The sequence below is a fragment of the Chanodichthys erythropterus genome, chromosome 19 (assembly GCF_024489055.1).
Source record: "Chanodichthys erythropterus isolate Z2021 chromosome 19, ASM2448905v1, whole genome shotgun sequence".
In the NCBI taxonomy this organism is placed as follows: Eukaryota; Metazoa; Chordata; class Actinopteri; order Cypriniformes; family Xenocyprididae; genus Chanodichthys; species Chanodichthys erythropterus.
This window is the reverse complement of record NC_090239.1, coordinates 25,576,640-25,864,997: the sequence shown is the minus strand read 5'-3', so window position 1 is coordinate 25,864,997 and position 288,358 is coordinate 25,576,640. Positions and strand designations below refer to the sequence as shown.

Genomic DNA, 288,358 nt, shown 5'->3' with positions numbered 1-288,358 from the left:
TTTATTTTTTTAGAAATTAGTGATGGTTTCTCTAGATAAGACCCTTATTGAAGTCCACTATAAGGAGCATAATCCTGGAATGTTTTCCTCAAAAACCTTCATTTCTTTTTGACTGAAGAATGTCTTGGATGACATGGGGGTGAGTAAATTATCAGGAAAATTTAATTTGAAGTGAACTAATCCTTTAACGCACCTTATTGATCAAAGAATTCTGAAAAAAAAAATGCATTGCTGTTTCCACAAATATTAAGCAGCACTGCCTTTTAGAATAACAGCATTAGAAAGATTTCTGAACGGTCAGGTAATAAAACAATTTAAACATGAAAATAAGAAAATCATTCTGATAGATGCGAGGTGTTTTGTGTAGTTCTGCTCCAGGTCACTCGGCGGCGCTAGAGCACGTCAGCTGTATGTTTGGCGCGTCTCTATCGCTTCCTCTCTCTCTGGAAGTAGCCGACAGGGCTTTGACGCACGCCGTGCTGACAAAATTGCAAATCTGGATTCTAAACTCTACACAAAAGGGAGTTCACAAACGAATAATCTTAGGTTTTTCAGCAGATAACAGGTGCGTTAAGTGTTTGTCATTTACGGTATCTGTCGGTTCTGTATGATTTACGTACACATGCAGTTCTGGTCCTGTTAGGCCTGAATCAGCCGGTCGCGGCACGTTTTCGTCGATTTCTTCACGGTTGTTAATATAACTGCGCAGTAGTCATATATTATAAGGTACATATGTTTCCATGCACAACAAATGACATACTGGTTATAGTTTATTTCCATGAATGCTCCATCTTTGGTCTTCTATCAGTTGTGAACTGAGATGTTTCTGGTTATTTCATCAGCAGATGGAGCAGCTTCAGTACAGACGTCATGTGATGCGGATCTAGATTAGAGCTTTTGTTACTTATTTATTCATTTTTGTTTAAGTAACTACACAAGGATTTTGTTTTATACTTCCGAGGCATTTTCTATAATGCCATTAAGCCTGTAAAGCCTGACATATGAAATAATAGTAAGAGAAATCTGTTTTCTCTGTCAGTTTATTGAATCTTTAGAGAAAAGAAAAGGATTCTGTATTTGTGTTTTGTATTAAATTTGATACAAGATTCTACTATGGCTCATATTGTATGATAAAATAACCAATATGGAGCTCATACTGAAAACACCTGTTTTATTCTGAGGCACAAAATGAGCAAAAATATCCTATTTGGTGCAGAAGTTGATATAATAATAATAATATTATGGCCAAAAAGTTGATGAAATTCTGATAGCTTGTGCAAATGAGAGAAAAATATATATGTGTCTGTGTATATATATATATAATATAAAATAATATATATATATTAGGGCTGCACAATTGACAAATCATAATTGTCGATTATTCCCTTGAAATTGCAATTATTAATTACGATTATCACAATTTACATTTAATAATGTTTTGAATAGCTTTATACCATTGTTTGAAGCAACTGTATGCCATATTTTTATATGAAAATAAACAAGCTAAAAAGACTTCCTGAACTTTTATTGCTTTTTTTTTTTTTTTACTAAGCCTCAGATGTCAAGAGATACCGCAAATAAATGTTCATTGGTTTATACCTAATACATTGGTTTGGTTTCTTCTTTAAATAAAAAAAGTAAAAATATGCATGGTATTATAATGTTATTCTAAAACTAAAATTAAAACAAATGGGAAAAAAACCTTAAGATAACCTGTAGTAGGAAAAAACACATCTTAAACACAGAATAATGTAAGTGGACTTAAGTTTTAATAATGATCTAAAGGTTATTCTTGTATTTACTTGTATAAAATCAGTAAAGATTTTACAGCAGAAAGATGCATGAACCATGAGCTGGATGGATGTTTACAATTATACTAAAAGGCCTTTTATTAGCATAAATTTATAAAGTATAAACTATCAATCAGATGACAGAAGGCATGTAGAACATTTATTTGCAACAGGTTTTTCATCATTGTGATTGTTTTGATCATTCAGAGCCCTTATGTATCAAATATGATACTGCAGGCTTTGTTAAAGGGTTAATTGCTTCTAAACAAAGCCTTGTAGGTTGAAAAAGTATTGTTCAGTCTCTCATTTTTGTTTCCTCCTCATTTCTTTATTTCTCATTTCAGTGTTAGCAGCCGTCTGTTATGTCACGTTTTTTCGCCAAATCCGACAGTGAGTCGGAGGAATCCTCATCCGCTGATGAGATCACCCCCAAAGCGACCGGGACTACTTTCAACAAGCAGTGAGTTTTTGTTTCTGTATGGACCCTTTTCACAGACTGCGAGCTATATTTTTATTCTTTTTTTTTTTCTTTTATTATTAACACCATACTTTGTGTTATAATTGCTGCAAGCATGTTTCTAATACATTGCCTGAGATCTTCTTCTTTTTGGAAAGTTGTGAAAACTAGAGATTGACCTATATTGATTTGCTGATACCGGTAACTAAAATGGCTGATAACAAATTAAAAATAAATATGGAGAGGGATAGTTAAAGGGATAGTTCACCCAAAAATGATAAAAATTATCCCATGATTTAATCACTCTTAAGCCATCCTAGGTGTATATGACTAAGTTCTTTTAGACAAACACAATCGGACATATATTTAAAAATATCTTGTCTCTCCTAAGCATTATAATGGTAGTCCATTCATCATTAATACAATCCATACGGCTCCAGGGGGTTAATAAAGGCCTTCTGAAGCGAAGCGATGGGTTTTTATAAAAATAAAAAAAAATCGATATTTAAAACTTTATGAAGTAAAATTCCCGTTCACTAGCATCTATTATCGTTGTAGATTAATTGGTAAAAAAACAGTGCACTTCTGAGGAGCCAGGAAATGTGAATGTGGGTCCGTTATGTGATTTAGTGGTCAGTTGTGATGCAGTAGTGACTCTGCTGGTGTCTCTTTAGGGCCCTGTTGCTGAGCGATGATGAGGAGGACACCAAAAGAGTGGTACGCAGTGCCAAGGACAAGAGGTGAGTGCGGGATATGAACATACAACGTTGGAACTCGAGAATAAAGGAGCATTCACACTGACCTCATGTATAAACGCTTCACTGTCTGTTGCGTTTCAGGTTCGAGGAGCTCACCAACTTTATCAAGACGATCCGCAATGCCATGAAGATCCGAGACATATCCAAATGTCTGGAGGAGTTTGAGCAGTTGTGTCGAGCGTTCATCAAAAGCAAAGCCATCGTAGACAAAGAGGGAGTGCCACAGTTCTACATCCGCCTGCTAGCTGATCTGGAGGACTATCTCAACCAGGTCTGTAGATCATTCTGGAGCCAGCAGGTCACATGATTAATGCTTGTTCATGAGCAATCAACAGTGTTTGTTTTCATTATAGCTATGGGAGGACAAGGAGGGGAAGAAGAAGATGAACAAAAACAATGCGAAAGCCTTGAGCACACTGCGCCAGAAGATCCGCAAATACAACAGGGACTTTGAAACAGAGATTGCCAGCTATAAAGAGGTACTGAACTGTAGCCCAAATGCTATTTGTATATGAGAATGTTTATGAATTTTTACTGGATTTCAGCGGGTCCTTAATTCTTAAATCCAGTTTGATCAAATCAAAAGTCTTAATTATCATCTTAAGATGCTGTTTATCTGCCCCCAAATAAAAGACAATCGCAATCTGGACAAATGTGATTATTAAACTTTAAATGCATGCTTTAAATTAATGTGATTGTTGCATGTTCAAGGTCAAAGCGAGGCACTGTTGCACTTTCAACAGGTTTAAAGTTGTTAATTTGATTTTAAAAATTGTACAGAAATCCTGTTTATAGGTAAACCTCAAAAAAATAATCTGTCAAGAACATGATTGTCATGTCATTACTTTCTTTCATGAAAATTAAGTAAATTTTTCCTTAAAATGTCAGTAGTTAATTAAAAAAAAAAGTCATTTATATCATATACTTATAGGTTACATGTCTTTTTTTTCTTTGCTGTCAGTTTCATGTTTGCTTTGTTTTTATTGCAGAACCCTGAGCAATCAGCTGAAGAAGAGGAGGAGAAGGATGACATTGGCAGTGGTTAGCTGCCTTCTTTATTGTTGAGCTGCAGTCGATTGCCATAAAGTTAAGCTTATGGTAATGGTGTGTCTCGAGTCTTCCTCATTTGCTCTTTCTTTGCTCGTGTGATGTGTAGGGTCATCTTCGGACAGTGATGATGATGATGGTGTCACTGCCAAGAGCTTTATGAAGAAGAAGCCTCAAGAAGAGGAGAAGGCGGCACCAGAGGCCAGCAAGTTCCTCAAGGGCGCTGCTGTAAGTCCAAACTCTCACGTTTGCCAGGCCATTTTATAAAGTCATTTTAGGGTAAATGACTGTGTGTTCATGATTCATCACTTTGTCTTTGTGTCAGGATGAAGAGTCAGAGAGTGAAGATGATGATGAGAGTGAGCATTGGAGCTCTGATTCAGTGGGCAGCGGCAGTGAGAGTGAAGACAATGAAGGAACTGCAGCATCACTGGCTGTGGTTTTCCTCAAAAAGTATGTGCTTCAACCTTAAGCTGTTAAGTAGGGGTGTGTGATCTGTGTCGTCTTTGACAATATTGTAATTTTTGTTTAAACAATGAGTTGACATGATCGTGTATGTCTCTCGCTTTGCAGAAAGCTTTCACTGTAGTTTGAAAGTTTTTACCGGTTTCAAAAACTCCAAAGGAACTTCATTTTGGCCTGATTTTATTCTAAATGACATCACACCAATATACAGGGCCATTTATCCGTCATGAGATTCGTCTTGTATCTTGTATTTTTGTCTTGTTCAAGTGCTGTTTTTCCCAAATATTAGCATGTGTATGTCCTATTGATTTGATAAAAGTTAAATAATCAGTAAGTTAACATTTTGAATTACATTTTATGCACAATGTTTTCTGTTTTTGCTTTATTTTGAAATTGATTTGAATTAATCCGTTTAATGAATGTTTCAATGATTGAACAAATTAGCTGTTTGACTGAAGACTTAATGATTAACTCATTAACCTGTATGCATTTTGCGTAGCTGGTACGATTTGTCACTATAAACTACGCAAAAACCTGGTGACGCCTCTGTGCCCAGGCAGTACTCAAATCAAGCAACGGTAAAAGAAGGGTTCGACCAATCATAGCACTGGGTTCATTCTCCAAATAGCAAGTGAGGATGATAGGCAATCATTAAAAAGATTCCACTCATGCCGTTTGACTGATTTCTTAAAGGGTTAGTTCACTTTAAAATGAAAATTTACCCCAAGCTTTACTCACCCTCAAGCCATCCTAGGTGTATATGACTTCCTTCTTTCTGATGAACACAATCGGACTTATATTAATATCCTGACGTATCCATAAAGCTAGATATCGTGCATTTCCCCTTCCCCTACCCCTCAACCAAAAAAGAATCGAGACATGAATGAAGGGGCCTAAATCCTACTTCAGATGCAGATTTTGTGCCACTTTTAGATTTTGTCGATACTGATTAATTTAATTGGCAAGTGTCTTTTTTTCTTCTTCTAATATCACTAAACGCACTCAGCAAAATATATAATTGTATAACTAATTATAGTTATCGACAAAATCCCACACAGAATCGGGATAATTTTTTTTGTCAATATCACACACCTGTACTGTTTTTTCCATTGTTCCTCGATGGCATCAAGTGTGTTTTAAACTCTCCACTGAGACTTCACAATCACTTGCCCTCACAGAACTCAAGACGGTGACAAGCAGTCCGACCGCAGAAGGGACGACAAAAAGGAAGACAGAAAGAGGCGACTCAAGAAGAAGCCGACAGAGGAGGAGGGTGAAGAAGAGGGAGAAGCAGAGGAAGGAGGATGGGAGAAGGTGAAGGGTGGCGTGCCGCTTGTGAAGGAGAAGCCCAAGATGTTCGCCAAAGGCACGGAGATCAATACTGCTGTGGTGATCAAGAAACTTAACGAGATCCTGCAGGCCAGAGGAAAGAAAGGAACAGACAGGTATGAAAACATCATCAGTCTTTTGATGAGTGCAGCTGCTAGACCCTTGTGACAGTGTCCACGTCAGTAATAATTATATATTTTTAAAAAAACATATAATTTGATATTTTTATGTGGACGGCAAGGTTTTCAGATGGTAGGACCACCCAGTATTCATGATTACATTAAACTTCATAAAACTGTACTTTTTTTTTTTGAAAAATAATTATTTATACATTGTGTATTCAAGAGTCACTACTTGAAAATAGAATGTTTACAATTGTTTTTTTTTTTTTTATTTTTTTTTTATATAAACTACCATTCAAACGTATGAGGGCCAGTAAGTTTAATCACATTTAAAGTAACCATTTTCTATATTAACATATTTTAATTTACTTTGTCCTTGTCTTTCTGAGCCCAAACTTTTGAAAGGTAGTTTACTGTAGCTGCTCAGCATGTCATTTTGACATGGTAAATATGAACAGGCAAAACATAACAAAAATGTATTAATTCCCTTGTCATGCAGAGCTGCTCAGATCGAGCTCCTTCACTCTCTGGCTGGCATCTCTAATGAGAATAACCTCGGTGAAGGCATCCTCGTCAAGATTAAGTTCAACATCATTGCTTCCCTATACGACTACAACCCCAACCTGGCCGCCTTCATGAAGGTGAGAAGCTCTTTGTGGCGTACTGATGGTATTACAGTCATCAAGCATTTTCAGCTTAAAAAGGGCCTACTATGCTTTATTTGCATTTTCAACTTAAGTTTGTAATGTTGCTATTTGAGCTTGAATATGATTTGCTAAGTTACAAAGCACACCCTATATCAGTGTGTTGTGAGTTCAGTTCTGAACTCCCTGAAACGCCTCCATTGTAGTCTTGAGTTTTCTTCCAGAAATGAACATGTCACAATATTCCTCATTTAAATAATTCCCACCCGAGGCATATGCAAAATAAACGGCTGTGGTATTTCTTTAATATGCTGGAAGATGTTGACCAATCACAACACACTGTTCCAACTGACCAATCAGAGTGCACAGAACCTTTAGGAAGGATGAGCTTCATAGAGACAGGAACTAAACAGAGCGTTACTGACAGACTGGAAAGAGAAGTGCTGCAAAATATGTGAAAATTGTGTTTTTTCACCATTCAAGAATGCAAACCTATTCTAATAGACCCCCAAAACAAGACTTTAAATAGGTCCACTTTAAGGCTATAATACAATACATGACTTTCAGAATTGAAACAGATTTGTAAACACTAGGCATCATGCACTTGCTAGTTTTGAATATTGTTACAGAGAAAAGCTGGGCATCATATGCTAAATGACTGAGAATCACACATTAACAGTATCTAAAAGAAGTAATTCAGAAAATGATAAATTCATGCAGAAACATGCACCTCATTAGCAGACACATGGCAGATAAAAACAATGCCCAAAATATCAAACATGTTTAAAATCCTCTGACTGGACAATTATATTCTAAAAATCTGAGTATGTGTCCATCATGCACTATATGATTTTCTGTGAAATTTGCCCTTTTTCACCCTTCTTTAGGCAGATATGTGGAAGAAGTGTCTGGACTGCATAGATGAGCTGCTGGATATCCTGTTCAACAACAACAATATCTTCATCGGAGAAAACATCGCAGAGGACAGCGAGAACCTGGCCGTTTCTGACCAGGTTTATATTACATGTCACGTGAACAGCATTTCATGCTAACTTTTGATCAATTACAAGTGTAAAGGTGTGATCGCATTTACCATTTCTCTGTGATATTTTGGCTGGTGAAATCCAGTCATTTCAATAGGAATTGATACAACTGGAAGTATGACTGCACGATTTAGGGAAAAAATCTATTTTTATTCTATTTTTTTCCTCTTAAAAAAAAATAATAATAATTAAATGCAAATTTAAAAAAAAAATGCACAATTAGGCCAAAATTGTGAGATTAAATATATTAATATGGCAATAAATATTATAATAGTAATTATTATTTATATTTTTTTTAAATATAAATATATAAAATGAATAAGTAAAAACAAAAGAAATTGTACTATATTAATATTTCACTGTAAAATAAAAAAAAATGTATAATATAATTTTTTTACATTTACATTATAGCTGTAAATTACAATACTAGTATTTACGGCTGTCTTAATTTCTTCATTTTTAAACTTTAACCCGTTGCAAACTTTTAAATCTCAGCATTTGCGGTTTGATTGCACTTAGCCGTGTCGCAATTTTGGTTTTATTTTGATTAATTTTGCAGCCCTAATTGGGAGTTTCATGCCAGGGAGAAAGATTTCCCCTCTCAAATTTCACTCGTTCATATTGGTCACACGAATTCACAATGTTGACCAACAGAAAGCTGCTTGGTTTGAAAGTGACTTCTGTGAGAGCAGTGCTTCATATTTCTCTACACTATTGACAATGAACCTTTTTTGCCAGTGAAATTGAGTTAATGTGACTGTTAAGGCTGTTTATTAACACTTTCTCCTCTCTTCAGCCGTTCCGTGTGCGTGGCTGTATTCTGACTCTGGTGGAGCGGATGGATGAAGAGTTCACCAAAATCATGCAGAACACAGACCCTCACTCTCAGGGTGAGTAAAGACAGATTTCAACATTTAAGCTCATTAGGACAGCATGTGTTGTGATAACGCTTCCTCTCACACTCTTGCAGAGTATGTTGATAACCTGAAGGACGAGGGCCGTGTGTGTGGCATCATTGACCGCCTGCTGCAGTATCTGGAGACTAAAGGCAGCACAGAGGAAGTGTGTCGTGTCTACCTGCGCAGAATCATGCACACGTATTACAAGTTCGACTACAAAGCCCACCGTCGCAGCCTGGGCCTACAGGGAGAGACAAAGGTGAGTGTCTCAGCATTGATGTAGAGAGATTCTTTGTGGAACCAGTAGGAGTGTGCAATATGCAGTGTCTACGATTAATATCAGAATTGTTGTCTTAACAACGTGGAAGCTGACATTGTCAAGTGTCACTCAAAACACTGTGTGATGTAGCCTAGTAGAATGCAGTTGAAATGACCCTGCAATTCAAGAGATGGCAGCAAAAATGCCCCTGAATGAGTTTTCATATATTTCTGTGATATCCACCTTCATTTTAATGTAAGAGCATGTGTTGACATTTGCAAGTTGTGTAAGGCTTCTGAAACCATTCGCTTCCATGTTACATGTACAAAAGGAGTCTGTTATGCTGCTTTTTATTCTCTATTCTAGTATGCAGTTCCGAAATCAGCAACTTGCTTTGTTCCTTAAGTGAATCAGGTGTTTGAACTAATAGGTTGAATAAATGACAGTGACATCTTTTCTTTTTTACGTGGTTACAGCGTTTACCCGCTAACTGGACCACTCATTCACACTCCTAACCTCTCGCCTCTTTGTCCATTAGTCCGAGCAGGATCAGGAGGAGAGCGAGGGAGAGGACAGTGCTATAATCATGGACCGTTTGTGTAAGTTTATCTACGCCAAAGACCGCACGGACCGTATCCGTACCTGTGCCATCCTGTGCCACATCTACCATCATGCCCTGCACAGCCGCTGGTACCAGGCCAGAGACCTCATGCTCATGAGCCACCTACAAGACAACATCCAGCATGCTGACCCTCCTGTCCAGGTTCATACACACTTTCTATCTGAAGAACAGTTGGTTGGTGTGATTTGAGGTGGTTTCCTTGCTGAACTTTTCTTTTCTCTTAGATCCTGTACAACAGGACCATGGTGCAGCTTGGCATCTGTGCTTTCCGTCAGGGCATGATTAAAGATGCCCACAATGCCCTCCTGGACATCCAGTCCAGTGGAAGAGCCAAGGAGCTGCTGGGACAGGGACTCCTCATGAGGAACATGCAGGAGAGAAATGCTGAGCAGGAGAAGATCGAGAAGAGGCGACAGGTAAATCACACCTGTCAGGCGGTTCTGACAGTTTACTCTTTTAAAATCAATCATCGCAGTGTTCAATAAATTATTTAATTTTTAAACTTTGATGACTGAATTTGTTTTTTGTTTTTTTTTTTTTTTTTTTTTTAGTAGTTGTAAGGGGTTTTATAAGGGCTGTAATACAGCTGCACGGTTCTGGATAAATTGAGAATCTCAATTTTTGTTTTAAACAGAGCTGATTGAATGAATAATTCAATGACAAACTTTTTTTTAACTGTCACTTGTTGCCACCTAGTGGTGTAACGATGTAATTATGATATAATCATTATTTGAAATGCCAAGTTGCTTTCTAAAGGTGATTTGCTCTATTTTGATTGCTTCCGTAGACATCAGTGTTTATATCTGAACTGTACTTGCTTATTCCAGTTCTTCTGTCAATATTTGAAACACAGAAATAACGATACTGTGTGTTTGAAAAGACTGTTTATGAATCTGTTTCATACCTATACATGACAACTGCTTTCTCTGGCTCAGCGGCAGCGCCGATGCAGTTTTGAATGTTCCGGTGTGATTTTGTAAAAGGTTTATTAGACACAGTCGAATCATTTTCATTTAGAAATTAGATTGCATGGCTGCATGAATCAAGATTGTGATCTTTTAAAGATTAATCGTGCTGCTCTAGGCTGTAATAAATTGTTCTCAAGACAGATTTATTCAAACATTAAATATTGAAGACATCGAATCAAGAGCTTGTAAATCAAATCAGTTTGTGAAACCTGTCAGAAACCGGCAGCTCTTGGTTCTGTAGAGAAAGATTGGTCAGTACTGAAATCTAGTAGCTTTAGTAGGAAGTTGCTCTCTGGTTGTGGTTGATATTATGAACAATACATTATATACAAGTTTGCCTGATTAAAAAAAACACAACACTGATCTAAAATGGCAAAACACTTGAAGTATACATTTATGAAGTACTTAAATGTGCTGTAGAACGTATTTTCAAAAGATGTAATATAAGTCTAAGGTGTCCCCTGAATGTGTCTGTGATGTTTCAGCTCAAAATACCCCATAGATTTTTTTTTATTCATTTTTTTTTAACTGCCTATTTTGGGGCATTGTTAAATATGCGCCGATTCAGGCTGCGGCCCCTTTAAATTCTCGTGCTCCCCGCCCCCCAAGTTCTCAACTATGAAACGTTGCATAAACAACGTTCACACAGCTAATATAACCCTCAAAATGGATCTTTACAAAATGTTTGTCATGCAACATGTCTAATCATGCAAGTATGGTATTTATTTGGATGTTTACATTTGATTCTGAATGAGTTTGATGCTATGCTCCGTGGCTAAAGCTAACATTACACACTGTTGGAGAGATTTATAAAGAATGAAGTTGTGTTTATGAATTATACAGACTGCAAGTGTTTAAAAAATGAAAAAATGACAGCTCTTGTCTCCGTGAATACAGTAAGAAACAATGGTAACTTTAACCACATTTAACAGTACATTAGCAACATGCTAACGAAACATTTAGAAAGACAATTTACAAATATCACTAAAAATATCATGATATCATGGATCATGTCAGTTATTATCGCTCCATCTGCCATTTTTCGCTATTGTTCTTGCTTACCTAGTCTGATGATTCAGCTGTGCACATCCAGATGTTCTGCCCTTGTGTAATGCCTTGAACACGGGCTGGCATATGCAAATATTGGGGTCGTACATATTAATGATCCCAACTGTTACGCAACAGTCGGTTTTATGTTGAGATTCGCCTGTTCTTCTGAGGTCTTTTAAACAATTGAGATTTACATAAGAAGGACGAAACAATGGAGTTTGAGACTCACTGTATGTCATTTCCATGTACTGAACTCTTGTTATTCAACTATGCCGAGGTAAATTCAATTTTTAATTCTAGGGCACCTTTAATGTCCACATTCCATTATAACCAAACTTCTTTTTTTAGAATGTAATTAAACTCATCAAAATAATCAAACTTGATTGATATATGATTACCAATATCATTCATCCCTAATTTTAATGCTTGTAGCTAGGTATATTTGACTAAATGGAGGTTATGTTGCAGGTTGTTTGTACATCCATTGAAAGTCTATGTAATCGATATATTCAGGCTTCAAAAAGTACCTAAAACTTTGCATAATAGTAATAAGCCATTTTAACCAAAGAGACACACAACAGATCATAAGATGATCATAAGAGATTTAATTTAGGTTTTATTCACACAAATTCACCAGTACATATACATAGAGCACACATCAAATATGGTAAGCGCATATGAGGGTTACCAAATAATGGTAGTTTTCATCTTTGGATGAACTATTACTTGAATGTTTGTCATTGTCGTTTAGGTGCCGTTCCACATGCACATTAATCTGGAGCTCTTGGAGTGTGTGTACCTGGTGTCAGCCATGCTGCTGGAGATCCCTTACATGGCGGCCCACGAGTTTGATGCCCGTCGCAGGATGATCAGCAAACAGTTCCACCACCAGCTGAGGGTGGGCGAGAGACAGCCACTGCTGGGTGAGTGAGAGAAAGAAAGGAGGAGAGATGGGAGATACAAATCAGCTTTTATTGCCAGTAATATGAACGACCTCTCTTTCCATGTCCTCTTCAGGTCCTCCTGAGAGCATGAGGGAGCACGTTGTGGCCGCCAGCAAGGCCATGAAGATGGGAGACTGGAGAACGTGTCATTCTTTCATCATCAATGAGAAGATGAACAGCAAAGTGTGGGATCTGTTCCCAGAAACCCAGTGTGTGCGGGAAATGCTCGTCAGGTAGAGACATGACGCTTGACATCATTTTAGCATAATTTACATTTAAATTCAATTAACTTTTTGGTTGTGTTTTTTGAACCTACAGGAAGATCCAGGAGGAGTCGCTGCGCACTTACCTTTTCACCTACAGTAGTGTGTATGACTCAATCAGGTACATGTGATCAGCACACAGCCTAGGGCTATATTCAGGGCCAGAATTTGGGTGCATAATTTAAAAAAAAAAATCATTTACTAAAAATGTCAACATTTTTATTTCTGGCTGAACGTTGTATGTTGTATGTTGAATGTTTTAAATGATTTTTGCAGCTCTTCATCACTTTCTTTCCCTCTGTTCTACAGTATGGAAACTCTGTCAGAGATGTTTGAGTTGGAGTTACCCACAGTGCACAGCATTATAAGCAAGATGATCATTAATGAAGAACTCATGGTAAAAGAAAACCAGTCAGTTTTACCCTAACTATTCCATCCTCTATCTATACTGGCAACTTCATTTGTCTCTTCTCTGTAATTTGCTCAGGCATCACTAGACCAGCCGACCCAGACAGTGGTGATGCACAGGACGGAGCCCACATCCCTGCAGAACATGGCCCTGCAGCTGGCCGAGAAACTGGGCGGCTTGGTGGAGAACAATGAACGCGTCTTCGACCTCAAACAGGGCGTCTATGGAGGCTACTTCAACAGAGGTACATGATATAAAGATCACTTGATTAAAGATCACTTTCATATCAAGATGAGTTATTAAATCATTTTATATATTAATTTAATAAATAGTTAATTTGACAATTTAATAATTATAATCATAATTAAATGTAAGGATTAAATGACAATGGGCCATAGAGTTCAAGTGTAATGTAATTTTTAGTGGTGTAAAATCTAACTTAAGTTTATATATGTATGTGTGTGTGTGTATATATATATATATATATATATATATATATATATATATATATATATATATATATATATATATATATATATATATATATATATATATATATATATATATATATATATTACACACACACACACAAACTTTTATGTTAGATGCGATGAATCATTTTGGCAGCGCTAATTTTATAATTAATTAATAATAATGATTACATTTGCAATACGAATGACGTGTGTGGTTTACGCAACTTCACGAATGAACTCCGTGACATTATCCTGAAGTATTCCCTCCATTCCGAATCGCTGAACTGTCAACACAACTCGCTGCAGTCTCTGCTCCTACTCTTCATCCAGAGACGCTGTGAAGAACGTAACGGCAGCGTAGGCAACCCCAGTTACAGCAGCATGTTTTATGTTCATCACAGCACTGAATAATATCCAATACTTCCATAGAAATGTATTTTGCGTTTGATATGTAAGTGAATTAGATCTGGCCAGTAACACCTACTGTATGTGATTCATCATGTGTGCTTTGGGGTATGCGAATAATGGCGGTAAAAATAACCACACTTCTTGGTGAATAATCAGAATAATGAAAATTGCATGTAAACAGGAATTAAAATAAGTAAATAAATAAATTCATTAATTTAAAAAAAAATAAAATAATTAAAAGTAAAAATAAAATATTTTTTTATTTTTTTATTTTTTTTTTAATTCATTAATATTTTATAGAATTATAGAATTATTCACTTTACCAGTCAAGTTTATTTAAATTTTTATGTTTTTGCAAAAAGCAACAGTATCAATGTGATATACAGTATAAACATTAATGTAATAAAATGATTTGAAGACTGGAGAGAAATGGCTGCTGAAAATTCAGCTTTGCCATCACAGAAATAAAATGTATTTTAAAATATATTACTTATTATATCCCAACATAATTTCACATGACTTGAACTTCTCTTTCTCTCACACAGATCAGAAAGGTGGTTACCAACAGAAGCAAGGCTACCAGAGAGGAGGTAATCATTTCCGCAGCCATCTGAACACACAACCATGATAGAGTATATGACAATCCATACACACTCAGTTTGTACCCTTGTGTGCTCGTCGCTTGTGGTCACTTGACGCAGCTGCTGCGAAATGTTGCTACAAAAGTGTCTGTTGAAGTGCTTTGTGTGGGTGAAAGTGCTTGTCCGCCTGTGTCTCTAAACACTTTTCACTATGCAGCTCCAGACCAGAGGGGAGGTTACCAACAGAAGCAAGGTTACCAACGAGGTGGTTATGAACATGTTAAATCATTCATTCATATCTTCATCTTACTCACCCGTTTCTCACTCATTTCTACTTTTACCAATGAATGCAGTGGCAACTCTCCATCTGGTTGTTCAAAGGCCCGCTTCACTTTTTCTTGCTCACTGTCTCGTTCTTTCTTGACAACCTCAAAGCAGCTTCAGTGTCTTGATATGAACAGGAAATGCCGCATGTATGACTTCTGAAGTTCAATATCGCCGTCTTTCTGTTCTCTGTCACTGCTATAGATCAGAAAGGTGGTTACCAGCAGAAACAGAACTACCAGCGAGGAGGATACAGGAACCAGAACCAGAGCTCATACTGATCCCAGTGCGGCCTGTTCAAACACGGCTTCATTCCAGAACCAGACTGCAGGTTCCTCTGCTTATCCAGCCACCAACTCCAGATCTGTTTCAATACATCAGCCTTACCCTCTGTTTTGCAGTGCTTTAGTTGCAGATAACACCAAACCATATAAGCTCGATTTTATTGTTAATACATAAAATGGCACCACAATTAGCATGTTTTTTCTATAATTTGAGTTTACAGTGTCGAGGGTCCTGGACTAGCAGTTGTGGAGATAATATAGTTGGCTGGGAAGAAATATCAAGTTTTTTGTGTTACAACCTGGTGAATTAATAAACATTATTCAGTCGAAATGAAGTAGAGTTTCCGTCAGTCATTTGTGTGAAGGTTTCAAACATTTCCTCCTCATGCACAGGTTTATTGTAACAATATTTTCATGTTCTTCAGCATGCTGAATTAAGATGTAATTCAGCAAAATTAATTTCTGTAAAAACTCTTGTGCAAAAACGTTTAGCTATATACGTGTGTGTGTGCGTGTGTGTGTGTGTATAGGTGCTGGTCATATAATTAGAATATCATCAAAAAGTGAAACTTGTACATTATTTTCATTCATTACACACTGACATATTTCAAAATTTTTATTTCTTTTAATTTTGATGATTATAACTGACAACTAAGGAAAATCCCAAATTCAGTATCTCAGAAAATTAGAATATTACTTAAGACCAATACAAAAGGATTTTTAGAAATCGTGGCCAACTGAAAAGTATGAACATGAAAAGTGTGAGCGTGTACAGCACTCAATACTTAGTTGGGGCTCCTTTTGCCTGAATTACTGCAGCAATGCGGCGTGGCATGGAGTCGATCAGTCTGTGGCACTGCTCAGGTGTTATGAGAGCCCAGGTTGCTCTGATAGTGGCCTTCAGCTCTTCTGCATTCTTGGGTCTGGCATATCGCATCTTCCTCTTCACAATACCCCATAGATTTTCTGGAAAATTAAATCTGCATCTCCATAAAGTTGGTCAGCAGCAGGAAGCATGAAGTGCTCTAAAACTATCTGGTATACAACCTTGGACCTCAGAAAACACAGTGGACCAACACCAACAGATAGCATGGCACCCCAAACCATCACTGACTTGAGGAAACTACACTGGACCTCAAGCAACGTGGATTGTGTGCCTCTCCTCTCTTCCTCCAGACTCTGGGACCCTGATTTCCAAAGAAAATGCAAAATTTATTCTCATAAGAGAACATAACCACTCAGCAGCAGTCCAGTCCTTTTTATCTTTAGTCCAGGCGAGATGCTTCTGACGCTGTCTGTTGTTCAAGAGTGGCTTGACACAAGGAATACGACAGCTGAAACCCATGTCTTGCATATGTGCGTAGTGGTTCTTGAAGCTCTGACTCCAGCTGCAGTCCACTCTTTGTGAATCTCCCCCACATTTTTGAATGAGTTTTGTTTCACAATGCTCTCCAGGGTGCGGTTATCCCTATTGCTTGTAACCTTTTTTTCTACCACATCTTTTCCTTCCCTTCGACTCTCTATTAACGTGCTTGGACACAGAGCTCTGTGAACAGCCAGCCTCTTTTGCAATGACCTTTTGTGTCTTGCTCTCCTTGTGCAAGGTGTCAATTGTCGTCTTTTGGACAACTGTCAAGTCAGCAGTCTTCCCCATGAATGTGTAGCCTACAGAACTAGACTGAGAGACCATTTAAAGGCCTTTGCAGGTGATTTGGGATTTTCCTTAGTTGTCAGTTATAATCATCAAAATGAAAAGAAATAAACATATGAAATATATCAGTCTGTGTGTAATGAATGAATATAATATACAAGTTTCAATTTTTGAATGGAATTAGTGAAATAAATCAACTTTTTGATGATATTCTAATTATATGACCAGCACCTGTATATATTATACACAGACTTTGCTTTCAAGCCAAGCAGTGGCTTGAAAACTTGCAAAATCGTACATGTGAAATTTAAAATCACAGGGATTCCTGTTGAAATGAGCACTGAGCCCATTTTGTGGTGTAGAATATGATGAAAATGATCTGTAAACCTGTTTAACGTTCATTTGCAATATGCTTTGATGAAGCAAACATGAAGTAATGGAAGAAACTACTCAAATATTGCTTTAAAAAGTCACCTTTCAGTCTTAATACTATGGAGGCCCATTTCTGCGAAAAAAAAAAAAAAAAGCTTTTGTAAATCATAATTGACATACTATGTCATATTTATGAGATGAATATCATAATTATGACAGTCATTCAAGTTGAAATTGACAATTATAACAAAAAATCGAAATTGCCGTAATTACAAGATTTCAACTTGTAAAAACTTGTAAAAAGTGTTCGCATCCTGGTAGAGCTCATAATTACAACTTATAAACTGGGAATTTTACATGTACCTGCTTGTACCACTTGACCGCTGCAGATTCATGTACACATTGATACTGTTGCCATAACCTGTAATTCTCTGATGTTGTCATTTCAAAATTACAGTATTGCATGCCTTGAAATGCAGAAAATGACGTAAATTTTTACTCATAGTTTTTAGTTTATTTGATAATTATGATTTGTCTTAATTATGACTTTAAATGTCAGTTATGATTTAGTATGTAACGGCCCGTTAACACAAATGCACAACGTTCTGTTTATTATACACACTATTACGCAAACTAAAGTCGCCTGTCACTTTAAATGCTCAAGCTCTTTAGAGTTGGATTCTGATTGGCTGTCAATATTTGTATTGTTCATCAACTGGAGAAATTTGTCCTCAAAGTGTTTCCAAAATACTCTCATATGTATAGATGTGGTGTGGACTCCACAATTCTTATTTTATAATGTAATTAATTTTCGCAGCATTAAAGTAAATGATATAGGCCATTATTATTATATATGATTCTTAAAGAATACATAATAATGTGTTAGGCTTACACTGCAAGTAACAAGACCAAAACAGAATCAAATAATTACACAATCATTTGTATGATAATGGTGATCATAAATCCATGATTGTGGCAGGTATAGTGGGAAATCTGTTTTTTTGAAAGCAGGTGTTCAAACAAAACACATTTTCCCACACAAAACCCACACACCTTCACTGATCTACAAGTTCTTGACCTATATAAACATTTACTAAATGCTGTTAAGCCATATGATGAGCCATTTTAAGCCAATGAAGAAGACCATAAGCACAGTGACCACTAAACAAAATATAACTAATGGAACAGATCTCAAGACTCAAAGGTCAAATGAATTCATTTCACAGAAGAAAAAGTCTGTAAAACATTATTTACGGACAGTGCTTCCAACTTGATACAGAAAGTTTGATTACAGTCATATTAATATAATGCTGGTAAAACAAAGAGAGGATCGATGTTAAAAGTCTCATTGCATTCGAAACCACTGAAACAGTCGCAGACACAGCAGTTTTTTTTCTGAATGTTTCAGAGTAACTGAAAAGTTGAAGGGAGTTTGGAGTTAATTTTGGCTCTTGTTTGTTAGTATTGACTGTTCAGGGCAAAGTCTAGCACAGTCTTCTGTCCAATACATCACTCTGCTGAACACCAGCATCTCCTTCCCAAGATCCAAGGTCAGTCTGACATCTGCTCAGTTCCCTTGCTTATCATCTTTTTGTGTGTGTGTGTGTGTGTGTGTGTGTGTGTGTGTGTGTGTGTGTGTGTGTGTGTGTGTGTGTGTGTGTGTGTGTGTGTGTGTGTGTGTGTGTGTGTGTGTGTGTGTGTATCCTAAATTAATAAATTGCAGTATCAATGCTTTTTCGAAATATGCTGTGACTTCAAAGTGGTTATTAACCAGTAAATATATCAGTGTGGTTCCACATTCAAAGTGTACCAAATTTGAAATATTTGTACCAAATATCAACTTGTCAAGCATTTAAAAATTACCTATTGATGTTGTGTCATATTTTGCAAAGAAGTTGGGGCACAATGTGTCTACCCCTTCCCCTTAATGTCCCAAAGTTCAAACGGCACATCATTCATTAACCAATATGCCTAAAATGAACCTCCCCTCTCTCTGCCCCATTCATTTGCTCTCATCCTGTGTTTATTTGCACTGGTAACATTGCACAGAACTTGCATATGTTGGTCTTGGCGTCCATAATTATAGGTGAGAGAAGTTATTTTTTTTAATTTCCTGTCAATTTACACCCTACTTCTGTTTTAGTACAATTTTTACAGAGTTGGACTCTAAAGTGAATCTTTTTCCTGCTTCTTTTCCATGTTTATATGCTTACAGGTGACACTGATGTTTGGTCTGTAGAGGTCTGTCTGTAGAAACCAAATCATTTTGGTCTGTATGTGTAGATGGAGTTGTATGTATGAATATATACAACACACATTAACTGAATATTAAAGCACTGCTGATAGAACGGCTGCAATGTGTCACTTCTGCGACTCTTAAGATTAGATCTGTGCATTGATCAATAGTTGTCTCATAAAAACAGCCTCTCTTTAAGAATTGTGAGAGCAGTAGATATGTGTTCTCTTCTCCGGCCACCAGTGTTAAGTCGTTTAATATCTGTGCGGCTCAAGAGTGTGGCTGCCTCGCAGTCCCCGGCCGCAAAACGTGGTGGAGACCTCTGTAACCCCTCATCACCTGGCTTTCTGACCTTTGAGGATCCTCAAGCGTTCAAGGTGAAGAGTTTTTGGGAGCTGTTCCGAGCCCTCGGAGTCTTCAGGCTTTGCTCGTTCCCTGCGCTGGTTAACAACTGTGGAAAGGTAAGGACATCAGCAACATCTAGATTTTTGTAAACCACTAATGAAACAAACATAATTGCTAATCCAAGTTTATTTGTATAGCACATTTAACAATACATATTGTTTCTAAGCAGCTTCACAGAATGAGTGTCAAAGTAATGTCCATATGGTGGTAAAATACTAGTTATGTGGTTAGTAAACATCCTGTATTCAGTTAAGCACACATATCATGAAGATGTTAGGCAATGATTACAACTTGAAATCGTTATGATTACAGTAAAACGATAAACTTTAATAGTTTTGTTTGTCATTCTAAAGTTGGAGTCATCTGAAGTCTTCATAATAGTCAGCGTCACTTCATCTGAAAGACTATATCCAATCTAGAGTTGGCGCAATCTGTAGTTACTTTGGGGTGCCAGAGCATTTTAGGCGAAATATGATAATTTCATCAGATATAATTGTAGTTTATGAGAAGCATTATGTGAATGCTTGGCTAAAGAGAGGTGTCTTTAGTCTAGATTTATATAGAGAGTGCGTATGAGCCCCAAACATTTTCAATAAGCCTATTCCAGAGTTTAGGATCCGTAATGCTCTAGTAGATTTTGATACTTGGTACTATCAAAAGTATAGAGATAGAGTATCATTTGCATAAAAGTGTAAACTAATCCCATGTTTTCTAACTATATTTCCAAGGGGTAGTATGTATAATGAAAACAGCAGAGGGCCTAATATAGATCCCTGAGGCACTCCATATTTGACTGCTGTAAGATTAGATGCTTCCTCATTTATACAATCAAAATGGTAACGGTCAGACAGGTAGGATCAGAACCATCTTAATCAAACACTTCATTAACTTTATATAAAGAGCTGGCCAATAGTTATCTCTTGCATGACCTAGAGAGTTACTAATATTGAGGAGAGGCTCTCCTGTTACAAGTAGCAATCTATTCACTATTATCTTGTCCTGTTGTAAACTATTTGTTCTTTCAATTCGGGGAACAGACACTGTCTCTATAGAATGTACTACATATGCCATAGTATCATTTAGAATATAGGTTATCATAATTGTAATTGATGTTTGAATTTTTACTAATGGTTTTATGGTGTGTAGCGACAACATGTAATTGCAGTAATGGTTCTTGTTATCTCTTGTCTAACAAAGCTGATGACCTTCACGAGGGTGGTTTTGGGTAAGCGAGGTTTCTCCATGGTTGTACGCCCATCTGTGTATGCTCAGTTTGTTGCTGGGGAAACAGAATGTGAGATTGCAGACTGCATGCAAAAAATGAGCTCGCTGGGGCTCCACCCCATGTTAGCCGTCCCCATTGAAGAGGACCTAGGAGAGAGCATTGGGTAAGACATTCAGATTTTGCCATAAAATACAATAAATCAGACAGCATAGAATGGGTAAAGTGCATTTTTGCCTATACGAGGGCATATTTTTGTAAAAACAAAACATACAGTGCCATTGTTTTATATAAAAAAAAATATATATATATATAAATTAACTTCCAACTTGAATTTTTTTGCACAATTGAATTTGTTCGCAAAATGTTAACACTGCCCCGGCCCATTGCTTTCTGCTGTTCACCTATGCATTTTTGTCAGAACTGAAGTACACTTGGGGCTTTACTGAGCTCAGATGATGAGCTGCACCACAAGGCCCACTGAGCCCAGATATGCAGCTGCACCATGAGACCCACTAAGCCCAGAGGCTGAGCTGCGCTGTGGGAGCCAGTGAGCCTGCACTTGGAGCTCCACATTATACATTTCTCAGCCCTTTTCTACCATATTGTACAATGATTTCTAGGAATTATGGTGAATTTGTAGTGATGTGATATAGTTTGTAATATAGTTTATAGTTTGATTTATAAAGTGGTAGGATTGTAGAACATTTCATTGTCAGCGAGTACTGACTTGGCCCACATTATATCTGCAGGGAACAGCGATATGAAGACAACCTGGCGGCCATGCTGGAGTGTGTCCGCATGTCTCACATTAACGGCTGGAGTAAGAATCCCATGATGCAGCTGAAGATCACAGCTCTAGTCAGCCCTGAGCTGTGTGTGGGTGTTTCCTCTCATCCCAATATAAAGATTGATTCTTATGAGTTGAGATTATTCCAATGTATCAGACAAAGAACCTTAATCTTTGTTAATTAAGATTTTTTTAATGTTCTTGAAAGAAGTCTCTTTTGCTCACCAAGGCTGCATTTATTTGATCAAAAATACAGTAACAACAGTAGTAGTATACATTTGAAACATTTTCTCTTTGAATATATTTTAAAATGTACTTTATTCCAGTGATGCAAAGCTGAATTTTCAGCATCATTATTCCATTCTTCAGTGTCACATGATCCTTCAGAAATCATTCTAATATGTTGATTTGCTGCTCAAGAAACATTACTTTTTCTTACTAGAAATGTTTATCTCTCTATAAATGTTGCTTGCAGTATGAGTGACTCTATTAATTCCTGTACAGGTTAAGCTGACGTCTCTGCTGAAGACAGAGCAGTATGATGTGAACATGCTTGTGAGAGCCATGGAGGGAGAGGTACAGATATTTTACCTTTTTTTCTGTAGTACACCACAAGCTTATTATAATCAGCTGTTTATTTAATTCTTATTGCTTTAGATGGTTTTTTTTTTAACCAATAGGAAGTCATGTTTCCTGGTCTGACTGAGAGTGAAAACACACACTTACTATTAGGCCTTCGGAGACTCAACAAAATAGGAGAGGTAACAAAAAAGTTGACAAAATATTAAAGCTAAAAGAACATTAATGTTGGAAATGATCAAACATACTACACACACTGTGTTTATAGGCAAGTGTTAATAAAGTCCGTGTTCTGGTGGATGCTGAGTACACTTACATGAATCCTGCCCTGTCACTCATCACCATGGCAATGATGAAGAAATTCAATCAACAAAGCGCCTGGATCTGGAACACATATCAGTGCTACCTTAAGGTTGCCACAAGCCTTCATTATTTAGTGAAAAAATGTATAAAAACCACAATCTGTATCTCTAATGGCTTTACAGATATACTGTGTTTCTTCACATACAGGAATCAAAGAATCTATTACTTGATGCCATTCAGACATCCATTGATCAGGCTTTCTGTATTGGTGTTAAACTTGTCAGAGGTGCTTACATGGACAAAGAGAGAAAACTAGCCCAAAAAGAAGGGCGAACAGATCCAATTCATGAATCATGGGAACATACTAATGACAGGTGATTCTTAGACTCCAAATGACATTAAATATGGGGTAAAAAAAAAAAAGTAATAATTTTGCAGATTCCATGGGAATTAATAACCTGGAAATATCAGGGAATTTTAAGATTATGATTGACATCATGACATTTTTTATAGTGATGTATAGTGATCTATAAAATGTATAAACCACAATTTATGTATTAAAATCTAATACAATTACTTTTCTTCCCTTGCATTTTGTGTTTTGCCTTTTGTCTTCATTTATTTGCAGTTATAATGGATGTCTACAGATCATGCTGAACCTCATTTCAGAGAAACCTGAACGTTATATGATTATTGTGGCCACTCACAATGAAGAATCAGTCAGACGGGCAGTGACACGGTACATCTTCATAAACCGCCCATTCCACTGACAAATCATTATCAGCCGTTTATATGTATGTTGTTTCTGTATTTTAGGATGGAAGAGTTGGGGCTTCAAAGAGAAGGAAACTCTGTCTGTTTTGGTCAGCTGCTGGGCATGTGTGACCATGTGTCTCTTACTCTAGGTAAGAAGTCTCATTTAATTCAATAGCACTGAATGAATTCATTTCCTTGCCTCTCTGGAACACCCTTCAATTCTCAAATTCATCTTCTCCTCTCAGCCCAGCATGGTTTCTCAGTGTACAAGTCAGTGCCGTACGGCTCAGTGGACGACACACTGCCATATCTGGTGCGAAGGGCTCAGGAGAACCGCACTGTGCTCCAGGGAATCCGTAAGGAAAGAGATCTACTCAGACAGGAGCTCCGACGCAGACTCAAAGAAAAGATCTCAGGGGCCAGATAGAAAAACTCCAAAAGAGAAAAAAATTCAGGGTAAAGGGCAAGTGGCAAAAGACTTTCAATACATCCTAACTCGAATTACTGCCTTGCATTCAAGACAGAAGTCATTCTAAGATGTGGAAAATAGTGCCTTCTAGTGGACTTTTTTGATGATTTAGAATTGAAGTGCACATGGAATCAAGATTGGCCCTTTCCTAATGATGTTCCTGGTCATACTAAATAAAATTGCTTTAGAATCAAAATGCACAATTCATCAGTCCAAATTACATTAAAATCCACATCAGAAACCCTAAATTCATCACCCTGCACATTCAGTGGTATTTGCCTTGGTTGTCAGTTCAAGAACAACCACAATGTAAAAATCAAATAAGTACATGTTAGAAAAGTGGTTTGATATTTTATTTGAAGTATCTCTCTCGCCACCCTGTGCTTGAGTGCTGTTTACCTAACCTTATTTTAAACCCTCTCTTTGTCCATCACCAAATGGAAAAGGAGGAAAGAGAAATCAATGGAGGTGGGAAAATGAAGGAGGGGGTTGAGGTAATTATCACCTGGACTTTAATGACTTTTCCTCAGTTTCTAACGAACACCCACTCTCAACACCTGACCATGAGCAAATGTTGTGCAGAACTGGATTCAACCCTAACTGATACTCAGAGCTGATGGTTAAAATACTGTGAGAGAGATGGATTGTTTTCACAGATTTGTTCAAATGTTTTTGTTTTATATTCTTAAGGTCATGTTCTGTCAATTTGAATGTGTAATACTGGTTACACTTTATTTTAAAGTGCCATAGTTACATTGTAATTACTCATACATTGTAATAAGTACTGAGTAATATTAATTAACTACATGTACTTAGAGTTACAGTTACAGTCAGGGTTTGGTTTAGGGTTAGTTACTTGTAATTATGCATAATTTCCTGTTATCACAATAGTAAGTACATGTAGTAACATGTAACTACGGCACTGTAAAATAAAATTACCTTAATACTTTCTACTTTCTTAACTATCTGCACCCAATTGCATGTAAGTCACTTATCTTTTCTTGTGTCTGTCTGGCAAAATGCATCAGCCATATCCTAATTTTTTGTCAAGCATTTCAGTGGGTGACTTTATCTTACAATTTGAAGAATAGAGCAAAACCAAACTAACCTGTTAACTGTTTGCCTCATTAAGTATTTGACCAATGAAATTAGATTTACTAATAGATTTTATTTCATAATGAGGATGAGGAGCACTGTTATGTTGTTAAGTATATTTACAATTAATGTTTATTAATGTGCAGTGACTTTTTACTCTATATTAGTGCAATATGGTTACTTTGCTAGGACATCCAGGGGACTTTGAGGAAAGGTCTTGCAGAGTTAGTTTGCAAATGCCACTTGGTTTCACATTTTGGTATGTAATCCTAATGCAATGACATTCGAAAATGTAAGTGTGGTTTAAGTGTATAAAAGTGTACAAATTTTAAAAACAAATTAAAACAAATACAGTTAAACTCATTCAAACTTTATTTTGTAATTTATGAATACAAATAGAAATAAAAATATACAGAATTATTCAACTTCATCAAACATTGTTTAGGATAAAAAATTACTAAAAACCTTCTAACAATCCCATGAACAGATAAGATTTTATTTTTCAACCATAAACACAAAGAAGTTTTACATTTTAAACTACAATGTTTGGGTTTGTCTTTTTTTGTCTCACATAACCTCCAATGCAGTCATAAAATGTGCAGTGCTTTCATCATCTTCAGAGCAAAAGTCATTAATTGATGCAGTATACTTGCAAACTTTGCCTTACATGTTATTTTTCTATTTATCCTCAGAAAACTGCTCTTCCACCAAGGTCAAAGTAGGGCCCCTGACCATGAGCATGGGAATGCTGTGGCTGTCTGTAAATATGCCTGAGGGGTAAATGCAGGGAGGATCGAGGATCCTGACAAAGACGGAGAGAGTAGGAAGGAAAATGGTTATAAAGGGATGGGGGAGCAGAAGAGGAGAGTGAGGGATCAAAAGGAGGGAGCAAGGAAGGGTGCAGTACCATATCTGGTAAATAGGGGGCAGCAGAATTGAGCTGCGAGAAGGTGCCTATCTCAGTGGGAGCTACAGAAGGGTATGCGTTTGATGAGTTAGGACATTGTGAATGGTTTGAGATTGGAGGAACCGGGGGATTTAACTGAGAGGTACTTGAGGATTGGATTGGGGGAAAGGACTGGGAGTTGATTTGAGAGGGGTTTCCCACTTGTGATGGAATATGAGGGAAGGAGGGGTTAGGGTATGACTGGGGAAAGGTAGACTGAATTTGGGTTGGATTCGGGATCGCAGGGACACCATGGATCGAGCTAGATGGGGGAAGAGTCAAACTCTGGAAAGGATGTGGAGCAGATGGGATAGAAGTTGCGAAGGGGTAAGAAGTGTGAGATGTTGCTGGTGCAGGGTTTGGGAGAGAGCCAGGAGTAGTGTGTTTTGGCAGAGATGCAGGGAATGAGTGGACCGGGAATGCTGTGGTAGGGTGCAGTGTGTTGGTAGTCGACTGCATAGGTCCTTGATGGATAACATTGGTGGAAGGGAAGGAGAAGGATCCAGTTGTTGGATGAACTGGGTTTGGAATTGCTGAAATAGTGCTCAGACCTGAGGATTGGTAAACTGGAAAAGAACCAGTTGTTGGAGTTTGAGTACATCCAAGGGTACTCATGTTGAGGTTAGAGATCTGTTGAACAGGGGGAAATGGGAAGATTGATGGGTTTGGATTGGAAGGCATCATTATAGAGTTAGGGGTGGACTGTGCTGCTGGAGGGAAGGGGAATGCAGTTGGTGTCGTATTTGGGTCAGAAGGGGTGTGGATCGGGTTAGGGTTGCACTGCGACACCGGTTGGAAGGGTAGGGCAGATTGGGGTAGACTTTGACATGGAGGGGATGTTGGGTCTGGTTCGTTTGAGGACTGAACTGGAGGGAAGGGAAAGGCTGTTTGGTTTGGGTTTTGGATAGCAGGAGTTGTTTCATTGGATGAGTTCAATCCACTGTCATCCACCTGATTTTGGCCAGGGTCAATAGTTAACCCAGAACCTTGACAAGAAGAGGGGGGGATAGATTGGAAAGGTGGATTTGTAGGTGTATGGGGACTTAGGTTGTCTTGGGATTGGTCAGTCGGAAGAATAGAGTGGTAGGAAGATGAGGGGAGAAGGTGTGGAGAGGTGGAGTGAGAGATGGGAGGGTACGAAGAGCCAGGGGGAGAGGTCGTAGAGGAGGGCATAGTCGTAGAGGAATTTAAGCCAGGATAGTCTGATGAAGGTATAGAGGAATATGTTGATGAAATTGTGGAGGGCTGGGGGAGCTCAAGGTCAGAGTTCTGTGTAGAGGACACCATGGAATAGATGGAAGATGACTGAGGCAAAGGCACTGATGCATGTGATGAGGAACTGAGCTGAGCAGTTGGGAAAGATGATGTGTATTCAGAAAGGCCCATCATTTGACCAGACCTGTAACAAAAAGTAAGACTGTCTTTGATACCCTGCTCAAAAACATTGAAAAAGTGTTTGATAAAAATTGCTGTTCATAAGCATATAGACTTACCCATCCATCAATGTGTTGTTTACATTATTTTCAGGGGTTGTCTGTGGTTGACTTTCCATTGAAGAGGGAATCTCAGCGGTCAAGAATGCTTGTCCAAGGACAAGTGGTTGGTTAGAGACTGTTTGATCTGGGAGGGATGGTACTTCTGTATGAAAACCTGAATCTGTAATTGGGAGGGCGGAGTTTATGATGGTGAGGGCGGAGCTTGGGAGTTCCACCGATTGTGGGAGGAGCTCAGTGGAATCACATGGGTCACATGACTCTGAAAGAGGGAAAAGTGTTTCATAAGCAGGAGAAACCAAGAAAAAAATTTTGTAGTAAAGTATTATTTTGTGAACAGAACAAATTTAAGTATTAAAAACTTGGTAACAAAACTTGGACACTATTTTTATTTGTGTCTTAGTTTTGTAAGATTACAAAACAATACATCATGATCCTCACCAATATCCAAAGATTCCTCTTGATTGCTTGTAATTTTCCTCTTCAGCCTTGCCTCCCTTTGTCTGAGGAAAACAAAAGAAAAAATATTATGCTTTCAGTTCAGGTGTCTTAAGAGGTATTTGTGTATAATTAAGAAATAATGTATACTGTTATTTAATTATTAATTAATATTGGTGTTTATGTGTTTAACTTACTTCTTGCAGTTCATGCCATTCTCTCTAAAGCCTTTTGCAAAAGGATTTGAGTTTATTTTCAGTTCAGTGATCTAGGAGAATATAAGAATAAAAATATTTTTCAAGAAAACAGTCAGGAATTGTGTACTAATGGAGAAAAAATATGTACTTTTTCATAGTGTTAAATGTATTTGATATATTTATCTGAGAAATTTTGCTTTCACCTTGCTGTTCTGGTATGCAGTGACTGTAATAAACTGTGTTTCAGGGAAGGTGAAAGAGTGCTGTGCTCTTCCCCACATCAGCACATCGCGGGCTTCGATCACATGGACTCGTGGCTGGTATCGATGTAGGGAATGGAGAATGATCTAGAAAAAAGAGTGTGGGAAATCATGACTACAGTTGTGGTATTGCTGAGACACAGGGGAATTATGTTTAACATAATGTCATGATGCCCATTACATAAACAACACTTTATAATGTGTTTTATTATTATGTCATGAACAAACATTTTATAGTGCTTAATAGTTCAAATGTGAATATACAGTGACTCAAAAACATTTTGGGTATTAAAAAAAATCACATAATAGCATACCAAATGGCATTTTATTAAAACAATAATAGATAAACAGTTCAATAATGAATACGTCTTGCATCCTTTTTTTTTTTACACTCACAAACATTGTTTAATATGTTTAAGATCGTATTATTCATGCAATGAAATTCATTCAAGTTCACAAATTGTTTTTGGAGCCACTGTATTTGAATTTATATTATAGAAGTGTCTATTTTAAAGTATTCTATTTCATTTTAATTACCCATTACTGTGTTGACATATTACACTGTTAAAAGTTACTATAGAGTGTTACCAAAATTAAAAATAATAGGATAATTGTAGCACTCAAAAAAATGCTGGGTTGTTTCAACAAACGATTGGGTCAAATATGGACAACCCCAACCATTGGGTTTAAACATTTAAACCAATGGTTGGGTTTATCCATATTTGAACATGAGTTGAAACAACCCAGCATTTTTAGAGTGTACCTTTATAGAAAATTTTAAAACAGGTATTGAAAGATGCCTTTTTACTCACATATCCTTGTGCGTCCAGGGTGTTATTGGTGAGTTTGGCCCGGTGGAAGGATATGCTTCGATTCTGCCAGTGTTCTCCTGTTGCAGGTGAGTCTGGATGGATGAAGACGCGGTCTGGCAGCCGAGCCTCTGCGCCGCCAACCACCTGCCAGCTGTTGTCTTGGAAACGATAGCGAGAGGAATCAACAGGTACAATGTCTAAAAGAAGAATGTAACGCAGAGTTGGGTTCAGCCCTGACAGCTTCACTCGCAGCTGTGGAAACATTCTCCTGAGAAACAGAGAAGGATGAGAAAGGTTAAAACAATGAAATGACCAAATGTGTCGTAGGATTTGCTGATGCATATATTCTTCCCATGCTCAAAATGTGCTCACCTGCCCTTCTTAGTGACAATCATCTCAGTGCCAACGGTGCTGAACTGTTTCCACAGTGACGCATTCTCAAGCTCCATTTTGACATTATCCTTTGGAGTCCCAGGAGCCTCTGCAGTGGCAGGAGGTGGCTGCAGCAGTCGAGGGGGAAGCCCACGGGCTGCCATGTCACATGTAGTGGGATACAACGGAACATGTGCTGAGGGTTCGCGATCTACAGGAGAGATGGGCAGACAGGAAGCAGTGTGTAAGAATTAGCAGTTCCATGAAGAACATTTAACATCCATGGAAACTTTCCATTGCACAACAGGCTCTTTATAGTGGAAAAGGTTCTTTAGATTATTAAAATGTCCTTTATACACTCTAAAAAATGATGGGTTAAAAACAACCCAAGCTGGGTTAAATACAGACAAACCCAGCAGATTGGGTTAAAGGGCACCTATTATGCCCTCTTTCACAAGATGTAATTTAAGTCTCTGGTCTGGTCAAGTTTCAGCATAAAATACCCCACAAATTTGCCCTTATTTGGGGGTTAACAAAAACATGCCTTTTTCGATATTGCTATATTGCTGGCTAAAAAAATAAATCCAAAATTGTTTGAAAAAAATGGCTGGGTGAAATCAACCCAATCCCTGGGTTTGTCCATATTTAGCCCATCATTTTTTAGAGTGCACTAGAGAATAAAATGGTTATTTTAAGAACTGTTCACTAAAAGATTTTCAGTGAAATCGGCATCGCCAATTTTGGAACCTTTTTAATTAAAGAGCTAGACGTCAATTTCTGTGATGTCCCAACGTGTTTAATAATAGCTTGATGAGTGTTTTATCAGTGAAACATACTGGAAATTTCTTCTAATGCACTGCTTATTTCTATACAACACTAAAGGTGATGATACACGAGGCAACTTTTCAAGCAATGTTGCCAGGCGATGTCACCGAGTGATGTTCCTCGGGCACTTTCCCATTGAGAATGGGAAACTTATTTCAATCTAAAGTATCCAGATAGAAATTTGTTGCCCATTCTCAATGGGAAAGTGCCCGAGGAACATCACTCGGTGACATCACCTGGCAACATTGCTCAAAAAGTTGCCCCGTGTATCATCACCTTAAGGCCTGGTTTCACAGACAGCTCTTAGATTAAGCCAAGATTAAGCCAAGATTAGGCTTTAGTTGAATTAGGACATTTAAGTAGCTTTTATAAACATTTCTTAGAAAAAAACATTACTGGTGCATCTTGAGAGAAAACAATGGCAGACATATTTTAAGACATGCCAGTGCAAGTTGCTTTCAGTTAACAGCTCAAACATGCATTTTAGTCTGGGACTAGGCTTAAACCTTGTCTGTGAAACTGGGGAGTAAATATTTGAGACTTAGTTCTTCCAACCACTCAGCACTCTTAAAAATAAAGGTTCCTTTTTGGCATCTTTGGTTCCATGGAACCAGAACCTTTCCTATGCACAAAAGGTTCTTTATTGGGTCTTTATATTATACACTAAGAAAAAAAAATGTCTCTTTTAAGAATTGGTTGGGGAACCCAAAATGGTGGTTCTTTGGCATCGCTGCGAAAACCTCCTTTTAGAACCTTTATGCTATAAACACTCAGATACTAAATTAAATGCATGCACATTTCTGCTCCCTTCTATGATTTTTCCCATTGCATTGAAAGATCTGAACTCTCTCTTACCTCTATAATAGCAGTCGCTCAGTCTCTGAGGTCCTAGTGCCAAACTAGGGTACATTTCCACACCCAGCATGTTTCTAGTAGACGTCCTTTTGTCCTTGCTTCACTTTCGAGTTTATCAGTATCAAATCAACACCCCGCTCATTGAGCTTTCATAATGGAGAAATAGTTTCAAAGTCTTCTGCTGTCTTCTTACCAGCCTGTTTCTTTCTGTGTCTTCTCTTCTAATGCCTCTGCGTTTGTCTCCTTGTGTATTATATAGGTGAGTGCACCTTCACACGTTTACCAAATGGTGAGGTCTTCACACTTCATCCCTCCTCTTCTGTTTCTTCAGGGTCCATCTTTTGGGCCCAGCACTCCTGGTCTTAACACACTGGCTAAATAAACACTCGTCTGTTTCTCATACACACACACATTGCTTAGCACATCAAACCTAAAACATCAATGAACTATTTCTGCTTCATTATTGACTGTAACTTTCAAATGGCTAAAACTGTAAGAAAAATCTAAAGCTAGAAGCTTTTAGACATTGGGTTGTGTCTGAAATGACAGATATCTGTGATTCTTATTGTTCTGCATCACATTACTGACCCACAAAAAAGTCATAAATGATATTTCTTTAATATCTTGAATAATTCTCCTAGACAGTAATGGGATTAATTGGAGACTATCACTGAAGTCTGCCACTACTTAGATGTTCCTCCCGAGAAAATAACCGTAGTAATCTCATATGTCTCCTTGAGTGTGGCAAATTTATCTAAAACTACAACATAAACAATTTGTCCTGAGGATATATATTAAAAACAGCATTCCCCCCCCCAAAAAAAATTATGATAAAAAAAAAAAATATGAGCTATAACAGAGACAGTACAGTATGATTAAAAACAACAGTGACATAGTTGAGATTTTTGCTATATGTTGTTATGTTATATGTTTTATGTTATGTATGTTATGTTATGTTATATTATATGCTATATGTTGTTATATGTTATATGATGATGTTATATATTGTTATGTTATGTGTTATATGTTGTTATATGTTGTTATGCTATGTGTTTTACGTTAAATGTTATGTTATGTTATGTTATGTCATGTAATATGTTATGTATGTTATATTATATATTGTTATGGTATGTTGTGCTGTGTTGTTATATGTTATGTTGTTGTTATATTTTGTTGTTATATGTTATGTATGTTATATTATATATTGTTATATGTTATATGATGTTGGTATGTTGTTATGTTATGTTATATGTTGTTATATGTTATGTTGTTGTGTTGTGTTGTTATATGTTATGTTATGTCACGTTATATGTTATGTTATATGTTTATGTTATATGTTTTATGTTATGTTATGTTATGTTATGTTATGTTATGTTATGTTATGTTATGTTATGTTATGTTATGTTATGTTATGTTATGTTATATGTTCAAGCATTCCCGCATGGTTTGGAAAATGTATATTACACTATCCTATATTAATTTTTTTTTAAACTAAGACCTCGTGGATCTACCAGCTAACTGAGCTGATGTAAGGTTGATTTCCCACAAGAAAAGAGGAAGGTAAAAATGAAAATGAATGCCAAAACTTGTATGATGCAATGGCACAACCATATATGGACTGTCTGTACCACTACTGCTATCCATATATGGATTTAACATTGACCGAATGAGGAATACTGGATTTATAGTTAGGTTATACAAAAAGGATTTGATATCTTGTTTAATGTTGGCCTTTGCCCTCAGCTCAGTCCTTCACTCTCAGTTGGTGGTGAGGGGTGGGTTGCAGGTGGAGGCGTACGACAGACAGTTTGGTCTTACTGCTGCAGTTTGGTCTCTAAAGTAAACACAAGGGTTCAGACGCTGCATACAAATGTCTTTTAAAAAGCAGCAACTGCTTTGGATGATGACACTCTTTTTATTAAACTGCCTACACTCTTAAAAAAAGACATAGCTCTTTAAAGGTTCTTTACACATAATAATAGTTCTATTTAGAACCATATCTTCCTAAAGAAATGTTTTTTGCTTTGAGTTTAGGGTTCTTAATTCCCGCCCTTTTGTCAAATCCTTTTAAAGCACCTCATTATTGATTTTCTGGAGCTCCTAATATCAACAGGTTCTTGATATGTGTCTAAATTTTAACTTTCGTATTGTAAGTTTGGTTTCAAGCTTTCAAATTGTTTTGTACAAATCATTTGTAGAATTTTACCATGTAAGTGTGAGCAGCTCTGTTCATTTGAGGATATATTCTTCTCCACCAAGTAAGTAAGCGACTGGATATTGAATTTATGACCCATATTGTTTGAGTTAGCAATTATTACTTGGAATCTATGGTTCTGTGAAGAATGTTTAACATCCATGGAAACTAAAGGTTCTTTAGATTAAAATGTTCTTCACATTAAGTAAAAAACTGAAAGGTTCTTTGGGGAACCCAAAATGTTTCTTCTATTCCATCACTGTGGAAAACCTTATTTTTTTAAGAGCGTACTGGCTATTCACATTGGTTCTGCTACTAGTACAAGCTGAAGAACCCAAATCTGATACTGTTTAGATCCATTTCCCTACGAGTGTGCCATAAAAAGTCATATTCTGATGTCTTAACCTCTACAGACAGCCAGACCCAAACTCTGACAGCTCAGCAGACTGCTTCAGCATTACTTCACCTTAACATTGTTGTTGTAGTTGTTGTTTTTGTTGTTCATTCACAGGCGCGTGATAAAGTGAGGGCTGTGAGAGCGAGGGGAAGTGGAGGTGTCTGTCTCAGAGGGGGGTGGATGTCATTACTGCCGACAGCGTGTGTCCGTTTCAGAGTTTACAGGGACTGTAAGGCCTAATGGCAGCTAATGTGTTTATGAGTGCCCAGGTGTGTGTCTTTAAGCAACAGTAGCACATCGGGCTCCATCCATGCTACACTAGCTGTAACGAGGCTGTTTTAGTGTAAGGATAGTGAATTGTACCATGTTTAAATCCGCTAACCATGTTCCTGTTCCTGTTAATTCCTACAATAGATTTCAGGAGGTCAATTTGACATGATATGCAGCTTCACAACTGTTAAATCAGTTGTTAAATGGTAAACTTTTACCAAGTTACCATACCATTACAGTGAAAAACTATAAATGGTTTAACATCACATTATATGTAATTTATTTGTTTTTAAGAGTGAATGATTGTTACTTGAAATAAAGTGCTTTACTAAAGTATTTTAAAATTTAAAAACACTGCCCCTTAGTTTCACTTCACACTCACAAACTCATTTCATTTTGTTCATTTGGTAAAAACGAACTCGAAATCTTTGATAAATATAAAAGGGTTTAGACAGGCCAGAGGTATTTTTATCACCAACAAAAGATTCAAAGAAGGTGTTTTGTGAAACAAAAGTTCTTGTTTTGGACTACTTGACTTGCTGTACACAGAAGTGAAGTATGTACTAGGAAATAAGTATTAAATGGATTTACAATCAATTACTCTACTGTATAAAAAAAAAAAAAAAAAGAAAAATTTTACTGTAAATTACAAATTCAACAATAAAATCTTTTACTCTAAGTTCTTTATACAGTGAAAACTGGTTAAACATCAAATTACATGTAGTTTTACTCTAATATAAAAATATATATATATATATATATATATATAAAATTGCAAGAAAAACTATGAACTACCTTATAATTTACACTGAAAGCAGTAAAAGCACATTTCCATGACACATCACATATACTGTAAAAAACAATTCCGTAGTTTTTACAAAATAATTTTGGCAGCTGTGGTTGCCAGAATAATTGTGTAAAAAATACAGAAAAACTGTGTAAATATTTACAGAACAAACTAAATTTTACAGTATAAAACTGTAATTTAAGAAAATTTGAATGTAAACCAATAAATTCAACAATGCACATTACTACTAAAATCTGTTTTGTATCTTTAACATATACTGACAAGCACCATAATAATGCAGGTGGTAAAAGAGAAAGCCACATGAAGAGTCAGAGTTTATCACAAGTAGCTTTTCCATGAGCTGAATGATATACTAATATAAAGAAGCTGCAAAGAGTCATTCACGCAAACGCAAAACACCATCATGGTAACCCACAACACTTAAATAATGCAATAAACCTACATTAAACAAAAGAAGATGTAACATAAAACCCTAATGTACATAACTGATAACAAAAATTATTAAGAAACATGATTATTTAAACAAAATACTTTCAAATGTGGAGTGTCACAAAGGGAATTGTGGGAACATCAGTTTACAGATTTTGACTGTAAATTATACATGGTTTTTGTATTTTTTACTAATAAAAATTGTAAAATTTACAGCATTTTACTGTGAAAAATTGCATAAATGCCTGTATATAGTACGGGAATTTACTGTTAACCATTTTACAGTTTTTTCTGTAGTGTTTTTACAATATTTTACCGTTAAAATCACATTCATTTTTTACAGTGTATGATTACATTTTATTTAAATAGTTTTGTTTTTTCTTTTTTTTACCATTTGCTGTTTTTACTGTAAAATTTAACAGAATATCGAGCTAGTTAGTATATGACCTGATAACTTCTTTAATGCCAACATGTTGAAAAAGGTTAAACAAGATATTGTAGCTTTTGCGATTTCATGAGAACAGTCCGGTGTAGTATGAGAAAGTACACCTTAGTTTGCTTATTCACTCAGTACAGCGATGTTGTTCTGTGATTCAATCATCTTCTGTTCAGCTTTGATTCTACATGATAGCCAACTACTGGAACATTTCATAAGCTCAACATACAAATTTACAAAAAATCATTTGTACACTTCAACATATCACCCATCACCCAAAGTTAGTCAATACGTTCGGTTCATATTCAGGTCAAATATGTTGTGTTAAATATTTGGCAAAGGTGTATGAAACTTATCTTTAACTCTGCTTGCATAGTTCCACATTTCAAACAACACAAAGGCAGATTTTAGATATCCAAGCAATTATGTTGAATTCATCAAATTCGTAAAAGAGCTTGTACACCCTTTGTAAAAAGAAGTGTGCTTAATTTGAATGATGGTGCACTTGTAGTTTCTTTTAAACCTTTAAATAACTTTGCACTTTAATGCCATATTAAAACTTAACCTTATAAAGTATCATTACATTTCATAATCATTTGTCATGCTTTAAAGAGAATATAAGGTACTTGATTATAATTTCAACTGTATTGTGTTAAAACAATATGTAATTAAGCTGTAATTTAGTACACTGAAGATATATTAAGTTTAAATGTAATATCAAATACATAGTTAATCAAGAACTTAGGTGCTTTAGCTCGTTAGTTGACATACCTTAAAATATGAAATATGGTTAATGTAATATTAGTATTAAATGTAAAACTGAGTAACACACTACAGCAAAATTATAACATTTTATAGTTAAGTAAAAAATATAACTTTTAAAAGCAAATTATGCCATTATTTTACCTCTAGTCTGTTATTCAATATTATATTTAATTATATTTGAAATTAATATTGAATTTTTTTTCATAAGTTAATATTTTCAATGTACTAATTTGCAACTTCATCATTACAACTGTGTAATTATTAATATTTTAAATGCAAAGTATATTTTAGTTAAATGCTTGTCAGTACATTCAGCAGTTCACTTGAACCATATGTCAAAGACATAAATGTGTAATTATGAAATATATTTATATTCAACTAACTGCATTTAATAATATTTTAAACTGTAATACATTTTAATTTAATTTCAAATAACTTGCAATGAAGTGTCTGACAAGTAAAGCACCAAAGTATTCTTTTAAAAGTACAAATGTTCTTTTTCACAAGGGACACACCATATATGAGCATTATGACATGGGGGATTTTCCAACCATCATGACATAAACAAAATGGGATGAGGTTCTGCATGTCTTCACATGTTTGTCATGAATTTCTTAGAAAATTCTCATCATGTGTTACTCCAACAGCTCTGGTTTTAGTAAGCAGAAGTGTGGACTTTGTCAAGTCAGAAGGTTACATTCATGTGGCACCTTTGAGACAATCTGAAACTGTGACCACAAACCATGACAGTTCAAATAAAGGATAAAATATCAGCCTTTCTACTGGGATCACAAAAACAAATGATTATTTTTTTTAAGGTTTCCAGTAATATAGTTTCACAATCTCAACGGAAGTGTAATAAGATGTGAGATTTGATATCTTAGTTCTCATTTCTTTCATTTTTGTCATTATGATATCAGCACTGAACTTGACCACACACCCAATTCTCATGCATGATCACATGTTCGTTCCACAGAATGAATGCCATAAAACCTGCAAAGCAGGAAAGAGCAAATCAGTACTGAACAACGTAAAAACAGGTGGAAGACTTCAAGGAGCTGCTGATACTGTAGATATTTGCTTTCTAGAAACTCTAACTTAATTATATCCGGTTCGGAGAGTCAAAGTGCAGTTAGTGAGCGATTAACCAGTTCGAGCTTTAAGAATGGACGCACTGACCGCGATTCTTCTCCTCTGCTTCGCTGTTGCAGTTTATATTGTTTGTTCTCTGTACCTGCTACGAAATCCATGTATCCTTCATAAGAAGAAACAGCTGGGATTCTACTGCAGACACATTTCACACAGAGCAGGCAAGTGAATTTTTTTCTTCTCAATTTAAGTTTTATTGCTTTGATCTAAATAATTTGTTAGAATAAAAATATGGGTATACAATTGTCAAATTGACCATAATTCAATTCAATTCACCAAAAATCACACTTAAAAAAATTTAGCAACTAACACGTGAACTGGCAGTCATGAGAGTATTAGTAGACGGCCTACTTAATGTCTACCAACACTTTATTTTGATGTTCATCAACAGACATTTTACTGACTATAAGTAACTTTGGAAGTGCATGTCATCTTATTCTGTTAATGAGAGTTGATACGTTGTTGTAGTTAATAAAAAGTTACTTATAGTTAATAGAATGTCTGAAGTGGACTCAAAGTGTACACGCAAAAATAAAATTACGGTAACACTTTTCAATTAGGTTCATTAGTTAATGTATTAACTATCATGAACTAACCATGAGCAATACATTTGTTACTGTATTTACTGATCTTTGTTAACATTAGTTAATAAAAACACAGTTGTTCATTGATTGTTCATGTTAGTTCACAGTGCATTAACTAATAAGGTTCATTAGTTAATGTTAGTTAACTACATTAGTTCAAATGAACTAATAATGAACAGCACTTATAGAGCATTTATTAATGTTAATTTCAACATAATGCATTAATAAAATCTTGTTAATAATGTATTAGTACATGTTGAAATTAACATTAATAAATGCTGTAGAAGTGCTGTTCATTATAAGTTCATGTTAACTAAAGTAGTTAGCTAACGTTAACTAATTAACCTCATTGTAAAGTGTTACCAAAATAACTGTAAAAATGTACTGAAATACAGTAATATACCATAAAAACAATGCAATCTGGGTAATATTTGTCGTTTTAAGAAAAGAGGCCTATAGGCTACTTTCTCAAAAATGACAAATAATATTACCCAGAATGCAGTGTAATACACCGTAAAACAATGCATTCTGGGTAATATATGTCGTTTTTCAGTAAAGTATCCAATAGGTTACTTTCTCAAAAACGACAAATAATATTACAAAGAATGCAGTTTTTATGGTATATTACTGTTTCGTTTTTTTATAGTTATAGTGTTTAACCAGTTTTTTTTTTATTTGTTTTTCACAAAATGTTAATATTATATATGTAAATTAAAAAGTTTTTTTTTTTCCTGAAGCTCAAAGAGTATAGCATGGCATAAGTAACGCCAAGATCATTGGCTCGAATTACATGAAAATTCATGTGTATGAACTGATAAAAATTGCATGCCTTCATCGCAGCATACATTTCTTCAAATAAAAGCATTTGCCAAATTCATAAATGTAAATACCCTCAGAGAGTAATTGAGAAACTGACAAAATATTGGGGTCTGTACATTAAATTTGCATGTCATAATAACATTCCACAACTTCTTAAGTGAAATCTATATTTCCAACAACTCAAAAAGACCTGGAACATAAAATCATTCTTTCTTTCTTTTTTTTTTTTATCTATAGGCTCTGGAGAGAAGATAGAAAACACAATGGAAGCATTTACACAGTGAGTTTCTCTTCTGCTATATCTATTTTTCTTCCATTCCTCTCTCCTTTTCTCCAGTTTAACCATCTGTTTGTCTCATCATGTGATAGTGCTGTCTCTGTGGGCACTGAGATGTTGGAGATGGACGTTCACCTCACACTGGATGGCTGTGTTGTGGTTTCACATGATAATAACCTTTTGAGAGAAACAGGATATGACAAAACAATATCGTCTCTTAGATTCGAGGTGGTCATTTTAACCATTCATTTTTCTCTTTTCATCTGTTATCATTTGTGACGGCTATTTTCTATGTTTCAGGATTTGCCTCTCTATGAAGAGAGACTCGAGGTCACATTTTATGTTGGTAAGTCCTTTGTTATGATTCTACATGTCCACTTGTAAAATATTAAGTGCTTTAGAGTCGTTTGTAATATATGAAATGTGCAATGTGTTAGGACACTACAGTACAGGGAAGGACAGAAAGTTTGTGTTGCTGGAAGATGTCTTCAAGAAATTTCCCAACATGCCAATGATGGTTGAGATCAAAGAAAACAATGACTTGCTCATAAAAAAGGTGAGATCATTTTTGCAACATTCAGTGTCTTATAACTGGCTCAACTGTCATTTAATTCACAATGCTAAAAAAATGTTGCATGTTTCTAGATCACCATCCACCACAAACAAATTAATTGCATGTTTAATGATTCGTTCAAATGGTCTCTCAAACTCACAAGTTGAAATACACAGCACAAGAAGTGTAGTCAGAAAAGATGTAGTAGGTACATCTACATTCTATAGTATGAGTGAATGTAATCCAGAGTCATGAGAAATCGAGTCCCCCCCCCCAGGAATCGGGTCTCCTTTAGGACCCAGGTGGTAATGCCTGATCAAAAGTTATCGCAACATCTTGACTAATTAAAACCTATTACACTATCATATAAAGGTTTATTACATTAAGTGCACAAACAACATGCATAAAATATAAAATGAATGCATAATAAAACAAACTGGAAACACAACCATGCCACAACCATTTTTTAGGATAAGGATTGTTGCAACATACTATATTCTATATTTAGTAATTCTCCTACTTGTCTACATCAAAATGGACCTATTGAAATGAATAATAACTTGGTATCACTTTTATGTTACTGCAGGTCTCTGGTCTTGTGAAACAATATCGCAGAGAAAGTATTACTGTTTGGGCTTCTGAAGAGCCTGAAGTTATGGCTAAATGTCAGAAGCAGGTACAGTAGTGTGTCCCTACAGGGGTCAGTAATCATAGACGTCTTAATACAAAATTTCCAAGCACTGTAAAAGATCTTTGGCTTATCTTATCTTTTTCTTATCTATGTGTGTGTAGAACCCGTCCATACCCTATACATTCACTATGAGGCGTGGAATACTGCTTTATGTGCTCTTCTATACTGGGCTCCTTCCCTTTTTCCCTCTGGGTGAAAGTCTGCTGCTGTACTACTTGCCCAGGATTATCAACAGGTCAGTCTAAAGTGGGAAGGATTGGAATTTCATCACTGACCAAGTTTTTTAAAACGTTCTGAGAGTTATTGGTGGGTTTTTATGGTAACACTTTACAATAAGGTTTCATTTGTTACATGAGTGAACTACATTAATTAACATTAACTAATGCTTCTAAAGCATTTATTTATTTTTGTTAATGACCATTTTAACATTTACCAATGCATTAATAATATTAATGCAAAGTTGTAACTGTTAATATTAACTCATTCCCTGTCAACGTTTTTGAAAAAAAAAAAATGGCAGAATTTTTGATCATTTTCAAAAAATGTTCATGCCCCCCCAAAATATTTAGTTGTATGAATATCTGAACATGCAAAATGTCAAAAGAAACAACAGCAGTGTCTGCTTTAAAAAAAAAAATCTTGATTCATGCATCTGTTTTTATCAACACTTGAATGTGGGTTTCATTTAAAAAAAAAAAAAAAAAAAGCTTCACAGTCCTAGCTGGTTCTGGGTTGACACTTTATTAACGTTAGGCAGTTTTGATTTATATGCTGTTTGATTGTGTTTTTTACATGTGCATAAGAAATTCTTTTATCGCTTGTTTCTGGTTCTTATTCGCATGTTTTGATCGGGAAATTGTGTACTCTTTCAGAAGATGCGTAATAGCACATCTGTTTTTCAGAATTTTCGGAAATTTCAGGCAATGGCAGGGCAGTATGGAAGCTAGTTTTCATCATAGGATAAAAAAATTGTAAAATGGTAAATGACTTCAGAATCACTTTTCTTTTTTTTTTTTTTTTTCCACAATTGCGAGTTTACATCTCACAATTCTGACTTCTTTTCTTTTCTAAAAAATGCTGGGTTGTTTTAAAAAATAACCCTTTTTTTTTTACCCAAATTTAACCCATATTCACCCAAATTTGGGTTAAATTTAAAAATAATAATGATAAAAAATATTCTAAAACGTTTATAAATCTTATATAATGTTAGTTTCAACATACCATACATTATTAAATCAAAAGTGTGTTAATATTTAATGGACCTGGGCCCGTATGTATAAAACTTCTCAGAAATGCTCTTAAAAATAGTCTTAAGTTTTCACATAAGTGTCAAAAAATTCTTAGTAAAGAGTAGGAGTTTACTAAAAGAAAGAAACGTTTATAAAGAAGCTAAAAGCAACTTTTAGTATAAGCCTGATTCTTAAGTGCTGACTTTAGTGTTGTAAACTAAGGACTACAATAACGTCAACTCAAAATGGCTGACCTTAACCTCTGAATCAGCCAATAGCAAGTCTGCAAGGGTGTCCATTAATATTTAATGGACCTGAGCTAACATAAAGTAACAATTAAGATGTTTTTAGTATGAATACTTATTTTAAATATACTGTAACAAATATATTTGTTAGCTAAGACCTCATTGTAAAGTGTTACTGTTTTGCCATAAATTGTATTTGACTAATACTAATGCAGTAGTTATGTGTTTCTCAGGACATATATTCCAGAGGAATCCTATCTGAAGAACAGATTTGTTGTGTGGCTTCTTCAGAAGTAAGTGACATTCATCTAACAAAGAGCCGTCGAATAGTTTTTCACTCAATCTTGTGATGTGTGATTGTGTTTGTCCATGCTTTGTTTAGGCTCATCATGCGAAAATCTTTGTTTGAACACTTGGCCAAGAGAGGCTTGCAGGTGAATATGTGACTTTTCTCAGTTTGGTAAAGCTAAAAACGGGTCCAAGGCAAAGCAAAATCATTCATTTCATCTCATTTTTGGCATCTCAGGTGCAGCTGTTTGTGTGCAATGAAGAGAGAGATATGGAAGCTGCATTTGCATTCGGAGCTACGGGCGTTATGAGCGACTACCCGACCCTCCTGTCGAACTACCTCAAAAAACACCCTCAACCTCCTCCTCCTCCTCCTGCTATTTATTAGCTCAAAGGGCCTGATAAACATTGCCTTTGAATAAGAATTTTATTCATCTTTTTCCTACACATAAAGCTTTGCAGGAATTATGGCAGTAAAGCACTTTCTGTCATTTCAACAGATAAGAAATTGTATATATGTTCTATAGAAACATTTCAGTAAACATTGCTGATAGGGATTAGCAGTGAAAAAGTATTTTAAAGGGGCCATGTAAAAACAAACTTTGAAAAGATTTGAGAAAGAGATTTTTAGTTCATTCCAGTCCTAAAAAGCCTGATGTATCATATTTGATACTCACATTTTAATGATTTTTCTAAAAGAATGATTTGTGGACAATCAAGTAAACCAAAGTTACTTCAGTCCAGGAAGTGTTCAACTTGAAATATTACTATCAATATAAAAATTGATACAATATGATACAGCAAGGTTACAACACAGCAGACTCTTCAGTATATGACGGTTTATTTTGTTGTTTAAAGGACATTGTTACATTTGCATTTACAACCTTAAGCTCAGACAATGAATATTCTTTGTGATATCCATTTACACAGTCCAATATGACTAAATGGCGGTGTGATTGGTTGAGATCAAATCACCTGTAGAGGATCTCGGTCTTTTTGAGAGATCACTATGTTAACCGTGTCGCCCAGTCGTGCAGCCAGTCTGTCTCTGAATACAGTCAGGAAGCCTCTCTCGCTGTTGCTATGGTCACTGAGAATCACACTCGTACCTTTAGAAACCGCATCTAGAACCTCATGATGGGACATCTCACCTGAAAAAGAGAAAAAATAAGCTTGGGTTAACTGCGTTTTTTTGTACTTATATTATTTGTATTCTATGACTTCAATAAATTGATGAACATCAGATTTTTGTTTTTGTGCCATTTGTGACATACCAGTGATGTAGAGGTCTGCTTTTACTCCCTGTATGACAGACGCTCCAGACCCTGCACATACTGCAACCGTCTTCACCATAGAGTCTAAAACATCATATAAATGCATATCTGTCATGCCAGAGTGTTTGGCATGGTAATGGATATGACAATGTTGATAGGTTTGATATTGGAAGAATAGATCTGCTTCGCTGCTGCTGCAGAGCAAGTATGGAACTTGCTACTGCCAATACATACACGGCAAGCTGCTGTACAATATAGCGTACATGATTTACTCGTAGCAGATCTACACAAGTGGAGCTGGGGAAGGTGGAGGGTTTCTGAAAGCATGCTGCAACTGCTAGTGCTGACAGAAAATGCTGACCTGTATTTGAAGTTTGAGCAGCGAGCTCACTGGCTCATCAGCTGTGCCCTATCGAGAATGATGTGATTGCAAGGAGGTTGATTTAAAGGATTTGTTCACTTCAGAATTAAAAAATTTCCTGATAATTTACTCACCCCCCATGTCATCCACAATGTTTATGTCTTTCTTTCTTTCATAAAGGTGTTTGAGGAAAACATTCCAGGATTTTTCTCCATATAGTGGACTTCACTGGGGTTCAACGGGTTGAAGGTCCAAATGTCAGTTTCAGTGCAGCTTCAAAGAGCTCTACATGATCCCAGACGAGGAATAAGAGTCTTATCTAGCTAAACAATTTTCTAATTTTTCTAAAAAAAAAATAAAATTATATACTTTTTAACCAAAAATGCTCATCTTGCACTAGCTTTGCGATGCACCACACATTATGTAATCACATTGGAAAGGTCACGTGTGACGTAGGCGGAAGTACAGATCCACTGTCTACAAAGCGAATGTGCAAAGACAACAATGTCGGACGATTTTGAAGTTGGAGGAGAACTTTTTATGGATTCTTTTGCATCTACGTCATGCGTGACCTTTCCAACTTGATTACATAACACATCGCAATCACAGAGCAGTGCAAGATAAGCATTTGTGGTAAAAAAGTATACTTTTTTTTTTTTTTTTTGAAAATGACATTGTTTCTCTAGATAAGACTCTTATTCCTCATCTGGGATCATGTAGAGCTCTTTGAAGCTGCACTGAAGCTGACATTTGGACCTTCAACCTGTTGATCCCCAGTGAAGTGGGGAGAAGTGTGACACTTATCCACCTTATTTTTCAACACGGAAGTAAGCCATTTTCTGTGAATGTATGAGACCTTTCATTCATTAGCCACTATGGGTAAATAACTAGAGAAAGTGGAGTAACCAGTAAAACTATTTGCACTACAAACCAGTTTGGTGATGATTACTATGATGAGAAGAGGCTTGCGCAACCAAATTTTACTTATCGGTTAGTTGAAGAAAAAACCTTTTCAAATTGTTAACATGACTGATCCATTTGGTAATTATGTCAGGCAGGCACTGAAGCAACTCACTCCAATATTAACACAGATAAATGTACGCTATTACTAGGTGTGTATCCAAGTACATGACATGTTTAACTTAACTATAGGCGCATCTATAATGCAGAGATGTCAAATCAGTGTGGTCAACTTCATCTTTGCAGCCGACACTCACTTAGAAAACACTATTGATTAAATTATTAAAATGTTTAGACAGTTTCCTTTCAGACACATTCATAGTCATTACTTTTGCCAGTGCGCTGTAGCAAGCTTTATGAGTGTGCTTGAGGCATGCATAAAGGCACATTATTATGTTTTCATTTTTCTCTGTAATGTAGAACAATGTTACATAATATTCTTTCTCAGGCCTGACACTGAAACCATTTTCTAATGCCATCCCCCAGTATAAAGTTTAGCAATTAAATTATTATCATAAACATTGGACTAGTCGACTAATGGCTTAAATCCTAGTTGGACAGAAAAATCTTTGGTGGGGGCAGACCTAATAATTATAATAAAAATTTTGAATAATTTAAGAAACAGAAATACCAGTCGGCAATTTCAAGCAGCATAATGCACACTAGAAGTGGAGCTGGAAGCGGCAGCCACTGGAAGCCTTGCATTTAAGGTAAAAATGGTCCATTCTTATGTTAAAAATAAGATTGATATCGCTCATACCCCACCTAATGTTTGTTGGTCCCCCAGGGCCAGTCTCAAATGGGGTAAACCCAAGTGAGTCTTCATTTTCTGAACTGCTGTAGAAACAGACACTGGCTCATCCAGAACACTGAGTCGTCCTTGACCACAACCCAACAAAGGAGGCTAGAGAACAGAAAAAGAGAAAATCAATAAATTGTGAGACAGGTAAAATTGGTACCTGCAATTATATATCAGGATGTCAATTATCAAATTAAATTAAAACATGGTCTTAGAAATGACTTTTTTGCTATTTCCTTGGAAAGAACAGGTATGTCAATATGTCAAATACTGAGACGTTTCAGAGATGTTTTCATTCAATACTTTATGTACTGCTTAATACAGCATTTGTTTGTACAAAAATAAAGTTCAACATAAGCCTATACTATTTAAATACCAATAAAGTGTATAAAATAGAATATAAAAAATATATTTTTATCAGTGTTACGTTGATAAACATTACACAATATAGCATTATGATTACATGAAAAGAGCTTTTACTGTTATAAAGCTGGGGAAAGTGGAGGGTTTAGATTTTTCACACAAAAATCTAAATTCTGTCATTAATTACTCGCCCTCATGTCGTTCCACACCCGTAAGACCTTTGTTCATCTTCAGAACACAAATTAAGATATTTTTGATTAAATCCGATGGCTCAGCAATAACACACCCTTTTTCAATGCCCAGAAAGCTACTAAAAACATTTAAAACAGTTCATGTGACTACAGTGGTCCAACGAGAATACTTTTTGTGCTCCAAAATTAACAGAATAGCGACTTTATTCAACAATATCTAGTGATGGGTGATTTCAAAACACTGCTTCATGAAGCTTGGAAGTTTTACGAATCTTTTGTTTCAAATCAGTGGTTCGGATCGCGTATCAAACTGCCAAACTCTCGTGATGTAACAAAGCCTCATTTACTGAACTCGTGTAATTTTGGCGCTCCAAACCACTGATTTGAAACAAAACATTCGTAAAGCTTCGAAGCTTCATAAAGCAGTGTTTTGAAATCACCCATCACTAAATATTGTTGAATAAAGTCGCTATTTTGTTATTTTTAGCGCACAAAAGTATTCTCATTGCTTTATAATATTAAGGTTGAACCACTGTAGTCACATGAACTGTTTTAAAAGTTTTTAGCAGCAAATTTCAAATTTTTTTTCTATTGCTGTCAATGCAGGCCTCACTGAGCCATCGGAATTTATCAAAAATATCTTAATTTGTATTCTGAAGATGACGAAGGTCTTTCAGGTGTGGAACGACATGAGGGTGAGTAATTATAATGACAGAATTTTTGTGTGAACTAACCCTTTCAGTGTCACATGATCCTTGCTGATATGCTGATTTGCTGCTCAAGAAACATTTTTTTATTATCAGTGTTGAATTTTTAGAGTTGTGCTGATTAAAATTTTTGTGGAAACCACTGATTTTTTCAGTATTCTTTGATGAATATTAAGTTCAAAAGAACAGGATTTATTTGCACATTTTTTTTTTTTTACATCATAAATGTCTTTACTGTCTCTTTTAATCAATTTAATGCATCCTTTCTGAATAAAAGTATACATTTTACTTACTTACGAATCAAAGATGAACAGTATGACAGACACCAAAAAAAAAGACAAATTGTACAGCTAAAGTTGTTCTTTACTCACCTGCTGGACTTGTGTGATGTTCAGGGATTTGCTTGCATGTGGATTTGAAAGCAGAATCTGCACAGCAGCAGTTAGCGCTGAACTATTACAGGTTAGGTTCACCTGCTGCCCTCCACTTTCATTTCTGAAGATGAATATGGAGTAGTGTTTGAATGGATGCCATTACATATTATGGGCAAAACTACTTGCAAACATACACTTACCTTATTGTAGAGCACTGAAAGGTTTCACTGCCTTCAATTTGTCTTAGTTGCTCCAAAAGGCTGTTTAGTTCTTCTTCATTCATGGACGAGAACTCAAGCCTGTGTTTCTGTGGGCCGCAAGAGTGGGCTTGACTTAATACCGACACTTGTCCGCTGCCTGTGAATAGAGGCACAAGTAAGAATTTCTGACTCTTTGACCCACACTACAGAAAATAAAGTGTTCTTTCTTACCCATTCCTCCAACTAACCAATCATTAACGCCTCCTTCAACACTGTCCCATGAAGTGTGAGGAGAGAAAATGGCAATGCCGCCCTCTATTGCTCTGACAGCCAACCGCTGCTTCCAGTCCTTCTGAAGCAGGCGTTTGAAAGGTCGAAAGAGTGGTGGGTGGTATGAGACAATCAGGTCACAATTCATCGCTACAGCTTCGTCCATGACGGCTGCTGTCAGGTCATTGGTTAGCAGGATAATTTTAATTGGACGTGGATTGGTGGGCTCCACCAACAGGCCAACGTTATCCCACGATTCAGCCAATGACAGTGGAGCGAGCTGTTCGAGAACCTTGAGCACTTTGTGTAAATCCATGTGTCCAACAGGATGGGTGAAACCAGAAAGGTAACGATTATCTCTATCAGACCCGAGTACAGGAAAACAAGACCTTGAGGGAAGGGGGTGTTGAAAAGACAAATGTGGGACAAGAAGAGAAGTGAAAAACGAATGTGAGGATGAAAAATGGAAAGAACAAAACTGTGAAGCAGAAAGCTGTGGACTACAGAGAAATTTGCTGGTTTTGAAAGCGATGCAACAGCTCAAACGGAGAAGATTTCCAGAAAATCTGATGAACATGAGGGAGGGAAAAGCTGTAAAAGAAAAAAATCAGATTTAGAAACTTATTTCTAATACCAAACATACAATACACAGGGATGCAAACAGGTAAGGGGGGAAAAAGGGGAGAGCATTGTGCGGGGCGGGGCACAGATTTTTTTTTTTAAAGCTGCAGTCTGCAATTTTTCCTTTTTGTCTCCATCTCTTGTTTGAAACCTGCAATTGCAGTCATATGCAGAACAGTTATCTGTACATGCGTTGTGCCTCGGCACGGCTCGTCAGCGCGGATAAATCTAATGCTTGCTGTGAGTCACCGCACCGGTGTGGATACTGTATTTCAGAATCACAGATTCTACGTCTTGAAAGTATGACCAATATAAGAATTTTCACTGGAAAATATCATCTGAACAAGTAAGCAACATGTCTGCCACTTTTGTTCTGACCAACTGGGGAAAAAAGCATTAGGCCTACAATAAATTGCACTGCCAATGATGATTAACGAGTTCGTTTGCCCATATAATCTTTAGGATATTAGGTTAGCTAATTTGGCTTGCTGTCCACTGAGGAGGGGCTCGATGAAGCATCTTCAACTCGAGCTCTGATACACCCCCCAGTGAATAAATATAGGATGTGATTACATAGGGCAAGGTACCTGAAATGAAGGTGGAGTTTGGGGAGGTGGAGGGATGCTGAAACAGCTGAGACTGAAGAGAGGTAAGCAGCTGCTTATATGCTCTGGCTGTTGATTGGAAGATTAGATGGGCTCGCTCCTCCCTAAATTACGTTTAGGAACTTCACTTAAATCTAATGATCACTTAGCTCGTGCAAATTATTATTACTGTTATACTTCATTCTCAAATCGTTAATGCTAACAACATCAGCATTGCGTGACTATGTGTATTTAGTGTGTATTAGCGTTACCTGTAGATTTCAATTTCTGTATCCACTCCACAGTCCAAAGTTTTTTGCTTTTTGGCTACGGGTGAATCTCCAGTTGTCACTGATGATTGTCATTTGGATCTTTCTGGATTACAATCCACCATCAAAACGATAAGTTTAATTATTTCAGCTCCTGTGAGAACAGGTTATAAATGATCCGCTACCAGCAGCATCCTCACGTGATAAAACCGACTAGCCTGGACTCCTTCCTTTCTGTGTACGGACGTGACGTAATGACGCACAGAGGAACTGCTGCATGCTCAAATTTCCTGCGGAAATCCACTATGTCATTCTTATTATAAAACATTATTACAAGCTTACCGTTGTGAATCGAGACAAGATAATTAGATAGTTTTGAACACTGGCTGGTTATGTACTTGCTCAAAAATTGATTTTGGATCATTTTTAACCAAAAAAAGTTACGGACTGCAGCTTTAAGTTATTTGCTTTACATGCTCATTTATCTTTATATGTCCAAAATTGCAATTTTTCATGAAAAAAATGTACATATTGTTGCAACATTTTACCAAAATCAACATTTGGTTGAAATCTCACGTTATAAAAGACAAAGTGCTATGCAGGATATTTAAGACAATACTGACTGATTAGACGGCAATAGTCCACATCTCAGACCTCAAATACATAAAATATTGGAAAATATATTTTAAAATATAGGAAACACTGTTCAGTACAACCAGTTTAATTTTTTGTACTTGTAAGTTCACAAGTACCCCTCCCCATAAAAACACTTTATAATTGGATCTATGCAAATCCGAATATTACGAATTTTGATCTCAAAAAGGTGAGGAGTTTGCATCTATGAATGCAAGTATAGGACTTTTTAGGAGCCTTCATACTGAAGCTCTCAAAGCTAAAAAGACTAAAAAGTTTTCATGGGGTCGAAAAACCACATCAGACGTTGCATATATAAATAAAATGCATGTGACATAATGTGATATATATGTTTGGAAATTGATTCTTGAATGTGATTTATAAAATAAAAGGTAACTAATTTCTCCACATGCTGTTATAGTCTGCACTGCCATCATCAGGTAACAACTTGCTAAAGGGAAGCTGCACGCGGAAAGAGACTGTCAGGTTAACTGCGCTGCAATAAACTGTTTAAAACACAAGTCAGAAGGATCTTCAGCGCTCTGCAGAGTGAGATTACGCTAGGAAAACTAAATAACGTGTTAAGTTACATAGAAAACTCACTGGAAAAGTTGCTTCACGAGCGAATGAAAGCGGCAGCTGTCAGTCGACAGAACGTGAGAACGTACTACTGTAACACGTCATATCCGCTCATCCGCACTTTTAATTCTTGTTCTTGTAGTTTTTTAAGGGCAAGAGCATCTCATTCACCTTATTTTAACGCAAGAAAATGCAATGATAAAAAAACTTAAGAAAAAAATAAGTTATAGAAGGTTGCAATTATAGAAAAACTGTAGATTTCAGATTTTTAGAATATTTATTTTTTTATTTTAAAAAGTAGCGTAGAAAATTGAAACAATTAAACAATGGTAAAAAAAAAATAAATAAAAAAAAAAAAATATATATATATATATATATATATATATATATATATATATATATATATATATATATATGCTATACTTTTGCAGATTAAATTAAATACTTCCTTATTTAGCCTATATATCTGTACTGTTAAGTGATTCTTTTCTCATATATATAAGTGCTACATGATTACTGGAAATTCTTTTCTTTTGGGGGGTTTGTGACTTAAAAAAAACATGGTGTTATGAAAAAGCTGATTGAAGTCAGAGGTCATGATCCCGATAATGCTGCTTGACCTGCTGTGCAGAAGGCGCAGTATCATGAATAAGAGAGAGAGAGAGATTTATGTGGATAATACATCCTGTCATGCATGTTTCAGGGATAAAACTGCAATGATGGGCCAGAAGCCATAATCATTACATCATTTGCCATCCTGTATCCCTCTTAAACAGCTCTTTTTTTTTCATATAAAAAAGATCTATCCTCTCTCCTTCAGCTGGTTCAGTCTCTGATTATACTTCATGTTCTGTCAGCTTTTCTTACTTGAGGTATTCCTTTAGATATTCTAGTAGGTATTCTCTAGTATTTACTGCAACCACAAAACATTTTTCTTAAATGTTCTAAAAGGGTGAATTCATCACAAATTTAGTCTAGTTTTATGCTTTGCAAGTTTACAAAGCGTGTTGGATTCCAGATAAGACACCAAAACCAGTGTGTGTTATATAAGGTTTTAATCAAACACTTTTGGGGCATGAATGTTGGCCTTGGCACTGGACAGTGTGTGAGCGGAGGGCAGTTGTGCTGGACAGATGTGCTCTGTAATATTGTGTGCGAGGGAACGGGGTGTTAGTTTACTTTGGGTAATTTGTGGCCTAAGCCCTGCAGTCCCAGCTGTCACGCAGAAACAAGCAGTATTGTCAAGCAACTGCAGCAGAGGATGTGTGTGTGTGTGTGTGTGTGTGTGTGTGTGTGTGTGTGTGTGTGTGTGTGTGTGTGTGTGTGTGTGTGTGTGTGTGTGTGTGTGTGTGTGTGTGTGTGTGTGTGTGTGTGTGTGTGTGTGTGTGTGTGTGTGTGTGTTTGGTCAGATTGAGATATTCTGGGCCATAACCGCCTGAAGATTCTATTTCAAATAAATGCTGTTCTTTTGAACTTTCTATTCATCAGAGAATCCTGAAAAAAAAAAAAAATGCATCAAGGTTTCCACAAAAATTTTAAGCAGCACAACTGAAAAATGGAATAATCGCTGCTGAAATTTCAGCTTTATATCACAGGAACAAATTACATTATAAAATATATATAAAACAAAAAAAAGAAGAAGAAAAAAAAAAACATGGATGCTTGTTTCCGCCACGGAATAAAACAATTTAAAAGATAATTGCATCTTTTTATCTCACAATTCTGACTTTATAACTCGCAATTGTGTTTTATATCTCGCAATTCTGACTTTATAACTCTCAATTCTGACTTTATAACTCTCAATTCTGACTTTATAACTCACAATTCTGACTTTATATCTCACAATTCTGACTTTATAACTCTCAATTCTGACTTTATAACTCTCAATTCTGACTTTATATCTCGCAATTCTGACTTTATAACTCTCAATTCTGACTTTATAACTCTCAATTCTGACTTTATATCTCGCAATTCTGACTTTATATCTCACAATTCTGACTTTATATCTCGCAATTCTGACTTTATAACTCGCAATTCTGACTTTATAACTCTCAATTCTGACTTTATATCTCTCAATTCTGACTTTATATCTCGCAATTCTGACTTTATAACTCTCAATTCTGACTTTATAACTCTCAATTCTGACTTTATATCTCGCAATTCTGACTTTATATCTCACAATTCTGACTTTATATCTCGCAATTCTGACTTTATAACTCGCAATTCTGACTTTATAACTCTCAATTCTGACTTTATAACTCTCAATTCTGACTTTATATCTCGCAATTCTGACTTTATATCTCACAATTCTGACTTTATATCTCGCAATTCTGACTTTATAACTCGCAATTCTGACTTTATAACTCTCAATTCTGACTTTATATCTCGCAATTCTGACTTTATATCTCGCAATTCTGACTTTATATCTCACAATTCTGACTTTATATCTCGCAATTCTGACTTTATATCTCTCAATTCTGACTTTATAACTCGCAATTCTGACTTTATAACTCACAATTGCGACTTTTTATAATGCAATTCTGACTTTATATCTCTCAATTCTGATTTTATATCTCACAATTCTGAATTTATAACTCTCAATTCTGACTTTATATCTCGCAATTCTGACTTTATATCTCACAATTCTGACTTTATAACTCGCAATTCTGACTTTATAACTCACAATTGCGACTTTTTATAATGCAATTCTGACTTTATATCTCTCAATTCTGATTTTATATCTCACAATTCTGAATTTATAACTCTCAATTCTGACTTTATATCTCGCAATTCTGACTTTATATCTCACAATTCTGACTTTATATCTCGCAATTCTGACTTTATATCTCTCAATTCTGACTTTATAACTCGCAATTCTGACTTTATAACTCACAATTGCGACTTTTTATAATGCAATTCTGACTTTATATCTCTCAATTCTGATTTTATATCTCACAATTCTGAATTTATAACTCTCAATTCTGATTTTATATCTCGCAATTCTGACTTTATATCTCACAATTCTGACTTTATAACTCTCAATTCTGACTTTATAACCCTCAATTCTGACTTTATATCTCACAATTCTGACTTTATAACTCACAATTCTGACTTTATAACTCTCAATTCTGACTTTATAACTCTCAATTCTGACTTTATATCTCTCAATTCTGACTTTATAACTCACAATTGCGACTTTTTATAATGCAATTCTGACTTTATAATTCACAATTCTGATTTTATATATCTCACTTCTGACTTTATATCTCGCAATTCTGAATTTATAACTCACAATTCTGACTTTATATCTCTCAATTCTGAATTGATAACTCACAATTCTGACTTTATAACTCATAACTGTGAGTTTATATCACACAATTCTGAGAAAAAAAGTCATTTTCATCAAATAAATGCAGCCTTTGTAAGCAGAAGAGACTTTCAAAAACATTAAAATCATAATATTTCAAAGTTTTAGTGTAGGTCTCCTTGCCTTTCACAAAACAGACAGTAACAACAGAAGGAAAGTGACTTTGCAAACACAACAATGGAGATGACCACATATCCTGAGATAATGTCCTTGTTTATTTTTGGTCTGTGTATTTTAAGCACACAATATTAGATCTCTCAGATTTTTGGCTTACTTTTCAGGATTTTCTTCACCCTTAAATCTGCAATCTCAAGCTGTAAAGCTGCAGTTTGTGTGCTTACATAACAGTGTCAAAGTTTTATCATATCTGTTGTGTCGCATGCACGAAGAATCACAGCACAACTGCTTCTTTTACATCTCGTAACCTTCTTAACCCTTAACTGTATTAAATGACTTGACAGCTCTCTTCGTTCCATTGATCCATTTCTTTATTTCTTTCATTCTTCCTTGTTATTTACTCTCTCTCTCTCTCTCTATCTCCTCAAAGAGCCCCAGAACAGGCTGATCCAGGATGTTTTGGGATTTCATAGCATTTGCTAATCACGCAGCGTCCTCTCTTCTTGTCTGATTCTCATGAGCTCTGTGTCAGGGTTTGTTTTGTGTTCTAGTTTTGGTTTTACCCGCCTGCCCGTCTGTCTGTGTGCTTTGAGTTAGTTACCTTGGTTACTGATTTAGTTACACACCTGTTCTGTGTTTTTTTAATCATCCCTCTATGTTTTTATAGCCTTGGTTTTGATTCAGTCTTTGTCCATTCTCGTCAGTATATTATTGGTTATTCTGTTTCAGTGTTTTTATTTCTGAGTTATTTTTTGAGTTCATGAATAAACACCATTGCTGCGATTAAACACAGCTTTATTTCACGTGTTTGCGAAGTGTGACATAAGTGTGGCAATTTATTTAAACTTCCCTGGAGGTCTCTGTTGAAGTTGTTAGTATTTCCTGTCACCTTGTCTTTCTTCGATGTATTATGCTGATATAGGAATTGATTAGTGACTCAGTCAGGCAGATTAATCAAAATGATATTTAGTCATTTTTGGGATTTTGAGATTATCCCGGCAGATGTATGTGCCCACTTGGCAGATTAACAGTAGTGATAGTTCCCCTTGATTAGTTCCAAAATATCAGCTTTATCAATGGATAATATGAAATTTATATTGTAGATTATTTATTTATTATTATTATTGTTATTATTATTAATACTAATAATACAATGTCTAAATGAGTGTTAATTTAATATGAGCTATTTTTATATAAAAAAAAACAATCATTTTCATTTCTTTTATCTTATTTACTATGATTCTTATTATAATTGTTCTAGATCTGTTATATTTGTTATATAGAATTTGTACCATTTGATTCCAGATAACATCTTATAGTACTGGACCTCTATTTTATTATTATTTTTTATTTTATTTTTATTATTTTATTTATTTAATTCATTAATTTCTTTAAATTATTATTTTATTTTATTATTTTTCCACACCAGTCTAGAAAAAAAAAAAAATAATAAAAAATAAATAAATAAATAAATCAGTATCTGCCATATGTTACAAGTATTGTTTGACTCCAGATAATATCTTGTAGATTAATTTATTACTATTTTATTTTATTATTTCATTTACTGTACTGTAGCACTATTTTATTATACACTGTAAAAAAAGACCGTGATTTTAACAGTAAAAGATTGTAAAAATGCTGCGGTGAAAAACTGTCAATTGGTTTACAGAAAGTTTCCGTACTATATACGGTGAATAACTGTAATAGATCTAATGGTACATTTAATATAAAATACCATTAAATTCACAGTTTTTGGAAGTGAAAAATAACAATTCATTGTAAAATTTACAGTGAAATAACGTAAATTGACATTCCCACAATTCCCTGCGTGACACTTCACATTTGATACATTTTCGTTGAAAGTACACTTAGTTATCGTTTAAAGGGTTACACTTTATTTTAATGTTTCCTTGCATAATTTATAGTTATTACCATATAACTACATGTAACATGCAACAAGGACAATGTAAAATACTGTTACCTTAAATAGCTAAGATAACTAAACCGATAACTAAATAAATCAGTATCTGTCATAACTGTCAATACCAGTGCATCCATCTAAGCAATACTGATGTGGCTCATTTATGTAGTTTCAAACAAGTGTCTCATTTTTTCTCCTTCTGTATAGTTTTTGCAGTATGTCCACATCAATTTGCTCATAAACAGTCCAAAATCTTTCAGTGCCTCTCATCCCATCATCCTTCCATTATCCCCACTAATCTTCCAAAGAAAGTTTCTCTTAAAAGTGATTTCTCATCTTCACCATCTGCTCTCAGCAGCAGTCCAGTACATAGATTACATGGGTTGTTTCAGTTTATATCCTTTTCTTTTTTCTGAGAAACAACAGATTAATAGAGATATTTAGTTACTGGAAGCCTACAGGATGTAGCATCATTCATAAAAATGATGTCGTCGAGGGTGACGACAGCAGACCGTGCTGAAGAGCAGAGTTCAGGGGTCAGTTAATCTGAAGGACTCAGGCATAAAGATTAGGAGACTGAACACAGATCAGATTCACACTGATGCATTTAGAGATACGCTGCATCCAAAATCGCATACCCTCTTGAGTAGGTACTTATTTTGAATAAGTAATTACTTTGCGACCGCTAAAAAAGTACAGGTATGTTCTGTATAATGAAAGTAATCTGGTCGTGCTACAATCGCCACGCTGTCATTATCATGTGGCCTTCCAGCGTCAGTTTCGTTGCTTCACTGCCATTCATAAATCCTCTCTCGTGGCCTCATGGGATAGGAAAGTGTCCATTGTATGCACACAGTCGGAAGTAGTACTTTTATTACTCTTTTATGAGTACTTTGAATTCAGACTCGTCACATACTGTTTTTCGCCTATTATATAGTAGGGAAGATGCAGCCATTGTCTTTTTGGATTTTTGTGTGCTCAAGAAAACTCACATTCACATAAACAAAGAGAGAAACATCACTCCATGTCATTTATTTCATAACTTTGTATTTTATTGAGGAAATATCTTCTAAAAATAATGTAAAGATGATATTAGAGATATATTGTGCATCCAGTTTTAAGATCAATAACTTAGTATTGCATTGAAAGCTTGAGATTTTTGCATAGTTTATGGGGGAAAAAACCTTTCTGTACATTGCTGTTATATTTACGTCCATGCATATGCTGTCCTGTGTGAAATTACTTTGCTTTATGTATGTTTTATGTATCTGCAGCATCCAGAATAAGACGATGTTCTCAGCAGCTTGACAACATCTTCACAAACTCTGCAGAAACAAGCAGAAAATCATTTCACACGTATATACGTGTAGGAAGTGTGAGGTGTCTATATGCTTTATTTGTCATTTCTCACCTTCAAAATCTACTGTACCATCACCATTATTGTCCGCCTCTTGGACGACAGCGTCAATCTCTCTGTGGTTCATGTGTTCTCCCAGTAATTTACTCATAGCACATCTCAGTTCCTCAGTAGTGATTGAGCCATCGCCGTCCATATCGAACTGTAGACGAGACAAAACAACAGAATTTATGTGAAAATGCAGTGATATTCGTATTGACGCTGGCCGTGACCTCTAAAGAACGGACATGCACCCTATACTTGGCTCGCAACCCACCAACCGAGAACCACTGATCTGCTTTTCATCCAGAGCAAACTGACTTCATTAACTACAAGGACTTCATCCTCCTTCCAAGTTGAGAGATAACATTGTGGTAACAGGTCAAATGGAGTATGCTGAAGCCAGGTGAGAGTTTTAGCACCTTCTGTTTGGGTGAATCCACAAAATGCCAAATAACCCTAATTGTTCGTCATTGCGCATCAGCAGACACATGTTTCTGTTTAGTTTGTCTTCTCACCTCTTTGAAAGCATCTCGCAGTTCCTTCACACCAATCATGCCTGCTGTTTCTGCCAAAAGCTTCGGGGCCATTAACTCCACAAAGTCTTCAAAGTCTACCCTCCCTCCCACTGAGACAAAAAGAAAGTGAAAACAGATTACAAATAGATAAACATGTTTCCCTTTTTTTCTGCATGTGTATTAATGTATTGCATGCAAAACAATCATGCCAGTGAAGTAATTTAAATTTAAGCCTTATAGAAAAAGACACTCTTTACTAACTAACTTCATTTATGCTACTTACAATTCATGTTGATGTTCTGGCCCAACTCGATCAGCTCCATCTCGGTTGGCATATAGCCCATCGTCCTCATCAGGTTTCCCAGGTCCTTACAGCTAATTAGGCCATCTTTATCTTTATCAAATTCATTAAATGCCTCTCTCAGCTCTGAAAACAAAGAAAGTGTCATCAAGATATGGACACCCTAAAAATAAAGGCTCTTTATTGACTTTGATGGTTCCATAAAGACATCACGGAACCTTTCAATTCCACAAAATGTTCTTTATAGTGGAAAAAGGTTCTTTAGATAATTAAAATGTTCTTCACACTATGGTGCGGTCACACTACACTTTTCATTCCATTGACTTCCATTTACAGTGAGTTTGTTTCACTCAAATAATAATGAAAGTTCATTGTACTTAATAGAAGAAAGTTGTATGAACTCAAAATTTGATTGTAGTCAGCTGAACTTAATATGATTGAGTTGCAGCAGATTTCTAATTCCCAGTATGCTTTACGTCAGACTGTAAATGCTGAAATTAAGTGTTATTTTGTGTGTTTTTGCAAAAAACACATTTCATATTTCAGTATAATAAAAGCCAAAAAGCTAATTGGAATGAATGAATACATAAGTAAATAAATAAATCAATACAAAAAATAAATAATCAATATCTATTATCATACATTTCTTCTTACTGAAATAGTCCCAAAGATTGATTTGTTCGTAAAATAATGTAAGTGTGTCTAAATAAAATAAAATTAAGCTTTGACAGTATTTTATTGACTTTGATGGTTCCATAAAGACATCACGGAACCTTTCAATTCCACAAAATGTTCTTTATAGTGGAAAAAGGTTCTTTAGATAATTAAAATGTTCTTCACACTATGGTGCGGTCACACTACACTTTTCATTCCATTGACTTCCATTTACAGTGAGTTTGTTTCACTCAAATAATAATGAAAGTTCATTGTACTTAATAGAAGAAAGTTGTATGAACTCAAAATTTGATTGTAGTCAGCTGAACTTAATATGATTGAGTTGCAGCAGATTTCTAATTCCCAGTATGCTTTACGTCAGACTGTAAATGCTGAAATTAAGTGTTATTTTGTGTGTTTTTGCAAAATTGTAAGACCGTTAATCTTCGGAACACAAATTAAGATATTTTAGTTGAAATCCGATGGCTCCGTGAGGCCTGCATAGGGAGCAATGACATTGCCTCTCTCAAGATCCATTAATGTACTAAAAACATATTTAAATCAGTTCATGTGAGTACAGTGGTTCAATATTAATATTATAAAGCGATGAGAATATTTTTGGAGCGCCAAAAAAAAACCAAAATAACGACTTATATAGTGATGGCCGATTTCAAAACACTGCTTCGGGAAGCATCGGAGCACAAATGAATCAGCGTGTCGAATCTGCTGTTTGGAGTGCCAAAGTCACGTGATTTCAGCCGCTGGCGGTTTGACACGCGATCTGAATCATAATTCGATACACTGATTCATTTGTGCTCCGAATCTTCCTGAAGCAGTGTTTTGAAATTGGCCATCACTAAATAAGTCGTTTTTTTTGTTTTTTTTTGCCGCACCAAAAATATTCTCGTCACTTTATAATATTAATATTGAACCACTGTACTCACATGAACTGATTTAGATATGTTTTTAGTACCTTTATGGATGTTGAGAGAGGAAGAATGAGTTTACAGTACTCATACTTATTGGTTTTAAAACTTAAATGGTTTAAGGCAATCGGTTTCCTCAAATGGTTTGAGTTACCTATTACAGTGTACGAATGCTGAAGACTGGAAACGCAAGTTCATTTGAAGAAGTTTCACATTTCGGCACGTTATGACGGAGCCCCGCACATGGCATGCAGACAAAAAAATATTTATTGTGGCCAGAAATTTAAAATTTGTTCCCACACTTTAAGAATTTGTTCTCTCGTTTTAGTAAATTGTGGCGCACAATTTACTTAAAATGAGGGAGTCGTGGGAACAAACTGTTAATTCGTAGCCACGACCATTGCAGATGTCTGTAGAAATTTTGTGTGCTCAAAGTCTGACCGCGGCATAAGGAAAACATGGTTCTTTTAGAACTGTTTTCTTAAAGGTTCTTTAGGGAGCCAAAAAGAGTTCTATGGAATCACTGTGAAAACCTCCTTTTGGAACCTATATTTTAGTGTATAAAAACACATTTCATATTTCAGTATAATAAAAGCCAAAAAGCTAATTGGAATGAATGAATACATAAGTAAATAAATAAATCAATACAAAAAATAAATAATCAATATCTATTATCATACATTTCTTCTTACTGAAATAGTCCCAAAGCTTGATTTGTTCGTAAAATAATGTAAGTGTGTCTAAATAAAATAAAATTAAGCTTTGACAGTACAGAATGCCCACATACAACAAATGACAGGTGTGTTTACCTTCAATTTCATCATCTGCCAATTCTCTCTCCTGCAAAACCAAAATGACAGGTTAAACCTCTCAAACATGTTTCACGTCGTCTGGACGTCCTGATCTCTATTTAGATTTTTTTTTTCAGATTAATCTAAAAGGCTTATTTTACCCCATTTTGATAATGTAAAAAGTGCTTTTAAAAGCAGTCACAGTGCATTGTAATATATCTCATTAAGAAGATAACATTCAATGGCACGTTCCTCCCATTTTCATATGAATTAAGAGGGTTTATAAGCTGAATATGACTAAGGGTTTAGTGTGATTAATACCCCACCTGATTTAGTGGGGCTGAATATGATTATGTGTCTGCTGAATCAGGCCAAACATAGATAATAATGTAATACAACACAAAACCATTAATGACAATTTTATGATTGCACAGCATTTCCGTTTGGGTTTTTTGTTTTTTTCATATTTAAAAATTTCATAATAAAACTAATTAATAAAAACACTAAGAAACACTAATCAAAAAGGTTACATTCGTTAACATATTAGTTAACTACATTAGTTAACATGAACTGAACTGACAATGAAAAGTACTTCTAAAGCAATTATCAATCTTAGTCATTGTTAAATTCAGCATTTACTAATACATCATTAAAATCAAAAGTTGTATCTGTTCATATTATTTATTGGACATGAGTGAACCTGAACTAACTAACAATGAACAGTTGCATTAGTATTAACTAACGTTAACAAAGATCAATAAATACTGTAACAAATGCATAGCTCATTGTTAGTTCATGTTATAATGCATTAACACTAGTTGGACTTCATTGTAAAGTGTTACAAGGTCAAATAAAAAGTAATAAAAAAATAACGTACTAAACATAATTTGTCATGACTGTTCATAAAATGGGATGTTATAAAGTAATACAACACAAAACAATTTTCTAATTGTATTGTACAAGACATTTTTTCTCATATTCAGACATTTGTTTCAAAATAAAAAAGGCAACACTTTACAATAAGGTTCCAATAGTTAACGTTAATTAACACATTAACTTACAACAAAATACATTTGTTACATGATTTATTAATCTTTGTTAATGATAGTTAGTAATAATAGTTCTTAGTTCACGTTATGTCAGGTCCATTAAATAAAACTAACAGATATAACTATTGATTTTAATAATTTTAGTAAACATCGAAATAAACAATATTAAGATTAATAAATGCTTAGGAAGTAGTTTTCATTTTTAGTTCATGTTAATCTATACTCTAATTAACAAATGGGATTTTTTTTGTAAAGTGTTACCCATAAAACTAATAAAAAACTAAAAGTTAGGTTAATATAATTTATGTTGCAATAACTTGTACAACCAAGTTGATTAAAATTGAAGGTGGTAACTGAACTTATGTTTTTTAAACAGGTGGATTTTTTTTCCAGTGTAATAAAAAATTAATAAAACAATTTTACATAATTTGTCTAGACTGTGTTCCTAAAATGGGATGATGTTGAAATAATAAATACTATAAGACAAATCTGACTTATTTTCTAATGACTGTAAATATACAGCATACTTACAATTTTTGCTCCCCGTAAGAAGATGCATGCAGTCATATCTGTATTAGGATGAGCAGTCTGTGATCAGCGTGTGTCCTAAGCTGCTGATAAACAACCAAGGCATAAGTTGTTTTGAACAATAAACAACAATATTAATATAAATGTAAAATATGCTTACCTTGTATTGTACTCAGTCTGGAGTGAAACTCATCAAATCTTTATCTTTATCTGTTGGTCCTTTCTTTTTTCCAATCTTGTCACAGTGTTCGCTGACTCTGCCGGTTGACCTTCCTCCTCAGACCGCCTGTGCCCTCTGATTGACTGGCTCGGCTCATGAGGGCTTTTTGTATGGTGCATGAAAGTGACAGGGGGAGGGGTCATGCTCACATCAGTTTGAAGCATGATATGATCAACAATCAGACTCAGACAGGAAATAAAATGAATTAACTGCTCTACTTACCTTGATTTTTCTATGAAAATAAAAATCCTGTTCAATTAATTTAATAAAGTACACTGTAAAAAAATGTCATGTTTACAGAAAAAAACACTGGCAGCTGTAGTTGCCAGAATAATTCAGTAAAAATACAGTGGAAATGTATACATATTTACAGAACAACCTAAAATTTGTATATATTATATAACAACCTAATATATAATATATTATATAACAACCTATATATATATATAAAATATATAAATTAATGTTTTATATATATATAAATATATATAAAATTAGGTATATAAAATTAGGTGCACACAGTGACAAAACACTATCATGGTAACACTGAAATAATGCAATAAATATTAATTTAACAACATAAGATGTAACATAAAACTCTATAATACACAACTGGTAACAAAAAAAAAAAAAAAAAAAAAACACAAAGAAACATTAATAAAATTAAAAACCATCAAATGTGAAGTGTCACACAGGGAATTCTGGGAATGTCAATTTTACATCTTTTCACAGTAAATTAAAAGATATTTGTTGTTTTTAACCAAGAAGATAACATAAGTGGTAAAGTAAGTGTACATGATTAATTAAAGTTCAATCATAAACTATTAAATTATGAATATACAGTTGACCAGGTGTCACGGTATAGTATGCGGTAAATCCAAAAGACGAGATGCGTGACACAGAATGAGCAAATAAAGATACTTTTAATAAACACCAAGAACATGAAACAAACTACACAAACATTTACGATGCAGAACAACAGAGGGCTTAAATTGAGGAAAACAGAGGGCTTAAATACAATAGGAATGATAATCAAAAGAACAAAAAAAGAGGTGTGCACTAATCAGAAAGCATTGAAACAAACTACGAACTAGAGCTCAGGCAAAAGCGTGACAGGGAAAACCATGAACTAGAAAAATTACATGACAAAGACATAATAAAAAAGGAAAAGTCTTTCCTTTTTTTTTGCGTACACACGACAATGTTGTCAAAATGATCCCTTTTCACATGGATCCGCGAAAACTACTAAAAATGATGTGTTATGCTGCCAGGCCAATAGTTGGCGATGTCACTTTGTAAAAAAGTAAGTTGAAAACAGTGTCTCGTAAACGGCCCTTAAACAGAACATGACAAAGAAACTAAGGGGTCGTTTACATGACACTGATTTCAATTGAGTTTATACTGAATGGACATTTCGGACTATGAAGGTAAGAATGAAACGGTCTCTACTTCACTTAAATTGTCGCGTTTTCAGTCAGCATTTGACAATTTTCCTCTCAAACGCTGAATTTACTGTCTAAGCACGTGAATATGATGCACGCTATTGGTTAGCCGTTGCTAAGCATCTAACGTTAGTCATAAAATTCATACTGCAAACCGCACTGCTCCAGAACAGGGTATCATAACCCTGGGTAAAAAGCGGTGCTAACTTCTAAATTACAAGTGTGAAATGCTCCTTTACCCGGGGTTAAAAGCGGTGTTTAGAACGAAGATAACCCGGGGTTTAGTGCAGAGTGAAAAGCCCTGAAGTGACATCGCCAACTACTGGCCTAGCAAAAAAATACAGTGATTTTTAGTTGTTTATGCACATTCATGTGAACAGAAATCATTTTGACAACGTTGTCATCTGTTCATGAAAAACGCAAAGCAAAAACTTCTCTGTTTTAGTACATCGTTGTTGTGTAAACAATAAATAAATAAATACAACCATCAGGTAACACATGAGTATGACAGTAAAATAATGAAGCAAACATTAACTACACAAAACAAAAATCCTAAGAAACATAATTATTTACATAAAATAGAATCAAACATAATGTATCACTCTGAGACATATAGTCCTACAGTTTTCCACCTTAAATTACAGGATGACCCTAATTTTGTGCTGATAAAACACTTTTTTTTGTGCTGATTTTTTTTTAACAATATTTGATAGTAAAATGACATCTCTTTAAATTTAATATTTAAATAATCTTTCACTGAATATGGTAACCAATGAACAGGTTGTTTATATTTTATAAACTTTAAAATTTACAATATTCTAATCCTAAAAATAATCAACCTTTTTATTATTATTATTATTTAAACTTTTTTGTATCTTACTTCGTATTCACGTGAAATATCCTTAATTTTATGATTGTAAAACTGTCGAATTTGAGAAAGGTTTCATTTCTTACAAGTATATGTGTTTGCTGGTATATTTCATTTGCATCTTCCACATTAACATTACAAGCATTATAAGATAAGATTTGACCAATTAATCTGAAGAGATCCTCTTCTGATTGCACATTCATATTATTTCCACAAACTGCAAACAGACAAACAGGGATGAAATGAAACACCCCTGCTGTTTCTACAAGAGCGTTAATTCATGGCATCATGGCATATGGTAAATCCTTTTCCACGAACTGTTCACAGGAATTTCTCAGAAAATGTCACTTTTCAGAACTGTCCCAGAGCTTTATGGTGTGCACATCACACTGCATAACATTACAGTTATCAGAATGATTTAATACACAATCTGATGCTCATGTGCTAATATAAATCTATAGATCATATAAAACAAGACTAGAGATGCTAGAGCACACGTGAATGTCATTAAGTGTCTTTATTGCACTCATTTGTCCTGACCGTCATTGTTGTTCCACAAACAAATTACATTTATCTCTTTACCTTGTCGCTGTTACATAAATGTATGGTTTCATCCTACAAATCATATCCAAATTTCCCAAATCTGTTTGCATAAGGGATTAAGTCTGAAGCTTCGGCCTTGGGCAACTTAATACAGATTTTATTTGTATTTATTTATTTATTTTCCTCTGAATTTTGTTTTTGGAGGAGGGGAGTGATGCCAGAAAAGGTTACATAAGGGATAGCAAAAAGGAGAAACTGAGGAGCGAGAGGCTGATATTCATGGTGACCTGGGATGAAGTTCAAAGAGAAGGTGAGGAGATGAGAATATCTAAAAGCGAAGATAAGAAGGATGAAAGGCATCACATTTCATAAACGGATAAACAGATCAGAGACAGATGGGCCAATTCATTTTAAGGTCCTGCTTTAATGGCATCCAAAAGCACTTTATATTTTTTTAAAGGGATTTTATTAATTATAGCTATAATATAGTGTATAATAAATATAATAAAATATATGTGTAATCTTTTTTTGTCATGTTTTCATATTTCATAGACAAGTGTTAAATCTTGTTTCTCATCATGTCTTGCAGATCAATTTCTTTATCTAACTTCTTCCAATAAGAAAAACGTTTAAAACATGTTCATGTCAGCACCCTCTGCTCTGACAGCCGTCTCATATTCATCATTTAACTTTCAGTGGCTCATATTTAAATGTGTTTATAATTTTTTAGGCATGTTGCCTTTTCACTATATTTATTGGGAATTTGTAAACAAAAATATAACAGGTCTACTGTACTCGTACTTGGATGTTTGTTAAAAAAACTACTAGATTATTATTATCCAAACTCAAGTAAAATATCACATATCCCTTATGAAAATTAACCATGGTTTTACTACAAAAAAAAGGTTAATATAGTTAAATCATGGTAACCACAAATTAACCATGGTTTTGCTACACTAACTATGGTAAGTTTAACCATGGCAAATAAAACTGTGGTTATACAGATTGGTTATCAATCCTCCAAAGAAACATGGTAACTACTTTTACTATAACAAAACCATTGTTAATTTACAGCTGTACATTTTGGTCCAGTGGTACTTTTTTCACCCAAAAATTAAAAATCCAAATTTTATGTTTATCCGCTTACCCCCATGGCATCCAAGATGTAGGTGACTTTGTTTCTTCAGTAGAACACAAATTATGATTTTTAACTCTATCCGTTACGGTCTGTCAGTCATATAATGCATGTCAATGGGAACTTCGTCTATAAGAGTAAAAAAACACGACAGAAAAAATCCAAATTAAACCCGGCGGCTCGTGACGACACATTGATGTCCTAAGACACGAAATGAACGGTTTGTGCGAGAAACCGAACAGTATTTATATCATTTTTTACCTCTAATACACCACTATGTCCAACTGCCTTGCGCACAGTATCCGGTGTGTGATGTTTGTACGCACTCTGACGTAGTTTAAAGGATTAGTTCACTTTCAAATCAAATTTTCCTGATAATTTACTCACCCCCATGTCATCCAAGATGTTCATATCCTTCTTTCTTCTTTCGAAAAGAAATTAAGTTTTTTGATGAAAACTTTCCAGGATTATTCACCTTATAGTGGACTTCAATGGAGCCCAAACGGTTGAAGGTCAAAATGACAGTTTCAGTGCAGCTTCAAAGGGCTTTAAACAATACCAGACGAGGAATAAGGGCTTATTATTTTTCTACAAAAATACAAATGTATATGCTTTATAAACACAAAGCATCGCCTTGCATGTGCTACGGCTTTCTGTATTCTTCAAAAAGCATGTATGTCCTATGCCTTCCCTATTCAATTTACGGAATGAACGCGGAGCCAGTTCCATTTTTTCTGTAAGTAGATTAGGAAAGGGTAGGAAATACAGCGTAAGCTTTTTTAAGAATATGGAAAGCGGAAGCACGTGCAAGGTGATCATTTGTCTATATAAAGCACATACATTTGTATTTTTTTCAAAAATGGCCAATCGTTTCTCTAGATTAGACCCTTATTCCTCGTCTGGTATTTTTTAAAGCCCTTTGAATCTGCACTGAAACTGTAATTTTGACCTTCAAGCTTTTGGAGGCCATTGAAGTCCACTATAAGGACAATATTTCTCACAAACCGATCGTTTCGTGTCTTAGGACATCAATGTGTCATTACGAGCTGCAGGGTTTAATTTGTATTTGTCTGTGCATGTTTTTTTGACTCTTATAGATGGTGTTCCCATTGACACACATTATATGACTGACAGACCGCAATGGTTGGAGTTAAAAATCATCATTTGTGTTCGACTGAAGAAACAAAGTCACCTACATCTTGGATGCCCTGGGGGTATTTTTGGGTGAACTATCCCTTTAAAGATTACCGATAACATGTATTTTACTATGAGTGTATAATTCTCACAAAATTGCTAATTTTGTTTATTCATTCTCAGAAATAACTGGTACAAAAGCTGTCACTGATAATAATTACAATACAGCCGAGTAGAAACAAATAAAAGTTATGCTACTGTATTATTGATGTGAAACCTATTGTACTTTACCATTAATTATTTTGAAGCATTTCTTTGATGTGACATGGGTTTAAAAAAGCATGAATATACACAAAAATAGTATTGTTTTCCTGTAGATTTTTAAATTTATGAATACAGAATCCATTTACGTTGACTAATAGACTCAAACCTGCAGAGGGACTTTGCCTGCTTCTCATTTCATTCTTCAACACGCCACTAAAAGCAGGCTGTGTCTGTGTGTGGAGTCTGGACTGTAATGAAATGCGTATTTAGAGAACATTAGAAAACCTTTAATTTGCACTTCACCCGCACTTCCGGTTTCCGGTCGGCTCCCGCCCCGCTCCGCCATCATGAAGTCCTGAACAAAAAGCGAATGAGACAGGAAAAGAAAAACAGGGACGGACCTGTCGATGACAGAAAGAGGCAAATTGAACGCATGACACCGACGGCATGACAAAAAATGATGAAAATACGAGCGGCAGAGGCGGAATATCGGACTGTGATTTAAAGTGCTCGTCCGTTGTGCTTGACAATCAGCTGATTGAGTCCGTTAACGGTTAACGGCAGTATTATCTATTTTAATACATATGATCGGACTGATTACCGGCCGCTATTACGTTAGAAATCGATGGATCGCTATTCAAATACATCGCTTTTTGTGAAGTGAGAAGGGAGAAGAAGAGGCCAGATTTTCCTCTGCAGGCCGGGAGCTAGCTGACTCTAGCTAGCTACAGTGGATCCCATAAACCACGGTAGGACAGACTCGTATAAATAATTTAATGCAGGGCTGGATGACATGCATGGCGTGGGATATCGCTAAACTGATTTCTGTCGTCTAAATGTTATTTGGACCGCTGCAGCTGTGTTTGCAATGCATTCGATGTGTTTTGGGTAATTGCATTCTTATGTTTGCACAATATTCGCTGCATCGCTTCATCTTCCTTCTGCTCATTCAAGTGATTGTGCAACATGATATATTATTTAACCTTGACATATAATTTAGACAATATTTTTTGAATGGTGAACCTTTAAACAAAATATAAAAGAAAAAAAAAAGGTGTGCATATGTTTTGTCATATTTGATACACGAGGCTTTTTATGGCACATATAGTGAAAATATGAAGCTCATACTGGAGGAGAAAAAAAAACACCCCAATTTTATTCAAAGGACCAAATTGAGAAATATTATGCAATTTGGTGCAGATGTTATGAATATTACCAAAAAGTAAGATAAAATTCTGAAAGCTTGTGATGTAAATCAATGAGGTCTTTAAACAGTATAACACATTATTTGATTAAAATGCATTTAAATATCAGTTGTCACTCTTTATCTCCCAATAATAAGTCTTAAGATGATACTTGATCAAAACTCATGCTTATGAACAAAACATATAATGCATTGCAATACAGTCAGTGATGATAGAAAGATGACCAAATCCTCAAAAGCCAAATGTTCATCTTGAAATATAACTAAAAGTTAATCTGCATGAATTTCTAAGACCTCTATATTATCATTATGATCAAAACTTTGCATAAAATAATTGTGCCAAATCTACTAAATGCCTTCTGTCGTCTGATTGTCATGGTTCATGTGTCTTTTTGCTAGCAAAGACCTGAATGGGGAATTTTTTTTTTTTTTTTTACAATCAGACGACAGAAGGCATTTAGAACTATTTCTCTGCAAAGTTTTGATTATGTTGATAATTCAGAGGCTTTAGTAATTCATGTATAAAATCTGCTAGTAGGCATTAAAGTGTTAACATTGAAGTCGCACAAGATTGACTGAAAGAATCCTGTTATGTATATGAGAGTTCCTCCTTCTCACACATTGTGCATTCTCAGATTTCATCTGCTGTTTCTCTCTCCAGGTGAATGTTTTTGCATGCGTTTTAAACACTCCTAATCTTAACATGAACATGACTCAGAGCGTCATGGAGAGGTGTGAGTCTGAATTGTGAGTCAGGTGTCTGGTCCAGCATCCTGCTTTTGAATGCTCTTATGTGATGCATAATCAAGCACAATTATTCATATACAATCATTTCAATTGTGGATGGTTCAGATCATCACCCTATTTTAGTTGTTCTTATATAATGCACTCTGTTGCATGTCATTATATAGTGGTGTTTGACTGTTCGTGAACCCTTAAAGAGTTTTATGCATAAATCCAACCTACATTGAGACAAGATCATCTAAGCTGTTAAACTAGATACATAAAGTCCAATTAAAACACAGTATATTTTCACTTAAACTGGGATAAATTCCTTTAGTTTGAACCCATTAGCTTGGAGGAATTTTGGCCCGTTTGGTTTCAACTCTGTGATGTTGATGAGTTTACATGCAAGAACTGATTTCTTCAGGTCTTCTCACAATAGTTCTCTTGGTTTAAGATCAGAACTTTGCTTTGTCTATTCCAAAACATTATAGGTCTCAGACACCTTGACATTCTCCTGCAGAAGTTGATGGCAAATCCATCTTCATAAAGACATTAATGAGGTTTCTTTTACATATAAAACAAAAAGTTCTATTTTGGACTCATCTGCAGTTCTTCTAATAATCTTCTGGCTCATCTACATGGTTTTCAGCAAACTTTAGACTGGCAACAATGTTCTTCTTGGAGAGCAGTGGTTTGGGCTCTTTCTATTCTGCCAGGCACACTAAAGCCCCGTTCACACTGCCAGCGTCAAGCAGCGACAGGATCCCATTCATTTCAGTGGAGTGCTGGCGACTTCCGGTGACAAGTGACCACTGGCGACAGAATGTAGGCGTGTTAAGCGACGGGAGACACGCGACAAAAGTTCAGAAATGTCAATTTTATGCAAATGAGGAGCGAATTTCACGAGCGACAACCAATAGAAGGCTCTGTGGAGTTCACATCAACGTCTCGAGTGCAGGCAAGACAGACGGGACATAGTTCTGGAGCGATTTGACTGTACTACATACATGGATATTAGGGCTGGGTAAACAATATTGATTTCTCGATTTTAATCTATTCTCATTTTTACAAACGTCTGTTTTCAGTTGATGAATGAACAGAACATGTAGCGCGCCACCCATCCAATAAATCACAATAATCTTTGTGCTTTGTTCCTTTTGATATGAAGCAAAGTTTCAGATTTCAAGTGACGTTCATCTTATTATGAGATTCAAAAAATACCGTTTTGGCGCTGTTTAATGTGGCGTGACAGATCGCTTTACCGCCTCAGTTAAAGAGAAGCGGCAGCACAAGCGCATGTGAACATCTTGCTTTAATACCAGTTACAGTGCAAAATAAACATGATTAAACATCTGAAGGTATGTTAAAATATACAGTACAACTTACCGAAATCCATATCATGTCTCGTGTAATCGCTCAAGACATTAATAAAACAGCTTGTAAACAATGTCATGTAACATCACATTTACCTCAGAAAAACATATTCAGTGACCATAAACTCATTAGTCAGCTAGAAAAGTGAACTCTAGAAAGCAGCATTCTGTTAAATATAGCTATGCACCGTTACATATTCATTATAATTTTTAATGTTCTTCAATATTTAATGCATGTTTGAATAAATCAGTTATGACAGCCATGATTTAAATGTTTATATTTAAAAAAAAAAAAACTAATTGGAGTAGAAAGATGATGTAATTCTAAATTTTATTTATAATAAAAATATTCTAAATTATTTATTATAAAAATTTTAACCTTCAATATTATAGTAAAGTACTCCCATGTGTAGTTTACAGAATTAGCTAAGAGATTTTTTTCCTCTAGAAAATTTGCCATGTACTATAACTGATATACTACATCCAAAATAATCAATATTGAATCAAATCGAATCGTAATCAAATCGTGAAAATTGTCAAAACCCAGCCCTAATGGATATAATAAAATGATGTGTTGAAAAGAAACTGTCGGCAATCTTTTTAGACAGTATGAGTGAGTTTAATTTGTTGATAGAACGATCGTTAATCTAGTTAATGATTTAATGCACTGAGCTCTGCAGCCACAACACTCTACAACAGCAGAATGTTACTTTTAATTATTTTAAACCTAATTCCTAGTCAAAATAAAATGATTTCTTAGCTTTATATACCATTTGTGATTGCATTTTCTATAGATATGATCAGTTGTGCAGTTTACCAATGATATCAGAGCGACAACACTAGGAACGCCCACAAGCGACTTCACAGTACAGTGTGAACGGGGCTTAATGATGCAAGAGAGGCCTGTTTTGTGACCTCCTGGAATAATATATTGCTGCTGGACTGATTTTATCCATTTGCACACTCCTTGGATCAGTGGACACCAAATTCTTTCATATAATGGATTTTTGAAAATGTGTCAAACTTTCAAAGGTCTACAAACTTCTGGATCAGACTAGATGGAGAAGATCTGGGTTTATGTTCTTTCCGTAAGGCAGGGCTGCTAAACATGGTTTAGAATTCCTCATTAGTTTTCAAGTATTCCAATTACCTCATTAATTGAACTGAACTAATAATCCTAGTGGTTCACATACTTTATACAGCAAAGATATTTATTCCTGGATCATTTTGTTCAATACACAAGTCAAAAAATGCAAAGTAAAAAAAAAAAAGCAATGATTTTGTATATTTGCCTGTTTAGTTATCTTTATTTATTAGGGCTGGGTATTGACACAGATTTCACAATCTGAATCTGATTTACAAGTTCTACAAGATTCGATTTGATATTGATTAGTTTGGTTGTATTTCCGGTACAGTATATTAATAATATAAACACTGAAATGGTGGCTGTCAGCTTCTGTCATGACAGATTTATTCAAACATGCATTAAATGAGGTATCGCTAACATATGTAATATAGTTCATATATTTAGTAAAATGCTCCTCCCTAACGTAGTTTTTTCTTGCTAACTAACAACATTTGAATGACATTGAATGGGTTTCATGAGGTAATTGACATGTTCAGTTTACAGTTAGAAGCTGTTTTGTCAATTACCTCATGGAAGCCATTCAGTGTCCAAATATTGTTAGGAAGAATTTTATCTATGTTGAAACATGCATGTTGAAACACTGAGAGATTACATGATGAGGCATGATACATTTCAGTCATTTGTACTGTATCTTTCAACATACCTTCTTATCTTCCTTCATCTCTATATAGTGCTTGTAGAAAGAGGAAGAGATTATCGATTCACATGTGATCTGAGCTGCTGCTTGAACTGAAGCGCTCCGTCACACCACATTGAAGAGCTGCAAAACAGTATAGTTTGAATTTCGTGGTAAAATTGACTGAATTTGAAAGCTAAGAGTCTATATGTAATAGACTATTACATATAAGTAACAAAGCTTATTGGGGTTATTGGATGGGAGGCGTGCTACAAATAATGTTTTGTTCATGAGCGCATCAACAGAAAACAGCATAGACTAATTAGGATTTAAGAATCGATAGTTCTTTAACAGAATATTGATTCATTTTAATGTATCTTCATTATCAACCCTGCCTTACCAGAGTTATAGAACCTGGATAAAGATAACAATGTATTAAAAAAAATAAAGAACATTCTTAGGATTTCTAGCTTTGTTTAATTTTGATCAGATGCCCATTCTGGACCATATTTGGAAAGAGCACTTTAGATATGTTGAATGTTTCTATTATTGGTTGTAGGAATGAATTATTCATAATTTGTTATAGAAATATAGGCCTGTCCCCTTTTTATCAGCGTCAACCCTGAGCTGTATCCTGGATTCTTGAGTTGGTTGCTGTATGTAGGGTATATGCTTTATAGCTGATTTGTCCCGTTCAGTTTCTCCAGATTTTTCCAGTCTGATGTTGTTGCCTCCGATGTTAATGTGCAAACTCCCTTTTGTTTGTGTGTGTGCGAAGGCGCTGGCCATGCCGTCGAGTGCGCGGGCTGGGAGTCTCAAGGACCCGGAGGTGGCGGAACTTTTTTACAAGGAGGATCCTGAGAAACTCTTCACAGACCTGCGTGAGATCGGCCATGGCAGCTTTGGAGCCGTCTACTTTGTAAGTGGCCATTAGGACATTCAGAGCTGTAGCACAGTTCAGTGAACTGAGATGAAGTGACTTTCTGTGCCTCTCTTCCCCACTCCTCATGTGTTTCTGCTTTTATTTGCCCACTTCCTATAGGCCCATGACATCCGCACCAATGAGGTGGTGGCCATCAAGAAAATGTCCTACAGTGGCAAGCAGTCTAATGAGGTGAACACAAACGCACCAACACTCAGCGTTCCTGTATTTTTGGTTAAGCAAAGCAGTGCGACTGCAAGAAATCTCGAACATCATGCAGGTGGCTTTATGTAAGAGCAAGATGATGGCTCCGTTCCAGAACCTATTGAGCTGCCTACCTGGGAAGCATTTTTAGGCATCTGACACAAAGGATGTTTTAAAGTGTTGGCAGACTCATTATACTGCCTTCAGTTTTGACGTGAACTCTTAGCGTATGTGCACAGCCGAACACATAGCCTTTCAATGTGTGGGTGAATACAGGCGGTCGACGCATGCGTGCTAGAAAATTTCATCCTTGTCCAGTGTCTGTGTTATTTTTCTCCAGAAGTTGAGTAATGAAAATGTTTTTGAACTAGAGTTGCATAAACCCCTCACACAAGCACTCGTCAATGCAGGCATCTGATGTTGTTAGCATCTCTGGTAATTTGTTGTTTGTTGCGTCTCTTGTTTCTTTTCTGACTATGAAATAACAGGCTGAGGCAGTGTTTCCACCTTGTGCCCAAAACAAAAGCATACAGAACACTGTACGCTTACTCCAGTGTGCACATAAAACATGTGCCAATCCCATGATGTACTGCAGCATTCGCAGCGGAAAAATCTGCTAAAGATAGCTGACAACTGAGAAAAAATCAATTGTAACTGAGAAATGTCAGCAACATAGTTGTTGCATTGTAAGCTTAGCTACTTGCTAACAGCAAGCTCAATTGTAATCAGTAGAGTTGAACAGTCTGTTCTGGAAGTAAAAATCCCGTTTTTTTTTCTACATTGGTCAAATGATTTTTAATGGTAACTTATAAACCTTTAAAAACAGACCTTCTCTGAGCTACAAGGTGGTTAATTGATGGTATATGCTTTTGTTGTCTGCATTATTTCAACTTATTTTTTAAGCAATTGTTTAACAACATAATTCCTGGTAAAAACTACATTACCCATGTTTCTGAAATGAAATCTCCACCAATCAGAGAATCGTAACAAAGTAAATTGTGCCTAAAGAACTCTATTTTATATATATATATATATATATATATATATATATATATATATATATATATATATATATAATATATATATATATGTGTGTGTATATATATTATTGGTGTCACAATGTACCGGTATTGACGATAACCGTGATATTTAAAACATGAAAAATCAATGTCATGTTAATTACGGGTCTGACAATATATCTTGATAACCGTAATATTGTATTACATGATAATCGGGTCTAATAGGTGGCAGTATTGCACCTTAACACTGACATAAAACAGAAGATGCAGCGCGCGCAGCTGCTACTGCCTTACAAAATCATGTCTTCTGAAAAGACAGAGGAGATTCTCTACATAGCAGAGTATGCGAGCACAAACCCTTTCATATTTATCTTTAAATATTATGTTAGTTTTAAATTTTAATCTGTTGATTTATATTTTTATTAAGTTTTGTTTTGTAGAAAGCCTTTCGTTAAAGTGGTTTTCGTTTTGTATAAATTGTATCTTAATTTTAATCAACATGTCATCAACCAATTGCCTCGGTTTAAAAAATAAGAAGCAAATAAAGCAGACAATATAATTGTGCTGCCGGCGCGATCACTTGCACTTGAACTGGAGCACGTCTCATAAATGAACCGAAACTCCGCGTATAGGCTACTTGCCTCACAGACATTATTCTATATATCTATAGAAAGCTTGAAATAACTACTTTTAAATGAAACAATTGAAAATGAAAAGAAATAGGCTACTCTCTGATTATGTAATCAGAATGCAATGAAATGTGCATTTAAAATGCAGATAGACATTTTGAATGATTTAACATAAAGAGAATTAACACCATTTTGACAATTTATGGTTTGTCTGTGTTCAAGCCATTATTTTCGTAAGGCTAATATTTATAATGCTATGCATAGCCTTTATCACTGTATAGAATACTATAAAATAATATAATTTCTGCCTCTAAATAAAATCACACAACATGGTCTTTAAAATGTGCATCAGAAAGTCTTTTCAGTTCTTCGGGATACATTCAGGCAGTGTTTTTTACTCCAGCTTGAAATCAGATAAACTAAATGCTTGTCTTCCTTTATAAAAATTTGCTAAAGACTTTTATAAAGTATAAAATAAACTTTTATAAAAAATGTATCAGTTGTTTATTAGTATCTGATTACCCTTAAGTGTAGTTGATGCAGTGGTGTGATTCATTGGCTTAAAAAAAAAAGAATGAAAAAGACAAAATAAAGTAAAGATGAATTTGACTGATAACATTAGTTTTTTTTCAAGGTTTCTAGATATCGCGTATATCGATATCGTGAATTCTTCTGGCCACGATAACCGTGGTGTGAAAAATCTAATCTCGTGACAGCCCTAAAATTTATATAATATATTTATTTATATAATATGTATATCTTTATATAATATGTATACATCTCCAACATTTTCAATTTGATTTTCATTTTCAATGCTTCAAGGGATTGTATTTCTTTCCCTGTACTATTTATACTTATTAGGGCTGAGACAATAAATCGATGCATCGCGAATCGAGAAATGATTCTGGATTGATTCTGAGATTTTCCGAATACATTGCGATTCTCGAATCGATTCTGAGCTTAGTTTTTAACAGCAGATGGCACTGTGTGCTTTAGAAACAGCTGTAATCTGCTTGCTTCCAATTCCTTACACACACCATTTGAATCTTCTATAAAATAATCATCCGTAAAGTTTGGAAAGGTTGAGACTAATTTCAAGGGCGTTTGCCGTGGGCTGTTTACGTTAATCTCATGTCATGAAAGCATCCTGAGGTGCAAGTACATAGCTGAACGGATGATCGCTGCTCTTAGTGAGCATTTGAGCGTGTGGTTAAAATCTAGCCTCGAGCGCCATCTACTGTTTAAAACTCAGAATCCTTTCGAGAGAGAATTGCGATGCATTTGGTAAATCTCAGAATTGAGATACTTGTAATTATACTAGCCCTAATACTTGTAGTTTTTTCTACAAGTTTGTAATGTTGAGATTCTTCTCATAGCTGGATGGTTTGGCTCATGGCTTATAATTAAACAAAGACTCTGTAGAATAATCTCTGTGGGAAAAATACTTCCGGAAACAAGGCCACTAAAAAGTGTCTGGGCACTGTTGAAATCTTGAGTTGAGTCTCCAAGTTGTTGCCCATATAGAGCGTTCCAAATCGCTCTCTTAGGAGGTTACAGTTTGGATGCTGTTTATGTAGGCACTAGACAGGAAGGCAGTTCATATGTGGCCATAGAATACCAAGTTCTGTTCTTTGGAACAGAACAGCCCCACATTGCATTCAAATTATGTAAATCACACAGCATCTCTCTGGCCGAAATAGACGGTTGTGCCATTTAAATAGTGGAAACTACTCCCTTCGCTGTGCCGCAAAACACTTGAACACCAAGTGCCACGCTATGCCTCATTTACAATCTCGGCGCAATACCACACAACATTTGAAAGAACACACTTTCGGCTGTTTCGCACAATCACATAGATCAGAAATTTGAACTGAAGGGGGGCAGAAGCCGACGCTGAATAGTCCCTTGATTGTTTCATTGTTCTCTCGTTCCTGCTGTAGAAATGGCAGGATATCATCAAAGAGGTGAAGTTCCTTCAAAAGCTGCGACACCCCAACACGGTGGAGTATAGAGGCTGCTACCTGCGCGAACACACAGCATGGGTGAGTGTTTCTGTGTGTGGGAGGGAGGCTGAACGCTGTTCAAAAGCCTTGTTCAGGAAGAGAATGTACTGACCCGCTAACACTGTTTCCATTTACTACAATAGCAGCTCTACATGCACTACTTGTCGCTTGCTAACAGCAATTATACCTTTTCTGTATCTCTACCTTTCTCTTTTCTGTGTCTACCACTCATTGATCTTCCTGTCCTACTTTTCTTGTAGCTGGTGATGGAATACTGTTTGGGCTCTGCCTCAGACCTGCTGGAAGGTGAGTGAATTGCTTCAGGGAGCATTTGGATGTTTACAGCTGATGCGGAAGTTTAAAACGTCCCTGGTCAAGAAGTTTGCAGAAACAAAAAACAGGATCCCGCTTTTTTCTTCCCCTTTCCCAGTGCACAAGAAACCACTACAGGAAGTGGAGATAGCAGCAATTACTCATGGTGCATTGCAGGGCTTGGTATACCTCCACTCACACAACATGATTCACAGGTACAGAGCAGCTTGTATCCTGTTTTTCAAAAGCATTATGCAGATTAGGGTTGTGCGATATGTATTGCCTATGATGGGGTGTCCAATCCTGTTCCTGGAAAGCCACTGTCCTATAGAGTTTAGCTCCAACCCCAATTTAACACACCTGAACCTGCTAATCAAGGTCTTACTAGGCATACTAGAAACGTCCAGACAGGCGTGTTGACGCCTAAACTCTGCAGGACAGTGGCCTTATAGGACCGAGTTTGGACACACCTGGTGTAAGATAATACAATTGTTGTTTTAAGGATATGGAAGCTGACATTTTCGAGCATGTCACTCACTATACAAAAAACAAACACACCTTGAGTGCACGCTTTCACTGTGTGATGTAGCCTAGTAGAATGACTCCAAAATTCAAGATATGTGGGCAAAAATGAGTTTTTGTTATATTTCTATATGATATAGTTAACAGGGCTCAAAGGTAACTTTTTTTACTTCATAGCACTGGTGCTCCCAACAAGCACCCACCACAACTATGATTTTTATATACAGTGCACAGCATAAATGAGTACACCCCCTCTGAAACTTCTGAAAGTCAGCAATTTCTCAATTACTCAGAAGACATGTTAGGGTTCTTTAGAGATATAATGTTCCTGTAAGTCTGCTTAATCAGTTACCAAAGAAGCATGTCAAAATCATTCAGGAAAATAAGATTTTCTTATCAAGGTGATAAAATGTTGTGTAGCAAAAATGAGTACACCCTCCTAAAAAGTTACTAAATAAAACGAAATAAAAAATTCTGGTGTAAGTTTAAGGCAATGTTTAATCAATAGGTAAGTATGCTGAACCAAAACATTTTAAAGAAGTAATTTCTTGACAATTAAAAGTGTTATATAGCCCACTGAATCATTCTCAGACTTAATGCTGACAACAATGGAACCACTTGGGAGAGAACTGTCAGGAGACTTATTTCTTAGCACAAAAGAGGATTACCAAATCATGTTTTAAGTGTGAAAACGAAATAACCTGCCCAACCTGTCCACCTGCCCAACCTGCAGGACTTGTACAATGCCAGAGTGAGGAAATGGGCAGGTAACATCATCACAGACCCCTCTCACCCTGGACACAACCTGTTTGCACTTCTGCCCTCAGGCAGATGTTACAGATCTCTGTGCACTAGAACATCTAGGCAGAACAGATTTTTCCCCAACGCCTCTATTTGTTCAGAGGGGGTGTACTCATTAATGCTGTGCACTGTGTGTGTGTATGTATATATATATATATATATATATATATATATATATATATATGTATATATATATATATATATATATATATATATATATATATATATATATATATATATATATATATATATATATATATATATATATATATATATATATATGTTTTATTTAAAAACAACAGTGCATTTTTTTTTTTGAGAAATGAGAACAGCAGTGATACACCGATTATGATTTTTCATTGAGGATTCCAATTTTTTTACATTTATTTTATTTTTTTTTTACAACAAAATGGGCCAATTCTGATACCGGTTGCTGTTTCTTTTTTCAGTAGTTGGCACTTATGGAACAACAGCAATATAGCATTTCTTTGGGTACCACTGTACACAAATCAGTGCTGCGCTTATAAATACTACTTTATAAGATAAGAGGAAAAGAAAATGGCATCAACTTTTTGACAATGAGTTCCCTTCAGAGATACATTTTTCTTCTTATATTTCGTGATTGTGAATAGTGAGCTTGCTGTGTCTAGTACAGTATTTTCACGCATCTGCGTTCTCTTCTTTGCATCCATCTTCAGCGCATTAAGTCTCTGGCTTGTTAACGTCCTGTTTACAGACTTCGTAATATTTTCACACACATGTGACAGTTTGGTAAATGATTAAATGCAGTTTATGTGCAAGTCCGGAACAGAGATCGGCCAACTAAAAACCAATTGCCGATCAAACCGTGTTTGGAGCAAAAACCGTCCGGCTCCTACCAGCCGTTCCGGTACATCTCTAGAAAACAGGTCGCACCACAAGAGTTATTTGCACTCGCACAGATGTTCTCAAATATATTTTGAGGTCGCACAGACTACATTTCAAGAGCATACGTGACAAATGGTCGCAATTTCGAGCTTTGGTTAAGCAGTATTACACAAGCAAGCATGCAATTTATCCCGAATATTAGTACCATTACAAATATGATTTGATTTTATACAACAGTCCAGTAAACAAGAAGTTAATATTCTGAGTTACATTTCAGACACAATATTATTTGTTTTTTGCTCTTTCACCAATGAAAATAGTTTAAAACACATCCTAAACAGAACCGTGCATCTTCAAGCAACACACAGTGGTGTTTCGTTACTATTTGAATCAGTGTTTTTGCATTAATCAATGATTCAGTGATCCATTCATAACGACTTTGTTTCAGAATGAATCAGCCATTTGAACAAATCGGTTGAATTGTTCGCTCATTAGGACAACTTGCTGCCATTGTCTGCCATTTTTAGTTTCATATGTAAAGTATCATTTTATATTGTAAAAAATCTAAATATTATTTTTAAAACATTAATCTTATTGTATTATTTAAGAAGTTGTAGTTGCAGTATAAATGCATCTAAATGTTTTTACTTCTGCAGTGCAAAAATGGCTTTTGTTGATACTGATTTCATTTGATTTGAACAGCCTATAGTGTCTTATGATTCTAATTGAATTAATTGAATAAATGACATAAAAGATGAAGCAAACATCTAATACTGTTAGAAAAAAATGCCTTTATAAATGTAAAAATGCCCCTGAAGGTCAATTTAAGGTGGCAAATATCACTGCTTAATAAGAAAAATTCTCTCTGTACTGTGAGCTGAACAGCACACAGAATATGAAAAGCTGCTTGAGTCAGATGTCCATGACAAAATCCTCTAAAATATCTTGATATAATTTGTCAATATCGCACAACCCTAATGCAAAGACATTCTGATATATTGCATTTATGATCCAGTTCTGCTAATCATTTTTGCTGTCGCCTTCAATTACAACATTAAAGATTCAAAGAAGAAATGTTTCTTCCTTTTATAGGGATGTGAAAGCAGGTAACATCTTACTGACAGAGCCTGGCCAGGTCAAACTGGGAGACTTTGGCTCTGCCTCAATTGTTGCTCCTGCCAACTCTTTTGTGGGCACACCTTACTGGTACAAAAACACTTCCCATTAATTACAATGCTTTAATTAACATATTTGTCATAAATAAACAAATATTTTTAAATGGCTTACTTGCACATTAAATTGTTGCAACTAATGAAATGATCTGGTCAATTATTGTCAGGACAGTTATAGTTGTGTTCTGTTTCCAGGATGGCTCCAGAGGTAATCCTCGCTATGGATGAAGGGCAGTATGATGGGAAGGTTGACGTGTGGTCACTCGGCATTACCTGCATAGAGCTTGGTGAGTCATCTGATGTACAAGAGAACACCCATCTGTTGTATGTTGAAAGTAAACACAGTATCAGTACATCTCTGACATGAAAATGTACCATTTCTGCGTTCGACATATTTCACATTTGTGGCTTGCTGTTGCTTACCACAGACAAAATAAAGAGTCCATATTATGTTTTGATTTTGTTTTTGGGCTGTACTAGAATAGTTTTTTTTTTCTTTTTTTCACATATTTGACATTGTTGCAGCTCCTCACTTCCCAGTCTGTCAGTAACGCTCTGGGGTGAGTTTCCCGAAAGCATCGTTGGTGAACCATGGTCGTAAGTCCCATTGAACTCTATTGGTAACGACGGAACTTGCGACCATAGTTCGCTTTGGGAAACGCACCCCTGTTTAGTTCCTGTTTCTATGAAGCCCCTCCTTCCAAAAAGCACAATGTGCTCTGATTGGTCGGTTGGGCCAGTGTATTGTGATTCGTCAACCGCTTTGAGAGTGTTTGGGAAATGTCCCGCCCCTTACCATAACCGCAAGTTTTAACACACTACTAACTCAACCAGACCCTGCCCCTTTATTTTGCATATGTCTTGGGCAGAAAATATTAAAAGAGGTAAGACTACAATGGAGGCGTTTCAGGAAGTTCAGAAACAGTGACACTGATGTAGAGAACAACTCCCCCTGGAGGGACTTTATGCTTTGTAACTTTGCAGACCTTTTTCATTCTCAAACAGCAACATTACGCATGTAAAAAATCAAAATAGGTCCTCTTTAAAACAATGTTTATACTTATAATGGATGCCTTGCAGCTAACTGCTTACTTGTTTCTTTTTTTCTCTATTGTAGCAGAGAGAAAGCCTCCCTTGTTTAACATGAATGCTATGAGTGCCTTATACCACATCGCCCAGAACGAGAGCCCAGTCCTGCAGTCCAATCACTGGTAGGGAACCAGAAAATCTTCATCCTCACTGTCAAAGATCTTCTTGCTTTTTACATGTTTCCATGGCAGCGCTGTATTGATATGCCTTATTTAAAATGCTAGATAATATTATTTAATATACAAAATAATGTAGTTTATATACAGTTTATTATTGTGCATATACTGTATACAATAATAGTGACATGTAGCCTTCACATAAAACATGTAATTAAAAAATGAGAGCAGTGGAACTGGGGGTGAACCAAAATCTTAAATGATGATCTGAATAATTTTATTGCACAATAACGATATATATCACCATGATTATGTTTGGTGGAAATAGGGTTGTTATAATGCATTTCAGATGACATTGCAATTTCACAATCCTCAATACCACAACAGCAGTAATAAAAGCTACAGAAATTGAATAAATCAATCAAATGTAAAATAACACTGTATAGTGTTCACTGTATGAATTAAGCATGCAGTGATTCTTATTAAAGCTACAAAAATTCAGTCAAGAGCAGTGAGTGAGTTTTCTCTTTATTTTGTTGTTTGATTAACATTAGTGACACAGCTGGAAGCAGGTATATTAGGCTGCTGTCACTTTAAGTCAAGTCAAGTCACTTTTATTTATATAGCACTTTTTATAATGCAGATTGTGTCAAAGCAGCTTTACAGTGACAACTGGTATATAATTTTGGCTGCACAGCAGAATAGTGTCAATACAGGCAGTTCAAAGCACTGTTGAATATCAAATGTCAAGTGTCCCCAACTAAGCAAGCCAAAGGCGACAGCGGCAAGGAACCCAAACTCCAACAGGTGACATCAGGTGGCAAACAGGTGTTAAAATGGAGAAAAAAACCTTGGGAGAAACCAGGCTTAGTCGGGGGGCCAGTTCTCCTCTGGCGAACAGTGCTTTGTTACTTTAAGACTGAATGCACTGATCGAATATATTGACACTTTAATACTAATTTTGTCATAACTTTGTATGTATTTAAAAAAAATTAAAAGTCACTGAAAAATAATTGGTGTAGGATTTACTTTGAAAACCTTTTCATTACGAAATATAATGATTACAAAGAAACGACAAGTAATGCATTGAATTAAATATGTATTAATGTTCAAAGACTAAAATAGTGAGGGTTTTTTTAATGACACAAAACTTGAACGTCACATGAGTGTTATCACAATACATAATGTAAAATGTAAATGTTTATCGTGCCCTGTGATGTGCAAACACTCTGCAGAGAGCATGCACATAAATGTATGAGTGTTAGATCGCAGTCACCTGTCAGTCAGACAGTGCGCAGATACCGAACTGAATCATACGGATCAACTTGTTGCCTAAAGCATTAACACTATTCACTTTGTACCAATTAACTCTAACAGGATGTGCCTTTTAATTTTCCACTACATTCACTTAACTAATTTGCATATTTTGTTTCCCAACCTCTCAGGTCAGATTATTTCCGTAACTTCGTAGATTCTTGTCTGCAGAAGATTGCCCAGGACAGACCTACCTCTGATGTGCTGCTTAAAGTAAGTCTTTTGAGGAGCTTCAAGACTGCTATTGTTACACTTTCTAAACATGATGTGTTCCAGTAACTGCTGTTTCGAAATAAACCTCTCTGCTTTGTTTCTCCAGCATCACTTCCTGTGCCGTGAGCGTCCAGTGACAGTGGTGATGGATCTGATAGCACGCACTAAAGATGCCGTGAGGGAGTTAGATAACCTGCAATACAGAAAGATGAAGAAGATCCTCTTCCAGGAAACACATAATGGTCCTGCCACTGAGGGGACAGAGGAGGAAGAGGTGGGATAACCTTTCAACATGTTGTCAAATAGAAAAAAGGATCTTTGATTTTCAGAATCCCACACCTTTGAAAGAGTCATGCACTAACAGTTTGTCTGTTTACACTGCCATAGAAGAGCTATATTTGGAAATATCAAATGTGCCAGTTGGTCGGTATGATAAATATGTCTGCTTGGGTGCCGTCATCTCATCCAATTGTTAGATGGAACCAGAGAAGAATGTTTAACAATAGACAAACAATTTAGGGTTTGGTAAATAGTTGTCTATTCACTTGCATTTCAGACGTTTGTCAGCTCATGTTTCAAACGTTTGGAGTTGGTCTTTTGTTCTTTTGCACCGTTCTGACCTTGAGTTTGCTTGAGTGATTTGTTTGTGACATAATGGCAAATTGACACTTTGATTTAGTTTGCCTTAAAGTCAATATGAACTCAAGAATGACCTTATTTGCTTTCAGAGCCCGCTATTGTTAAGAGTTTTTTTTTTTTTGTAGTGTTTCTTCAAATGCAATAACTTGCTTTGCCTCTGAAATGGCTTTTCTTTTGTCTTTTTGTATTTTTCAACCTTTCTTATAGAGACCATTTTTTGCAATCTAATCAGTCAATGGATATTGTCTTTGTCTGTTTCATTCTGAAGTCCATCACATTACCGGTGTAAAATAGGTTATGAACAGACTAGAGGTGTAAATTGAGGGTAACAAATCGATGCGTCACATTGCATCTTGTCCTCCAGTTCTTTTATTAATAATTCACTCAACTTTTTAATTAGCTGTTCTCAAACAAAAGAGCATGTCAAATTACATGACAACCTGTCTATTTTTTAAGTTACTCAGCAGTAAAATGTAAACACAAAACAATTTTTTGTGGTGGATGCAAGTTCTTTGCTTATGAATAACAAGCAACTTTTTTTTATTAATACTCAAGAGTTCTTCATTTACAATAAAGTACAGCATATATGATATATAATTACATTTTTTAAAAATGTTTTTATGCATCAGTGTAGAATCATTCACATCAGCTTTGTGATGCAACGTGAAAACAAATATATCCCAAAGCTCCAGAACACACTGCATGTTGATTTTTAACTTTTCATAGCATCATATCAACTAACTTGGATCAAAGGCCAAAAGTCATGCAAGTTCTGAGATGTTAAAGGGATAATTCACCCAAAAATGAAAATTTCCATCATTTACTTTAATATCGAACAGTTGCTGGCCCCCATTGACTTCCATAGTATAGGGGAAAAAAGTGCTATAGAAGTCAATGGGGCCCATCAACTGTTTGGTTACTGCCATTCTTTAAAATATCTTTTGTCTTCAGCAGAAGAAAGAAATACATACAGGTTTGGAACAACATGGAGGGTGAGTAAATGATTACAGAATTTTTGTCATTTTTGGGTGAAGTGTCCATTTAAAGGGATAGTTAACCCAAAAATGAAAACTCTGTCATCATTTACTCACACTCATGTCGTTCTAAACCTATAAGACTTTTGTTCATCTTCAAAACACAAATGAATGTATTTTAAAAGTAAATCTAAGAGATTTCTTTCCCTCTTTTGACAGTCCACATTACCACTTTGACGCTTCGAAAAGTTCATAAAGAAATCGTAAAACTAATCCATATGAATTGAGTGGTTTAGTCCAAATTCTCTGAAGAGATATCTTCATTTGTGTTCCGAAGATGAACATTTTTGGGTGAACTAACCATTTAATAGGATTTATCTGGCCCTGGGATAAATGTTTAAGTTAGATTCCATGTTTTTTCTTTTGCAAATGGCATTTCCGGGTGATTTTAAAAATGGTTGTTGAAATCACAGAAGTTGAGGGAACCATCTCCTGCTGATATCATAGTTTCTGTTTTTAAATGCACTCTTGTATCTTGCAGGACGTAGAGCAGTATATGTTGCGAACGGGCACGGTGAACAGCATGGAGAGCTCCCATTCGCTGCCGTCTATGTCGATAAGTGCCAGCTCCCAGAGTTCTTCAGTGAACAGCCTTGCAGATGGTTCAGATGACAGCGGAGAGATGGCTATGATGCAGGAGGGCGAACATACAGTGACCTCCAACAGCTCAGTGCTGCACAAACCTCTGGTACGTGTCAATGGCTTTTTGTGAGCTGCATGTGGTGAAACAACTAATCAATTTAATTATAATTCAATTGATTAATTTATTTTTTCTAAATCTTAAATACTCCAAAAATGTAAATGTTAGTATATCACAGTTACTTGAACTTGAATGTTACTTAAACAGCAAATCAGCATATTAGAATGATTTCTGAAGGATCGTGTGACACTGAAGGCACTTATTTTCATGATTTTTCCTTAATTTGTCCCTCTCTGTCCCCACACAGAACCATGATAACATCTATGACGACCCCTACCAGCCAGAGTTGGACTCCCAGCAGCAGGGCCCCTCTGGTGGTCGCCGACGTCGAGGACGGGACCACTTCGCCACAATCCGCACAGCCTCATTGGTGACCCGTCAGATCCAGGAGCACGAGCAGGGCTCAGCGCTGAGAGAGCAGATGTCTGGATACAAACGCATGAGGAGACAGCATCAGAAACAGCTGATGGCTCTGGAGAACAAGCTGAAGGCCGAGATGGATGAACATCAGCTTAGGCTTGACAAAGAACTGGAGACACAGAGAAACAACTTCAGCAGTGAAGCAGACAAGCTTGGCAAGAAGCACCAGGCCATCCTGGAGAAAGAGGTGAGTGGAGGAAACAATTATGCTTGATGGTTTCAGATCCCACCTTCTGACCTCAAGCCCTTAATCAACCAGGATATATTAGATAAAACAAGCAAAATGGGAAGATGTCAATACTGTAGCACTAACTTGTCTGTAAAGCACATGTTTTTCATCTGTGTTTGATTATTTGTTCTTGTGTCATCATTTTCATTTTCATTGTCATCAATTAATGGGATTGAATAACTCGGCTGAAGGAAGAAGGTTTAATCTTTCTTCCTCAGTGTAGCTTATACAGCTATGGGTGGGTTATCCAGTAAGAAGTATGAAATGCTAAAGAAAAGAGAATAACCAGTCCATAAATGGGAGCCTTCCGGAACATCCTTGACTTGTTGGCCCAACAATAAACCCACTGACCTTTTTCCCCTAAAGGAGCAACCTACCATCTCTGCCTTGCACACCTTCTGGGTGATGCCAAAATCAGATGTGACCATACAAAGAGAGATAGTGAGTGAAAGTCAGGCTGAGAGCCTTTTTATTCTGACAGTCTGCCCATTTAAATGTCATGAGTCAACAGTGTTTATCATGACTTATTTTGTATCACAAGTACAATTATCAAAAAATATATGATAGAGTTGTGTAAAATTGTTTAGTCTTTTTTCTAAATAGAATTTTATAAAATGTCTATATTTATAGTAGGGCTGCCCCCTAATAGTTAACTAACCGACGAGACTAATCAATTAGTCGACGAGAAGAGGCTTAGTCGACCGAAATTGGTATTTGTCGGTTAGTCGCAGGAAGAAAAAAAAAAACACAGGAAGTGGCAAAATCATGCAGTCTGTGATGGACAGATCGTTAATGGCAGGAAATCCAAACATTCGCCTATCATTCATCGACCTCAAATATGGCTTATAACTTGAATCATGTAAGTAGGAAAATTACAAGTCTGCTCGCTCTAACGTTAACCTAGATAAATGTGCGCTATTATTTGGCGCGTTTGTGTGGAGAGAGTGCTTGCATGACATAGTCGCCGGTGCAATCATACTCTGTCATTTTTGGGCATATAGAAAAGAATAATCCAACATTCGAAACTGTAAATGGTTTGCTTTTATTTCCGTAAATACACAATAACACAACGTTGTGATTTTGTAAAATAAAGAAAACAGAGAATGCGCTTTCTGCTGTCTCGGTTTCAAGTGAAACCATTTCTGCGTCACAAAAATGAACCGAAACTCAGCATATACTTGCCTCACAGACATGAGAAATGTATTTATTGAAGGCTTGAAATGTCTACTTTTAAATATTCTCAGATTATGTAATCCATATGAAACGTCATCTCCACAGTAGTGAACGCACCTATATGCACGAGTCAGCATCGTCAACTTCATCTCTGCAGACGAAAACACAAAAAACACTAGTTTATCAATAAATGATTAAAATGTTCAGACAGTCTCCTTCTGTTTTTTCATGCCACAATCATATTCATCACGTCTACCGGTGCATTGCTCCTTATGCGTGCGTTTGAGCGCTGATTAGGCTGTGCATTATATATTGGCGATTAAAGGCTCATTATGTTTTATATGGTTTATTAATATAAATGTGTGATTAGTCAACTAATCGCTTGAATGAATGACTACTAATCGACTAGAGAAATCTTTAGTCAAGGGCAGCCCTAATTTATAGTTTGTTGAATGTTGAATCTGTATCTGCCATGTAATAGCCTGTGAAGATGATATGGCAATGAATTTAAATACAACAACTTTTCTTTACCCCTCAGACTAAGGGTGCTCTTACAGAAGAGAAGAAGTTTCAGCAGCATATCTTGGGCCAGCAGAAGAAGGAGTTGACTAGCTTGCTTGAGTCTCAGAAACGCCAGTACAGGCAGCGAAAAGAGCAGCTTAAAGAGGTACGTCAGAATCTGATTTGGCTGTTTGACTGTGGATTTGCTCAGATGTTGTTCAATATTTTCGCCCTGTGTGCAGGAGCTCAATGAGAACCAGTCCACGCCAAAGCGAGAGAAGCAGGAGTGGCTAGTTCAGCAGAAGGAGTGTCTCCAGCAGCTCCAGGCAGAGGAAGAGGCAGGGTTACTACGCAGACAGAGGCAATATTACGAGTTGCAATGCCGCCAATACAAGAGGAAGATGCTGCTATCCCGCCACAACCTGGAGCAAGACCTGCTCAGAGAGGTACAGAACTAGCTAAATAATCTGCTGATATTTGGTCATTCATGATTATCGTGATGTTAAATTTTACATTACTCTACTGTGACACGGATTGTTTCAGATGGAATTGTTTCAAACTGGTATATTTGCTTCTCATGTTGTCAGTCACATGCAGTTTTCACAGTGGAGGCTATGGTGGATGGTCCCCCGGAAGAAATTTTTTACATTTTAAAGTTAAATGGATCAATCTGAGTAAAATTAGCAGTAAAAATATAAAAGTTATGTCTTAATTTCTTCACTTGCAAGAGTTAATCCATCAAACTTTTATTTTGGCGAATGTGGCGTATCTGCTGCATGTTGCATTCACAAATGCACATTAAACTCGCAGTACATCAAGAGATGGAGTTCACTGCATTAACTTTGAAGCAAGACTGGATGTGCTGATGCTGTGCTTCAGATTATATACTTAAATCATAGTCTTTTGATATTTGATAAGCACACTAAATAATTACAATTTTAGTTCGAGTAGCGCAGAAAGATATTTTTTAAATTGTGGCGGGCCATTACAATCTAGGTAATTATTGGGAAACACTGCCCATATGGCCAATGTTCAACCAGTGTTATTTTAGTGTCATTGATACATTATATTTAGTATCATTACATAATATTTTAGTATCATTGATATGCAAACAATCAATTCAGTCAAGCAAACAATTCAGTTAAATCTACAAAAGCAGCATCGAGTACATGATAGCCTAAATATAAAGTTATGAAACTAAATTTTACCCTGCCAAAATCGATTTGCTCTGGAACAAGTAGATTAATAAGACCAAAGACTGCCCATTAGATATACCACAAATTAATTATATTTCTTGTTTAACCACTATCTACATAAGAGCCAGCAGCAAATTCCCAAAGGACTGGCCGAGATTAAGCTGTTCTCTATGTGTATATACGAGTCACGATGTTTATATACGAGTCACATATTTGAGGTCTACATAACGACATTCTCAGCTAAAAAACCATGACAGTCGCTGCAAGTGGAGTGACACAAATGGTGAAACGGCTTCAGTGCCGATACAGGGGGAATACCGCACGGCTCTCAGCCGATCAGATTCGAGAACAGAAAGAACTGTTGTATGTGTGCATATGGTTTTAGCTTTAGCTAACGATGATGATCAACACGGCAGCGAGTTTGATGATCATGGTCTGACGTAGATGCACCTCACAACTGCAAATTAATGTCTTCCACACAGCCAGCACTTTCTAAAGGGAGCTCTTAAATGACACCACTCCAATGAAAACTACTAATTAAATACCATGTACTCGTTTATGCCTGACCACAGTTGCCTGATGCTTTTCTAACCACCATAATCCATCTCTGCATCTTTCTTTCCATATACTTGTCTCAATGCAGGACCTGAACAAGAAACAGACTTTGAAGGACCTAGAGTGCGCCATGTTGCTTCGCCATCACGAGTCGACTCAGGAGCTGGAGTTCCGGCAGCTGGGTCTGGTGCAGCGCACACGTGCTGACCTGATCCGGACGCAGCACCAGACCGAGCTCACCAACCAGATGGAGTACAATAAACGGCGTGAACAAGAGCTTCGGCAAAAGCACGCCGTCGAAGTCCGCCAGCAGCCCAAGAGCCTGAGAGTGAGTGACTCTGACATCACTGAGAGTACAGAAGGGGAGGGGCCTCTCAGGGAGGGGGAGGATAATGTTGAAAGGGAGGGGCTTGAAGGTGAAGGGGTGGAGCCAAAGGAACAGCTTGAGGATGAAGAGAAGAGAGATGGAGAAAAGATAGATGGGGATGAGAGGCAGCCGGTAGGTGCTGTTGAAGACACAGCTGAGCAAGATGAGAGGGAAATAAAACAACTTGAAGGAAATGACACTGAAGAGACATTTATTGACCAATGTGAAACAATAGACAGTGAAGGAAAAGTGGAAGATGCGACAACGGCTGACAATGCCAACAAAAGTGCAAAAGAACAAACTGAAATCTCGTTAGATGAACAGCAATATGTTGAGGGCAAAATTGACACTGATCCCAGACAAGTAGAAGGGCTTCCATGGGATGACGCTAGTGATTCAGAGTGTGAGGAAGAGGATAGAGGTGTGGCCGACGGCTGTCCATCAGAGCTAATGCCCGCCCCTTCTTTTGAGCGCCGCCCTCTGGAGCGTGACGCAGACGAACTCTCTGAGTTCTACTTTCCGGATACGTTAGAGGAGCTGGAGCCTCCTCCCGTCTACACGCCTCCCTCTTCCCAACCTACCCTTCCTTCGATCTTTTCTCACGCAATCTGTCTCGTTCTTTCGCTCTCGGCAGCCATGCAGCCATCTGTCTTCACCCTCCTTTTTCTATCCGTCTTCCTGCTTTCCTTGCGCCGCTCGCCGCCTCTTCCATCGCTCGCTTCAATCCTTCTCTCTGGTGAGCTTGCCTTCCTGGCGCTCTTCTTTTCCTACCTATTCCTGCGTTCCTGCTGCTCTCTCTCATTTTCTACATACCTTTCACTAACATATTGGGGCTCAGGCCTGTTCAGTCTGGGTTTGTCTTTAAGCTTAGGACTTTATTACGTCCCCATAGCCTTGATCTCTGCGTCTTTTCTTAGCTCGCCCTCACTTTTCCTCTCTCTTTACCTTGTGGTGGTCCTGGTCGTCCGACCAGCCAGGGTCTTCCTCCAAAACACCCCACGCAAACTCAATCGCCTCTGGATGCGAGTTCTTTTTCGACTGCCAAAGCCACTTTTCACCGTGTGCCAGTCTCTTCTGGGTGGCCTGACCGAGCGCAGCCTCTACGACATGTTCCCTAAAGCCGGACGCAACTGGGGTGGGCGACAGTCCCGAATCCCTGTGCCTTTAAATAGCCTCCTCGCACAATATGAGGCCAAAAGCAAACACTCCGTTCTGTTCGCACGGTTCCTGCTTTTGGGACGCCGGTTTGTCCGGCGACCTCTCGGCACTCTGACAGACCTGGCTAACTCCGTGGTGTTGCGCTTAGCCAAGCGTGTGCTGAAGGAACTGCCGCAGAATTACCTGAAACGGCTGCAGGCCTTCGGGTTGCTGCGAAGGGAGAGACCCAGCAAGTTGCCGATTCTTCTGCCTAGAGCCGTGAGGGAACATAGGCGAAGGATGAGGGAGAGGCGAGAGAAGGAGAGGAGGAGAAGGGAAGAGAGAGAGAGGATGTACAGGGAAGAGGGGAGGTGGGAGAGTGTGTTGAGGAGAACCGCCTCAGGGAGGAGTTTGAGAGGAAAGGTAGTGCCTTGGAGATAGATTGAGATGGAAGAAGGGGAGGTATGTGAGCGTGCACACTGCACATGCCATTCATCCATCATTGTTTTTCTTTCTAAACTCACGGCTGATTTATTTTAGTCCCTTTGCTCACATGCCCTCCTTTTTGTGCCTGATTTTACAGGGTAGTACACGGTTAAAGGAGTAGTTTACTTCAGAATTAAAATTTCCTGATAATTTATTCACCCCCATGTCATCCAAGATGTTCATGTCTTTCGTTCTTCAGTCGAAAAGAAAAATAAATTATGGTTTTTGAGGAAACCATTCCAGGATTTTTCTCCATATAGTGGACTTGAACAGCTACCAACGGGTAGCTACCAATGTTGAAGGTCCAAATGTTGGTTTCATTGCAGCTTCTAAGGGCTCTACACGATCCCAGCTGAGGATTCAGGGTCTTATCTAGCGAAATGATCAGTCATGTTGTAATATATATATATATATATATATATATATATATATATATATATATATATATATATATATATATATATATTACACACACACACATTTTAACCACAAATGCTTGTCTTGCAGCCACACATTACATAATCACGTTGGAAAGATCATGCGTGACATAGGCCCAAGTACCGCGGTAGGGTGAAAAACTCGACCGACATAATTGTTTTACCTTTTTTTGTAAAGGCATTTTTTTTTGGCTTAGTCTTTGCATGTTCGCTTTGTAAACACTGGATCGCTACTTCTGCCTACGTGTGATGCGTGACATTTTCAATGTGATTATGTGATGTGTGGTGCATCGCAGAGCAGTGATTAAAAAGTATATCATTTATTTTTTTTTAGAAAATGACCGATTGTTTCACTAGATAAGACTCTTATTCCTCGGCTGGGATCATGTAAAGCTCTTTAAAGTTGCACTGAAACTGACCTTTGGGCCTTTAACCCGTTGCTTGCCGTTGAAGTCCGCTATATGGAGAAAAATCCATATTTTCCTCAAAAAACCTTCATTTCTTTTCGACTGAAGAAAGAACAGCATGGGGGTGAGTAAATTATCAGGAAATTTTCATTCTAAAGTGAACCAATCCTTTAAAGAGAAAATTCAGAATTCAAAAATGAGAATTCTGTAATTTACTCACCCTCTTGTCGTTCTAAACCCACAAGACTTTGGTTAAGCTTTGAAAAAGAAATAATTTGAAAGTCCACTTGAAGATCCATAAAGGTTATAAAGGCATCATAAAATGTATTAGCTTTCAATGGAGGGAGGGAAAGTCTTTTGGGTTTGGAACTACATGAGGGTGAGTGAATGATGACAGAATTTTAATTTTGGGTGAACTATCACTTTTAGAATAACATACTTTTTACAACTCGCTCATTCACAGTCAGCCGCCAGTGAATGGAAAGCTTTAGTCGATTTATTGTGCTTTTTGTAAAAGTTTCTGGGTTTTATTTTTTATTTTATTTTTTACTCTGAGTTATTTTATTCTCAAATAGCAAGAGCTATATGTGTTATGGTGATTGTTGAAGCCATGTCTGTGCAATCTTGATTTAGTTTTTATTTTGTTTTGATGGAGGGTCTTGATTTCAACATTGAAAATGTATTATATTGCAAAACCAAAATGGCTCTCTGTGAAAATGACCATAGGCCTTTCAATTAAGCCATGCATGTTAAATGCTAAATTTACTGTTTCTACTGTGAAAGTGGATTATTATACAGTGCTTTACACTATAAATCTCCCAAAAACAAAACACTACAAGCTTATTCTTCCAAAAGTGCAATAGAAGTTTATCAGATAAAGCGCCAATGATTTATTTTTCCTACTTTTTAAAGAAGTCCTGGGTGTAAAATAAGTTTTGTATTGAAATAGTAAAACATTGGAAACTAGGCTGCGTATTGTTGCAAAATCAGTGTTTTGTATCGTTTTAAAAGCTTGAGAACAACTAACAGCAGCTTAAAATATTATTAAAGTCCTCTCACTGGAAGTTTTAGAGGCAGGGCCTCATGAATGGCAATCATATGCCACATGATCTGGGGTTTTTCCACCATCAGATGAATGAGCAATCCTAAATGCTGTTAGTTCAGTCCTGCCACTATAGCAGTGAACTTTATTGAATGTTAATGTTAATTTAAACATTAATCTCTTAACTTTAAGTAAAATATTTACTCTGCAATGTGGGTGATCTATTATAAATTCAGTATATGAGATATGCAGTTTTATTTAGATGAAAACATCAAACAGGATCCTGCTGTTTTCCTGTTGTATTACTAAAGATGTGAGTGGTTGATGTGCTTTTTTTGGCACACATCATATACTTGATATAGTTTAGCACCCAAAACAATTTTACTCAACAGTAAATAAGGAAATGTGTTTGTAGACTGTTGAATTTGGGAACATGTATACTGAGTTTAGAAATATATATTGTTATTGCACTAGAGGCAATGATCTAATAATATTTACCATGTAAACAAGTGTTTTGGACATATCCTTGTGAAGAGAGGTCTAGCCTGTTTAGATGAAGCATTTATGCAAGACTTTCATAGGTTAGCCCTAGTTTTTCAATGTTTGCATGGCACTGTTATTTTATATTTATTAGTACTCTATTACTGCATATCAAAGACTATATAATAAGAAGCCATTTTGACAATCATCTTAATGTAAGGCTTGACAAGAATGCAAATTGACAACCAAAGATTAAAACGGAGTCGTGACATAAATGAAAAGGTGGATGTGTGGATCGATAAAAATTGCTTGCACTGCTCACAAATGCTCTGTAAGAACTCTACAAATACTAAAAGGTCTTCATAGAAATCTTAACTTTATCAAAGGGACCATTTGTGAACTACAGCGGAAATGAGACACAAGTAATGAGGAAATGCAAAATGCATATTTTAAGAAAATTTAAATTTCCTGGCAAAAAAGGATGCATTTCAGTTTTAGCCATATTTGTTCCAGTTATTGAATATGTACAATTTTATGTTTGTGTTCCTTTAATTTTGTCTTGTTACTTATTGTTTACATATGCTATGCTCCCTTTTTTTTTTTTTTTTTTTTTTTTTACTAAATCACAAAGTCTGTCTTAATTATTATTTGATGAATGTTTGTTATTTTGTGTTGCATTGCACCGTCTGTTTCAAGGCCATTGTGTGTGCATTTCATCCTCATTTTGTGTGTTTGTGCATGAATGGATGTTTACTTTGTTCAAACAAAGATTTCTGTTATATGTTTCTGAAATAAATTCTTTATTATAATCATTGTCCTTTGGTTTATTTTATATTTTACATGACATTTTTTTTTAAGTATTTTTGTCTTTTGTTTTATTCATCATCATCTCAGTTTTATGTTTTCTATTCATATAGCTGTGATGCTGCTGCTTTAATGTTATAAGGAAGTTATAATTATTATGAAGTTTCTTATGAATTCTGATCTGAGCGCAGAATTAGTTTATTAAATTGTACACTCAAATATGTGATTTAACCTTAAGATGTTTTATTTGGGGAAAAATATGAATAAAAATTGAAATATTAATTGGTTTCTCACATAAAGACACCAAAAATTGTGGAGACTACACTCAAAAAAGTGTAAACTTTAAAAAATGCTGGGTTAAAAACAACCCAAGTTGGGTTGAAAATGAACAAACCGAGCGGTTGGGTTAAATGTTTGCCCAACCTGCTGGGTAGTTTTATTTAACTACTATTGTTTAAAAGTTACTGTATTGCTTAATTTGCTTGCTAAAATGAACCCAAAGTATGTTGGAATTTAACATGTATCAATGTTTAATACATTAACATTAAGTTTAATGAACAATAATTAAACAATAAACATTAATTAAATTGCTTATTATTAAATGTTCACCTTTTGATTATTATTGTTGCCTCTAGTAATTATGTCTGATTTTTAATTTCCAACCTTTTTTTGGTTCATTTTAAGCCAGCCATATAGTCATTTTTAATCAATAGTTGAGTTAAATAAAACTACCCAGCACATTGGGCTAACATTTAACCCAATTGCTGGGTTTGTCCATTATCAACCCAGCATTTTTTTCCGAGTGTAGAGAGTCTGAATTTATAGATTTCTGCTCAAAATTATTTGTGCTATTTTATGTGTCCCACAATATGATGCTGCATACTACAAATAAATGCCATTGTTTTAAAGTGTTTTATAACCAATGACGGCACATTTGTGCCGTGACACTTCTTTCCCCCTCCACTCTTTCTTATCTGTCTGTTGTCAATCGTTGTTACAACGCTCTTCCCTGTTCCTGTAGTCCAAAGAGCTGCAGATTAAGCGTCAGTTCCAAGACACGTGTAAGATCCAAACACGTCAGTATAAAGCTCTGAGGAACCATCTGCTGGAGAACACGCCGAAGTCGGACCACAAGGCCGTGCTGAAGCGTCTCAAAGATGAGCAGACTCGTAAGCTGGCTATTCTGGCCGAGCAATACGACCACTCGATCAACGACATGCTGTCCACACAGGCTGTGAGTAAGGCAAGGACACATGAATCACAATTCCCATCCCACTGACCACCAAAACCCTCACTCAAACCTACACCATCAGTGACATACTCTCAAAACAGTACATGGTAAGGTATATCACCCTACATCTGATCCCAGCAGCCACACTCCAGCATCAGAGATACCCCTGCCTCATTGACCTTTGCCATTTTGTGCTGTTTCACTCCAGCTGCGATTGGATGAGACGCAGGAAGCGGAGTATCAGGTGCTGAGGATGCAGCTGCAGCAGGAGTTGGAGCTGCTCAATGCGTACCAGAGTAAAATCAAGATGCATACTGACACCCAGCATGAGAGGGAGGTTAAAGACCTGGAACAGAGAGTGTCCATCCGCAGAGCCCTGCTGGAACAAAGGGTAAAGGCTGCACTCATTCACGGCCATTTTGGTAGACAAATGGAAGCTGTAAGGCAGTGGTTCTCAACTGGTTGCGACTCAAGTGGTAACTGAACAGTATCTAAATTGTACAAAAATATGCAATGTCCTTTTCTGTTAATTCATTTTTGGGATGTAAAATCAGGTTGGGATACGGTAATCTCCATCATCAGACAAGGATTTATCAGTAATGTTTTACTGGGGAAATGTATTTCAGTGGAGCCCCAGCAAAAAGGCCTGTTGCATATAGCTAGTTGAACAAACATTGAATTTGAGATGAGGTTTAGAATTGACAAATCCATATAAATCCGATCTGGTTCAGTGGGGTCACAACGCTCGGTATAAATGTTCTCTGTCAACTCAGGTTTGCAATTAACTGTGAAGCATGTGCACCTGAAAGTGATTAAATGCAGGAACACTGCTGCTGCAGCGAAAGTTTGAGAAGGCTGCTGAAAGAAAATATCTGACTATATCAATGCATGTGAATCAAACAAATAGACCTTATAATTTATATAGTTTCACAAAGACTTCAAAAGAATACACGTAAGATTAATCTGTTTAAAAGCTTATACAGGTGCTGGTCATATAATTAGAATATTGTGAAAAAGGTCATTTTTTTATTGTAAATAATTTTTAAAAATGAAGCTTTCATATATTCTAGATTCCCTACATGTAAAGTAAAACATTTCAAAAGTTTTTTTTTTTTTTTTTAATTTAATTTTGATGATTAGAGCGTACAGCTCATGAAAGTCCAAAATCCAGTATCTCAAAATATTAGAATATTTCCTAAGATCAATCAAAAAATGGATTTTCAAAACAGAAAAGTTCAAGTTCTTTAAAGTGTGTTCATTTGTACACTCAATACTTGGTCGGCAGCACATATTACAGCAAATGACTTGCTCCTAGCACAAATTACAGCATCAGTGAAGTGTGGCATGGAAGTGATCAGCCTGTGGCACTGCTGAGGCACTATTGAGCCTTCAGATCATCTGTATATTGTTGGATCGACTGTTTCTCATCTTTCTCTTGAAAATATCCCATAGATTCAGGGGTCAGGCATGTTGGCTGGCCAATAAAGCACAGTAATATCATGGTCAGCAAACCACTTGGAAGTGGTTTTTGCACTGTGGGCAGGTGCTAAAGTCCTGCTGGAAAAGGAAATCAGCATCTCCATAAAGCTTGTCAGCAGATGGAAGCACAAAGTGCTCCAAAATCTCCTGGAAGATGGCTGCATTGACTTTGCACTTGATAAAACACAATGGACCAACACCAGCAGATGTCACGGCACCCTAAATCATTACTGACTTCAGAAACTTCCCACTAGACTTCAAGCAGCTTGGATTCTGTGCCTCTCCAGTCTTCCTTCAGACTCTGGGACCATGATTTCAACATGAAATGCAAAATGTACTTTTATCTGAAAAGAGGACTTTCGACCACTGTTCACGGTCCAGTTCTTTTTCTCCTTAGCGCAGGTAAGATGCTTCTGACGTTGTTTCTGTTTCAGAAGTGGCTTGGTAGTCCTTTTCCTGAAGATGTCTGAGTGTGGTGACTCTTGATGCACTGACTCTGGCTTCATTCTACTCATTGTGAAGCTCTCTCAAGTGTTTTAATCGGCTTTACTTGACAGTATTCTCACGCTTGTGGTCATCCCTGTTGCTTGTGCACCTTTGTCACCCAATTTCTTCCTTCTAGTCAACTTTGCATTTAATATGCTTTGATACATCACACTGTAAACAGCCACCACATTCAGTAATGACCTTCTGTCACTTACTCTCTTTGTGGAGGGTGTCAATGATTGTATCCTGGACCATTGCCAAGTCAGCAGTCTTCCCCATTAGTGTGGTTTCAAAGAGCAAGAGATATCCGGAATTTATACTGTAGGGATGGTCATTTAATGAAACTCAAATGTAAATATTCAAATATTTTGAGATACTGGATTTTGGACTTTCATTATCTGTACGCTCTAATCAACAAATTAAAAAAAAAAAAAAAAAAAAAAACTTTTGAAATGTTTTACTTTACATGTAGGCAATCTGGTATAAATGAAAGTTTCATTTTTTAAAGTAATTTACAATAAAAAAACTTTTTCACAATATTCTAATTATATGACCAGCACCTGTATATTAAAGCTTGGATTTATATTTCTTTATATTAATTTAAAAGCAAAGTTTAGTATTAATTGTAAATAAATATAATAATTATATGAATATATTATATGAATTATGCATAATTACAATTCATAAAATGTAATAAATGATTAACAGCAAAAGATGAGCAATTTTGTCTCTAAAATTCTTTAAAGGCATAATATGTAAGATTTTTGGATTAAAATATATAAAAACTACTAGAACACCATTATATATTTTGTTGACTTGTGTCCTTACATCATCCCAAATGTTTCCAAGAATGTTTAAATCCAGAGAAATAAGCAATTTTAACCAGGACAGGGACCGTGCCCGTGCGTCTCCTATCAATGATATCATATCCCCGTTACCCTTGATTTTATTTTGTAGAATCCATGGAAACACCAAAGGCGCTTTAATATATTATGTGTTTTATTAAACAAGTGAACAACTGTTTGGATACATTCATCGACAGAAAACGAATCATGTTATATAGCTCAACACAGTAAGTCTTATTGTTGAAATCTCGTTTTCTTGATTTACTGTGAATACCATGTTTTACCATGACTAATATTGATCTAGTTTACTGCAGTGTGCAACAAGTGTCTCATAGCAGCCACCGAGCGAACGCACAGAATAGCATTATAACAACTTTCAAAACACAAATGTATCTAAAATGTTAAACAGCACTGCTTGGATTAGCGGTCCGAAGTGGAAGTGGCCACTGTGGCATAATAAAAGCTCCACTGCTGTCGAGCCGTGTGTCACGCTCATCTCTTATTATCAATTGCTCCAGCGGCCTCGTTCCACTCCAACAGCTTTCAGCCCCACCCTGCTTCATACTACAGTAATGTTAATAAATATTTAATACAGTAGTTCACAAATCTTTAATACAGTCCGAGTCCCGTCGGATTCTTTTCCACAGGCTGTAGATGTGAACCAGTGTTAATTTTGTATGACAAATTTTCGTCATAATTTTTGTCAACAACATTTTTTCACGGACGAAAACGAGACGATGACTAAATAAAAATGTTTTGAATGACTAAAACTATGACTAAAATCTACTCTAATTTTCGTCAACGAATAAAAACGAGATGAAAATGATAGAGAGGGACGATTTGGGATGATATCCAGTCAGGACTGCTGTCCTGTGTGGAAGATGCGCACATTTGAAATGTAATTTGCTGATCTAACCGCGGGAAACGTTGCGCGCTCTACAGGCTCATCCAGCAGCACTTCAGACTGCGTCGCAATTATTGAATAGCGCATATTTATGCCAAGCGATTGCTTGTAAGCTAATGTTGATGAATTATGACAATGTTTACTACACAATGTTTATATGGTAGTATGTTTTAGACGGTTGTAAGAAATGCATATTTTATCTCCCTCATCTGAACTTAAATGAGCAGCCTACATTTCAGAATATGTGTCACAGTGTATTTCAGTATGGTTTATAATATAATTATATTTTTTTCCTGGTCATTATTGTTATTTTGTTTAAACAATAAACTGTATTTCATTTCTATTTAATTTATAGTAAACTACTGTATCTTCTAGGAAAGACTATAAACATTATTTGACACATTATTCAATATATTTTACAAGTTTAAAGGTTATTATAGTTAACTAAACCTAAAACCAAAAAAATCTTCATTACTTGAAATAAACATTAACTGAAATATAAGATAAATATATAAAAATGTAAACTTATTTTATTTCATAGTTTCTAAGCTTTGGCTTAACCTGAGGTATTAAAATAAACAGAAATAAAAACTTATAGACATTTAAAAGCAAAAACTAAAAGACATAAACACAAAAAAATACTAAAACTTTTAACTGAAATTACAATGAAAGCAGAAAAACTAAAAATAAAATCTAATAAAAAAATTTAAACGAAAACTATAATAGTACCTCAATGATAAGTGTCAATCCCTGAAAAGTACTGAATTTTGCTCTTTCACGTGTTTTTGCACTTGAACGGTCAAAAACCGCCCGCTTTGGCGAGCAAAGTACAGTGAACATAAACAGTTTGGGGAATATCAGATGTACCTATATCAGTGTATTGGATCTGTGTAAGCATATCTATTGGAAATGCTTAAATGCATTACAATTTAACTAAATTAGATTTTAGTAAAGTAAATACTGTAGATTTAGTCGACTAAAATCTTATGATATTTATTAGACTAAAACTAGACTAAAACTAAAACAATTTCCGATGACTAAAATATGACTAAAACTAAATGGCATTTTAGTCAAAAGACTATTTCTAAAGCTAAATCAAAATTTGCTGTCAAAATCAACACTGATGTGAACTCCCATGATTCCACAAAATCAAGGTGTCATCATGCCTTTGTTTTGAATAAGCGACCTCTAGCGGTCAAAATTACATATTGTGCCTTTAATTTGGAGTGAGAGATACAGGAGGAGTGGCTTTATTGCATTAAAAATGTCATTTTACTCACAGCTGATTGGCCCAGTTTTGGTCTGCGATCTCTAACCCAGAATAAAACCTGCTCCGCATGCATGTTATCCGTGTACCATGGCTATGAAACCCGCTAAAAACCAATCCACCTTCTTGAGCCCGAAAGAACCGAGTTTGCTCAAACTAATCCTAAACTTACCTGGGTAACAAGTGAAACTGGCTTCATGCAACAGACCACTCGTCTTCACCTGCCAGTTGAGGACCACTCTCCTAAAAGTGCAATTCTGACATCCACGGATCTCTTTTCCAGATCGAGGAAGAGATGCTGACCCTGCAGAATGAACGTTCGGAGCGCATCCGTTCCCTTCTGGAGCGTCAGGCATCCGAGATCGAGGCCTTCGACTCTGAGAGCCTCCGCTTGGGATTTAGTAGCCTGGCTTTGACAGGCATCCCCTCTGAGGCTCATCCCAAGCAGGGCTACCCGTCCAGCCAGACCCCCCGTCCATCCGGCCACTGGAGTCATGGCGGGGCGCCGCATCCCCACTCCCGCAGGGGTCCCAGCCGGGCCGAATCCTCTTCCTCATCGTCCGCCTCCCATGCCTTGGGATTAGCGCGAGACGGGCCTTTGCACCACTCCTCCCGGTCCTCGTCATCATCTTCATCCTCCTCCTCGTCCTCCCATCACAACCGCCACCACCTTCCACAGCACTACCATCACCAGAGCACGCCACAGCTGTACAGGGAGAGAGAGAGGGATAGAGAGAGGGAGCGGGAGAAAGAGAAGGAGTGGGGCGGAGGGAGCAGGGGGGACCTCGGGCACCCCCACGTCTTCTCCCACCACCTTCCCTCCCGCTCCTCCTCCCAGTCCCTCGCTCTCCTCCCTCCTCCTCCTCCCGCACCACCTACCATCTCACTGTCAGCCTCCTCCGCCCAGTCATCGTCCTCTCAAGGAGTGTACGGAGGAGGCGGAGGAGGGCTGGTGGTGCGGGGTCCCAGCCTGATGGCGTTGAGGAACAGCCCGCAGCCCCTGCGCAGAACCGCATCTGGCGGCGGCCCAGGAGGGTCTGGCGGTGCAGACGGAGTCCTCAGCCGTAGTACCTCGGTGACCTCGCACATCTCCAACGGATCCCACCTCTCCTACTCTTAAGGGAACCGAGTAAGGAGGTCGGGTTTGCTTTGTTGAATTCCTCCAAGCCATTACAATACAAGTGAGAGCACATTTTACTTGCCCTAAAGCTTTTCTTTTCCCTGCTTGTTGTTGTTTTTGTTTTTTGTTTTTGTAAAAAAGCGGGAAACTGGCTTGGAACATCACCACTGCCTTTAAGACGTCTTAAAGGGATGCTGCGCGACTTCTTTAGTGTGATGGGGAGAATTCGTACATGCACACACTACAGTATGAACACAGAATGTCTATAAAGTTCTATGTCAGTCAGACTTTATGAATACATTTACGTCTATGGGAGTTGCTCCAATGCATGAAGATTAATGTAGTAAATACATTTGTATTCATATGTTATCCAGTCACATTTGAGATGTAAAGGTGCGGTCACATTAGCAATGTTTCAGGGAAATTTCACAGATAAAAAAAAAGGGTCATTGTACAGTGTTACGATGTATGAAGCACTTTCAAGTCACTTTCAAACAAAGCAGCTTTCTGTTGGTCGGCAACTTTTTCGCCTTACTCCATTTTCACTTTATGCGAAACTCCTGAATTCTCAATTAAAATTTTCGCCTGCAAAATTTCACCTTGAAATGGTAAATGTGATCGCACCTACCTTTGCAAAATCTTTGACTGCATCCAAAATCGCATACTTCCCTAATTAGGCGAAAAACAGAATGTGACCATAGTAGTATGTCCAAGTTCACAGTATTCATAAAACAGCACTACTTCTGGCGAGATTATGAAGTGCACATACGATGGACACTTTACTAACCCAAAAGGCCACTGGAGAGGAATGGCAGTGAACGGACAGAACTGACGCTGGTAGGTCACATGACAAATGTAGTACTTCCGGATAACATTCATACTGTATAGATCACACTTTTTTTTTTTTACTGTTGTGAAGTAATTACTTACTCAAAAGAAGATCCTACTTGGAGGGTATGCGATTTCGGACGCAGCCATGGAGTAATTCTCCCACCAATTGGATCTTTTATTGTGTATATATAAATATATATATAAATATATAGTATCTAAAGTGTTGAAGCATTGTGTCCACTGTTTTCTATAGTAATTATGACGATTGACATTTTGATAAAAAGACATGAAAAGAATAGTCCTAACATTTAATTGCAGAAATTGGATCTGGAGTGGATGGCGTAATTCTCAAAACCATGTTTGATGTCATCATGACAACATTTTTAAAATTTGCATCTGGTTGTCATTTTTAGAAGCAATGCTTCTTTGGGTCTAGTGTGTGTTATCAATACATGAGTATGCAATTATTAATATGCGAGTATTAATAATTGTTAATAATCATTTTGAGTGTATGCATTGGCTGAATGGGACGCAGTCTGGCAGTATTGCCACTTTTGTACACAAACACACCCAAAAAAAAAAAAAAACAATTTAAAGGAAGATTGGCTTATTCACTTGGGTAAGCATCCTTTAACTCAAATCCTAGACAATAAAAATGGACTTGATTTAATTACAATGAGTTACAATCACTAATCTTTTGGAAAGAACTGAATAATTGTGTATTATTTTGAATGTTGAGAGGTAAGGTGCATTTATTGATACTCTCCAGAGACAGGCAGGTGCAGTAAGTCATCATATGATGGAAGACTCTTTATTACAATGAAGACGGGAAGAACTTTGGGGAAAATGTTGCAGCTGCTATAGCTGTGTTTCTGATTTAAGATGAGTGCACAATTGTGTGTGTCTATATATATATATATATATATATATATATATATATATATATATATATATATATATATATATATATATAAAAATGTGTTGCAGTGTTCTCTGATTGATTGTGTTTGACAATGAAGAGAGCATTTGAGCATTCAACAAATACTCAGCTGTGCATCGACCAAGGCTGTGTTTTCACAGACACATTCAGAGATATCCAAGAAGAACACAAGTGGAACTTGATGAACTCCGAAATCAAGCAAGAAACACCAGCTCTGATATCTCTCTCTGTATAACCTATGACTTTATGCTTGGTTTAAAGTAAAAACAGTGCATGCAGAACTTCTAATGTATCGAGGATGTCAGATATAGTGTTTGGAGGGCCAATGAGATTGTACCATTGAATGGACTGACTTGTTTGTGAGATATGGTTGTGATGTTACTTAATGATCTTAGGACAGTGATCCCATTATAATGTTGAATGTTAGAGGTAATATTGCAAAAGCAAGTCCACGGGCAGGTTAAACTAGTCTGGATCCATGTATGGTGGTAAAGGAGGCTCTCCTAGATAGTATGGGGTGAATTGTTGAGATAGACTCCATTTGTCTATCATCTGTGTATGTATGTGTTGACTGTGAAACAGGTTGTTGGGTCAAAGTGGAGTTTTTATTTCTTTTCTTTTTTTTCTTTTTTCTGAAAGGACATTTCTTGAAACATTAATTACTGAAATCAAGCTGTTTCTGGCTTGAAGGGAGAAAACACGTGAAAGAAAAATAAATGCGAATTTAAATGACAATAAATTGATATTAACGTGGATTTGTCTTTGTGTTCTTTACATATTTGTTTCAGTATAGACATCTAGAATCATTCCTAAAGTCCTTAAAGGGTTTAAATGTACAAACATCTAATCGTCACTATATCCGACATTGATGTCTGGCATCAATAACAAATCCGTGAAGAATCCTCTATGCGTCATTGCGACGTGCCCTTTAAGACGTGCACGAGCTTTTTAGTTTCATTCAATTAGAAGAGACTTGTGCACAAAATACGACCTTATGAATATAAATAAAATTAAAAAAGTGTAGCATATATATATATATATATATATATATATATATATATATATATATATATATATATATATATATATATATATATATACATACATACATATATAGCACAGCCTCACGACTTTAACTTTTTAAAAAAGGTTTTTTTTTACGTACTGCTTGTTAACCGAATAGTTATCCAAAAATGAAAAACTACAAGCAAATATTTAACAGAAAATATGTAACGTTAGTGCAGATGCTAAAAATATATGTTCTCTGAATATGAAATCCAGCAAGTAACAGTATTAATACAGCTACATACTTTCGCTTTGGGTTAGAAAAGGATGAAAAAAAACAAAAAACATCTTTACATCTTTACAAAATATTTTATATAAATGAACGTAGTGCAGATTCATTCATTTCTAGAGGTCATTTTGTCTCGGTCAACAGACTGTAGTCACGTGACCTCAACGGCGCTATTTCTGTCGGCTCATTTTCTGAGAGGAAGGAGGAAAGCGACGGAAATAGGAGGGGGAGATAGAGCCTCCCATCCCTTTAAGAACAACTGGGACATAGCGGAGAGAGGAAAAGGAGAGGAGGGGGTAGAAGAAAGAGGAATTAAAAAAGAAAAGGAAGAAAGAGACAGGGAAGGGAGGGAGGAGAGAGAGAGAGCGCGCGATAAAAAAAGAAAGATGACATCCTGTGAATTGAAGCGCCGAGGTGGAGCGGCGGGCTGCGGCCGGGCTCGAGTGTTATTCGTCCGGGTCACGGCTTGAATCCTACAGCGAGGCTTCGACAAACACCCGATTGGCCTGTCGGGGGGATCGAGGAAAAAACACTGATTTATCCATAGCCGCTTTTAAGTTTGACTCTTTAAAATGCGTCAAGCGCATTACGTATAACCGCTATTTTAACGTCTAAATGCCTCAACTGCTGTTTTATAATGCATGATGTTAGCCTGTAGAAATAACATTATTGGTTTCGGTTTTTAAGTCATGCAAATGAATAAATAGCATGTTGTTGTAATGTCTCGGGTTAAAGTTGGATAGGAGCATATTAAACACTAAATAGTGTGCATTATTGCCTGCTAATCCAGGCCGATAATTAAATATGCGATTGGGGGAATACTTAAAAAAAACACATCTGAACATTAAACGCAAACTACAGACTATTTAAAGGATGTCAGTTGTTTGCTATTAATCTTGATGATTGTGTAGTTGATTATAATATTCATCGCTGTGGAACAAAATGGATGCCGCGTGGAGCAATTTTCTCTTCCAGGTGAGATTTAACGCTGTGTGTGTGTAAATAAATTGATGTGAAATTCATGTTATTACAAAGTTGTAACAACATCTACATTACTGCATTACTACATTGCGAGGAGGTTCACTTCAGTTATACCTACACTGAAGTTTTGAATTCAAACTTAGTACTTTGTGATTGTTCTTTCCCAGACCACACCTTCCCAGACCCAAGTGGAGGGGACCCTCCAATCAGAACTTCTGCCTGTCCACACGACCTCTCCTCAAACCCCGCCCAACGAGCACATAGCTCCGCCTCCATCGACAGTGGACACTGCTGCTCTCAATGAGGACCCTGTACCTGGTGGGTGAGAGTGAGGGAGGGATGGGGAATGGGAGGGAGGTTTGGAGAGGAGCGAGGAAGCTGGCTGGGAGGGGTTGGAGGTTTTCTGTGGTTGCTCAGTCATCACATAGAGCAGAACAGCTGTGTGGAATATAGTCGTGTTATCTTCAGCCGAAGGTCAGCCATACAGCGAAGGCTCTATGATTGATCTTCGTTATGACGTTTTTAAGGTCCTACCTTTAGAAATGAGAACATGGTCATAAAAAACCTGGAAATAGGGGGAAACTGATGGAAATTGGTACAGACGACTGAAAAATTAGTAGAAAGCCGTTGGTCAAAAAGGTCACCTATAGAGGGCATGCACGTGACGTCACCGTTGACCGTTACGACTGCAGTCATGCCCGCTAAGTGGCAAAAGACTGAGCGGCAGCATTGGTTTTCAGCGTGAATGTCGCGAAAAACATCCAAAACAGGAAAGAGCTCTATGATTGACTGTACAAATAGCTTCGACACAAAACCTGAGGTATATATTTAAAAACTGCAGAAAGCAACAGGGGGAAAAAGGGATATATATATATATATATATATATATATATATATATATATATATATAGATAGATAGATAGATAGATAGATAGATAGCCAAGGAACGGAGAACATTGGAAAACATTCCTGAGGTTAATTTGTGACATAGTTCACAAGCTGTTTTAGGGTGCTTTCACACTTGTAGTTCGGTTCGTTTGGTAAATTTAGTCCATTTGGTCTGGACCAAAGAAGAGGAATCCATCCGTCTCACACACACACAGATGATCTGCTGCATGGAGACGCACGTCTGATGCCTGTGATGGGCAAAGTCATGACTATGACGAGAAAAACCGACATGCGCGATGATTCTGTCCTTTTTAGGGTCTCGTCTTCCTGTTTTTGGTTTGGTTACATGTCTTTGGTCCGTGTTGCGTTCATATATAATTCGAACCAGAGTTCGTTTGAAAGCGGACCGAAACCCATCTTTTCAGCGGTCTCGGTCCGCTTGTTTGGTGCGCACCAGGGTTCGGATGGCAGTGTTCATATATGTTCAAATGAACCGCACTAACCGAGCAACCGCACCAGGGTTCGTTTTAATTGAACCAAACATGACAAGTGTGAACGCACCCTTAATGACATCGTTCTGACACGTCACATTTAAGAGCGTCAAAACGCCATTTATTGTTTGAATTTCATGATAAAATGGACAGAATTTGAAAATTTAAACTTTTATTCTTATCAGAAGTAACAAAGCACGAAGCCTTTTGCGATTATTGGACGGGAGGCACTACAAATATTTGATGTAGCTTAAAATAAAAATAAAAAAGCAGACCTGGCAACCCTGGCTTGAAATACGGGTGATTCACAGGGTCAAAAAGAGCCTGCTTTAATTTAACCCTTACTATTTTTACACTCACTATATTTAAACTGTCAATGCGTTAAAAATTCAACACAAAAACTGGTTTGCCAACCGCCAAGAAGAAGAAATTCAACACATGAGTGATTTTCTTCACATTCAGTATGTATGAGTTGCAGTCTGAACACGTTTTTCCACACCCTTTTGATTGACAGGATATAATCGTCCCTGATCATCGGCTTTTATCGGCCGATACCGATTGTTGGCTGATACATCGGTGCATCTCTATTCAAAAACTCTGTCTGTAAAGGTGTGCTCACATATATTGTTGTTCAACTAATTTTTGCAGGCAAAATCTAGTCATTTCAGTAGGAATCCACTCAATCAAGAATTTCGCATGAGGGAGAAAGATTTCCCCATGCAGATTTGGCAATGAGTTGAAGTAAAAAAAAAAAAGAAAAAAAAAAGTCAAAGTTCTGTGCTTCTTTCATCGCTACAGTATTAACAATAGAAAACTGAGTTTTTCTGCCCTCAAGTCATAGGTCAAAAAGTGTGTCTGTAAAGGTACGGTCACATTTACCCTTGTACATCAAATTTTCACAAAATCTAGTCATTTGAGTAGGAAATTCTGCAATTGGGAATTTTGCATAAGGGTGAAATATTTCCACATGCAGATTTCGCAATGGGTTCAATTTGGTCACGTGAATTCGCCATAATTACCAACAGAGCTGTTGGTTTAAAAGTGACTTCTGTGCGAGCTGTACTTCATGCATCGCTATACTATTGACAGTAGACAATGGACCTTTTTTACCTGATGTGACAGCACCTTAAAGGGTTAGTTCACCCAAAAATCAAAATTCTGTCATGAATTACTCGCCCTCATGTTGTTCCACACCCATAAGACCTTCGTTTATCTTCAGAACACAAAGATATTTTTGATGAAATCCGAGAGGTATATGACTCGTCCATAGACAGCAATATAATCAACACTTTCAAGGTCCAGAAAGGTACTAAAGACATTGTTAAAATAGTCAAAGTGACTGCAGTGGTTCAACCTTAATTTTATGAAGCAATGAGAATACTTTTTGTGCGCAAAAATAATGACTTTATTCAACAATATCTTCTCTTCTGTGTCATTCTCCTATGCTATTTACATTGCAGCGCTTCCAGTTTCTACGTCAGAATGCCAGATCAATATTGGCCGCCTAATGCCTCAGGATCACATGCATGCTTTGTGCTGATAACGTGAACAGCGTTGGCCAATATTAGGGGTGTCAAAATTAATCGTTTCTACGGTGCATCGCGATGCAGACGAGGACGATTCGGTTTCGGTTCAGTAATAGCCCATAACCGGTTATAATCGTTATAATGTACTGACGCATTTCTGACGTCAGCACCGCGTGCTTAGTCGCGGCATACAAATGGCAGAGGGAGGCGAAACGCCTGAGCGTGCAATAAAAAAAATGCTCCAACCACTTTAAAAGCTGACATTTGGGCACATTTCGGCTTTTATCAACAACACGGTAAGCCCGACCTTGACAAGACACACGCTGTGTGCAAATCATGTCACGCAAAAATAAAATATGCAGGGGGTAATACTAATACCACCAACATGAGAAACCACGTCAGTCGTTTTCCCCCCTGAGCTGCAAACGCCTGTCAGTGCCATTGTGGATCCAGCTCAGCCAAAAATTGATCAACTTATATCAACGTTGCCGCCAAACTCAGTGAGAGGGCAGAGAATTACCAGAGCAGTGGCATCTTTTATTGCAAAGGATATACGGCCCTTTTCTGTAGTGGAAAACCTGAAAACCTGCTGAAGTGCAGATTTAGTTTTTTGTATATTGATTATATTCAAGTAGGTTTGGCCTCTTGTTTATTTTGGTTTGTAATTTAATTTCATGTTTATACATTTGTCAATATTTAAATGTTTTACAAGAAAGTACACTGCACTATATAAGTATTTAAGTACACTCTCTGCATTATGCACTTTTAGTACTTACATTTGTGTGTTCTAATCTAATGCTGCTGTTGTGTTCTGTGCCCAGACTTGAGTTTTATTTGATGTTTGATACATTCAAGAAGCGCGTTTCAGGTAAAATTAAGGGTTCAGTTCATATATCTGACTGCTTGTATTTATTGACAAAATTGTATACATGTGAAGCAAAATTGAAAAATAAGAATGCAATGCATCATCAATGCATCGTGATGCATCGAGATAATCGAATCGAACTGAATCGATGACTTGATAATCGTAATCGAACCGAACCGTGAGACCAGTGTAGGTTCACACCTCTAGCCAATATCGGCCAGTCTTAGAACCTGGAAGCGCTGCAATGTAAATGGTGTAGGAGAATGACACAGAAGAGAAGATATTGTTTATTAAAGTCATAATTTTGGTTTTGTTTTTGCTCACAAAAAGTATTCTTGTTGAAACACTGCAGTCACGTGGACTTGGGTTTTAATGATGTCTTTAGTACTTTTAAGGCCCTTGACAGTTGTTGTTAAATTGTTGTCTATGGAGGAGTCAGAGAGCTCTCGGATTTCATCAAAAATATCTTAATTTGTGTTCCTAAGATGAACGAAGGTCTTACAGGTGTGGAACGACATGAGTAATTATTGAAAGATTTTTCATTTTTGGGTGAACTAACCCTTAAACTGTCTTATTACTGATTAGTGACGCTCAGTTTTGACTTTCCTCCCATCAGTGAAGCCAGTGTCCAGGACGGCTCGTGCGGCTCATATCTGCTCAATCTGCAGTAAGCAGTTCAAGAACAGCTACAACCTGCGGCGCCATCAATCCGTCCACACCGGCATCCGCATGAAGGGGGGCTCTCAGAGCCAAGAGGCCGTGGCCAAAGAGAGTGCAGAAAGACACACAGTCCCCCTCTCTCTCCTTCACCTCTCCATACCCCAACAGCAAACCCAAACGCTGCCCCCTACTGCCGTGCTGCCCCCTCCCCACACACAAGTCCTGGCCACTCAAGATGGAAATGATGTTGCCATGGAGAGCGTGGCTTCCACTGTGACCGCCCTCCCTCCTCCGACTGCTGTTGTCATGGTAACAGGGGAGCCTGTACAGGTGGGCATCCGTTTGTTTGTGTGTGTATTCTCAGATACTGCATTCATGTAGCATACGTTAAATCACATAATGTTGCGACCAATTTAATATACAAATGTTTATATGTAGAAACTATATATATTTTTTTAACTTCTGCAAGCCTTGGGTATATTTAGTCGCACAAACCTTTGCAGACTGTTTTTTTTTTGCATGGTTCCCATGGTCAGGGAAAATTGAAGATTTTACTAAGATCTGAGTCTTTTTAAAGATAGATACTTTATTAATCCTTCACAGGAAATTTTATATGTTACAATAGCAGCAATCACATAATTCTTGCACACAGACATTTGCACACTAATGAATATAATAATTTAAATCTAAAAATTGAAAAGCTTGGTAGCTGACATATAAATGGAAAAATGCCCCAGAAATCTCTATGAAATGAGTTTGAACTATTATTATATATGCAGTATTAATGAGTGACTGGAAAGGTAATGTAAATGTCATGGAAATTCCTCTTTAAAAAGGGTGTTGAGAAAATATCACCTGAAACAGCAGAAAGAAGAAATTGTTTGCCTAGTTAGCAGGCTCAGAAATTAATGAGGGTTTGATGCAAAAATGGAAGTGAAATATGAAAGGAGCAATAATGAATACCTCTCTTTTTATGTGTAACATTTGATATATTTCTGGATTTTTTTGCTGAAGGCCTAATTATGAATATTATCAAATAAATTAGTAATTAAAGAGTTAATTCTGCTTTAATATTTTGGGTAATATCCCACTTAACATTTGAGATATTTCTTGATTTTTCTTTTTTTCTTTTTTTTTTTTTTTTTTTTTTTGCTCAAGGCCTAGTTATGAATGCTATCAAATGAATTAATAATTAAAGAGTTAATTCTTATTTAATATTTTAGTTAATGTCCCAATTACCCAAATAGTGTATTTATTTTAATTAATTGTATTTTGAACAGAAGTATTTTGCATAATAAAATGGAACATTGTCCTTTATATGTTGGGGTGGAAAAATTCCCTCATAAACGTAAATTTCCACTGAAAATCAGATCCAGTAGATAAGAATTAGTTTCTGACATAGCCAGTATAATATTACTTGTTTATGTTTGCTGGTTGTATACATAAGGTGGAAAAAAAACAACACTAAACAAACCAGTAACTGCACTGACCATGTGTCTGTGTTGTGTTAAACTGCACATAAGCACAAGTTTACATATGTTTATATGTGTTTTTTGTTGAGTATGATGTTTGATACATCAGACTTTGTGGCTTTTGTGTTTGTATACTAAACTTTTACTTGCTAAAAAGTATGAACTATCAATCAGACAACAGAAGGCATATTTTGATCATATTGATAATTTAGAGGCTTTAGAAATTGGTGCATCTAATTTGACAATTTATAAGGTTAATAAACTTAAATTAAACGTACTTTTAAAAATGCAATACAAAATTGGCTTTTTTTTTTTTTTTACATACAGTTCTATAAAATCAAGAATAGCTATATAAGCAACTTGATTAATGAATTAATAAAATCATCAAGGTTTAGTGTATTGTTCGGATATACAAAAGGTAGTGGAGGAGTACTTTTAATTAAAAGCACAAATACTTTAAAACATACATTCCTGTAGCTGTTCTCTGCCTCAGTAGTACAGCATAGCCAACCTTCCTTCAGATTTGTCCAGTGGGATTCAAGCACTGTGAGTGCACAGTTCCAGAGTTTCAGAGGTGCACGCGCCATGCAAAGCAGAGCCCACAGGGTATGCGATGACATCACTTATTGTATGCACCCTTGCTCTCGTGAAAATATAATCCAGGCTTCAGACTGTTATTTTAGGACATTCTTCGGACTTGGGCTGCAAGATAATGCAAAATCTGCTATATATATTGCCATATAAAAAAATCTGGGATTTTCACCAGGTAACTGCTGGATATTTGAAAAGAAAGAATCGTTATTTCAGTTAGTCAGTAGGGTGATTTTGAAAATTACTTTTTACTCTGAAGACTATTAAAATGGCGCAATCTTTTTAGAGCTGAATGATTTAGGAGCTTCACAGTAATATTTTTTTTTTTTTTTTTGTTTTAAGTTCCAAATACAAATTAATTTGAATACGTTTTACAAGAAAATGCTATTTCAGTCTTTCTACTTCAAAATTTCATGTTTACTTCAATGTGTTACTTGCCATTTCTTTGTAATTATTTGTGAAATATACTAGCAACTTTTCTGTGAAAATTGTTTTATAGTAAATCCTACACCCTTTTTTTTGTTATTATTATTATTATTATTATTATTAAATAAATATATTAAACAAAGAAATATATTGCAATAACACTATTGTACTATAAAATAAAAATGTAAGTAATAAAAGTAGATGTATTTTACTGTAAAATTACGCTACAAATATTTGTCTTAATTTTAACATTCATAACCCATCGTCTCAACTGCTCGATTCACAGTAAATGATCTTAAACACGTCTAAATTACATGCTTCACTTACATATATTTATTTGATTAAATTGCAGCCTGTTTGAATAGACAGTCGCACCAGGCCATATCGCACTCAATTTTATTTCAATATATCTTGCAGCTCTACTTCAGACAGACATGATCTTCTCATTTCCTTACTTCCCCTCAGAGACCAGTAAACCAGAACCCCAACCCTGTGCGTAAAAACCACGCATGTGAGACCTGTGGTAAAGCCTTCAGGGATGTGTACCACCTGAACAGACACAGGCTCTCCCACTCAGACGAGAAGCCATTTTCCTGCCCGATCTGCCAGCAGCGCTTCAAGAGGAAGGACCGCATGAGCCATCACGTCAGATCCCACCAGGGAGGCGTGGAGAAGCCCTATGTGTGCCCACACTGTGCTAAAGCGTTCTCACGGTAGGGCAGACCTCTGATCTCAATACACTGTCATTGTCTGTATTGTGTTTTAGGGTGTTCATTTCTAAACCTGGTGAGTTTTCTCTTAGTTCGTTTAGTGTAGGCATATATGAACACATTTATCACGCTTGAATCCACACCAAAAAAAAAAAAAAAACTTTGAGGTGGTATCACCGTGCTTGAAAATGAACTCTGGAGGTTTTCTTGTGGTGAGAAAGCAATCCGACCCAACCGACCAATGAACCAGGCTATATCACAGTGTATGATGGTTAAAAACTAGGGGTGTGACGAGAAATGTTGCCTTATGAAAGTGAACCTGAACCAAGAATAAATTGTACCATTGTAACAATTTTAATCCCTGTTTTGGAACCAAGCAAACGACCCATTGGTCTTAAAATAACCTTAGATTATACTTGGAGCTCTTAGCTTCTAAATTTGACTGTGAATGAAATGTCTTTTACTCATTCTCACAGGCCTGATCATCTCAACAGTCATGTCAGACAGGTCCATTCTTCAGAACGACCCTTCAAATGTCCGGTATGGAAGTTTGTTTTGTTGCTGTTTTACAATTTACACTGAAAGAAGTCTTGATTTTAATGCATTACTGAGGTAAAAGATTGCACAAAACTGGTTTATCTAAATTCACATATGTATTATTAGTTTATTATTATTTTACTCATTGTTTTCAGTTATATAAGCTAAATATTAAAGCAATTCTATTTATATATTATACTTATTTGTGTGAATATTTTTTCTCTAAATGAAATATAAATGCTACAGACGTGTGAATCAAGCTTTGCCACACGGGACAGGCTGCGTGCTCACATGATCAGACATGAAGAGAAGGTTCCGTGTCACATCTGTGGCAAACTGCTGTCTGCTGCATACATCACGGATCACATGAGGGTGCACAACCAATCACAGCATCACTCCTGCCACCTCTGCAACCGCAGTGAGTATTATCTGTCTGTCTGTCTGTCTATGAGTGAGGTGCAATTTTCATGTTCACTTTGCTATAATGTTGTATTTCAACAAAGCTCACTAATTGCATAAACAAAAAACGACATAATCAGCTTGTCTGCTGTAATTATCATTAACGAGTTATTATGAGGTAATCGCAATCATCAGTTAATGAAATTCAGCAGCAGTACTTCACCTCCCAAACATTTGCCCCATCAGGTTTCACCACGCTGACGTACCTGCGTGTTCATGCTCAGAAGCACCACGGTCAGGAGTGGAAGGAGAGCGGAGGAGGCTTCGGCACCACAGGCTCTGGAGGCGTCCTGGTCTGTCAGCTTTGCGGTGTGCACTGCAAGACCCCCACACAGCTGCAAGGCCACATGGGTACCCATAACCCCCCTGTGAGCGATCCCAACCCCATCATCACCACCACAACCACCACCACCAGTGAGGCGGTTCCGGGGAGCACGGTCACCCTGTGCAACATGGTCTCGGCACCCACGATGTTCGTGAGCGGAAACACGGTGGTGGATCTGCTGGTGACCGACTGCTCCAGCATCATCCCGCAACCTCAAAGCTAGCAGAGCAGGCCTGTAGCGCACACGTGCTAGTACTCACACATACTACACACAGCTAAAAAAGTAGCTACTACACATGTATGACTCAAAACAGCCATTTATACATTTATTACACTAAAGTTCCACAAGAAGCCAAGGAGAAACTGTGAAAATAGGCATTCTGAGTGGGAGTTGCTCATGCTTTATGACATGCACTCACGTACAATGACAACTACTGTAGCATGATACATTTTGAAAGAACACCTCTCAATGATGCACATATTAAGACACAGTCGCTTTACACTTAACTCTCTCGAAACCAGATTAATATGTACATTTTCTTGTCTTGCTGAGAGGGCAGGGTGACTATTTAGTCTTCCTAGGCTATCTTGGCTTAACAAGAAGGATCAGGGCATAAAGGTGGGAAAACAGACTTAGAGGGCAGTATTTTTCCTTTAAAGCGGATGTTTGCTCATTTACTCACTTTTATTCAGATTTCGTATGACTTTCTGTCACAAAACAGCTTTTTTTTGTCCTTTTTGAAGCTTTGGATGCTGTTGATTTTCATTGCATGGAAGAGAGCAGCTCAGACATTCTGCTAAATTTCTTCTTTTATGTTCTACGGAAAAAGGAAGTCATATGGGTGAGTAAATGTTGGGTGAAAGATCACTATTGGGAAAAAATGGCCACGTCGCGCCGGTTTCTCTTTCGCTGTCGTCTTCTCCCTTTCAACTTCTCTGTTTTCATCGCTGCAGGACTCTGATGATACTGTGATTGTGTATTGCTACTGTATTTCTTTTGCCTGTAATATGATTTCCTGTTTGTTTGCCAGACGTCCACCGGCATAAAAAGGCCTCGAGATCCATTCATAAGTCATAATAGTTCTGGTGACGAAAGACAAAAAGCAGAAGAAAGAGCTGAAAGGTGAAAACGAGAGGTTTCATGAGGTGAAAGAGGAAAGTAGTAACGTTCAGCAAAGACAATTACATACACGCTATGTGGCAGATGCCAGGTTATATTTAACGGAAAATGGGGAGAAAGAAATTGTCTGATTTTAGGTCCATTAAGTGTTTTGTCATTGTGACATTATTTGCATAAAAGTAGTTCACACAATTCTCTTTACCATAATTTCAAAACTAAACAATGATATAGAAGTATTTATATTCTACCATTGAGAATATTTAGAATTATAATCAAAATGTAAAATAACTGTTGTCTATTTGTATATATTTTAAATATAATTTATTCCTGTGCTCAAAGCTGAATTTTCAGCATCATTACTCCAGTCTTCAGGGTCACATGATCCTTCAGAAATCATTCTAATATGATGATTTGATGCTCAAGAAACATTTCTGATTATTATCAATGTTGAAAACAGTTCTTCCGATTTTTGTGGAGACTGATACTTTTTTTTTTTTTTTTTCAAAGAGCGTTCATTTTAAATAGAAATCGTTTGTAACATAAATGTTTTATTGTCACTTTTTAATCAATTTAAAGCATCCTTGCTGAATAAAAGTATTAATTTCTTTCAACAATCTTACTGACAGTGATAGTGTACATCATGGCATTTGCACTGCCTTTAATTTGTTGATTTTAAAAATTGAAGAAAAAAAAAAATACTAAAAATGTATTGCTAGTAATATAAAATGTTCATGAAAATAATGTCACAATGCCAAAATCTTAGTAGACTAGTAGTAATAGTAGTCCTTTTATTATTATTATTATTATGGGACATGAACTGGAGATTCACACATCCAGTTGTGTCTGTACGGTACTGGCCAAATAATGTTTCTGTTTGAGTTTGTCACTGATTATCCAGACCAACATTATACTAGTTTAAACAAGCATACAAGATATTTTTGAAGGAAATGTGTGGACTGCTCATAAATGAGAAAAATCTGCCTACGAAAATCCAAAAGTAAAAATACCCAGATTTCACCTTAACTATTAGCTGCTAGCTTCTTTTACAGGACTGTCCTAAATAGTTACATTTAGAATGTAAACATTTTAATTTTTGATGTTGTGTGAGACGCAGTGTTGGGGGTAACGCGAGTTACATAATCAGATTACTTTTTTTCAAGTAACTAGTAAAATAATGCATTACTTTTAAATTTACAACAAAATATCTAAGTTACTTTTTCAAATAAGTAACGGAAGTTACTTTGTTTTCACATATTGACTGACAGCTCTACTGTCCCCATGTTGAGAGAAATCGGGAGTGCCGAGGCATTGTGTGCGCTGTGTGAACATGTTTATTCTAGACTAAATGTGAGCTTACATTTACTCATATACTACTTTTCCTGCATCCTATTCTTCTGTATTCCACAATGGCAGCACAGCTGAAAGTTTTGTTTGAGCTGCGCCCTCTACTGTACAGGCGTGAATATGCATGAGGTTTATTCATTTCACTTTTGGTGTGAAAGGGCCTTTACATTTGCCAAAAATAGAACTTTTCTGTTGTTATAAAAACAAACAAACAAACAAACAGCCCAGACCAGATGAGAAAAAGTAACGTAACGCATTACTTTACATTAAAAGTAACTAAGTAACTCAAGTAGTTACTTTTTTAGGGAGTAACGCAATATTGTAATGCATTACTTTTAAAAGTAACTTTCCCCAACACTGGTGAGATGTGATCGACCCTAAAATTATTTAAGGATGCTTGTTTGAGTCTAATAATTTGGCCAGGACTGTACTGTTGGCGTTTAAAATATACTCATTTTCATACACCGATTCTCCTCTGGGTCTAATCCACGTGTACATCTATAGAAGAACATGAAATATTGAAACTATGAATCCTCTGCCTGACTTTTCCTGTGTAACATGATGAGGTGCTGAATTAGGAAATTCAAAGAGAGGGAAGATAATAGGAAGAAGTGTTTAAAGGCTTTGCTGTTTACCTTCAGATTTGTCCTCGTGTTATTTATCTGAGCAGCAGGCCGTCAGAGGAAAGGAGTGCAGCTGTTGTTACTGCTTCCACTGAGACTTTCAGCAAACGGCTCTTTTGTAGAAGATTGTGTTTTCTTTTCTTTTATGAATGTGTGAATGGCGTGTTTAAAGAAGGGCTTAATCATGTGCGCTCAAGTAAAACTGAACTTCACACAAGGAAATAAAACTCTTTACTAGCTCAAGGTTTAAAAACAACGGAGAAGAAAAAAAGACTCGTCTTGGTTTTGTACTGGAGTGATTTGTTTGATCAGTTTTAGTGTTGGTACTGTATATCTGGTTATTCATGAGCTTAATTTGAATATGAGATTTGTTCTTCCTGTCTAGAAACGTAGTTGTTGTTATTATTATTATTATTATTATTATTATAAGCTTCAGATCATATTTAGGTTCTTCTTTTTAATTTAGCATTACGCTGAAATAATACCTCTAATCTCTGTACAGCTCTGGCAATGCATCTCAATGCCTTATTATTGTATTCTACCGCATTTAATTTGTCAAACACTACAACTATTTTAAATTATAGTCAATGATGAACCAGTAAAAAAGGAAAGTAAGATAATAATGGGATGTATTTATATTTATATTTTTATATTTCTCAGCAGTATGCATGTCTATAAACAGAGCAAAACAAAAATGTTGATGCTTACCATGATCATGGATATTATGTTATTATTTTGTAGATGATGTAGAACATGTTATCATTTTGTAATTTTTGACTATTAAAAGGAAATGGAGTAATCATATCTCTGTGGGTCACGTGACTTATATTGTCAAGATCAGTGTGTGTGTGTGCGTGCAAAGATCCGACCTTGACCTCCTCTTCCGCCCAATCATATTTGTCCATCTGAAAAATAATAATCCATATCAGTCTAAATGGGGTCACTGCAAGCAGGAAAAACAAGGTCAAACACACTGAAGTGAATGAAATCAGTGACAACAGCACAATGCTTTCCGGTCTTCCTGAAGATGAGTCTGTCTCGCTGCTCTCTCTATATTGTAATATATCTTGAGCACATCAATAATTCATGATACGCTTCAGTGTGATCATATGTGGTCAGCTTTAGACCTCGGTTTTGGGAGCTGGAATGTTGCCAGTTCGAATCCCAGGACTGCAGGTGTCAATATTTGTGCCCTTTCACTGTCCTCTCATTATATGTGTAAATTCAGAGCGGTCACAATACATCCTTGCAGTGTTTCAACACACGTGCAACCAAGCAATAAATTACAGGTGCTTACAAGGCAGCGTTGATATCCCTCAGACACTTTGATTAAGAGTTTACTCTGTCCCTTTAATAGCACAGGTGTAAGATTAATGGTGTAGTTCACCCAAAAATGAAAATGTTGCCATTACTTACCCTAAAATTGTTCTAAAAAAGAAGATATTTTAAAGAATGTCAGAAACCAGTTGACTATAGCCATTGACTTCCATAGTAGGAAAAAAATACCATGGAAGTCAGTGGGGTCCATCAACTGTCTGGTTACTGACATTCTTTAAAATATCTTCTTTTGTGTTCAGCAGAAGAATAAAACGTACCAGTTTGGAACAATATGACAGTGAGTAAATGATGACAATTTAAATTTTTGGGTGAACTAACCCTTTAATTCTGCCCGGACTACTTTATTTTGGGTTCAAATCGCAATTGGTCTTCTTGGGTTTGTCAATTTGCATAGTGAACTATGATATTTGACAATTTATAGCCACCTTTTCCAATTGCTTTTTATTTTTAAGTGTTAAATCTAAAATACAGAAATTATGGCAATTTTAACATTAACTTTTTCATGAGAACTTCATAAGAAAAATATTAATTTCAACTTATTTGGTATTTAAGTGTGTGTGTGTGTGTGTGTGTGTATATATTATCATTTTACATTAACATTTTATAGAAAAAATGTTGTTTCCAAACAGAGACAATCATTTATTTTTACTATATTCATTCATATTTATAGCAACCTCCAATTTTTATTTCAAGTGTTGAAATTTTAAATTTGCCATTAATTCTCTCTATTTTAGACAATCTTTTTCATAAGAACTTAAAAGCTGCAGTCTGTAAGATTTGCCTCTTTGTCGCCATCTCTGTTTGAAACCTGCAATTGCAGTTATTTGCGGAATTATCATATTTACGTGGGTTGTGCCTCGGCACGGCTTCTCAGCGCGGATGAATCTAATGTTTGCTGTCAGAACCGCACCATTTTGAATACTGTACTTCGGAATCACTGGTCATACTTCAAGATGTAGAATCGAAGTAAGAATTTTCATCTGAACAAGTAACGTCTGCCACTTTTGTTCTGACCAACTGAGGGAAAAAAGCATTATAATAAATTATGCTGTTAATGGTGATTAAATCTAACGATTGCTTAGATCACATCAAACCATGCAAATTAATATTATTGTTATACTTTGTTCTTAAATTGATAATGTTAACAACAACAGCATTGCATGACTGTGTATTTAGGGTGTATTCTCTTTCCTGTAGATTTCAATCTCCAGTTGTCACTGATGATCATCATTTGGACCTTTCTGGATTACAATCCGCCATCAAAATAAGTTTAATTATCCCAGCTGCTGTGAGAAAAGGCTATAAATGATCCTGATGTATAGCCTACTAGCTGCGACTCCTTTATGTAAACAGACGTGACGTAATGATGCAAAGACAAACGGCTACATGCTCGATTTTCCCGCGGAAACCTACCAGTACGGATTTTATTATCAAACATTATTACAAGCTTATCGTTGTGAATCGGGCTAAGGTAAGGAGATAGAAACTGGCGGCTTATGTACTTGCTCAAAAATTGATTTTGGATCATTTTTAACAACAACAAAAAAAAAAAGTTACAGACTGCAGCTTTAAAATCGTTTGCCATTTAATTTTTTTATACAATCGCTGTCCCTATACTGCTGTCATTATTATCACACCAAACATTATACAGAAAAAAAAAATGTACATAAAACACTTGAGAATTTTAATTCAGAAGCAGTCATTTGTTTTTATTACATGCGTTCAGATTAAATTAGGCTATAGTGAGAAATGTCATCACCGTGTCAATATCCACACCATCAACACTTTCTTCCAAACTACACATACATGCAGATCTTTATTCTGGGACATATGATTAATGATTTAACACAGAATGAAATTAGTTACACTTTTTAATATTCCAAGTGCCCCTAAAACTGACATGTTGACTGTATAACGTTGCATGATATAAAAACACAAACGCTCCCATTAGTATGGTTACAGTTTTGGATACATTTCGACTCGAGGGATTGCTACTGACGTTTTTATTCGTTTTTCCCCACAGAATTGTCTGAATCCTCTAACAAACAATTAGCAGATCCCACATGCGTTCTCATTTTGTTCTCCGGAGGGACGAACTCTCCGTTCCGCTCATTGTTTTTGTCACAACAAGCGCGTGAAATCCGCACCTCAGATGGTCTGACGGTGCTCTCAAGCACTCCACTGACCTACATAACAACAGCATATGGGTGGAAAGGTCGACACTAGAGCAAGCATCGGAGTCCTGTACGGTTCGGGAAGTTATTGATCAGGAGCCGGTTGATTTATTTGGGAAATGTAAGCAGTGCAGATGGTGATGGACGCGCGCGCTGCAGCAGTGCTGCCATCGCACTGCTGTCCTCTGTGTGATCGATAATGTAGCAGAACATCAGGCAGGAGAACGGACTTTATCTATCTAACCACTTCGGAGGAGTCTCGGTCTAAGCCGCATTTCAGAGGCTAAAACATCATCTCACAGGAACTAAACCGAGACATTCAAGCGACGTCGGGAGATTTCTGTGAGCGGGGACTGAACAAAAACAGCAATCGCATCTTTGAACAACGGAGCTCCTACTCCACATTTATTCACCTCAAAGACACTACAGATATACGCCAAAAACCATGTCAGTAGATAAAACATGCTTTGTTTCCACGGGGACGCGAGGGTCGACAGGCCGCTGACCGTCACGTATGTTCATCCTCTCGCTTCATTCATTTTGTCATTCATAGCATGTCGCGTAATATGATTGTTAGTTCGGCAGCAGAGATGGGGAATCACGGCCTGTTCCAGTGCGAGCGAGCGACTGTTATTATCCGTTATGTCACGCAAATACACGAGCATTGTCTTCCATCAACCAATAACGTGTCATTTCGAGAGAGGAACGCCGATATAGTCGTTTGTCACTAAGTCATGTTTTGACTAAAAGGGTGGTCGACCATTTTGTATGTAGATTGAGTCAACGTGCTGTTACTTTTCTTAAACCTCCGTTTTTGTTTTTTTTTGTGATTACATGATAGCGCATTGCGCATTTTTGTCTATCTCAGCTGGGATCCACGTGCTTTTATATCAGCTGATTTACGAACTAGTCATAAATGATAAATGTTCCTCTAAAATAATATTAAGAGGGCTGTGGAGAAGCATGCAGGGGATGGATGGCCAAATGCGTTAGGGATGAGGATGATGATGATGATGCTGGGATGCAGGTTCCATCCTTTGTTTTGGACAACAATAGGGGTCTGTCAAAACACTTCAGTAATCACGTGTTTTCTGGGGCATTTATGACATTTTACACGTTCCCTTCCCTTTAATTACTGTCTTTTAAATGTATTATTATTATTATTTATAATATTAATATTTTAAAAATGTATAATAATATTGCATCATATTAATAATAGTATTGCATCATAGCACTGCTTTTAAAAGATTCTATATAATTATGTATACATATAATTAATGTTAATAATTGAGTGATATGTTTTTTTTAATTTACTTGCATTTCATATATATATATATATATATATATATATATATATATATATATATATATATTATAGCATTCTATATAATTATGTAAAAATATAATTCTTACTGTTTTGATAATTGATTAATATTAACTTAATACATTTATAAATATGTAATAATACACTATGCATTTTGTTTCGATTAATTTTTAATAAATATATATATGTAATATGCATAATATATTCTATAAAATATTTATGATTTAGTTATAAATATAATTCATTATTTAATATTTTTCATATTTAACTTAATATACACTGTGTGTATAAATATTTTTGTAATATCTGCTTAAATAGTTAAATTTACAAAAACACTATGTATTTTCTACTTTACTGTAACAATAATAAAAATATGTTGAATAGTTAATGCAGTATTTCTCAAATAAAACAGTTTGAAGAGTAGAAGTCTGCACTCTCACATGTCAATTATCATGGGTATTTCATATGTATGTAATGAATTGAATATTCATTGTTAAAGTATATTAATATGTTCTATTTAAAATGTATAAATGTGTACTTTGAGTGTTCACTAACCGTCATCATTAAACATTTACATTAGGTTGCATTATATTAATACTGGGCAAAAAATGCAGGATTTTATTGACTCTGAACTTTAGTTCTGCCAATGACATGTGACTTGGTTTGCATGTGTTATACTTATGTTGCTTGTGACTGGACACATGTGGTACCATATAGGGCGTACATAATAACTTGGTTTATGCAACACAGTTCAGTCTCAAGAGAATCCATTTTCCCCTCCTTGTTTGAGATGAGAGCTGTTCTTTATAATTACTATTTCCATTTGAAACGCTTCTTTGAAAATGTTGCTTTAGTCATTTGTTAGTTTGTTTATTCATAACCTTTCCTCACTGCGTTTTGTTACAGAAGGGGGAGCCGGACGGGCGATCTGCGGAGGGCTTTTTTGAACACAGTATTATCAGAGTTCACCTACGAGGGACCATGTTGTCCATCTTAGCGGCGGGGTCTGTGTTCTTCCCGGGCCTTTTCCTGTTGTCCAGGCACTGTCTCAAATCCATCCCTGGACTGCGGTGGAGTGAGGGCGATGCCGTCATCGTTTCAGCCAGGTAAAAAGTTGCACATAGACTAAAGGGGATCTATTACGCCCTTTTTGGGCTCTACTAGAATAGTTGTCATGCTTAAATGTTAAAAAAAATATATTTTCCACATATTCTCCATTGTTGCAGCACCTCTCTTCCCAGTCTGTTAGTAATGCTCTGTTTAGTTCCTGTCTCTATGAAGCCCCTCCTTCTGAAAAGCACAATGTGCTCTGATTGGTTGGCTGGATCAGTGTGTTGTGATTGGTCAATCAATTTGAGCGTGTTTGGGAAATGTCCCGCCCCTTACCATAACCGAAAGTTTCTACACACTACTAACTAACTCAACCAGGACACTTTATTTTGCATATGCCTTGGGTGGGAATCATTTAAATGAGGGATATTGTGACGTGTTTGTTCCCGGAAGAAAACTCAAGACTACAATGGAGGCGTTTCAGGGAGTTCAGAAAAATTGATACTATATATAGAAAATAACTCCCACTGGAGGGACTTTGTGCTTTGGAACTTTGCAGAGCTTTTTCATACTCAAACAGCAACATTACACGGTAAAGAAAGTTAGCATAATTGGTCTTCTTTAAAGGGATAGTTCACCCAAAAATGAAAATTACCCCATGATAATTCCGGAAGCTAGTTATTTTAGTTTATAAAGATTTAAATATGGATATTTTTCTTTCAAAAACCCATCGCTTCGCTTTAGAAGGCCTTTATTAACTACCTGGAGCTGTATGGATTACATTTATAATGGATGGATGCACTTTTTTTGAGCACCATTCACTCCCATTATAAAGCTTGGAAGAGCCAGGATATTTTTTTATATATCTCTGATTGTGTTCGTCTGAAAGAAGATAGTCATATACACCTAGGAAGGGATAATTTTCATTTTTGTGTGAACTATCCCTTTAAGCAGCTTATGTTTGGCCTTAAGTAGTTAGTAACATTTCTAATGTTTTGCAACCAAACAGTCTTTGGATAGATAAAAAGACTGTCAATGAGACACTGTCATATCAGCCTCCACTGAACAATAGGGAGAAACGTGACAACAGACAGAAGAGTACTAGCTGTACTTACTTGTTTTGTTTTATTTTCAAGGTTGGTGTCATCTATCCAAGCTATTATGGCTTCTACGGCTGGTTACATCATCTCCTCATCCTGTCAGGACATCATTGAGGACCAGTAGGTGCAACAGTCATCACTTTTTGGGGGCATAAAGTCAATTTATATCAATTCTTAATCAGAACATAAGTCGTTTTGGCGCACTTTGATCCTAATGACAAGATGTAATAAGAATCTATTGATTTGTCGATGTATTTGTTGGTCAATTTAAAAAGCATAAAGGCTATACGCAATTATGAGTGTGTATTTGTGCAGTGAGATTTAACCATAAACCTTGGGATTCAACTACCAGCCTTTAGTGTGCTGAAATTATGACTAACATGGTCTGGCCGTTGGAAGCCCTTTACCCACTTATAAACTAATGTTTTCCCTGACCTGTTCTCAGTCCATCTGTCTCTGTGTTTTTGTTTCTCAGACACTGGCTGACCTGCACCTACATATGGTTTGCTGTGCCGTACTTTGTGTATGACATCTACGCCATGTTCATGTGTTACTGGCACAAGCTCCAGGTCAAAGGGCACGAGGTGGACAACGGCTCCAAATCCAAGGCTATGGCAGTCAGAGGCTATCTCCGGCGAGAGTTCCTCATGATCTTACATCACGTTGTCATGGTCACCGCGTGCTTCCCTATCTCTGTGGTAATTGTCATCGCGGAGGCGATGTTTTAAAGAACCAGAATCTCTAATAATAGCATTTAACTCAGGAGAATCTGTTCATGTTCAGACTCGCTCTTTCTCTCACATTCACTTCCAGTTCTGGAGGCAGGGAAAGGGCGATTACTTCCAGGGTGTCATGTTCCTGGCTGAACTCAGCACACCGTCCGTCTGTCTGGGCAAAATCCTCATCCAGGTATATTCATTATTGATTAGATGAGTGCTGCTTTCTTCACGCTGTGGTATTCTTACCCTGATTCATCATCATCTGCTTTAGTCTTAACAGTGTGTGTACAACATTAAGCACAACTTCAGTTATGTCGTACTTTAATACATTATTCATAGTAAAGTGTATTTACAGAAGTGCTGACTGCACATATGCAAGTCTTGCCTGAACCCTGACAGAGTAGAAATAAATGCAAATGCAATTATTGGAAAGGAAACGCACACTGAAAGTGAAAGCTCACTCAAAATTATTTATTAAAATCATTTACTCATACTAATGTTGTTCCAAATATGTCCCTTGTGAAAGAGAAAAGTGCTTAATTGTATCGAATGTGCTCTTGTAGAGTACTTCAAGTCTTAAAAGTATATATTTTAAAAAAAAAGCAACTGTACTTTCAGATAAAGACAAACATTAATGGCCCGTTAGCACCGCACAAACTTTCCCCAGGAACTAGGAACTTTAAGATGGTACGACCGCATGTTTCGACCGCAAGAAACTAGGGTCTAAATAAAGTTTGGGGCAAAAATGTCCCCCTCAGAAAGTCCCTGTTCACGAGGTAGTACTTTTTCAAAGTTCAGGAACTTTCAGGGGTGGGATTTTGGCCTGTGTCACCAGACTTAATCTTGATAGTACTTTAGACCGATATGGAAACACAGACGAACCAGAAAGTTTGAAGAAGTTTTAAAATCTTGAAGTTTGAAGGTTTTCAGTTTGAAGTATGAAGTAGTTTAACAAGTTTGACAATACAGTCTATCAGAAAAACAGATAGATAGATAGATAGATAGATAGATAGATAGATAGATAGATAGATAGATAGATAGATAGATAGATAGATAGATAGATAGATAGATAGATAGATAGATACAGTAGATATTTAGATTATTCTATTTACATTATTCAGCACGTGGCTAGTTTGTTGTTAACATTATTAGCACATTGTTAACATGAATTAACATGTTTCTAGCATGTTATTAGCATGATTAGTATGCATGATTCAGCAATTTGTTAACATGATTAGCACATTGCTAGCATGATCAGCATGTTGCTAACACGATTTAACAGTGTTAGCATGCTGTTAACATGAATAGCACATTGTTAGTATGATTAGCATTTTGTTAGCATGATTTAACATGTTGTTAATATGATTAGCATGTTGCTAGCATGATTTAGTACATTAGGTGCGTCCCAATTTGCGTACTTGTGCACTATTCTATGACATTTTTAAGTACAAATAGTGCAAGTAGTGTGTTCACACTGAAAATTCCAAAAAGAAAAAGTGCACTTTAAATACCCGGATGGTGCACTAAATTAACAGAAAAGAAACGAAGTGTGGAATGTTGGACACTTTGTGCACTCAATTGTCGCAGCTTTAATTACGTAGAGGAGGGGGAGGGGGTATCGGACAAAATAACCTTATACAATTCATGCACTACATGGATGAGTACATAGTGCATAAGTACATGGTGTATAAGTGCATGGTGTATAGTGCGTCATTTGGGACGCAACTATTGTTAGCATGTTGCTAACATGATTAGCATGTTGCTTTCATGAATTAGCATGATTTACAATGTTACTAGCATGATTTAGCATATTTCTACCATTTTGTTAGCATGATTTTGCATTTTGCTAGCATGTTGATAGCATGTAAAGTACTTGTTTCTGCAGTGTGTTATTTGATATTACATTTACAAATACTTGACATACAAGTGTCAATAGAAATGACAAAGTATATTTTATATTACCATTAAATGTATGTCAGTGTATTCAGCTGTACTTTAATCATATTTCTAAGACAACAGAAGTAATTATGAAATGATGTACTTTATAGTCCCACTTAAGTGGGTGAAAAAGCACCTCAAGTTACATTTTAATGTAATTGTAAATAACATGCAATTAAGTGTTCAAAAACATTACATTCAGTATATTCTTTTAAAGTATATTTTCCATAATACTGTAGGTACTTGTTTTAAAAGTATGCTAAAGTGCACTTCTTTTCACAGGGGTGACTTTATTACTTCCACAAAATATTTTTCAGATTTTTCAAAATATCTTATTTTGTGTTTCTCAAAAAGAAAAAGAAAAAAGGGGTTGGGGGTTGTATAAACTCTTCCTTTAATGCTTTTTTAATAGGTTGGTGTTTTAGAAATGAACATGTCAAGATAGGTTAAGATATGCATTCCTTATTCTTCTTCTCCAGTCACCCTCTCAGAGCCTCATCTATAGCCGCATGGCCACAGCTGCATCTGAATATAGCTCCCTGAATTTAGATGAGATTTAACACTTGATATGATGTCTAGCGCTCTACCCCGTCCGCCCCTCCTCCCGGCCTCCAGTATATGGAATAACACAGTTTAGCTTGGTACTGAGCCAGGTGACAGGATGTGTATTTACTGCTGAGTGTACGGAATAAGTGTGTATCAATTACATACTACAAATCTAACATTAAACTATCTTAAAGTTGAAGTATGCTATTTATCTGTCATTAACAGCAGCAAGTGGAAATGGAAAATAATGATAGTTTCTTAACAGGTTTCCAAAATATCCATGGATTAGGTTTATTTGACAAGTTGTAAGAAACACTTTCGAGTCCAACCTTTAGTGTAATTCATTAGTTTTACTCGCATTTTCGCAGTTTCCCCTATTAAATCCAGTCACGCGGCAGGTTCTTTTGCCACTCAATCCTGCTGAGGGGGCGCGTTTTCAGCGGGAAAGTGACGTCGATGCATACCCTCTATTGCCAAAAGTATTGGGACACTCCTCCAAATCATTGAATTCAGGTGTTCCAATCACTTCCATGGCCACAGGTGTATAAAATCAAGCAGCTAGTCATGCAGACTGCTTCTACAAACATTTGTGAAAGAATGGGTCACTCTCAGGAGCTCAGTGAATTCAAGCGTGGTACCGTGATAGCTTGCCACCTGTGCAATAAGTCCATTCGAGAAATTTCCTCACTACTAAATATTCCACGGTCAACTGTTAGTGGTATCATAACAAAGTGGAAGCAATTGGGAACAACAAAAACTCAGCCATGAAGTGGTAGACCACGTAAAATCACAGAGCGGGCTCAGCGCATGCTGAGGTGTTAAGAGTCAATAGCTACAGACCTCCAAACTTTCTGTGGCCTTCAGATTAGCTCAAGAACAGTGCGTAGAGAGTTTCATGGAATGGGTTTACATGACCAAGCCTTACATCATCAAGTGCAATGCAAAGCGTCGGATGCAGCGGTGTAAAGCACGCCGCCACTGGACTCTAGAGCAGTGGAGATGTGTTCTCTGGAGTGACGAATAACGCTTCTCTGTCTGGCAATCTGATGGACGAGTCTGGGTGTGGCGGTTGCCAGGAGAACGGTACTTGCCTGACTGGACTGTGCTGAGTGTAAAGTTTGGTGGAGGGGGATTATGGTGTGGGGTTGTTTTTCAGGGGTTGGGCTTGACCCTTAGTTTCAGTGAAAGGAACTCTTAATGCTTCAGCATACCAAGACATTTTGAACAATTTCATGCTCCCAACTTTGTGGGAACAGTTTGTGGATGGCCCCTTCCTGTTCCAGCATGACTGCGCACCAGTGCACAAAGCAAGGTCCATAAAGACATGGATGAGCGAGTTTGGTGTGGAGGAACTTGACTGGCCTGCACAACCCGATAGTCCTGACCTCAACCCGATAGAACACCTTTGGGATGAATTAGAGCGGAGACTGTGAGCCAGGCCTTCTCGCCAACACCACTGCCTGACCTCACAAATGCGCTTCTAGAAGAATGGTCAAAAATTCCCATAAACACACTCCTAAACCTTGTGGAAAGCCTTTCCAGAAGAGTTGAAGCTGTTATAGCTGCAAAGGGTGGGCCAACTCTATATTAAACCCTACGGATTAAGAGTGGGATGTCATTAAAGTTCATGTGCATGTAAAGGCAGGCGTCCCAAAACTTTTGGCAATGTAGTGTATCTATCTGTCTATCTATATCTATCTCATCACTGTGATTAAATAGATGGAAAATATGAAATGCAAAATATGACTAAAATGCCAAGGGTTCAAAAAAGTAGCAAGTCTTAGGGGAAAAAATAAAATAAAATGTAGGATATGACGTTTTTATTCTCAAAAGTTTGCAGTGGTGCATTTCATAATCACTCAAACGTTAAACACTAAAACACTTTTTCTTCTCATTTTTCCTTCTTTCATCAAGTTGCATTACTTATTCTCTCTATTTGTCTTTTTCTTTCTCACTCTTAAGTACAAGCAACAGCACACACTTCTTCACAAAGTGAATGGAGCTGTTATGCTGATCACTTTCTTCCTCTGTCGAGTCCTTCTCTTCCCCTATCTCTACTACGTTTATGGAAGGTATGTGTCTTTTTTAAAAGTTCTTTAACTTTTAAAGGAATAGTTCTCACAAAATTGAGAATTCTGTCATTATTTACTCAACCCCAAGTTTTTCCAAAACGAAATATTGTTTTGGTAACACTTTACAATAAGGTCCCATTAGACAACATTAGTTAATGCATTAGTTACCATAAACTAAGGATGAGCGATTCATCAGTTCAAGTTAAATGTAGTTAACTAATGTTAACAAAAGAAACCTTATAGTAAAGTCTTACCATTATTTTTGTTCAATGGAATGTTTTTAAAATAAAAAAAAATCCTGTAGCTCTTTGTTTTACACTGAAAAATAACAGCATATGGGTTTGGATAAACATGAGGGTGAGTAAATAATTACAGAATTATTATTATTATTATTTGTTTGCCAGAACTATTCCATTAACTTTCTTTCCTTTCCTTACTCCCGCTCTGAGGTGACAATAATGCAAAAAACGTGATCGGGAGAAATCGGGAGAAACATACTCTTTTAGCTCTTTGATTATAACTTAACTTAAAATGATAACATTTTCTGTCCATTTCCTCTTTTCCAGGTACGCCTCTATTCCCTTCTACCGGGTTCCTTTTGAGGTGCCCTGGCAGTGTAATCTCGGAGCGGCTCTCCTCATGGCCCCGCAGCTCTACTGGTTCTCCCTGATCTGCAGGGGGGCACTGCGCCTGTTTACCGGCCGATCCTCGCGCTCCCGCAAACCGACGGCTCCGGTCAAGCCCGATTACGAAGGACATGAGCCAATGACTCAGTCGGCCAATGGATACAGTACACAGATGGTGGGTCGGGACACACCCGCAATGTCTCACTGAGGGGAGGAGCTTATGCAAATGAGACTAAGCTAAGAAGAAAGGGGACTGGATGAACACAATGATGAAGTGACAGAGCAGAAGGGCAGGTTGCCAAGGAAGTACAAGAGTGATTAAAGAGGTACTGAAATAGACTAGATGCCCTGTAATGCATTACAGAACAGCATTATGTTTAGTTACAGGGCTTGTGTACTGTATATAAGACATGCTTTAGTAGATCAAGGGAAGCTATGGTGAAAAAAAATCAGTGGAAGTGTCTACTCAACGGCCAGATGTGCGTCACATCACAACTGAGGCAATAAGTGCAAATTTTATGCGAGAACATTTCTGAACCAAGAGAAGCACTTTTTGTTTGAGGCACTTTGAAGGGGTCGTGGAATGTCAAACTGAGGTCTCGTGCCTGAGGTCTGTTCTTTGCATATATTATTGTAGTGTTGCAAATGCATCATTCATAGAAAAGTCCTTGACTATTATATTTAGCACTGGTCTACAATGAGTAACCCAAGCTTTAATAATGTCTCTTGAGTGTTCGGTCGAAAGGCCTCTTGTTCAGTTTAAAGGATCAGTTCACCCAAAAATGAACATTTATTTTATTAGTGAAACACAAATTTGAGATGTTAGGCAGAATGTCTGAGCTGCTCTTTTCCATACAGTGATTTATTCTGTTCCAAAATGGGAAAAACTCCATAAAAGGATCATATATACTACCGTCCAAAAGTTTGAGGTCAATACGATTAGAAAAAAATGAAAAGAAATTAAAGGTCCCGTTCTTCGTGATCCCATGTTTCAAACTTTAGTTAGTGTGTAATGTTGTTGTTAGAGTATAAATAAAATCTGTAAAATTTTAAAGCTCAAAGTTCAATGCCAAGCGAGATATTTTATTTAACAGAAGTCGCCTACATCGAACGGCCAGTTTGGACTACATCCTCTACTTCCTTCTTTAATGACGTCACTAAAACTAACCACTTTTTGACTAACCTCCGCCCACAGGAATACACAAGAGTTGCGTTTGTAGAGTGTGTTTGTCGCCATGTCGTCGAAACGCTGTTATTTTCATCCCGCAGTCCAATCACCGGGTCTGATTCCGGCTCAAATTGATAGGGTAAAATTAAAGACATGTTTACAATAACACTGAGCGCGTGCATCTCCACGTTATGGTAAGAGGCGTGACCTTTCCGGGCAAGGTTCGCTAAGCTGCTGTCGAATCACAACACAAGAACCGCTGGCACAATCAGAACTCGTTACGTATTTCTGAAGGAGGGACTTCATAGAACAAGGAAGTCATCAGCCCGTTTTTATGACCGTGGAAACAGCAGTATACAGATAAGTAAATTATGTGAAAAATACTGGGGTTTTTTACACACGAAACATAAACACATGTTATATTGCACACTATAAACACAATCAAAGCTTCAAAAAAACACGAAAAACGGGACCTTTAATACTTTTACTGAGCAAGGACTCGAACTTTCAAGAAATGTCAAACTTTTGAACTATAGTGTAAGTATATTAAAATATTTAAGGCAGATATGACAATAATTATTTTCATGATATGGCTGATATAATTAGGGGTCAAGCACTGAAGTAATAATTGCCGTTCTTCTTCTTATTATTATTATTCTGTTTCCGTTCCTTCTGCTCTTGAACCGTCTAGAGAAAAGTTATAAAATTTGGAACACTGATAGAGGACAGTCCCAACATTAAATACACCAATTTTGGAGTCTCTAACTCAGTCCCTCTAGCGCCACCACCTGTCCAAATTTTCAATTGTTTAGGCGAATAACCGTTAAGGCTAGAGACGAAATGACGCTTATGATGTTATTTTCCGTCATAAAATTTTCCTGTCATTTTGAATTTTGCAACAAACCTACTTCTTCGAATTTTCACCAGAATTAAACCACATAATCTTCAGACCATGCTGACAAAAATTTATAGAATTTAAGTTGATTCATGAAACATGAAACTCGCAAAAAAATTTTTACATAGCGTTCGCAAAAATAGTCATAAGGCTATAAAATTATCACCACACTGCTTTATCTTATTCACACCAAACTTGGTACATGTCATCACAAGCATGATCTGAGACTACATGCTGTGTTTCGGCACAGCGCCACTTAGTGGTTCAGAGATGCCGGCGACATGCCAACATCCAATTTTATATCCACATCGACCATTTTAAATTTTGTAATAAAATACTATATTTTACGAATGCATTATCGTATCATTGCGAAACTCGGTATGGGTCATCAGCGCGATGCCCTGAAGGAGCCTGAGAAGTTTCAAGCCTAGTGGTGAAATCATCTTAAAATGTCTTTACTTGCTTGTTAATGCAGCTGGTCTGACGCTCCCAGCCATGTTAGCATGGCCTATCGTGCTCTTTGTGGCTCTTTGCAGCTATATTTCGATACTGTTTTTTTTTTTTTTTTTTTTTTTAAATAAAAAATGAAATACTAAAGACTAAAATCAACCTTTTTAAATGTAAAAGTCAATTCACAACCTTGTAATATACAGGATGAAAAATGGATATACGTTTTGTTCCTAAACTATCATATGGCTTCAGAAGAGCATAAATCACTGTCCGTTTGGATGGAAAACAGAAGATTTTTTACCTAATATCTACTTTTGTGTTCTGCAGAAGAAAGAAGCATGATTTTGGAACAACAATAAATGGCTCATTTTCATTTTTGGTGAACTATTCCTCAACCAGAGCTGATCAAACGAAAGAGAAACACATCAAATGTAATTAAACCCTGTCTGTCAGAGAAAGAGGCAGCTCAGGGTTTGGGAATGTATACAATGCTTAGAAAACAAGTGTTACACGTAAAGAAAAGTAGCTACCTTGAATGTTTTCCGTTTCGACCTGTGATCCACTGTAAGGTGGCTTTAAATGCATTTTCCCAGGAAATTGTTGAACGTTTGTAGTTAGCTTTACAATGTCCCTAGTATAACCTCTTTAAACAAAGACCTGAAAAAAGTCCTGAAACCCTGCATATGTTGTTAAAGGACATGATCAAATATATATTAAGCTGCCTTATCCCTGTGGAAACTCTGACAACCTTATTCCTGATATTTTTCTCTTTACTTTTGGCCAGATGTGAGTTTCCTCCAAACAAATGTGATACTTTACATAGTCAATGTGAAATTTATTTGCACTTTATTCATTTTGTCGTCTTCGAAGCCATTTTGTTCGTCTCGCAGGTAAATGTTCCTAATTTATTGTGTTTTTTGGAAGGTATTTTGATTCCTTTTTAGCCTGTCAGTCTCAGGTTTTTGTTTGTTAATGGGTCACTCAAGCTATCTAATCTCTGTCTAGTCATAAATCAAGGATTCATTTGCAGATGAATTTGGCCCAGTATGTTTTATTTATTAATACAGCATTCAAGCGCTTGCAAGTTCAACCCGTACCACTTATCAAACAGAAATGAATGACATTGCAAAGTATCTGCCACAAGACCTGTTTCTGAAGCTTACTTATACTTAAAATGACTGAATGCTGATTGAAATTTATGTAATGAAAAAAAAAAAAAATACAGGTGCAAAATGTCTATTGCGCTGAATTGGGTATATGACTTTGCATGTGTATATTCCATCTTTGTCCCTTGTGAACCCTCTATAATGTACCAGTTCAACGTGCACCAATATCCAAACTATTTAATCCTAGTGAACTGCAACGACTGCTTTTGATGGTTTTCTTTGAGAGCATCTATGTTTTGGTTGGTTTAACTTCTGTTGTTTTTTTTCCATATGTAAACCTGTTTAACCTGTTAACATGAGTACAAATGAAAGCACTGTTGTGATTCAATCTCATTGCAGAAATATACTCTTGTCTCATATGCCGCATGTTATAAATGTCGGTTCTCCTGGTCCGTTTGTGAACGTGCCGTAGGGGGTTTAACCGAGACCTCGATTAATGTTGAGTGTGAGTCTCGATATCTGCTATCATGACCTCTGCAGAGACATCTGGAATTAAAACCAGCTTAAATGGAGTCAAAAAGGACAGATCAGGATTTTCACATCAAATGTCCTCTTAATTTGAGAGCCTGTGCCAGACGGGTGATGCTTTGAATCCAGACGACGCAATTCTGGCTGACGGGCCACAAAAGATACAGCAGCTTATGTTTAACCTTTTCTCCTTTAACAGAATCGGTTGCGCACAGGATACAAAGTCTGGGAGGTTTCAACACCGGATGTGTTTGTTTGTAATTACTAGATAGGGATTTTTAAAACTCATTCAAATTCAGAACAATTTGCTAATGAATCTTTCAGGAAAAAATCCTAGAGAAATCAAACATCACCATGGCTTGTGAACAAGATTAACCTAACTAGAAAATAATAATAATAAATAGAAAAAATTATATATTTTTTTAATAAAAACATTTCCATGACTTTTCCAGGCCTGGAAATTAGAAAAAATCTCCTGATATTTGATTGACCATGGAAACCCTAAAGTGTTACGGTTGTTTTTGTTTTATTTTAAAGAAAAACAGATTGGTGACGCTTTACAACAAGGTTGCATTTGTTAACATTAGTTAACTATATTGGTTAACATGAACTAACAATGAAAACACTTCTAAAGCATTTATTAATCTTAGTTTAATGTAAAATTAATATTATATTATTTAATATTAATATTATTTAAAGGATTAGTTCTTTTAAAATGAAAATCAGCCCAAGCTTTACTCACACTCAAGCCATCCTAGGTGTATATGACTTTCTTCTTTCTGATGAACACAGTCGGATAAATATTTATAAATATCCTGATGCATCCAAGCTTTTTAATGGAAGTAAGCAGTAAGTATGAAGAAAGTGTCTCAATCCACATCCATCCATCATAAACATACTTCAACTTACGAAGAAAGTGTAAAACTCTCACAGTTCAAAACGCTTACGCTACGTCTTAGGCTTTCCCTATCAACTTAAGGAAAAAACTACTATTACACTTTCTTCGTAAGTTGAATAAAGAAGGTGGTCTGGCGGAAGCTAGAGATTTCATAACTTGTTAAATATGTCTATTTTTATACACAAGCGCATCGCTTCACTTCAGAAGGCCTTTATTAAAGGGATAGTTTACCCAAAAATGAAAATTTGATTTACCCCCAGGACAACCAAGATGTAGGTGACTTTGTTTCTTCAGTAGAACACAAATGATGATTTTTAACTCCAACCGTTGCCGTCTGTTGGTCTTATAATGAGAGTCAAAGGTAACACAATTTATAAGAGTAAATAAAACATGCACAGACAAATCCACATTTAACCCTGCGGCTCGTGACGACACATTGATGTCCTTAGACATGAAACAATCGGTTTGTGTGAGAAACCAAACAGTATTTATATAATTTTTTACCTCTAAAACATCACTATGTCCAACTGCGTTCAGCACTCGTTAGTAAGGTCTGATCGCGCTCTGACAGCAGAAGTGATGTCTAGCACTCATTGAAGTATAAGCGCGAGACATCACTGCCGTTGTCAGAGCGCGATCAGACCTCACTGACCACACCGCGAATGCCTGTTGATGGGCGTGTTCTTGCTCTCACTCTGGGTGATGTATGTGCGTGGCGTGCGCTCTTCCAGGAGAAGGGCCCATACAAGGAATTCTGCCCTTTATGAGTCATACAGGGCCATACTTAAAAAAAACTTTCCGAAACTTGCACGAACCCTGAAGGAGTGTATTTGGCACAGAAATACTCATTTCTTGAAACTTTGGCCATGTTTAGCAGTGTAAATAAGTCAGAACAACGCATGAAATAGCATGAGACATCCCCTTTAAATACAGCAACAAGTATATTGCATTACTGTAAAGAGATTAATATCATTAAAAAAAACAGCAAGACACCAGAATCTAGGCAATACATTTATTCACATTTTTAAAAAATCTTTGAATAAAAAAAAGACAACATCAGTAAAATATGGTCATCTCATTGTCCAATGCAAAATGATGAATTATGATGAGTTAGGGGTATGAACCCTAAAAAACCTGGAATTTGTTCAAGCAGTCTGTAGTTTCCCTCAGTATCTCCTCTGTCTGGGGCTGAAGACAGTGCTGGGGTCGCTGTCTCTTTCTCGTTCTTTTTCCCGCTCTCGCTGACTGTTCGGCGATAAAGGCGGCTCGACGGCGGGCCCTGGCCGCGATTTATCGTTTTTAAAAAGGTCACGACCTGTCCTTAGAATCTGCTCCTCAATTTTTCTGTGACGCTTCATGTCCGACAGCACTTTGTCCAGCCGGGCCTCGCGTCTGACCGAAGAGCGGGCAGAGGAACCTGGAAATGAGAGAAAAGGATGAATTCAAATCAGCATTATTCATTTATGTTTGCCAATATTACCAAATCCATACATTGTGGAAGAATGTTTTATCATACCTGGTGTCCTGCGGCGATTGAGAAAAGAGTTCTTGGGAGTGGCCATAGTCTGCTCTTCATCAAAATCAAATTCGGTTGGTGTGAGGGCTCTGCAGAACAGAGAAATACATCAATACATGTTTCTCGTCTAAAAATTGCCTTGCCTATTGTGTATATAAAAATACAGTAAAAACAGTAATACTGTGAAATATTATTACAATTTAAAATAACCATTCTTTATTACTGTGATGCAAAGCTTAATTTTCATGTCACATGATCCTTCAGAAAACATTCAAATATGCTGATTTGCTGCTCTAATAACAGTTCTTATTATTATCAATGAAACCGTGATGCCTAAACTTTTGAATGGTAGTGTATCACGGCTTCCACAAAAACATGAAACAGCACAACTGTTTCCATTGATAATAAGCATATTAGAAATATAATAAAAATATTATAATATAATAAAAATGGGCATGTTACAATGATTTCTGAAGGATCGTGTGACACTAAATGATGCTAAGATTTTATATATATATATATATATAGACACACACACACACACACTATATATATATAATATATAGATACATACATACATACACACACACACACTATATATTACATATATATATATATATATATATATATATATTATATTATATATATATATATATATATATATATATATATATATATATATATATATATATTCCATCTGTATTATATTCTGACTCACTTGCGCTCATTCTGCTCTTGTTTGGCCTCCTGCGAGTCTTCTCCGTCTCTCTCAGGTGAGGGAGTGCGTGGAGGGGTCGGAGGTCGGCGTGGAAGAGCGACCCACTTCAGCTCGAGCTTGTCTCCTTTAGCCAGAAGCTCATACAGCCGTTTGATCTCCTCGGGTGGAGGCATCCAGTTCTTGGGGTCCTCCATCTCCTCGTCACTGTAAGGGATCTCCCAGTCCTCCTCAGACTGCTGCAGCTTCCCTTCACCACCTCCATTCATCTCTCCATCTGTGGTCATTCCATCTTTCTGCTCCTCTACATCCATGGCTTCTTTGTCTCCGTCTACATAGAAGTGTTCAAAAATGTAATATCTCACAGAACTGACACACCTTACAAAAAGTACTGTGGTGATACCATGGTACTTTGATATACAACCTGGATGGTACTCCAAGGTACCATATATAATATATATATATATATATATATACACACATAAACACACTTCTAAATATACTTCTTTTATTTACTACTTGTGTAAAGACCTAATTTTTTTTACAGTGAAAAATGTATATTATAAAAGTTTAAAATATCATTTAGAATATATATTGTTTCTACTATTTAGTTTCCTTCTCTGTATTTATTATGGAAGCCTGTTTCCACCACTTAAAAAAGGTAATAGTGACTTTCAACAATTCAGACTTTTTTTTATCCTGAGAAAAAATTCAGAACTGCAAGATGTAAAACGCAGCTAGAAAAGTCATAATTGTGAGATTTAAACTTCGAGATATACATTTTGAGAAAAAAAAATTCAGAATTTAAATGTCGCAATTGCCTTTTTTATTCAGTGGTGGGAACAAAAAACAATTGCGAGATGCAAACTCAGAATTTGGAGAGAAAAAAAGTATGAATTGCAAGATATTGTGAGGGGGGGGAAAAATCATAATTGGCTTTATTTAACAAGATTCCAATACTGTACTGCTTATTGTATATTTAATTTATATATATAATTAATAATACAATTAGCAGTACAGTATTGGAAGCTTGTTAAAAATATTACATACATATATATATATATATATATATATATATATATATATATATATATATATATATATATATATATATACACACACACACACACACATATATATAATATTTTTACTTTTTTTTTTTCAGTTTTAACCCCCCTAGGAGACAAATGTGGAGTGCATACTTGTGTCACCCTCTGTTATAGTATCCTTTGCGGTTTTAGATGTGTCCTCGTCTCTTTCTTTATCCTTTTCTTCCTCTTTTCCTGCAGTTTTGTCCTGTTCACTCACTCCCATAGATTCTACGCGCTCCGCTAGAGAGGACTGCGCGTCCTCTGCCGCCTGCATCTTTCTGCACACCTGAGGAAAAGCAGACGCGCGTCAGCTGCACTGCAAACTAATGATTTCATATTTCAAAAACAATTTGAACGCATGGTTTTGTTTAAATAAATCATATTCGGACTAGTTCCGCGCCTTGTGGGCAGACAGGGTTCGCTGAGCATCGTTCAGAAACATTCAATATGATTATCTATATTGCACAAAAATGAAGGGTAGGAGGCAAACTTACAGTTGTTCTCCCACCTCTGTTACAAACACCTACGCGGAATAGTAGAACGCATCAATGTGCTATTATTTCAAAAAATATTACTGCTTTAGTTTTCATGGCCATAAAGCACTGTTTATTTCGGCGCCTTGACGTCATTAGTCTCATGACCCGGATGAGAGGAAGATCCGCCCACAGCGCCACCACTCGCTCGAATGACCGTTATGCGACAAACAGACAGAAATGTACTTTTTCTTCGCCACATTCCTTATTATAATGTCTGGCTTTCCTTCCACGCCACTGCATTTCAGGAAGAAAAAAAAAACCTCTTTATTTTTAAAGGGTTAGCTCACCCAAAAATGAAAATAATGTCATTTATTGCTCATCCTGATGCCGTTCCACACTCGTAAGACCTTCGTTTATCTTCGGAACACAAATTAAGATATATTTGCTGAAATCCGATGGCTCAGTCAGGACTGCATGTACTAAAAACATATTTAAATCAGTTCATGTGAGAACAGTGGTTCAAAATTAATATTATAAAGCGACGAGAATATTTTTGGTGCGCCAAAAAAACAAAACAAAAAACGACTTTTATAGTGATGGCCGATTTCAAAACACTGCTTCAGGAAGCCTCGGAGCACAAATGAATCTGCATGCCGAAACATGATTCAGATCGCGTGTCAAACCGCCAAACTGCTGAAATCACATAAAACCGCTGATTCGACACGCTGATTCATGTCATTGCTGGCTATGCAGGCCTCACTGAGTCATCGGATTTCAACTAAAATATCTTAATTTGTGTTCTGAAGATTAACGAAGGTCTTACGGGTGTGGAACGGCATGAGGGTGAGTATTAAATGACATTATTTTAATTTTTCGGTGAACTAACCCTTGAAGACCTGCTCCGATAATGCTCGATTCGTGAACGAATCATTCTGAGTCAATTCTTTTCAACAAACCGGTTTAAAAATCGAGATTGATCCGATTTGTTTTTTGTTTTTTTTTATTTATATTTTTTAAATATGCGTTTAACCTTATTTTCTATACATTTAAAAATGTCTATATTATTCGTAATTAATTTTGCTAGGTGTCAAAAAATACTAAACTGACCATTCTTGTGTTGAAATGAAATTTGTATTGTTCTTTAATCGTTTCTGCCTATATTATTCTAATTTGTAAGTCGTTTTGAGAAAAGAAAAAAAAAGTCGGGGTTGATTTGAAAGGACTTTTATTTTGGCGGGTGTTTCCATAATTCCAGCAGAGCGGAAACAGATTGAAGCGGATCCGCACATCAACATCAACAGAACTAGTACAAATCTGCAATGAGTTTTGAGTGGCCCTGGCAGTATAACTTTCCTCCATTTTTTACGTAAGTAAATCCATTTGTCACTGACCGTAGATGGAAACATTAGATTCGTGTCTACAATATTGTCTGAATACTTTGGTCTATTGTGAAAATATGCATTTGTATCGTGAATAAAGCTGCTGTTTGCATTCCGCTACGGAAGTAATTAAATCACCACATTTGACACTTCACGCACAGTTCAGTCCCGCGAGGGATCAAATCGAGTATAGTTATGTATTACAATTTTTACAGCTGTAATATGCCATATAGCATTTAAATGCTGTATGACGTTAAATGCTTAGAAAGGTTAAGGGAAGCTAGTACGATCAGAATAAACATGCTTCTGTGATTTGCAACAAGAAGAAATTGTAATCAAGTTAAAATTGCATTATATAGAGTGCCATGCTTCGTGGAAAACCTGGAAATATTACGACATTTTCAAAAGTGCCATTTCATGGCCTGGGAAATTTATTTTAATTAATACAATTGTGACAACTTATGGAAATAAACATAATTTCAAAAATCATGGAAATATGCATAATAAGTATTAAAAAAAAAAAAAAAAAAACTCAGCCCCAAAGTATCTCTAAAAGATGATTCTTGAACTTACTGAAAGCAGTCAAATTGAGGGAACATCAAAAATACATACATATTCATTAATACTTTATCACAATATAACAGTTACATTATTATATAAAAGATCATGTTCATTTACATTGATGGGTATGATATCCTTGCAAACTGGGCCTCAATTTTTATTGAGATGGGATTGGAATGACCCAGTAGTTAAAGGTTCAAAATGTAATATTTTTGCAGTAAAATATCCAAAAACCACTAGGCTAGTGTTATATATTTTGTTAACTTGAGTACTTACAATATCCCAAATGTTTGCAACTATTCGTAAATCGTGCAAAAATCGCAATTTTAACCAAGGCTGCGGGACGTGTGAGGAGTCGCCTGTCAATGTCGTCATACCCGTGTTCCCCTCGGTTTCCGGTTTTATTTTGTAGAAACCATGGAAACACCGAAAACACAGACACTTTAATATATTACACGTTTTAATAGACAAGGGAACAACTGTTTTGATATATTTATAGACAGAAAACTAATTGTTATATAGCTCAACACGTTTAATCTTATTGTATAAATCTAATTTTTTTATTTTTTGTGAGTACCATGCTTTACCATGCCTCAGAGAAAAACACTATTTTGTCAAGTAGCTAACATAGCATAATCAAATGCAGCTTTATTTTTAGTAACAGTAATACATAATTTTCTTCATCATACAATACGTTTTCAAATTAATTGCATGCCATTTATCAACACAAGACCTATCTTAAATTTCAACACCATTTATCACAAAATGGATCTATCTTACTGCAGTGTGTAACAGTGTCTTACAGCAGCTGCCGAGTGAACGCACAGAGTAACGTTATAACATCATTTTCAACACACTCAAATGAATCTTACATGATAAACAGAGCTGTGTTACCTCACACTCATAACCGGAAAAGCAGAAGCGGCGCCGGCGACTGTGGCATAATAAAAGTCCCGCTGCTCGTGAGGCGTGTGTTGCACAATCGCTCCAGCTCCTCATTCAGCTCCACAACACTCGCTCCTGCTTTGCTTCATACTACAGTAACGTTAATAATCGCATCCATGAACATGATTTCTTCCCGACTCCAATCCCTATTCTTTTGCATCGTCTGTTGATGTGGAGACCACATGTCCCAAGATTCCTCTCTCAAACTTGCCTTCATCAAGCCACGCCTTTGTTTTGAATAGGCTTCTAGCGACCTCTAGCGGCCAAATTTATTACATATTGCACCTTTAAAGACTTAATATAATGTTTTATTATGTTTTGCAGATTGCAGCCAAATGTTGACACGAGACAGAAGCAGTTGGCGGCATGGTGCTCACTCGTGCTGTCTTACTGTCGTCAGCGCAAGCTCTACACACTGGATGTGCTCGAGGCGCAGGAAAGCCCTGTGTTCAACAACAAGAAAATTGAGAGTATCCTTTCACTTACCTGTCTTTGTGTTATTTTTATATGATTGTGGATTAACACTGTTCTTTTTCTGCCATATTACTTGCCATGCATATTTCCCATAACTTGTGTTGTTCAGGAAAACTTTCAGTTGAAGCCATACAAGTAGTTTTTGAAGAATTGAGAAAAAAAGGTGGGATGAAACAAGCATTTACAAGAAGATGCAATTTCTTAGTTTGTAAAATGAGTTTTAAAATAATTTTGTTCTTTGCTTTGGCACAGGAAACCTGGAATGGTTGGATAAAAATAAATCACGATGTCTTATAATGTGGAGGAGACCAGAGGAGTGGGGCAAACTCATTTATCAATGGGTGAGAATATCCTGTGCATTATCAGACATAATGTCACTGTGTGAAGTAACTTGAGTTGAATGTTGTTTTCCATGTTAGAACGGTGCCTTTAGTTCAGCTGTACTCATTTCAGATGACAAGCATGAATTGATTATTGCACTTTTGCGTAGTAAGGACAGTCATTTAGGTCTCTGTTGAAAGTAGGTGGAAAGGCCCCAATAAATCGAAGAATGAACTGGTGTGATGTCATTTCAGACAAAATCAGGCCAAAATGAAGTTCGTTTGGAGTTCATTTTGAGTGTTCAAAACAGCTTGCCAAAGCGAACTTTCCAGAAATTAATTAATGAATTGATTAATTGACCTCTTAGCCAATCAATTTACACACAACAGTTCATTCTGGTTCTCAAATCCGATTGGATAAGAGGTCTTTCCAGCCATGCAATATTCTACCAGTATCGCCACGGGAACCATTTCACCATTTGAATCGCTCCACTCTCCGCATTCTCACAGTTTTTTTAGGCAATAATATAGTTTTTTTAGACTTCAGATATGCAATTTAAATGTAAACATAGCGCCTATTAGAAGATTTGTTCAGAGATGCAAGCTCCAGGCCATCAGCGACCATTCAGCGCTCATGTACCCGCAGAGAACAGCTTCATCTCGGCCAGTGCTTTGGGAATTTGCCACTAGCTCTTATGTAGATAGCGTTTAAACATGAGGTATAATTAGTTTTGAGTATATCAAATGGTCTTATTAATATATTACTCATTTCAGAGCTAATAGATTTGGCTTAAGGGCTATATTAAGTTTCATAATTTTATATTTACATTGAAATTAAATCCTGTACTAACTAGAGCGCTGCTTTTGTTTGACTGAACTGTTTGCTTGAGTTTATTTCTTATTTTACTTCTTATACTGATATAATGGCTATTGTTGTTCATTTAAATATTATTGTTCAATAAATTATATTTTATATAAATAACATTCCGTATTTTTTGGTATTGAGAGTCCGTTAGTGATTTCAATTTCAGTGAAAGTTACATAAATTCTCCATGATATGGCAGCAAAGACTGTCTTTATGAGTGAGTCAGTCAGTCAGTCAGTCAGTCATTCAGTCACAAAGACTTTTGTTTTGAAATGGACTGAAACAAGGAAACAAGATATTGTTTTTACTTTAAACAACATCTTATGAGAGGCAAGATGCATTGACTACTGCTGTCATGGGATTGTTAATGTTAAAAGGACAAAGGCAAAGATATCGCTTTCCTCAGTGGACATTTAAACTGATTTTGTGATTATGATTGACCTGAAGAATATCAGCTAAATGCAGGTAATGCACTCGCTTAGTCGATCGCTCTCATAATACTCTACACATTACAGTGAGTTTCAACGAAGCGACTCAACGTTCATTCGTTACTAGTTCTAAAATGACGTTTTAGAGTTGGTGACGGAGGTTTGGGCTCAACTGTAAATGGACGTATCGCACAGCTACTTGTGTGATATTGCTTATATATATGTCAACTTTGCATTTAACTTATTTTTTCCAGCTAGTGATCTGTTAAGTCAAGGTGTTTTTTTTAAGTTTACTTTCTTTTCCCCTCAATTGTTAATGTAGGTTTCCAAAAATGGCATGGTCAACTCAGTGTTTACACTTTATGAACTCTCTAATGGGGATGACACAGAAAATGAAGGTAAAATTATATATAATGTACATTTCACTACATCAGTATGTATGAGTATATATATATAATTTGTATGACTTGCCTGGTTGCAGCTGTGGTTTGCACTGATCTGTTGTGTCTTTCAGAGTTCCATGGATTGGAGGATTGGATGTTGCTGCGTTCACTGCAGGCCCTGCAGACTGATGGGAAAGCAGAAGTTATCTCTATGGATGATGGAAAAGGAGTCAAGTTCTTTTGAATCAGGTTTTCTCAAGTCAGACTTTGGGATGTGGTGTTGGGTTTCTGTCAGCCCAGCATGATCTTTTGTCTCAGTCCACTTGGGATCTTGTTTGGACTGTATATTACACTCTACTGATAAGTCAGTAAGTCATTATTTGGCACATGATCCCAAAATAAATGTAAGGGTCTTCCTTGTTGGAACATGTTTAAATTGGTGGTTTTACACCTGTCAAAACTGGAGCCGTGTAAAGAAACCAAGATTTTGTTCTTAATCGTTATGCATACAAAGCGAAATGTCAGACCAAAACTAAGGAATATCAATATCTTAAAGCAGACCGAGACTACACCCACTTTTTTGTGTATATATATTTTATTTCACTCCATTTATTGCTGTAAATCCTGAAGGACTCTTGTTCTACTTGAATATTTTTTCTGTGTAGAACCACAAAGCCAAAAGACAGTCTACTAATCTCAGACATGGCTTTTGTGAATCCCGCGATGCTTCCTGGCTAAGATGAAATGTTCTTGAGTAAATGTCCTGTTTCTGATGGCAGTGGAATTCATATCAACATTTTGCTGAAATCTGGTAGCATTGACTCCTTTTCCTTGACTGTCACTGTATCTTACCACCTTTTATACCAATGTAATACTGTACAAATAAATGACGGAGACACTTTCAGTTCTCTCCTGCATACACCTGCGTTTGGTTTGACTGAAGAGCGCTTAAATATTTGATTTTCATTTGCAAATCTCATGTGATTGGCGGAAGCATTGAACCAGTCATCTGCTCTATGCTTCTAATGAAACATCGTTATCACTAGTGCTCATGGTTTGGGTGAGGAGTTTTACAAAATTAGTCTCTTAAATATGTACAGAAATGTCTAAAAGTAAAAATATTTTAGATAAATAAATATTTTTATTTTTTAATTAAAATAGTATTTAATTAATAATTGTTGGAAAAAATGTAGTTGATATATATCCAAGGGACATGGCCTCTCGAACAAGAACAAATGTAGGGCGGGACTTGATTTTGTCCATTGGGAATTGATTGCATGGTTGTGGCTTGCTATTGGAGGATCTCATGTGAGTGACAGGTTGCCCCCGCCCTCGTGCCACTAAATGTCATCAGAGAAGAGAATATGAATTGCATGATAAAAATTATAACTAGTAATGTAATCTGTTACATTACACATTTTAGGTGAAGCGATCTGACTACTTTTTGATTACTTTTAGATTACTTCTGACTTTTCTTGTTTATAGCATTGATTTAAATAGGACAGTCTTGGACCATATAAAAATACAAAGAGAAAGAAAAATGATTCAATTTGCATTAAACATTATATTACATCAGGGTTTCCCTATCTAGGGTTTGGAAAGGAACTGCAGGGGGTTAATTAATTAAATCATTAAAAAAGTTACATTATAAGAAATAAATAATTTGAAAATAAAACCAATTAAAATAAAAAGTGTCTGGTCTGTGTGTGCAATTCCATAAAACCTTTGAGAAAGGAAAATGTAAAAGATAAAAAAGAATTAGGGAGAATCAATGAATTCTGAATAATTTACTGCCATTTTGTGAATATTAAGTAATCATGTAATCAATAAAAAAGTAACTGTATTGTGATTGAGTATTTTAAAAAAGTATTAGAATCTCATTACAAGTATTTAATCTTTGGAATCTGATTATGTAATACAGATGACATAAAACCAGTTACTACCCAGCACAGTATTATATTATTTATTATATTATTTGCTTAATCCAATGATCTTCTGTTGTTATATGTGACAGTCAGTAAGAGAGAAAGAGAGACAGGTGGCGCTCACGTGCATGATAAAGAATTATGCAACAGCGCCCTCTGCTGAACATCTGTTTACTAAATAATGCAATGCGTCTATTAATCATCCCTGAGGGCCTATTTAGTGTTGACCACACATAATGGAACAAACAAGTGGAGACACAAGGGTTCTTATGTATAATACATTTTTAAGTTTGACTTAACAAATACATGTTGCAGCCACTGTATGTTATGGAATATACTATAATATACAATATCTCACAAAAGTGAGTACACCCTTCACATTTCAGCAACCATTTTAGTATATCTTCTCAAGCAACAATACTATAGAAATGAAAACTGTATATACTTTAGAGAAGTCAATGTGCTGCTTGTAGTGCAGATTTACTGTCCTCTAAAAATAACTCAACATACAGCCATTATTGTCAAAATAACTGACAACAAAAGTGAGTACACCCTAAGTGAACATGTCAAAACTGTGTCCAAAGTGTCAATAATTTGTGTGAGCGCCATTGTAATCTAGCACTGCCTTATTCCTCCTGGGCATGGAATTCACCAGAGCTGCACAGGTTGTTGCTGGGATCTCCACCTTCCGCTTGAGGATGCCCCATAGGTGCTCAAATAAGTTTTAGGTGTGGAGACATACTTGGCCACTTCATCAGCAAGGCAGTTCATCTTGGCAGTGTGTTTGGGGTTGTTATCATGTTGGAAAACTGCCATTCGGCCCAGTTTCTGAAGGTAGGGCATCATGTTCTGCTTCAAAATGTCACAGTACATTGTGGAATCCATGTTTCCCTCAATGAAGCGCAGTTCCCCAGTACCAGCAGCACTCATGCAGCCTCAGACCATGATGCTACCACCACCATGCAAGACACAATTTTCTTTGTACTCCTCACCAGGGTATCGCCGCACATGTTGGACACCATCTGAGCCAAACAAGTTTATCTTAGTCTCATCAGACCACAAGACATGGTTCCAGTAATTCATGCTCTTGGACATGTTGTCTTCAGCAAACCGTTTGAGGGCTTTCTTGTGAGCCAGCTTCAGAAGAGGCTTCCTTCTGGGACGACGGTCATGCAAACCGACTTGCTGCAGTGTGCGGCTGACCTTCTGCATCTGCAACCTCTAAAGCTATGCTGGCAGCACTCATGCATCTGTTTTTTAAGCCAGCTTCTGCACCTAATGCACAGCACGAGGACTCAACTTCTTTGATCGACCCTTGCGAGGCCTGTTCCGAGTGGAACCCATCTTGGAAAACCTCTGTATGACCCTGGCCACTGCACTGTAACTCAGTTTCAGGGTGTTACCGATCTTCTTATAGCCTATGCCAACATTGTGGAGAGCAACAATTCTAATTCTCAAATCCTGAGAGTTCTTTGCCATGTTGAACATCCAGTGGTCAGTATGAGAGGATTGTACTCAAAGCACCAAATTTTAACTGCTCTAATACAAGATACACAAATTTGTATAGTCCTATCAAGCAGACAAAAACACGAACATGGTTAAAAGATGTAGAGCTGTTATCACTTAAGGTGTACTCACTTTTGTTGCCAGCTATTTAGACAATAATGGCTGTATATTGAGTTATTTTTAGAGGACAGTAAATCTATACTGCTATACAAGCAGCACATTGACTACTCTAAAAAATATACAAGTTTCATTTCTATAGTATAGTCATTTAAGAAGATATACTAAAATAGTTGCTGAAATGTGAGGGGTGCACTCACTTTTGTAAAATACTGTACATACAGTACAGTCCAAAAGTTTGGAACCACTAAGATTTTTAATGTTTTTAAAAGAAGTTTCGTCTGCTCACCAAGGCTGCATTTATTTAATTAAGAATACAGTAAAAACATTAATATTGTGAAATATTATTACAATTTAAAATAACTGTTTTCTATTTGAATATATTTCACAAGGTAATTTATTCCTGTGATGCAAAGCTGAATTTTCAACATCGTTACTCCAGTCTTCAGTGTCACATGATCCTTCAGAAATCATTCTAATATGCTGATCTGCTGCTCAAGAAACATTTAATGTGTACAATTGTACAAAATATTTGTGTACAATATTTTTTTCAGGATTATTTGATGAATAGAAAGTTCAAAAGAACAGTGTTTATCTGAAATCTAATCTTTTGTAACATTATAAATGTCTTTACTGCCACTTTTGATTGATTTAATGCATCCTTGCTGAATAAAAGTGTTCATTTCTTTAATTTCTTTTCAAAAAATTAAAAATAAAAATTCTTACTGACCCCAAACTTTTGAACGGTAGTGTATAATGCTACAGAAGCTTTGTATTTCAGATAAATGCTGTTCTTTTGAACTTTCTATTCATCAAGGAATCCTGAAAAAAAAAGTACACAACTGTTTTCAACATTGAAAATAATCATAAATGTTTATTGAGCAGCAAATCATCATATTAGAATGATTTCTGAAGGATCATGTGACACTGAAGACTGGAGTAATGATGCTGAAAATTCAGCTTTGCATCACAGGAATAAATTACTTTGTCAAATATATTTAAATAGTACACAGTTATTTTAAATTGTAATAATATTTCACAATATTACTGTTTTTACTGTATTTTTAATTAAATAAATAGCCTTGGTGAGCAGATGAAACTTCTTTTAAAAACATTAAAAATCTTAGTGGTTCCAAACTTTTGGACTGTACTGTAGGTATTAAACACAATAGTGTAAGTTGGGTAAAATATAAATATATACTGCAATAATTAGAAGTACAGGAGGGGAAGTGCACAAATGTTCTGTGCTCTGAGTAAATGATAGCCTCTGTATGAATGATGCTTTGTACTGCTTAGAAGTTTCTGGCACATGAGCGCGTGCAGCACAAGAGAGGAAGCAGCTTGAACTTGTGCTGGAGAACGTGAGCTGTCCCTCATGTCCTGGACCTTTTCTGGTCTATAGATGGGCCAGAGTTCATAAATCTAATCCAGTGTTTTAGAGCGGATGTTTATTATGGTTTGCAGAGGGTTTTTGTTCTTGGTTGTGAGAGACTGAGATAAACAACAGAAAACTCTCAATATAACAGACAATGATTTTACAATGGACTTTGTTGGTTTTGGATTTGATATTAGATATGAATCTCTGTGACATTTCTGTGTTTTGATTTGGCTCATTCTGTTGTAGACATTGTGATTTGAAATCATTATCAGGGTCATGAAACAAAACTCTTTTGATATAAATGCGGAATGTCGCTTTTATTAGATGACAAAAACATGACAAGCTTAGCCATTTTAAATATATTATTTATCATATTTATGTTTTGGGAGCAGCATGGACAGAATAATTCTTTAATAATCGTGTCCTGAATCCAAAAAAGTCTAAAAATAATCCAGCCAGACTCTATGTGGCTTCCAGCCCATGTTTAAATATCAATTTAGATGTCAAATGTCAATTTAATTAGCCTAGATTTTTTTAGCATTTTTTTTTTCTTTTTTTTTTTTTTTTTTTTTTGTATATGAGTGAATAACTGAAAGTCAAGGACAACTTTAATAGTCATTTAATAAACTCTCTGAAGCAACTGTTCCCAATTGATGTCTTGATTATGATTCAGTTTTTCTTAACATCAGGCTATTACAAATCAGCATGGGCAATTGAAATTGCAGTAAAATGTGCTATATAAATGAATAAAGTTAAAGTTAAGTTAAAGTTATTAACAGATACACAAAAAGGTGCATCTGTTAATATGTTTTAATGGATTTCAGTTAACATGAACTAATAATGAACAGTTGTTCACAAAGATTAATAAATACTGTAACAAATGCTCATTGTTAGTTAATAATGCATTAAAGGATTAGTTCATTTTCATATTAAAATTTCCTGATAATTTACTCACCCCCATGTCATCCAAGATTTTCATGTCTTTCTTTCTTCAGTTGAAAAGAAATTAAGGTTTTTAATGAAAACATTCCAGGATCATTCTCCTTATAGTGGACTTCAATGGACTCCAAACAGTTAAAGGTCAAAATTACAGTTTCAGTGCAGCTTCAAAGCGTTTTACACAATCCCGGTCAAAATTTGAACTAAATTGTCATATACAATATGCTAGTACATGTATATAACAATTAGTTCAAACTTTGACCTAGTAATGCACTTAGCAGCGTGTACACTGCCGGAATAAGAAGAGAAGAAGAAGAGCGCTAGTTCAAGACGAGCGATTGTGTTAAATGTATATCTTTTTTTTTTTTTTTGAAAATGACCAATCGTTTCACTAAATAAGACCCTTTTTTCTCATCTGGGATTGTGTAGAACACTTTGAAGCTGCACTGAAACTGTAATTTTGACCTTCAACCGTTTGGAGTCCATTGAAGTCCACTATAAGGAGAATAAACCTGGAATGTTTTCATCAAAAACCTTAAAGTGTTAGTTCACCTAAAAATGAAATTTAATGTCATTAATTACTAATAAATACTAATCAAACTGATCAGCGTAAGTTGTCAAATGTTCTATAGGATACATTATAAATTAAACACACATAAATTATAACTAGATGAGTTTGTAAACATACTTTGATGTTGGCTTGAGAAAGCCTAATATAGTTTAAATAGATATGAAAATATACATCTGCCTTTCAAATTTTAGGATGGGGGGGTCCAGAAAATTTAGCACCCCTGGTCCAGACCACGTGATCCGGTTTTCAAGCGATTCATTCAAACGTTTCTACTCGAAAGAACAAATCGGACATCGTAAGCGGAAAATCTAATGGAGACTCTCTCACCAACACAAGGTGTTCTGATGGCACAGATAGATCTACACACTGAAGAACAGTGAAACCCAACGCTGCATGCGGGACTCAGGTGAAGGGGGCGGAGTCAGCCGCTTACTCACTGTGAAGAGCTGTAGTGCACGCGCGCCTCTGCAGAATGCGCGTATGCGGAGCGAGTGACATGTGCTGTTTCAATTCTGGAATCATTTCAGACTGCTCTAAATAAGGTAAATCTAAGTTTACTAGCGCGCTATATTATATTTATTCTGTATAAAGAACTATATGTCTTATGCTGTTATTATTGTAACCCAATTTTGCTGTTATTTTCAAGTAAAAGTGGAGAAGAGGACGGCACATAATGTTCTTGATGCTTTGCGTTTAACGCGCGCGCTTGTTTATTCCTCTTTTTCATGCAGTTTGTGATGCTTTGAGCAGTCTTCATCATGTCTCATGCCGAAGTTGAGTTCGCTGGACGTGGTTTTCCAGGTTTACCTGTTGAATTAGAGGAGGACTGTCTCTCCAGAGTGCCAAGGCTGCGAACGCACTCCTTGAGCGCGAGGAGGAACTCATACGTGCTTCATAAACTCAGTGTGGATATTGACCCGCAAATATACACGGAGACACTCTCCAAGGCGCTGTCATGGTCCTCTGAAAACATATTACTATCAGAGAGAAGATCTGTGGAGGATAAAACAGACCCTCCATCTCCAAGTTCTTCATCCGCGGTCTCCAGCCCAGAGTCTAATACACCCAACGCCAATTCAGCTCCAGAGGACTGGGGAAGCTCCGTCCAGACGCCTCTGTCCCCTGCTCAGGATGCCAGCTCAGATTCAGACAATGAGGGGTCCAAGATCGAGCATGTGGCACCACGACGCCCATTTCTTAGCAGACTGGAACAGGACGAGAAGGAGGACATCGAGACCAAAGCGGTGGCCACCTCTCCAGATGGAAGGTACCTGAAGTTCAACATTGAAATTGGGAGAGGGTCGTTCAAGACGGTCTACAAGGGGCTGGACACAGAGACCACGGTGGAAGTGGCATGGTGCGAGTTACAGGTAAGCTCTCTTTCTTAAATTGTATGGCAATGTTTTGTTTATGTAGAATAGTCCATGCAGTTTAGAGGTCGTTTTGCAGTCATAATTCCTTCATAATGATTTTAGACCTGATGCACAAATGATACAATATATTAAAAGCAAATGTTCCAGATGTGTGGCATACAAGCCTATCAGTCTTTCCTCTGTAATTGACTCCTGCATGCTTGGAAAAGCACATGTGGATTGTGTTTTTGTCTTTCTGTCCTACACAGAAATCTAAAATTAAGAGAAGTGAACCAAACCAACTGGCTTCGAGATGAATCACAACATTGTAGAATATGATTCGAAACAAATAGGCATTGAAATTTGGAATACAAAATTGTGTTCTTCCTTTGTTTTACAAGTGAAAAAGCTACTCATCCCATAAAGCATTGCAAATGACATAATCAACAGTACAGTATAAATGATTTATAAGTATAAAAACATATTAACATATTGCAAGATCATTTTCTCAGTACAGGAAGGTTCCATTTGTTAACATTAATTAACATGAACTAAGAAATAAAGTATTTATTGATCTTAGTTGATGTTAATTTGAATATCTACTAATGCATTATTGAAATTCAAAGGTGCATCTATTAATATGATTTAATGGATTTAAGTTAACATGAACTAACAGTTGTTCACAATGATTAATAAACACTGCAACAAATGCTCATTGTTAGTTAATGCATTAACTTATATTGACTTTTTGGTAAAGTATACCCTTTTCTCTTTTGCTGTGAATTTCACTTCCATGTTAACAGTGAATTTTTTCTGATTTGTGTGTAGTTATAGTTTTTTAACTGGGAATTTGGCAGTTAAATGTGATTTTTGAAGTTGAAATCATGTTGAATTTTGCCTTGTGCAGAAGTGAATACTATCACCGAACAACATCAGAGCTCATGTAATGTCTGTCTTGAAAGGGATATTGTTTAACTGAAATCAATATCTCTTTGGAGAAAATCAATGGGATTTATTCTTCCGGAGCCGTGCTGTTCTCTCAGGTTCAGTCAGGCTCTAATCTAATCAGTAGTGTGGGATCAGGTGCAACGACTGTCCCACTGAATGAGACACTGTAATCTATGCAAAAGCCAGTCTTTGCTCTGTTTCTGTGGCATGAAAATGTTGTACCTGTGAAATCACACATCTAGGTTTGCCTACTTTCTCCTGTTTCTCTTTGACCTTGATCAGACTTCTGTCGTCCACTCATGCACGTCACAGTCAGGCGGCCAGGCGGTCACTCTTCCGTGCCACCGTTTCCACACTTAACTGTGCTAATACATGCATTCCACACGTCTCTGCGTTCATTAAGAGTATCACGTACAGGAACTCGTTTTCTCTCACAGTCCACCGGAGGATAACTGCTCTTTTATAGCTCAGGAGACTTAGTGGAGATTTCTGTTGTGTTTTATATTAATATCATCTTTGTGTCAGATGTTTTGCTAAAATGCCTTAAAGGATTAGATTACTTCAGATTCAGAATTAAAATTTCCTGATAATTTGCTCACCCCCATGTCATCCAAGATGTTCATGTTTTTCTTTCTTCAGTCAAAAAGAAATGATGGGTTTTGAGAAAAACATTCCAGGATTTTCTCCATATAGTGGACTTCAACAGGGACCAATGGGTTGAAAAAGGGTCCAAAAGTCAGTTTCAGTACAGCTTCAAAGAGCTCTGCGCGATCCCAGACGAGGAATAAGAGTCTTATCTAGTGAAAGATCTGTCATTTTCTAAAAAAAAATATTTTTTAAAATACTTTTTAACCACAAATGCTCATCTGCTCTGCGATGTGCCACGCATTACGTAATCATGTTGGAAAGGTCACGCATGATGTAAGCGGAATGATGACCCATCGTTTCCCTAGATAAGACTCTTATTCCTGGTCTGGGATCATGTAGAGCTCTTTAAAGCTGCACTGAAACTGACATTTGGATTTTCAACCTGTTGAACCCCATTGAAGTCCACTATAAGGAGAAAAATCCTTGAATGTTTTCCTCAAAAACCTTAATTTCTTTTCGACTGAAGAAAGAAAGACATGAACATTTTGGATGACATGGGGGTGAGTAAACTATCAGGAAATTTTAATTCTGAAGTGAACAAATCCTTTAAAAACAAATTATTCGGAATAGAGCTGAAAAATGAATGTCGATTGCATAGTATGGAATATTTGGCTTTGGAAGATTTTGATGAGAGGAGTTCAAAATCATATTGCAAATCTGAGCAGAGTTTTGTTGTATTTGTTAACATTAGTTAATGCACTGTGAACTAACATGAACATGAACTATGAAAAGCTGTATTTTCAAAGATGAACAAAATACAGTAACAAATGTATTGCTCAGTTAGTCCATGTTCGTTAATACATTAACTAATGTTAACCTTATTGTAAAGTGTTACCAAAATATCTTTGTTTGTGTCTTGAAGATTAACAAAAGTCTTACGGTTTAGAAACTGTCCCTTTAATGGTTTGGATCCCTTTAATACTACGATGGCTTTTGGAAAACATGTTTTGTTTTGATAGGACTGATAGGCGTGGAACAAGGCTGAGTTTGCAAAGTTTTTCAGAAGTGTAAACACAGGGAATAAATGTGCACGTGAGGTAGATTCTTTGCACCTGCTGCTTTCTAGCATCATGTTGTCCTGTGATGATGGGGGTTTCTCAGGGGAAAGTGAGGCCTGGATTACAGCGCTGGGATTGATGGAACAGGTGTGAAGCAGGGCAGGGTGAATCAGGACATGCTGATATGCAGGTGGCCTATAATTCAAAACACTCAAAATGCTTCCAGTGCCTGAAGGTCACATTCCTAGTCTGTTGAGGGAATTGCTGTAATATCAGCTTGAACTAAATTAAGGGATAAAAGTAAGCTTTGGGCTTGAGATTGAAGCACAGAAGTGATCTTTAAAGGATTAGTTCACTCAAAAATGAAAATTCTGTCATTATTTAGTCAACCTATTTCATTTCAAACCTGTTTCTTTCTTCCATTGAGCACAAAAGTAGATGTTTTGAAGAATGTTCGCACTGCTCTTTTTCAATGCAATAACAACAAATAATACACCATAAAAGCATCATAAAATTAGTCCATATCTCATGCTAGTTTTGTGACAGAAACAGACTGACATTTTAGTCACTATTGACTGATAATTTTCAAAATATAAAAATGATATGTCAAGTTCTGAAAAAAAAAAAAAAAAAAAAGAGTAAGGGTTTAGAATGAAGTGAGGGTGAGAAAATAATGACCGAAATTTCATTTTTGAGTGAAATCCAGCGTTAGAGTTAGTTCTGGCAGGTCACGTCAGTCAAGATCGCATCAGGTGACTTGCATCTACCTATAGGAATACGACACCTATAACGGCATTCATATATAAGCTCCTCAGTATTATCAGCAGCTATTGCATTTCTCAGGAGCCAATTACCCTCCTCCATCCCCAGCTCCTCCTCTCTTCAGTCAGGATTGGCCTTATGATTCCCCTGAATCAAACTAATTCTTGAAATACAAACCCGATTCCAAAAAAGTTGGGACACTGTACAAATTGTGAATAAAAAAGGAATGCAATAATTTACAAATCTCTTAAACTTATATTTTATTCACAAGAGAATATAGATAACATCAAATGTTGAAAGTGAGACTTTTTGAAATGTCATGCCAAATATTGGCTCATTTTGGATTTCATGAGAGCTACACATTCCAAAAAAGTTGGGACAGGTAGCAATAAGAGGTTGGAAAGGTTAAATGTACATATAAGGAACAGCTGGAGGACCAATTTGCAACTTATTAGGTCAATTGGCAACATGATTGGGTATAAAAAGAGCCTCTCAGAGTGGCAGTGTCTCTCAGAAGTCAAGATGGGCAGAGGATCACCAATTCCCCCAATGCTGCACGAAAAATAGTGGAGCAATATCAGAAAGGAGTTTCTCAGAGAAAAAATGCAAAGAGTTTGAAGTCATCATCATCTACAGTGCATAATATCATCCAAAGATTCAGAGAATCTGGAACAATCTCTGTGCGTAAGGGTCAAGAAAAACCATACTGGATGCCTGTGATCTTCGGGCCCTTAGACGGCACTGCATCACATACAGAAATGCTAATGTAATGGAAATCACAACATGGGCTCAGGAATACTTCCAGAAAACATTGTCGGTGAACACAATCCACCGTGCCATTCGCCATTGCTGGCTAAAAAAAGAAGCCATATCTAAACATGATCCAGAAGCGCAGGCGTTTTTTCTGGGCCAAGGCTCATTTAAAATTGACTGTGACAAAGTGGAAAACTGTTCTGTGGTCAGACAAATCAAAATTTGGGACTGGGAATGACAAAACTGGGACACCATGTCATCCGGACTAAAGAGGACAAGGACAACCCAAGTTGTTATCAGCGCTCAGTTCAGAAGCCTGCATCTCTGATGGTATGGGGTTGCGTGTGGCATGTGCAGCTTACACATCTGGAAAGGCACCATCAATGCTGAAAGGTATATCCAAGTTCTAGAACAACATATGCTCCCATCCAGACGTCGTCTCTTTCAGGGAAGACTTTGCATTTTCCAATAAGACAATGCCAGACCACATACTGCATCAATTACAACATCATGGCTGCGTAGAAGAAGGATCCGGGTGCTGAAATGGCCAGCCTGCAGTCCAGATCTTTCACCCATAGAAAACATTTGGTGCATCATAAAGAGGAAGATGCGACAGAGAAGACCTAAGACAGTTGAGCAACTAGAAGCCTGTATTAGACTAGAATGGGACAACATCCCTATTCCTAAACTTGAGCAACTTGTCTCCTCAGTCCCCCAACTTTTTCAGACTGTTATAAAAAGAAGAGGGGATGCCACACAGTGGTAAACATGGCCTCGTCCCAACTTTTTTGAAATGTGTTGATGGCATGAAATTTAAAATCAACTTATTTTTCCCTTAAAATGACACATTTTCTCAGTTTAAACATTTGATATGTCATCTATGTTGTATTCTGAATAAAATATTGAAATTTGAAACTTCCACATCATTGCATTCTGTTTTTATTCACAATTTGTACAGTGTCCCAACGTCTTTTTTTTGGTTTGTATGTGTACATGTTAAATTATGACAATAATTATATTTGCATGTGTCGGTTCTGTTCTGTTTACCCTAGGGGGGTTATTTGCTGCTCTCCCTGCTAGGCTGCATAGATGCGCGGGGAGTTCTTGCCCGGAACAGAACCAATTATCAATCATATTTGACGATAATGGTCCTGACAGAACTAATCCCTTAAAGATCACTTCTGTGCTTCAATCTCAAGCCCAAAGTTTACTTTTATCCCTTGATATGCTATTATGGTTTTTGTTCATATTTTGAATTTTGAATAGATTTTATTTTTTATATTTTTGTCTTCATTTTAATTTTTAGGTAAAGTTTTTTTTTTTTTTTTACTTTTTGTATTACTATTATTTAATTAGTAGTTATTTTAGTACTTCAAAGTATATTACTCACTGAAATATTTTGTTTCAGTTGATGTTTACTTTTATTTCAAGTATTGAAAATGTTTTTTATGGTTTTAGTTTCAGTTAAACCTGAATAGCAACTAAAGGCATCAAAGTGAGCTTCAACTAGGGATTGAACCACAGCAAGATTATAAAGACATGTATTTGCCTTTTAACCTATTTTTATTGCATTTAAATACTTTTTTGCTTTTTTACTTTTTTTGCTTAAATTGCTTATAAATGCCTTAATAATGCATTCGACTCTTCCCTGCTGCATGTTAAAGCAGGTTAAGCTAAAGTAGTGTGTAGACGAGCGAGTCCCTCTGCAGGTCTTAATCAGCTCTGATGGGATTTCAGATGGCTGCTGCTGTCACTCGTGCTGCCGTCTCTGCTTGGTCACGATGACATCATCTTGAGCTGACCGCCAGCAGCTGGTGGTCTGACCTTTTCTAATCTTGCTTTGTGGATGTCCACACACACAACCTGTGATGACCTTCCAGATCAGTTCTCCTCATTTGGTGCTGCAGACACAGTATCCCCGATACCCAAACCACAACAGACTGTGAGGTGGTTTTCACTGCAGGAGAAGAAGAATTTCATCTTTTTTGTCATATCAGACAATTTTACCCAAATTAGCAGACTTACAAATGTGGAACATTACAAGCAGTTTGTCATAAGAGCTAAACCGTTTATGTACATTCTCACCTCATCCACCATTATAGATTTTCTTTCACTGAGCTTGTCCCTCAATGAAGTGTTTATAGAAAACGTGCCTCTGCCTACCTTATTTTGAAACTTCAGTTTCTTTCCAGCTGAAATGAACACTAGAGAAAATAAAACACTAACAACTTTTGTTCCTTTTCAGGGGTCCTTGATTATGATTTCACTTTTTTAACTTTAGTTAGTGTGTAATGTTGCTGTTTGAGCATAAACAACATCTGCAAAGTTTCGACGCTGCCATGCAAAGGGAGATAAAGAATTCTCTGTTTAAGGACTACAACGAAAGGCAGGTAGGGACTACAACGAGCTTCTTCCCGGTTAGTGACATCACTAACCTTAAAATTTACATAAATTCCGCCGCCAAGAACATGCAACAAAGGGGGCGGGGCCATGTTGGGCTGCTTTAGAGAAGAGGAAGAGTTGTTGTAGTAGAGTGTTGTTGTCATGCCGTCATTTTACGCCGGACTGCTTCACAAACGAGGGTCAATTCAACACAAAAGATGAACATGACGACACATGCTAGTGGATGAGTTGAATCAACTCCACAGCAACTACATCAATTCATCCACTAACCATTCAGAAACATCCAGTTTCATTCTAAAAGTTCTTCCTGAGTCTCTCCATCAGTGTCGACTCCGGTTTGAACAATGTAAGGCTGAACACCGTTGCTGACAATCCTCATTTTGGCTGTGTGAGATTCTCCAGCTTTGTTGTTGTTGAGCTGTTAAAGCTCCGCCCTCTTCTGGAAAGGGGCCGGGAACTCATTTGCATTTAAAGGGACACACACAAAAACAGTGTGTTTTGCTCACACCCAAATAAGGACAAATTTGACAAGCTATAATAAATGATCTGTGGGGGATTTTGAGCTGAAACTTCACAGACACATTCAGGGGACACCAGAGACTTATATAACAAAGGTCCCCTTTAACACTATCGGTTAGGTTTAGTGTAAGTGCTACATTATTTTCAAACGCAATAGAGAATTAACCTTTTAGCGCCACTCAGCGGACATTTAATTTCTGAACTGCAACAATACGTGCGGAATGAAACGATGCCAGATTCATGTTCATCTGCTTCGGATAAACCTGAATGTGCTTTTAGTGCCACTTACTGGACATTTCACTTTTAAAAGTGTCGCAAAACTTGCAGGCAGTAACATAATATCGTTTTGCATATATTGGCACTCATAATATGATGATTACAATATAAACAGATATGAACATACATGTAAGAACATGGGAACAGCATGACAGTGTTGTGGATTTAGCAAAACATAGTTACCCTGCAACAGTTTCCTATCAGAGCTTTGCCAAATAGGACATACTATACAAGGAATATGGCCAAGAGCACAATCACTGTCAGAGTATTCAGTGCTAAGTGTTGAACATCTGAAAAAGATATGAATGGCGTTGCCATTAGTGCCTAATGGGAAGGAGAACAACATGTTATTTTATTCCAAGCAAAAAGAATATTTTTATTTAGTTTTTTTTTTTTTTGGGGGGGTGTTTTCTTGTTTCTGCTGTCATTTCTTAGAGACAAATCTAATATTTGCCCTCATTTACATCTTTTTCTCCTGTCTGGACCTCTGTAAATTTCCAGTCAGCCGTCCCGTGTACAGTTACCCAGCACTTGGACCTTGGCCATTCACTTCCTGTGGGTCTAAAGCTTTGCTGGGTAATGCAATGAAACATTGTGTGTGTTAGTAAAACCGCAGTGCTGTAGTTCAGAGAATAGATTACAGCTGATGCTCAGATACTCTGCTGTGGAATTTTCCTTTGCTTTGCTCTCAGACTAATGAGAGGGTTAGTTACAAATCTGTTGCTTCATACTACATTTGCATGTTTAATGAACACAAGAAACTATTGCTGAAAGAGATGGAAAAGAAGTGTGCTTAATTGTCAACTTGCAGTGTATTTCAATGCTTAAAAGTATGTTTAAAACAAACAAAAAAACTGTACTTGCAGGTAATATAATATTAATGAATAAGAGTGCACTTTAATGACTATGTTTCTTAACACACTTAAGTACACTTTTAAAAAGTGCACTTTGTAATAATATCAAATTAACATTTTACTTTAAAATATTTTGTCACACTTTAAAAAAATACACTTATTTAATTATTATATATTTTAAAGAATTTTTACTGATATTACATTTAGATCTTTCAATAGAAATGACATTGAAGTATATTTTAGTTGATCATAAATGGTTGTCAGTACATTCGACAGTACACTTTAACCATTTATTTCCATTTATTTGTAAATAACGTGCAAATAAAGGTTGAAAAACACATTACATTTGCACTCAAGTATATTCTTTTAAAGTATATAATTTCCATAATAATAAATAAATTATTTTTTAAAAGTATACTAAAGTGTACTTTTTTTCACAAGGGACAAGCCACAAATGGTTAACTTTTACTAAACCCAAATCACTACGTTAATGCTATTTGAATCTAATGCAGCATACAGGTACTCAAACTGTTTTAAATAGACAAAAAGGTTTCAGATCAATCATTTTATTAGGATTAATGAGTGTATGTAATTGAACCCCGTTCATAATCATTAATTTCTCAGCATGCATGTCATGCTCATAAAGAGTTTGCATAGCAGAACATTGTCGCCCATGGGCGTGCTGGTCTGAAAACGAGGTGTGTTACAGCGCATTGCTGGCGCGTAACTATTTTGAGGCAACTGAAATAGACTGTGCCATTGGCCAACTGAAACCTGGTCTGAAGTCAATGGTGCAATATTTGTTTTGTTAATGAATGAGTGCGTTAGTAAGATGCGCAGCATGAGCAAAAGGCACGTACACTCTGCTTGTTACACATACAGACCATGCGCCGTGCACGGCGACCATTTTTCCCGTCCTTAAACTAGCAAAAGTAGATTCGGACACGCCTTAAGCTCACTTGTGCCGTGCGCTTTAGACCATGTGCTTAGATCATTCAAATAGGGCCCTAAAAGTAGTGGTGACCCAAAGCTATGAGAGACATCTGTATTTGGACTGAATTTGAACAACTTATTTCATAGTTAATTATTGATATTTCAAAAGTAAAACAATGGGGAACATATATAGGGTGAATTTAGGTTGATTGAAACACTTGACATGACTGGGAAAACGTGTACCAATCGACTTGAATATATTATATATATTACATCACACAGTGCATCAAATGCTAACATGCAATATAAAGAATTAAGTACTGAAAGATTATATAATAGCATTTTTTTTTACTAGATTCATCCTATAAGTGCTTAAAATTGCCTTGATTGATGAACAAAGTAATTTTTCTGTCAAAATGCCCTGTTATTTCAGAGTGCATTATTACATGCCCTTTCTTGTGGTTAACATCTTGACATCCATGTGAGCACATCAAGCACTATGTACTGACAAATAGCTGCTGTTTATCTGACTTCTTCAGCTTGAGTTTATTTCAGCAGTCCAAGAAAAGGGGTCTTTCAAAATGTCTGCCTGTATCTTATCAGCATCTGCCTGCTGGACAAATATATTCCTTTTCTGTGCAAAAAAAAAAGAGGTGGGGGTCTGCAGTGATGTTAAAACGCCTGCACCCTCACGTAGAGCTGCTGTACACTATGTTCATGTATGACTGTACATTCTGTGCCAACTGATATAGGAAGATTACATCTGTTTCTAGTGAAAAAGCCGCAAATATGTGTGTGCAGACCATTTGCTTGCTGATGATGCAGTGCAATTATGTAACAAGAAAGACTATACTTTATGTAACACATATAAAGTTGTTTTAAAAGTTTGAATATGAGCAAAAATGTACAGCAGGATTCTAATGAGTAATAATTTAAATGGCCTATAAGGGTGTGTGTTAAATAAGTGAATGATGACAGAATTTTCTTATTCAGAAAAACTATCTCTTTTAAACCTATTAACCATTTCAAACCTTGCGAAAATAAGTACAATTTAGCATACTTTTCAAGAGAAGAATATACTTAAGTGCAAACTGAATGTATTGTTTTCTGACACTTAATTGCATTCTATTTACAATTAAATTAAGAAATTTAAGTTTAAACTGATATTAAATGCAATTAGTTGAAATTAAGAGTGCTTTTTGACCCACTTATGTACATCTTTATATGTAATTTCTGCTATTGTGTAAATATAGTATAGAAACATAGTTAACTGTTGAATGTAATGAAAAGCATTTATGATGAACTAAAATATACTTTAATGTCATTTATATTGAAACTTGTATGTTTTCTATTTAAATATATTTCTAATTACATATTTGTAATAATGAAGTTGCAATTTAGTACATTTAAAATATATTCACTTCAAATGTAAATCGAATAACACTACAAATTATAATCAAGTACTTTAAGTGCTTTAGTATGTTAGTCAACAAAATAAGTGTACTTCATTAAAGCGTGACAAAGATGATTAGAATATACCTTTAAGATTTGAAGTGCACTAAACGATCTTCTTTTTTTTTTTTTTTTTTACAAGGGAACAACTATAAAAACAACAACAAAAATGTTTGACCTACATCTATGCAACTTGCATATTACACTAACTGTAAACCCTTATTGATGCATCCAAGATTTGCTGAATATACATGACTCTAGACCTAGAGGTCACTGATACGAGTCTTTGACGTCAGCCCAAAAACGATGACAAATATCTTACAGTGTGTTATCTTTACATTTTGTATCTTAGGTACAATAGGTAGGTCAGACAACTTATATACTGTAGGCGACCAACAACCTCAACATTCAAAAACCTGCTAATCTTCGTTACCGCACATTTCCATAAGAATGACTCATTTAGCCTTAACTGTTTCCGACTCGATCGGTCTCAGTGTTGAAGGGGTCTGAACAAGCGTGAGGATGGAGAAAGTGTTCTAATGGAGTGCATTTTGTGTTTCCATTCAACTAAAATAAAACGTTTTTTCCCTTAACAGGAGACGTCTATTAGAAAGAGAGTGTGCGAGGGAGGGAGAAAGTAAGAGTATCAGAGCATAACCTTCAAACAGAGAACAAACAAAGAGGCCAGTCTGTTTCCAAACCGTTTCTCTACCAATGAACACTGCCAGCGATCTAACTATCACTTCATTGTGCTTTTATGTCCTTCTCTCAGCTTGAGGAAAACATTGAGTCATTCTGACTCATGAAAACACCCATACCCAGAAAATCAATAAATCTGAATGGAAATGGACCAAACAGATTGCCAGAAAGCAGCAGTTTTTCCAGACCACATAATGTAGGCAAATAGCATGAATAAGAAACTGTTCTTATTCCATTATATCCCCCATTGGGATGAAATTGTGGCAGTATGTCTTAGTGGATTTGTCTTAATCGAAGTATTTTCACTGGCAGTCTCAGACTGTAAATAACTACTACACAGTAAAGTGGTAACATCTGAATGAACTGTTTTATTCAAGTCACAATAAGTATTTAATTTGACTAATTTGGTCACACTAACAAAAACCTTTCCATCTTTAGTGCACATTTGATTGAAAACAGCACTGAATACACTGTAAAATGGAAGTTAATAAGACAAAGATAATTGGAGTATGTTTTACAAGAAAACATTATTTCACTCTTTCAACTTCAAAATTTCACACACACTCTAAAAAATGCTGGGTTAAAAACAACCCAAGTTGGGTTGAAAATGGACAAACCCAACGATTGGGTTGTTTTAACCCAGCGGTTGGGTTAAATGTTTGCCCAACCTGCTGGGTAGTTTTATTTAAACCAACTATTGTTTAAAAATTGCTATATGGCTAGCTTAAAATGAACCCAAAATAGTTGGGAAATTAAAAACCAGATGCAATTAGAGACAACAATAATAGACAAAAGGTGAATGTTTATTAATAAGCTTTAATGTTTTTTTCTTAATAGAAATTTAATAGTTTAATAGTTTATTAATATAAATGTATTAATAAGCAATTTAATAAATGTTTATTGTTTAATAATTATTCATTGAACATTAATAAATGTTCATTTCCAACATACTTTGGGTTAATTTTAATTAAGCAATACAGTAATTTTTAAACAATAGTTGAGTTAAATAAAACTACCCAGCAGGTTGGGCAAACATTTAACCCTACCGCTGGGTTAAAACAACCCAATTGCTGGGTTTGTCCATTTTCAACCCAGCATTTGTTAGAGTGTACTTTGTAATTATTTGTAGCAATTTCTGACTTAAAAAACAATTCAGTGTATGATTTTCCAAACATTGTTTATAACTGTAAAGGGTTAAGAGATATATGTAGTTAAATAAAAGGAAATGTTTGTGAATGACTATCAAATTTCCATTTGATTAAAATGTCTTCTTTAATAATGATTGAGAATAGACTGCTTACCTGCAACCAGACTCTTTGCCCTCATTTGAGAGATTGCAGCAATTTTATTAATAACTGTAAAGTTTAATGATACTCAGAGAGATTGTCCTGTAATGATTAGGGGTCATTCACAAGAACAGGTCAAAGATAATAATACACAAAATCTCCAGCTGTGAAAATTCAGCCCATGAACCAAGAAGCATGAATCTGTGCTTCATGACGTCTGTTACCTTTTGCTGCTCTGGCCTTTTTAAACCACCTGCTATATTTAATGCAAATTGTTAACCCTAGAGTTGTGTACATCATAAGTTTTATAGAAGAACTGCATGTTCTGAAGAGATGGCTAAATGTGCAGTCCTGACCTCCTTTCCCAAGCCCTGAAAAAGGCAATTGTCAGAACTAACCACCAACACTTAAAGCGGAGGCTTTCTTAAGACAGCACTGTACAAGAACAAGCCTGCAGTGAACGTTACTCTGCGGCAGGTAATCAAGCCCAGCAGTGTGTCCTGTACCGCAGATGCCTCTTTCTACTTGCTGGGGGACATTAAAAGGATAGTTCATCCTAAAATGAAAATGAAGCCTTAAATTGCTCACCCTGGTGTTTTTTTTTTAAGTCGTATACCCCGCTTTCTTTTATGGACCACAAAAGGAGCATTTTTTTTTTTTTTTAACTCGCTTGCTCTCATCCATATAATGACAGTGAATAGTGACTAAAGAATTCAGGGCTTGACTTTAAGATTAACATGGACATTTTTTACTCACCAGCTACTGTGGCTAGTGATTTTCCAAAGTTAGTAGCCATTCAGCATCTTTACTGGGCACAATTTTGACATCGAAACCGCCATACAGATATTTTTAATATTATCTCATAATTTGGCAGCAGGTATATGTCACTTTAAGACCTGATGCATGGATCCATTATACTGTTACACATGCGTTTTCTTTCTCAACTGTTTACATTCACTTAAAACAGGGTTTGGCAACCCAAAATGTTCAAAGAGCCATATTGGACCAAAAAAACAAAAAACAATCTGTCTGGAGCTGCAAAAAAAATTAAAAGCCTTATATAAGCCTTTTATGAAGGCAACACAGGCTGTAAGTATATTAGCTATATTAGCCTACTATCAAAATGAGTAGGCTACAAATATATAATGAGGTATTCCTGAGGTATATATTTAAAAACTGCTGAGAACTACAGAAAAAAGAAGCAAATGGATCGGTGCAATTCACAGAAACAACTGGACTCCAGGCAGAGAAACATGGATTGGGAGTGATCATTTTGTGTCAAATTGTTGGATTTTGACGTAAAATCCTTCCATATATATTGTGTTGTTATATATTATGTTGACAAATCATCAATTAAATATTTTCCACCTTATATTCTGCATAATTGTGTGTTTTAAAATAAACACTGACAAAAACTATACTATAAAACTTTCGAGTCCAACCTTTAGCGTAATTCGTTGTTTTACTCGCATTTTCTCAGTTTCCCCAATTAAATCCAGTCACGCAGCAGGTTCTTTTGCCACTCAGTCCTGCTGAGGGAGCGTGTTTTCGGCGGGAAAGTGACGTCGATGCATACCTTCGCGCCGCGCTGAAACGTGTCGCAAGCTATGACGCAAATCTTCGTTGACAGAAATGTTGAAATTTAATATTTATTTTACAGCATTGGAAAACGTTAAGAATGTTTGTGTCATGTTTGTCCTCCTACAAAAACCATATGAAAACAAAAAATATTTTTCCATTTTCATACATTTTTGAAAAAGCTCCAGGAAGCCACTAGGGGTGCACTAAAGAGCCGTACGCGGCTCTAGAGCCGCAGGTTGCCGACCTCCGACATAACTGACTGTGTTTACGTGAATACTCACCAAGACCAGCATTTTTACATTATTTTGTGTGTATTTGACTGTTTAAGTGCAATAAGCAGTGAAAGAGAGCTCAATTTAATACTGAGAGGCGGCTTAATGTGCACGCACTTTGGGCGTGAGCACCAAATCTACTGGAATGAGTAAAATATGCGCAATCCCGCGCCAAAATTCAAGCCCTGTAACACAAACAATGTTTATCTCGAGCAAATGAAACGAGTGAATGAGAGGAGGCGGGTTTGTGCTTTATTCTAAATTGAACTGATTATGAATTTGGCTTTGTTGCATTTTCTGATTCTATATTTCTTTTTTCCTTCATAATTTGTCTGAATGTCAAGTCTTCCTATAATGCTTCTTCTCAGTTTGTATTTTTGGGAAAGACTGAAATATCTCACTGGACAACCATCACTTACAGTCACTTAGAGTGACATGAAGGCTTATATCCATATTGTGTTAACCTATATTTTGGACTCTTCCCAAAGTCATCTTCCTCTCAGTCTGTTCAGCCTCACCTCCCTCTTTCTGTGTCGGTCACTATCAGTTTCTCTCACAGCATGTGTCCCTGCCACTGCTTTTATAAATAGTAACACTATCAGCTCTTGCATTAGTGCACAATGCCAGTCATTTGCCAGTGTGTTTCCAGAACAAGGTACAGTCATAATAAGTGCTGACATGAGTTGTGGAACTGAATAACTGTTGTTCTTATGACCACATTTAATATTAGTGATAGTTCTCAATGTTTTAGATACTTAAAATATACTTAAAAGTTTCAAATAATTCATATTTATTTTGATGTTTTTGAAAGAAGGCTTCATTTATTTGATTAAATACAGTAAAAAGAGTAATAATTTGTAAATGATTTAAAGTAACTTTTCTATTTTAAAATTCCTGTGATCAAAGCTGAATTTTCAGCATCATTACTCCACTTTTTAGTGTCACATGATCCTTCAGAAATCATTCTAATATGATGGTTTTAAGTTGCAATAATCAAAGTATTCTATTATGCTCATTTCTTTTAAATTGCAATAATATTTCAATTAAGTCATTCACAGTGCTGCATGGAAAGTGTAGTTGATTCCCTCACGAAAGACTTTGTTATTTTCTTTGAATCAAAGTTTGCAGTGTTATGTTTCATCTCACATCTAATTGGTTTGGTCCATGCTTTGGAAGTCTTTGATGAAAAATGTTTTTAAATTCCTATATATAAAATACTTCTGGAACCAAGGTCAATAAAAAGTGGGTGGACACTGTTGTGTTCTAGATAAGTCTTGTCAAACTAACCTTCATTTAAAGCCTCTTGTGTTCCTACACACACACACACACACAGATATAGAGGAACATTTTGTGCAGCCTAGATCCACTTGATGAATACTGTACAGCACCACAGTCAGTAAATACACTGAAACGTAACCCAGCTGAAGGATAGATAAACTCTATGATAGCTGTAATAGGGTCAGTTTTATGAAAACATGTCCTGAACACATTCCACTACAAAATCAATAAGAAAAAAAAAATATTTCCTATATATCCTGATGGAAAAAGCTTCCTCTTCTGTCTCTTTTATTGATTTTTAAAGGGGTCATGAACTGCATTATTTCATTATTATGTAATGTTTCCTGGGGTGCACTTATAACGTTAGTATGATTTTTACATCAAAAATGGTCAAAGTTAAAAAAATAAAATACCCTGATTTTGAACGCTCTGTTTTAAGGGGCGTGTCTGCTGTGAGACTTCGGTGTAAGCGCCCACTGCTGTGATTGGCTAACAACTTTGCATATGAAAGTATTACATGTGGAAGTCTTGAAAACTTTTAGCACGTTTTTACAGTTTTTTTATCGTAAAAAGTGTTGATTATAGCATTATATTTAGATTGTGGCATGAAAGGTTGCAGTGATGAGCATGTAGCTGATCACAGATCATGTTGAGTGATCTCGACTTCTGCACAATAACGAATACTTTCACCATAACTAACAGTGCAAACACTATAATGTAAATAAGAGACTTGTTGATTTTAATGGGAGTTTTGGTACTCGTGTCTGACCTTGACGGACTGAACAGAAAAAAATTAACTGGTAAAAGAGCTCATGTCAATTAAGGCAGAGCTGCAGAGCCACACCTACCTATTACATCATCGCCATGAAACAATGGTAGTATGAAGATGTTCACCATTTTTTAGAGGAAGTTCGCTTTGGCAAGCTTTTGGCAAAAAAACTCCAAATGAACTTCATTTTGGCCTGATTTTGTTCGAAATGATTCGAAATCTCTTGAAGTATTTCAGGGTCTTTATAGTGCATGCAGTGAGGGTGGCATACTCCTGCACAGCTTGTGTTCATCTTAATAAATGTACTGACAGGTGCTCCCTACCCATGTGGAGCTCTTTAACATCAACACTGGTTATGTAACACCCATGTGGAACTGGGCCAAAACATTTTCAGCCTGGATTTGAAGCACACTTCTGCAGACCCCCATGACCAGGCCCCAATATATGTGTGGAATTTAGTAAATGATGGCATGCAAATATATATATGCACATCCAAAAAAAAGTTGCTTTTTGGATTTAAATAGACAAATGTTTCAGAGTCTATGATTGGATCATTATTGCAGTGATTATTATTTTTCTAGCATGCTATATGTTCGGCAACAGTTCTTCTATCTCTAACTGATGGAGTGTGTAGCTTTTCATTTCTTAATCAACCATGTAGGAAGATACATCATGGCCATTTTCCAGGATGACAATGTCAAGATTCATTGAGCTCAAATGGTTAAAGATTGTTTGATCATTTTTACACATGAACTGGCACCTCTGAGTACAGACTTTAAATTCATTGAAAGTCTTTGGGATGTGCTGGAGTAGACTTTACAGAGTGCTCACCTCTTGCATTGTCAATACAAGATCTTGACCAAAAATTGATGCCCTTCATTTTCAATGTAAAAATGATCAAACAATCTTTAACCATTTGAGCTGATGGAAATGGCATTTATTTCCATTTATTTTTAACATTTATTGTTAAAGATATTGTTGAATTAGCAAAGATATATTGCTATTGTATAGACATGTCTGACTTACTATTATTTGTTTTTTGTTGCATTGCATGTTTTAATCAGGGGTGCATGGTGTTCAGTTATGATTGTTCTATTATTATATACTATGTTCCACACTAATGTAACGGATGTCCTGCAACATGTCAGAGCATATTATAACTAAACTCAAGGCAGCTTGAGGACAGGGTGAAATATATTTCCCAAAAAGAAATAGCAACCAACATTATTACTTTGTTAATTTTTACGTAACAGTATTTTAGACTAAAAACCTTTCAACAAATTCATAATGTTCCATCCAGCTTGAAATGTCATGACAATGAAGCATAGCGTTTGAGGATTTAATTTTGTGCCATGTATTTCATGTATTTTCCCCGCGGCTAGCATATTTTTCCAGTTGTTTTCAATGGAAGCACCATGTATTTAAAATGCCAGGAGTGTAACGATGCACTAAGCGCCTATTTTTTTACCAGTCTCCGAGAGTTGGAGAATGTTCAACTCTGGGTAAAATGCAGCGCTCATCACTGTCACTTTGTACCCAGCCATCCAATCACAGTGGAGGAGGGGCAGGACAAATACAACACCGACCAACAGCTATATTCTGCTTGTACACTGTCAAGAGATGAAAACAACAAGCATAATAATGGATTCTGCGGGTATTCTTTATCATAGCAAGCAAAGTGTCTCAACTGAAAAAAAAGCTGCACTGCTGAAGCACTCTCAAGCGCTGGCAGCTGGCTAAAAACGATATGGTGGATACACTGCCTTAGTGTTGTAACACTATAAATCAACAGAAAATTGGAGCTTGGAACCCATTTTTATTCATTTTCACAATGATCTATTTGCAGATCTGCATCGTCGTCGTCTTCTTCCAGTGTTTTTTTTTTTTTTTTTTGCTGGAATGAATGAATGTTTGTTGATGTTTCAGTACTCTTTGGACCAAAGTTGTAAAGTTTTAACAAAAAGTCAAGTACCCTTCAGGTTTTAATATTACTAAACTTTCATACTGAGAGTTTCAAAATTTTCTAATGGCTCAACTTATGTGATTGAACTCAGCAAAGAGACATTCATTGTCTACAATGTGTTCGGTGTCATTTACAAAACTGATGCAATATGCATGTGTTGATGGTTCTGTTCTGTTTATTCCATTCGCTGGTGGAGGCCAGACACATGAATGATGTTCACCTCATGTGCTTATTATCAGCTGGTAATTAATTCAGTAGTAGTAAAAGAAAAAAAAAAAAAAAAACTTTGACAGTCAATGGGCCCCATCAACTGTTTGGTTACTGACATTCTTTAAAATATCTTCTTTTGTGTTCAGCAGAAGAAAGAAACTCATACAGGTTTGGAACAACTTGAGTGTGAGTAAATTAATTTTTCATTTTTGGGTGAACTATCCCTTTAAGGCCTGGTTCATATGACTGTCATGGACTCAATCAATCAATCAGTTATCATCATTTTCATATCATCTGATTGTCATCCTTACTCCAGTGAGGCTTCCCTTTGCAAGCGTCACTAATAACATGAAGATGTACTGCATTTTTGTGGGATTTGAAATTTGAAAATGACTAATTTCCTAGAGTACGTTCTCTAACTTTTCTTCTAATGTTACACTGGATTTGTCACTGGTGTAGAGGTCTTTGGAATGAATGGATGTGGTTTGGCACGAGTTCAGCAGAGGCCGGCAACTGGTGCATTCTGATCTGGGCATTTTGGAGTTAACCAGCGCTGTGAAACTGCTGGCCCGTACTGCTCTCAACCCCCAGCGGTGTGCTCTGATTGAACGCACATGTGTTTCTGTACATTTGTTCCTCTGAACATTCAGGGATATAATAACACAATGAGGCAATTTATAATAAAATGCTATCCAAAAACTTACATCAACATATCTTTTAATAACAAACAGAAATACAAGCACACATGATTTAAGAAACTAAGATTTTTTAAAATGATAGTTACTGTTTATATAATCAAACTAAAATGGAAAAAAAAAAGTAAAAAATAAAAAAAATTTGATTTCATGTCTTGCATGAATGCCAAATGCATTTGCATATCATAACAAGGGATTCATGGAACATTCTTAAGAATAAAATTCTTCTTATTATTATACAAAAATATTTTGAGTTCCCAAAAATACTTCTTAACACTTTATTTTAGGATATACTAGCATACTTGCATATTACTAGAATATTTGCTGTTTATTAGTAATTATTAAGCACATATTAATCCCTTATTCTGCATGACTTTATTCTACATTCTTAATCCTACCCAATACCTAAACTTAACAACTAAGTTACTAACAATTAATAATCAGTAAATCAAGAGTTTGAGTGAAAAGTCATAGTTAATAGTTTATATGTGTTTATATGTGTTTATATAAGTTTTTATCTTTTTCTTTCCATGGTTCTCAAGACAAAACCCTTGAGAATAATGTTCTTAAAAATCATTGTAAATTGTAACTTCTAAAAGTTAGAATAAGCTCCAACTTGTCTTAAATCCACAAAAGTGTTTAAAGAGGACCTATTATGCCCCATTTTACAAGATGTAAAATTAGTCTCTGATGTCCCCAGAGTGTGTATGTGAAGTTTTAGCTAAAAATACCTCACAGAAAATTTTTATAGCATGTTAAAATGGCCACTTTTAGTGGTTGAGCAAAAACGAGCTGTATCAGCGTGGTCCCTTTAAATGCAAATGAGCTGCTGCGATCGGCCTAAGAGGGCGGAGCTTCAAGAACTCCTTCTCCCTTGTCAGGATTCAGTCAGGATGCGCTGACTGAACTAATGTCAGAAACTGCGAATATATGCTGCATCGAGATAGAACAGGTATAGTTTAATTAAATTATGGTTATAACTTATATTGTCTTCTTTTTTTAATCCACTATAACTAACAAGCCTGTTGTATGTCCGAATGATGGCCAAAACTTTACAGATGAGTTTTATGACGTTTATTGTACTTCACACAAAAGATGAAGCATCTGTTTTCACTCTAGAAAATCACTGTAAGAGCTTAATAAAACACTGCATGTGTGCATTAAAATATTATCCATAAACTCTCTCTTTTCCCTTGTATTATAATCACCAACAAACATAGAGAATAACATAGAAACACTCGTTACAAGTAACAGTAAACGAATATATATAAAGACCTTATGCCTTTCGGGTGGTGCTTAATAAACTTTATACATGCAAATCAACTCTGATGAACTGTAATAAAGTGCTCTCACATTAATTACTGCCATATCCAGTATCACTCTGGAGACTTTAATCTGGATCACAAACATTTTTTACTTGTATATCCTTGAGTAACACATTTTTAGCACAGTCTCTGTTTTGTATTGTCCCTTTGTATTGATATTTGTTCACTAAGCAGTCCGGTGTGAAATGATTCTCACAGACATAAACAAATTTCGACAGAACTGAGGAAGCATTTTCCTGGAAAACCAAGTTAATCCACCTCATTTTCAGCAGCTCAGATTTAAGTCAAGTCAAGTCAAATTTATTTATATAGCGCTTTTACAATTGGTAATTGTTTCAAAGCAGCTTTACATATTAGAAGCACAGAAAAAAGGGAAATGGTTAAAAATAAGCTGTACAAACAAGCGTGGTAATATGTAACATATACAAGATGGTGCTACATTAAGCCAATGTCGGCTGACTCCCAGGGGTGGAAAAAAAACCCTAGGAGAAAAACCCAGCGTGCTAGCACTGGGAAAAAAGTCCTAGGAAGGAAAAAAACCCTTGGAAGATATATATAATATATGTAAATGGATATGGAGATCAAAATCTGAATTATACATTTTTATTATAGAGATTAAAAATAGATTATATATAAATATATGTAAGCGGATACGGAGATTAAAAATCTGAATTATAAATGCAGCCAGAACTGGATCTGTAGGCCCATTGTCTCCTGGGCTACGTTGTAGTCAGGTCCAGACGCAGGTTCTCCATCTGATCTGGATACGGCCTGGATCCAGCACCCGGCAAACCTCAGGATAAGCAGAGAGACAGATATTAGCGTAGATGCCATTCTTGTTCTGATGTACAGGTATATCTAGTGTTATAGGAAATGTTCTCGGTTCCGGCCGACCTAATTATTGCAGCGTAACAATCCTTTAACGGATTTGAAAAATGTTAATGTATTGATAATGTGTTATGTGTATGCAAGAGCAAAGACATGTGTTTTTAGTCTAGATTTAAACTGACAGAGTGTGTCTGCTTCCCGAACAATGCTAGGAAGATTGTTCCAGAGTTTAGGTGCTAAATAGGAAAAGGATCTGCCGCCTTCATTTGATTTTGATATTCTGGGTATTATCAACTGGCCTGAATCGCAATAAACGTGAAGGACTATAATGCATTAAGAGCTCACTTAGGTACTGGGGAGCTAAACCATTTAGAGCTTTATAAGTAAGTAGCAAGATTTTAAAATCTATACGATGTTTAATAGGGAGCCAATGTAATGTTGACAGAACTGGGCTAATATGGTCATACTTTCTGGTTCTAGTAAGAACTCTAGCTGCCGCATTTTGGACCAACTGTAGTCTGTTTAAAAGCCGAGCAGAACAACCACCCAGTAGAGCGTTACAATAATCTAGTCTTGAGGTCATGAATGCATGAACCAACTGTTCCGCATTTGTCATTGAGAGCATATGTCGTAATTTAGATATATTTTTTAGATGGAAGTAGGCGGTTTTACAGATACTGGAAACATGAATTTCAAATTAAAGAATTTAGGGAGTAAATAGAGAGAGCTATGTGGATTAATTCATCTAGCTACAGCTAAACGTTTGGAAGATATTCTCGTCAGTGCAGTAATGGCCGACTCGTTGTAAACTCGCTCAGGGCGGTTCTATGTTCAAACGGCAATGTCAACATTCGTGGGTGGGGCCTGTGGCTTTTTTGACCTCACACTGCCAGGGATCTAGAAACAGCTTGTTCTGAGACACTGCTTATGATTTATGGGGACTAAAAAAAAAGGAGTGGGTGGATTTTTATCACTATAGGGTGGTTGTGTACACTCACTGCCAACACACATTTATGTCCAGTGTGCATAATAGGTCCACTTTAATATATTTATTGGGTTGTATTGAATTAATTGTTGTAATTACGCATTACAATATAGCACTACCTGCATGTAATACATATCAAAACTCAAAATGTACACATGGAAGCTTAAAGCGCGTCAAAAGAAATGGTTCTGTACTTGCATGTAGGTTTAGGTTGCTGTGGTTACTTCGTCTTTCTGCAGGAGTTTCAGTGCGTGCAAGCTGGAGCGATTGGTCCTTTTCCAGAGGAAGGGTCTTCGGCGGGATTTTCAAACAAGGTTTTAATTTAAGAGTAAGATGGCCAAAAAATAAGAAGAAAGAGACCGTCTTGTAAGTAATGAAGAGTGAAGACTTTGGGTGAAGGTGACGGATGAAGAAGACTTGAAGAAGACAACCAGTGAGGAAGACTTGAAGCTTGTTGGTTTTATACAGAAAAACGGGTCGGATTGGTCAATAGCCAGCGGGAATTCTGAAGCGGGAAAATGCTTCTTTGTCTTGTTTTAAGGCTTAATTTGCATAACTTATGGAGGTGTCAGATCTGGGTACATTTTCCCTAAAAGTACTTTAAATTTAGAATAAAACATTTTACAGTAACATAACATACAGAGTTGATTCAGACAACTGGAAGAACATTTTGAATCCAAGAAGTAAATATTTGGAAAAAATTAAAGCCGCGATACATTTTTATCCACTTGAATATAAACGTTTTAGAGTAAAACTAACACAAATAAAGTCGTAACTTATGCTCATATAATAGGGAGAAATACATGCATGCAGGGTTACATAGATACACGTCTGGAATATACTGAATACATTTCTGGAATTTAACTTATGGGTTAGAAAGAGTCTCTGCATGTGTGTGTGTGTGTGTATTGGGTCGTCTGGAATTCAGGCCTGGTTTAGGGAAATTCGATCTGAGTTGATAAAGATCTTTGTGATGTCAAGGAGGGAGAGTTTTATGGATATCTGAGTTGTCTCACACCTCACAGCCGGGCTGTCAGGTGAGCCATAAACTTTAGCCAGGCCTGAGCCTAACGTGAGATATACATGAGAAGTTTGAAAGGTTAAAAGCTTTTTGAATTCAAAATTGGTTTGATGACCTTGATCCTTCCCAGAAGCTACAGTGGCAACTAAAATTCTTACAGGGTCTGTCCTTTGAATCTTCACAGTACCACACAACAATAATGCTTTCAATGTGCCAACACAAAAAACACACAGCAAAACTTTTTTTCACAATAGCTGTCCCATATGCGTATACTCCTTTCATTTTGTCCCACACAAAAGCACTACCATATGGCTGAAAAGCCCTTAGGTTCCTTCATTCAATCATGATAAGCCTGTAGAGGTTATGTGTCATTTTGTATTCACTACCTCTCTGTGCCTCTGGCTATCCTAAACTCAAACTGCTGTATTTCTATAGGTCAATATAATCCTCCAGGATTGCTCCTGTTTAAGCCCACCATGTATCAATCATGCTGTTATAACATGTTTTAACAGTGTCGGTCCTAGGATGTTAATTTTAACCATTTAGTACAACCATACCTCTTGATTAAATCACAAATTAATCAAATAAATAAATGTTTTACAAACATTATGATGGTGATTTAAAAGTGATTGTCTTTATGAATGAGTCATTGAATCATTCACTCAATCAATTCATTCAAAATGTGGATTAATTCAGTAACAAAATAAAGTGGCTGTGTCTGAAAGGGCTTTCTCTCCAGTTTTCCTGTTGTTATTGTTATGTGACCTACCAGACGCATTTGTGATGATTCACTGCCATTCACAAATAACATGTCCATTGGATTCACACTTCAGAATCTTGCTGTATAGTAAATCATCCGTGTACTTTTCACAACTGTAATTTTGAACTTAAAGGGTTAGTTCACCCAAAAATGAAATTTCTGTCATTAATTACTCGTGTTGTTCCACACCGGTTAGACTTTTGTTCATCTTCAGAACAAAAATTAAGATATTTTTGATGAAATCCGAAAGCTCCCTGACTTCTAGACAGCAATTTAACTACCACTGTCAAGGTCCAAAAAGGTACTAAAGACATCTTTAAAATAGTTCATGTGACTACAGTGGTTCAACCTTAATATTATGAAGTGACAAGAAAAATGACAACTTTATAGAATCTGGAAGCACTGAACGTAAACGAGAAAGAGAACGACACAGAAGAGAAGATAATATTGAATGAATTTTTGTTTTGTTTTTGCGCACAAAAATTATTCTCGTTGCTTCATAACATTAAGTTTGAACCACTATAGTTACATTAACTGTTTTAATGATGTCTTTAGTACCTTTCTCGACCTTGACAGTGGTAATTAAATTGCTGTCTATGAGTCAGAGAGCTCTCAGATTTCATCAGAAATAACTTTGTGTTCCAAAGATGAACGAAGGTCTTACAGGTTTAGAATGACATGAGGGTCAGTAACTGATGACAGAATTTAAATTTTTTGGTGAACTAACCCTTTAAGAGGTGCATTTTTGACCCATTTAAGTAGGACTTAAGTTACATATAACAATGTACTTAAGTAGGACTTAAGTACATTGTTATATGTAATTTAACAAATACTTTTATTGTCTTTGAAATATGGTTAAAGTGTAGTGCTGCATGTAATGACAAGCATTTATAGTAAACTAAAATATACTTTAATTCTTCGTAATTAGACATTTGTAATAATTTAGTACATTTAAAATATATAAACTTTAATCTAATATTTCATAACACATTATAGTTAAAATTATAATCAAGTACTTTACATGTGCTTTAGTATGTTAGTCATCACATCAGAATAAGTATACTTCTTTAAAGGATGACAAACGATTGTTAAAACATGATGATTTAAAATGTTCTTTATGGTACAACTTTTATATTGACATTATTACAAAGTGGACCTTTTAAAAATGTAAGTAAGTGTGTTAAAATACATATTCATGAAAGTGTTATCTTCCTATCATTTAGGTTATATTATCTGCAAGTAGTTTTTAAAAAGTTTTGAGGTAAAGTGCACGTTCAAAACAATTAAGTGCACTTCTTTTTCACAAATCATGCCATGATTGATTTTACTTTGACTTCGCTCAGATCCATTATCATTATCTGAGCAATTGGTAATTGGCAATATTGTGTCTAAAATGTAAGGTACTCAATATTAACTTGTTTGTGTACCAGTGGTTAAACTTACTGCTTGTCATATGCAATATTTTTATGGAAAACTCCTGTTTTAGTGTTGCTTTTAGTGTTGAGACAGCCTTGGAGGGAAAGCGACTCTGCTTTTAGAAGGCACTGGAAAGTCAAATGCATCTTTATGATATTTACATCCTGGAAAAAGTTTCTGGTTACCTAAATGTGTGTCCATGCACTTCGTATAGGCTCTGCTGGTGACAGTGAGACCCACCCGACACCCCTGCACCTCTGTCAGTTTGTTTTTCAAGCACAGATATAGTCCTGCAGAGTGTATTTGAGGAGATAATGACATTAACTGTGCTAAAAACGTGCCTGTGTGTACGAGAAGGTCTCGGTTGATATGAGGCAGGTTATGGGGACAGAAGCTCAGTGTTGATTGTACGCATACTTGAGTCTGAAAGGCAATCCTATGTTGACTGAAAATGCAGAACTGATGTTTGGAGTCGCTAATAAGATTAGTGCCATGTATATGTATCTATGTTTGCCTGTGTTTTTGCAGTGGTTGTTAGGGGAAAGTACTGTAGTTCAGGTGGAATGACATATAGTGTGAGTGTGTGCGCCGAGGGCCTCAATGTGTGCGTAAAACCAACAATGCTTGTCAATCATTTGGTGTCACAAAGCCTTGGGGCTAGTTTAGAGAAACTGTAGTTATGTTGGGTATGGAGAGAAACATGCTTGAACACGAATCAATAATTCATTTTCTCAAGAGGGTAAAGTTGCTCCATTTTTTTTTTTAAATCCTCCCACAGGGAAGAAACTTTCCTCTAGAGTTTCAGATGAGATCTCAGCATTGTCTCAAATTATGCTCATATGTTTTCAGTAATTTTGTATCATTGAGATACTATTGTTAGTTTTTCATTTTATATTTTCTATTTTCTTTTTAGTTAAAGCTTTAGTAATGTTATTGTGTGTTTTTGTCATTTTTATTTGTTTTATTTTTTATTAAATATCTGTATTTTTTAGTAATTTTGGTAACACTTTAGTTAGGGTCCAATTCTCACTTTTAATTTGTTGCTTATTAGCATGCATATTAATAGGATATTGGCTGTTTTTTAGTATTTATGAAGCACATATTAATGCCTTATTCTGCATAACCATATTCTAGATCCCATAATCCTACCCATTACCTATTACCTATTAATAAACAGTAATTACGAGTTTATTGAGGCAAAAGTTAGTTAATACTGAGAATTGGACCCTAATCTAAAGTGTTACTGTCATTTTATTTCAGTTTTAATTATTAATACATCAAGTTAAACTGAATGAAAATGAGAAATGTTTTCTAAGCAACTAGCTGAAATAAAATAAGTTATGTCATGGACGGTTTATTTCAGTTAACATTTCTTTTATTCCAAGTAGCAAAGTTTTTTATGGTTTCATGCAGTGACCTAAATACACTTCTTCTATGATGAGTATGTTGTTAATATTTAAATCGCAATATTTTGATATATTTGGGGGAATAAAGTCAAATATGTCAAGGTGAGACAACTGTCCTGATATCATGGAGAAGAAAGACTCATTAAAAGAACATTGAACAGAAAACCTTAGGTAGTTTGGCATAATATTTTATTATTATTCCTGAGATATTAAACAGTTTTGTTAAAATATTATAAATATTTGAAAAAAAAAAAAAAAAGTCATGTGGTGCAACCAACATGCAGGGACATGAACAACAAAAAAAATAATAATAATACAGCAGGAAATGATATCATAGAGATGACCTCTGTGGGTCCTCATGACTATGTGCCAAGGTCAATATGTATCTTAAAATATCAAATAGTTTGTTCTTTTTATGACAAGGCAAGGTTAGTTCAGCTTATAAAAGTGCATGTTGTACTATTCCCCCACCGCCCAAATAGATTTATTTCATTTTTTAGAGGCATTAAGTTTAATATTTTCTTTTAAATTGTATTAATGTTTTTTTTAAAACCATATGGAACCAACATAAATACAAAGAGCACATTTCTAAGAACTTGACATAGTACTGTACATGATTTTTCTTGGACACTTTATATGTCGTTCACCAGATTGCCTCATTTGTGCCTATTGTTATTTTTTTCCTAAAGAATCTAATGAGAAACATGATTAAATACAGAGTTAAATGCAGATCTCGGCCTCTCCCGTATGTTTTCATCTCTTCGGAGTGGTCACTCGAGACATAAACACACACTACTTTTCCTAGAACTCATTGAATGTGGGATTCATGTGCTTGAACTGGTGTTTCTGAGGAGTTTTCCACACGGCTGAGAGGCTCAGGCCAGCTAAATCAAGCCTTTCATACCCACCAGAGGACAGAAATTGCTTTGTTGCCAAGTAATTGCTTGTTTGTATTATAGTTGCTAAAGTTTTTCCGAAAACCTATGTTTAGAATGGGATCTAATTATGTGACAAGGGAAAAATATGATTATGTTATGCAGAGTGCTTTATGTAATTGGTGAAATTCCTTGCGGTTGTAACTGTCTTGCAGGTTCTTATCTGTTATAATGATTTTTTAAATGCTAATTACAAGTTGTTATCTGTCAGAATCTGCAGTGAATCATGCTTATTGAGGGATGATGTACGTCATGAGAATTTACAACACTTAAAACCATGCGGGACATATTATGCTTTTTTACATGTTCAGCTTTCTTTAGTGTGTAATGTTGCTTTTTGAGCATGAAAAAGGTCTGCAAAGTCCCTGCAGCGGGTGTTATTTTTTATATCAGTGTCGCTGTTTCTGAACTCCCTGAAATGAGTTTTCTTCCGAGAACAAACACGTCACAATATCCCGCATTTAAATAATTCCCGCCCAAGGCATATGCAGAATAAAGGGGCGGGGCCTGGTTGAGTTAGTTAGTAGTGTGTAGAAACTCGTGGTTATGATAAGGAGCGGGACATTTCCCAAACATGCTCAAAGTGGCTGACCAATCACAATACACTGTTCCAGCCGACCAATCACAGCACATTGTGCTGTTCAGAAGGAGGAGCTTCAAGAGACAGGAACTAAACAGAGCGTTACTGACAGACTGGGAAGAGAGGAGCTGCAACAATATCAGATTTATGAAAAATAATGTGTTTTTGAACTTTAAAACATGAAAACCTGTTCTTGTAGAGCCCAAAAACAAAAGACTGTGTAAAAGAGCATATATATTTCCTACTTTTTTCAGACTCGCAAACTGACCAAAGTGGAGCGTCAGCGCTTCAGTGAAGAGGTTGAAATGCTCAAGGGTCTTCAGCACCCGAACATTGTGCGCTTTTATGACTCCTGGAAGTCCACTGTGAAAGGTCACAAGTGCATCCTGCTGGTCACTGAGCTCATGACTTCTGGCACTCTCAAAACGTGAGTTTGTCCTTCATCTCAGAATCTCATATATCATATTAATGCCTCTTTTTTGCTGCTGAGGTGAACATTGACATATACTTTACAATATCCTAGGTATCTAAAGCGTTTTAAAGAGATGAAACCAAAGCTCCTACAGAGGTGGAGTCGTCAGATCCTTAAAGGACTTCACTTCCTGCACACGCGCGCCCCTCCCATCATTCACAGGGACTTGAAGTGTGACAATATCTTCATCACAGGGCCCACAGGAAGTGTGAAGATCGGGGACCTTGGACTGGCCACACTCAAGAGAGCGAGTTTTGCAAAGAGCGTAATAGGTAAGTCATTGCAAACTACTGTAGTTTCTTAGTAATGATTTATCTCCTGAGATCTTCAACCTCATTATGTTTCAAGTTTCAAATTAAACATTACATTTTATATTTGACGCTTTCACCTTTAGCCACTTTTGTCCACTCTCCTCCCATTGCTTCTTGTCTCTTCTTGACTGTCCTATCAAATAAAGGCAATTGCAATGACCTTTTAATTAATTAATATTTATTAGTAACACTTTAGTTTAGGGTCCAGCTCTCACTTTTAACTACTTTTTAACTAGTTATTAGCATGCATATTACTAAAATATTAGCTGTTTAATAGTACTTCTAAAGCACATATTAATGCCTTATTTTGAATGACCATAATCTACATCTCTTAATCCTTCCCAATTCCTAAACTTAACAACTACCTTACTAACTATTTATAAGCAGTAATTAGGAGTTTATTGAGGCGAAAAGTCATAGTTAATATTAATAGTGAGAGAACCGAACTCTAATCTAAAGTGTGACCATTATACATACAGTTTTTTAATATACTTTTAAGATTTGAAGTACATTTCAAGTGCACTTTCAATACAATCAAGCACACTTATTTTTTTACAAGGGTTTTGAGTGAATACCATTTTTACATATGGTGGTATTCACATGGTTCTTCAAGGTAACTGTGGTATTCCAGTGTATCTTGCCCAAAAACACAGTATTACTATGGTACCTTTTTGTTAGTGATGTCTGAGTGTCATCATAATGTGTTTTACAGGCACTCCAGAGTTCATGGCTCCAGAAATGTATGAGGAGAAGTACGACGAGGCGGTGGACGTCTACGCATTTGGCATGTGCATCTTGGAGATGACCACATCAGAATACCCATACTCAGAGTGCCAAAACGCTGCCCAGATTTACCGCAAAGTTACTAGCGTGAGTTTCAACCTGCTTATATTATATATATTTAATTTAGTCTGATTAATTACTCAATAATTTAATGATTTGGGGGCTTCTGTCAGAAAATATTGATATACTACAGTTCAAAAGTTTTTTTTAAAGAACAAAATTAATACTTTTCTCAGCGAGGATGCATTAAGTTGATCAAAAGTGACAGTAAAGACATTTATAATGTTGCAAAATGTATCTATTTAAAATAAATGGTGTTTCTGAACTTTCTATTCATCAAAGAATCCTGAAAAAGATGCAACACTGTTTCCACAAAATTATTAAGCAGCACAACTGTTTTCAACATTGATAATAATAAATGTTTTTTTGAGTAGGAAATCAGCATATTAGAATGATTTCTGAAGGATCATGTGACACTGAAGACTGGAGTAATGATGCTAAAAAAAAATCTGCTTTGCATCAAAGATATATATAAATATATTAGAATAGAAAACAGTTATTTTAAATTGTAATAATATTTCACTGTTTTTACTGTTTTTCTGACCAAACAAATGCAACTTTGGTGAGACTTCTTTCAAAAACATTAAAAAAAGTTGAACAGTATATGTTTTCAATTGTGAGATTGCTTTAAAATAGGTCATATTATCATGCAGATGTGCTGCTCACAAATGTTTTGCATAGTCACATGTCCGTCCCAGTTTAGTCTCTCACACAGACAGCTCTGAGACCTTTAACCTAGCATGCGAAGTGCTGTAAACATCCTCTTTCTGTTCTCTTCTTTCCTTCTCTTCCTGCATGTCCTCGTTTCCTAAAGAGCTCGCTGTGAGTCGTCTTTGAGCAGCGGTTTAAGACTCGTGCTTCGGTTTGATTAGAGCTTAAGGCAGAGTTTGGAATACCCCCTGTTTGTATCCTGTTTTGTCAAAGCCCAGGGCTTGTCTCTTTCTGTATAATTTGAGAAAGGCCCCACAGGTCACATGTGGACACAGAGAGGTCAACTCTGATTATATTAATTTGTCGTTCCAGTATATTCACTTGTCTGCCCCTTATTGCATTTGGAAAACTTTACCTCTAAATGTCATCAACATGTTTACGGCATGTCTTCTTCAGACAGATCTCTTTAATGAGAACCAATTTATTCGGTAAAAAACCTTTACTTGAAGGAGCGTTTCTAAGTGTATCAGTTCAAATGCGGAAGGGAAACTTATTAAAGTAATAAATTCACTCATAGTTTGTAGTTAAAAGTATTTTTAACATTTAGTGGATTGAGAAATGTTGTACAACATTAATCAGGGTTTCATTAATGTTTTGATTTTGCATGTCAGAAAACAAGTTTATGATGTTTTTAAACTAACAGCGAAACTGGACACACACTTTATGCGGATGACGCCAGTGGTTTTGGTTTATAGGTTTGTTAAATAACGTGTTTTGAATGAGCAAAACAAAGCCAGCTCTGAAAAGGTTGTTGAGTGTTAATGACAAAGCAAAGGAGCGCACCGAAGTATAAACGCGACGGGCAGTTATCCAAAACTCCCGTGAACTCCATGCTTTATGGAGCTCATGCTCCACAAATATTACACGAGTCCACAGGGAAAGTGACCTACTCCAGCTGTAATTCAACCTTCAGCTGTAATTCTTTGAAATCACAGTTTAACTTCACATTATTGAAGACTCGAAGTAATTCAAATATGACAAATAACAGGCGTGTTATAGTTCTTAAAATGATTAAACCAAGCATGTGTCAGTGTTGTAAATTGTACATTGTAAAATTAATAATATTTCAAGGCTTTATTAAATGTATACCTGGGTACAAGGAGTTAAAGGCATAGTTCATTAAAAAATGGAAAAGATACCATGATTTACTCACCCTCAAGCCATCCTGGGTGTATATGACGATCTTCGTTCACAAACACAATTGGAGTTATATTAAAAAATATTCTGGCTCACTTGTAGGGAATACAGGCCCAAATATGTATAATAAATTTTTTCCCCCTCTCTTCTCTTTGTATGTAATTGATACTTTATGTCTGATGGGTAGAGGGATGGGTTGTGTTGGGGTTTTGACTGTATATGTATTGTTTTCGTCTTTTCTTTTGCATATTATGAAATTTTAAATGAATAGACCTTGTTCAAAAAACAAAACAAAACAAAAAAACATTCTGGCTCTTCCAAACTTTATAATGGGAGTGAATAGTAACCAATATTTTGAAGCCCAAAAAAGGGCACCGATCCATCATAAAAGTAATTGGGTCAAAGTGTTTTTAAGTACTGAACGTTTAAAAAATTGCTCAATGGCACAAGAGTCAGAAACAATAGCTATGTTTCCATCCAAAGATCTAACCATCCAAATTGAACTTATGCGCAAAAGTTTAATAACGCACAAAACATTTGTGAAAAAGCACCATTTCCATCCCATGTGTTCAAGAGAACTAAATCGTCTTCCTGGGAAATTGGCACAAGAAATCTGTAACAACTCACTGTGATTAGATTATCTGAAAGGGAATCATCTAATTAACATTTGAACATTAGATTAATGAATGACATTATTAAAACATATTAAGCCTCATTGACTGATGTTTTTCCTCAATCTTTTGACATTTCTTCTGTTTCCAGGGTATAAAGCCAGACAGTTTCTACAAGGTGAAAGTTCCAGAGTTAAAGGAAATCATTGAAGGCTGTATCCGCATGAACAAAGATGAAAGGTACTTTACTGCGGCTCAGCCTATTGATTTGATTTTATATTTTGAAAATGTTCTGTGATCCAAATCTGGTATGGAAGCAATAATTTTATATATTCACCAGTTATTATGTGGAATTATTCTGCAAAGTCACAGTCTTTGAGAAAGTGACGCTGCAAAATATCAGCAAAATATGATGTCATTCTACAGAGCTTGTCTTTTTAATAATAAAAAACACATTAAGGTCACAAAGGGTTTCAGCAAGAATGAAAATAACAGTGATTTAATTGAAAACAAACTCAAAATAACAATCTCTGAACTTTCAAAATACAACTTTCACATTCCTTGCTTCATTGAGCTCATTGTTTCTGCCTTAAATTAATACATTATGAGCTAACTGCATGTCACCTCTAATAACAGATCACTCTAAATTGTTACGTAGACATGCATTTTCTGTAAAGCTGCTTTGAAACGATCTGTATCGTGAAAAGCGATAAACAAATAAATGTGAATTGAATTGAATAGGAAATTTCGGCAAATAGAACAACCACTTTATACGGACAAGATCGGACAAAGGACACTACAAACATAGAGCTATACAAACCAGACCAATGAAAGGAATATAATAGTATTAAATACTATTATTAGGAATATAATAGTACAAAAACCTAAATTAAATGGAAATGAAAAATTTTGCTTTGGCAACTAACTGAAATAAGTTTAAGTTGAAGCACTAAAATTACTAATTGTAAATAAATAAAAACTAATACTGAACCAATTTATTTGTAATTATTTGAGAAATTTACTAGCAATTTCTGAGTGAAAACTGCTCCTACACCCATTTTTTTCAGTGTATAAAAGTATAAAAGTCATGTATCTCAACCTGAAACTGAAGTGAAATACAACACTTTTTGCATGTATTTTCACTCATTTTGAAGCATGAAGTCTAGTGTACCTGCCCCTTTATGCCAAAATATTTTTTACAATTGAATCATTATTATGCTTAAATAATTGTACTAATTGAAAACAGGTGCATATACCCTAATTTTTCACAAAACAGCTTTAGCTGTTAATTGATATTTATTTCAAGTTTGTGTGGATTCATATCAATCTCTCTGGCTAGGTACACCATCCAAGACCTGCTGGAGCACACGTTCTTCCAGGAGCACAACGGCGTTCACGTTGAATTGGCTGAGGAAGATGATATGATCAAATCCAGCCTGAAGCTCTGGCTTCGCATGGACGACACCAAGAAGCTCCACGGAAAGTACAAGGACAACAACGCCATTGAGTTCCTGTTTGAGCTGTACAAAGACGTGCCAGAGGAGGTGGCGCAGGAGATGGTGAGCTTCACACATAATCTCGCGCTAACCGGATCTCATGTCCCAGTATGGTGTCTTATTGTCAGCGGTTAATGTACGTTTCTTGAAGAAATCCTATAGGTGTGGTTACATTTCTCAGCCCTCTGACTCAGTGGCTTACTGTCAATTTAAAAACACTAAACCCAGATATTCCCCTCAGGGATCAACAAAGCGTACATGCTCACAGATGTTGATCTTCCTGCAGAGATCTGCAACAATGGTCCTGAAGCTTTGATATTACCAGAGCTATTACGTTTTTTTTTTGGAAAATTTAAGGAAACTTTAGTAATAACAGTAAATTGTGCATAATTACATGCGACTAATCCTAAACCAAACCCTACTCCTAACCCTATAGCAAGAACATGTTGTTAAAACTGTATTAATCAGTATTTTATGCTTTGTATAATTACATTGTAACAATGACACCTTAAAATAAAGTGTAACTGAACTATATTATTTTAATAGTTTTTAAGGTAAATGTTTGAAAATAAAAATGTATTATTAAATAAATGTATTAATCTAAATAATTACATAAATTAAATCATAGTTTAATAATAATTCATTAATAATTCATTGAAACAGCATATAGCCTTCAAATATTGTTCAGTTACATAAACATTGCATTAAAATGATAATGAAAAATTAGTAGATTAAATAAAAAATCATAACAGGTGGCAAGTTTATTGCAGTTATATTGACTTATTTACTTTAAGTAAAATATAATTCAAAATATAATTCATAATTCAGACACAATTCAAAAAATAAAAAATAAAAAAATAAATATATATATATATATATTTCTATATTTATTTATTTATACATTTATTTTTTTTTACTTTTCTGTGTGCAGTATGTAAATCAGGGAAGGCTTGAGAGCTCACTTATATTTATTTATTTACTTATTTACTTAATTATTTACTTATAATTTCTGCAGGTTTGGTCCTCTATATCACTCAATCTGCTTAAGCTTCAGTGTCTGTCTTTTTACGGTTTTGACTTTCTAGTGTTTTCTTTGTGACCTTCACAATCTTGGTAATGTCCAACAATCTGTTGTCACTCTGTGTCGATTTCTTTACTCTTCCTGTGTCAGTAATATGGGGACGTCACTGAACTCTTGACCTTCATAAAGCACAAAGTTTCAAACACACCTGAGTGTGTATCTTCTGGCAAGCTTTTTCTTGACATAGTGGGACATGCCCCTCACCATTCACTTCAGCTTAAAGACGGGGCCTGTGTAACCCTGCTGTGTGTTGCGTAACAGTTTCAAGGGCATAACTTTTTAATCATCGGTGTGGAAAAGTGAGAGCGGGGCCAAAGGAGGAAGAGGGTCACGTGACCGGTGATAGAACGGTTTCAAGACCGTGTTGTGAAACTGGAGCCTTTCTCTTGTCCAGACGTTTTATTAGGCTGGACCTTCACAATCCTTCTTTTATCTCTCAACAGGTCTGCTTTTCATCAAGAACAAATTTATCATCAAATCACATCGACGGAGGGTTATCGTGTAATTTGACTAGCTGATGTGGTGATAGAGACTTCAGCCAATGTTGTTTCAGTGAAAACACACTGTTCCAAAGTTGGGTGAAAGGTTATTGAGATCTCCGTCTCAGAGCTGTTTTCATCAACTTTATGCCAAGCAAAAGTTAGCTTTAGATCGGCAAAGAATGCAGAATTTGTTGCCATCCATAACAAGATGCCATAGTTCAAACTCGCATGCCACATTAGGCACTACAGGCAAAACCATTGTTTTTTTCAGGCACTGTTCAATTGCTTCACAAACGAGGGTCAATTTAACACTGGGTTTGTACAAAAGATTAACATTGAATCAAACTTCACAGCGAGTAAAGGCTGAACACGTTACTGACAATCCTCATTTTGGCTGCGTGAGATTCTCCAGCTTTGTTGTTGTTAAGCTGTTAAAGCTCCGCCCTCTTTTGGAAAGGGGGCAGGAGCAGCAGCTCATTTGCATTTAAAGGGACACACACAAAAAAGGCGATTTTTTGCTCAAACCCAATAGGGGCAAATTTGACAAGCTATAATAAATGATCTGTGGGGGATTTTGAGCTGAAACTTCACAGACACATTCTGGAGACAGCAGACACTTATATTACATGTTGTGAAAGGGGCATTGTTGGTTCCCTTTAATATATAAGTTTATTTCAGTTAATGTTTACAAAATAAAAGAGATATTCAAAATCCTCTCTGTAAAAACCTTTAATCTGTCAACAAAATTAAGAACTTTGAACATGGCTTTATCCAATGTTCAGATTTCTGTGCTGGAAATGTATGCAAATGAGCGCATATTTAATTAGATAATGATCAACTGGGGAATGTATTTTCATCCTATTCACATGTGGTTTCTTGCCTTATACATGTACAGTAGATGCAGTTACTAATAGAATCTTTCTGTAAACCATATTTAATTTGATGCAATTGGAAAAAAATATACACTTGAATTTGATTTAAACCATGCATTTCCTCATAAAGTTTTATCAAACGCCTGTCTTTCCTAGGTGGTTCTGGGGTTTGTATGCGAGGTGGACTACAAGCTGGTCGCCAAGGCCATGCGAGACCGTGTGACGGCCATCAAGCGCCAGCGTGAAAAACATCGTCGGCTAGCAGAGGAGCAGCAGCAGAAGAAGAAGGGGGAAATTATTGAGGAAGAGCCTGAGCTGCCATCGCCCAAATCCACCATTCAAATGTCTGAAAACCCCGCCCCTTCTCCTGTGCAGGCCCCGCCCACTCCTGTAATCCCTGAACCTGTTAGTGGCTCATCGGATTCTGGGATTAATGGGAGCTTTCCACCAGAGCCAGAGGAACCAGAGGCCGATCAACACTTCCACATTCGCCATACAAGCTGCTCCTCGGCAACCTGTAAGCACTAGATCTTCGTTTTACCGTGCTTATGTGATTACAGTAATGCTATTGTTAATGCTCGGAGTAGTTATAGACCAGTGCATGAGTCAGGAGGGTATGTTTTTGGTTCATTATTGGCCATTGAAAACCCCACATTGGTAAACCACTATTTTAGATGTCTTTTCGCTCCCTTGCACAGGTTCAAGACATACAGTAAGCCTCACATAAACTACATTGTGCAGTGCCCTAAATTTTCCTCAATGTTTCTTTCACGGTGTGTTAAGACCAGCAGCTCTCCTAGACCTGAGAACAGCATGGCACAGTCAACTGACTCCACAAATAAACTCTTTTTTAATAGCCACTGTGTGTATGCTTATCGGGGAGGGTGAGGGTGTCGTTTACAGTTAGAAACTTACGCAATTTGACACACTTTTTGAGTGGAAACTAAGGAGGACACTAATATGGAGCAGCAGATTTACTGAATTATTAACTTTAAAGGCACAATATGCAAGATTTTTAGATTAAAAACACTAGAACAGTGTTATATATTTTGTTGATTTGTGTAGTTACATTATGCCAAATGTTTCAAACAATGTTTAAATTCAGAAAAATCATCAATTTTAACCAGGGCAGTTGTCATTTCGTTGCCTGTCAATGACGTCATATCTGCATTACTCTCAATTTCCAGTTTTACTTAGTTTTGCTGTTAGCAATGTAAAACAGTGCTGCGTTATCTACCCCACATACTCAACGAAAAGAGCAGAAGCGGCCGACTGCAGCATAAGCATAATAAAAGCTTCGCTGGACTCCCACGATTCTCGGCCCGTCCGACTTCATACTACAAAACGTTACTAAAACTTTAATACGTTAGATCATCCATGAACATAATTTCTGCCTGAGTCCGTCGGATTGCTTTCCATCCGGCTGTGGAGGTGAAGATGACAACTCCCATGATTCCACGCTCATTCACGGTGTCATCAATTTGAATAAGCGACCTCTAGTGGCGAAAATTACATATCGTGCCTTTAATATTCCTACATCATGTGTATGTTTTCTCTATGTTGACATGTTTACTGTGAGTCAAGGTTAACATAGTTAATTAAAAACCATAAAAATGTCCATTACTTGAAATAAAACCAAATAAAATAAAATATAAAAAACATAAATTTATTTTATTTCAGCTAGAAACACACTGCAGGAATAAAAAACAAAGTCCAAAATGTTAATTTAAAAATATAATAGTATCTCAATGATGCTAAAATAACACTGCAGTGAGTTAGGTGCTGACGTTTTGCCATGTTGTTTTCAATATTTTTTTATTATACAATATTTGTATTACTTATATAGAAATAAATAGTGCATTATTTAGAGGTGAATATTGTTCCCTCAAAATGCAAATTATTAAAGAATAAATATTTTGAAATAAAATATAGAACATTAATTGAATAATAACATTGACCCATACTGACTGTCTGATTGTCTTTGTGTTTCTCCAGCTGACTGTGAGACTGATGGATATCTCAGCCCCTCTGGTTTACAGGATGGTACGGAGGCTCCAAATGGCAACATCAGCTGCTCTCCAGTCTCCCTCCCCTCAAAGGCCACTCCCACAGAGGCCACACCCATCCACAGCCCACCAATCCCGGCTCTCCGTTTCCCCTCAGTGAGTTTATAATGACAAAATTGGCCTCACTTAATGACAAGTTAATCTTAGGAGACCCATTTAAACACAATTTACCATTGCAGGAAGTCATAATGATCTTGTTTCTTTGATGTTCATTGTTAAGTACTCCATGTAGCTGAAAGCCTATCCCTTAATCTTCTCTCAGAGTATTGCCGTGTCGACTAAAACCGAGAGAGGACCACCTAGCCCTTTCTCCTCACCTGTGGACAGGTAAAGACCTGCTTTCTTTATCTCTCAGCTCTTCAATAACATCTGTGCCATATTAAAGACATCATTAAGACACATACAGAACTTCAAGGTTTATGTTTTTCTTTAGTGCTCACTAGGGTCCATGTTTCCATCTGGAGTCCATTGGCTCCACTCATCTTTCGTAACACAGCACATGCTCCATGTCCTATAGGATACTGTTTATACACTACAGGGCTCTTGGATGCTGTCCCTAGCAAATGCCTGCCATTACAACATAGTTTTCCACTCATAAGAACTTCACGTTCCTCAGCAGGCAGAGATCTTTCAAAAGAGCCAGAGTCTGCCAAGCAGTAGGCTGGCTATAATCGTTTGTGGGCCTCATAGGAAACCTAGTGTTTGGATAAAACGGAGGCTTGAGTTGGTAAAAGACCTGAGAGACACAATTAGCTCACAGAAACAAGCTCAGAATGGACTCCACATCCCAACGGGCCAAAGTCAAACACTTCGGCAAAGATAAAGCCAATTCAAATACTACGTCTGTCTAGTTCCTTCTCTTTAGCTGTTATATTGGATTTCCAGAAAACAGTGCGGTGAAAAATACTTTTTGCTGTCCCTTGTGAAAAAAGTAAACTTTTAAAAAGAGTACTTATTATGGAAACTATGTACTTTAAGTGCAAACTGATTCTAATGTTTTCAGACACTTAATTGCATGTTATTTATAATTAAATGATAATATATTTTCATATTATATTAGTAAAGAGTGCTTTTTTCCAATAAAGCACATTTGTATATGCAATTTCTATTGTTTAATATTGATAACATTTATAACAGAACTGAATCAACACTGAACTAACTTCAGCTGATTTACATTGTACATTGTTGGATCATTTTCCTGTAAAGCTGCTTTGAAACAATCTGTATTGTAGTGCTATATAAATAAAGGTGACTTGACTTGACTTAACAAGGGTTCTCTGTGCTGACATTACTGACACAATGCAAGTTGTGGGGTCAAAGGCCGACAACTAAAAGAAGGACATACAAAAATGTTGTTTACTTCAGACTTGTAAAACCTAATAAAAGGGAACACAGCACACCATGTTCTCTTAAAAACCTAATATTAAACAAATAATGGCATTGAGATATTGAGAGAGGGAAATTCCTCAGTGGTTTTCTTCATTTTGTGCTTATTGAACCGTTTTTATAGGCTTGGTTTAACTCCGTTTGCTTAACATGATGTTCACATTTACTTTTGTAAGTTTACTAGGTTGTGCAGTGTGCTAGTCATGTTAATGTGACAGCGTAACAAACTTGATTTTGACGAATGGTGTTGGGCGAGTTACACACATAACTTTAATACTGTGTTTGGGTGTTTGTTTTAATCCATTTACCTGAACTATGAGCAATAGTATGTATGCATTAGCAAACAGCTGGTAATGATAGCTGATAATGATACACAGGTATTTTCCTGCAGTTTGGACTGTAGAATGCAAAATATAATGTTTTGTCTATATTATATTTATTCTGATTATGTCTGTTTCCACAGTTATGCTTCAGATGTGACGTCAGGCTTGAGCGATGGCTATGAGGGACAATCGGAGAGAGGGAGTAAGTCAGCTGTCAGACGGACAGCAGGGAAACTGTTCAGGCGAAGAACACGGTCCCGTCTGCGAATTACAGGGGTGAGAAAAATTCAGCATTTCATACAGTCACGTATAGGCCGATGCAGATGCCGATATCTTAGAGAGCAGGGTAATCAATATAAAGCTAATAAATATCTTCAACTACCTCTTTTTAAATGCTGCAATAATATATATATATATATATATATATATATATATATATATATATATATATATATATATATATATATATATATATATATATATATATTTAAACTTATTATAATAACTTTTAAATGACTAACTTTTATATAAATAACTTTTATATATATATATATATATATATATATATATATATATATATATATATATATATATATATAAATTTTTAATTTTTTTTTAATTAAAAATATTAATTTAAAATAATATAATATAATTATAATAGAATTTTGATTATTCAATTTGTTAAAATAGCAAATGCTGCTATAATATTTATATTAATTTGACATTATATTTACCAAATTAAATAAATAAGGGGAAAAAACATGAGGAAGTGTTAGTGTTAAACTTTCTATTACTAACTTTCTATTAATAACTTATTGTGTTATACTTTTATTATAAGAGCTTAATTTAATATATATATATATATATATATATATATACATTTAAAAAAAATTGAAATAATGTTATAATATTATAATATAAATTTTGAGCATTTAATATGCAAAAATAGTAAATTCTGCAATGATATTTACATTAACTTGACATCATGTTTGCTAAATTAAATAAATAGTGAAAAAATGGTGAAAAAATACAAATAAGGAAGTATAGCATTTGCCCTTCTATTACTAGTAACTAATTAATTTATTATTAATTTATTATGATAACTTAATTTATAAAAATTATAAATTATACAAGTTTAATTAATTTGAAATAATATTATAATATAATTATGACTGGTCTTAGCGCTGTCATAATAAAAGTCCCGCTTCCAACAGTTATCGGCCAAGCAGAAAAACTTAATGTCGGATGCTGATTATTAAAAAAAGCTAAATATCGGTGATATATCAGTCAATCACTAGTCCTAACCACTCACCAGTCCATTTCTGCACTGTAAATCCATCAGATAATCAATAAATGGTGTTAGTAAGGCAAATGGCGATAATTTGGAATGATATCGCATGTGAATTCAAAATGTTTTGCAGATGTCCATGTGTGATCATTCTCAGTGAGGGTACGGCATGTCCTCAGTCATTTGTTTCATGAGGAACCCTATGGGCTTGCATTGATTAGTGTCCAAAGGGCCAGAGAGATCAACAATAAACACACTGTCAAACAAAATTAGCTCAGACCATGACCAATGAACACATGCACAAACAGAATTTAGGGCACTTGAGAACAAATGCTGTTTATTTATGCTATTATGCCTAAATAATTTGAATAATCTTATTTACGCAGTTATTGAACTGAATTAAATCAACACTGAACTAAATTGTGCTCAATAATAACACTATTATCTTGCTATTTGTCTCATATTTGATGAAGTTTTGCATGATTAATTCTGTTACTTTCCTGTTTATTATCGTGAATCTGCGTCTTTTCATCAAATCATGGAATACATTTGGGAGCCTCTAGAAACCCACCTTGTCTATTTCAATAACATGAATGTCTAGTAATGTGCAGATGCGCACAGACACAGAGTATTTTCCGTGACTATGATGTGTGTGTTTTTCTCCACAGCTGTCGGATAAAGTTGATCGGGTGGTTGAGTGTCAGCTTCAGACCCATAACGATAAAATGGTCACCTTTAAATTTGACCTGGATGGTGACAATCCTGAGGACATTGCTGCAGTAATGGTAAGTGTGTAACATCTTAAATGCACACATTGACACATTGTCTTTTCCTCCATCTACCATGTCCTTTCATGCCTTCAGATGGTTAAAAATGCAGCTGCAAGGCTGTTGACCGGGGGGAAAAAATGCCACCATGACACCCCAATTTTAGCCTCTCTCCATTGGCTTCCAGTCCATTTTAGGATACAACTCAAGATTTTTACAGCTTTTAATGCCCAAGCTCCATTTTATCTTAAATACCTTCTTATCCTTTATATCTAGTAGACCTTTAAGATCTTCTGACATGGCATTATTGTACGTCCCCCAATCACTTCTAAAAAGTTCTAAAAATCCACCTGACACCTTTCATTATCATTTTTAAAACTATAGGCTGAAACATATATTTACTCCCAGGCGTTTTAAGTATTCTTTATATTGTTTTATATTTTTGTATTGTATTGAATTCTTCTTTTTGCTCAGCACTTTAGTGTTTTTAAATGTTTACTAGTAGTCAAGGGACACACGTTAGCACATAACCACACATTATCAGCTGTATACACAAATGTCCTACTACTGCCCTAATCAGGAAAATCCCACGAGCAAATGTTCTGCTTCCTCTTCATCAGTGAGTGATACGCTCTTTTGCGCTCTGTTTACTGAAAACCTTATGAGAAAGCCCTGAGCACAGATCCAGATCTCGCACTCATTTAGCAGAGCGTACAGTGATAGATTGGATTAGAGATGGGAGCTTTAGTGAGCCGAGGCTCACCTGTTTGAGTCACTGCTTGTGGTCTTCGCTTCAAGCTATCAAATAAAGTCAGAAGTAATACAGCTCATTAACTTATAATAGTTAATAAAGTTAACTTGTTAACAAATGGAATTGTAACTTATTGTAAAGTGTTACCATATTTTTAAAATTATTCTTTCAAAGTAGAGCACAAAACATGATACACATGCACTGACATTTTACTATTACATTTCCGTACATTTCAGAGATATTTTGTCATAAGCTGACTAGCACAAGCCCAGATCACCCACTGTTTCAGACATCTGGTTCTGTTTGCCTCTCATTATGAGATGCGGGAGAGCGATGTGCATTTCTTTTTTCTTTGTTTGTTCTGATTGAATGTTCAACCCCAAATCATTTAAAATGTCCCGGGGTTTACATAAAACGTCATGGGCTATTTATACTTTGCAAATAAAATGTCAGCATGAACCGAAAATTCAGCTAATTTTCTAACTGCATGTTAGTGATCTTATTGTGAACAATTTTGTCTATAGATTTGCAGGATACCAATATTGCGTTTATTTATTTATTTTTAGTTATTATTTAATTTTGTTTTTTCTCAGATACACACCTCAGATACTGATACTATCTGAAGACAGTCTAATGTGTTCACTCCCAGAGAGGTCATAAATTATTTTGTGATTTAATAATTCATGCATTAATTGCACCAGAGTGCTAGGAATGTTCCTGTTAAAGAAGGACAGTTCTGGGTAGATTACTTACAAATTGTAGGTTGTTACTTATTGCTAATTATATGAGGAAAACTGTGATTCGTAATGTAATCTATTACAGACATTTCACATTTTATATAATAAAATCTGACTACTTTTTAGATTACTTTTAGATTACTTTTTGACCTAACTTTACCTAACTCATTTTTTGTGTTAACTTGACAAGGATAATCTTGTACCATATTGAAATAAAAATAAATATAGAAAGAATAAATATAAATAGATTCCGTTCTTTGTTATCAGTAACATGAAATGTCTTATACATCACATTACTGGGGTTTGTGAAAGAACTGCTGGGGGTTTGTGAGTTGATAAAAATCAAGTCATAAATAATACAAATAAATAAAAAAATAAAAACAAATAAAAATAAAACACAATTTTTTTTTGTTTACCTGCATGTTGTGTGAACATGAATCAATACCAATTAAATTGTGACCCTGGACCACAAAACCAGTCATAAGTGGCACAGGTACTGAAATAAATACTTTGAATGTTGCGATCCTATCGGACTTACTGTATGATAGCAACCTGAATCTTAACAAAGCACTGTTCGCCAGAGGAGAACTGGCCCCCCGAATAAGCCTGGTTTCTCCCAAGGTTTTTTTTTTCTCCATTTTAACACCTGTTTGCCACCTGATGTCACCTATTGGAGTTTGGGTTCCTTGCCGCTGTCGCCTTTGGCTTGCTTAGTTGGGGACACTTGACATTTGACTTGACATTTGATATTCAACAGTGCTTAAGAGCTGCTGTGAAGCCAAAATAATGTACCAGTTATCAATGTCAAGCTGCTTTGACACAATCTACATTGTAAAAAGCGCTATATAAATAAAGGTGACTTGACTTGACGGGTATATCTGTAGCAATAGCCAACAATACATTGTATGGGTCAAAATTATCGATTTTTTTTTTTATGCCAAAAATCATTAGGATATTCAGTAAATATCATGTTCCATGGAGATATTTTGTAAATTTCCTACGGTAAATATATCAAAAATGTATTTTGTGTAAGTAATATGCACTGCTAAGGACTTTATTTGGACGAGATATCAAGTAGTTATATCTCGGCCAGATATTGTCCTATCCTAACAAACCATACATCAATGGAAAGCTTAGAGATTTAGTTGACATACTTTGTAAAGTTACTTATAGTAGTTAAAAAGAACACGTCACAATATTCCTTATTTAAATAATTCCCGCCAAGGCATACGCAGAATAAAGAGGCGGGGCCTGGTTGAGTTAGTTAGTAGTGTGTTGAAACTCACGGTTATGGTAAGGGGCGGGACATTTCTCAGATACGCTTAAAGCGGTTGACCAATCACAACACACTGATTCAGCCGACCAATCAGAGCACATTGAGACAGGAACTAAACAGAGCGTTACTGACAGACTGGGAAGTGAGGTGCTGCAACAATGTCAAATATGGGGAAAATTACGTGTTTTATGAACATTCAAGCATGAAAACCTGTTCTAGTAGAGCCCAAAAACAAAATCAAGACTTTGAAAATAGGTCGTCTAGGACGAATGGGCAAGAAGCAGAGTGAATAAAATCTTAGAACAACAATAAAATTGTGCCTTTCCCATTTCATATCAAAGTATAAATCAAGTTTGAATTTATTCCTGTCATTTTTCTTAAATTTGAGGCTTTGTTTCTAATACTGAGTGTGTAGGAGTAGATGGATGGACATCTATTGTAAGTGTGTGTGTTCGATTACATGACTGTGACTGCGCACAGCTCCCTTTCTCACATACAGAAGCTCTTTGTTTCGTCTCAGAGTCCTGGCAGCGCTGGAGTCACTCCTGGTGTGTTATTGGTCGAAGCGTGAACACCCACTGCTATTAGTGGTGTGTAAAAGCTCAGCTTGTGGACAAACTTAATTAAAGCTCCTTTGAATTAAAAGAGTGTCCACAAGTGCGCACATGCTCAATTTAAGCACGTTTCATTTTAAGTAGTCAAGGGATAGATTGCATCGCACAGAGAGTACCCTTGATTCCTGCATGGTCTACGTGCGCTACGTGTGCCGATGCCAGTTCCCCCCGGCATTCAGAATGGATGGGCTCCTGAAGTCATGCTTGCTCATTTGGTTTTGTTTATTTCTTGTTTCTCCAGGTGCATAATGAGTTCATCTTGCCCTCAGAGAAGGAAGGTTTCATTCACCGCATCGGTGACATCATTAAGCGAGCAGAGACTATGATGAAGGACTCGTCGGGTCACCATGAAGCCTACGGAGCCGCCCGTCCCTCTTATCTCAATGCCGTCAACTCACTGTCTGGTTCACAGGTGAGCCTGCAAGTGAAGAAAGTGTCCAATCCACTCACATTCATAATCATACCTGATGATAACTACCAATAAGCTACACCGTTTATTTGAATAATGATTTACTATAGTTTATTATTATATAATTTATTATTACATAGTTTACTGTAATTTACACTACTGGTCAAACATTTGAGATCATTAATAGTTTTCGAAAGAAGTCTTCAGTGTCACATCATTTTTCAGAAATCATTCTAATATGCAGATTTTGTGCTCGTGAAACATTTTATTATCAATGTTGAAAACAGATGTCGTATTTATTTGGATTTTATCATTACTGTTTTTACTGTAATTTTGATCAAATAAATGCAGCCTTGTTGAACATAAGATAATTTAAAAACATTTGAAAAATAGTGCATATATAATAATGACTTACATGTATAATATAACTATTATTTATTAGTTATAATTATTTGAATACTTACTTTTCCTTTAAAATCAATTATTAGCAGATAATTTGATGAGACAGGTGTTTCAATGAGGTCTGTGTAATTGAGGAAGATGATAAATCATGTTTCCGTCTATAGCTGGAGGTGAGGGTGTGCGCTCTGTTCAGGAGTTTACACAACCACTATCTTGAGTTCTTTGTTGTTGTGAGGGTGTTTGTTTGAAAATGAATGGTTTCAGGTTTAACTCATAATCTCGAGGCGTGTTCTGTACCATTTTGTCCTGTTCTGGGCAGCACAAAATTGCATTTGAATTTTCTCTGATTTCCTGTGTCATTTACAATGTAAATGAACCCTTAAGGGAACGTGCGTAATCACAGATCCTTTTCTTCAGTCTTACCTCATTAGAAACAAAATTGTCTAACTATCCTCTGTAGTTATTGACTACGTTGTTTCTAATGAGTTTGGTTTGAAGAACAAGATCTGTGATTATGCAGGTTCCGTTAAAGGTTTATTTTAGAAAACATTTCAGTAAAAAAAAAAAAAACAACACCACAATATTTTATATAAATGTCATATATAATATCTTTTTTTACATAAAAAATACTTCACATAAATACAAACCTGATTCCAAAAAAATTGGGACACTGTTCAAATTGTGAATAAAAAAGGAATGCAATAATTTACAAATCTCATAAACTTATATTTTATTCACAATAGAATATGGATAACATCAAATGTTGAAATTCAGACATTTTGAAATGTCATGCCAAATATTGGCTCATTTTGGATTTTCCAAAAAAGTTGGGACAGGTAGCAATAAGAGGCCGGAAAAGTTAAATGTACATATAAGGAACAGCTGGAGGACCCATTTGCAACTTATTAGGTCAATTGGAAACATGATTGGGTATGAAAAGAGCCTCTCAGAGTGGCAGTGTCTCTCAGAAGTCAAGATGGGCAGAGGATCACCAATTCCCCCAATGCTGCACGAAAAATAGTGGAGCAATATCAGAAAGGAGTTTCTCAGAAAAAAATTGCAAAGAGTTTGAAGTTATCATCATCTACAGTGCATAATATCATCCAAAGATTCAGAGAATCTGGAACAATCTCTGTGCGTAAGGGTCAAGACCGGAAAACCATACTGGATGCCCGTGATCTTCGGGCCCTTAGACGGCACTGCATCACATACAGAAATGCTAATGTAATGGAAATCACAACATGGGCTCAGGAATACTTCCAGAAAACATTGTCGGTGAACACAATCCACCGTGCCATTCGCCATTGCCAGCTAAAACTCTATAGGTCAAAAAAGAAGCCATATCTAAACATGATCCAGAAGCGCAGGCGTTTTCTCTGGGCCAAGGCTCATTTAAAATGGACTGTGGCAAAGTGGAAAACTGTTCTGTGGTCAGATGAATCAAAATTTGAAGGTCTTTTTGGAAAACTGGGACGCCATGTAATCCGGACTAAAGAGGACAAGGACAACCCAAGTTGTTATCAGCGCTCAGTTCAGAAGCCTGCATCTCTGATGGTATGGGGTTGCATGAGTGTGTGTGGCATGGGCAGCTTACACATCTGGAAAGGCACCATCAATGCTGAAAGGTATATCCAAGTTCTAGAACAACATATGCTCCCATTCAGACGTCGTCTCTTTCAGGGAAGACCTTGCATTTTCCATGACAATGCCAGACCACATACTGCATCAATTACAACATCATGGCTGCGTAGAAGAAGGATCCGGGTACTGAAATTGCCAGCCTGCAGTCCAGATCTTTCACCCAAAGAAAACATTTGGTGCATCATAAAGAGGAAGATGTGACAGATAAGACCTAAGACAGTTGAGCAACTAGAAGCCTGTATTAGACAAGAATGGGACAACATTCCTATTCCTAAACTTGAGCAACTTGTCTCCTCAGTCCCCCGACACTTGCATACTGTTATAAAAAGAAGAGGGGATGCCACACAGTGGTAAACATGGCCTTGTCCCAAGTTTTTTGAGATGTGTTGATGCCATGAAATTTAAAATCAACTTATTTTTCCCTTAAAATGATACATTTTCTCAGTTTAAACATTTGATATGTCATCTATGTTGTATTCTGAATAAAATATTGAAATTTGAAACTTCCACATCAATGCATTCTGATTTTATTCACAATTTGTACAGTGTCCCAACTTTTTTGGAATCGGGTTTGTATGCCACACATAATAAAAAAAATATTTGCTATTACTTAGATCATAGCGCACATTTTATTATTATTATTATTATTATTATTACAAACCAGATTCCAAAAAAGTTGGGGCACTGTACAAATTTTTAAATAAAAAATAAAAAACCATATGAAAAAATCCAACTTTTGACCGGTAGTGTATATACTATAATTAATTAATCAATAAAATAATGACTTATATGTATAATGTACAGTATGATAATTATTTGAATAGCTACTTTTCCTGTAAAATCAAATATTTGCTCAATACACAAACTTTCATTTTTTCACTTTTTTTTTTTGTAGCATAATATTTATGCACTAGTTGCAGATAATTTGATGAGTGAGGTGTTTTAAAGACCTCTGTGTAATTGAGGAAGAAGATAAATCATGTTTTCAGCTATAGCTGGTACCGGTCCTCCCTATACTCAAAGTACGCAAGTTGTGTATGGCCCCTGAACCACAAGGGGGCTCCCTTGCTCTCTGGTGATTTAATGATTAGGGATGTGATTAATAGAATTTTACTCCTGTCAGACTTGCTCGATACTAAATCACATTGAGTTGCTGTTCCCCAGGCAGCTTTCTGTGCTTGTGATCCGAGACGGAGAGAAGCATGGACAAGTATAGGATACTTTGAGCTTCGGGCATGTGCTTAAACAGACAAATACACACAAAAGTATGTTAAAATGCCTGTCTTGGTGAGTTTTCCCTTAAATGTAGTCACTTATGTCTTAAGGGAACATAAACAGTTGGGAAAGTAATCGAATGCTTGTCAGTATATTAGACCTGTGCATTTGGTCTTAAAGTGACAGTGGCCTAATAAATCTTCTAGTGTCTGTCATTTAATGTTAATCAAACAACAAAAGAAAATGAGAGAATCTTTTACTGCTCTTCAATGAATGACTTTAGTAACTTTAATAATGTATATTTAATTCATACAATGATGACTATACCTGAGTTTTATTTTTACATTTTACTGACTGTTTCAACTCACTGTTGTTTGTTGACAGTGAAACTGCTCTGAAAGAACATATTAAGGGGTTAGGCATCATTTTGGGGTTTTTATGAATGCATAGACAGGCCAGGACAGTTTTGCTTAGGGCCCCCAGAAGTCTAGGACCGGCACTGTCTATAGCTGGAGGTGAGGGTGTGCGCTCTGTTCAGGAATTTACACAACCACTATCTTGAGTTCTTTGTTGTTGTGATGGTGTTTGTATGAAAATGATTGGTTTCAGGTTTAACTCATAATCTCGAGGCGTGTTCTGTACGATTTAGCACAAAACAGGACAGTTTAACAATGAGCCATTGCTTTAGATCTGTGTACACCTTGTGCATTTAAATTTTTCTCTGATTTCCTGTGCCATTTACAATGTAAATGAACCCTTAAGGGAACCTGCATAATCACAGATCTTTTTTCTCCAATCCTACCTCATTACAGCGTCCTCAATAAAGTTATACTGCCAATGAAGACTTACATTGGACAGTTCTGGTTATGAATGTTGATCAATATATATGCTCTAGAGAGTGCAGGCTGGTCCTTTCCATGCTGTCTGCAAGCAATCACATCATTATGGTATGGCACAAGCTGATTGGCTTCTGCTGATCCTGCAGCCATTGAGATTGCTTGCTTGATCCTCTGAACCCCTCCACCTCCCCAGCTCCACCTGCATAGATCTGCTAGGAGATTTATTATGTCTATTTATGCAGCAGCAGCAGCATTTCTTACATGCTCACAACAGCTTGTCTGTGTATCTATTAGCAGAAGCAAGTCCATACTACAAATACTTGCAATCATTTTTGACCATATATATATATATATATATATATATTTTTTTTTTTATCAAATAAGTACAGCCGTGGTGAGCAGAAGAGACTTTAAAAACATTACAAAATCATAATGTTTCCAAACTTTGACCAATAGTGTATATTACGGCTGGGACAGTAAATCGATTCATCATGGATCGATTCTGAGATTTTCCGAATGCATCGCATTAAAGGATTAGTTTACTTTCAAATTAAAATTTCATGATAATTTACTCACCCCCATGTCATCCAAGATGTCCATGTCTTTCTTTCTTCAGTCGAAAAGAAATTAAAGTTTTTGATGAAAACATTCCAGAATTTTTCTCCTTATAGTAGACTTCAATGGGCACCAAACAGTTGAAGGTCATAATAAGTTTCACTGCAGCTTCAAATTGTTCTACACGATCCCAGATGAGAAATAAGGGTCTTATCTAGTGAAACCATCACTCATTTTCTGTAAAAAATTTAAAATGATATAAGTTTTAACAATGCTCATCTTGAACTAGCTCTCTTCTTCTTCTTCTCCTCTATTAGAATTCCAGCAGTGTAGACGTTGCTAAGTGTATTACTGCCCTCCTCAGGTCAAAGTTTGAACTAATTGTTATATACTATTGAACTAGCATATTGCAGATAAAAATTGCTATGCTAGTTCAATAGTATATAACAATTAGTTCAAACTTTGACCTGTGGAGGGCAGTAATACACTTAGCTGCTGGATACACTGCTGGAATTCTAATAGAGGAGAAGAAGAAGAGAGCTAGTTCAAGATCAGCATTTCTGGTTAAAACTTATATCATTTTCAATTTTTTTCAGAAAATGAGTGATGGTTTCACTAGATAAGACCCTTATTTCTCATCTGGGATCATGTAGAGCTCTTTGAAGCTGCAGTGAAACTAATTTTGACCTTCAGCTGTTTGGTGCCCATTGAAGCCCACTATATGGAAAAAAATCCTGGAATGTTTTCATCAAAAAATTTAATTTCTTTTCGACTGAAGAAAGAAAGACATGGACATCTTGGATGACATGGGGGTGAGTAAATTATCAGGAAAAGTTTATTTAAAAGTGAACTAATCCTTTAATCAATTCCGAGTTTAGTTTTTAACAATAGATGGCGCTCTAGGCTAGTTTTTAACTGCACGTTGAAATGCTCAAGAAGAAGAGCGCTTGTGCGTTCGGCTATATAATTGCACCTCAGAATGCTTTTGTGACGCAAGATTAATGTAAACAGCCCACTGCAAACAACCTTTAATTCCCCTTCAAACTTTTTGAACTTTATGGATGATTTTTTTAAAGCAAACTGTGCCATCAGCTGTTAAAAACGAAGCTCAGAATCGATTTGAGAGAGAATCGCGATGCATTCGGAAAATCTCAGAATCGATCCAGAATCATTTCTCAATTCACGATGCAACAATTTATTGTCCCAGCCCTAGTGTATATACTACAATTAATCATTTGTTTAATGAAATAAAAGGAACATTTTGTCCTGAACATGTTAATTATCTGGTAACATTTTTATAAAAGCAGTAAGGCCCTTTAGCTTTATTCATAGTATAATTTGGCTGAGTATATCTAGTCATGCTGCTATACAAAATATGGTATCTATATAACTGAGAAACAGTAACATGAACATTATGGTATTTTTAGCTGCTCTTTGCAATAAAATCTTCACTTCGTGTTCAAACTATGCAGTCTCCATTTACTCCAGCCTGCCAGTCAACTGATCTGAAGATACGTCTTAATTAGTACAGAGAAGCAGAACAATGGCTGTTTTATTTGGATTTAGAGATCTATAACAGCATAATGGAGGCACACACGCCCACACAATCATGCGTGGTACCCTGAGGATTGCGAAACTGCCGCTCAAGAGAAGTCCGCTGGACCCGGACCAGTTCCTGATTGCAACCAGCCGTGCAAGAGTAGCTGCGTCCCAGACCTCCTCCCTGCAGGCGTCTTCCCCACATTAGTTGCTCGTCTCTAGAGTCTCCAGCGTCATTCGCTCACCAGGCTCAAAGCAGGCTTAGAATATGACAGAATGTAACCCCCGTACACAAACCACAGGCCTCTTGTCCAATAACCAGCGCAGCTGTGGAGTTGAGACTGAGAGAGTGTATGCAGAAGAAGTGGCATTTGTGTGTGTATGAGCTGTTTTGTCCTGTTGCATTGCCATAGAGAGTGTTTGTCGTGTTAATTATTGCACAAATAGTACATAAAATGACTGTTCCAGTGTGTGACTGCAGCGGAGTGAGCTTTGATGGAGCTGAGAGAGCTAAAGCAATTAGACTGCGACTGATCGTAACCTTAATTAAATTTAAGCACTCTGTCATTACAGAATATTACACTAATAAATACAACCTCAGGCTGAAGTCAATACTGTTACTCCTTTCAGTTCTCAAGCACTTAAAATCTGAACATTATGCAATAATGAAATAAATTTAAAATTAAAATTACAGGATTAAAAAGGATAATGCTGTATTTATTTCCAATGTGATTAAACATGAATGAAAGATTGATTATATAAATTTTAGTTTATATTATTATAGTTTTATATGCACTGCCCGGCCAAAAAAAGTGGCTGTTTGGATATAATAGGAAAATGCTTAAGAGTCTATGACTGGCTCATTATTGCAGTGATTATTATGTTTATAGCATGTTACACTGTTTGTTTGGCACCAGTTTTGTCCGGGCAGTGTGTATTATAGTACAGTGTAAAATCTTTGTGTATATACGTGTGATCATGTGACACTGAAGACTGGAGTAATGATGCTGAAAATTCAGTTTTGATCACAGGAATAAATTACATTTTAAAACATATTACTTTAGAAAACAGCTATTTTAAATTGTAATAATATTTCACAATATTGCTACTTTTACTGCATTTTTTATCAAATAAATGCAGCCTCTGTGAGCACAAAAAAATTATTTCAGAAACACTAAATATCACATAAATTGTCTTTTCATAATATGGCTGGGACAAACCCACCCATTGCAAAAACTGCCCCCTACTTATATTATATATGAAAGTGCATTTATAATATAGTACAAACTGTTTTTCCCTTTCAGCCAAACCTCCACAATCTGGCACGAGCTCATTCCTCTTCCTCTCTACCAGGTAAGCTTGCATAAACTTTTCCATTGAGTATTGATGATGTCAAAATGAAGTAGCTCTTTCAATTCAGCAGCTTTTTCACACATATACATATGTTTTTTTTTTAGCGGAGTTTGGTCTGGGCACCGGGGCGAGAGCCTCTCCTCTGGGAATCGGTGGAGACATTACCTCATCCACACGTCCACTCTTACGTTCACAGTCTTTCCATAATGCCCCAGGTAAGTTACCACTTCTCTCCTGTGTAACTCTGCTAGTCTTTATTGTTCCTACATAGCAGTGAGTGGGAATGAATGCTCACCACTCCTTAAAGGTCACCAGGCTTTAGTCAGCGCCTTCAACATATACTGCACATCAAAGATGTAGCTTGATTCAGCCATGGCTCCAGGGACTCTTGGGTAACTGCTTTAGCTGGAGGCAGCTTGTTTGTGGACTGTGAATGCTGTCTTCAGGACCCCAACAATTGAATTTGTATTACCTAAAAAAAATGTTGGCATGAAATGCAAGTTGCGATAACATTTTTCTTCCCTATTGTGACTTACAGTAGTGGCCAAAAGAGATGTCCGGAAGGGATATTCGTTTTCAATGATCCTACAAGTTCGATTAAACCATCAAAATAGGAAGAAAATATTTCATATTATTTAAATATTTTAAATACGAGGGAAGAATAAAACACTAAACTTGGTTAGAGTATTTTTATCTGACAAAACTACAGATATGGGGTTTAAGTTATTATGCAAAAACTGACAGGAAAAAGCATACATTGACTAAACCATAATGAGTTATTGATATTTCATTTGTTCTCTTGTAACCAGGGCCTAAAATAACACTCTCCAAGCACCAGATGCAAGTACAAATTGGCGGATACTAAACTGAGCTCTCTTTTAGGTCTTCTTGCACTTGAGCGGACAAAACTGTCAAAAAATAGCGAGTATCCTAGTAAATATAGTCGGTCATGTCTTAAGTGAATGTAAACAGTTGAGAAAGTAAATTCATGTGTACAGTATCAGTATATTAGTGCATTTGCTCTTAAAGTGACAGCAGCCTAATATTCCTGCTGCTGTCTGTTTTTAATGTTAATCAAACAACAAAGGACAAAGAAAAATAATTCACTGCTCTTGACTGAATAACTTTTATAACTTTAATAAGGATTAATTAATAAGGATGTTTAATTTATACATTTGCTCGATTTAATTTATTAATTTCTTAAGTTTATTTTATTAAATTTCTGTACCTGAAACCTACTGTCAGACCTACCTGAAACCTGAAAAGCACTGTTTATTTCATTTGTACATTTGTAATATTGTATTTATTTGTGCTTTTAATTGTGCTTATTATTTTATCACTGACTGTTTACTTGTCTTTAATAATGTCTTACATTTATATTAGTTAGACTAGTAGTTTTAGCTGTGGTATCAAAATTGGAATAGAAATTTGTGAATTTTCTAAATTGATGGTATCATAACTGCCTGTTTTTGCAAAAACATTTTAATGGCCACAAAAAAATATATTTTTTTTTAAAGTCACCGGCCATAAGTAGGTCACATTACTCATAAATGGTGTGTTTTTTTTTGTTTTGTTTTTTTTTTTATAAATTGGCTTACCTTAAATTGTTGGGTCTACTCAATTTTATTTGTCACGGTACCAAATGCAGTTATTCAGATCTACTTTTGTATACTCAGTTTATAAGGAATATTTCATTGATTCGCAGCTTTAAAATGCATTCAGTACTTTTATACTGTATGCATTAAAAAAAACTGTAAGTACATCATAGTTTAAGTTTTTAGAGTGAGGAAAATTTACAACCCAGTCCGACAAAGTGACAGATAATGATATTTGTAGTGTAACTTAAGGTCTCCACATCTGTTTGTAAGTTCTTCTACTCTCCCCATGAGCTTTGTCATAAATTAAACACAAGTACCCACAAACCCTGCATGTTCCCCTCCTAGAGTTTATCTCGCTCCACTACTGTTGGAAGCTTTTCTGTCCCGCCTACAGAACATTTTGTTCTGTTGCCTTCTGGCTTCATGCCTCGATGATACATCTTGCTTATTCCTTTTTGAAAAAGAATATCCAGAGGAGCCACTGTTACGATGTCCACAGTAATCATGTTCAGCCTCCACTACAATGGGAGCTTTACAAGCGAATGCACATATGGTTTTTATTTTCACTAATGTCAGAGAGACTTTGGCTTGCTCACTTCATCGATGTTAAACTTCAGGCATGATCATTCACTGGGGCCAGTCCGTTGACGTAATGGACCCATCAGAGACAACACTTTGTGTATTGCTTTGGAGATGGCAATGTGTGAAAGGTGTTATTGTATGGAGGCATTTCAATTTGGCATTGACAGATGCACAAAAAGAGATGACGGGACAAGCCCATAGGTGTGTGAAATAGAGCGAGGGTGACATGTCATCCTGTTTGGTTAGACTCGCACAAAAGACTTTCTAGCAGAGGAACCTGTTTTGGGCATTTTTTCACATTAGTATTGAAATCATGGTTCAGTTACTGCTAATGAATTAGAATATGGTATGATCAATCGTAACAGTAGCTTTTGTTGTTTTCTGGAAAGCCTTCCAACTAGACATCCATCTAAAATAATGCCTCTCTGCCTCTCAACAGATCCTTTCAAGTATATATTGAACAGTTTCTATATACATTTATAAATGCATCAACTCTTCTGATTTTTGATAACATGGTTGGTGCTTGATAACCTAATACTAACCTAATACTCGCCCTCATATTTGTGCTGAAGACATTGGCAGAGTTTCATTCTTGCACTTGGGGGTGCGCCTACCGGCAAGCTATTATTATTAGCCTTAATAAATAGGCTAATAATAATAACAATCATTTTAAAAGGATTGAAAGGAATTTAAGGGAATAAATAAATAAGAATGGCAAGTTCTAGGTCTAATATTGTAGTTAGGAAATAGTCAATTTAAGCTTTTTCCAAATAATTTATTTTTAAATGTGCACACATTCACTGTTATTAATATATGTTGGAAATGCAAACGTTTCTTGTCACATTCATTTATGAATTACACAAATCACGTTTGCATTCCTGTTTGTGTCACTAGATTACACTATTACTGTTGGTTGCTGAACATTTCTATCGTAAAACAGTTCTACTTACATCTTAACATGAACTCTTGATTTGATTGGCCATCTTGATCATTTTGGCAATGACGAGCGCTGTTAGACCTCTGAGGTAGAGCAGCCTAAAAAATTTTTGTCATCCTAGTTAACAAACAAATAAAATGAGAAAATATGAATTCTATTTTTTTTATTCATTTCTCAGACAAAATCATTGGCTCTGGTCTGCCTCCAGTGGCAAACATTTAAAACTCTATACTATTTAGTCTGAGTGATTTGAAAATATAACCCAAAACACTAAAATCAATCGCTAAGACGTTCAGGCATCACAATATAATGTACAGTATGGAAAATGGATGTTGATTTAGAAATTTGTTAACAATTACATTTAAGAATGGTATTAAATTATGAGTGTTTTTAAAAATTAAAGGCAAGTTCTGGAACGTTTTGCACAGTGCAAGCATCATTCACATATTTATAACAAATATAAAATGTAAGTGTATATGCTAAATTTTGTAAAAAAAAAAAAAATATATATATATATATATATTTAGAAAATCTCATTCTACACTACTATCTGACTCATATGTTTGTCATTTCCCAGGTTCTCCTCATCCTCATCACATTCCATCAGCTTCAGCCTACCCTTCTGATCCCAGAATGCCTCATTCTAAACTACCTCACGTGCAGCAGTATATACCCTCATACATGAACACCGCCACCCACTTCCCCTTCCCGTACCCACCTCACCCAGGCTCCCCCAAACCCAGCCATCCTCCTCTGTCCCGTATACACAGCAGCCCGTCATATTCCCTCTCGTCCCCTGCATCCGGCCCGGGCTCCCCCAGCCCACTCAGCTCAGACGTCTCAAGTCCCTTTTCCGACGTCAACCTGATGTCTCCGGCCATGTGGCCACCACACAGTCAGCCTCTGTTTTCCCTGGCTAATATGCTGTCTATGGCAATGAGCATGGCACATTCCTTCATGCCCGCACCGAACCTGGTACAGGCCATGCCGGGTTACCAGCCTGGTTATCCCACGATGTATGCGCCCCAGTATGCTCCACCTCCAGGGATGGCCGAGTATTACCAGACCATGGATTCTCAGTTTCGAGACACTATGATGTCGTCACCTTCCCAGACTATTCCAACATCTACTTCACCCGGTGGCGTTTCCATATCCGCCCAGCAGACAGCGTCTACAGTTTCCCAAGAGGGAATGCAGTATGCACAGGAATCCTCTAATGAATATCCTCACGGATACAGACCCGCTTTCCACAGGCACTTACTAGACCAGCGGAGCAGCCCCGGGTCTTCATCTGGACTGTCGTCTTCCCCCAGAGCGAGTCCAGATAGCAGAGTAAGCCATTAACATCCTAACCAGTGGAATTAAATTAAAGAGGTCCAGTCTGTACATTTCCTTCTAGGGCTGCACAGTTCATTTAAATAAAACTGAAATTGTGATATATATATATATATATATATATATATATATATATATATATATATATATATATATATATATATATATATATATATATATATATATATATACAGTATATATATATATACAGTATATATATATATATATATATATATATATATATATATATATATATATATATATATATATATATATATCGCATTACTTAATAAATATTGCATAAATATAGAAATAGACAATTATTATAATAGAAATCATTTTACAATAAAATTGATTTCTATAAGAATTATTATAATCTAAAATAAAAAATTAGTAATTGAATAAATATATAATAATAATAATAATTTATTTTAGTTATTATTTTTTTTTATTTGTCTTAATTTCTATAATAAATAGGTAATATAATTTAATAGGTAAAAATAATATTATAAGTATTATTATTATATATTATAAATATGTTAGTATAAATATAAATAAATAGTATCATTATTATTATTTCATAGTTATATTGATACATAATCATACATTTTTTGGCCAAATTGTGCATCAAACAAGCACAGCAAAAGGGAGCTTTTTTTATAGCATTTTTGTTTAATCGGAAAACAAAAATTCTTTATCGCAATTTTATCAGAAAAAAAACAAAAAACAAAATTCCTTCCCAGCAACATCCTGATCAATCAGTGGTCCCAAAATAACTTACAGTAAATAAGCTATTTGCATTTCAGAAAAATTCATCTTACATTTTGGCAGCGCTTAGTAAAATTTTAATAAAAGATAAAATAAATAAAACTTATAATAAATACTAAATTTATAAATAAATTTCTCTTATAATAAATACTAAACATATTTATTTTTTTAATTTAATAAATAATATATATTTTATATAAATAATAATATATATTGAATATATATAATAATATATATTGAATATATATAATAATATATATTGAATATATATAATAATATATATTCAATATATATATATATATATATATATATATATATATATATTATAAATTAAAAAAAATATTTATTTAAAATGCAATTTAATTATATAAATAAAAAAAGTCAAATAATCACTTCATAAAATATTTCTTAATTTAAATTATTATTCAGTTAATTAATACAACTATAATGGTATTAAACATATAATCAAATAATAATAATGATGTTATACATATATATGTGTGCATATGATAAATAATTCATGGCCTGGATGGAACCATTGATTGGTTTGGATCTTGATCATGGCACTGACCTCTGCTCCTAAAGGGATAGTTTACTCACCCTCAAGTTGTTCAAAACCTGTATAAGTTTCTTTCTTCTGCTGTACACAAAGGAAGATATTTCGAAGAATGTTTGCAACCAAGCATGTCTCGCCCCCCATTGACTACCATAGTATTTTTTTTCCTACTATGGTATTCAATGGGGGATGAGATCTGCTTGGTTACTGACATTCTTCCAGATATTTTCCTTTGTGTACAGCAGAACAAATAAACTTATACAGGTTTGGAACAACTTGAGGGTGAGTGACTTATCCCTTTAACATTGAGCAACTGTTGTGCTTTTCTGTGTTATGATTGTGTTTGTTTCCATAGTGCTGGCAGTTGTTCTGAGCATGTTTTATATCTCTGAATGTCAATAACTAACATTGCTAATGTACCTTTGAATGTGCTCATCCTCGGTAATGAAACCCAGATGTGTGAGTATGCCTAAATGTATTGGTCTTTCTCTCCAGGTGTCGTCATCCAGTCCGAGATCATTGTCCCCTCAGAGTAGCAGAACTTCACAGTGCCAAGAAAACTCTTTACCATCTGGTAAGATACTGACCCCTAAACACAAACACACACATTTGCACAAATGTATTCAACACTACTGTTACGCACTAGCTGGTACGCTTAGTGGTTTCTTCTTACATAATGTGGTTTTATAATGTAGCCGCACTAAATACATGGTTAAATGTTCTCGCACTCTCAGAGGGTTTGTGGACATCTATTAAATATGCCTGTGGAGGTCTTGCACAGCCAAAATGTTTTTTTTGTTTGTTTTTTTTTCCCTTTTTTCACAGGTTTTATGTGTTCCTAAATCCGGAGTGATTTTGGCTGTGTTCGGAATGGAATATAAACATAATACTTACTGAATATTACACTAAATACTGTCATGTATTAAAAAAAAATATATGTAAAATGTGAAACAACACGAGACATTTTGAATAGTATTGTGCTGCATTGTATCACATGAAATAAATATTATTGTGCATTTTATTCCAAATTTATATTAACTATATTAACTTGTGGCAGACAATGACAAAGTAATGAGTAAAAAAGTTAAATAGATGGACCACACTGCAGAATACTGCAGTGAATACTCTCGACTGGGTCTATCATTTCCTGCGTGACAAAATATTACAGCTGTAATCTCTTTTTTTTTGACTCATTATTGGAGCATTTTTACAAAAAATCGAAATTAACCTTCAGGGGTCATACTTGTGATCCTCAGCAGTCAAAACCCATAGTTAATGCACTGTGAACTAACATGAACAAACAATGAACAACTGTGTTTTCATTAACTAACATTAATGAAGATTAGTAAATAGAGTAACAAATGTATTGCTCATGGTTAGTTCATGTTAGTGAATACATTAACTAATGTTTAACTAATGAACCTTATTGTAAAGTGTTACCATTTTTTATATATTAAGAAATAATCAAAGAGTACTTTATTATGGCTAATTTGTAGATTGTGCCCCATAAAAACTCTGTATTTTTGTATTTCCCATTCATTTACTATGACAATAACCGACCATTTTAAGACCATTTTGCATTTTCTAATCATGCATTCATTTAGCAAGTGCCACAAATGTAACCCAACCATTCCAATGAAGGAAAACAATTTAAAATGTAAAATGACCGAAGACCACCAGAGGATTTAAAGGATTAGTTCACTTTTGAAATTAAAATTTCCTGATAATTTATTCACCCCCATGTCATCCAAGATGTTCATGTCTTTCTTTCTTTAGTTGAAAAGAAATGAAGATTTTTGATGAAAACATTCCAGGATTTTTCTCTATATAGTGGACTTCAATGGAGTCCGAACAGTTGAAGGTCAAAATTACAGAATACAGCGATTCCACACGAGAAATAAGGGTCTTATCTAGAGTAACCATCGCTCATTTTCTTAAAAAAAAAAAAAAATACAAATTTTATGCATTTTAACCATAAATGCTCATCTTCAACTAGCTCTCTTCTTCTTCTCTATTAGAATTCCAGCAGTGTAGATACTGCTAAGTGTATTACTGCCCTCCTCTGGTCAAAGTTTGAACTAAATTGTCATATACAATATGCTAGTGCAAGTATATTATAATTAGTTCAAACTTTGACCTGTGGAGGGCAGTAATACACTTAGCAGTGCCTACACTGCTGGAATTCTAATAGAGAATAAGAAGAGAGTTAGTTGAAGATGAGCATTTATGGTTAAAACGTATAAAATTTGTAAAAAAAAAAAAAAATTTAAGAAAATGTGCAATGGTTTCTCTAGATAAGACCCTTATTCCTTGTCTGGGATCGTGTAGAGCTCTTTGAAGCTGAAATGAAACTGTAATTTTGACTTTCAACCATTTGGAGATCATTGAAGTCCACTATATGGAGAAAAATCCTGGAATGTTTTCCTCAAAAACATTCATTTCTTTTTGACTGAAGAAAGAAGGACATGGACATCTAGGATGACATGGGGGTGAGTAAATTATCAGGAAATTTTAATTTGAAAGTGGACTAATCCTTTAAGCACTTTATTTTCGTGATGATAACCGGACGGTCACTCAAATGCAATGTGATGAGGTTAAGTGACAACTTTTTCCACCTTTTCTATTACTCTGTCTTTCTTACAGAGCCAAAGTCTACTGTGACTGTGGGCCGTTTTCAAGTGTCCCCCAGCAAAGAGATTCCTGCTCCCGTCAGACACACAGAAAGTGAAAATACACCCACTGAAACTCCACCTGTCGTCCCTCCGGATAATCTCATCAGGTCACTGGATCAGCCTGCGTGCTCTTTTTTAGCTCAAAATCCAGCGGAAAACAGGCAGGACCTCTCCGTTCTTCCTTCCTGTGAGGCTCGGCGTGATCTGAGTCCTGCTGACCATCCCGTGAAGGAGAGCAATCAAAAAGAGAACCGAGAAGGACAGATTGATGAGCAAAAGCAGGAAAATGAGGATTATGAGACCGCTGTGGATAAGAAGCACAGGAGGAAGAAGGAACGCAGAGCGGATTGCAGCCCGGGTCTCATGGGAACGTCGGTGGACAGCGGTTTTTCTGTGGCCCTGGACACAGAGGGGAGGGTGTGGGATGGAAACACGGCCAGCCCTCCGTATGCCACTCCTTTCCACAACCTGTGGATGAGCTACACGCGGAGCTCCTCCTACATGAGCAGCGACGAATCAGAGAGCGAGGATGAGGAGATGTGGGGGGAGCTACAGGAGCTGAGGGAGAAGTAAGGGGCTTTTCATGTTCTGTGTTTTTATTGTATTTCTCTTAGAGCTGTGCGGTTAATCAAATTTTAGTTTGATTTTGGCTTCCAAGGATTATTAAAACACAATAATTGAGATTATTGTGCCGCATTCAGTTCCTTTCCTCCCTAAAAAAACAACTGTAACATCCAAATCAGTCAAATCGTAACGTTACTGCCGTAACATGCAGTTGGGACATGCTTGATATTAAAAAGAGTTTAAAGTGCATATAGTCTAATATACCTGCTGCTGTCTGTTCTATTAATATTAATCAAACAACATAAGAAAAAGCAAACACTCACTGCTTTTGACTAACTTTAGGAGTAAAACTTTAGAATAAATGTATATTTAATTCATAAAGTAGAGACTATGCAGCGTTTTATTTATTTTTTTGCATTTATACACTAGCGTTCAAAAGTTTGGGGTCAGTAAGATTTTTTAATGTTTTAAAAGAAGTATCTTCTGCTCACCAAGCCTGTATTTAAAACAGTTAATTGAATTATTGAAAACAGTTATTTACATTTTTATTTCATGATGCTATGATGAATAGAAAGTTATATATATAAATAGAAAGCGTTCAAAAGTTTGGTGTCAGTTATAATTTTAATTTTATTTTTGGGGGATAGAAATAAAATTAATCAATACTTTTATTCATCAAGGATGAGTTAAACTGATCAAAAGTTACAATAAAGACAATTATAATGTTAGAAAATATTCTATTTTAAATAAATGCTGTTCTTTGAACTTTCTATTCATCGAAGAATTTTGAAAAAAAAATGTACACAACTGTTTTCAACATTGATAATAATAATGAATGTTTCTTGAGCATCAAGTCATCATATAAGAATGATTTCTGAAGGATCATGTGACACTGAAGACTGGAGTAATGATGCTGAAAATTCAGCTTTGATCACAGGAATAAATTACACATTACTATATATTGACACAGAAAACAGCTGTTTTAAATTGGAATAATATTTCACAATATTACTGTTTTAGTTTGTATTTTTAATCAAATAAATACAGGCTTGGTGAGCAGAAGATACTTCTTTTAAAACATTAAAAAATCTTACTGACCCCAAACTTTTGAACGCTAGTGTATAATTTCTTTATAGTAGGCTATAGAGAGTGATGTTTAGATGAATATGCTAATATGTGCTGCGCTTTCCTCCCAATAACAAAATAAACAACAAAAATGACAGCGGTGAGAAAACAGCAGTTCAGAAAGCATCTGATCATAGCGATGTGGAAATGTTTGCACCAGATCTGATAATTAATCCCTTTTCCTTTTTTTTGCATGACACTTTGACATTACAGTACAGAATGACTCTTTCGACATTATCCTGAACATTGTAGAAGCATTAGTTTCATGTGTCAAAGAACGGAAGAGAGAGAATTTTTCCCAGCAATCCTTCACATAAAAACCAGTCCATAGTCAGGGAAGATCTAATTTTTCAAGTTTCATTACAGGCTGTTCACACATTGGCAATAAGAAAAGAGATTAATACATTAAAATTCTTACATACAACCCATTTACATAATCATAATTACAATATTGAACAAAATAACCGTGATTATGATTTTTGTCATAATCGTGCAGGCAGCCCTAATTCTCCTCTCTCCCTCTCAGGCATCTGTGTGAGGTTCAGTCTCTGCAGGCGGTGCAGAAGCGAGAGATTGAGGAACTATACGCCAAGATGGGGAAGGTTCCTCCCCCGTGTATCGTGTCTCCAGCTGCTATGCTCTCCAGCCGCCAGCGCCGCATGTCTAAAGGAGGAAACTTCCCGTCGTCTCGCAGAAACAGCCTCCAGAGAGTCGACATTCTCCCTTTAACAGGTTCAACAATGTTGTAGCTTTTATATATCCAGATTTTCGCCATAATCATTATAGCAAAACTTTAGGCTCTTTTAGTGGGCTGCCTTGCTGTTTACCATCTACACAGGCAGCTGCCTTTTAAGGAAGCATCCTTCTGAGATAGCAGCTTATAAGTAGCAGATTTGGAACGCTCTACACAGGCAGCAACAGTTTAGTGTTTCTACACCTACACTGCGATACTCTAATAAGCATTAAAAGACAGCTTCACACAGAAAGTTTAGGTGAAATACCAGAATTAATCAAATAAAACTTTTCAATTAGCACTTTACAATAAGGTCCCACACAAAGAAAATATCTTTTGGAACAGCCTTTGCATCTATGTTGCCTTAAAATGATGCCTTCATAGTTAGCACTCTAGCTTTTATTACAGAGCCACATGAATGGTTTTAGGTGGGGCTAAATAAGCAATTGTTTAATTAAATGAAAACTGTAAATGACCAAATGAAATGTTTAACATCTTCCTGTGCTGTGATTGGCCCACAGGGATCATGAGGAAAAACTCCCTGAGCGGCAACAGTAGCAGCAGTTCCCAGGATGACTCACGGCCGACTAAAGGAGTGACTTTCGCTGCTGACTTTACTAGAATGGTATGATGCATTACATCCAGCACAGGGTTTGATGAGTGTAATTTATTCCGAGTCCTTGATTGCTATCACTGTTAATGGAATAAACATTCCTGTATTGCTGGTTTACACAGTGTAGACTCTGTCTGGACAAACATAAAATAAAATTTGTAATTCATTTTAAAATTAAAGAAAGAAAAAAAAAGGTAAAACTTTACAATAAGGTTCATTAGTTGACATTAGTTAATGTATTAACTAACATGAACTAACCATGAGAAATACATTTGTTACTGTATTTGTTAATCTTGTTAATGTTAGTTAATAAAAATCCAGCTGTTCATTGATTGTTCATGTTAGTTCAGTGCATTAAATAATGTTAACAAATACAACTCTTGATTTTAATAATGTATTAGTAAATCTTGAAATTAACATTAACAAAGATTAATAAATGCTGTAGATTAAAAAAAAATGTTCATGTTAACCTCTGTTAACTAATGAACCTTCTTTTTATTTAAATTTAAAAGCTTTATTCAGTGCTGAAATTGTGCTGAAATTAAGATTAATAAATGCTTTAAAAGTATTTTTCGTTGTTAACGAATGTATTTAACTAATGTTAACAAATGAAACCATATTAAAGTGTTACCCAGTTTTTTAATTTTCATTTACATGCACCAATATAATAATGCATAGTAATTAACAGCAATATTTACCTAAATACATCTTTATTAAAACATAATATGAAAAATATTATGAAAAAAAAATTATTATAATATGAAAGAAACAGACAGTTTCAAAGAAATGTACCAACTATCAAATAACAGCATTTCTGCTATCTATGTTCAAATCAGAGATCTTAATGCTTTAATTAGTTATGTTACAAGGATGATCAAACTCAAAAGTGCACAATTTCAACTGTAAAATCATATATTGTGAATATTCAATATATCGCCCATGCAGGATTAATTTTGTGCACATGATCGTACGATGTTTAAAGCTGATCTATGCATAAACACTGTCCGATAGTATGTTCTTTTCATGCATTTAAATCTGAATAACGTTTCTCTTTTCTGTTTTCCCATTAGTAAGAATCCTGGTACATTGGCGGGACTATATCCGACTACCTCATCCATACGTGACTGCTCTCAGCACAGCAAACCTTCAACAACCAGCCAGTCACAATCCATATACCGAAAGCATGAACTGGACAGATTTGCTTTGTAATATATAATGTGCAGTTTCCTAAGCAGAATATGCTGTTTGAATGACATGAGGGATGTTTCTAGTGCAAATGCACTAACTAGTCCCCTTATTTCTGTGAAGAGCCAATGGTTTGGCGGGACTCTGCTGTCATACGATGCTGTGACGTTCTCTCTGAAGGCTCAGCACTGAGGAAGATTCCTAACTGTCTCTTTTGCACTTTCTGAAAACCTGCTGAACGGGCAAACATCTGAATCAACAGATGTCCTGCCGTTTCTGTTCTACTGCTCGTGTTATAGAAACACCAAATCATCACGCAAGAATCGCAGCAGTCGCCTTGAACTCTGTAGATCCGGTCCAGAGATATTTCTGCCATCACCTGATAGGCTTTATGATAGTAGTTTAAATGTGAATAAAAACTATGATAAATAAATTAAAACAGATTGAGAGTGGGTGCAGTTGAGCTAAATATATTATTTTTGCAATGATTATTCCAGCTTTGAGATTTTCATCTATTGAGAAGCAGAACTTTGTTTCGATTGAAGTCTATGTTTATGTACATTTACATATATATTTGAATGTCTTTTACCAGTCTATGACTGACTGACTAATTAATTGCACCAAAAATCCAAGCAAGTATCAGCCATAAAGTTAAAGACAAATGTAAATGATATGCACACTGCACTTTGGCATACGTTTCAAAGTCCCATCTGGGACTGTACAATAGACTCATTGATAAATGATAGATTTCTGATGTTTACAAAGAGCAGTCAATAAAAGTGCATTCATTATCTTTATTGTAATATATTAACACAGTATGTTCAGATTTTTCACATCGAGCCCAAAGGTTCAACATTTATGCTTTCTGTAGACTTAAGCCCTCGGTATACCTCGTGTTTTTACGCGTATGCAGTCAAGCGCACAGCCTTGCAAAGTATACTTCACTTGACGCATGCGCAGTTTTGAATAATCTCTCACCATGAGTTACAACCCATGTAAATATATGAATTCTTTCATGCAAGAGTTGTACAAATGAGGGTACTTTCTGACCTCTTTGCACAATCTCACGTCTGTGTCGGCCTCCATTGTCACTGTAGCTTGCATGAGTTCCAGTCTGTTCTGTTTATGTACCTTGACAGCAACAAAGTGTCGGCTCAGATCCGGCCCACATCTGATCCGCATATTATACCAAATGTGGGCCGGATCTGGGCCACACTATGTTGCTGTCTGGGTGTTTTCTTGAACTGTTACATTGAGAATCGATGCCCCCTTGTGGATAAACTAGTGACTGCAGAAAAATTAAATGCTCATACAAAAAAAAAAACGCTGTGCGCATATTCTTCTAATGACAAAATTTGCGTCACACTGACCCTCGTGTACGCATAAAACATAAAGTATGCTTTGGGCTTAAGTGTTTAAATATTCTATATGTACAGTGAAATCAGTTTTTTTTATTATTAACTTATAAGACACATCTACTTGCATGATGTAAAGAGGGATTCTGAATATGAACATTAAGAAATATAAAAGTTCATGATGTAAAAAAAAACTTGGCTTCATATTTTCGGGTGGGTTTCTGTCATGATGTATTGCACTTTTCCAGTTTCAGAGTTTCAAACACACATGCCAACCAGATCTTTACTATGACAGCCCAAGAACGTCCATTCATGGCTCATTAAAAACTGTGAAAAATCATATGAATGCCTTTATACGAGCATTGAAATCAGCAAATCAGCTGCAGACACAAACACAGACCGTGTTTCAGATTGAGATAAATGTGACTTCATGCTCTGTTATATTGATATACACTTCAGAGTGCAATGCAACACGTCCATGCTGTGCCTTCTCTATCTTATGATGATTATGTATTATATTCTAAATCATATTTGTACATTTAAAGTCAATAAATAGCATAAAGATGACTGTTAATTGAGTATTCATTTTAGACACACTGCATTATTTAGGACACATTTATTGTATTCATAAAAAAAAAAAAATACATAAACAAAAGAAAATGGTGGGTATTATTTAAATTAATCACACTCTGTTTATGTATTTGCATTCATAGTTTAACAGGGAATATTAAATAATATAATTTCCTAACATATTCCATGAACTGCATATCAGAAACACGTTTTATAAAAACGCAGGATTCCTCCTTGTATTCATTAAATATGGAGTCTCAGTTCCTAAAGGAAACTATTTGAATGGATGTGTCGCCCTCTGCTGGCGCCCCTGCTCAACTGCGTTCATCTGTGGCAGTGCAGACAGTTCCTGAAGATAATAGTTCATTCAGTTGGCTCCGGTCTTCGGAGCACGTGCTTTTGCTTCTTCATCTATTTCATCCATGATTTTTTCTTGGGAAACTGAGTAGAAAGTGTAGCCATCTGCAGACGGCTGGTCAAGGCAAACAGTACACAGAGATTTTACAGTCCGAGTTTTTTACAGTCTGAGGAGAATACGTAACAACTGGTTATTCATATTTATATTTCAGTTTTATACATTATATATCCCTTTCAAACAGCAGCAACCACCAAAAATCCATAGCAACATGAAGAAACAGGAGATAGGATCTAGAAATCAGCCACGATGCACAATGATTTCATTAAAGTTTATGATTGAATAAAATTGTTTAACAAAATGCTTTCACTTTCCTTTGCTCTAGATTTAACTTACATAGTGCATTCATCGAAAAATAGTATAAAATGTGCTTCTTCTGTTATTTTTTTTTTACGTAAATACATGGTGCACAATTTAGAGGTAAATATAGTTAACATTTAGTATCAAATCGACACAAAATGCAAATTATTTAAATAAATATTATTATGGAAAACAAACAGTATGTTAATTTAATTTAATTTTGACTGGTTGAAAGAGTGCAGGGGTCTGATCCTAATATGTTATGGGTTTATATTCCTAAGTTGATTTTTGATAAATGTGGAGGCTTACATTTTTTGTTGGCTTGCGATTTCAATTGCAGCAAACTCCCAATCAAGCTTGCCAATTTCCATAAGCAAGCCTTGGAAGCCTGTAAGCTTGCCTTCTGCCACAACTTTTCCCCCCATAGAAGCATCATATGGAATAATCAGAATGTACTGGTTTGACAAAAGGTGTAACTTTTGTTTTAGATTTGTTAAAAAGAGATGGTAACTTCTATTCCTATTCTGAATTTACAGCCATTTTTTATTTAAAATGTATGATTGGGTTATTAAATCTATCTCACCCAAACTGTTATATCCAGTTAGGGCATATTGTAGTTACAGAGTAGCAAAATGTGAAGTACCCAAATTGTCATTTGGAGGTCTGGAGCTTTGTAATGTTAAATGTAACAATTTTTGGATGAGAAGAATCCTTATTAAGAAGTTCAGATGTCACCCAAAAGCATTTTTTAAATGGAAAATAAATTATCCTTATCTTTCTACTATTAAAGTATGGTCTGGTATTAATCCGTTTTTGTTACCAAGAATAACTTTACTATAAAATTCTTCATAATTACTATCCATGTAACCCTTTTCTTTCTAAATTTAAGTTGGACATTTCTTCACAATGCACATTCTGTAATCTTGAAACAAAACCACATATATTTTCTGAATGTGATTATGCAAATTATTTTTGGAAAGAAGTAGCCTGGCTTATTTTCTCTGCTTATGCAAACTTTTTATTTTTGAAATAATTAATGTTCTGTTTTTGATGTGGGTCAAAGGAGATGGACAATGTGTTATAATTGCTAACTATCTGTGACCCATTTCATCTTCATAAATATAATGTTTCTGACTGTAAGCACAACATTACGCTTTTCTGTATTGATCTAAAACTATTTTACGACTCTCTTTGTTCATCGCTCAACAAGAAAGCTGCTAAAACTGCACAACTGCTAAAAAAAATGATGATTTCATTATAATACCTCCTGTGAATTTCCTGAAAGTGAAAGTTTTTTATTATATATATATATATATATATATATATATATATATATATATATATATATATATATATATATATATATATATATAGTCCAAAAGTTTGGAACCACTAAGATTTTTAATGTTTTTAAAAGAAGTTTTGTCTGCTCACCAAGGCTTCATTTATTTAATTAAAAATACAGTAAAAACAGTAATATTGTGAAATATTATTACAATTTAAAATAACTGTGTACTATTTAAATATATTTGACAAAGTAATTTATTTCTGTGATCAAAGCTGAATTTTCAGCATCATTACTCCAGTCTTCAGTGTCACATGATCCTTCAGAAATCATTCTAACATGCTGATTTGCTGCTCAAGAAACATTTATGATTATTTTCAATGTTGAAAACAGTTGTGTACTTTTTTTTTCAGGATTCCTTGATGAATAGAAAGTTCAAAAGAACAGCATTTATCTGAAATACAAAGCTTCTGTAGCATTATACACTACCGTTCAAAAGTTTGGGGTCAGTAAGAATTTTTATTTTTATTTTTTTGAAAAGAAATTAATACTTTTATTCAGCAAGGATGCATTAAATCAATCAAAAGTGGCAGTAAAGACATTTATAATGTTACGAAAGATTAGATTTCAGATAAACACTGTTCTTTTGAACTTTCTATTCATCAAATAATCCTGAAAAAAAATATTGTACACAAATATTTTGTACAATTGTACACATTAAATGTTTCTTGAGCAGCAGATCAGCATATTAGAATGATTTCTGAAGGATCATGTGACACTGAAGACTGGAGTAACGATGCTGAAAATTCAGATTTATACATCATTTTTGTATTTTGTTTCAAAATCTATTTAATGTATCCCTGTATGTTGTTTAAAAAAATAAAAATAAATAATAATAATAATAAGGGTTAACCCGGAAGTTAACAGCACCAGAGGGTGATTAACATATTCAAGTATCTTTCACTGGTGTAAAATTTGGAGAAACATTGCTCATCGTGACATCAGCACTTATGTCACATTGGTTTATCATATAACGCGCACACGTGTAGTAACTATGACCTAATATAGCTAACTATCATTCATTATACCAACATAATCAGCTAGCTCATCTGATAAATGTAACGCTGTAGCAGTGTGTTGCTGACATAACCTTGTGTAACAGAGCTGTAAAGGATACAGATGCCCAGCACCACAGCGCCGATAGCGAGTCCTGTCGCAACGTTTCGACCCCGGAGCTTGCCTGTGTTCTTCTTCCACTGCGCCAGCTCCACTTGTCGGATGAACTGCAACTGTTCCTTGGTCAGATCTTCCTTCGCAGGGTCTATTCTCTTTGCAAACTGGGCTTCAGGTTTGGAGTCCCCTTGACTACTCTTGTCTGCCATGTTTGAAGCGCTGTGTTGTGACGCAACGCGAGGTGACTCTGCACGTCAATGATGCACTTCATTTGCGCAGGTCGCCTTGCTATTTATTTTCTGCACACAAGTTCTATGGAGGACGAGAAATGACTTAAGTATAAATAAATAAATACGTAAATGCATAAATAAATAAATAAATGTTGAAATACATAAGTAAATAAATAAATAAATAAATAAATACAGAAATGCATAAATGAAGAAATAAATATAGAAATACATAAATATCTGCATTTAATTATTTTTTTCAGCATTTATTTATTTACTTATGATTTTCTAGATTTATTTATTTGTGTATTTATTTCTTCATTTATTTATTTATGTATTTATGCATTTATTTATTTATTTCAGCATTTAATTATTTATTTACTTATGAATTGCTACATTTATTTATTTGTATTTATTTCTTCATTTATTTATTTAATTATTCGTTTATTTATATATGTATTTCTGCATTTATTTATTTCAGCATTTAATTATTTATTCATTCATTTATGTATTTATTTACTTATGTATTTCTATATTTATTTATGTATGTATTTCTATATTTATTTCTTCATTTATTTATTTATGTATATCCACATTTATTTATTTATGCATTTACATATTTATTCATTTATTTATTTATTTATACTTACTTAAGTCATTTCTCATCCTCCATAAAGTTAAACTGGAGCTATATTTATTGAATACAATACCGTATTGTTTTTTCCCGTAACATTTTAGGTTGTAATAATATTTTGTAACCTATCCTGGTATAATGATTCATAACTTAACCTGTTCTGACTTAAATATTTTTCATGTTCTCTGGTTTTTATTTTTTTATTTATTTTTTTTTTTAAACATTAATAAATAACAAACAGCAAGGGAGTGCTAGGGGCTCCATGTAAAAGTTTAGAGGAAAACTGTGTAAAAAATTTAAAATAATAATAATAATAAAATGGATAAAATTACATAAGAAAATGCATTAAAGTAAAATGGTATATAGAGCTCCACTTTTCAGTAGACTTTTACTGGAACATCAACATCCTGACAAGCCCCAGGAAGTGTGAGGATATTTCAAATGAGAAGTTAAGGCAGTTGTCACGATCACGTCTGTTCCTGTCACATCCCGGACTACATTTTCCATGATCCTCCATTGCTTATCACCTGCACTTACTTCACAATCACTCCACACTAATCACCACACCCAGCTGCCACACATTACCAGGACTATAAAGGACCTTCACACACACCACCTCACCGCGAAGTCTTGTTTAGTCTTGCTGTCCTGACCTCTGCCTTGTCTAACATTCTGTGAGTGATATCCGCCTGTCCCGATTACGACTCTGCCTGTTCCTTGCTGATCCTGATTGACCCTGCCTGTACGACCACGCTTACACTGTAAATAAACGCTGCACTTGGATCCCCTGCCTGAGTCTCCATTTGTAACAGCAGTACAAGTCAGCTAGCCAGATAACATGCAATGTGTTGAAGAAACTGATCTCCTCAGACAGCTTGCGAAACTAATGGTTGTACCACAGTAAAGAAATCCAAGACTCCTTGCATTTTCCAATTGATTTAATTATTTATTTATTTTTGACAATTATCACATATAAAGATATATTAACTTACAAAAAAAGTTTTTTCAAAAAAGAAATATTGCCCATTAGAGTAAGTATGCCACCAAAACAACAAAGTGTATTATATATTTTCATTGTACATATCTTTAAAACTTATATTTATTTTTTTTCAAACAATGAAAGGATACAGACTAAAGAGAAACATAAAAATAAATAAAAAATCTATCAGCCCACCCAGATGTCAAACAGCTCTTTCGTAAAAATAGCAAAAACTTAAAACCCTTAAAGTTTAAAAAGCACTTAATAAACTGAAATGACATTAATATGTGATATATTTGGAAAAACGTCAACAGAATATAAAACTGATTGTGACCATTTATGTTGCCACATTAATATCCAGTAAAACAAATATATATTTTTGTGATTTGTGAAACACACCATGCATCCGCATATAACATGCATATATATTTATAGCAATAAAAGATAGAAAATTGTCATAACCCCAGTAAATAGAAGTTGATGAGATACAAAAGAAAATAAATTAATTATTAGTTAGAAGTACTTAAGGGAATTATTAACATTGTGTAAGATTAATCAAGAAAACAAAATATTTACATCAGTGTAACTGACTGAGTACAATCACCACTTATGTTAGCATTGATTTGTTGTCTATTTTTGTACATACACTACCGTTCAGATGTCTGGGGTTGATATGATTTTAACATGTTTTTGAAAGAAGTCTCTCCTGTTCACCAAGGCTGCATTTATTTGATTAAAACAGAACAGTAAGATAGTAATAGGCTATTGTGAAATCAATTTAAAATAACTGCTTTCAATTGTAATATATTTCAAAATTCATTCCTGTGATCCCAAAGATAAATTTTCAGCAGCCTCTCTTTGATGAATGGAAAAATGAAAAGAACAGGGGTGTGAAGTAAATTGTACTTTTTTGAGTAGTTTAAAAATTTGTGTACTTTTACTTTTACTTGAGTACATTTTAAGTGATTTATCGGTAGCTTACTTTTACTCCGCTATTTTCCCTCCGTTTGTGGTTGTTACTGGTTACATGCTCGTTTTAATTTTACTTTTATCCATCAACGTAATTGGACTACGCCGTCAAATCAAATTCTGCATAGAAAACTTCAACCACCGACCGCTGTTAATCATGGCTGCTGAATCAATTCAGATCAAATCAGCGTCTTCCTCTAATATGCTAAGGTACATTTAACATGTCTGCTTACTAAATAATATATATATATATATATATATATATACACACATTTGGTGTGAGGTTGGGGTGTGTGATTCTAAACTCTCGTATGAGTTTCTAAAGGTTTTTGAATTTGCACTGTTCCTATCATTGATATTTTCTGTGCAAAAATAGCATGCTCAAGCTCAGTGGCCTTACGCCTAATTTTAAATCTTTTATGGTGTCAAGTGAACTGAGAATAACTTTCATCTTCTCATCTCAATACTAGTCTTTCTGTGTTGTTTTGATACATTTAAAAAAAATGGATGATAGATATTCTTTAATAAACAACAACAAAATATAATGGGAATTACAGTACGTAAAATTTAGTTTTCTGAATTTATAATTTGTAAAGGGGTAGAATCCGCAGCTCAGTACTCACTACTCATGAATACTTTTGAAATAAGCTACTTTTTAAGTAGTTTTTTGGTACTTTTTCCTCTACTCACACTACATTCTTTGGAATGTAATGGTACTTTTACTTAAGTAAATGTTTTCAGTAATCTTTCCACCACTGGAAAATAACTTTTTACAAGCACTGCATGCTTTCCTGCCTAAAAAATAATAAAAAACAAAAATAAAAAAAATTGCTATAAAAAATAGAGAAAATGATATCAAAGAGATTTGTACAACAGATGCTGCAGAAGATGGAATATTTGTTTCTTTAACTATTGTTGTGGAAGGAGGAAGAGAAGAAGGAGGAGGATCAGGACAGGTGTAATTGTTGTCAGAGTCGTTTCCAGCGGAGGTAAACTGCACAAAACCTGGAGGATCGCTGCACATGAAGGAGGTGATCCATTCCTGATAGCGGGATACTCTCGTGTAAACACCGGGATATTCAGGTCGAGCACAGCCAAAGCTAACGATACCGGACTGGACCCATACAGAGCTCTGATTGCTCACCATCGGACCTCCTGAATCTCCCTGAAAATACAAATCAATTAAATTATTGTAGAAAGGGACATACACTACTGTTCAAGAGTTTGGGGTCAGTAAGATTGATTTAAAGAAATTAATACTTTGTTTTACTCTATTTTTGATTAAATTTCATTTAATAAACATTAAAATATATGGCAGAGGGCTGTTTCATTTGTTTAGGCTTTGAACTGTTTCATTTTTGGAGTGTATTTGTTTTTTTTTATTTTATTTTTTTCCCAAAAAGGTATATTTAAAAAGATTGTTAAGCTTGATCTTGACAATTATTCGTGTCTATTATCCTTGCAAAAAATTATTCTTTTTGCAAGATATTTTTTCTATAAATTTCATCAATTCTCAATTAATCGTGGCATGCATACAGAATGTTTTTGTGGTTAAACCATCCCATTAAACAATGCCCGGTTCCACCATTGCAGAATGCAGCCTCTGAATTGGAACACACTATTTTATTTGAAGAACTCATTGTTTAATTTGTAAACAAGTTTGAGGACACTAAAGCCACTTTACCACCATTGGGCCAAACCAAATAAGTGACCAATCCTGAATTGTGACGTCACTACATGCATTCTACCATCATGGTTTAGCCAACCATGCTGAGAATTCCAGGCCGAGAATGATTTGTAATTGTGCCGTACCAAACCAAGCTTTAGTGGAAATATAACTGGAACCGTTCCTTACTGTTCTTATAACCGTTCGAAACTATGGTGGAAAAGTGGCTTAAGGGAACTGGACAGGGTTTGTGTACCTGACATGAGTCCTTGTCTCCCTCCAGTAGACCAGCACAGATCATGTTGTCTGTTATTTTTCCAACTCCATAGAGACAGTTGCACTGTCTGTTACCAATTACAGGAACCTCCATTTCCTGTAGAATATTAGGGGATGGGAGGGACACTGTAGGAAAGAAATGAAGTTATTTACTCTATTCTGTTTCGAATGGTATTGTGAAAGGTGTTTCATGTTGAGTTTAATGTAATTAAGTGAACCAGAAATGAATTCTCACCTCTTTGACTAATGTTTCCCCATCCAGTGATCCAGCTCTCTGTGCCGCTGTTAAACACACTGCCATTAGCTGCTAGACACACGGGTCTGATGTAGTCAGTAAAGGTGATGGGAGTTCTCAGTTTGAGCAGAGCGATATCATTGTTATTCGTACGTCTGTTGTAACTGGGATGTTTGATGATTAGTTTCACATTTTTGGACACTTCATTGGGGTTGAAGCCTTTCTGGGTCTGACGCCCCAAAACCACAGTTAAAGAAAATATGGAATAACTGAAGAAGAGAAAGAAATAGACAAAGAAAGTAGTCAAGATGAGTTTTAACCCTATAAAGCATGACATCCTTTAAAACAAAAAACAAAAAACAAAAAAAAACAATTACATTTTTTTTTTTTTTTTTTAATCAAGAAAAATGTATTTTTTTGTTGAGCATCATATTTGATATATCAGGCTTTTATGGCTTATATAGAATGATATTGTGAGAATATGGATCTCACATCACAACAGTCGTCACTCTATATAAGATATTTAAATGTTTAGTTTCATGATCAAAGCTCTGTAGTTTTAAAACATATAATGTAATACAATTTAATGATGATTGAGAGATGTACAAATAAATGTTCCTCAAAGCCTGATGTATCATATTTGGTACTCATATTTTAACCTGATTTTGCTAACAAAATTAAGTATGGATAATCAAGTAAAAAGTTGCTAAGTTACTTCAGTTCAGTACGTTCATCATGACATACAACCCCAACGTTACGTCGGAACTGACCGACGAATTGGGGATCGCTTTGAGAGACCAATCTACTTTCATTGGTAAACTAAACGAGCCAATGGACATTGGCATTCAAACTTTGCTTCTATCCAGCGCACCGCCTCCACCCCTGCTCAGCCTAAACAGCAGCTTCCACCTAGGCAGCAGGCGGCTGGTCACAATGCGAGTGCCCAGCCCGTCCAGGTCCCCGCCAAAGGCGGTAAACGTAAAAAGGGAATGTGTCCCTGAGACGGGCGACCTGGAGATGGAAGGAGCTGCTCTTTAGGAGATGATGACCACAGAACTCCCTCCTTCGGAGGAGGGCCAGGTGGAGAATATTTTGGTTCATTTTGTTTCTGTTCTGCCGCTGGCCCCCCGGAGTCCAATGGTACCTACATTTTCAAAGAAAGAGCAGTTTCCTTTATCTCTTGGTCACAAGAGGGCACGGTTGTGAGTTTGCGGAACTGTGAAAATGTTTTGCCAGCCCTCTCACGCACCCTCTGCCCAACCTTGAAACCAGGTAAGTGTTTCCCCGCACACTCAAACCCCACTTCGGGCTGCCTCAGTGCCTCCTGAGTCAGGTCTCTGTGTTCCGCCTCGCTACCCCGCCCCGTGTACGTCTGTGGTCCCTTTGGTCCCACTTGCATGGTTTCTGGGAGCCTGGCTAGTGCTTCCCAGTCCGTCTCGCTGGCTCATCTGTACAATCAGACTCAGCTATGCGATTCAGTTTGCCCAGTGCCCTCCCAAGTTCAGGGGCATCCAGTTCACCTATGTGCAGTGCAGCGATGCTCAGCGGTGTTCGCATCCTCAACTGTCTCGATGACTGGCTGATTCTGTCCCAGTCATGGGATCAGTTGTGTGAACACAGGGACATGGTGCTCAGTCACCTCAGCTTGTTGGGACTTTAGGTCAACTGGGACAAGAGCAAACACTCCTCTGTGCAGAGGGAGTTAAATATAGCCTCTTATCTCATTATGGAGCTGGACTCGGTCAACTAGACAGCGTGTCTTACAGAGGAGTGTGTCCAGTCAGTGTTGAACTGCCTGAATTCGTTCAAAGGTAGGACAGCGGCCCCACTGAAACTATTTCAGAGACTCCTGGGGCAGTAACACTGCTCTGATTGCTTTATATGAGGCTTCTTCAGCGCTGGCTTCACGACAGAGTCCTGAGATTGGCGTGGCAGAGCGGCACGCACTGGGTGTCTATCACCCCCTGCTGTTGCCAATCCTTCAGCCCGTGGTGGGACCCTTCGTTTCTACGGGCAGGAGTTCCCCTAGAACAAGTGTCCATGCATGCTGGGGTGCACATGGATGCCTGCTACCAGCTGGGGGGCCATGCACAATGGGCATTCAGTCTCAGGTCTGTGGACGGGTCCCCAACTGCATTGGCACATCAACTGCCTCAAGTTGCTAGAATTAGGTCTTGTGCTGGGCCGCCCCAAGGGGCTGCTACATGGCAAGAACGTACTGTCTGTACGGACAACACTGTGACAGTTTACGCTCCCGCCACAGGATTCAACTCGCCCACCATCTCCTCCTCTGGAGTCAGAAGCATCTGAGGTCGCTTCGTGCCATTCATATCCCAGGCGTGCTCAATTGTGCAGCCGTCGAGCTCTCACGACACTTTGCGCTAGAGTGGCGACTCCATCCCCGGGCGGTCCAGACCTAGCTTTGCTCTGTCTCATCCGTGGTCTGCAGATACTTGGACAGAACTCAAAGCTTAAGAACCTCAGATCAGCTCTTCATCCATTACAAAGGCCAGCAGAAGGGAAAGGCTGTCTCCAAGCAGAGGTTAGCCCACTCTCAAAGACATGCCTTGCCCATTCGGGTTGCTAGCACACTCAACTAAAAGTGTTGCTTCCTCCTGGGCGCTGACTCAAGATGCCTCACTGACAGATATAAGTAGAGCTGCGGGCTAGGCGACACCTAACACGTTTGCTAGATTATATAGCCTTGTATAGAGCCAGTATCCTCCCGTGTACTCGTCCCAGTGGCCAGTAGCGCGAGGGTCCCGTTCTAAGTGTCAGCTTGCAACTCCACTCCCGCCCGCTGGGCCTGATACGTGTGTTCTTTGCTCCAGTAGAGTTACCCAGATTTGGCTAACCCTGTTGAGTTCATCCATCACCCTCGGCAGTCAGACGTGGCCGAGCATCTGACGCCAGGCCTACACTCATATGCACTGTGGAACATGTGTTAGGCTGTAAGTCCATATGTAGTGATTTTTTCATTGGCCAAATTAATTGTATTTTGTAAATAAAAACAAGTTTTGATTTTGATGGCTGCAACACATCCAAAAAAGTTGGGACAGAGGCAAAATAAAAGTGAAACGATTACAGAATATCCAATTTAAACTGTTTTGTATCTGTCCACAATAAGTAGGTGAATTTGTAATAGGTGATAGTATCTTGCTTGGGCCAAAGCATGTGTACAAAAATATACAAAGTTCTGATCATGTTGAAAATTTAGAGGTCTTAGAAATTTGAATATCAATATATGATACAGTCTGTATAAGGTTAAATCAATTCCTCATTTAAAATGTACTCTACTTAAAGATTCTATGAAAGCTGAAGTATTTAGTCGAATGAGTTTACCTATCAACACAATGGGCAGCGGTCAGCACCCACTCTTTGTTGACGAGAGACCCTCCACAGAAGTGACTTCCATTCAGAAGAATGCTAGCCTGCCATGGCCAACGTCCAGCTGAAGCGTTCTGACCTCCTACTACCCTGCTGCTGGTGGTAAATGTGGTTCTTCCACACACCTGAGCGCTGGGAAGATTATCTGAGGCTGCAAACACAGAAGACGATGTTGTATTACTCAAGAACTTTCAGTAAATATACTTATTTCAGTAAATAATAAAAATCAACAAAATTATAAAACTTTATAAAGTTATTGATAAATACAGTGGGCTTTACAAATATTGGCACCCTTGGTAGATTTGAGCAAAACTGACAGATTTATGTGACACACAGGCCAAATTCCTATAAACACCCATCACTATGGGGATGACCTGAGAATACAGTAATGATGTGTGACAAAAGGTTGTTGAGCTGCACAAATCATGAAATGGATATAAAATAATAGTTTAATAATCTAATATTCATTTCCACAATCTGGGCAATAAGAAGTTTAAATCAACTGGAGAAGGTAACAGTCTACCTGGAATAGGACATGTGTCTATATTGGTCCCATGCACTGAGGGGGATGGTTTGAGTCGCCAAACAAACTGTAAGGATCAAAGTTGAAGAATCGCAGATGCTATTTGGTTCTTGGGGTCAGAAAGTCTCCAAAACTATGATCAGACCTCACCTGTATAACCACAACTTGTTTGGGAATGTTGCAATAAAAATGCCTTTGGTGGCATGAAACAGCAATTTTATGCACCTACAATTTGCCGGGCATTACTGGAACTTTCAGTTGGCTTTATGGTCAGATGAGACCAAAATAAAGCTTTTTGGGAAAACCTCAGAGGTAGGTTTGGAATAGGCAGAAACATAACCATGAAGAAAAGTGCCTCATTTCCACTGTTAAGTATGCTGGTAAATCTTTAATGCTGTGGGGCTAATTTTCTTCCAAAGACCCTGAACAACTTAGGATACACTGTATCACAAACTCCATCAAGCACCAGCAGATATTAAATCAAGTCAAGACCTGACTCACCCTGGCTGGATCTTCCAGCATGACAATGATCCAAAGCACATCTCAAAATATACAACAGAATAGTTCACTGACCACAGAATGAAGGTTTTGCCATGGACATAACAGTCTCCTGACCCAAAACCCCATAAAAAAACAAAAACAAAAAAAAAAACCTGTGAGTGAGCTGAAGAAAAGAGTCCACAAGCATGGACCTCTGAATCTGAAGGATCTGGAGAGATTCTGTATGGAGGAATGGTCTCATAGCTCTTGCCATATGTTCACCAACCTTATCAGGCATTATAGGAGAAGATCCAGAGGTGTTCTCTTGGCAAAGGGAGGTTGTGCAAGGTATTAAATGAAGGGGTGCCAATAATTGTGGAATACATATATTTAAGGAAAAAAAGATGGGTTTAAGATGGGGTTTTTTACTATTTGACTTTAATTAAAGTTTTAATTTATTATTTTATTTTAAATGAAAGACTAAGAGGAGAAATTGCAAAAACAAAATGTGACATACAGTTTTGGAGCCCAATGTATATTAAGTGACTGATAAGTTAATAATTAGAAAATTTTGGATGGAAAAACTTCACTGCACAATTCATGTAATTTCCCAATTACCAACAAAGTCTTCTGCACAAATCATGTAAATTCAAAAGATTAAAAACAGCAAATCTCACCAAATGGTCATGAGTTTTCAGCACTGATATATTTCACCAACAGTAATAATTAAAAGTGATTAAAGGTAAAAATATTATGTGTTGTTTTGGAAGTTGCATTGGGGACATATTCCAGATTGAATGTACATTCTACTATAGATACTGTATGTTAAATGCAAAATGATTTCACCAAAAACAGAGGCATCAACTATTTTAATATAACTATAAACCAAATTGTCAATGTAAAATTGTAAATGTAAAATGTAAAATCTACCTTGAGGGTTAGTTCTGCCACAAAATCCTGCAAAACAATACAGAGGTAGATGTTACATACTTATATCTATCTATGAGATGTAAAACTCTCTTACACACACTATTTAAAGAAACAAACAAATGCATGTTGAGACAACAGTTACAAAATTAGGCATCTCAAATTGAAGTAAATGGCACATTTCATTAAGACACATATTTACCATTTCTTTCTGATGAATTGTCGACACGAAACACCCATCTACCCATGTCATTGACATTGCTTGTGTATGACAGGTTTGTGATGTCAGAAACAGGAATTGAAAGGAAATTAGTAGAGTAATTTGTGTCATAGCCGGACTGTTAATGAAGAAAATACAAAGAAAAAAACTCCATTAAATTTGAATACATTTCACATTTTTAAACTATTAACACATTTCCCACACTCCTTTACCTCTACAGCATAGGTGGAGGTGATATGATCATAATGCATGAGTGCAAATGACAGGTTTTTTCCAGACACCAAAACCACTTGGAAGGTCGACTCCTAGAAGAGACCGGGAATTCCTCATTAATACAAGCATCATTCTGGAAATACCATAAAGTTCAGTTCAGTATAAATACTATGCAATAAAAGTGCATACTAAATGAAAGAAAAACGTACTGATTCACTGTTTCCAAAGTACGGTACTTTATCCCATGTAGCAATAAAAACCCATGACGCAGAGAAGTTCAAGTTGGGAAAATATTTGTTTATGTCTCTTGAAGCCCGATTCAAGAGAGGACCGTCTGTTACTTGACGGTAAGAGATGGTTCCTTTCCTACTATTATTAATGTCTGTCCACAGTGGAGCGATGATGTCTCTAGTTGAGTTTGCCGGAAAATAATTGGGAATTCCCTGGGAAAGTGGCTCATCAAAGGTCAGGTCTCCATTATTATTTACCTGTAGGATCAAAATATGTTATCTGTAAATGACATCGTCTATGTGGAAAATATATTAATGAATGTCATTAATGAATGTTTCTTACAAATATTTTGTCATGGACACGGCCAAAGTACACAAATGGCTGCAGCAAGGGGATCAGTGGTGAAGTTCCATCATCCAACTGTGGGTTTTTCTCATCCTCTACATCTCCATATGGGTAGAATGTTCCTAATATTCCCAATAATATCATCATGAGGGTTTCAAAATTTAAAGGAGGGAATTTTATAGTGCCTACTTTTTTCTTTCATGTTATATTTCATGGCTATTTATGGTGTTTATATAAAACAGTGAAGTTACCCTTAGGCCCGCTATCAACACGGAATACCCATCGTCCTGGTACATTGACATTGCTGGAGTTGGAGAGTTTATTTTCATCAGCCACAGGTATAGAATAATAATTGGTTGAGTTTATTGTGTCATAGCCAGCCTGAGTAAACAAAAATCAGTCGTCATCAAAAAGTCCTTGTAGCACAAGATATTTACATGTTCTCTAGTATTGTCTTAGTGCCAGAGTTCAGAGATGCAATTCTAATTCTTTCTAACCTGAAAGCGTTGAACCGTAGAAGAGATATTTCCATAGTTCATCATGACAAAAGACAGAGAGCCACCAGAGACCAAAACAACTTGAAAAGATGAACTCTGTTACAGAAACAGAAAATTACCCTAATAGCTCATATACAGAGAGTAATTCTGTCTTTATTTTTGGTTGGTTATGCAGTGCTTTAGCAGTTCATCTGCCCATTTATGTGCTTTAATAATCATAAACAGATCCTTTAGAAAAAAAAATATATTTTTTAAATGTCAAGACATAATAAAATAGCATATGTGTTTTCTGCTGAGTGTTATATTTGATATATCAGGCTTTTATTGCTTATATAAAATGACATAGTGAGAATATGGAGCTCACACTGGAAGAGGAAAAAACACAAACTGAGCAAAAATTTGCAGTCTATTGTGGATGCTGATATTTATATGGCCAAAAAGTAAGATGATATTCTGATAGCTTGTAATGTAAATCAATGAGATATTTATAACAGTATAACAGACTATATACATAAAATGCATATAAATATCACTCTGTATCTCCCAATTATGCAAAACATATAATGCAAAGCAATATGGTGATTGAGAAATGAATAAACATTTGAGGTTTGAAGGTGCATGCTAATTGAAAGAAAAACTTACTGTCTCTGTCATTCCATAGTACGGTACTTTATCCCATGTAGCAATAAAAACCCACGAGGCAGAGAAATTCAAGTTGGGAAAATATTTGTTTATGTCTCTTGAAGCCCGATTCAAGAGACGACCATCTGTTACTTGTTGGTAAGAGATGGTTCCTTTCCTACTATTATTAATGTCTGTCCACAGTGGAGCGATGATGTCTTTAGTTGAGTATGCAGGAAAATAATTGGGAATCCACTGGGAAAGTCGCGCATCAAAGGTCAGGTCTCCATTATTATTCACCTTTAGGACCAAAATATGTTATCTGGACTTTCAATTTAATTTTCAATTCAATTAATTAATTTATCTACTGTATGTGGAATATATATTAATAAATGTCATTAATGAATGCTTCTTACAAATATTTTGTCATATACACGGCCAAAGTACACAAATGGCTGCAGCAAGGGGATCAGTGGAGAACTTCCATCATCCAACTGTGGGTTTTTCTCGTCTTCTCCATATCCATATGGGTAGAATATTCCTAATATTCCCAATAGTATCATTATGAGTCTATGAGTTATAACTATGAGTTATATTTCATGGCTATTTATCATGTTTAAATTAAACAGTGACATTACCCTCCTTAGGCCCACCATCAACACGGAATACCCATCGTCCCGTCACATTGACATTGCTGGAGTTAGACAGCTCATTTGCATCAGCCACAGGGATTGAAAAATAATTGGTTGAGTTTATTGTGTCATAGCCAGCCTGAGTAAACAAAAATCAGTCGTCATCAAAAGTCCTTGTAGCACAAGATATTTACAAGTTCTCTAATGTTATCATAGTGCCAGAGTTCAGAGATACAATTCTAATTCTTTCTAACCTGAAAGTGTTTCACCGTGGAGGAGATATTTCCGTAGTTCATCATGACAAAAGACAGAGAGCCACCAGAGACCAAAACAACTTGAAAAGATGATCTCTGTTACAGAAACAGAAAATTATCCTTATAGCTCATAGATAGAATATCATCTTTATGCTTGATTAATTCTGCAGTATTTTAATTAAAAACAATTAATCTTCCCATTTATGTGCTTTAATAATCATAAACAAAGATTTTGGGGAAAAAAAATATTTAAAAATATCTCAAGAAATAAAACTTGCATGTTTTGTGTTGAGCGTCATATTTGATACATTAGGCTTTTATGGCTGATACAGAATGATATAGTGAGAATATGGAGCTCACATTGGAAGAGGAAAAACACAAACTGAGCAAAAATTTACAGTTTGTTGCAGTTACTGACATATATATAGCCAAAAAGTAAGATGAAATTCTGATAGCTTGTAATGTAAATCAATGAGATATTTATAACACTATAACAGACCACTTAAATAAAATCCATATAAATATCACTCTATATCTCCCAATTATGTCTTAGTAAGATTATATTTAAATGCTTAGTTCTATGATCAAAGCTCTGTAGTTTTTATGGGGGCAAAACTTATAATGCAATGCAATACAAGAATAATTGTGAGACAAATAAACACCCAAGGTTTGAAAGTGCATGCTAATTGAAATAAAAACTTACTGTCTCTGTCATTCCAAAGTACGGTACTTTATCCCATGTAGCAATAAAAACCCACGAGGCAGAGAACTTCAGGTTGGGGAAATATTGGTTTATGTCTCTTGAAGCCCGATTCAAGAGAGGACCATCTGTTACTTGTCGGTAAGAGATGGTTCCTCCTACACGATTATTAATGTCTGTCCACAGTGGAGCGATGATGTCTCTAGTCAAGTATGCAGGAAAATAATTGGGATAATGTTGGTGAAACCACTCATCAAAGGTCAGGTCTCCATTATTATTCACCTGTAGGATCAAAATATGTTATCTGGATTTTCAAGTGACATCATCTATGTGGAATATATATTAATGAATATCATTAATGAATGCTTCTTACAAATATTTTGTCATATACACGGCCAAAGTACACAAATGGCTGCAGCAAGGGGATCAGTGGAGAACTTCCATCATCCAACTGTGGGTTTTTCTCATCCTCTACATCTCCATACGGGTAGAATATTCCTAATATTCCCAATAATATCATCATGAGGGTTTCAAGATTTAAAGCAGGAAATTTTATAGTGCCTACTTTTTGCGTTCATGTTATATTTCATGGCTATTTCTGATGTTATATAAAACAGTGAAGTTACCCTTAGGCCCGCTATCAACACGGAATACCCATCGTCCTGGTACATTGACATTGCTGGAGTTGGAGAGTTTATTTTCATCAGCCACAGGTATAGAATAATAATTGGTTGAGTTTATTGTGTCATAGCCAGCCTGAGTAAACAAAAATCAGTCGTCATCAAAAAGTCCTTGTAGTACAAGATATTTACAAGTTCTCTAATGTTATCTTAGTGCCAGAGTTCAGAGATACAATTCTTTCTAACCTGAAAGCGTTGAATCGTAGAGGAGATATTTCCATAGTTCATCATGACAAAAGACAGAGAGCCACCAGAGACCAGAACAACTTGAAAAGATGAACTCTGTTACAGAAACAGAAAATTATCCTAATAGCTCATAGACAGAGAGTAATTCTGTCTTTATTCTTGGTTAATTATGCAGTGCTTTAGCAGTTCATCTGCCCATTTATGTACTTTAATAATCATAAACATACTTTATACAAAACATTTTTAAAAAATCTCAAGAAATAAAAATTGCAATATGTGTTTTGTGTTGAGTGTCATATTTGATATATCAGGCTTTTATGGCTGATACAGAATGACATAGTGAGAATATGGAGCTCACATTGGAAGAGGAAGAATCATAAACTGAGCAAAAATATGCAGTTTGGTGCAGTTGCTGATATTTATATGACCAAAAAGTAAGATGATATTCTGATAGCTTGTAATGTAAATGTCATGATCACCAGCTGGAGTGCCCTTGATGGCCACCAGAGGGCACTCACTCCGGACTATTGCCTCACTATCATGGACTTCATTTCTCATAACTCACTGCCCGGACTCATCAGCCATGATTACATTCAGCTGTTGCTCGTTTACTTGTTAGTGTCTGCCTATATAAACCTGGTTCTTTCAGTCACTCATCGCTACACTCTAAAAAATGCTGGGTTAAAAACAACCCAAGTTGGGTTAAATATGGACAAACCCAGCAGGTTGGGTTAAAGGGCACCTATTATGCCCTCTTTCACAAGATGTAATATAAGTCTCTGGTCTGGTCAAGTTTCAGCTTAAAATACCCCACAAATTTGCCCCTATTTGGGGGTGAGCAAAAGCATGCCTTTTACTATATTAATATATTGCTGGCTAAAAAAATAAATCCAAAATTGGTTGAAAAAAAAGGCTGGGTGAAAACAACCCAATCCCTGGGTTTGTCCATATTTAACCCAGCATTTTTTAGAGTGTAGGTCTTGCATGTCTGTTTGTACTGCTTCTCTGAGCCTTGTATCCTGGTTTTCCCATGTCTTGTTTTTGATTCTTTGCCTGGTCATTTGGATTTCTCAGTGTAGGGACCCCTAAAATGTCTATTTGAATATGATTCATGTTGAGAAATAACATGAATTAAAATGTTTTTTTTTTTTTTAAATTTCAAAATATGATGTAACTGTCTTTTTGTTTATGTCCAGTAAGATATTGTTTAATGCAAGTGTGTTATAATGTGCGCGTGTGTTATAAGTGCATCATTTTGAAGACTTTATATAGTTCTTTGAAATATAAGGCCCAAAGTGTAGAGTAACGTGCTCGTTTTGTTTCTGTTCTTTATTTAAAGTGTATTTCATTATTTAATTTATTTTTTTTGAATCAATGCACTGAGTCAAGACGTATGTGATCGTGACTAATGTTAGGGCTTAACAGCTAGTGACGTTTCAAGTTCGGAACAATAATTGTTGAGGAAGTTATTGGACATTCTTGGATTCATCACATGCTGGACAGATCATGTGGTTCGTCATGGGACGTGGATCTACTCGATTCATTGCATGTTCAGGATTGCTCGTGATGGGAAACAGCGTGTTCATGGTGTACGTAATCTCAACATTACTTCAATTTCATCGGATGGATGTAAGTGAATTCATTGTCAAGACCCAAGCCCCAACGGTAACAAAACTAGTATTTCAACTGCATCACTGACTTGTATATATTTGACTGCGTGACTCTATATAATATTGAACTGAATGAGCTTGTATGTTGTGAAACACAGGTTCCCTTTCGAAAGGGAACTCTACTCTGCGTTTGAAATAAACGATTTGGGGAATGTCACGTGACCCAGGTGTCCGAAAGTCAACTATCAACAACTCCAGTCCCTATTGGCCAGCGACAGCCTATGACGTAATATGGCGCGACCCGGAGTATAAAGGAGCGCCTGGAGAAACAGTCAGTATCTCATCGTCTTTCGGTCCTGTTCTGTCTGATCGCAACTATATCGACTCCGGTAGGGTTTTTATATATGCCTTACAAACGTTCAAGAGAGTGTGTTTATCCGTGTCCCAGGGTTTGACACTTGATGTACATATTTTTCTGGGCGTTTTCTGTCTGGAGAGGAGTGCACATAGACAGTGCTTGAGGGCGCTGTCTGTGTGTTTGTCTGTTGTTTACTGTGAGCGTCTCCCTATCGGGACGCTCCGTTCTCGTTTGGCACTCTTCCCGAGGGAAGAGCTGTCTGCATCTGTGCCTGGTGATTCTGGCCCTGTTTGTGCTGAGGCATAGCGGTGGCTGCAGTCATAGGGCTCGCAGATGAGCTCGTTGGGAGGTTTGAGAGAATTGTATTCTATCTCTCTTCCCAGGGGCTGGCAAGAACGAGTGGATGACGATGACGTTCGTGTTTGACGTCATCACGTCTGGCAGCAAGCGCTCCTCTGGCTGGTGTGTATGCGGAGCTGTTGGTGGTTTTGGGACGCGCTTATAGATGGGCTGCAGCTGCCGTGAGAGCGCGTTAAGAAAGGGGCCGCACGCGGGCGGCTCGATGAGCGGTTTATTTCTGTCCATTAATGTGGCAGCTTCCATGACTTTCCATTCCTTCCTGATCTCCGTGTTTGAGATCGGGAGGGCATGGAAAAATCCCTAGCCATTCAGATTTGTATCTGAGCCCAGACAGACGGGAGGAGGATGGAGCGAGAGTGATATGGGTGATCAATTGTAAATAAACACTGTTGCGTTTGTAATTGATTCCCCAGCTACATAGGGTGATTTTTATCTACCCTCTCCTCTTCTTCTTCCACCTCCTGTGTGTATATATTTATATACAGTGGGCACGGAAAGTATTCAGACCCCCTTAAATTTTTCACTCTTTGTTATATTGCAGCCATTTTTGCAGATTTATTAAAAAAGAAAAACTGGAATATCACATGGTCCTAAGTATTCAGACCCTTCGCTCAGTATTTAGTAGAAGCACCCTTTTGATCTAATACAGCCATGAGTCTTTTTGGGAAAGATGCAACAAGTTTTTCACACCTGGATTTGGGGATCCTCTGCCATTCCTCCTTGCAGATCCTCTCCAGTTCTGTCAGGTTGGATGGTAAACGTTTGTGGACAGCCATTTTTAGGTCTCTCCAGAGATGCTCAATGAGCACTGCTGAGCACTCTGGAGAAGGTTTTTGTCCAGGATATCCCTGTACTTGGCCGCATTCATCTTTCCCTCGATTGCAACCAGTCGTCCTGTCCCTGCAGCTGAAAAACACCCCACAGCATGATGCTGCCACCAACATGCTTCACTGTTGGGACTGTATTGGACAGGTGATGAGCAGTGCCTGGTTTTCTCCACACATACCGCTTAGAATTAAGGCCAAAAATTTCTATCTTGGTCTCATCAGACCAGAGAATCTTATTTCTCACCATCTTAGCAAACTCCATGCGGGCTTTCATGTGTCTTGCACTGAGGAGAGGCTTCCGTCGGGCCACTCTGCCATGAAGCCCCGACTGGTGGAGGGCTGCAGTGATGGTTGACTTTCTACAACTTTCTCCCATCTCCCGACTGCATCTCTGGAGCTCAGCCACAGTGATCTTTGGGTTCTTCTTTACCTCTCTCACCAAGCTCAGTTTGGCCGGATGGCCAGCTCTAGGAAGGGTTCTGGTCGTCCCAAACGTCTTCCATTTAAGGATTATGGAGGCCACTCTGCTCTTAGGAATCTTAAGTGCAGCGGAAATTTTTTTGTAACCTTGGCCAGATCTGTGCCTTGCCACAGTTCTGTTTCTGAGCTCTTCAGGCAGTTCCTTTGACCTCATGATTCTCATTTGCTCTGACATGCACTGTGAGCTGTAAGGTCTTATATAGACAGGTGTGTGGCTTTCCTAATCAAGTCCAATCAGTATAATCAAACACAGCTGGACTCAAATGAAGTAGTAGAACTATCTCAAGGATGATCAGAAGAAATGGACAACACCTGAGTTAAATATATGAGTGTCACAGCAAAGGGTCTGAATACTTAGGACCATGTGATATTTCAGTTTTTCTTTTTTAATAAATCTGCAAAAATGTCAACAATTCTGTGTTTTTCTGTCATTATGGGGTGCTGCGTGTACATTAATGAGGAAAACAAATGAACTTAAATGATTTTAGCAAATGGCTGCAATATAACAAAGAGTGAAAAATTTAAGGGGGTCTGAATACTTTCCGTACCCACTGTATATAATATATATAAACATATATCATGCTCAGATGCTTCTTATGGTCAGACTGATGGCTGGGCCCATAGTGATTATTTATGCCACTGTTTCTGTTTGATAGTAAGAGGATCTTTTAGGCTTAAAAGAACCCTAGATTCCATCCTTTCATGTAAAAAAGGAGTATTAGGAGTCTTCGGTCTTTGAGCCGCAGGAGGGTCTATATTTTATGTGTTTAAAATAAGACCTTATTTTCCTGTATAGTTTTCTGAGCATGTAGTCAAAAAATTAGGGGTTTTTTTTGGGCAAACTGAAGTTGACAGACTGGCTAGAGTATATGTTGTGCAGGCCACAAAATGGCCTCTTAGCCACCTGTTTAGAGTAGCTTGTCATCTGCTGTTTTCTAGATTAGTTTGAGTTAGCACTTGTCACTTCAGTTATTATGTATGTTTAGGTCGGCCCTAATCAGCCGCCTGACATTGTTTGCTTGTGAGCCTAACTTTCTTTCTCTTATCCATGAGATTTGGAGGTGAAACCCAGGCTTCACTAGGCTTGTGGCCCTGTAAGAATGCCCATAGTTTAGCGGCTAGGCTAGAGCTAGGTTAGGTGTGTTATTTACATATAACCCTATGTATACTATCCCTTGTCAGGTTGTATAGTTCCTAGTTCTGGCCTCCTCCCGAGGGAGTTGTTAGGCCATATGCCCATTATCCCCTTGCTATGTAGGTGCAATTGTTCAGTTTAACATCTAGGATGTAGACTGTTTTTAGACTCCCTGATGCTGTTATCTCAGGTGGTAGGCTCTTATCTTTGTGTAGATAAGTTCATGCTGTGTGTGCAAGGCCCCACTTTCTAGAACTTTTATGCTATGGAAAATGTGTTCTTTCCTCTGAGCTACTTGTGTTCTTTTATCAACTTTGAGTTGACGTTGCTAATGTTTAGCATCCATCCTCATTTTATCAACTTTGAGTTGACGTTGCTAATGTTTAGCATCCGTCCTCAGTACAGATTTGAGAATCTGTATAGAGAAAATTATTTTCCTCTTTGAAAATAGCATATACATCAAAGCGCTGCATTTGCTTTAAAGTTCTAGACATTTGCCCTACGTTATATGTGAACTTACTTATGCTGCCACAGGTTAGCACCTGTTCTCATAATAGCAGGCTTTTTCATGTAGCTGCTTTTGGAGACATTGGTGACCTAATATTCCCCATATGTAGGTTTATTGGTGTTACTGTGTGCATCACCTGTTGGATTGCATACTCAGGGTAGTATAAAACCACTTTTTGAGAAAAGCTGGTTTCTATTACCTCTCTTTTTGTGATCTTGTTAAGCTATATTGCATATAACTTTGATTGTAGGCTCTTATGGTTAATTAGCCTCCTTCTAGTTAGCAATTGTATTTCTAACAAGTGCTGGTAGCTGATCATAGTTTGCTCACATAGTTTTCAGTATTTCATGAGCTGAAGCCACGTGTCATTAGAATGGTAAGCCCCAACAGGCCTCCTTTCTAGTTCACATGTTGGCACAGTTTGTGTTTTATTCTGCAAACAGGCTGAACGCCACTTGTTGCTGAGATTGTAGGCCCCGCGGGGCCTCCTTTTTAGCTGACTTGTTGGCAGGATGCCTGGGAATCCGAGAACCCATACCACCATCGGCCACGCCCCACCTCTGTTGAGTAGGTCTTAAGCAGGCCTCTCGTGGAGTTTGGCGGCGTAATGTGCATTCCTTCTCTAAGTAGTGCATGAAAGGTTTTCCACTGAATGCGTGGCTTGATGGTTGATATGGTCTTGGACTGGCTGATGCCACGTGTTTACTACGGTAGGCCTAATAAGGCCTCCTTTTAGTTTACATGTTGGCACAGTATGTGTTATATGGACAAACGGGCTGAATGCCACTTGTTGCTGAGATTGTAGGCCCTATAGGCCTTCTTTTTAGCTGACATACTGGCAGGATGCTTGTGAATCCAATACCACCATTGGCCACGCCCCAGCTCTGTTGAGTAGGCCTTAAGCAGGCCTCTCTTGGAGTATGTGGCGTAATATGCACTCCTTTTAGAAACTAATGTTTGAAGGCATGGCCTAATGGTTGGTATTGTTATGGTCGCCACCTGCTGATGCCACGTGTTTACTAAGGCTCCTGCGTAGCATGTTGGAGTTCAGTTATGTACTCCTCTCACTTTGAGAGTAAAAAGGTGCTTTTTCCGAGTACTGCTCTGAGTGGCTGACCTCTCAGGGTGAGTTCTGGTGGTAAAACCTTACTGAGGGTATAACTACATCAGCCTCCTTGAGTCTGGCACAGTCTGTGTTTTTACTCTACAGTTGCTGAACGCCACTTGTCGCTGAGATTGTAAGCCCCACTAGGCCTCCTTTTTATTTGATTTGCTGGCAGGATGCTTTGGAAAAAACCTGACCACCTTAAAAAAGGCCACGCCCCACCTCAACGTATAAGCCCTAATCAGGCCTGTTCACGTTGGGTGGCAGCGTTCTATGTATTTCTTCTGAGGAAGTTTCAATACTAAATACATCGCTTTTGGGCGGACGGGTTATGGCAGCCACTTGCTGATGCCATATGTTTACTAAGGTAGGCCTCTTCTCGGCCTCCGGTATAGCATTTGGAGTTCAGCTGCGTACTCTTCTCGCTGAGAGAATTTATGGTGCTTTTCTGAGTACTTTGAGTGGCTAGCCCCTCAGGGTGTATGCTGTGGTGAAACCTTACTGAGGTTTGGTTTGAACTGCATCCGTCTCCCTGAGCCTGATCTTATGCTAGTTGAGCTAATAGCCACCTAGATGTCTAAGATGGATGTAACACAGTTCGTATATACGGGAAGAAGGAGGCGGGAACCGGCGAACATTCAACAAAACTTTAATACCAAAATAAACAAAGAACAAAATGAAAGTAATGCCGGCAGACCCTCGCGGACATCTGTCGGCCACACAAACATAATAAAACATAAAATAATATCCAGGCCTGGTCCTCTCTCGTCCTTCACTGTCGTCGCTCCTCCTTTTATGCTCCGGGAGCTCCTCCGTGAGAGACTCAAGGCCAGCGCGCCTCACAGGTGAAGATCATTAACACTCACATCACCGGCCTCGCGCCGTTCCCTCACGGCTCTCGCCCGCCCTGCTCATCACAGTGGATCTATTCAATGCTCCTAAAGATGGCCACTGGACTTATGCCATATGTCTAAAGGTTGCTAGGACCTATTGGCCGCCTTTTTCAGCATAGTGGTATGTTGACGTGTATTTCTCTCTGAGAACCTTTAAATACACTTCTGGTTGGCCAGGGGCCCAGATGATATTTAACCTCCTTTGTGTCTGTTATTTATCATTCTTCGGTGCCTAAGAACTCTGCCACGAGCTGATGCCATGTGTCTGTTGAGGTGATAGGCCCGCATGGGCCTTCCTCGACTATGTGTTGATGTATGTTGTATTCCTCTTGCTTGAAAGAGTAAAAAGGTGCTTTTACTGAGTACACTGCTCATTGGATTGTGTTGGGTAGATTATCATGCGGGTGCTTTGCAGCCTCTTATGCTGCCATTGAAGTTGCCTGTCTGCTGCCAGCAAGACAGGTGTTCAGGGTGGCCCCTCCAGGCCACTTTCTGAATATACTTCTGTTTCACATATAGCTACTATCATGCTGTAGGCCCCTCTTTGGCCTCCATGAGTATGTGCCCATTGCATGGTCTACCTGTTAGGTGAGCTTTGTACTTCCTTTTAGGGTAATGTTTGTAATAGTGCTTAGCTCCCCAAGATGATCATGGTGGTAGGCCTTAATCAGGCCTCCTCCTAAGATTCAGCCCCAGGCTGGTTTGTGCTCCACTGTATCAGGGTTCTCTAGCGCACAGCCTCCTCAGTGCATTAATTAAGCATTGAGTAGATCCTAGGATGAGCGGATTATCTCCCCTCAATAGGAGGGTTCATAGCACTCAGCTGAGTTCTGCTCTCCAGGATGCCCGTCTGTACGAGTGGGTTTGAGTTTGTTTCTGCCTCTTTGCAGTCACTCTTACTTACTATCTTCTATGAAGAATGCGTTTTTAGAGGCTCTTTATTAAGACAGGATTGGCCAAGACTAAGTTTGTCTCTTGACAGACCAGTTCGGCCTCCCTGGTGGCATTGGGGGTGACTTTGTTCCCCTCTAGTGACTGGCCGAGGTTCCCTTCGGTTCCTTGGCCACATTCCCTTAAAGGGACCACTTTCTCTTTGGAAAAGCTGGTTCCAGATGCCTTAACAACTTCTGTAGGCCCTCTGAGGAAGGCCTTCTTGAAGTTCAGTTTGGGCTGTTGGCCAAAGGGAATGCTGTCACTGACAGCCTGGTGTGCACCAAGGGGGAGTTGCCAAGCAGTTCTCTGCTCTCTAACTGCTCTGGAGCCTTTGTCTCAGCCATATTTCTTGGCATGCACTCTCCTCAAGCATGGCGGCGTGGGTATATCGTTCCCCAAAGCATTTACTGCAAACGCAGTGTAGAGTTCCCTTTTGAAAGGGAACGTCTCAAGTTACATATGTAACCATGGTTCCCTGAGAACAGGGAACAAGACTCTGCGTTTCCTTGCCATGTTTCAGGATGCCTGCCTGCAGAACAGTCCCTCAAGATGATAGATACTGACTGTTTCTCCAGGCACTCCTTTATACTCCGGGTCGTTCCGTATTACATCATAGGCTGTCGCCGGCCAATAGGGATTGGAGTTGTTGATAGTTGACTTTCGGACCTGGGTCATGTGATGTTCCCCAAAGCGTTTACTGCAAACGCAGAGTCTCGTTCCCTTTTCTCAGGGAACCATGGTTACATACGTAACCCGAGACGATTTTTTGAAGTGTACAATTGAGGTTAAGAGAAGTGTTTAATTTTCTTTACTGATTTAAGTGATTTTGGAGAAAAGAGTGTTTAACTCTTACAGGTTTTAAATTGGTTATCTTAAAAGTAGTGTCATGATCACCGTCTGTTCCGGTCACTGTTCCTGGACTTCATCTCCCATCATCCTCTCTGTCACTCAACTGCACACACTTCACACTAATCACTAATCACCACACCCAGCTGTAGCTCATTACCTGGACTATAAAGGACTTCCACACACACCACCTCACCGCAAAGTATTGTTTAACATTCATGTTGCAATTTCTGAGCGTTTTTCCCTGTTTGCCTTTCTGTTCCCGACCTTGTCTGTTTCCCGTGTTGATTCTCTGCTGCTTGCCTTTGGACCCCTGGATTGTTTATTGTTTCCTGTTCTATGATCGATATCTGCCTGCCTTTTGACCTACCGCCTGTACCCTGACGTCGTCCCTGCCTGTCCTTTGCTGTTCCTGTTTGCCCCTGATTAACTCTGCCTGTACGACCATCCTCACTGTAAATAAACGCTGCACTTGGATCTCCTGCCTGAGCCTCCCATTCGTAACAGAATACTTCACCACCACAGATCCAGCAGCTTCCGTGAGTGTTTCTATCACCGCCAAGATGAATCCATCTGCCCAGTTAATGGGTCTCCGTCAGGGAGACAGACCCATTGAGGATTATGTCATGGATTTTATCGAATTGGCACCATCAACTTGTTTCAGTGAGGACTGTTTAATGATATTTTTTCACGGTGGATTATCGGACCCGCTCAGCTCCGTCATGCCACTACATGAGATTAACGGGACTTTAGAACAATATATCGAGCTGGCTTTGCAACTGAGCGGGTCTCCCTTTACTGTGGGTGTTGCTGAGGATTTCGACACCTCGCTGTGTCATGTAATGGCCGCCGCGCCTATAGACACTCACAAAATGGCGGTTACTACCACAACAACATCAAGTCAAGTCTCCGCTGATCACCCAGAGCAACGTCACGCCTTCGCTGATCGCCCAGAGCAACGTCACGCCTTCGCTGATCGCCCAGAGCAACGTCACGCCTTCGCTGATCGCCCAGAGCAACGTCACGCCTTCGCTGATCGCCCAGAGCAACGTCACGCCTTCGCTGATCGCCCAGAGCAACGTCACGCCTTCGCTGATCGCCCAGAGCAACGTCACGCCTTCGCTGATCGCCCAGAGCAACGTCACGCCTTCGCTGATCGCCCAGAGCAACGTCACGCCTTCGCTGATCGCCCAGAGCAACGTCACGCCTTCGCTGATCGCCCAGAGCAAAGTCACGTCGCCGCTGATCGCCCAGAGTCACGTCAGGTCTCTAGATCAGTCCGGGAGCGGAGAGGGTTGCGTTCCAGTGTGACCGATCCACCGTTGATTTCAGTCCGAGCAGCTGGCATCCCCAAGTCTCCGTCGGCCGCTTCGCTCTCAAACCCGGTGGCCGCTTCGCACTCAAGCCCGCCGGCCGCTTCGCACTCAAGCCCGCCGGCCGCTTCGCACTCAAGCCCGCCGGCCGCTTCGCACTCAAGCCCGCCGGCCGCTTCGCACTCAAGCCCGCCGGCCGCTTCGCACTCAAGCTCGCCGGTTTCAACGCTCTCAAGCTCGCCGGTTTCAACGCTCTCAAGCTCGCCGGTTTCAACGCTCTCAAGCTCGCCGGTATCCATGGACTCGAGTGCTCTGGACGCAATGGACGAAAAGACTGCTTTGCCAGTGCCCACGGGCAAGATGGCCGCCCCTGCGGTGCGTAAGGATGCAGGGGACGTTCCAGCCACTGACTTCGCTCCAGAATCCACTCCAACCTGGGAACCATCACCTCACCCTCGGAAGAGGAGAAGGAGGAAGAAGGCTTCTTTCTTTCCTCAAGGCTCAGAAGCCTTTCAAGAGGCCGTTGGGGGTCCAGAGACTACTCCAGAGGTCTCTCCCACTGCGCCCAGGTGGCTCGCTCTGCCGGCGCCACCTGTGCTCCTCGCCCTGCCGGCGCCACCTGTGCTCCTCGCCCTGCCGGCGCCACCGGAGCTCCTCGCCCTGCCGGCGCCACCGGAGCTCCTCGCCCTGCCGGCGCCACCCGAGCTCCTCGCCCTGCCGGCGCCACCCGAGCTCCTCGCCCTGCCGGCGCCACCCGAGCTCCTCGCCCTGCCGGCGCCACCCGAGCTCCTCGCCCTGCCGGCGCCACCCGAGCTCCTCGCCCTGCCGGCGCCACCCGAGCTCCTCGCCCTGCCGGCGCCACCCGAGCTCCTCGCCCTGCCGGCGCCATTCAGGCGTCTTGCCCTGCCGGCGCCACCCGAACTCCTTGCCCACGAACCTGCGACGGGCCCCGCTGAAATCCCCAAGAACTTTTTTTGGGGGGGGCAGTATACCTAGGGGTGGGGAGCTAGTGGGTGGGGAGCTAGTGGGTGGGGACCCTGCCCAGTCACTGTTGTCAGGGCCATTTATGGACTGTAGCCCACTTGGGCCATTCATGGACTCATTGCTGAGGCTGCCCAAGCCACCTGACCTGCCGTGGTTGCCCGAGCCACCTGACCTGCCGTGGTCGCCCGAGCCACCTGATCTACCGTGGCCGTCCGAGTCACCTGACCGGCTGTGGTTGCCTGAACCATCCGACCTACTGTGGCTGCCCAGGCCATCTGACCTGCCATGGCCGCCTGAGCCACCTGACCCACCGTGGCTGCCTGAGTCCCTGGGGCTGCATTGGAGATTCCGTCCCCGTCTGCCGTTAGATCTCCAATGCACCCACCCCCCCTCCCTAGCTGTTCCTTTTACGGCGCGAGGACGCGCCTTCCGGGAGGGGGGCATTATGTCATGATCACCGTCTGTTCCGGTCACTGTTCCTGGACTTCATCTCCCATCATCCTCTCTGTCACTCACCTGCACACACTTCACACTAATCACTAATCACCACACCCAGCTGTAGCTCATTACCTGGACTATAAAGGACTTCCACACACACCACCTCACCGCGAAGTATTGTTTAACATTCATGTTGCAATTTCTGAGCGTTTTTCCCTGTTTGCCTTTCTGTTCCCGACCTTGTCTGTTTCCCGTGTTGATTCTTTGCTGCTTGCCTTTGGACCCCTGGATTGTTTATTGTTTCCTGTTCTATGATCGATATCTGCCTGCCTTTTGACCTACCGCCTGTACCCTGACGTCGTCCCTGCCTGTCCTTTGCTGTTCCTGTTTGCCCCTGATTAACTCTGCCTGTACGACCATCCTCACTGTAAATAAACGCTGCACTTGGATCTCCTGCCTGAGCCTCCCATTCGTAACAAGTAGATTGATCACAGTGTACTAAAGTACTAACGGAAAAGGTTAGAAATCGTAGAGAGAAAAAACATTTTGAGACTAAGAAGGTGATTTATATATTTTATTTTTGAGAAAATTAGTAATTTACATACCATTAGGTAAAAGTTTCTCTGTGTCCTATTTATATTTATTTTCAGTTATTGTTTTTTTTTTTTTTTTTTAAAGAGGGGGTATTATTATCTTTATGTAAATAAATAAATCTCTGTTATTCCTTTTCTCCTTAAAAGTTGCATTGTGGTATTTTATCAAGTTTGGCAATTTAACTCATTTAACAAGGTACTGATTTTTGGGATACTATAAAGAATTTTGTCTAATAAATTTTAGTAAAGTGTTTTTTTTTTTTCTTTTTCTAATTGGTATAGGGGAAAAAGTTAATTTGACTATCATCATTTAAAGAGAAAAAAACATTGGCCAAATCCACTATTCAACTGCTGGGAATCCAGGCTTTTCTTATTTGAAAAAATATTAAAATTATTAAATTATTATTAAAGGGTTTGTTTAGGGTTAGTCACCCGAAAATGAAAATAATGTCATTTATTACTCACCGTCATGCCGTTCCACACCTGTAAGACCTTTGTTCATCTTCGGAAACCAAATTAAGTTATTTTTGTTGAAATCCGATGGCTCAGTGAGGCCTCCATAGCCAGCAATGACATTTCCTCTCTCAAGATCCATTAATGTACTAAAACATATTTAAATCAGTTCGTGTGAGTACAGTGGTTCAATATTAACATTATAAAGCGACGAGAATACTTTTGGTGTGCCAAAACAAAATAACGACTTATTTAGTGATGGCCGATTTCAAAACACTGCTTCAGTAAGCTTCGGAGCATTATGAATCTTTGGTGTCGAATCATGATTCGGATCGCGTGTCAAACCTCCAAATTGCTGAAATCACGTGACTTTGGCCCTCTGAAAAACTGATTCGACACAAAAGATTCATAATGCTCCGAAGCTTCCTGAAGCAGTGTTTTGAAATCGGGCATCACTATATAAGTTGTTTGTTTGTTTTTTTTGGTGCACCAAAAATATTCTCGTTGCTTTATAGTATTAATATTGAACCTCTGTACTCACAAGAAACTGATTAAAATATGTTTTTAGTACATTAATGGAGAGGAAATGTCATTGCTCCCTATGCAGGCCTCACTGAGCCATCAAATTTCAACAAAAATATCTTAATTTGCTTTCCGAAGATTTACGAAGGGCTTACGGGTGTAGAACGACATGAGGGTGAGTAATAAATGACATTATTTGCATTTTTGGGTGAACTAACCCTTTAAGAATTGGGTTAAATCAGATTACATCTTCCCTTATCTCAGTTATTGTTTGGATTGCTCTCCTGTGTATGACCTTTTCCTGTTTTTTGACTCTGTTTTTGGATTACTCTAAAGAAAGACTGCATCTGGATCCTCAACCTTCGTGTCTCACAGCAGTTACGTTACAGTAAATCAATGGGATAATTATAACAGTATAACAGACTACTTACATAAAATGCATATAAATATCATTATACTGTATCTCCCAGTTATGTCTTAGTAAGATGATATTTAAATGCTTAGTTTTATGATCAAAGCTCTGTATGTTTTTATGGGGGCATAATATATAATGCAATACAATGATAATTGAGAGACAAACATTCAATGTTTACAAGTGCATGCTAAATGAAAGAAAAACTTACTGTCTCTGTCATTCCAAAGTATGGTACTTTATCCCATGTAGCAATAAAAACCCACGAGGCAGAGAAGTTCACATTGGGAAAATGTTTGTTTATGTCTCTTGAAGCCCGATTTAAGAGATAACCATCAGTTACTTGACGGTAAGAGATGGTTCCTCCTACACGATTATTAATGTCTGTCCACAGTGGAGCGATGATGTCTCTGATCGAGTATGCAGGAAAATAATTGGGGAACCACTGGGAAAGTGGGACATCAAAGGTCAGGTCTCCATTATTATTTACCTGTAGGAACAAAATATGTTATCTGGATTTTCAATTTAATTAATTAATTCATATACTGAGGAATATATATTAATGAATATCATTAATGAATGCTTCTTACAAATATTTTGTCATATACACGGCCAAAGTATACAAATGGCTGCTGCAAGGGGATCAGTGGAGAACTTCCATCATCCAACTGTGGGTTTTTCACATCCTCTACATCTCCATATGGGTAGAATATTCCTAATATTCCCAATAGTAACATTTTGAGTGTTTCAAGTTTTAAAGGAGGAAATTTTATAGTGCCTACTTTTTTCTTTCATATCTCATGGTTATTTATCATGTTTATATTAAACAGTGAAGTTACCCTTATGCCCGCCATCAACACGAAATATCCATCGTCCTGGTACATTGACATTGCTGCAGTTGGAGAGTTTATTTTCATCAGCCACAGGGATAGAATAATAATTGGTTGAGTTTATTGTGTCATAGCCAGCCTGAGTAAACAAAAATCAGTCGTCATCAAAAAGTCTTTTGTAGTACAAGATATTTACAAGTTCTCTAATATTATCTTAGATCTAGAGTTCAGAGTTCTAATTCTTTCTAACCTGAAAGCGTTGAACCGTAGAGGAGATATTTCCGTAGTTCATCATGACAAAAGACAGAGAGCCACCAGAGACCAGAACAACTTGAAAAGATGAACTCTGTTACAGAAACAGAAAATTATCCTTATGGCTCATAGACAGAGAGTAATTCTGTCTTTATTCTTGGTTAGTTATGCATTGCTTTAACTAAAAGCAGTTCATCTGCCCATTTATGTACTTTAATAATCATAAACAGATCCTTTAGAAAAATATATTTTTTAAAAATCCTAAAAAAAAAAAAAAAAATGCATATGTGTTTTGTGTTGACCGTCATATTTTATACATCAGGCTTTTATGGCTTATACAGAATGATATAGTGAGAATATGGAGCTCACATTGGAGGAGGAAAAAACACAAACTGAGCAAAAATATACAGTTTGTTGCAGATGCTGATATTTATATGGCCAAAAAGTAAGATACAATTCTGATAGCTTGTAATGTAAATCAATGAGAAATTTATAACAGTATAACAGACCACTTAAATAAAATGCATATAAATATCACTCTATATCTCCCAATTATGTCTTAGTGAGATGATATTTAAATGCTTAGTTTTATGAACAAAGCTCTGAAGTTTTCATGGTGCCAAAACATGTATTGCATTGCATTAAAGTATGATTGAGAGACAAATAAACATCCAAGGTTTGAAAGTGCATGCTAATTGAAAGAAAAACTTACTGTCTCTGTCATTCCAAAGTACGGTACTTTATCCCATGTAGCAATAAAAACCCACGAGGCAGAGAAGTTCAAGTTGGGATAATATTGGTTTATGTCTCTTGAAGCCCGATTCAAGAGATAACCATCTATTACTTGACGGTAAGAGATGGTTCCTCCTACACGATTATTAATGTCTGTCCACAGTGGAGCGATGATGTCTTTAGTTGAGTTTGCAGGAAAATAATTGGGAATCCACTGGGAAAGTGGCACATCAAAGGTCAGGTCTCCATTATTATTCACCTGTAGGATCAAAATATGTTATCTGTATTTTTAAGGGAGCTCATCTTTGTGGAATATATATTATTGAATGTCATTAATGAATGTTTCTTACAAATATTTTGTCATATACACGGCCAAAGTACACAAATGGCTGCAGCAAGGGGATCAGTGGAGAACTTCCATCATCTGACTGTGGGTTTTTCACATCCTCTACACCTCCATATGGGTAGAATATTCCTAATATTCCCAATAGTTTCATTATGAGTGTTACAAGTTTTAAAGGAGGAAATTTTATAGTGCCTACTTTTTTCTTTCATGTTATATTTCATGGCTATTTATGGTGTTTATATTAAACAGTGAAGTTACCCTTTGACCCGCTATCAACACGGAATACCCATCGTCCTGGTACATTGACATTGCTGGAGTTGGAGAGGTTATTTTCATCAGCCACAGGTATAGAATAATAATTGGTTGAGTTTATTGTGTCATAGCCAGCCTGAGTAAACAAAAATCAGTCGTCATCAAAAAGTCTTTTGTAGTACAAGATATTTACAAGATCTCTAATATTATCTTAGATCTAGACTTCAGAGTTCTAATTCTTTCTAACCTGAAAGCGTTGAACCGTAGAGGAGATATTTCCGTAGTTCATCATGACAAAAGACAGAGAGCCACCAGAGACCAGAACAACTTGAAAAGATGAACTCTGTTACAGAAACAGAAAATTATTCTAATAGCTCATAGACAGAGAGTAATTCTGTCTTTATGCTTGGTTAGTTATGCATTGCTTTAACTAAATGCAGTTCATCTTCCCATTTATGTGCTTTAATAATCATAAACAGGTACTTTATACAAAACATTTTTTAAAAATATCAAGAAATAAAAATTGCAATATGTTTTTGTTGAGTGTCATTTTTGATATATCAGGATTTTATGGCTTATATAAAATGATATAGTGAGAATATGGAGCTCACACTGGAAGAGAAAAAAAACAAACTAAGCAAAAATTTGCAGTCTATTGTGGATGCTGATATTTATATGGCCAAAAAGTAAGATGATATTCTGATAGCTTGTAATGTAAATCAATTAGATATTTATAACAGTATAACAGACTATATATATATATATACATATATATATATATATATATATATATATATATATATATATATATATATATATATATATATATAATGCATATAAATATCACTCTATATCTCCCAATTATGTCTCAGTAAGATTATATTTAAATGCTTAGTTCTATGATCAAAGCTCTGTAGTTTTTATGGGGGCAAATCTTAATGCAATGCAATACAAGAATGATCGAGTGACAAAAAAACATTAAAGGTTTACAAGCGCATGCTAATTGAAAGAAAAACTTACTGTCTCTGTCATTCCAAAGAACGGTACTTTATCCCATGTAGCAATAAAACCCCATGAGGCAGAGAAGTTCAAGTTGGGAAAATATTGGTTTATGTGTCTTGAAGCCCGATTCAAGAGAGGACCATCTGTTACTTGACGGTAAGAGATGGTTCCTTTCCTACTATTATCAATGTCTGTCCACAGTGGAGCGATGATGTCTCTAGTCGAGTATGCAGGAAAATAATTGGGAATCCATTGGGAAAGTCGCTCATCAAAGATCAAGCTTCCATTATTATTTACCTGTAGGATGAAAATATGTTATCTGTAAGTGACATCGTCTATGTGGAATATATATTAATGAATGCCATTAATGAATGTTTCTTACAAATATTTTGTCATGGACACGGCCAAAGTACACAAATGGTCGCCGCAAGGGGATCAGTGGTGAAGTTCCATCATCCGACTGTGGGTTTTTCTCATCCTCTACACCTCCATATGGGTAGAATATTCCTAATATTCCCAATAGTATCATTATGAGTGTTTCAAGTTTTAAAGGAGGAAATTTTATACTGCTTACTTTTTTCTTTCATATTATATTTCATGGCTATTTATCATATTCTTTGTATTAAACAGTGAAGTTACCCTCCTTATACCCATCAACACGAAATACCCATCGTCCTGGTACATTGACATTGCTGGAGTTGGAGAGTTTATTTTCATCAGCCACAGGTATAGAATAATAATTGGTTGAGTTTATTGTGTCATAGCCAGCCTGAGTAAACAAAAATCAGTCGTCATCAAAAGTCCTTGTAGCACAAGATATTTACAAGTTCTCTAATGTTATCTTAGTGCCAGAGTTCAGAGATGCAATTCTAATTCTTTCTAACCTGAAACCATTGATCCGTAGAGAAGATATTTGCGTAGTTCATCATGACAAAAGACAGAAGGCCATCAGAGAACAAAACAACTTGAAAAGATGAACTCTATTGCAGAAAAAGAAAATTATCATTATAATACAGAGTAATTCTGTCTTTATTCTTGGATAATTCTGCAGTGCTTTAACTAAAATCAGTTCATCTTCCCATTTATGTGCTTTAATAATTATAAACAGACTCTTTAGATTTAAAAAAAAAAATCTCAACAAAAAAAATGCATATGTTTTGTGTTGAGCATCATATTCGATATATCAGGCTTTTATGGCTTATATAGAATGATATAGTGAGAATATGGAGCTCACACTGGAGGAGGAAAAACACAAACTGAGCAAAAATTTACAGTTTGGTGGAGATGGTTATATTTATATGGCCAAAAAGTAAGATGAAATTCTGATAGCTTGTAATGTAAAGCAATGAGATATTTATAACAGTATAACAGACTACTTCCAAAAAAAATGCATATAAATATCACTCTGTATCTCCCAATTATGTCTCAGTAAGAAGTTAAATGCTTAGTTTTATGATCAAAGCTCTGTAGTTCCCTTTTGAAAGGGAACTCGCTCTGCGTTTGCTTACACTATGGGGAACATCACACGTGACCCGTGTCTGAAAGCCAAATATCCAACAACTCCAATCCCTATTGGCCGGCGTGAGCCTATGGCGTGTAATATGGCGTGACTCGGAAGTATAAAAGGAGTGCCTGGAGAAACAGACAGAACAGACCTGAAAGACGAAAAGATACTGTCTGATCGTGACTATATCGACTCCAGTAAGGGATTCTATAATATGCCTTACAAACGTTCAAGAGAGTGTGTTCATCCGTGTCCCAGCTTTGACACTTGATATACACATTTCTGGGTGTTTTCTGTCTGGAGAGAAGTGTGCATAGACAGTGCTTGGGGGCGCTGTCTGTGTGTTTTTCTGTTATTTACTGTGAGCGTCCTCCTATCGGGACTCTCCGTTCTCACTGGGCACTCTTCTCGAGGGAAGAGGTGTCCGCATCTGCACCTGGTGATTCTGGCCCCATTTGTACTGAGGCAAAACACTGGCTGCAATCATAGGGCTTGCAGGTGAGCTCGTTGGGAAGTTTGAGAGAGTTGTATTCTCTCCGTGTTTGACGTCATCTCTACTGGCAGCAAGCGCTCCTCTGGCTGGTGTGTATGCGGAGCTGTTGGTGGTTTTTAAGCACGTTAAGAAAGGGGCCATGCGCGGATGGTTTCTTTCTGTCCATGAATGCTGCAGCTCGCATAAACTTTCCATTCCTTCCTGATCTCTGCGTTTGAGATCGGGAGGGCCTCTTCTTTCACCTCCTACATATATATATATATATATATATATATATATATATACACACACACATACACACACACACACACACACATACATACATATATGTTTATTTATATGCATGTATATGTATTGTATAGACATATATCATGCTCAGATGCTTCTTATGGTCAGACTGATGGCTGGGCCCATAGTGATTTTTCTGTTGGCCTGCTTTTTCAGTTTGATAATTAGAGGATCTTTTAGGCTTAAAAAGAACCCTATATTCCATCCTTTCATGTGGAGAAAAAGGAGTATTAGGAGTCTTCAGTCTTTGAGCCGCAGGAGGGTCTATATTTTATGTTTTTAAAATAAGACCTTGTTTTCCTGTATAGTTTTTCTGAGCATGTAGTCAGAAAAAGTAAGTTTTTTTTTGGGAAACTGAAGTTGATAGGTTGGCTAGAAAGATATATTGTGCAGGCCACAAAATGGCCGCCTCTTAGCCACCTGTTGTTTAGAGTAGCTTCTCATTTGCTGTTTTCTAGAGTAGTTTGAGTTAGCACTCGTCACTTCAGTTAGTATGTATGTTTAGGTTGGCACTGTTTGCTTGTGAGCTTCGCTTTCTTTCTCTTATCCATGAGATTTAGAGGTGAAACCCAGGCTTCACTAGGCTTGTGGCCCTGTAAGAATGCCCGTAGCTTAGCGGCTAGGCTAGAGTTAGGTCTGGTGTGTTATGTTAACCCTATGTATACTATCCCTTGTCAGGTGGTATAGTTCTTAGTTCTGGCCTCCTCCTGAGGGAGTTGTTAGGCCGTATGCCCATTGTCCCCTTGTTAATTGGTGAGTTAAATTGGTGAGTTAAATTGGTGAGTTGCTCTACATTTGTAAGTGAGCTTACTTATGCTGCCACAGGTTAGCACCGGTTCTCATAATAGCAGGCCTTTTGGATATTAGCCTATATTTAGAGAGATTAGTGACTATTTTAATACTCCCCAGTTAGGGTTTATTTGTGTCACTGAGTGCATCACCTGCTGGACTGCATACTCAGGGTAGTGTTAGAACCGCTTTCACAGTCTGGTTTTTTTATTAGCTCCCTTTGGTGATCTTGATAACAGCTAAATTGCATATAACTTGGAATGTAGGCTCTTATGTCTTTAGCCTCTTTCTAGTTAACAGCTTGTTTTTCAAGTGCTGTTGTTAGGTGATCATAGTTTGCTCACATAGATTTTACACTGCCACAGGCTTTTGCCACGCATTTGTTTAGGGTAGTAGCCTTGGTAGGCCTACCTTAGACCATGTAGGCATTTATTGGTTCCCTTTAGTCACTAGAAACATAGGGTACATTGCCTGTTGGAATGTGTAGCCATAGCTCAGGTTGTAGTTAGATTTCCACAGCTTTGCTGGGTTAGAGCTGGTTCCCTGTAAGCTTGGTTCCCTTATATTCACGAGCTGGCGCCACGTGTCACTGAAATGGTAGGCCCTAATACGCCTCCTTTTTAGTTTACATGTTGGCACAGTTTGTGTTTATATTAGGGCTGTCAAACGATTAATCACGATTAATCGCATACAAAATAAAAGTTTGAGTTTGCCTAATATATGTGGGTGTACTGTGTGTAATTATTATGTATATATAAATTCAAACACATCCATGTATATATTTGAGAAATATTTACAAGTATATGTATTTATTTATATTTTTATATAATTTATATTATATATAAATAAAAAAAATTGTACATAAATAACATATTTCTCTTAAATATATACATTAATTTGTGTTTATTTATATATACATATTATTTACACACATTACTCACACATATATTATGCAAACTCAAACTTTTATTTTGTATGGGATTAATCACGATTAATCGTTTGACAGCCCTAGTTTGTTTCAAACGGGCTGAACTTAAAGGCCCAATAAGGCCTCCTTTTTAGCTGACATGCTGGCAGGATGCTTGTGAATCCAGTACCACCATTGGCCCCACCCCACCTCTGCTTTGAGTAGGCCTTAGGCAGGCCTCTCGTTTTTTTTTTTTTTAGAAACTAAATCACTAATTACATGGCCTGATGGTTGGTATGGTTATGGTCGCCACTAGCTGATGCCACGTGTTTACTAGGGTAGGCTCTATGGGCCTCCTCTGCAGCATGTTGGAGTTCAGTTATGTACTCCTCTCACTTTGAGAGTAAAAAGGTGCTTTTACTGAGTACTCTTCTGAGTGGCTGACCTCTCAAGGGTGAGTTTTTGTAATATAAAACCTTATTGAGGTTTGGTTTTAACTACATCAGCCTCATTGAGTCTGGGTTTCTACTGTAGTTGAGCTAAATAGCTACCTAGTATCTAGCAGGGCTTAAAAAAAAAAAAAAATTAATCTTTCCACTCCGAGCAGAATCGGTATTTTAACGTTTCTGTTCCAGCGTTCCTTCTGTATTATAAACATTCCGAAACCGGTTTGATTAGAAAAAATAACGGTTAATAACGTTATTTTTGTTTTATTTTTATTCATTTTTTGCATGTAGCCTATTTAATAATAATAGTAATAATAGTAATACATAGGCTATAGCATTATATTTATTAAAAAACAAAGAGAGTGTAATTTGCCATCTTAGCCAATAGGCCTACAATTATCTTTTATAACAAGATTCTGTCCAAATGTAAACTTATTAAATGAAAGGAAAAACAATGGTTTATAAATTAAAGTATTTTTTCAAGATATTTTAATGTTTGCTGTATGGTTAAAAATACCGACGCTATTCGAGGAAAAAAGATAAGTCACATATACGTCGCATTTTATTATTACATTAAGAAATAATGATAATAAAGTTATCGGTAAATAAAGTAAATGTAAAAGTAGCCTAGCCTACATAGCTTTGTTTATAATGTTTGTAAACATAAATTATGAACAAAACTGCAGGCCTATATATTATTTTACCTATCCACTTGTGTACTCCACAACAAAACCTCTAAAATTAACAGTTGGACTATTCAGGCTATATAAATGTGAAGCCAAAATGAATAAAAAAAAGTATTTTCTTTTTTAATGCCATTCCAGCTTCTATTGCTATATTCAAGGTGAGAAACAGGCTTATTTATTAGAAATAAAACTAAATAAGATGCAAAACAAATTCATTTAAAGTGAATCTGTAGTCTACCTTTCTCATTCGGCATGAATCCAACTGTTTTCATTTTCGAGATGAATGAATGCTAAACTATGCTAATATTTATTAAATGAGCTTTGTACTTCACTCGCATTATCAACGTAAAACATCATCCTTCACATAACAGCACAGTGAGGCGGTGGTCACGGGTGGTAAATGGCAGATTGCATTACAGAATTGAATTGAGCAGTGTAATGTTTGGTTGATTGTATTTTATTTTAATATTTTAGAGGCTGCGATATCAAGTAAGCATTCACAAAGAATTTGTGTGTGCGCGCACAAGAGGCGCCGGCGTGACCACTGGATTTGTTTTCCAGTAAACTGTCTCCGTAATTTATGGTCATACAGGTAAAATCAAGACATAATTCATACATTTACAAAAGACACTCAAATAACGAAAACAAGCAGAATGTCTGTTTCCTTTTTTGATCTTTGGAGTGCGCCACAAATAACCACTTTTGTTTTGTTAATCTGTAGACCTAATTATTTAAATGAAATATTTTACGTAGCCTATAAGCCTAAATATTGCCTTTTATTTTATGTGTGTTATGTAGGTAGGCCTAGTTTTCTCCGTTCACAGAAGCGCTGCAGATGCATGATGTGACGTTGAAAATTGTACTATCCTGCAATTTTTGCTGGTTTCAAAACGCACAACAAGCTGCATATTACTTGACATTCATTTTCACTAAAAGGTAGGCCTAATACTTGACGCTTGGTGACATATATCATAGGAAAAACTAATGCCAGGGCATTGCCATTGTGACTTACCTAACCTATGATGACTTGACATCTGGGCTGAACGCGTCAGCGCGGGCATTTCACACACTTTAGAGCATGAGCGTGGGCATTTCACACACTTTGGATGCATCAGCGTCACATTTGCATAGGCTGTACTATTTGAATTCATGATTGGTTGACTGCCAAATCAAAATATTAAACGGAACAATAAAATAATGTTATTAACTGGTTAATGGCCATTTAAAATTAGCGTTTCTGTTCAGAACGATTAAATTTGATTTTGTTTCCGTTTCTGGTTATGTTCTGGTCAAAATTTCGTTTGTTTCCGGTTTTTGTTTTCGTTCCTTGAACCGGTTCAGAGCCCTGGTATCTACGTTGGTTCTATTTTTGCTCCTAGAACCCTAATGGTTAAACACTGCCACAAGCTGATGCCACGTGTCTGCTGAGGTTATAGGCCCATCAAAGGCCTTCCTTAGTTGGCGTACATTGTACTCCTCTTGCTTTAAAGAGTAAAAAGTTTCTTTTACCAAGTACACTGCTCGTTGGATTTTGTTAGGTATATTGTCATGTGGGCACTTTACAGTTTAACTACTGTTACTAAGTCATATGTCCTACTCCCAGCAAGACAGGTGTTCAAGGTGGCCCTCACAGGCCACCATTGAATGTCCTTCTAATATGGCGAAATGCTTTTCGTATGTGAGTCATGCTCCATATAAAGCTATTATCATGATGTAGGCCCCTTTCTGGCCTCCATGATTATGTGCCCACAGTATGGTCTACCTGTTAGGATGAGCTTTGTATTTCCCTGCTAGGGTTGTTTGTGTAACAGTGCTTAGCTCCCTAAGCTGATCATGGGTTGTAGGCCTCCATGAGGCCTCCTCCTGAGGTTCAGCCCCAGGCTGGTTTGTGCACCCCTGTATCAGGGTTTCTAGCGCACAGCCTCCTTAGTGCAAATAATCAAGTGCTGAGTAGATTCTAGGATGAGCGGATTATACTCCCCTCAATACGAGGGTTTATAGCACTCAGCTGAGTTCTGCTCTCCAGGATGCCCGTCTCTACGTGGCCACTAGACTAACGCCATATGTTTTACAGGTTTTAGTCCCTCTGGGCCACCTTTGAACATACTGGTGTATGTAATATTGTACTCTGCTCGCTGAGAGAGTTACAAGTGTTTTATTGAGTACATTTCTGGTTGTCCAGGGCCCCAGGTGATAATTTAACCTCCTTATGGTATGGTTAGTTGTCCTTCCTGGTGCTTGAAACACTGCCACGAGCTGACGCCACGTGTCTGCTGAGGTCATAGGCCCATCTTTGGGGCCTTCCTTAGTGTGTGATGGCGTATGTGGTACTCCTCTTGCTTTAAAGAGTGAAAAGGGTTCCTTTTATCGAGTACACTGCTTGTTGGATTGTGTTAGGTGGACTGTTATGTCGGCACTTCACAGTCTCATTTGCTGTATACCGAAGTCATGTTTCTTGCTTCCAGCAAGATCGGTGTTCAAGGTGGCCTTCGCAGGCTACCACTGAATGTCCTACTGTTGTGACAAAGTACTCTGGCTTATGTGAGTCTTACTCCACATAGAATTACTATCATGATGTAGGCCCTTTCTGGCCTCCATGGTTATGTGCCCACAGTATGGTCTATCTATTAGGTCGAGCTTTGTACTTCCCTGCTAGGGTTGTCTGTATAATAGTGCTTAGCTGCCTAAGCTGATCATTAGGTGAAGGCTCCCATGAGGCCTCCCATTGAGGATCAGCGCCAGGCTGGTTTGTGCTCCCCTGTATCAGGGTTCTCTGGCGCACAGCCTCCTCAGTGCAAATAATGAAGCGCTGAGTAGATTCTAGGATGAGTGGATTATACTCCCCTCAATACAAGCGTTCATAGTACTCAGCTCAGTTCTGCTCTCCAGGATGCCTGTCTCTATGTGTGGGTTTGAGTTGCTTACTGCCCTTCTTGCAGTCGCTCTTACCTGCTCTTTTCTGAAGAAAGCGTTATGGAAATTCAGTATTCAGACAGGGCTGGCCAAGACTAAGTTTGTCCTACATCAGACCAGGTTGGCCTCCCTGGTGGCATTGGGGGTGACTTCGTTCATCTCTAGTGACTGGCCGGGGCTCCTTTTGGTTCCCTGGCCACATTCACTTTAAGGGACCATTTGTCCTCAGAAATGTTGGTCCCAGATGCCTTGAGTGGTGTCAGTAGGCTTTCTACGGAAGGCCTCTTTGAAGTTCAGCTTGGGCTGTTGGCCGTAGGGAATGCTGTCACTGGCAGCCTGGTGTGACCCGATGGTGAGTTGCTAAGCATTTCCTTCAAAACTGCTCGACATTTGTCAGCCATATTATTTGGCATGAACTCTCCTTAAGCATGGCGGCATGGATATATCATACCCCATAGCGTAAGCAAATGCAGAGCGAGTTCCCTTTCGAAAGGGAACGTCTCAGGTTACATATGTAACCATAGTTCCCTGAGAACCAGGGAACGAGACTCTGTATTTCCTTACCATGCTTCGGTCTGCCTACCTGCAGAACAGTCCCTCAAGACGATAGATACTGTCTGTTTCTCCAGGCGCTCCTTTTATACTTCTGGGTCGTGCCATATTACGTCATAGGCTGTCGCCAGCCAATAGGGATTGGAGTTGTTGGATAGTTGGCTTTCAGACACCGGGTCATGAGTGACATTCCCCATAGCGTAAGCAAATGCAGAGCGAGTTCCCTGGTTCTCAGGGAACTATGGTTACATATGTAACCTGAGACGTTTTTATGGTGCCAAAACTTATAATGCAATACAGTGATGATTGAGAGACAAATAAACATTCAAGGCTTAAAAGTGAATGCTAATTGAAAGAAAAACTTACTGTCTCTGTCATTCCAAAGTACGGTACTTTATCCCATGTAGCAATAAAAACCCACGTGGCAGAGAACTTCACGTTGGGAAAATATTTGTTTATGTCTCTTGAAGCCCGATTCAAGAGAGGACCATCTGTTACTTGACGGTAAGAGATGGTTCCTTTCCTACTATTATTAATGTCTGTCCACAGTGGAGCGATGATGTCTTTAGTTGAGTTTGCAGGAAAATAATTGGGAAACCACTGGGAAAGTGGCACATCAAAGGTCAGGTCTCCATTATTATTTACCTGTAGGATCAAAATATGTTATCTGGATTTTCAAGTGACATCATCTATATAGAATATATGTTAATGAATGTCATTAATGAATGTTTCTTACAAATATTTTGTCATATACACGGCCAAAGTACACAAATGGTTGCCGCAAGGGGATCAGTGGAGAACTTCCATCATCCAACTGTGGGTTTTTCACATCCTCTACATCTCCATATGGGTAGAATATTCCTAATATTCCCAAAAGTATTATTATGAGTGTTTCAAGATTTGAAGGTGGGAATTTTATAGTGCCTACTTTTTTCTTTCATGTTATATTTCATGGCTATTTATCATATTCTTTGTATTAAACAGTGATGTTAACTTCCTTAGACCCACCATCAACACGAAATACCCATCGTCCCGTCACATTGACATTGCTGGAGTTGGAGAGGTTATTTTCATCAGCCACAGGTATAGAATAATAATTGGTTGAGTTTATTGTGTCATAGCCAGCCTGAGTAAACAAAAAGTAATCATCATCAAAAAGGCCTTGAAGCGCAAGATATTTACATGTTCTCTAGTATTAAGTTCAGAGATACGGTTCTAATTCTTTCTAACCTGAAAGCGCTGATTCGTAGAGGAGATATTTCCATAGTTCATCATGACAAATGACAGAGAACCACCAGAGACCAAAACAACTTGAAAAGATGAACTCTGTTACAGAAAAAGAACATTATCCTAATAACTCATAGATAGAATTCCATCTTTATGCTTAATTAATTCTGCAGTGCTTTAACTAAAAGCAAATCATCTTCCCATTTATGTGCTTTAATAATTATAAACAGAGCCTTTAGAATTATTATTTTTTTTTTAAATCTCAAGAAATAAAAATCACATATATTTTGTGTTGAGCGTCATATTAGATATATCAGGCTTTTATGGCTTATACAAAATGATATAGTGAGAATATGGAGCTCACACTGGAGGAGGAAAAACACAAACTGAGGAAAAATTTGTAGTTTGTTGCAGTTGCTGATATTTATATGACCAAAAACTAAGATGAAATTCTAACAGCTAGTAATGTAAATCAATGAGATATTTATAACAGTATAACAGACTACTTAAATAAAATGCATATAATTATCACTCTATATCTCCCAATTATGTCTCAGTAATATTATATTTAAATGCTAGTTCTATGATCAAAGTTCTGTAGGTTTTATGGGGGCAAATCTTAATGCAATGCAATACAATGATGATTGAAAGACAAATAAATATTCAATGTTTGAAAGTGCATATTAATTGAAAGAAAAACTTACTGTCTCTGTCATTCCAATGTACGGTACTTTATCCCATGTAGCAATAAAAACCCACAAGGCAGAGAAGTTCAAGTTGGGATAATACTGGTTTATGTCTCTTGAAGCCCGTTTCAAGAGACGACCATCTGTTACTTGACGGTAAGAGATGGTTCCTCCTACACGATTATTAATGTCTGTCCACAGTGGAGCGATGATGTCTTTAGTTGAGTTTGCAGGAAAATAATTGGGAATCCACTGATAAAGTGGCACATCAAAGGTCAGGTCTCCATTATTATTTACCTGTAGGAACAAAATATGTTATGTGGATTTTCAAGTGACATCATCTATGTGAAATATATATTAATGAATGTCATTAATGAATGTTTCTTACAAATATTTTGTCATATACACGGCCAAAGTACACAAATGGCTGCTGCAAGGGGATCAGTGGAGAACTTCCATCATCCAACTGTGGGTTTTTCTCATCCTGTACACCTCCATATGGGTAGAATATTCCTAATATTCCCAATAGTATCATTATGAGTGTTTCGAAATTTAAAGGAGGAAATTTTATTGTGGATACATTTTTCTTTCAAACAACTATTAAACATTACATGCAATAAATGCCATGAATTTTAATTATTAAATTACTGTACCATTGTTTTCTGAGACATTGCCAGTTCGAAATACCCATCGACCCATGACATTGACATTGCTTGTGTATGACAGGTTTGTGGTGTCAGAGACAGGAATTGTAAAGAAATCAGTTGATCCACTTGTGTCATATCCAGACTGTCAATCAATAACAAGACAAAAGGTTCAGTTACACTTATCATAGTGATAAAGATAATTTATTTTGATTTCCGTGGCTTTTTTCAAATTACTTTACCGTAACAGGATGTATGGCTGGAGCAATATTACCAAAGTGCATGAGTGTAAATGACATGTGTTTGCCAGACACCAAAACCACTTGAAAGGTCGACTCCTGAAAGATAAAGTGAATTACTACATAAATACAGAGAACATGGGATACTGTTTCCTTATCGCAAATTTTTATGCAAGAAGCTGCTGTCATATTAGTTCAATCTAACCAAAAAGAGACTTACTGTTCGCCTGTATCCATAGTACGGTACTTTATCCCATGTTGCAATGAAAACCCACAATGCAGAGAAGTTCAAGTTGGGGTAATATTGGTTTATGTCTCTAGAGGCCCGATTCAAGAGAGGACCATCTGTTACTTGTCTGTAAGAGATGATTCCCTTACGTGTAATGTCAATGTCTGTCCACAGTGGAGCGATGATGTCTCTAGTCGAGTTTGCAGGAAAATGATTAGGATACCACTGGTGAAAAGGTCCTTCAAAAGTCAAGTACCCTTTGTTATTCACCTGTTTTGAGACCAAAACAGTGAAAGCTCAGTCACCTGGACTTTCAAGTAATATGTGGTATATAAATTCAATAAAACTAAGATAGTGTACAATGTCATGAATGTGACGATGCTGCTTACGTATAGTTGATTATAAACAAGCCCAAAGTAGGCAAATGGCAACATCAGGCTGATCAATGGAGAACTTCCAAAATCCTCTGCGGGGTTCTTTGTATCCTCATCTCCATATGGGTAGAAAATTCCTGCAATTGAAAAAGGAACATCATAATATTACATTTTAAATGATTCAGTGTTTATAATGTTTGAGTGTTTTAGAAAAGTCCAACTGCAAAAATCCCTAAATTAAATTGTATAAAATGTATCAGGAATATTTTATGCATTGCATTCAAACAGCTTATTTTGTAAGGGACACATTTTATATTAGATGTCCTTAACTACCATGTACTTACATAAAAAAAATAAGCACAATGTACTTGTGTTCATATTGTCGTACTGCAAAATACTTCTGCAGCTACTGAGGTGGGATACGGATAAGGTTAGGCACAGTTTTGTCGTTGGTTTAAGGGTGGGTTAAGATGTAAGAGAACGGTCAATATAGTGTAATTAGATGAAACTACAGAATTACAGAAATTAAATAAAGCCGTAATTACAAGCAGGTATTCTTTAAAATATCTAGTCTAATCTAATCTAATGTAAAAACATGAATGTACACAGTAAGTGCATTGTATCAGATGATTAATTTAAATTTTAGTACATAGTATAGTTAAAGGCACCTAATATTGTGGTACATAGTTTCAAAAAAGTCATTGCACAGAGTCAAAGGATTACCTTCTTCAGGTCCACCATCAACACGGAATACCCAGCGTCCCGGGACATTGACATTGCTTGAGTTGGACAGCTTATTTTCATCAGGCACAGGGATTGAAAAATTATTTGTTGAGTTTATTGTGTCATAGCCAGCCTGAGTAAACAAAAATCAGTCATCACCAAAATGCTTTGCACTACAATACATTTCAATATATTTATAAGTTCTCTAGTATTATCTTAGTGACAGAGTTCAGATATACAGTTCTAATTCTTTCAAACCTGAAAGTGTTGATCGGTAGAGGAGATATTTCCATAGTTCATCATGACAAAAGACAGAGAACCACCAGAGACCAAAACAACTTGAAAAGACGAACTCTGTTATAGAATGTAAAAATGATAATAGCTCATAGACAGAAAGTAATATATTTAATATTCATCAAAGAGCTTTCCTCTTTCTTTTACCCAAACTATTGAAGCAACATTTCAGTGAAATTGGTGTGCAGAAAAGATTCATGGTCTATTGTCAGTAGCGTAGCGATGCACTGCTCACAAAGAAGTAATTTTCAAACCAATAAAGCAGGTAAGAGATAAGAACCCAGAAGACCAATTTGCAAGATTTTCCCAGGGGGGTTTATAATGGGATCTTTTTATTTATGTGTAAAATAAAGCCTATGGTAAACATAACTATATTTTAACATTTTGTTCTACAATGTAAATTACACACACCCATAGCAAAAACACACATTTTGAAGCATTTATGTTTAATTTTGAAAATGTAGGTTTTTAATAAGTAACTAGATAAGAAAGCTTGGGCTGTGAATGTGTGCAGTGTACAGTCTGTTGTAAAACAAAACGTCAAAGTATCGTCAAGTTATGTTTACCACAGGCTTTATTTTACTCATAAACTGAAAAACCCCATTAGAAAACCCCATAGGAAAATTTCGAAGGAACTCGAATTAGACTTCTGGGTTCTAACATCATCCCTGCACCACTCTATAAACTTTCTGTTGCGTGACCAACTTGAAAATGAGCAAAATCACTGTAGATTGTGTGGATTCCTATCCAAATGCAGTGGAGTTTAATAAATCCATAAAACGTGACCAGCACCTTTACTCTTGTTAGTTTTACAACTATAGTTAAAAGTTATCTTTGTTTGGAACGATTTGGATAGTTATGTTGGCCTAACATGGGTTTAACTGCATTCTTAGAGAAATAAAAACACTTAAGAGAAAATGAAACTTGATCATTTTAATCAATCACCATCATCTGTGTGTGTTTAGAGACACCAAAAGATTTTAGAATTAAATCAATATATCTCATCAAATTGTTTGAATAATCCTTGGAACACAAAAATTAAAAAAAAAAAAAAAAAAAAAAAAACTTTTTACATTAACATATAGGCTAGCTTACCGATTGTGAGTTGTTAAAGTATGGTACTTTATCCCAAGTGGCAATGAACAGCCATGAAGCAGTGAAGTTCAGATTGGGAAAATACTGCTTTATGTGGTTTGAGGCCACTAGTAAGAGTCCACCTCTGGTGACCTGACGATAGGAGATGGTTCCATTCACAGTGTTGTCCATGTCTGTCCAAAGTGGAGCAATGATGTCTCTGTTGACTTGCGACAGTAAATAATTGGGTACCGGCTCTGAAAGAGGCCCATCAAATGTCAGATGCCCATTGTTATTAACCTGAAGCAGAGGTAAAACAATATTATAAAGAGGTTTTGTAGTATTAAACAGGGAATGAAACTCTTAAAAAGCTAAAGTGCTTTCTTTCAACAAATGGACAATGTATGATCTGTTTTATTTCACATTCATTCATTCATTCATTATATGAGGTTTGCAATTTTACAACTGTTTGGGACATGCATAAAATGCAGTTCTTTCACAAAACTGTGAAAACTCTAAAGTTAAAAATAATTACAAAAAAATATACAACATTATAAATAAATAAAATATAAGACCATGTAAGGATGGAAAGGATTAAATGGTTGAGTAATCATCATGTAATTTGTGTAAAAGCTGAAAAAAAAAAATTAAAGAATATTATTGTTATTATTGTTATTGAGATGAAATATATCAATTTAACAGATTATTTGAAAATTATCATTTTAATTGTCTAATATTGAAAATGTCAAGACCTTTTAAGGAATAATTTAATGCTTTAAATTATTTTTTTCCCACATCAATCTGCAGCAAATTGCAAAAATCCCCAAATCCAGGTGTGCAAAGCTTGTTGCATCACAGCCAGAAAGATTTGAGGCTGTAACTGCTGTCAGATGTGCTTAAACTGAGTTAAGGCTCTGAATACTTATATCAGTGTGATATTTATATTGTGTTCTTTTGTAATAAATTTGCAAAGTTATCACAAATTTGTTTTTGCTTTGTCATTATGTGTTATGGAGTGAATTGTGAATACCTTCTGAATGCTCTGTACATAAACACATACATACACACAATGTATGAACACAATGTGCTTACATAAGTCTGTCCATAAACACGTCCAAAATATACAAAGGGCTTTTCCAAGAATACTATTGAAGAGCTTCCAACATCTTGAGAGGGATTCTTTATGTCTCCATTTCCAATTGGGTAGAAAAGGCCTGAAACTATAACACACACACACACACACACACACACACACATATATATATATATATATATATATATATATATATATATATATATATATATATATATATATAAAATATATTTATATGTATTATTATGTAGCAAATGTCATATGCCATATTGTTATGTGTCACATTGCCTCAGCCTTTAACAGCATATCCATGGATCCAATACACTAAAAAATGGCATGAACTGGCTGAAATTTCAATCTGTTAACTGCTTACTACACAATTTTGGGTGAACTTTCCCTGTAATCCACACAACTTTTAATATTACAAATGTATATGTAAAATAAACACTTTCAAGTTTAATAAATGCTGTAAAAGTATTGTTGATTTTTATTTCATGCTAGCTATTACATTCACTTACATATAGAAACTGATTTGTTCCCCGTTTTCACTCTTACCTGTCTCTTCTCCATTGCACAGAAAGCTGCTGTCCTTATCTTCACCATCAGATTTAAAAATCACAAATCCTATGTCTGATCCATTAACATTTTCCAAGATCCAGTTTTGGAATTCGGATACTCTGGCATAACTGTCAGGTGTATTATTAGTGAAGCAAGAAATCCCTAAATTAGTGACACCAGCTAAGATCCACGCAGAACCCTGCTTACACTGTAATGGACCACCAGAACCTCCCTAAAAATGAAAGAGAGGAACTTGAATTTATATAAAATATTAATTTAAAATATACCACATGAGCTATGTGAAACATATGTTGTCTGAAGAAAGCTTTGACTAAAATAATTAAAAAATAATAGCTTAGTAAATATCACAGTAATAATTAACTTTATTAACTCTCTGAATATCATTTACTTGATGGTTTGAGTTGAACATAACAAATAACTGACTAAAAATCCAACAGTTCATTTTGTCTAAAATTTACAGTTATATTTAAGTTTTTACTAAAAGAATTTAGTATTTGACTAACCATTTAATTTTTTAAAATATACTTAATATATTTGTGAAATTTCTTTCAAAATATATAAAAATAATAAATTAACTGAACCACAAATATTACTTAATTCAAATCAATATTATTTATCTTTAACACACACATAAGAAATCAAGTTTACTCAATTAAAACAATGCACCCCACCCTCGGACGCGACGAGAACTTCTTGGTTACATATGTAACCCTCGTTCCCTGAAGGAGGGAACAGAGATGTCACATCGGAGAAGACCGATAAATTGGGATCTCGCTTAGAGGGACCAATTTTCTTTGAGTGTAAACTAAACAATGCAATTATTGCATTCAGTTGCTCTGCCTCGCAGCACGGGTATAAATGAGCAGTAGGTGCAAGCGCATATCAGGTTTTCGCTCAGGATACGAGCAAGTGACCCGGACAGCCCCAGCAGTGACCCAGCAGCTATGGTGACGGGATGAGATGTCTCCATTCCCTCCTTCAGGGAATGAGGGTTGCATACTCATTAATCTGAAGTGCTCTGAGCACCAGAGTAAGGTCCCAAGAGGGTATGGAGGGAGGTTGAGGAAGATTTAACCGTCTCGTCCCCCTAAGGGACCTGACGACCAGGTCGTGCTTCCCAACTTACTTACTTCCAATGGGTTGTGATATGCCAATATAGCATCAGCATAAACTTTGAGGGTTTCATAAGATGAAATTCATGCAGAGGTCTTTGATTTTCGGATATACATTTGCCCTCGTTTATGTTTCCGTCCAGTGATGTTGGACTACCTGTGCACGCGGCAACGAGACCCATTCGCCAGGTTATTAAAGTGGACTGGGCCAGTTTTGCTTGTATTCCATTGTTTTAAAACATGGAAAAGCATCAACACCGTTTGCATCGAGGAGTTCAACACCTAAGAGATCTACACGGCCTCAGAGAAAGGTATTGCTTTACCTGATGACGACGCTTCTTCTTGCTGGTCATATTAAACTCAACCCAGGCCCTAGCGCCATTGGAGGTGCTCAGTGTGTTGTTTCGCATTCTAGCGCTGTACCTGGAGGTATTTTGCTGTCACCGGTGGATATCTGTGGTCGGATCGGGCCTGGTCGCAACCTGGTTGGTCTGCCGGGGCATGTTGGAGATTCATCTGAGTTTCCCGCGATGGTTGTTCCGCTGGAGTGTGCTGGAGATTGACCTGAGCTGTCTCAAGAAGCATCAGTTCTGGGAACCAGGTCCAGTTGGGCCAACAGGCGCAACTAGCAAGACCTGCTCCTCATCCTCCCTGACCTTGCACCGTGTCTGTGCCAGAAGGCTCACTGGGGGAAACGCATATTTGCAAAGGCCCCGGGGCCAGCTGTGTACCGGTGCATCCCTGCTGAGTGTTCCCTCGGTCAGGGAATAAAACAACTGGCAGTAGGTGGTTTCAGGAGAGGCATTCAGGTCTACCTGTGTGGCTCAGAAATGACTCCAAATCAACTGGACCACCTGGGTATGGAGTCGTCACTCTCCCAGGAGCGAAGCTCGTAAGAGCTTGTCGCCCACACGGTTGAGCACACCGGGAATGTGAATGGCCTGAAGTAACCTCAGATGCATCTGACTACAGAGGAAGAGATGGTGGGCGAATTGCAACATGCGACAGGAGCGAAGACCACCTTGATGTTTGATGTATGCAATGGTTGCAGCGTTGTCCGTACGGATCAGCACGTCTTTGTCCTGTAGCGGCCTTTTGATGCGGCCCAGAGGAAGAAGTACTGCCAGGACTTGAAGCAGTTTTGATGTGCCAGTGCAGTTGGGGTCCCGTCCAAACCATTGACTCTGCATGCCCGTTGTACATGGCACCCCAGCCGATGACAGAGGCATCTGTGAATACCACAGCATGCCTGGACACTTGTTCAAGGGGCACTCCTGCCCGAAGAAATGAAGGGTCTGACCAAGGGCTGACGGGTTGACGACAGGCTGGTGTGATTTTCACCCGGTGAGTGCCGTGTTGCCACGCCCAACTCAGGACTCGGCCATGAAGCCAGTGCTGAAGCAGTCTCATATGAAGCAAACCGAGCAGTGTTACTGCTGCTGCAGCTGGCATATGCGCCAGGAGTCTCTGAAAAATTTTCAGTTGGACTGCTGTCCTGTCTTTGAATGTATTCAAGCAGTTCAGCTCTGACTGAACACAGTCTTCTGTGAGGCGTGCTGTTTGTTGGACTGTGTCCAGCTCCATCTCGGGAAAAGAGATCCTCTGCACAGGCAAGAGTTTGCTCTTTTTCCAGTTGACCCGAAGACCCAGCTGGCTGAGGTGGTGGAGCAATCCAGTGCTTGCATAACTGATCACTATGTGAATGCCAAGTTCTCTTATAGGAACAAGGATCATCTCCACGACTTTTGTGAAGACGCGGGGTGACAGGGCCAGCTCGAAGAGTAGGACTTTGTACTGTTAAGCTCGACCCTTAAACGTAAAGCGCAGGAATGGCCTGTGTCGAGGGAGGATCAAGACATGAAAATATGCATCCTTCAGGTCGATTCAAACCAATCTTAAGGACAGCGGTACCTTGTGTAAGGCTTGGTTCAAAACTCGTAAATCCAAGATCGCCCATAACCCACTGCAGCAGCTGGCTGCCGGGACGATTGTCTGCTGGCGAGACGATGGCCTCAGTCTGCTTCTGTATAGCTGAGAACTGGTGGACAAGCTCTCAACCTCGTTGCCAAAGAGGCCGGTCTGGGACACGGAACCGTGTTTTGTCGGCATCCCTCATGTCGTCCAGACACAGCCAGAGATGGTGCTCCTGGACCACAAAAGTGGACACTGCATGTCCCAGAGACAGCGCCGTGACCTTCTTCGCTTCCTGACAAAGGCAACACAGCCGAAAAGTCATACCCTGAGAGATCTGGCTCACCTTCCAATGCAGCGATCGACATCCAGTCATTGAGGGGAGCGCCGAAGGATATTGCTGATACACATCGTGAAGATGGTCCACCACGTTCCACTGGCAGCTCCACTGGCTGCGGAGCATAAGAGGGGGGAGGAACCGTTGGATGGTTCCTCACCATAATCCTCAGATCATCCATGCGACTGCCTGAAGTAGCCCTCACCTGGTGTCCACCAAGATGAGAACTAGATCAAGGCAGAGGCACAGGCACAGGATCCCCACCTCTCTTGAGGTATTGGAGACGTGAACGCAACTCTGAGATGGCCATGTACCTGCAGTGGGAACATGACTCATCCACGAGAGCCCAGACACGTGAGACAGTGATCATGACCATCCATCTGCAACAGGTAACGACCCTAACCACATTCAGAACACACAGGTGGAATGTCATCTTTAAAAAGACTCAGACTCACACCCGTGTTAGCTCTTTTTGGGAAAATGCTCTCTTTTTTGTGCTGAAACACACAGGGGAACCGGTCAACGCGACACTGACAGGGAAAGAGTGCAGCCTGATCAGTGTGCTCATTCACAGCTGAATAATTAGCAGCTCATTAAAGGGATAGTTCACCCAAAAATGAAAATTTGATGTTTATCTGCTTACCCCCAGCGCATCCAAGATGTAGGTGACTTTGTTTCTTCAGTAGAACACAAATGATGATTTTTAACTCCAACTGCTGCCGTCTGTCAGTCAAATAATGGGAGTGAATGGAAACTTGGATCAATAAGAGTCGAAAAACCTTGCATAGACAAATCCAAATTAAACCCTGCGGCTCGTGACGACACATTGATGTCTTAAGACACGAAGCGATCACACCTAACAGCAGTGATGTCTCGCTCTCATTGAAGTATAAGCGCGAGACATCACTGTCGTTGTCAGAGCGCGATCAGACCTCACTACGCGAGTGCTGAAAGCAGTTGGACATAGTGGTGTTTTAGAGGTAAAAAATGATATAAATACTGTTCGGTCGTTTCGTGTCTTAGGACATCAGCGTGTCGTCACGAGCCGCAGGGTTTAATTTGGATTTGTCTATGCAAGGTTTTTCAACTCTTATTGATCCAAGTTCCCATTCACTCCCATTATTCGGCTGACAGACGGCAATGGTTGGAGTTAAAAATCATCATTTGTGTTCTACTGAAGAATAAACGTAATCCACATCTTGTATGCGCTGGGCGTAAGCAGATAAACATTAAATTTTGAAGAACTATCCCTTTAAAGGCACTCACTCTCTTTAGCTGTGAAAGCAGCTGTTTGTTTGAAGTCAGCTGGAGAATGTGGACACCATTGAAATGCTGTCTTGCCAACACATAGAAAATGTTTTCTTCCTGAAGAGCAGGCTAGAAGAAAACACAAATCCGTAGATTGTAGAGCATTCAGAAAAACGAACAGCTCGGTTCCGAAGCGAAAAACTGATATGCGCTTGCACCTGCTGCTCATTTATACCCGCACTGCGAGGCAGAGCAGCTGAATGCAATAATTGTGCAATAATGTGCACTGGCTCGTTTAGTTTACACTCGAAGTAGATTGGTCCCTCTAAGCGAGATTTCAATTTGACAGTCTTCTCCGACGAGACTTCGAGAGTGATCGACTGAAAGGGAACTCAGTGGCTGAGTGAGCGCGGGCTGTTTGAATTCTCTCATTCAGGCTCCATGGTAGTTCCCTCTTCTCAGCATTGCAGAATTGGTGCATTTCCTCTGAGAAATTCAGGTTTGTGTATGTTTTATTTTATCTATAAAACCATAACTGTGCTTTAAATCATTTTATTTAATGCAAAACGACATACAGGGAAGCAATCTCAGACACCTAAATGAGTGTCGCGTCTGTCTTTTTGCCTGTTTGAAATGACTAATTCCTTGCATAAAACATGTGACTTTATTCCTAAAGATAATGAATATAATTAATTTGGTTGATAAAATGTTCTCGTAAGTTTGCACTGTTTGTTTATCGGCAGGTTATGGAGTCAGTCACATCTCGGCATCTTTCGGCTACGAGTGAAATGCAGGACGGCGGTCTGAAGTTAGAAGTTCACCCACAGGGTGCAAGTCCATCTCAGGCAAAAGAACCAGCACTGATACGATGGAAATGGGATAAAAGACCGGTTGATAGAGTGCATGTTAAAGAAAACCCCCTTTGAAAGTGTCACAATCAATCACAATCAAGAATTCAACATTGTTGTGGGAACTGTTGTAACTTACAAAACATGTTCCTGTGCCTGTCTCTCCTCCAGCACAGATTATTGTCGGAGTAATTGGTATGTCCAAAAATGGGACGTCTAGAAACCTGCAGTCACACTCCTTATTCCCCACCACATTTACCTTCACTTCCTGTAGAGTTTCAGAACTGGACTCATCGCCTAATTGTCATATGAAGAAAACAGACTTTTAAGACATTCTGATGAAAATATGGATCAGTAAATGTTACACTTACAGTACAGATTAAAAAATAATAATGATAAAATAATCTATAGATATGTCATTCATGAAGCGCTGACTTAATATTTCTGTTAACAAAATGTGACCATTGTCTTTTGCATATGAAATGCATGAAATGTGTGACTGCATTTTGTCAATTGCAATTACTTCAGTCTATGAAATTAGTCAAAATTAGTCATATTCATGTGAGAATTCAGAGTTTTTGTGTTTCTATGCTGATGAGATCAAATTGAGGGATGTGGCAGAGATGAATTCACAGCTACAGTGGAAAAAGCAATGTTAAAGAAAATGATGAATAAATCTAGATAAAAGTTAGATGATAAAAGTTAGATGTTAGTTAAAAGTTAGTTGTTAAAGTTAGTTAAAAGTTAGTTGCATGTAGCTATGCATCATTTATAGTTGTTATTGTTATAGTAACTAACATGTGGAACAAGGACTGTCAAATTGTCACAGTTCCCTTCTGTCCCAGACTCCATATCCCATGATCCTCCTTGTTTTTACACCTGCACTCACTTCCTCGTCAACTCCCCATCGTCACGAATCACCTGCACCTGGACTTCATCATCTGCACTCCCTTTATAATGGACTCACTCCTTGCACTCCTTCCCTGTGTCTCAATCAGCTCCCTAGTTCAGTAGTCAGGGCACTGACCAGGGAGTCGGCCATTTTAAGGGCTGTCTCATTCGCAGAATCCTTCCAGGGCACTGAAACATAGCATCGATGCTCACTATGCTCCCTTAACGGAAGTTCTGGAGCGCGAAACTTGAATCACGTGAGCCAACTTACTACACATAACGATACGCGATAGATGTTTTTAAAAATACAAACCGTTATTTTATTATATTTCAGCATAAACATACATCGCTAGACAGGTAATGAACATAGTCTAGCTAACACTTATAATTTATTCATGGCTGAAATGTTGCACGTATAAGTAACAAGCAAATAATTAATCATAATGTAGTTTAAATAACATTACAAGTAATGTCAGAAAATATCAGCTCTGTTATTGTTCATAAATACCAGTAGTGATGTTGTAAAATGAGGACGTTGTCACGTCGCCGGAAATAGAGTCATAAGTCCCAATGTGTAGTGAACCAGCATCTTTTACTGTCCTTACCAGTGCCCGAATTCGTGTACACGATATACTGATTCACGAGCTCGGGAGCTATGGCACTGATTGAGACACACCCCTTGTCTGTTCTTATGTTTGCTACATGTATGGTTGTTCTGTTTCTTTGTCATTAAACATCTATGTTGTAGAAGTCTGACTCTGAGCTTTCTCTACTGCAACCACATGTAACGCAAATAAAGTTTTACCCATATTTTTATGGATTAATTCTAGTATAGAAATACAGAGAGTAATTCAAGATCATTTATAATACTATCTTTAGAATAATTTAAGATGATTAAGGAATGGAGCAAGAAAAACAACATAGAAGAGGTTTAAGGGAACAATAACTAGTGGTCGGCCTATATTTGTCATTTTTAAAATATCTGAATCGCCCGCTAAGTTTTTCTGATTGGCCAATGTGTTAGATGAAGACTTTTATTTTGACGGGTGGCGCTGAGAATGACAGCGCCTGAGCACAGCCAGAGCCGTTGAAAATTTACGGCATTACCATAGTATTTAATAGTAATAGTGAGTGATATTGTATATTGTTTAAAGAAAGTAAAAAATACCAATGTTTTCTTTCTTTGGCTTTCAAGTTTTACCAGTTATGATAAGAGTTTATTTGTAGTGACTATTGTAATGAGTGATATGCATGATATTATGAATAATGAATAAAGAGAAAATTAATAATTTAATTATAAATATTGTGTTACATTGTATGTTTTTTAATGAAAAAAAAGTGTTCTTTCTATTGCTACCAGGTTAGACTTGTATTGTAATGATTTATGACTGCTGTGTGCCTAATAATGATGATATAACACTTTTTAGTGAATGATGGTAAATAAATACATATATTTTTAATGAATTAAATATGTATTAAATTACAATTAAGTTTTGGCATAATCTTAAATCATTTTATTGACCCTGTAGTGACTAATTTGCAGCTAATAGAGATATTCATGCTCTTTTTTTTTTACTGCAGTAAAGCTCATTCCACAAACCATGCAGTCCTACTGTACGTTTACAAGCAATATAGAACATTTATTCACAAGACCAACACACTAGAGAACACAAGAAACAGATTAACGTAAACTGTAACTGACTGATGTCACTGCCATTATACGATAGGCTGAAGTGCCTTACATGATCCAAGTTAGCCGTTACGCTTTCTCCAATGGTAAGAGATACAGACCTTCTCATCTCCCCAATAATAAAACAATCTCTGGCATGATCAAACAGAACATCTAGGTTATGTATGTGACCCTCGTTCCCTGAAGGAGGGAACGGAGACGTTACGTTAGAACAGTATTGATGAACGGGGTGGCAAAGGGATGTAACGTCTCCGTTCCCTCCTTCAGGGAATGAGGGTTACATTCGTTATGTCAGAACAGTACTGACGAATAGGGTCCCTTCCAAAGCGCCACAATGACTGTCTTCTAGCGACCTAAGCGATAGCACTGTCGTGAGGCCCAGCATGAGAGAAGGGCTACACTTAACAGAATGCACATGGCACCCCAGTTCCCATTCAGTCAGTCACGTTCGACGTTATGTCGATACTGACGTAATGGGGTTTCGCTTGGGAGCCCAATCACCTCCAAAGGGTACAAAACAAGCCAATGGGAATTGGCCAGTGAGATATACATGCCGGGCCACACCCCCGGCATCCGGGTATAAATATGACCGGCATACTCACTTTCATTCATACTTTTGCTTCGGAGCCGATCGGTTGTATATTGTTCTCTCACCTCTACAGAGTGAATTTTCTCGAACTGAGCAAAAGCAGCAATTTTAATTGCTTGGAGTCATCTCCAAAAACAGCAATTTTTATTGCTGTTATTGTTTTTGTTCCGGTGGCAGCTCGGATCTCGCTAGCTGGTGGGAAGGCACGTTCAGCGGTGGGTGTGACAGCGCGCTGGCACAGGACAGTGCAGCACTCATCCCTGTGTGCTTCAGCTGGTGGTTATTCTAAAAGAGCGAGCACGGGCGATCAGCGTCTTTTTCAAGATATCTTTTCGTCCGTGTGTTTCTGGTTGTGGTCGTTTCCTGACCTCATCTGACAGCCACGATCGCTGTCTCACTTGTCTGGGTAAACAGCATGCTGAGTCAGTGCTCGTGGATGGCACATGTCCTCACTACGAGGGCATGTCCATGTTGGCGTTGAGATCGCGACTCTCCTTCTTTAACACGGAGGCACGAGTCCCCTCTGCTGCTACCCTGTCACCCGTGGCTGTAAAGGCTGCCGGTCTGGTTAGCAGTCTGGGAGATCTGAGGGTTACAGTGGGAGCTTCTTTGTCGGGCCCGCCCCCACGAACCTCCCACTCCTCTGCAACGCCATGTGCCGTCGAGTTGTCGGCTGCTGCCGCGGGACCCTCTACAGAGGTTCCCCGCGTCACTTTCGGCACTCCCGAGGAGGATCAGATGCCGATCGCTGCATCGGGGAGTGGGCTTTTGGAGTCTGAGGATGAGGACGCTGAGCTTCCGCCCTCCGGTGTGGTTGCTCAGGCGGAGTCAGACTCAGAGTTAACGGCCATTCTTGCTCGGGCTGCCGCGAGCATCGGGCTCGATTGGAACCCTCCACCGTGTCCTGAGCGCTCGGGGTTGGATGATTGGTTTCTGGGTACCAGTGCCTTTCTTCCTGGAGATGCACAAGGAGGTTCAGAAGACGTGGATGGCACCTTTTACTCCACTCTCACTACCCTCGATGGTAGGGCCGCCAAGGGTTACGTGAACATTCCACAGGTGGAACGTGCATTTGCGGTGCACTTGTGCCCGCAGTCTGCGGCCACCTGGAGGAATCATCCGCGCCTCCCGTCCAAGGCGAGTAAGACAACAGCAGCTCTGGCTGCTAAGGCTTACTCTGCCCATGGCCATCTTGCAGGTCCATCGGGCGAAAGCTCTGTGCATGGCGACTGACGAAAGTCACGGTGCAGGCCCTGGGTCAGACGATGTCCACCCTGCTGGTCCAGGAACGACATCTTTGGTTGGACCTGGCCGAAATGAAGGACGCAGACAAAGTCCACTTTCTCGACGCCCTCCCGGGCCGGCCTCTTCGGCGACACTGTCGATGACTTCGCACAGCAGGTCTTGGCAGTGCAAAAGCAGACGGACGCCATCAAACACATCTTGCCCCGGCGTGATGTTGCCACCAATCCGCCGTAGGCTGGCCCCCAGTCTGCTCCATGCTGAGGGTGTCCCCCTGTGGCTGCTCAGGCTGCCGGGAGATCAGATTCTTCCCTCCCCCCCCAGCCACCCGCAGGATGGTGAAGCTACCCACCCAGGCCGCTAAGCCCTCTAAGAAGAAGAAGCCCAAGTAGTGGGCCTGAGACGGATGGCCCAGAGACGGAGGGGACTGCTCTGTCCCAGGAGATGGTGAAGGCACCGCTCCTTCCCCCGGGAGAGGGCTGGGTGGAAAATCCTGTGTTTCCTTTTATTTCTGTTCCTGGGGCCAGCGGTACCCACTTTTTCAATAAAAGAGCAGTTTCCAAAATCTCTGGGCCATACAGGGTCTGTGCTGACAGTGGGCGACGCATTGCTTCCTCACTCTCAACCACACCCTCTTTCTCCACGGGCAGGGCTTTGGTGCCCCGGGGATACACAGCCTCCCCACGCCACCCTGCTCGGTCCCTCATGGGACAGTCAGAGCCACGTGAGTGCACCCCACTCACAGCCTCTACTTCGGGACGCACTGCCTCCCGAGTTGGGCCACAGCGCTCCACACTGCCCCCCCCCCACCCCCCCGTAGGTACTTCTGCTGTCCGGATGGTTCCACTCGTACTGTGCTTGGGGGCGTGGCTACGCCTTCCCAACCCGTCCCGTTGGCTCATTCGGACAGTCAGACTCGGCTACGTGATTCAGTTCGCCAGGCCTCCCAGGTTCAGCGGCGTCCTGTTCACCTCGGTGACAGGTCCAAACGCCCCTGTCCTCTGGGCAGAGATTGTGCTCCTTTTGGTGAAGGACGCAATAGAGCCTGTCCCTCCAGCTGAGATGAAGTCAGGGTTTTACAGCCCGTACTTCATAGTAGACAAGGTGGGGGGTTAGGCAAATCTTGGATTTGCGTGTCTTGAATTGGGCACTTCACAAGCTCCCGTTCAAGATGCTCACGCTGAAACGCATCCTCACGTGCGTTCGCGCCCAGGATTGGTTCGCAGCGATCAACCTGAAGGACTTTCATGTCTCGATCCTCCCTCAACACAGACCGTTTCTACGCTTTGAGTTTGAGCGTTGAGCATATCAGTACAAGGTCCTACCCTTCGGGCTGTCCCTGTCACCTCGCGTCTTTACCAAAGTCGCAGAGGGGGCCCTTGCCTCACTCAGGGAAGTGGGTGTTCGCATACTCAACTACCTCGACGACTGGCTCATTCTGGCATAGTCAGGAGAGCAGTTGTGGAAACACAGGGACTTGGTGCTCAGTTACCTCAGCCAGTTGGGGCTTCTGGTCAACTGGGAAAAGAGCAAGCTCCCCCCCTGTGCAGAGCATCTCTTTTCTCAGTGTGGAGCTGGACTCGGTCAACATGACAGCACATCTCACCAACAAGCGTGCACAGTCAGTGCTGAACTAATTCTCGCAGAAAACAATGGTTCCACTGAAACAATTTCAGAGGCTCCTGGGGCATATGGCATCCGCGGTCACACCACTCGGATTGCTTCATATGAGACTGCTTCAGCACTGGCTTCACAGCTGAGTCCCGAGGTGGGCATGGCACCATGGCTTACTCCGTGTGGTCATCACACCGAGTTGGACCTTGCTTTTCTACTGGCCGGAGTGCCCCTAGTACAAGTGTCCAGGCATGTTGTTGTCACAACAGATGCTTCCACCACCGACTGGGGTGCCATATGCAGTGGCAGGCGGTGTCGGGCTCCTGGACAGGACCCCAACGCCACTGGCACATCAACTGCCTCAAGTTGCTAGCAGTACTCCTTGCCCTGCGCCGGTTTTGATCATTGCTGCATGACAAGCATGTACTGGTCCAGACGGACAACACAACAACCGTAGCGTACATCAATCACCAGGGTGGTCTACGCTCCCGTCGCATATCGCAACTCACCCGCCATCTCCTCCTTTGGAGTCAGCATCGACTCAGGTTGCTGTGCGCTATCCTGGGCAAGCTCCATCGTGCAGCCAATGCGCTCTCACAACAGCTCCCGCTCCCGGGAGAATGGAGACTCCACCCCCAGTGGGTCCAGCTGATCTGGAGCCGATTCAGGGAAGCACAGGTAGACCTGTTTGCCTCCCAGGAATCCGCTCACTGCCAGTTGTTTTACTCCCTGACCGAGGGGATCCTCGGCACGGATGCACTGGCACACAGCTGGCCCCGGGGCCTGCGCAAGTATGCGTTTCCCCCAGTGAGCCTTCTCGCACAGACACTGTGCAAGGTCAAGGAGGACGAGGAGCAGATCTTGTTATTTGCGCCGTACTGGCACAACCGGACCTGGTTCCCAGAACTCATGCTCCTTGCGACAGCCCATCCCTGGCGCATCCCCCTGAGGAAGGACCTCCTTTCTCAGGGGCAGGGCACCATATGGCACTCACGTCCCGACTTCTGGAACCTCCACGTGTGGTCTCTGGACGGGACGCGGAAGGTTCCCTATTGGGACCTCTCTGTCGCTCTGATGGGCCTACAGAGAGCTCCCTTCGAGCCCCTTGAGTCAGTCGAGCTGAAACATCTGTCTTTGAAGACAGTGCTCCTGACCGCGCTCACCTCCTTTGAGAGGGTTGGGGACCTGCAAGCATTTTCGGTCAGCAAATCGTGCCTGGAATTCGGGCCGGCCTACTCTCACGTTATCCTGAGACCCTGGCTTGGATATGAGCCCAAAGTTCCCACCACTCCCTTCCGGGACCAGGTGGTGAACTTGCAAGCACTGCCCCCGGAGGAGGCAGACCCAGTCCTAGCGTTGCTGTGTGCCGTTCGTGCTCTGCGCGTTTACGTGGACCGCACACAGAGCTTCAGAAGCTCTGAGCAGCTCTTTGTTTGCTTTGAAGGTCAGCAGAAGGTAAAGGCTGTCTCCAAACAGAGGTTGGCCCACTGGATAGTGGATGCCATCGCCTTGGCGTACCAGTCCCAAGTCGAGCCGTGTCCCCTCGGGTTGCAAGCTCACTCCACTCGGGGTATTGCCTCCTCCTGGGCGTTGGCGCACAGCGCTTCTGTAGCAGACATCTGCAGAGCTGCAGGCTGGGCGACACAGAACACATTTGTGAGATATTATAATCTCCGAGTGGACCTGGTGTCCACCCGTGTGCTGTCTACAAGTAGGTAGCCATGGGTGTTCGCTTGCTGGTGCCATTTTCCTCGGATGAGGGAATGCAAGCACTTTTCCCGCTCCTCAGTGCAGTTCTCCACATGGTGAACCCTGTGGAGTTCCTCCTGCATCCTGTGGCAGCCAGACGGGGCGGAGGCATCTGGCATCAGGTCCAGTACTCATGTGCATGCCCGATCAGTCAGCCCTTGTACTGGGCTAGATGCCCATATGATGTGATTCCCCTCGGGTAATCCCATATGTGTCTGTCCATGGTACGGTTTCCCTGATGGTAAACCCGTGTCTTTCCCTGGGTGGCTCTGCTCTGCCCTGTCTCTGAGCGCTAGAGTTCCTCCCGGAAGGTAGGACCTACGTCAGAGATCTTCCATATGTGTTACTGACCCGCGGTCAGTCTATATGTGTCTTCCACACGTTACCACCCTTCGGGCAGGGTGTGGTCTCCATAGCTTTCCCCTCCTCCGGGAACGCTTTCCTGGCATTTTGGTCATGGCTGAAAAACGTGGGAATCGTGTCCTGAAGCACTCTTCCCCAGGGGTAACGAACAGCAGCTTCAAACATCTCCAGTGTAATGCCCTGTCCTCTCCATCCCACTGGTATGAAAGACACCCTGGGTTTATTCTGGGCACTGGAGGGTTACGGGTCTGGGCTAGCACCTGCATTTGGGCATGCCACGGCTTGCCAGCATCTGCTTTTCTTAACACTCATAACGTGGCTCAGTTGCTTTCCATTGGACCCCATTACGTCAGTATCGATGTAATGTCGAGCGTGCCTGACTGAATGGGAACGTCTAGGTCAGTGTTTTCCAACCCTGCTCCTGAAGGACCCCCAACACTGCACGTTTTCTTTGTCTCCCTAATCAAATACACCTGATTCAACTCATCAGCTCATTATCACATGGGTTAATGAGCTGATGAGTTGAATCAGGTGTGTTTGATTAGGGAGACAAGAGGCGACTCCGAGGGGAAGGCGGAGCCCTCTGTAGCCGAAGGGGTGGAGGGACGGAGAGTACTCGACGTCTCGAAAGTCCGTGGCGGAAGAGGAGGGACGACTGACCAAGGGGGAGCCGGCCGGACGAGGGAGGTCGGAGGAGCCGTCAGTCGAGGGTCTCCGGCGGAACCGTAGCTGGGAGGAGCCTGGACGGAGCCGGCAGGTCGACGGGCCGAGATGGAGCGACGAGGACGGCAGCTGGAGGCGAAGCCACCGGAACCTCTGGCCTACGTGCTGCTGGTGGGAGTGTGACCTGCGGCTCTACGTCACAGGGGTTCCCCGGAGACGGCGCAGGGCAGATGACATCCAGCAGCGATGTAGTAGGAGGACTGGCTATGTGAACCATTGATTCTCAATACTGTGTGTTACCTGATGATCCACGACTGTTTTTTTGTTTTGTGATGGTTGTTCATGAGTCTCTTGTTTGTCCTGAGCAGTTAAACTGAGCTCTGTTCTTTAGAAAATTCCTCCAGGTCCTGCAGATTCATCAGTTTTCAAGCGTTTTTGCATATTTGAACCCTTTCCAGCATTGGTTGTATGATTTTGAGATTCATCTTTTCACACTGAGGACAATTGAAGGACTCAAACTCAACTATTAAAAAAGGTTCAAACATTCACTGATGCTCCAGAAGGAAACACGATGCATTAAGAGTCGGGGTGTGAAAACTTTTGAATTCAAATATCAAGGTAAATTGTACTTAATTTTTCTGCCGGGAAACATGCAAGTATCTTCTGTTGGTTCCGAAGGGCAGTACTAAATGAAAAACAATGATATTTAAACAAAATAAGAAAAATTGTGACATCTTCATCCTGTTCAAAAGTTTTCACACCCCGAATGCATCGTGTTTCCTTCTGGAGCATCAGTGAATGTTTGAACCTTTTTTAATAGTGTTTGATACCCTCAGTTGTCCTTAGTATGAAAACACAGATCTCAAAATCCTACAGTCACTGCTGGAAAGGGTTCAAATATGCTAAAATGCTTGAAAACTGAAGAATCTGCAGGAGCTGGAGGAA

At 37.2% G+C, this 288,358-nt stretch overlaps 19 protein-coding genes across 25 annotated transcripts; 8 read left to right on the top strand and 11 right to left on the bottom strand.

The window, feature by feature from the left end:
• The first annotated feature begins 408 nt into the window (after positions 1–408).
• eif3c (eukaryotic translation initiation factor 3, subunit C) lies at positions 409–15,465 on the top strand. The gene is made up of 23 exons (XM_067369404.1): positions 409–565; positions 2,135–2,250; positions 2,922–2,987; positions 3,087–3,276; positions 3,359–3,484; positions 3,995–4,046; positions 4,162–4,280; positions 4,378–4,505; positions 5,696–5,962; positions 6,468–6,609; positions 7,500–7,625; positions 8,452–8,545; positions 8,626–8,813; positions 9,352–9,576; positions 9,660–9,851; positions 12,205–12,376; positions 12,471–12,630; positions 12,716–12,781; positions 12,970–13,057; positions 13,148–13,313; positions 14,496–14,540; positions 14,749–14,796; positions 15,060–15,465. The coding sequence occupies exons 2-23, from the start codon at positions 2,153–2,155 to the stop codon at positions 15,134–15,136; spliced, it is 2,835 nt and encodes a 944-aa protein (XP_067225505.1). The 5' UTR covers positions 409–565; positions 2,135–2,152; the 3' UTR covers positions 15,137–15,465.
• A 3,718-nt stretch (positions 15,466–19,183) lies between these two features.
• Positions 19,184–25,210, top strand: prodh2 (proline dehydrogenase 2). The gene is made up of 11 exons (XM_067369422.1): positions 19,184–19,248; positions 19,378–19,859; positions 21,001–21,191; positions 21,778–21,904; positions 22,320–22,391; positions 22,496–22,576; positions 22,663–22,806; positions 22,905–23,071; positions 23,326–23,436; positions 23,514–23,602; positions 23,699–25,210. The coding sequence occupies exons 2-11, from the start codon at positions 19,617–19,619 to the stop codon at positions 23,878–23,880; spliced, it is 1,407 nt and encodes a 468-aa protein (XP_067225523.1). The 5' UTR covers positions 19,184–19,248; positions 19,378–19,616; the 3' UTR covers positions 23,881–25,210.
• Positions 25,211–25,510: 300 nt separating this feature from the next.
• tbx6 (T-box transcription factor 6) lies at positions 25,511–31,285 on the bottom strand. The gene is made up of 8 exons (XM_067369406.1): positions 31,216–31,285; positions 29,536–29,746; positions 29,164–29,431; positions 28,295–28,438; positions 28,092–28,162; positions 27,898–27,959; positions 27,457–27,718; positions 25,511–27,362 (listed from the first exon to the last, which is right to left on the bottom strand). The coding sequence occupies exons 1-8, from the start codon at positions 31,283–31,285 to the stop codon at positions 25,706–25,708; spliced, it is 2,745 nt and encodes a 914-aa protein (XP_067225507.1). The 3' UTR covers positions 25,511–25,705.
• A 6,265-nt stretch (positions 31,286–37,550) lies between these two features.
• Positions 37,551–42,744, top strand: gdpd3b (glycerophosphodiester phosphodiesterase domain containing 3b). The gene is made up of 10 exons (XM_067369414.1): positions 37,551–37,824; positions 39,304–39,346; positions 39,436–39,571; positions 39,644–39,689; positions 39,781–39,899; positions 40,483–40,572; positions 40,689–40,822; positions 42,295–42,354; positions 42,444–42,495; positions 42,588–42,744. Exons 1-10 carry the CDS (start codon positions 37,680–37,682, stop codon positions 42,735–42,737), a joined length of 975 nt encoding a protein of 324 aa, XP_067225515.1. The 5' UTR covers positions 37,551–37,679; the 3' UTR covers positions 42,738–42,744.
• Positions 42,745–42,782: 38 nt separating this feature from the next.
• Positions 42,783–50,620, bottom strand: nif3l1 (NIF3 NGG1 interacting factor 3-like 1 (S. cerevisiae)). 2 transcript variants are annotated; one of them, XM_067369409.1, is made up of 8 exons: positions 50,559–50,577; positions 49,326–49,612; positions 47,810–48,439; positions 47,579–47,735; positions 47,376–47,499; positions 45,710–45,848; positions 43,624–43,707; positions 42,783–43,500 (listed from the first exon to the last, which is right to left on the bottom strand). In XM_067369409.1, exons 3-8 carry the CDS (start codon positions 48,423–48,425, stop codon positions 43,316–43,318), a joined length of 1,305 nt encoding a protein of 434 aa, XP_067225510.1. In that variant the 5' UTR covers positions 48,426–48,439; positions 49,326–49,612; positions 50,559–50,577; the 3' UTR covers positions 42,783–43,315. The 2 variants fall into 2 exon arrangements, with proteins under 2 accessions (XP_067225510.1, XP_067225509.1); XM_067369408.1 differs by lacking the exon at positions 49,326–49,612 and having other exon boundaries at positions 50,559–50,620.
• Positions 50,621–57,086: 6,466 nt separating this feature from the next.
• Positions 57,087–62,376, bottom strand: cabp5a (calcium binding protein 5a). Its single transcript, XM_067369420.1, has 7 exons — positions 62,263–62,376; positions 62,106–62,185; positions 60,544–60,574; positions 58,137–58,280; positions 57,854–57,963; positions 57,351–57,498; positions 57,087–57,264 (listed from the first exon to the last, which is right to left on the bottom strand). Exons 2-7 carry the CDS (start codon positions 62,139–62,141, stop codon positions 57,236–57,238), a joined length of 498 nt encoding a protein of 165 aa, XP_067225521.1. The 5' UTR covers positions 62,142–62,185; positions 62,263–62,376; the 3' UTR covers positions 57,087–57,235.
• Positions 62,377–68,035: 5,659 nt separating this feature from the next.
• taok2b (TAO kinase 2b) lies at positions 68,036–102,896 on the top strand. 3 transcript variants are annotated; one of them, XM_067369402.1, is made up of 19 exons: positions 68,036–68,457; positions 73,553–73,693; positions 73,817–73,888; positions 77,489–77,590; positions 77,812–77,857; positions 77,982–78,078; positions 81,146–81,259; positions 81,421–81,512; positions 82,343–82,436; positions 83,876–83,957; positions 84,064–84,231; positions 86,112–86,318; positions 86,578–86,937; positions 88,691–88,819; positions 88,896–89,099; positions 90,493–90,732; positions 96,586–96,798; positions 97,004–97,186; positions 102,060–102,896. In XM_067369402.1, the coding sequence occupies exons 2-19, from the start codon at positions 73,562–73,564 to the stop codon at positions 102,894–102,896; spliced, it is 3,372 nt and encodes a 1,123-aa protein (XP_067225503.1). In that variant the 5' UTR covers positions 68,036–68,457; positions 73,553–73,561. The 3 variants fall into 3 exon arrangements, with proteins under 3 accessions (XP_067225503.1, XP_067225501.1, XP_067225502.1); XM_067369400.1 differs by lacking the exons at positions 96,586–96,798; positions 97,004–97,186; positions 102,060–102,896 and adding an exon at positions 87,346–87,420 and having other exon boundaries at positions 90,493–95,376; XM_067369401.1 differs by lacking the exons at positions 96,586–96,798; positions 97,004–97,186; positions 102,060–102,896 and having other exon boundaries at positions 90,493–95,376.
• Positions 102,897–106,219: 3,323 nt separating this feature from the next.
• mazb (MYC-associated zinc finger protein b (purine-binding transcription factor)) lies at positions 106,220–116,392 on the top strand. The gene is made up of 7 exons (XM_067369407.1): positions 106,220–106,936; positions 107,110–107,260; positions 111,329–111,702; positions 114,327–114,574; positions 115,048–115,111; positions 115,355–115,526; positions 115,754–116,392. Exons 1-7 carry the CDS (start codon positions 106,904–106,906, stop codon positions 116,113–116,115), a joined length of 1,404 nt encoding a protein of 467 aa, XP_067225508.1. The 5' UTR covers positions 106,220–106,903; the 3' UTR covers positions 116,116–116,392.
• tlcd3bb (TLC domain containing 3Bb) lies at positions 116,026–135,904 on the top strand. Of its 4 annotated transcripts, none has more exons than XM_067369411.1 (8): positions 116,026–116,073; positions 116,637–116,734; positions 124,722–124,921; positions 126,002–126,085; positions 126,441–126,663; positions 126,779–126,874; positions 131,131–131,240; positions 131,807–135,904. In XM_067369411.1, exons 2-8 carry the CDS (start codon positions 116,663–116,665, stop codon positions 132,072–132,074), a joined length of 1,053 nt encoding a protein of 350 aa, XP_067225512.1. In that variant the 5' UTR covers positions 116,026–116,073; positions 116,637–116,662; the 3' UTR covers positions 132,075–135,904. The 4 variants fall into 4 exon arrangements, with proteins under 4 accessions (XP_067225512.1, XP_067225511.1, XP_067225514.1 ...); XM_067369410.1 differs by lacking the exon at positions 116,026–116,073 and adding an exon at positions 116,395–116,511; XM_067369412.1 differs by lacking the exons at positions 116,026–116,073; positions 116,637–116,734 and adding an exon at positions 123,368–123,549.
• A 2,011-nt stretch (positions 135,905–137,915) lies between these two features.
• On the bottom strand, positions 137,916–140,864 carry pagr1 (PAXIP1 associated glutamate-rich protein 1). Its single transcript, XM_067369418.1, has 5 exons — positions 140,728–140,864; positions 140,345–140,519; positions 139,146–139,473; positions 138,428–138,516; positions 137,916–138,328 (listed from the first exon to the last, which is right to left on the bottom strand). The coding sequence occupies exons 2-5, from the start codon at positions 140,505–140,507 to the stop codon at positions 138,078–138,080; spliced, it is 831 nt and encodes a 276-aa protein (XP_067225519.1). The 5' UTR covers positions 140,508–140,519; positions 140,728–140,864; the 3' UTR covers positions 137,916–138,077.
• A 1,066-nt stretch (positions 140,865–141,930) lies between these two features.
• Positions 141,931–146,983, top strand: vps25 (vacuolar protein sorting 25 homolog). Its single transcript, XM_067369419.1, has 6 exons — positions 141,931–142,075; positions 143,919–144,064; positions 144,178–144,231; positions 144,321–144,409; positions 146,004–146,079; positions 146,196–146,983. The coding sequence occupies exons 1-6, from the start codon at positions 142,029–142,031 to the stop codon at positions 146,306–146,308; spliced, it is 525 nt and encodes a 174-aa protein (XP_067225520.1). The 5' UTR covers positions 141,931–142,028; the 3' UTR covers positions 146,309–146,983.
• Positions 146,984–152,968: 5,985 nt separating this feature from the next.
• On the top strand, positions 152,969–222,055 carry wnk4a (WNK lysine deficient protein kinase 4a). Its single transcript, XM_067369399.1, has 21 exons — positions 152,969–153,042; positions 153,232–153,870; positions 182,662–182,834; positions 182,931–183,151; positions 183,903–184,060; positions 186,644–186,732; positions 187,832–188,051; positions 190,580–190,940; positions 192,419–192,585; positions 192,752–192,816; positions 194,339–194,474; positions 196,155–196,271; positions 199,873–200,043; positions 207,536–207,584; positions 207,689–207,799; positions 211,279–212,033; positions 213,856–213,934; positions 216,004–216,601; positions 218,248–218,453; positions 218,976–219,079; positions 220,138–222,055. The coding sequence occupies exons 2-21, from the start codon at positions 153,259–153,261 to the stop codon at positions 220,138–220,140; spliced, it is 4,395 nt and encodes a 1,464-aa protein (XP_067225500.1). The 5' UTR covers positions 152,969–153,042; positions 153,232–153,258; the 3' UTR covers positions 220,141–222,055.
• Positions 222,056–222,256: 201 nt separating this feature from the next.
• Positions 222,257–225,591, bottom strand: coa3a (cytochrome C oxidase assembly factor 3a). The gene is made up of 2 exons (XM_067369421.1): positions 225,355–225,591; positions 222,257–222,639 (listed from the first exon to the last, which is right to left on the bottom strand). The coding sequence occupies exons 1-2, from the start codon at positions 225,557–225,559 to the stop codon at positions 222,545–222,547; spliced, it is 300 nt and encodes a 99-aa protein (XP_067225522.1). The 5' UTR covers positions 225,560–225,591; the 3' UTR covers positions 222,257–222,544.
• A 997-nt stretch (positions 225,592–226,588) lies between these two features.
• Positions 226,589–238,343, bottom strand: LOC137007538 (uncharacterized). Its single transcript, XM_067369079.1, has 14 exons — positions 238,197–238,343; positions 237,802–238,080; positions 237,160–237,255; positions 236,914–237,043; positions 236,660–236,784; positions 236,296–236,574; positions 236,086–236,178; positions 235,856–235,991; positions 235,657–235,683; positions 233,679–233,874; positions 230,337–230,605; positions 230,082–230,227; positions 229,031–229,324; positions 226,589–226,618 (listed from the first exon to the last, which is right to left on the bottom strand). Exons 1-14 carry the CDS (start codon positions 238,341–238,343, stop codon positions 226,589–226,591), a joined length of 2,247 nt encoding a protein of 748 aa, XP_067225180.1.
• A 58-nt stretch (positions 238,344–238,401) lies between these two features.
• Positions 238,402–254,739, bottom strand: LOC137007537 (nidogen-1-like). The gene is made up of 8 exons (XM_067369078.1): positions 254,593–254,739; positions 254,214–254,492; positions 240,233–240,328; positions 239,993–240,122; positions 239,740–239,864; positions 239,370–239,648; positions 238,667–238,762; positions 238,402–238,551 (listed from the first exon to the last, which is right to left on the bottom strand). The coding sequence occupies exons 1-8, from the start codon at positions 254,737–254,739 to the stop codon at positions 238,402–238,404; spliced, it is 1,302 nt and encodes a 433-aa protein (XP_067225179.1).
• An 85-nt stretch (positions 254,740–254,824) lies between these two features.
• Positions 254,825–256,313, bottom strand: LOC137007536 (sushi, nidogen and EGF-like domain-containing protein 1). The gene is made up of 4 exons (XM_067369077.1): positions 256,167–256,313; positions 255,797–256,075; positions 255,083–255,178; positions 254,825–254,971 (listed from the first exon to the last, which is right to left on the bottom strand). Exons 1-4 carry the CDS (start codon positions 256,311–256,313, stop codon positions 254,825–254,827), a joined length of 669 nt encoding a protein of 222 aa, XP_067225178.1.
• Positions 256,314–256,403: 90 nt separating this feature from the next.
• Positions 256,404–259,554, bottom strand: LOC137007535 (sushi, nidogen and EGF-like domain-containing protein 1). Its single transcript, XM_067369076.1, has 7 exons — positions 259,357–259,554; positions 258,301–258,396; positions 258,056–258,185; positions 257,799–257,923; positions 257,435–257,713; positions 256,662–256,757; positions 256,404–256,550 (listed from the first exon to the last, which is right to left on the bottom strand). Exons 1-7 carry the CDS (start codon positions 259,552–259,554, stop codon positions 256,404–256,406), a joined length of 1,071 nt encoding a protein of 356 aa, XP_067225177.1.
• Positions 259,555–265,401: 5,847 nt separating this feature from the next.
• LOC137007534 (sushi, nidogen and EGF-like domain-containing protein 1) lies at positions 265,402–268,442 on the bottom strand. Its single transcript, XM_067369075.1, has 7 exons — positions 268,296–268,442; positions 267,926–268,204; positions 267,225–267,320; positions 267,003–267,120; positions 266,731–266,855; positions 266,361–266,639; positions 265,402–265,488 (listed from the first exon to the last, which is right to left on the bottom strand). The coding sequence occupies exons 1-7, from the start codon at positions 268,440–268,442 to the stop codon at positions 265,402–265,404; spliced, it is 1,131 nt and encodes a 376-aa protein (XP_067225176.1).
• A 104-nt stretch (positions 268,443–268,546) lies between these two features.
• Positions 268,547–274,678, bottom strand: LOC137007533 (uncharacterized). The gene is made up of 8 exons (XM_067369074.1): positions 274,592–274,678; positions 273,133–273,367; positions 271,506–271,741; positions 270,117–270,249; positions 269,409–269,530; positions 269,011–269,289; positions 268,794–268,889; positions 268,547–268,696 (listed from the first exon to the last, which is right to left on the bottom strand). The coding sequence occupies exons 1-8, from the start codon at positions 274,676–274,678 to the stop codon at positions 268,547–268,549; spliced, it is 1,338 nt and encodes a 445-aa protein (XP_067225175.1).
• Between the last annotated feature and the right edge of the window lie 13,680 nt (positions 274,679–288,358).

What these genes read in the sequence shown, in the direction of transcription:
- eif3c (XM_067369404.1), top strand. Translation starts at nt 2,153, where the DNA reads ATGTCACGTTTTTTCGCCAAATCCGACAGTGAGTCGGAGGAATCCTCA. An exon ending in CGAGAGACAGCCACTGCTGG is followed by an intron (nt 12,377 to 12,470) that starts GTGAGTGAGAGA and finishes TGTCCTCTTCAG; the next exon opens with GTCCTCCTGAGAGCATGAGG. An exon ending in TGGAGGCTACTTCAACAGAG is followed by an intron (nt 13,314 to 14,495) that starts GTACATGATATA and finishes TCTCTCACACAG; the next exon opens with ATCAGAAAGGTGGTTACCAA.
- prodh2 (XM_067369422.1), top strand. Translation starts at nt 19,617, where the DNA reads ATGTGTTCTCTTCTCCGGCCACCAGTGTTAAGTCGTTTAATATCTGTG. An exon ending in TAGTCAGCCCTGAGCTGTGT is followed by an intron (nt 21,905 to 22,319) that starts GTGGGTGTTTCC and finishes ATTCCTGTACAG; the next exon opens with GTTAAGCTGACGTCTCTGCT. An exon ending in CATATCAGTGCTACCTTAAG is followed by an intron (nt 22,807 to 22,904) that starts GTTGCCACAAGC and finishes CTTCACATACAG; the next exon opens with GAATCAAAGAATCTATTACT.
- tbx6 (XM_067369406.1), bottom strand. Translation starts at nt 31,285, where the DNA reads ATGCTGGGTGTGGAAATGTACCCTAGTTTGGCACTAGGACCTCAGAGA. An exon ending in CCCTGGACGCACAAGGATAT is followed by an intron (nt 28,439 to 29,163) that starts GTGAGTAAAAAG and finishes TCTTTTTTCTAG; the next exon opens with ATCATTCTCCATTCCCTACA. An exon ending in AATGGCATGAACTGCAAGAA is followed by an intron (nt 27,960 to 28,091) that starts GTAAGTTAAACA and finishes TGTTTTCCTCAG; the next exon opens with ACAAAGGGAGGCAAGGCTGA.
- gdpd3b (XM_067369414.1), top strand. Translation starts at nt 37,680, where the DNA reads ATGGACGCACTGACCGCGATTCTTCTCCTCTGCTTCGCTGTTGCAGTT. An exon ending in ACACATTTCACACAGAGCAG is followed by an intron (nt 37,825 to 39,303) that starts GCAAGTGAATTT and finishes TTTTATCTATAG; the next exon opens with GCTCTGGAGAGAAGATAGAA. An exon ending in TGGCTAAATGTCAGAAGCAG is followed by an intron (nt 40,573 to 40,688) that starts GTACAGTAGTGT and finishes ATGTGTGTGTAG; the next exon opens with AACCCGTCCATACCCTATAC.
- nif3l1 (XM_067369408.1), bottom strand. Translation starts at nt 48,425, where the DNA reads ATGTTCATCAGATTTTCTGGAAATCTTCTCCGTTTGAGCTGTTGCATC. An exon ending in TTGGTTAGTTGGAGGAATGG is followed by an intron (nt 47,736 to 47,809) that starts GTAAGAAAGAAC and finishes CTCTATTCACAG; the next exon opens with GCAGCGGACAAGTGTCGGTA. An exon ending in TTTCAGTGCTCTACAATAAG is followed by an intron (nt 47,500 to 47,578) that starts GTAAGTGTATGT and finishes ATTCATCTTCAG; the next exon opens with AAATGAAAGTGGAGGGCAGC.
- cabp5a (XM_067369420.1), bottom strand. Translation starts at nt 62,141, where the DNA reads ATGACTGCATGCATCTTCTTACGGGGAGCAAAAATT. An exon ending in CCAGAACATCAACATGAATT is followed by an intron (nt 57,964 to 58,136) that starts GTAAGTAGCATA and finishes TTTTTGTCTCAG; the next exon opens with TGGGAGGGAGGGTAGACTTT. An exon ending in TGGTACAGTAGATTTTGAAG is followed by an intron (nt 57,265 to 57,350) that starts GTGAGAAATGAC and finishes TTGTTTCTGCAG; the next exon opens with AGTTTGTGAAGATGTTGTCA.
- taok2b (XM_067369400.1), top strand. Translation starts at nt 73,562, where the DNA reads ATGCCGTCGAGTGCGCGGGCTGGGAGTCTCAAGGACCCGGAGGTGGCG. An exon ending in TGCCTCAGACCTGCTGGAAG is followed by an intron (nt 77,858 to 77,981) that starts GTGAGTGAATTG and finishes CCCCTTTCCCAG; the next exon opens with TGCACAAGAAACCACTACAG. An exon ending in CATTACCTGCATAGAGCTTG is followed by an intron (nt 81,513 to 82,342) that starts GTGAGTCATCTG and finishes TCTCTATTGTAG; the next exon opens with CAGAGAGAAAGCCTCCCTTG.
- mazb (XM_067369407.1), top strand. Translation starts at nt 106,904, where the DNA reads ATGGATGCCGCGTGGAGCAATTTTCTCTTCCAG. An exon ending in GGAGCAATTTTCTCTTCCAG is followed by an intron (nt 106,937 to 107,109) that starts GTGAGATTTAAC and finishes GTTCTTTCCCAG; the next exon opens with ACCACACCTTCCCAGACCCA. An exon ending in CAATGAGGACCCTGTACCTG is followed by an intron (nt 107,261 to 111,328) that starts GTGGGTGAGAGT and finishes TCCTCCCATCAG; the next exon opens with TGAAGCCAGTGTCCAGGACG.
- tlcd3bb (XM_067369411.1), top strand. Translation starts at nt 116,663, where the DNA reads ATGGAAGAGAGCAGCTCAGACATTCTGCTAAATTTCTTCTTTTATGTT. An exon ending in TGGGCAAAATCCTCATCCAG is followed by an intron (nt 126,875 to 131,130) that starts GTATATTCATTA and finishes CTCACTCTTAAG; the next exon opens with TACAAGCAACAGCACACACT. An exon ending in CTCTACTACGTTTATGGAAG is followed by an intron (nt 131,241 to 131,806) that starts GTATGTGTCTTT and finishes CCTCTTTTCCAG; the next exon opens with GTACGCCTCTATTCCCTTCT.
- pagr1 (XM_067369418.1), bottom strand. Translation starts at nt 140,507, where the DNA reads ATGCAGGCGGCAGAGGACGCGCAGTCCTCTCTAGCGGAGCGCGTAGAA. An exon ending in TATAACAGAGGGTGACACAA is followed by an intron (nt 139,474 to 140,344) that starts GTATGCACTCCA and finishes ACTTCTATGTAG; the next exon opens with ACGGAGACAAAGAAGCCATG. An exon ending in CAATCGCCGCAGGACACCAG is followed by an intron (nt 138,329 to 138,427) that starts GTATGATAAAAC and finishes TCTCATTTCCAG; the next exon opens with GTTCCTCTGCCCGCTCTTCG.
- vps25 (XM_067369419.1), top strand. Translation starts at nt 142,029, where the DNA reads ATGAGTTTTGAGTGGCCCTGGCAGTATAACTTTCCTCCATTTTTTAC. An exon ending in CAACAACAAGAAAATTGAGA is followed by an intron (nt 144,065 to 144,177) that starts GTATCCTTTCAC and finishes TGTGTTGTTCAG; the next exon opens with GAAAACTTTCAGTTGAAGCC. An exon ending in TGAAGAATTGAGAAAAAAAG is followed by an intron (nt 144,232 to 144,320) that starts GTGGGATGAAAC and finishes GCTTTGGCACAG; the next exon opens with GAAACCTGGAATGGTTGGAT.
- wnk4a (XM_067369399.1), top strand. Translation starts at nt 153,259, where the DNA reads ATGTCTCATGCCGAAGTTGAGTTCGCTGGACGTGGTTTTCCAGGTTTA. An exon ending in TTTTGCAAAGAGCGTAATAG is followed by an intron (nt 183,152 to 183,902) that starts GTAAGTCATTGC and finishes TGTGTTTTACAG; the next exon opens with GCACTCCAGAGTTCATGGCT. An exon ending in GAGCGAGTCCAGATAGCAGA is followed by an intron (nt 212,034 to 213,855) that starts GTAAGCCATTAA and finishes CTTTCTCTCCAG; the next exon opens with GTGTCGTCATCCAGTCCGAG.
- coa3a (XM_067369421.1), bottom strand. Translation starts at nt 225,559, where the DNA reads ATGGCAGACAAGAGTAGTCAAGGGGACTCCAAACCTGAAGCCCAGTTT. An exon ending in CGCTGTGGTGCTGGGCATCT is followed by an intron (nt 222,640 to 225,354) that starts GTATCCTTTACA and finishes AGCCGTCTGCAG; the next exon opens with ATGGCTACACTTTCTACTCA.
- LOC137007538 (XM_067369079.1), bottom strand. Translation starts at nt 238,343, where the DNA reads ATGATACTATTGGGAATATTAGGAATATTCTACCCATATGGATATGGA. An exon ending in ACTATGGAATGACAGAGACA is followed by an intron (nt 237,256 to 237,801) that starts GTAAGTTTTTCT and finishes TTTCTGTAACAG; the next exon opens with AGTTCATCTTTTCAAGTTGT. An exon ending in ACTTTGGAAACAGTGAATCA is followed by an intron (nt 236,179 to 236,295) that starts GTACGTTTTTCT and finishes GGTCTCTTCTAG; the next exon opens with GAGTCGACCTTCCAAGTGGT.
- LOC137007537 (XM_067369078.1), bottom strand. Translation starts at nt 254,739, where the DNA reads ATGTTACTATTGGGAATATTAGGAATATTCTACCCATATGGAGATGTA. An exon ending in TGTTGATAGCGGGCCTAAGG is followed by an intron (nt 239,865 to 239,992) that starts GTAACTTCACTG and finishes TGGGAATATTAG; the next exon opens with GAATATTCTACCCGTATGGA. An exon ending in CCACGGTGAAACACTTTCAG is followed by an intron (nt 238,552 to 238,666) that starts GTTAGAAAGAAT and finishes TTGTTTACTCAG; the next exon opens with GCTGGCTATGACACAATAAA.
- LOC137007536 (XM_067369077.1), bottom strand. Translation starts at nt 256,313, where the DNA reads ATGAAACTATTGGGAATATTAGGAATATTCTACCCATATGGAGGTGTA. An exon ending in ACTTTGGAATGACAGAGACA is followed by an intron (nt 255,179 to 255,796) that starts GTAAGTTTTTCT and finishes TTTCTGTAACAG; the next exon opens with AGTTCATCTTTTCAAGTTGT. An exon ending in CTACGGTTCAACGCTTTCAG is followed by an intron (nt 254,972 to 255,082) that starts GTTAGAAAGAAT and finishes TTGTTTACTCAG; the next exon opens with GCTGGCTATGACACAATAAA.
- LOC137007535 (XM_067369076.1), bottom strand. Translation starts at nt 259,554, where the DNA reads ATGGCCCCTTTCTTAACGTGCTTAAAAACCACCAACAGCTCCGCATAC. An exon ending in AATGGGGCCAGAATCACCAG is followed by an intron (nt 258,397 to 259,356) that starts GTGCAGATGCGG and finishes TTTCTGCAATAG; the next exon opens with AGTTCATCTTTTCAAGTTGT. An exon ending in TCTTTGGAATGACAGAGACA is followed by an intron (nt 256,758 to 257,434) that starts GTAAGTTTTTCT and finishes TTTCTGTAACAG; the next exon opens with AGTTCATCTTTTCAAGTTGT.
- LOC137007534 (XM_067369075.1), bottom strand. Translation starts at nt 268,442, where the DNA reads ATGATACTATTGGGAATATTAGGAATATTCTACCCATATGGAGGTGTA. An exon ending in ACATTGGAATGACAGAGACA is followed by an intron (nt 267,321 to 267,925) that starts GTAAGTTTTTCT and finishes TTTCTGTAACAG; the next exon opens with AGTTCATCTTTTCAAGTTGT. An exon ending in ATGGGTATTTCGTGTTGATG is followed by an intron (nt 266,856 to 267,002) that starts GTGGGTCTAAGG and finishes TGGGAATATTAG; the next exon opens with GAATATTCTACCCATATGGA.
- LOC137007533 (XM_067369074.1), bottom strand. Translation starts at nt 274,678, where the DNA reads ATGCGAAACAACACACTGAGCACCTCCAATGGCGCTAGGGCCTGGGTT. An exon ending in TGATGGTGGACCTGAAGAAG is followed by an intron (nt 269,531 to 270,116) that starts GTAATCCTTTGA and finishes TTTCAATTGCAG; the next exon opens with GAATTTTCTACCCATATGGA. An exon ending in CAGCCATACATCCTGTTACG is followed by an intron (nt 268,697 to 268,793) that starts GTAAAGTAATTT and finishes ATTGATTGACAG; the next exon opens with TCTGGATATGACACAAGTGG.